The sequence below is a fragment of the Anoplopoma fimbria genome, chromosome 13, assembly GCF_027596085.1.
Source record: "Anoplopoma fimbria isolate UVic2021 breed Golden Eagle Sablefish chromosome 13, Afim_UVic_2022, whole genome shotgun sequence".
NCBI lineage: Eukaryota > Metazoa > Chordata > Actinopteri > Perciformes > Anoplopomatidae > Anoplopoma > Anoplopoma fimbria.
In genome coordinates this window covers 19,480,611-19,768,968 of record NC_072461.1, presented here as the reverse complement: position 1 = coordinate 19,768,968, position 288,358 = coordinate 19,480,611, and the positions used below count along the sequence as shown (strand labels likewise).

Here is a 288,358-nt window from a genome sequence, read left to right as displayed (position 1 = left end):
TTTGACTGATCATTTGTGTGTTTGAAGCAGTGAGTCAACACTGTTCTATTTGGGTCCAGTTTAGGAACAAACATTTTAATATGTTTCAATCCCTCGCCCTGCTCCTATAAAAAAAAAGTGTTTGAATTAATTTGAATTCTATGTCAGTGCAATTAAAGAAAATCACATTCATACAAAACATCTGCCACATGTACATTGATGCGGTCCACATGAACAAACCCTTTATAATCAGAAGATTCTGAAGTTCAGAATAAAAATGCATTAAAGGGTACACTCTTACATAACATCTTACCTGCCATACGTATCTATAATCAGAGCATGAGCCATCTCTTGATCTTCACCTGTGATATCCAGACAAAGAACCAAACAGAAGAAAACCTGAACACTTCTCCCTCTTTATCCCAGGGTTACTGTAAGCGTAGGATCAGATCTCCAATTCCAAAGAGACAAGCCACCAATAAACAAACAAGCAGGTCATCAGAAACACGTTTGACAGAGAGAATAACTCACTGTGGTAGCTGATTGCAAGGCCTTACTGTGGTCTGGCTTTTATCAACACAGGGACAGCATCACAGGGCCTTTGGTCTGCAGAGCACACAGTGGATCAAACCAGTCTTATCTGCAGGCATTACTCGCCGTGTTTGTGTTACCTTAGCTTCCAGGGAGTTTAGTCCACTTTATCACTGCTAACAATTTAGCCATGTGCCCATATTTATTCAAGATTAAGATTATTTGTATGTTCAAATAAGAGTTTACAGTTTGACTCACTGCACACATCCGTTTTCAACACATGCACACAGCTCCGCAGCCTTTCTCCATGGAGTTTGAGCTCTAAATTGAGCTTTAATGTCTTGCTAAGGGAAATTAAATGGTAATGGTCTCAACAGATTGTAACTTTTATTATCAGTATAGGTCATTGCAGTAGCAATATAAGGATATTAAAAGATGATTAAAAAAGAACAACCAAAAGGGGAGTATACCAATGGCTGGTTCTATATTTCCTGTACAAGTGAACCATCAAAATTTGTATATAAGTAATAAGTGTATAGTATATATACTGCAGAATTAAAATCGGAATCATTTCATCATATTACAGCTGCTCTAAGCAACAGTAGAAATCTGCAAACTATTTTTGCATCTTTCACCTCATTATTTTTTTGCATCAGCTTTCATCAGCCTTGTTTCCAGATGCTGCAGAATGGTTTTTCAAGGACTAAGCTCTGATAAACACGCTACCTACACAGCACCAAACAGCAAACAAACATATTTAGCAACTAGGAGCATTTAGCAGCTAAAGAGACATATATTTTCATCATGAGTTGGCAGACTCCAAAAACAGAGCTAAAGAGTGATCAAATACTAGACAAAAGTAAAAAAAATCAGCTAATGCAGGTTGAGACAATGTGTTTGATTCTATTTACTATATGTTCAGTTTTCTTTTAGTGATAGAAATAATTAAATGTATCAGCATTCTGTAGTTGTCTGTCACTGGCGGGGTCTGCCTTTTTCACATATTATGATCCATACACATACTGGACATAAGGCAAAAGACAACACCTGATTCTAGATAACATTTTTAACTGCCATTCTTTAGTCGTCTTCTGTATTAAAGTGAGACACAACAAACACCTCAGCTCACGATTTGCTTGCACAGGCTATTGTTTGAAAAAGGTATCTGTATTATTTAAATGCACTTGCATTTACCAACAATACCAACAAGTGCCGCCATACCAACGAGGAGCAGGTGTATCTAATTTTAGAACTTTAAACTTTAATTTCAAATTAAAATATATCCCTTTAATTAAACCTTTTTTTTTACAACCATTATCATAAGTCAATTATAAAAAAACACTTTGATCAACGTTGATATTATTGTACTGTTGATGTGTGTACTCGGAACTGAAACTATAAAAATGCATGTCAGACTAAACTATTTTCCCAATAAAAATCACAAATTGATTTGTTGGTTAGGTTTTATCCTCAACTACATCAGCTTCTTTACCTCAAGGGCAATCTGTTGGCTCAACTTGTCAAGCTGTTTATGACTTTCCAACTTTTATATTCAGCACATGATATTTGGGGGGATGTGTTTATCCAAACTTTTATGATCGTATACTACCATGAATGCATGCATTTTCATTCACCAAGGATCCAATGGGAATCAAATCGTAACCATGCCTCTGTTATTGCCACATTTTATGTTAAAATGATGTTGATTTTCCATCAGCCTGGCCATATTTATGCTCACATACACCTTTATGCTTGCAGGTAGATGAACATTTTTTAACATGTCAGTTCAAAAGTGCAATTAGGGGCACCAGGAGTTACTTAGAAAATATTATGATTGGCCAAGTTAAATCTCCTGCTTTTAGAAGAGCTCATCATTAAATGAGCCTTGCATAAAATAAATGAGGTCTGAACGGCTGTAACAGAATCCCTCTGTTCAGTGTTACTTTTCTACATGCTTCATACACACTGCTTAAGACAAGAATTCCGCATTGGTGTGTGTGCAGGGGATAAGGTGGGTCTTTGCATTTATATCTATTTCAGTAATCCTACACACCACATAGCTAATGTTTATTTCTCACCTTATTCTCTACAGCTGCCAGGGGGACCAGACCAGACAGACAGTGAGTGATAGACAGAAAGACACATGGTCAGAGGGGGAGATGGGAGATGAGCAGCAGTGACTGACATCCATCCAGCCCTGTGTGAGCCACATGTCACCGTCATACCCTTCTCAGCCAGGCAGAAAAGCACCATTCTTGTCTCTGCAGGCTGTGAGCTGCCAAGCACTGCAGTTTTCCCTCCTCATGAACAGGACTCTGAACCCAAACCCTTTGGCCAAGTGCAAGAGAGGTATTAGGGCCCGTGTCAAAACAGCTTACAGCCAAGCAGCGTGCTCCAAAAGGCCTGGGCCTATTCATGGAGTCATTCAAAGTGACAGCACCCTGAGCCTCCTGCTTTATGACAACCCAATACACTGAAGTGAGGAGGGCTGGTGCGCGGCTAATGTAAAGGAACATGGCGTAGCTCTTTGTTAATGTTGGCAGCTGAGGCCAGGTTCCTGAAAACAGGAGTTTTCCTTTAATAGAAAAAAATCAGTACAAGCAGCTGGGAGCATTTACATGCATGGAGAAGGCCAGGTAGTGACCAGGCCGTGGTTGAGGTCTCATTCTGGTAAAACTGTTTACAGCTGATCTGAGTCTGTTGTCTTGGAGAAACTAGTCACTTGCCACATCCTCAAGTAAGCAACAATGGGTTAATCTAACAGAGGAAAGACATAATCATTGTGGTCACCTGTGGGAGCTTTCTGTTTGCCAAAATGTCATTTGTTGATATCAAACTGTACACAAAACCCCTTGAGACACAACTGACAAACCTGCCAATGTAGCCCTTTTAACATCAGAGCAAACCTTAATCACAGCTTTCGTAAACAGAGCATGTGCCAAACCTGGTTAAAAGTTGTGATGTGCACAAACGCTGACTCACATTGAAGTTAACAATGAAGGTAATTATCTGTGTGTATTTATTGACACTGCAGGCAACTCACTAGGAGGTATTTTTACAGCTGCTGCATCTGCACTTGTGTATAATTGAATTACACCAAGCAAGTTTACAGTGGTCCTTGGTGGAGGGCATTGGAGCCTCCATCCTTATGGTGTTGACCATGAAGTGCATGTCATTCCATGTTTCTCTCTCTCTTCTCATTTTGTGTCATCTCTCTACTGTGTCTGAGATGAAGGCATTTATCCCGGTATAAAATTTGGCAAAAATAATAAGAGACTTTGGGACAAACTGGCTTTAGGTACATAAGAGACACATTGCTGATTAAGAAAATGTAATCTTGATATAAAAAATATGGAAATTGTGATATTTAAATTGGATCTAAAGGTCTGTTTAACCACATATGGAACTTTGGAAGATAAGGAGTGAATACAAGTATGAAGCATTTTCTATCAATTTGTAATCAATCAGATTATCTTGCTAGCAACATTTTGGAGAAGACAACTAGTCATAGTAACATTTTAAAAAGGTGCCTTTCCAAAATATGGGCACCTAAAGGAAAGAGATAAGGAGAAGCAGCAAAAAAGGATTTGTTAATCCTTTTCTACTCTGTTCATGAATATTCTCATCAGCGCTTCTTCCAATTGTCAGCATCCTGTGCCTTTGACCCTTGACCCGTTTGGCTTCTTGTAATGTTGCTAAACAAGGTGTTGAAGGTTCTACTACCAGTCACTCTAGTCGCTTTAAATGAATGGAACAGAACACAAAGGCACCTGACAAGTAAGTTTCAGTGTGACATTACTGGTATGTATATGGCAAACAGGATCCAATATCACTCTCTGCTGAGCAAGAGACAGATTGTCCTGGCAAGCTAAATAAACAGTAGATTAATCTGTCTTCTTACTGCGAGCTGACAAAGTCAGTCATGGATGAAATCGAGGCTTTTGACAGGTAGTCTTTCAAGATGAACCACTGATAGCAAGAACTTGAGAGGGGAACTCTGAAATGTGAGGCTTCTCTAAGACAGATAACAAATGATGAGATTCAGGGAGTTACTCATTGCCATTGTTATGTAGAGGGAAATAATAAAGTAAATGGATTAAGAATGCCAGGGGGTAATTTTGATTTAATTATATTATTATTCTAAAATTTATTTTATTTTTGATAAACCCAGTTTTAAGCTGCATTGACAACCATAAATAAGCCTTTAATAAGTACACTCAGGTAGGTCCATGCCACAAAACATGTCTGCATTTACAGCAGGAAATGTTGCTCAGATAACATCTATGTAAAGTGTTTGACACTCTACCAGTGTAAGAGCTGCAGCAGGGGTCAGGGGAACTGCAGCGGGCCGCCCAGGCGAGCAGCAGGCTTGTCTTATCAGACATGGCCCCATGCTGTCAGCACAGGCAGTGTTAAGTCTGCTGCATAATACCGACATCGTCCAGACGCACAAAGACCAAAAAAAAAAAGAGAAGGAAGAAATTGTGAGTTGTCTCCAAATCTCATTTCTGTAAAACTGCCTCCTGTATGCCATGCTGCCTGAGAGCACACTGTGGTAGAATGTCACATTCAAAACAGACCAGAAAGGTAAATACAACTCATAGAGACAATTTTTTTTCACTTTAAAAAAAAAATACAACCTTCGCTGTGTTAAATCTTTCTTTGAGTCCCCGCCTTTACATGTAAAAAATCTTTAAAAAAACATAAGAAAAGGAAAAATATAAAGCACAAAGAATTTAAGATTGTAGACCAATTCAATTATAATAATTTGAGAGAACATTAATTTTCACAAAGTGCACCATTGAGATTTACATTAATGAAATATACAACCATAATAGTGCTATTTACCAAATATTCCACCAGTTGTGTATCTTAGAATAAATAAGAATAAATCACCAACTTAGGTAAAGATTAGGTAAACTCAAAAATACATCTAAGACTTTGTTCTTCATCTTGCCTTGCTTAGTACCAAGTTACATTGCACTTAAAAGGGAATCAAATAGGAGATTACAGGATATTACGGACTCGAAAAAAATGAATCTTATGGATGATGAAAGTAATCATTAGTTGCAATTACTCATTTATTGTGTATAGGTATTTATAAACATGTTTCCTTGTTGTATTAGTGTAGTAAATTAAGATAAGTGGCACCTAAGTAAATAAAATTAGCCTTTAGAGACAAATAATCCAAATACATGGACGAATACCTAAAAGCACACATACGTGTACATAATCACTAGCTTAACACCCAGTTAACCATATGCATAAGTAAATATACATGTTTAAGCAACACAAACACACACTCAGAGACATACCAGACACAGGTGGATTTTCAGACCTCATTCTTTGCAATGTTGAGCAACATACCGACAAGCAGCAAACACTGGGGTCTTTCTCAGTGTTACTCTACAAGACACTGCCATTTAAAGGCTTAGCGGAAGGAAAAAACACATGTTGCAAGCTAAATTCTACTGGTTAGAATGAGTGAAAATAACATGCAGACTCATTGCATGGTACAGTACATGTTTACTTCCCATCTGGTATGCATGTACATCACTGTAATCAGCATAAGAGCGTGCACTTTGTTTTGAGGGCTCAACCTCTTATTTGGACAGCTATCGGAGGAAGTGTTTTTCAGCTGTACATCCGATGGATCCTCTGCCCGCTGTTTGTTGCTACCTGGTTAAAACCAGATGGCCTCAGGCTTGAACCACAGCAGCCACAGTGAAGGGGTGTTGAGTGTGAGCACTGTACAGTATCTGATACTGTGGCTCAGACTTGGGTCAGGGGAACATTTGATATGATGGAACAAGCGCATGTGATGTAAAATGAATTCTTTTGATATGAAATGAAGTGTGAGTGAGGGAACGGGCCGGGGTTGATGGGAGTTCGAGGGCAATGCTCTAGGTGAAACAAGGTTGGAGGTGATGAACTGTCAAAACTATAAAGTAAGTTAAACTTAACAGCCTTGTCTGCTGTCTGCCTGTGAGTTGTGGGGCTGACGGGTTTGACAAATTGAATGACAGACAGTTATTCTTCTCCGTAAACACACACACACACACACACACACACACACACACACACACACACACACACACACACACACACACACACACACACACACACACACAAACACACACATAAACACACACACATGAAATACTGAGTGGGACCAAAGTAACTTGAGGAAGGAATGATGATGATCAAATATAAGAGTGATGAGCACTGAAAAAAGCGTTCCCGCCAAATAAACATTTCCCCTATGAACTTAGATGGTTTAATTTAACAGTTCAACAATGGGGTACAATTATTAAAAGTTTCCCAAAAATAATATCGAGAAAAGATTTTGTGTAGCAGATCTTTTTTCTCTCTTTTGATCACTAGAATTATTTCGATTGGAAAGCTGAACCTCTTGTGGATCAAACGAACATTGTCTGCATGTGTGATAATGCTAGTCCCCTTCGTAGCTTTTTTCACAAATTGAGACCATTTTTTGAATCTTGACCTGTTGTGACCTCTAGGATATCACAGCCTCATTAAACGTTACAACCACAAACTACAGACCGAGGACATATAGAGGATTGTATGGCTTTTCTTGGTATATTGACTATAAATGGCTTTCCGAGCAGTTTAAACAAAATAAGTGCTTGCCATCAAATCAATAAATGCAATTCTTACAAAAATGTCCAAATGTCAATAGTTTTAGATTCCAAACAGCAGCATGACTTTTTCTATGGTGTTCCTCAGGTCTTAGTGACTTCAAAGGGTATTTTGAAGGCATTTTTTATTGTTTTTTATCTTTTTTCAAGTGGTACATTTTTTTTAAATTTACCAAAAACCTATGAGACATAAGAAAGCATGGGAATGGCCATCATATACTTCCTTCATAGTGTTCTTAGCCCTTTTACTTTTTCACACCTTAGTTAAAGTTAATTTTTGTTTCTGATTTCTAACCAAAATTACTTTTAAACCAGGGCTGAGCTGCATTTCAAATTTATTTTCAGTTTTCCAGCTTTATAACTATAGATATATACCACTAAGAGCCCCTGTACACCCTAAAAAAGCCAAAGCAAGTCTATATGGGTCTTTAAGTCTCTACATCTAGCTGATCATACTTCTAAACTTTTACTGAAGTTGGAATTTGAATGTGACACTTTAACTTTAAATGCAATTTTACATAATGGTTTGGTTGTTTTATTTGTTTTAAGTAATCAGATTTTTTTCACCACTGACCCACTCACACGTTTCTCGTTCCCTACTTTCGGTCTAGCATTCTGTCTTAAGCCTCTCAGCCTATGAACCGCCTCACACAGCCATGTGATAAGACAACATAATGAGCTCATCTTTAGATTACATGCTGTGTAAATGACTCGGACGGACCCCAAAACTAACAAGAGACCTCTGAACCTCAGCCCAGTCTGAGGGCCCCTGATGATAAGCCAGGGTCTGGCCCCTCGAGACAGTTTTTTTAGTTTTCTGACAAATCCGGACAGGTGGAGACATTTCTCTGTCTCTGTCCGCCCGCCGCACAGCCCTGACACTGTCCTGAAACCGGATCGGGGAAGTCGAGTCATGCACCACCATTCTTCATAACTCAATACTACCGTTGCTTGAAGCCCTGTTGCCTAGCAACTAAATGTTTTGCCATTGTGCTTTTATTTGGGACTTTTTCTGTCTGTCCCCCCACCCCCTCTTCTGCCCAAACCTCCACACACACTCAAGTATCCCAAGAATTGCATCACTGCAATGCATTCAAGATTCAATGAATCATCACAAGGCCCATAATACCTCCCATTTTCTTCTTTTTTTTTGCTTCCCTCCATCTGTAGAGGAGATTAGCATGGACTCTCTGCTTCTTTCTTCATCTTCCTTTTTCTCTGTTCCCCACTCTTTTGGTCTGCAGCTCAAGCCATTGATCATCAGGCGTGCCCAACCAGCCACACTTGCTGATTGACAGGTCTTCCATGCTGAGGTTACCAATGGGAGTCATGAATCATGCCACTCAGTAATAAACACAGAAGCTGAGTATCAAAGAGCAATGCTTCAATCTGCATCTCAGCGAATCTGAAATGAGTTGAGGGGAGACATGATGAGAGGAGATGAGCTGAAAAAAAAATAGCCTATAAGCGGTCAGAGCCGGCTTCTCACACAGTGCTTCAAACGCAGCGAGCCTGTGTTAATGATGAAGACAAATATCTGGGGTATACCGACGCATTACTGATTCTATCCATCACGCCTCGGGAGAAGCCGCCATTGGAGGGTGTGTTGATAGCTCGCTTTGCCTTCTGTGGCAAAATCAAAAGAGCCGAGAGAACTTGAAATTCAATTCCAAAGAGCAAGCCGCAAGCTGTCTTGCACTAGTGACAAAAGCTCGTGTTTGCTCAGTGGCAAACACAGGTGGAGAGCTCTGAAGAAAACATAGCTCCTTTTTTTTCTCCAGCCTTTTCTTTGCTCTTTCAATACTCTGGACACAAGATAAATGCTGATGCTCACGCACAGCCAGTCACTCTAGGTGAAAACAATCACAGCTATGGATAACTGTGGAGAGATCACAAAGGAAGGAAGACATGAAGGTTATATGTCTTTCAGTGAAACTCGTTTTAAACAAGAAAAAATAACAGAAAAAAATGTGTATGTGTGTGTGTGTGTGTGTGAGATGAAAAAAGAGAGAAATGAATGGAGAACATGTGTGTGTAAGTGTATGTCAGCAAGTATGCTTTAAGAATTTTGCTTCTATTGGAGAGAAAACTAATTTTTTTGTGCTCTACAAATAAAGTATGACCTGGCTAAGTTTAATTCAGTAGTTCCAAAGTGTGTGGCATGCTCCCCCTGTGGGGTGCAGAGGCACTGAATAAAAACAAATCTTACTTTCACAATCGCAATGGTGTTCAGCAGGACAGACTGTCAGTAAGATTACAGAATATTTGACAGGGATAAAAGAAAAATAGGCTATGCTTAAGGCCACAAGACAACGTGGTCAGCTGATGGTATTAAACCCCCCAAAAACATGTAAAAAAACTAGTGGACTACCACCAGTTTGCCATCTTGCCTTTTTGCAAGCACAAGTGACACAAGTAAGTCTAGGTAAGTAGTAGAAGACACTTAAAAACATTACACAGTCACATTGTAGCAGTCCCTCATTCTTCTTGTCATTTTCTTTTACCTAAAATTTATTGGGCTGAATCTCCTAATTTCCCTGAGTTGATTGGACTGTTATTCTGATCACCTGTTGCACAGTGTGTGTGTGTGTGTGTGTGTGTGTGTGTGTGTGTGTGTGTGTGTGTGTGTGTGTGTGTGTGTGTACTTGTTCCTTATTAAGAATTGCCCTCTTGGCCAATCAGGATGTGACAAAGCCCTTTCTTTAGGGTTTAACAGAGGTGGGGAATTGAACATCAAGGGCATTTTGTTCCGTCCTAAACTAAATGCAGACCTCATTTTAGCAAATTCAGCCAGAAACTCTGATCTTTAAGTCCTTGTGAGACTTCTTTGTTGTCTTTACTGACTGAGAGTTATTTTGATCATTCTGAAACCCATAGCTGGAGTGAATGTTAAAAGAACACCTTCACACTGATTAAGCTCCATCAAAGCATATGTTAGTGCCACTTAGTGTTATTAGTGGTAGAGTTTGTACTTGCCTAACATGGACAGGAATTTTTTTATTATCACAAAGGCAATTTATCATTATCATTGAGAGGCATTTTTCTTTTTTTCCAACAAATGAATGACAGAAAATGTTTGAAAACCACTGGATTAACTCATGAACTGGACACTTATTTGATTTGGGGGAAGATTACAACCAGAAGTCAAAATCTTTTTTATGTACAAGGCACCAATTAAATATTTAATGGGTACCTGAGGAAAGAAGTACACTAAATAAGGTAACACATTTGTATTTGGGGGGGAAGAAATATATTTCCTTTCACAATAATTAAATAATAAAAAGAGCCCAACTATGTGCAAAACAAATATTATCTGTAACCACTATGATTACAGTAAGGTGAAAATGGTCCACTTAATTCGAAATTCCACATACCCCGGAGTTACACTGAAATAAGGATATTCCTCATACATTTTCATTAATTTGTTCTGATTGTTATTTACTGCCACCAAAAAGCAGAACGATAAAATTGATGTGATTTGTATTCTTAATGAATATTGATACACATTTTATAAACAGTATTTTGTGCAATAAACTAATCAAAAAATCTCATAATGCCACAACTCTGTTATTTATTTATTTTATATTATTTAATCATCCTTTTAAAAACTATTATATAGCTACAACTCTAAAAGCACACCATTCTTCTCAGACCTAATGTTTTGTTCACCTTTAAACACCAAGTTCTTAAACTCCTCTGAACTAACGTCTTGTCTTCCTCTTTCATACTTACATATAGGTACTCTGTAAGTATATAACTGATACACCATATTTGCGTGTGTGTATGCTGTGATGTGCAGACTGTAATCTAAGGCCTTGTTTCCGCTGAAGGCCAAGTTGTGCCTTTCACAGTCCTTCAGACGGGGATGAAAAGGGGGTCTGTGACTGGATGAAGGGGTATCAGGATGGAGCGACGGAGGGATGTTGTTGTGGAGGCAGGATGAGGTCAGAGGGAAACGGATCCATCCATTAGGGGGTATAATGAGAGGGAGCAGCTGCCTGCTGCTGGGTCAGACAGCACACAGATGTGAGGGAGCCTCAGGGCCCGACGGAGCCGAGGGGGAGCGCTGGAGTCCCTGTGCCATGACCTCATTCCCATAGCCAGGGCTCGTTCTAAAACCAGCACCACTCCCACCAATGCCCTGGCATTGGCTTAAAAAAAAGCAGATTATCCATGCCCTCAACTCACCTGAGCAAACTCCTGTATGCTTAACATTCTGGGCTGTTCTGCTCCTATGTTGCTTGGCTAGACTCTGTTTGACCTGGAGGGGCACAGCATGCCCAACACTGATCTCAGCATCAATAGCTCCACTAGCCAGCACCAACAGTACAATCAAATACTCTCATGGGTGATTGATTTTTTTGAGGTTTGGTAGCGTTAAATGTGGTGTAGAGTACTTTAAATTTCCTATGTACTTTTCTCTTCTGTGAAAAAGTCAAAAGAAGTGCCAGTTGGTGTCATGGTGTCATTTTCACTTCTGGACATTTTGTCCAAAAGAAATGCTGGACAGAATATGTAGCTAGAATTACTCAATTACTTCAAGAACAACATAATGGCAGAGCTTTTATGTTGTCAGATTGTAGTGTTAGAATATGACTAGCAGGAAGAGTCCTCTCTCTCTCTAGTAAATTGACAGTAATGTTCCCTTGGCAATAACGTGGAGATGCACATTGTGGTTACAAAAGTATGAAGCCGAGAGAGAGACAGAGGAAGCAAGTACGGGAAACTGATGTCTTCAATGAATGAGGAAACAATGAGGGCCACTCATTGCAGTCTCTTTGTGACCCCTTAAAGGACTAATTAAACATTTTAGGAAATACATACACATTCACTTTGTTTCTTAGAGTTTCTTAGTCAGGATTAAAGGTGCTTTCATTTTTGTTGTCATCTTTGGACAGAGCTAGGCTAGCTGTCCCCCCCGACTCCAGTCTTAATGCTAGGCTAGGCTAAACATCTTCTGGCTGTAGCTTTATATTTAATGTGCAAATGTGAAAGTGCCACCGATCATCGTCTCATTCTCAAGCCAGTGAATAGACAAATTTCCCAAAATATCAAGCTATTCCTTAAAGAGGCATTAGCCTGTTTGTGGATAAGTCATTATAAACTACATGCAACCAAACTTTGGTCAGTCCCAAAAAATCACTAACAATGGTGTAATGGCTACTACTGAATTCTTGCAGAGATCCCAACATGTGTTAATGCACCAAATATGTCGACTGCACAAATCATATATAAGAATGTTCCACAGTGTAAACATCATATATTATTAATAAAGATGTGGAACAAGCTGTTGCACAGTTCATTTATGACACTGTCAGATAGATTAAAGCAACTTTAAGGTAATGTTATCGTAGTATTTCCTCATTGAATTCTTATCATATTTTACGCACCATCCATCACGTCCTGTCAATAAATTATGCAGCAGCAGACATAGATGTAACACACAAATTCACACAAGCGTGTGTACCAACACGCTTATAAATCTTAGATGCTACAGATTCTTTATGGTTGAGTTAGAACACATTCATGAAACTCACACTCACATCTGTTATACACACACAGACATAAAAGAATCCTAGATGATGACATACATGCATGCACGCACACGCACACCTCTGTAAAACATACTGATTTATACCCGTCAGATCCCTCACTGCTGCTAGTGCTGTACGCTCAGGTGACCACACTCATTTACACACACACACACACACACACACACACACACACACACACACACACACACACACACACACACACACACACACACACACACACACACACACACACACACACACCGAAGTAGGAACAGTGATTCTTGGAGGTGTTGACACACGCAGCCATTTCAGATGACTGTGCGGCTGACAGTCAGTGGTGAGTTGAGTGTTGTTCCAGGCCCCTACAGTCTCTCTCTCTCTCTCTCTCTCTCTCTCTCTCTCTCTTTCTCTCTCTCTCTCTAAGACGATGACATCCAGCTTAGTCAGTCAAGTGCTCCTGCTTTGTAATGCATGTTCCCTCGTAGCTGCAGCGCTCTCCAAACACAACTGGAAGCATTTCTTGAAGGAGGGAGACACTGTTTTAGTACTTCATCTCACCGACATGGAAGGAGGGAGGCAGACAGAAATCCTTCTCTGTATTCTGTCTTTGCACATGTGCCACCTGTTGATTCTGGTACACCCGTGTATTCTATTGCATATATGAAGACTTCCAACAATGCATGGGTTTTTATTACATTTATTGTGGTTCACTTCCATGGATGCAAAACATTTTTATGATTACATTTATGTATGTTCTTATATCTTATTTTTACTTTCATTGTTATTAGCTGCTATTAGCTTCATCCTATAGTACTTTTCTTCTATTATAACCTGATTAGGTTTTGTTTGTGCAGAGGGATTTACAATAACTTTGGGTTTTGCAGCTTAGTCAAAGTCAACCATGGATGTGAAAGCATATGATCCACTGACTTTTATGTAATAAAAATTACTCAGGTTTGTTGTTACTGCAAGCGTTGGATAAATAGTTGCGTGGCAACGTTACAATTCAGAGCAACACAAGCAAGAAACACAAGCTGGGCTAAAAAAAAAACAGAGAGCACTCTTTGGGTCATTGAATTCCACTGTGTTTACCCTGAGCCTTGTGTGGGATTGACGCTTCGATCCCCACCTCCTCCTGGGAGTTTTTTCCACCATGACATGTGCAGTGGGGAAACTTAAGCCTCAGCAGATCTCCCAAACAGGAATTTTCACTTCTTCTCTTCATAATCCTATAACCCCCACTGCCTTAAAACCATGGTGTGCATGTGTATGAGTGTGCATGTGTGTGACAGGTCTAAATCTTCCCCAAACAGCAAATCAGTACAACATACTGCTCAGAATGAGCACCCAACAATGAAGAGCAGGCAGGCAGGCAGACAGCCAATCAGCGCGGGGCTGAGCGATAATTAGACATGTTACTTTCTGACCTTTAGTCATTATGACTCACACAAAGACTACTGAATATTTTTTTCTTATTAGCAATGGAAACCCCCTCCATTTCTGCTCTTGCTGAAAAGCCAACGTAGATTAAGCAAGTTGCTGGTGCCACGTTATAATCACGTTTTTTTTCTTTTTGCTGCTAAGACCAAGTACACAGGGGTCCTTTATCTAGGATCACTTGAGTCAGTCTATGCTAAAAGAATGGGCATGCTAAAATAAACCACTGCAAAATGTTTGCAGAAAAAGTTTGTTTGAATTATTCTTTTGTTTTTTTCTGTGTGGAAAAGGTTTAAAAAAAAAAAAAAGGTTTAAAATACCCTAAAGTTGCATCTTAACTGGGAACAAATCAAACTGTCTCTAATACTTCTGCATCTCTTTAAAAAGTCAAACCCCCGACCCCCATTTATTTATTTTTAAACCAGCAATTAGATGTATTTTTTGTATTGTAATGGGCACCTGTGGTGGTATGCACTCCATCATCACTATACAGGTTTATTTGCAGGGCACAAGTACTAACGTTGCACTGTAATCAAATTAAAAGGAGTTCTATTTGCTGCAGGTGGCCATTTATCCCAGTGTCAGGGGCCTTGAAAAGACAACTGTGATTTGGCAGTGGTGCAAGCAAATCCATCCTTCACATCAGCCCGGACTGGCAAGCGCTCACACACATCACAAACACTCACTAAAACCACAGAGGACGCCTGAGGAAACCTAAGCTTTTCCTCCAGAAAAACATTATTGGACATTGAAGAGAGCAGCTCAATAATGTTCCTTAGAGCGTGCAGTAGGATTAATCACACTGTAACCGTTAAATTTATTTCCTCCAAGGTTGCCAATGACAGCTTTAAGGTGAAAGGTAGCCAATAGACCATGGAAGAGAGGAAATAAGGTGGAAAACAGACTGCCTTCTTCTTTCACAACACACATACACACACACACATACACCGATCACACACATTTTTACTACTTACCACTACCTTCTATATCATACCGTAAGCCACTTTTCCTCTGAATTACAAAAACAGATGATAGAGGTTATTATATCAGTCTTTCCAGCAATAAGTCATTTAAATCAAATCACTACATTGGACGTTGAAAACATGTCACCCACCTGTTGCAGGAAGTGGAAATGGCAATGTGCAACAAAAAAAAAGGTAATTGGTTGTTTCAGGGGAATAGATGCTGACAGGAGACTAATTGTGCTTATGCCATGTAGTTCAAAGGGCAGTAATTAAAAAAATAGTTAGTAGTAGTAAGTTAAATATGCTCGTATGATGCCCATATCAGACCATGTTTTTTTTTTATCTCATCACTCCATCCCCGCTAAGAAAAGGGAGAGAGAAAGTGTACACCCTATGATACGTGATAAAAATACAATCTATAATCAGTTTTGAATGTCAGTTTGCCATTAAAACTCACAGTACCCATGAGCCTCAGTGGCATGTGAATGGATGCAAGTACATACATTATGTGTCCACATTCTTAAAAGTAGACACACATCTGTGCAAACATATGGACGGCCACACACATCTTCACATGTAGAAACAGATGACACAAAACAACACAAACCTTTTCACCCCGATCTTGTTGAGTTAGTAGAGGTCCTTTCCGCACTGATCAATGAACCAATTGATATGTTGAGAAAGGATTAAGAGGCCTTTAGGTCAAAAACAACATCTCTCACAGAACCCCAGACGCTCCTGTTGTAGTGGAATGCCAACCTGCTATTACCAGGAGATTACCTGTAATCTCTTATTACTTACAACAGGGTGGAGAGGCTTTCTTGCGAGACATCTTCAAAAATCAAACTGAGCTGTCAGTTGGGTTTAAGACTTAGTTTTTACACAGACTCATATTTGCAGAGAAACATGCCTGCATTTGCACCGTGGACTACTTGGGAGGAAAGAGCCTGAAACAACAACACAGACATGATTTTCAGCTCAGACTTTAGTGTCAACAGAACTCAAAATGAACTCCTGTTGTCTTTTGGGATAATAGCAGTCTCTTGCTAAGGGATCAGTTCATAAAGACCTTATGATCATCAAAGTGTTAAACAGTATTTATGCAAACACGGCGAACTGCATGAAGTTTACAGCACAAATCCATGCGCATTTATCGGCAACAGCAAACTATCAACTGTGGCACAAAAACAGAAGCAGAGAACATGTAGAGACAGAACAGTGGTGAACATGAAAATAGTGTGTAAACTTAATTCTCTCTCTCTCTCTCTCTCTCTCTCTCCTGCACCTGGATAATTGCTGTTTTGTCTTGACTGCATATGCTGTTATTTATTTGCACAGGAATTTAGACAGTTTCCCTCGGGGTGAGAGGTGTTTTTTGTGCTCCTGGTGTACAAAGAAATAGAATGAGAGAAACAGTATTCCAGCCCACATGACAAAAACCCATTAATTTAAAAAAAAACTAAATTTCATCAAAATATTCAAAGCTGTACCATCAGATTACTTTATGTTTATGGCATAAAATAATTAAAGTGTAACTTAACACTCAGGTCTGAGCCCATGTCATCCCACTGCGTATACTTTTTGAAAAAAGCTTAAAAGTGGTTAAGCGTTTGAGATATGAAACCACGTCAACTTCCATATGACGATAGCCTTGACGCAGCTTTGACAAATGTGACAGCTGCAGTAGCTTGTAAAAGAGTGATATGGAATGTGGCACTGAATTTGATGAATTTGCTGTTTAAGAGAAAAGATTCACCTAGAGCATCCGGTAATCCCACCACCTCACTTCCTGCCAGCTGGGAGACTGGGAGACTACTCCTTTTATAGCTGCCAATGTGATTGTTGTGTAACCTGATATGATTTGATATCTTTTATGACAGCAGAAAACGTTTCCAAACCTGTTTCAAGACCTACACTCACAACACTAGGTGCGTTCTGAAAAACGAGCCACGTTACTCAGCATTAGTGCACTCCCATGTTTTACCTTTTTCTCTGCGGTCCACGTGTCCACTCTGCCTCCTTCAAAGTGAGTGTACCATTGGGTCGCGTCTATAAGGCCTTCACAGTGCTGCACAGGGAAACTGGTGTCTCTGACAAGGGAAGCAGGAATTTGTGACAGGCATTCCCCCAGACGAATGGCGGGGGGAGTGAGGATGAACAGGGCTGCAGATGAAAGGGCCGGTGCGGCTCAACCCACATGTCAATGTCCTCACATCAGTCCCCTAATAATTCATCTCCTTATAGGCCCTGTGAATGGTGAAAGGTTGAACTGTGTATGCAAGTGTTTCTATAGGAAGCATCTGTATAATGTTTTGGGAAATATTTTGCAATCTCATATGGGACTACTTTTTGTACACTGCGTGTGTGTGTTTGTGTGTGTAAGAAAAGATTTATGAAGGAGAAATGATCCGGGTTATCTCAGTCATTACTGGGCCCCAAAAAGTGATTAATGGCCCTTGGATGGATTGATAGGTATCAATACATGGATGTACTGTATATCATATCTATACATTTTTATCGCGACTACAGTTTGTTTATGATTAACCTGATGTGTTGGCCAGGCATCTGTTGTAAAGGAGGTAATGGCTCTCAAGACCTCCATGTAAAATAAAGTAAATACAATTTAAGAAATCAAAGAACATCATTCCATTGGAGGAGTCTTCCTGATGTAGTGGTCTAAGAGACTTAAGATCTAACTAAAAACACAAAGCCCGTATCATGCTGGCGGACGACATTAACACGGCAAACCTAAAACATTTTTTATTATTGGCCTGTAAGTGATTTGTTTAGCATTTGTTAAAATTGATTAACTCTTTATAAACACTGCCAGACAACACTCTGACTTAGCTTTTTCACTTTTCTTAGTAAATTCCCCAACGCTGCCTGTGAGGCAATGAAAATAATGTTATTACAACACACCAATCTTCCCAGCAGTTGTCGAATTTGCTTGCAGTACTTTTGTCTCAAATTAATGCTTTAAGATTTATTGATAAAATGCTTCATATAGCACCTTCAATGTGAAGTACTGTACATAAGAAAATGCACTCAGCAATATACAATGAGAAACCTGATCCAGCTTTAAATATCTATTCAACATTCCAGAGGTTCTTATGCTTACGACTCAAAACATAAATCACACAAGGTTCAAATTGGGTAATATTTAATAATAGTGAACCCATGTGCTTGGCTTGTTTAGATTTCCTGCATGATTTATCAAAATAACAGTTGCTTTAGTTAATGGTCTCAATTGAGTAATCAGTTATATCACTTTACCACGACTCTGTTGACATTAAGGTCTTAGTTGAGCCATTTTTCAATTAGGTGATTAATTTAATTCGACAGACAAATTAGTACCTCCTGTGAAGAGCTTCACCAAATGTGTAAAGCTTATTTAAAATGACTACGAATTTCGCAATTAATCTGATCTTGATAAATGTATCTCTCTGACCATTTTTCATCCAGCGAGGGAGAAAGTGAAAGAACTGGACTGTTCCGCTGTAAATAAGGGTCATATTTTACATTATGGTACTGTACTGTGGTTGAGTCAGTGTTTGGAGTATGAGAGAGACCACCTGGGCCAGAGTTTTGTAATCAGAGAATAGATGTATACTCTGTGCACAACAAGTGTTTCAAATCTCATAACTCTCACATGCACTGTGCCAAGATATCATATAAAAAGTCTGGTGAGAACTTCCACATGGCCTAAGGGCTCCAAGTAGAGTGGTTACCTTTTCCCTAATTGCCAACGAACAATTCATGTGTGTGAAAGACACAGAGAGAAAGATGCTCCAAATATCCTTGCAGGAAAGGAAAGAGTAAGAGAGTTTTTGCCTAATTTCACTTATTACAGGAGCTGAATTGGATAATAAACAATTTCATTTTAGATTGTTTTATTGGAAACACTTTTAAGATGATGATGCTGGTGAAACCCTATGTTATGACATAAAATATACTTGCACATTCAAGTTCCATTAACAGAGGCTGTTTTGGTGGTCGGGTAAAATCAAATTAAGACGCTGTCAATTTTCATTGACAATATCAGACTTATTATTATTATTATTAATTAATTGGTATGCATATGACGAAGTGAATAGTTGGAGGTGAACTTCTGTTGAAGTTGCTAATATTCAAGTTTTGCTTCAGTTGTATACTTCTCATTCGCATCATCTCTCTCTCTCTCTCTCTCTCTCTCTCTATATATATATATATATATATATATATATATATATATATATATATATATAATGTTTATATAAAAATAAACATTGTTTATATAAAATAAACATTGCCTATGATGATAACAGTAACAGTTACCTTTAAATACAGTTTGCAGTAATGCATTCTCTATTCTGGTATGCTACAATGTTCATTTACACATGGGTAATAAGAGAAAAAAAGGGGTTCAAGATCTTGAGCAAACACTGGAAATGCCCTCAAGTCAACCTAGATTTCAGGTGTTGACAGAAGTTAGCTAACCCATATTTGAAGGTGTTTATGACTGCAATATATTTCCATCACTGAAGTAGAAAACCCATATGTCCTTTTTTCCCTCAGTGAGCCATGTACTGAGTATGATAGTTCATCAAGCAGACAAGTGAAAACACAGAGAAGTGTGTGTTTCTTCACAACGCCTAGAGCTTTTCGTCCGACCTTCTCCCCTCTCGCAATCTCCCTCTCACCTTCTCCCTCTTTCTCCTCTGCCCTGGGGCACCGATGGGGTGGCCCTTTAGGAGAAGCGAGCGTGGGGGCCCCTGGCATCACCCATACCTAGTCTTGAAAAAGAAACAAAAAACCAAAGAATGATGGCTAGCCTTGACGTTGTTGAGACAGTGCTCGGGCCAGGAGAAATGAGGTAAATATCAATGGCGGTGGTCTCACAAAGCCCATTAGTCAATGTCTGCAGCTCACTGTCTGAGCATCGGCACAGAAAAGCCCCGAGGTTTGCCCCACCAGCACTGTCCTCCTGGAGAATTGTAGCCAGGCGAAAATAGAGCAACCCGAGCCAGGCATAAATCATTAGGAACATTTGTTACCTTGGGTAATTGTGCTTCATTCATCTTCAGGGCTTTTTCCATTTGTCAACTCCCAGAGGCTGCTGGATGTCAGCTGTACAGGTCTGTGCTGTAGGTTAGCCTGACTGTGCCTAACCAGAGGTACAGGACAGGAGGCCTGAAGGAAACAGAGAATCACAGCACAGTGAAGTGAACCGACAAGTGCACATATTTTATACTGAAAACAACTTTTACATATAGAACACCAAATATTAGTGATGAAAAACTTACATTTATCGTACCCTGAAGAAACACTGTACTAATGTAGCAAGTTAATGGAGAACTAGCACTAGGGAAAACTGCAATATCAACATAAACTATATTTACACATATGTAAATGCCTAAGGAAACCTAGTACTGTTTATAGATATGTAAGTCTGATTCATTGTATTTTTCTACTTATTATTGTTGTTATCACTTCTACTAAGTTTCACCTTTGGTCTGGTCTGTTTAACTATTTAGTATTTATGCGACCACACAAACAACCTGCATTCCAGATTTCTTTAAACATGTAAGCGAACCTGCATCCTAATGCTAACATCAGCATGCTAACATGCTCACAATGGCAATGCTTACAGGATGACATTAATCAAGTTTAATGCTTTTCTAAGACGCCAAAACCCAAAGTACAGCTGAAGTTGATAAGAATGCCATTGGTTTTGCAAGTGTTTTGTCAAAAACTAAATTATTGGACAAATTCAAAAATGTTGACCTGATGATGGTGCTGGACGAGCTCTTTATAATTCTGTCTGGAGGGGACATAAAATGTCCAAATGCACCAAATAACTTGGGAGTGGTTGAGATATATCACTAACAAACATTAATATTAACTTCATGGTGGCGCTAGAGGTAAAGTCAGGGGATCACAAAGTCAGTAGGATTTATCCTCTGGGGAGCAGGAATGTCTGTGCATAACTTTATGGCAAACCATCCAACAGTTGCTGATATATTTCTGTTTGAATCAAAGCAGTGAATTGACAGATATTACCGACCCCAAATTTATTATTTGGTAAAGTGACTTATAAAGTTGAAAATGTAAAAAACTGTAGCAGTAGAATAAAATGAAAATCAGAGATGGTTCTTGTCCCCTTTAGCGGCGCCAACAACTGATCCTGATTTCTTCCCTTTTTCTCCATTAAAGACCTAAGCATCATCTCTGTCTCTCCCATATTTCACAACTGAATACAGAACCCACTCCTAAGCTGGCTAAAAACAAAGTGCAATTATTTAACAGTTGAGGCATAAACACACACTTAAACACAAGTTAAAACAGGCACAAAAAATAGCTCAATGAACACAGGCTGTTGGTGTGTTTTAATGTGTATTGTGATCTGTTCTTTAGGAAGGCGTCTATTAACGCCAATTGTAACCTCACTGCCTTGGAACCTGCTCCAGCTGTTAGCACCCTGCCACCTCCATTCACCTTAGTGACACACATGTCTTTAACAGACCGTTGTCCAGAACACACACACATTGACGTACACTCACAGTGACACTGCTTAACAAAAGACAATTTGTTATTCTGTTTTCAAAAGGAAGTAGCACATATAAAGAAAAGAAAAGGAAAGAAGGTGGGAGAAAGAAAAGAGAAACAGAGAAGGAGGGATTGAATCAAAATTAAAACATGTTTAAAACAATTTTCTCCACCAGAAACTGAATTGCTGTTCCACTGCAATCAGTTGACACAATTTAAATTGTGGCCAGTGATTCTGAGGTCTGAAACCGGGCTACATGATTAAAGGGACACTATAAGAATTGAGTGCTGCACTTCAGAAAAGTTGGGGGAATTACATATTAAAAAACAGGCCTTTTCAAGAGAAAAAGGTGACAGTTCAGAGATGCAAAGATTTCTAATGATTGTTTTATCTCTCCTACATGTAAGGATGGCTTACAGGGAAACTTTAATAAGACCCATGGTACAAATCAGAAGCACCATACAGACAGGTAGTCAGATACAATGATCCGAGGCTAGTGCGTGATACATTTGTTGCTTTTCAATTTCAATTAAATTAAATTTATTTGTATAGCCCAAAATCACAAATCACTCATTTAAAAAAATGTAATCTCTAGATCCAAACGTAGATAACCCCGATGACATCATCACGGTTAGTTCCTAGAACTTGAAAAGCTTCTCCAGAGCCACAGAAGACATACAGCTGTTTTCACTGGGTAGTTTCCTCCATGACAAGAAAACTAAACTTTGTCTATACATTTGGTAGGTTGTCCTTCCACAGAATGTTATAATCAGATATATCTCCCTCTCAATAATTAATGAAAGTTTAACATACAAATGTATAAAGCAAATAGAGGCAATTCAGTGAGGAAGTGTGGTTTAGCGAACAAGAACTAGAAAAAGAGGGAGGGAGACATTCAGAGAGTGTTTTCGGCTCTTCTGAGGATCAGGCTGAAGAGTGGCTGGGTGGCTGCTGCTGACAGGTGAGGATGTCTTTTATCAACAGGTGTTAGGAAGCCAGTGTAGATATGAGGACAGATAACGCTGGCAAGCAGCACAAACGACCCAGGAAGAGAGTGAGAAAGATGGAGAAAAACCGCAGACAACCACAGCCGCATTCTCAGCCTGCAAACACCCTTTCACCACTTCCAGTGTCACTCCCCCCCCACACCCCACCCCCACACCCCACCACACACACACACACACACACACACACACACCACACACTTATCTCCCCTAAATCTGAAGGAGGCGGATGCTCTGAGGATCTACACATCGCCAGCTCGAGCATAATTAGCAGAAGACATGCAGCCAGCCGTTGCCCAAGCTCACTTACACACGTTTGGTTCCAAAACAAACAAGCAGCAACCTAAGACAAACAGTGATAATGCCCTTGTGTCAACCCTGCCTCTTATCAAGGGCTTCTCGCATGCTTTGAAACACACTCCCAAGCTCTATGCATGGAATTTCATTATTAGGTTACATCAGATAGATACTACAAAGCAACACACAAACAAAGCGGCCAGATGTAACAGGTGGAAAATGCAAGCATGTAAACCTTGCTGACATTGAATTTTAAAAGATTACATGGAGTCCCTGCTATTATTTGATTGTTTGGGATTTTTGCATTTGGAAAAAGAATGGACCTTTATAATGTAGGAGAGACATACAAAAAGCAAGATCTGTAATGGTGATGATCCATGAAGGGTTTTTCTGAAATAAAAAAAAAACATGGGCTCTTCAAATTGCAAATTGAAGGAAAAACAATGAACAACATGCCATGGAGAACATACTGTATTTCAAAGGACAGGATGGATAGGTCAGGACAGAGAACAAAACTTCCTGTCTGCCCTGTCAGATGGGCACCTACGCTGTTGTGAGATGTCCAAGCTGGCCTCAGTCCAGGCAACAGGCGCGACCGCATTATCTGTCCCCAGAGAAACAAGGCTATCTGTTGGTGTACAGGTAGCAGAGGGGGGATGCCAGGGGTCAGTATCCTGCTTCTAAACCTGGAAGAGGAAACTAATCCGGGGTCAAAGAGGTCCATGGTGTTGAGTGAAACTTCACATGAGGATGGGGTATTTAAAATGTATTCCCCTCTCTCTAACTCCACCGTCTTCATTAAAACCCTGCACCTGGGCCTGAGTCTGATCCATGGTGAACCCCCTCATGGCCATCGCCAGAAAGGCCCCTAAATCTGTCCCCAGCCCCTTATTCACTTCCCACTTATCCCTCCTTCCTCCCTTCTTCTACCCTTTCTGCCATTTTGGGTCAAGCTCAGGGCCACAATACTGAGCCAATGCCGACAGGAAAGGGATGAGATAGGATTAGGGAGATAACAGAAGGCCAGTGTTGGGTTTGTTGCCGGCAAAAGAAAAAGGAAACTCAGAAAAGTGATCGGTCCGGTTGCCCTCACAATTAATAATGGGTTGTAATCAGAGACAATTTCAACGCTTTTCCTCGGTTTCAGGATGCCGGTTGCCAGTTGTCATCCGGTGTTGTCAGGGTGAAACAAGGCCCAGACCCAGCTAGCACCTGATGACAAGCCTCTGTTGGTGCTCATTTTACATACACACACGTACATGATTACAGGCTCCGACTCGGGACAGATCAGCAAATTCTCAAGCCTCTTACAGACCTGTAAGTTTGCTGGCTTAAACTATCTGTTATGTGATGCCTTTTATTCATTCTTATATAGATTTCCAAAATGTTTATTGTGGCATTACCTAGACATGACAGGGCCATTAAGGAAAGATATTTGCTGAGTTTATGTTTACATTCAGTGTTTCTCACCAAAATCAGCAATGTAATCTGATAATGCCATTGTACTCTTTGTTTGGATAAAAACATCTCCTACATCTGAAATTCACTTGTGTCTGAGGTGTGGATGTTGATTGTGAAACATAATAACTCAAAGTTATTTGGGCAATCAGGTGAATGTTTTTTAACCCTCATTCCTGTAGGTTTGTCTGCAGGCCCATGCCATATGTCCCGCCAACAGTGTGTTTACACCCGGAACCATTCCCACTGAGTAACTCTCTACAGTCAGCCAGGCCTGCAGTGGCGTCACGCAGCTGCTCCGGCCACATCCGGGTCTGGAACTGTGTTATTGTTACTGGTAGCATTACTACGCTTAAGTACGACAACATAATATGTAACAATAAGAATAAATTAGCTCATTGCCATCTGTGTACAACATGTACTTATAGCTTTGTGAGCAACAAAAATCCACACATACACACTCACACACACACAAACACACACAGACAGAGGAGAAAGCCTGCACCCAAAGCACATGTGAGCACTACAGTGTGTCTCTCAAACACAAACAGGCTCAGATTTCAGGCCTTGTGGTCTCCAAAATATATATCGAAGTACACATCAGGCTGTGTGTCACTACTGTTTACAGGAAAGTGATTTATGGGGCTTTTTGGGGAGAACAGGGAAGTGTGATACGGTTGGAATGAGTTTCAGAGAGAAGCTGAGAGTAGGTCAAGCTACCGCAGCCATTAAACTATCACGAGAAAATTTCTTTAATGAGGATTATTTATCCAGGGAGAAAAAGAAAATTAACAGTATTACATGTCCATTATGACATACAATCACATCAAAGAACTATAAGGGAATTAACCTAGACAGTGACGTTATTTTTGTCTTGTGGTTTGTTGGATGTGAAAGTTCAACATAATGCTTGTGCAAATGCCAGGCTTAACTGCAGAGGAGAAAGATAAACATAATTTGCATGTTTTAAAATAAGTAAACCTTACAAAACTGTGGAAGATCTATGTTCCTCTATGCTGTCTTCATATGACAGGCTGTTGTGGTTGTGTTGGACTTCACAAAGAGCAACTAGTCCAACTGGTAAGGTTCCATTTCATTTAGAGTAAATGCGTGTGCTCATGGGTGTGTGCATAGTAGGTTTGTATCCTTGCACACGCATTACATGGTGAGCCACAGCACACGTGCACACATTACTGTGTATTCTCAAAACACTGACATCTTGGGCAAATATGGAGGCATGGTGGTGTATTGTCAGTGGAGATTGAGAGCGAGATAAAAGCCGTTGCATAGGAAAAATAAAATAACTCCATTCTCAGGCATGTCACTTTTCACATGACAGATATTGTGCCTGAAACTTCTGAAATTCAAACTTTTGCTGAAAAAGATATTTAGAAGATAGGGTGATAATTAATGATCTGTACAAAAGTTTTGGGGTTTTTTTGGTGCAGCTATGGGGGCTGCTAAACTACTTATATTGTGTTTTGTTTACCATTATCCAAACAGCTGTCCAGGTAACCACGAAAGTTTGACTTAGCCATGCAATTTTTTTGTGCAAGTGTTATAGCTGTAGGCTACGTGATGACATGGCAAGTCAATGGCAGTTATGACACATACACACAGTGCTGTGTTCCCCATACATTACACAATGTACACTTCCAGTTCTAGAAACAGCAAGTGACCAGACAACTGATGTAACATCAGCATTCATAGCGTGTAGAGTCACCGAGTTACATAGGGTGTGCTCAAATCAAAGTATGTAGAAGTTAAGTATTTAATTTGATAAATACACCTAACAATGTGATATCAAGAACTTGACCAAAATTGTCAGTTGGACCCGAAATTCCCACCCTAGAGAACACTAGATGTAGTTATCAGGGCAGACATTTTTAATATAGCTTAAATTTCATCATGTTGGTAATTCAAATTTTGACAAAATAAGTACATAAGTCAAGAATAGCATCATCTTTTTTGGACTTTGTCTATCCTTCTCATGCTGAGTCTTGCACTGCAGCCATGTTGGAATAGTGCTCTGCATGTCTTTGAGTGAAAACTAGCACCATGTGTCCGTGTGTTACTTGGTAACATGTTGGTATGTCATCAGCGCCATCAAGACAGATCTCCCTCGATTTATTTTACTTGGCGATTAAAGCAATTTTTATTCTGATAATGGGTTTGATGGGCGTCGAACTGTGAGCAGAACAATAAATGCCACATGTGCCTTGCTCCAGTTACAAACCACATGAAACAAAAGGACGTGGGGCCACCACTTCAATCCAGATATGTCCAGATTCAAACATCCAGCGGAAGGTGGCCTGGGCTGAAAAACTAAACGACCACCCCAAAGTCACCCTGAAGTCTCGCTGAAGACAAATGGACCCCTGACACTTGAAGGAATCACAGAATAATAGATCTAGTTACAGTGATAAACGGAACAGCTCTATCTTACTTTGCCTGTTTTTTCAGCTTTAATTGTTGAGTTGCACACTGCCTTATTCCAAGTATGCAAGGAATTTTAACAAAAAAGAACTTAAGGAAAGAAAAAATCAAATGAATCCATAGTGCCTTGTGTGCTTTGGCAGAACAAGAATGGTCTCCTTTTTTTTTGGCGTGTGAGACAGGGAAGGAGGTATAAGGGTGGGAGTGTGGTGTTTATTGGTTTCTGCCAAGCCAGTCAGAGAAGCAAACACAAGCAGAGTGAAACCTGATCGACTGGCACTGTGCCTGGACCAGCGGCGGCGCAGTGCAGCGTCAGGGGAAAAACACTGACAAACATACACAAGCACAGGGCCCAGGTCTCCAAATAATCACAAGATGAGCTGGCCAGATAAAAAAAATGCCCCAAACACTTCAGTAAATGAGGGCAAAACCCACAAATGCCTCAGCATGTTCTATGGAATGGGCATAGAACAGGAGCGCTGTGGATGTTTGTGAAAGTCAGACCGAGGATGACTTAAAGTGTCTCATCATATGCTGGGAGTTTTCTGATTGAAGTTTACTAACTCCATCCCCTTGATCCCATCCCACTTCGCTCTTCCAACACCACCCCCTCACACACACACATACACACACTCTAGCCCAGCAGGAAAATCCCTCTGTGGCCAGGCATTTCTTTTTAACTTGATATGCTTGTGAATCACCCCCAGTGCTGCAGTGCTGCTCCACTAATGAACACAGGGCCCACAGACAGAGCTCTCCATGCCCTGCTACGCTCTCCTGGATCGCACTGGAAAACAGGATCCAGCTGCCCTCCACCCTGTCATTACAAAAAAAAAATCCCAGAACACCCTCTGCTTGCCCCTAGACCCGTTTCATCCCCTGACCACATCTCATACTCACCCATCTGGCCTCCTACTGCTAACCTTGGTCTGGATTTAACCTCAGTAACCTGCTTTAATCTTCAACCCTGCACCAGCTGTAGTAATAATCTGCATCTCACATTATTAATTTCATGACTTGATCAATCGTTTTTCATGGCAACCACACAGTTAGGCTGTCCTGCTGCCTTAGGCATATACACATACTCCTGAAATTCTTGCTCCTTATTTGTTTGAGTGACCTTGGCCATAGAGGAATTCAAGCTTATTATTCCATTGCTCTGAATGAGATCATTGCCTGAAGTGCATTTTGTTTACATATAGCAAGAGGTTATGACTTCTGCTCAAGACTATCTCCGCTTTGACGCAATATTACTGATTGTTGTCTTTATTTATGTTTGCACTACATACTAAAGTGAAAGTGATAAATCTCCAGAGACAGTCAGAAAGCCAGTTGGATTCATATCTGAGCCAGACACCATTATGAATATGAATTTGACCTGACAGTGTGTGGAAGTGTTTGGAAGAGGATAAGGGATTCCAGAGGGTTGGCATGAAAGTTCTATCTGATAAACTCATCAAAGTGTTGTGCTTCGGGTGCATGAGTCTTGGCAATGGGTTGGCATGGGAAACGGCACATGGACACACAAACACCAAACACACACGAACAGAAACACACACACACACAAGGATGTTTGCACATGTGCATGCAGAGACGCAGACAAAGGCACACACATGCCCAGCTGATACCAGCATCAGGGTAGAGTGAAGCCGTATCTAATATGCTGAGTACAAAGTAAACACAGCACTGTGGCATCAGGGCTTTCCGCTTGCTGACAAACCATCTGACTCAAAACAAGCCCGGGGACAAAAGGCTTCCACGAGTCCAGGGTGGGGCTGGGAGGATGAAGCTGTCTGGCCATAAAAACACACTTGGGCACAGTCATACACACACAACACAGGAACAAGAGTCGACTAGATTTAATTGCTTTGTTGTTCTGTCGATAGTAATTATGTCAGAAGTATAGCAAATTGATTTACAGAGGGATACTAGAGAATTGAAAGTCCAAAATTCCTCTGCCGGGAAAGGCTGCACGCTGGTGCTCGCTGTAACCTTTTTAAAGTGACGCAATGATTGTTTGCCAACCCTAAACAAGAGTTGCATACTTTATGTCTTTGAGTTGTTGGTCAAGTGACTTTTAATCTATATAGCCAAAAATCTAAAAATCATGAATTAGTCTTTTTTCTTCTGTTTTTAACTTCAAGGATTGCATGTTGGGCTCTGAGTGCTGACAAAATTTAGGCGACCTTCGCTCAATACTGTGCCTGAACGCAACCTGTGTAGTCACAGACGCATTGATCAGACCGCCCATTATTCGGAAATCCTAATGGTCCAGAAAATTACTGTTTAGACTGAAAGCCTGTTATCCCAAAAACAAAAGTCCATTGTTGTAAATGTACAAACTCTATATGCAACGAATGGAAGCCCATAGCTAAATTATGCTAAATCCTGTTGCAGTCGCAATATTTTCTTCCTACCATGGCAAAGGCATGACCAGCCATACTCTGCCTCTGGTTATCTCACCCAGATATTCTTACCCTCAACCTAACTGACATCACTCCTCATGCCTAAACCTAACCTACCCAACCGAAGAAGGAAACAAGTAATCAGAGTGGTAGGTCATGACTTCATCAGTGGGAAACAAATCAGGAAGGTCAGATGTTGTCATTCTGCATAATAATTAGCCATGTGCTTGTTTCACGGATATTGTGTATTCTCAGATCAAAAGGCCTTAAGGACAACTTATGTTTGTTTAAGGGATAATGATCTGTTGGACAAATTGGCTTTCAGTTCTACGGTTCAAATTTTGTCCGGATAAAGAGCTGTCGACACAATGACTAGTTCCCGGAATGAAGCTGCTACTGTACTGCTGAACCTTTTAATCAAATCACAGGGTCTTGATTGGCTCCATCCTCAACTGATGCACTTTGCTCAGTTGTGATGGAGATGGATCTGTTGACATGTGAACCCAGATGTCATGGGTTTATCAATAGCAACTTTTCTTGGGAATTCTCATCCGATGTAGATCAAAATTAAGCATTGTGACCCATATATACTGTTGAAAGCTCTAAAAAGCTATTAAGTGGAGCTTGAGTTGGGACACTACTATTATTTCCAAGGTCACTAATGAATGTATATATGTATGTATATATCTACCCACCAAACGGGTTGTTCTGTAATGGGAGCACTGGTCTTCCCTTGCGCAGCAACATCATCTTGTCCTGTTTGTTGATGTGTCAAGAGCAAACATCTCGCTGCTCTGTGTTATTTTGACAATGAGCCTGTGTGTGTGGCAGTCCGGCGGTTAACAGACTCCCCTGCTGGCTGTGTTGTAGACACAATAAAGGAACCATCAAACATGGCAAAGGGGGAAGTGACTTCTTCTCCACCCACCCAATCTTGCGGTCTGAAAAATTCCACAAATCATGTTAACAAATATCCCCAGCTGAATCTTGTGGTTTTTCACTCCTGAGTACAAGGAGTCGTGTGCTTTTGTTGTGGCCACGGAAATTCAAGATGATCTCGGAGGATGCCAACAGCATATGAAAAAAATTTGTAGCCATACAGAGAGGCCAATTGGTATTAATGGTGTGGTGGGCAGGAGAGGCCACGGGAAGTGTATGTTTGAGTCAAGGTGTGTGTGTGTGTGTGGGTGTGAGCAAGGGAGCATGTTTGGTCTGGGTCAGTCAGACACACTTGTTTCCCAGTAGGATGGATCTGTTGAGGGCCACAGGGCAAGGAGCAGACAGATTCATCAGAGTCGTCATCTCAGGGTGTCCGGTATCCCAGAGTGCAGTGCTGCAGCTGCCAGGCCTGCAGTGGCAGCAATGATGGGCTCCAGGTGGAAGGACAGGCAGCTTCACAGATACAGGACCTTCAGTTAGTGCGTGGCTTCTCTGAAGTGCTGCAGAACAGTAACTGAATCTAAACTTTATCATCTGTTCTCTCAAAGCCATCTTATTTTAACAGCACTTATGTATATCACTAAATTATCCTTTTAAATTTTAGCAGTAGAAAGTATGTGTTGTATGACAATATTGTTCTGCACCATTCATTATATAAACAGAATTAATTACAAACCCATTTAAATACCCGGCTAAACATGAAACGCTAAGATTAACATATAACTTGTGCACTCAGAAGATTTAATATGCTCCTTTAACACCCTGCGATTGCACAAATAATTCTCTTGTGCATTACATCATCACACCTGAACCTTCATTTTAACCACTTAACATGCAGTTTCCCCTTTTAGTTTTTCCTCAAGTAGCTTCAGGTTTGTTAAAATAAGTATTTGCTAATCAGTATAACCTTGTTCCAACTCTTCATTGAGGCTACATTGGAGCCTGTCATATTTGGTATTTTTTAGAACCGTTGAGATATACATTAAAAGTAAAGTTCCATGGGTTTAAACAATATTTGTCCACACACCATGAGTTTGTGCTTACCTCGTCGATTTCTCTAATGAATTAGTTTACTTAATAATTAGTAGTAGTAAGTTTTGATTGTCTATCACAGATTCTCCCACAGATTAAATTTCTTGTTTACTTGTGCAGTAAAACAAGAGCATCAAGCACTAGAGGGCGTGATACCTGATTTATGACTGTTATTATTAAGATAATTTGGTTGTACAGTGAGTAGATCTTATCCACATTTGCACTAGCTATCCTTTCAAAGTAAATAACATGTGTTAGTCTCAAGTGCAAGTGCAAAGAAAGACATTACATTATTTAGGCATCACGTACTTTGTTTATTCTAAGATATGAGGTACTCTATGTGCTTAATCATGAATGTTATTAGTAGTGAAAATAACTGAAGCTGATGTTTTGAACAGAGTAGACCCAAAGCCCCATCTGGATTGTAAATCCACCGGAGGAGCCTTGCCTTGACCCGTGAACCTGTGACAGAAAAGACATTGGTCATATCTAACCAGTTGTATCCACTTTACTCCCTGCTGGTTTTCTATGATGTAATATGTACAACAGAGCCAAAAAGTCTGCCATGAAAAATAATTCTGTGATCTGCAAAAATATTTGTAGTGTGTCTAACAGCTAACATTGAGTCAGTTAAAATTGTTTTGTATCTAAAACTCGTCAATTTTAAAGTCCTCTGCATTCATCTTTTAACCTTAAAATGTTTCTGTATCCATAAATACACAAACTGCATGTTACTTTGTCTACAGTGTTAGAATTGTTTTAGTAGAACTTTCTCTTAAAAGTGTTTTGCCTCCCTTCTCCTCCTCTTGTTAAATCCGGAAATTTGTGACAAGTTTGATTTAGGGGTGTTTGGACTGAAACAGCAGAAGCTCCTCTAAGCAATCAATCAAATCAAACTGAAAGCAGTTATTTTTCTAACCTGAAGTGCATCGCAAAGGTATGAAACCAAACCTATAAATATACCACTTCATTCACTTCGGAGACAACTTAGACCTACTTGTGATCGACTGACCCAACGACGGCAGTTTTTCTCTTACACAACTTTTCTTTGGTATAGTAGTCACGACAACTAACTTAAATACAAGTACATAATGTTGTAGATCATTTGCAAATTTGAAGTCCGTCAATAATAACACAGGTGGTATGTTTGATCTTAAAAGTTGATCTTCTTTTCTCAGTCAAACCCTGTAAAATCTGGCACTGAAAATCTGCATAACTAAAATTTGCCATGTTATGTGCATGCAGTTAATAGTATGCACACAAATCATGTTTGCACTTTTAGTTTGTGCTTGCTCACATCACAAAAGTTTCGTTGAGTTTACTGTGATTTCCCATACAGTATATGCCATTCTATTATTATACAAAGTCATCTAAGTCCTAAACTTTGTGTTTTGAGCACTGAATTGCTCATTATGGAATTAGGAACAGGAGTAACACGGGGCTACCTTTAAGGCTAGCCAAACAAATAGCTAAAGCTCGACATTTTTTTTATTTCTTTTTCAAAGGATAAAGTTTAGACAACCAAATCTTGAATACAATTATGATTAGAACAATAGCGGTAGTATTTGAAGCAAAATCAAAATTATGGCAACTGACAGCAACACCACTTTGACACGTAAAAGGATAAAAGATCCTGCCTTAAACCAACAACTGCAACATTTGCACTAGGATTCTCAAGGGTATCCTGAAGAGTGACTTAGCTGGATTAAGGATGTGGCGCTTTTTTTACACTGTGTAGTTTTTATCACCTTGGAATAAAAGCACAATATAATGGCGTTGTATGACAACAGTGCTAGCATGTCATGGCACATGGCCAAGACCAGGCAGTGTAATGCTCTGTACTTCCTGCCCTTCCCTAAGCAGGTGCTGAGAGATAGCATGTAGGTGTAAATGTGAGCATTGTACTCTTAAGCTTGTCTGTGCTAATGACAAGGCTTTGGAGAATGGCAGCAAGTCAAATGTAGTACGGCAGTGACTGCCACACGGGTGATGATGCAAAAATTCATTTTGATGACATCTTTGTTTTTTTTATCGACTTAGTTTGGCTGTTTTGTTTGCACTATTCCATTTTAGCAAGGACGTACAAAACAATGCCATGTGCAAGCTATCTATTTATAAAGCAAAGCGCAAGTGCAAGTAATATAGAATTTCTAGTGGTAAGTCAACAGCAAGTATAGAAAATAACACAGTAAGACATTTTTATGATTTGTCCCTGTCAGTTTGTACCTTTTAGCCAATGCTGGAAGGGAAAGTATTCCACTTCTTTTAAACACTTGCAGACCCACTGCTATAGCACTTTAATAAGACCCATATCCAGAAACCAATTAACCATCCACTGCAGCAGCAGACGGATGGTTAATTGCCTTAAATTACTGATGCCGAGATGAGAACAAGGCCTCTTTAAACAAATGATGAAAAAAATCTCCCATGCTTTAAAAATATTTTTGGTGTCAGGTTAATACATATTTATCATGAAAATATCCCATTTTCATTCAAATGTACTCCCTTCTTGGGGTATTTTAAATGTGGTAAAAGTTTTCATAGTTGCCTTAATATTCCCAAATTACAAATGAATGGAATAAGGTATTTTGGAAATTCAGAGACAACTTGTCCTGCCTATGTCATACTGGTGACAGTATGTGGATAAATACCACCAGATGCTACCAGGCAACAATTCTTATTAAGGGAATGTATGGAAGTTATTTTGGTTGGGAGGGGGTTCAATTGTATCAGTCCTTTTTAAATCATACAAGACCTTCCAAGTGTTATTAATGTTTCCTTTGACTTAGGTGTAAATTGTCACACACTTCACCAACTACTTTGTTTTACCATTGTTAACTAAAAAAGGCAAAGCATAAATAATTGTAAGATGATATACCCTGCTTAAATATTGGCTTGTGGCTATAATCCCTATTTCCATAATACATGTTTATCAAATGGCACCATTAAAACAATGAGAAAGTGGTCACTCGTAGTGATGAATCTACAGATTCTGCAGCTCCTCTCTTCACCACAAAGCTTTTTAGTAAGTTTAAGAAATTCTTTAAGTTGTCCAGCCCACAGCTTTAAAGGTATAACAATTTGGCAGATTTATGAAAAAAACAACATTGAATTGTACTGCCACTGTCTTTGATGAGTTTTTAAATAAATGCTTATACTTTAATTGAATTATTGAACTGGCCACAGGAGACTTCTCAGAAAAAAAAAAAAAAAAAAATGAAACAGCTGCCGCTACTCTACAAAAAGCCATACTACCCTCCCTCAGCAAAAAGAAAAATTCACAACCCTCCCCCAATTCTGACTCCCTTTCCCCTCTAATAATTTTCCTACAGTCCCTAAGACACCTGCCATCTGAGGAGAGGACACTCAACAGGACAGAAACTACTGTGTTCTCTTCTGTGAATTTCTCTATGTCTCCAATGATATCGGCTCCAGGCCTGAAGTTGGAGAAGAATCTTACAGCAAAGCAATTAGAATTCCTGTTGAAGCGTATTCCTGAATTGTTTTTATGACAAGATAAAATCAATGTTAACACTCTAATCTTGTCACAGTTAGAAAGGTAATACAAAAATCTATCAAAATGAAAATTAGAGATACATGAATCTCTAGGACACCAGATCAGTGCTCTATTTCTTGGCAGCTGGGTTGTGCTGAGGCCGTCAGTTTTACTCAGCAGAGGAAAACATGCACTGACATGTCATCATGATACAAACACAAGTGCAGTGCTAATTCAATAGCAGCTTGTATTTCTTCTCTTAACAGGCTGGATTTGTAGATCCAGCTTTTCCGTCCTAGAGCAGTGTGTGGGAGCAATCCCAAAAAGGGGGGAAAGCATATGTATGTGCGTGAGTGCAAGAGAGATTTGGAGAAAAGGAGAGAGAGACTTAACGTGGGATCCTGATCTCTCTGGGACTTACTCAGTCCCAACTGTAATGTAAAACCTATGGGACAATGAGGGGCTATGCAGTGCTGAGCCTTAGCCGGGCCAGAAAGTCCACCCAACATGTTGTCAAACCATGAGGAATTTATTACTAATGTTGGTCAGCTGTAGCGACAGGGGGCGGAGGGTTTTTTCCAGCAAGGAAAAAAAGATATCATTAATTATCTACACCGCCACCCTTGATCATTCCCTGAATTTCGGCTGAGTATATCTCCGAAGCGTGCATTTCCATCCTGACTGAGTCTCTTCAGCTAGCGTGTCCATTTATAAAGCTTGTGGCTTAGCAGCGGGGTCATTCACTGACCTATGCATTGACAGCCAATGGTGTGAAGGATTGGAGGTAGAGAAGGCAGAACAAAGCAGACATGGCAGCAGCATATGTGCTGTCATCCAAACCTTGGCCTTCACATTGGCCTTGGGCCCCTTTCTCGATGAGAAAAGGGTCTTGGGGGCCAAAGCAACTTATATGTGACTATTGAAGAATAATGTCCAGGTACAAAACTGTTACTTCTGGCCTGAAAACAGGAATAACTTCAACAGTAAATTGGCACATTTAAAGCAACTTTTTGCCTGAACTGTTGTACTGAGTACTGTGCAGGGATCCATTGTGATGTAGATGGCGTGCACGTTAGTGAGTGTCCAGACCTTAAAACACCATGCGTTTAAAAAATGCAAGATGTGGGCATGTTGTTTTAGGTACTGGTGAGATGGTGAAATTCCCTCCAAAAAGCCTACGTAATACATCCATTAGTTTATAGGTCTTAAGACACCAAATCGTTGTAAAATGACTTCTAATGTCATGAGGAAGAATTCTCTGGAAATTGTGGCAATCATTGTGGCAATCCTTTTATCATTCGCTTCGACTATTGCAAGAGTAAACAGCCGAAATACTGCATGCATTATGTGATTGACCAACTGTGGCGAGTTAAGTCATGTTCAACTTATCTACTGGTGAAACAATTTAGAGTGAGACTAAGAGTTACCTACACTGGTACCGTGCTCATTGATGTCAAATTCTGAAAACTCAAGGTGCAAGTTAATATTAATTAACTACATCTTCATGGATTTGACATTGCAGCCTCATCACTGCTCTTCATCAATAAAACAGTTGACTGTCCATTCCAGTTGTCACTGGCCATAGCCTTTTTTTGCTCTGGGAATATTTTTTACAAAGTAACTAAGTACTTGTTAATCTGGATGATTTTATGATAATATATATAGATTTTTTTCTGAACATTATGTGTTATGTATTCATAATATATGGTGCTGGTTCTTTCTTTAATCATCAGTGTTAACCACTGTTACCAACTAAGTTTATTCATTAATTAGCATGCTAACATTTGCTAATTAGCATAAAGTATACATGACATTGATGAGAATGTAATTCATTGTCCAGGTATTTAGACATAAATCTAAGTTTTGCGCTACATGAAAAGGTAAGGGATCTTAAAAAAAGTTCACAAAGATCATGTTGCCAAAACATTTCATTGTGTATTTCAAATGTCAACCCTAATGGTGGCGCTGGATGTAGAATCAGGGGATCAACAAATTCAGTATGCTGCATCCTCTCGAAACCATTAAAGGTCTGTACAATATGTCAAGGAAATCCTTCCAATTGTGGTTGAGATATGTGATTCTGGACCAAAGTGGTGAACTCATCGACCAACAGACCCACAACACAGTAGCATTGCTAAAATGCTCTCATTTTTGGGCGGCTGTGGCACATGAGGTAGAGCGCTTGACCTGCAACCACAAAGTCGGTGGCTCGAACCTCTCTACAGGCAACATGCCGAGGTGTCCTTGAGCGAGACACCTAACCCCAAAATTGCTCCCTGGGCGCTTCATTGCAGCCCACTGCTCCTCCGGGATGGGTCAAATGGAGAGAACCGAATTTCCCCATTGTGGGACTAATAAAGGCTTAATTATTATTATTATTATTAATTATGAGTAACTGCACAGTGCTCTGTGGATTATTAAAGTTAGTAAATATTATTAAATATTTGACAACATGTTGATGAGAAAAAATCTTGAGAGTTCCACAATTGTTAGTCAGGCAGGCAAACAGGTAGCCTACAGTAAGATGATGGCTGCTCTCCATTTGCCATGAGTCACGAATAACAGATAGCAGATGGTGTGATAGCTCAGCCCCTTGTTAATTTTGGCAGAGAGCACACACAGAGCGCCTTACTGAAACCTATCCTACCCGAAACCTCCATGATCCTCTTCAACACCCAACACCATCAACAGTGTATCATGAAAACAGCATCATAAATCACAAATGTAAATAGTTTAACAGGAAACAATGTAAAACAGTATGAGAAGAAAGTTTATTTTTGCACCCAAGCTAGAGGACAAGAAAGAGGGGAAGAAAGTGATCCCAGGTGGGGAAATTATATTTTCATAGCAAGTGTACATGGCTTGTGTTTTTAATATCTTAATATGTTATTATATCTGTACAATCAAAAGAAGTTTGACAAATGAGTCTGGACTAAACTGTCAAGCTCACTATGCCATTGCATAACTCTCACTGCTGAGATTCATTAATAGCCGCGCAATGGAAAATCAAGTAGCGGCAGCAGCATTACACTGAACTGACAGAAAAAATTTACAGCTTTCTCCCCACTTGACATCTCTGAAAAGTCTTGAGACATGACAAATACTGTGGGTAAATAACCATTGTGCCTTAGGCGTACACATTCCAGATCAGACGACAAATAGCCATTACCGGCACTGTTATCAATCACAGGTACAGTGCACTGTCACAGGCTCTTTTCATGCATTCCCAATGACAGTCATAACTTTGACCTGACAAACCCAGTCAGTTTGAGCAACTTCCCCAATCTATCACATCTGTCAGAGGCATAGCACGGCTTTGTTCTGATTAATTACAACCGTGCCGGTAGGAGCTGTCAGTCATCCAAACAGTTGATATATACAAACAATCGAATGACCATGAATGAGTTTGGCTGTCATGAGTCAGCCGTCAAATATTCAAATGAACATTATAATAATAATAATTATACATTTTATTCATAGTGTATTATTATTATGATTATAATGTTCATTGTTGTTCATGTTCAATGTACATTATGAGACAGAGAGGGAGATTGAGAGAGCCAAAGAGAGAGAGAGAAAGAGAGACAGACAGAAACAAAACACAGAAACCATTTGGCTGCCTTCAGGCAAAACTATCCAGTCTTCACTGTCCAGGAAAGCAGAAAAGAAGTGCTACTAGTGTCAGAGGATCAGAGCTGCTGCATTAGAGTGACGAGTAAATGCAATTTCCCCTGAGAGAGATTGTGTCATGATGATGTCAGCGTCCTTCTGTACACATAATATGTTTGAATAAACCTGCAGGGGACCTCATGGGAACTCCGGCATGCAGCAGAGTTACAGTAATGTGTTTAAACTGGCAGAACACACATCGAACCACGAGATTCCCTGAGAAACATTTCAAAGCTCATAAACTAAACATTCCTCCACATATGTCTGTCTTGCAGTTCATGTTGGATTGTTCCAAATTGGACACATTAGCACAATAAACATCTACTCTCTAGATAAAGTAGTGGCAGTGCAGAGCATACAGTGTGTATCAGTGTAAGTGTGCACACAGTATGAATGTGTCGGTATCCATGGGTTACTTTTGTGTGTGGGTGTAAGTATTTGAGTGCTTGTGGCCATTGAGAACATGTACTTGGCTGTGCATCAGTGTGAGTATGCAGTGTAGGAATCTAAGATGTGGTTTTTATATTTGAGAATTTAACACTGAAGTCACAAGGGATTTCTGAGGATTTAAATGTAATTTCTTGATACAAACATGGCAGCATGCAAAGGTTGCCATTTTCAGTTTGTTACTCATTAAAAATTATACTTGTCTTCACATGAAAGGGATTTTTTTTTGGCATGTAGAAGTGTTTGTGGATTATAGATTATCATTAAACACAAAGTATATTTTAGGGCTGATGGAAAAGGGGCATTGGACAAATTAAAACTTTGTCCTCTGGTGGCACAAGATTAATATTGAGAAAATCTGTCCAAAGTTTTGGACAAATACAATTTTGACCAGAAGATGAAGCTAGATGAAAAGTCAGAGAATCATCAAGATAATTGAGTCAATTTGGGCTGAGCATCAGCTTAACTCAGCAACAATCAGTGAAGATTTTAGCCTTATTAAGACCCTTGTATAGGCCCAAGAGCCTAAAGGCACATATACCCTTGGGACAATTCAATGCCACCAACTCTGTTGACCTGCCCTTTTAGTCTCTTTTTAAGCGGTCCATTTTTCTGCAAAGAATGTATTCAAATTTGTGTCTTAAAATAATATGCACATCAGAATTTTTTTCATTTGGATTCATCGTTCTTTCTGTTCATACTGGCCATTACAAGATTGCTTGTTAAAGTAATTTCAATGTACGTTATGTGGGGGAAAAAACACCAAAATCAATCTGTTCCAAAGTACATTCCAAACTTAAGTTAATATGAGGCTTCTGCAGTCTGAGTTAGATAAATCAAGTTAGTTTTTAGTATGAAATTATTGCAGCAAGCAAAACCTGTTTTAGCCACCCAACTATTGTTTTATTAAAGACTGGGAATTAAGTCACGAGAGTGACTATTATTGTTCCTGTATTAACTTATATCTCATGTTGGCCCATACTTTGTGTGTGTTAAACAGCATGAATCGCAATGGTTTACTTAAGCAGTGAAAAGTAAGTCGGCCATGTGAATCCATAACACACCTTCCATGTGAGTAGTCACAAGGGTTATTGCACCTGTTAAGTATATGTGTGTCTGTGCTTTAGATGTGTACATTTCACCAGATACTATGCATGCAGTGTGCACAGTTTATGTGTGGGAGGGAGTTCTGTATTTACATCAGGTCACGCTCGCCCTAATCCTCTTGTCAGTTATCCACAGCATCCAAAACTGCTCAAACTAGAACTTCCACTGAACAAAACACAGCAGTCTATCATACAGTACAATTCAGTGGTGACTTGCACCAGGTGCAGCTGCACACATCCTTAATGTTTTACTCGCTACTGCACTTTCTCCAATACCTGCATTCCTACATGACTTTATTTTCATGCCAACAAACTTTACACTGTAAATGTTTCATGGCTTTCAAATCTACTATTAGGGTTTCAATGAGGCAGCTGCTTAGGGAACAGGACATGAACACCTCTGTCCAAGGACAATGTGTCTCAGTTTGCCATAGCATATAAGCACAGTGGCCTCCAAAGGCTAAATGTAGACCACCATGATGCAGCCCCAGAGAGTTTCCAGTGTTAAAACATGTCTGGGAGCAAACTGAGACACTTGAGTCTGTGTGTGCTCAGGTTGACTTGCGGGCCAGCAGGTTGTCTGCATGCTAATGCTACAAAGCTCAGAGTACAATCATACCTCCTGATCCTTATCTGAGCAACAGCAATGCTGACCTGCTCTAAGAAGCTTTACTGTGCTCTGCTCCACAAGCAAAAGCTTTTTAAAGATTGACTTCTTTGTGGCGGGGAAAAGCTCTGAAGCTCAAAGAAGCAGCACTGGCTTGGTGTTTTATTACATTGTGTTTCTTCAATGGCCCTAGCGCTTGAAAACAACTTTCCAGCTGAGCAATCCTAGCATTAACAAGTCGTTCATCTTTGATGAGCTCCATATGCAAAAAAAACAGGAGGGGTGGCGGGCAGCCTGTGATCAGAGAAATAAAATCATATGTATATTCTGTCATGCCTCACATCCTGTGCAGAGCTGCAAAATGTGGTGTGCTTGAAGGAAAACAAATAGCATGTCCCGGTACAAGGTTGTGTTTGTTTCTGCTACTTTCATTGGAATCGCATAAGCAAACGTGAGCCTTGAAAATTAATGTGCGGCTAAAAACTGCTGTTGGATGATTTATTTCTTTTATGGTGAATTGCAGGAATACTTTGTCTTATCTTCAGGAAGTCTTCCAGCCTGCCACAGGGACATGTCAGGAGCCAAGATCTCTCTTGCTTACAAGCTGTGTTGTTCCCTGCAGCTATATTCTTAACCTTGGGTGGTCACTTTACATTTGCTCATGGCTTCTTTCCACTCCAAATGTTTGAAACATTGCAACACGGTGATGATAAGCGGTGATGCTTTTTATCTGTTGGACTGGCCCTGTTGTTTCTTTGGCGCAACTAAGAACCCCACATTAACCCACCTTCCCCCCACACACACTCACACACACATCCCCACACACACGGAAGACAAACTCATTCATGTCATACTGTATCTGCAGGATAAAAAAGCCTCCCATCGCCCTGTTACCCAACCCTAATTTTCACAGTTGACAGTCAAATTCTGGGTCAATTGAGCTGGCGATAGCTCAAATCCTTCTTTCTTTTGACACACGTCACAAAAGAAAAAACGAGACAAACAAGATTCCCACATAAAGGGTTGGAGAGCTCATCTTCAATTTCTGAAGTGGCTTGCAACCCTTGGTCCACCAGAGTACACAAGCACAGAGGCACACACATTTTTATTTGCTGTATTTTCCACGGTCTTCACCAGCACCTATTCAGTTTCAGATTGCATCATTCCTTTCCACCACCACACTGCCAGCTACACTGTATATAGTATGTACTATGTAGTGTGTGTGTGTGTGTGTGTGTGTGTGTGTGTGTGTGTGTGTGTGTGTGTGTGTGTGTGTGTGTGTGTGTGTGTGTGTGTGTGTGTGTGTGTGTGTGTGCCAAGCCCTTGTTTCAGAGTCCAGGTCACAACAGTTCTGCTCAGTTTAGCTCAGCGATGTTAAAAGAACATCAGCACCCTGCGGTGAAGTGTATGCTTTGGTGGTGTATTCTATGTGCCAGTGAAAGGGGAACAGGGAATAGAGTCATCAGGATTGTGGGGTGACCCCGGGTTCATGGTGTGCCCCCCCGCTGCTCTTCCCTTTCATCAAGCAGCCCAGTTGTTGGTTTAGTTCAGCAGGCCTTGGCACAGGGGAGAGCCCGTGGCCAAAGAGGATTTGGTCAGAGGAGGAGGGAAGTCTGCTCACGCTCAGCGGGAGCTTTTCCAGCATCAAGCACCACCTACTCTCAATCATGCGTTACCCACCAAGTCCTCCCTGCAAAACCGGCAGGCCAGGCCTAGCAGGAAAGAGATCTAGTCTAAATATATCCTGACATTAGCACAGAGAAACAAAGCAACAAACTCTCAATAATGCACCATCACACCTTTTTAAAACACTTGGCTGTGTACCCAACAAAGTTAGTAACATCAATCACGTTTCCTTAGAGACGTCTTGGATGTTATTACAGCATTTATCTTTTAGTGGTGCAGTGGCACATCACAGGCGAGTAGATAATGACACGCTTTATTGAAATGGAGACGAATGCACCCACTCCTCACTGTGGGTGGTCTAGTCAGGAGCATTTCATGGAGAAGAGCCCCACCGGCAATTAGCATGCAAGCCATCTCTGGTTGATGCATTGCCGTACACACAGCTGGGCTCAAGACATAGCTCATGTACAAGGTACTACAAAGTGTGTGCATGTATTTAAGCAAAAGCAATAGCATTTGTTTGTGAGTGCAGGTGCGTTATGCATGCAATTGTATGGGTGGTGGTGAAAAAAGGAAAAATCATACTCTGTTTACAGCAGCGAGTCTCAACCAGCAGAATCAGAAAACCCTGTGGGTCGGCCCCAACTTAAAGACAACCCTAAACACAGGTAGACAGAAACTAATAAGGATTGCCCACATGAAGTGAAGTCATACATGTCACACCTGACCTACTTTTCTTTCTTGTCAAGTTCTTGTCGGTTTGAACACTTGACTTTTGGAAATTAGTTCATTAATCAGTTTTATATTTTAAGGGACACTCCAAGTTTTTGTATTTCACTTTGTAATTGACAAAAAGTTGGGGAAGTTGCCAGAGACTGATTAAAACAAGACTAGAGTCTACAGTGAGGCTGTACTTTGACACAGCAGTGTTTCCAGTTTAATGCTAACATCAGCATGCTTAATGCTAACAACGATAATGCTAACCTGCTGATGCTAAGCAGGTATATTTTATTACCATATTCACTATCTTAGTTTAGCATGTTAGCATGCTTACATTTACTAATTAGCACTTTATACAAAATACAGAACGGACAGTATTGAACAATTTCAATTTGGCTTGATGATGATACTAGATGAAAAGTAATTTTCTAGAGGGGAACATTCATTTATTTTCCAAGATGACATGGCATGCCAATAGTTGTGAGATATTTTAGTCTGAACTAAAGTGGTTCACAACTAGTTTGGCTGCAAAGAATGTCGAGACAGCCCAGTCTGTACCTGAAAGCCATTTTTTACATCTATTTTTACCAGCTGTGTAGTACAACCTGTCACTCAGTTTAATTTGATATGTTACATCTTTTTGGTACCCTTATAGACACGAGATCAACAAAGAAATTATATGTTCCTTATAAGACCCTTATGTCTTGTCAATTTTTGACAAGGCATAAGGGTCATTAGTGCCAAATCAGTGAATTTTGCAGTGAAGTGCACAACCGCCAATGTGTTAGTTAAAATATTGCTTAATGGATGAAAAAAAGCACTGGAGTCTGCAACTCATGTCCAAAGGTGCTCATGTTTAATTTGCCATCTAAATAACTCAACTATGGGGAGGGAAAATTAAATCAAAGTAAGATCTTACCTAGATCTCTAATGGTTTCTACAAGGTATAATTTATCCTCAACAAATTATTTTGTCTTGATTCTAGTGTTTTTTTTTCATCACATGAATAGAATCTCTTGAGATAATAATATCTAAGATTTATTTTTTACTTAAATAAAACATCATGATAGGTGAAATGTGTTTTACTGATCAAATTTAGTCTGCACAATTCCAAGAAACTTCTAAAACCACAAAGGGAAATCCCATGTGAAAATAAACGTCACTGTTCTGACACAGATACAGACAGAAAGAAAGAAAAAATGTATATAGACAGCAGCAGGATATCGGAAAAAAATGTCCTCCACAACTGCCTGTGAAAGTATAAATCCCAGGTTTGTGTGTGTGGCCATTCTGCTGGGAGATACCACATCATTCATCATCTTATTAAAGAGGCTTATAGGAAAAAAGAAAAATGGATGGTTTGACATATTCTCCAGAAAGTCATCATCATTGGATGTTAATGCCAAGTAGGTGGGACTCTCTGAGAGGACCCTCGTTTCCATTGGCGGGCTTCTGGGCTGCTGGTGACGGCAGCAAATCTCGGGGATTGTGCACGGTCAGGTGCAGCAGACACTCAAAGCCCTGGCTCCCACTCAGAGAGTTGGCAAGCCACCCTGAAATGCTCCAATTTGTCACCCCTATAAAATAACACTCTCCAGCTAAATTGTCATTTAGAGGCAGAGGAGCTTGTGCTTCCAAAGGGAAAGACACCGAATCTGTGTTTTTTTATAAAGCATTGTATTATCAAGAAACCCCCATCCAACCCATCTCTTCGTAGCCTGGTGTTTTTGTAACAGTTGGCAGAGACAGAGGAAGGTTTTATAAAAAAAAGATCTCTCCTGGCTGCAAAGCTTTCGTAAGAAGTCAGTGTAGAGACGGGCAGGAAAAGCCCAGAGGCCAGTGCATCAATTCTTTGTTTAACGACAGGCTTGGCAGATTGCCAGGGCCTGATTTCTCACACCATGCATGTCACAGCACACCTCAGGCTTAGGAGACAGATGGAAAGATTGACGAATGAATAAAGGTCTTGAAATTTCAGCCTGTTCCGTTTACAAATGCTGATCTTTTTTGTCAGTTGTGACCATAGAGATATCATGTGATCTGACTTGTTACACAAAATAAAATGTTTCTGTAATTAAGTGCTTTTAAACACATTCTTTGCAGTTGTTGACAGTGTTTTCTATCTTAGGTCTAAGTTAAAAGTCTAACCTTTAAAAATATGCTTTGTTTGAGTAACAAACACAAAGTAACTGTGAGTTGGAAGTCATCTCTGACGCATCAGTGCGGCACATGTTATATCTTTTGTATCAGCAATAACAAGGTAAAAAGCAGATTTACATTAAAAAGTAAAATAGTCTCATCAATAATCATTAATAGTCTCATCAATAAAGAATAGAGTTTTAGCTTTACTCTTCAAAACTATTGTATACATTGATCATGAATTATGCAGAGATTGTTGAGGATCCATGACGTGTACAACCACTGTTCAAGTTTTGAACAAATGTTAATAATAAATAAAGATAAGTTATTATAATACAGTTAGCAACAAAGTACACTTGGTGTGGAAAGGATTGAACAAAACACGTTTGGCGGAAGATCTGCTGCATATGCTATGAATAACGACAATTGAGTGTTTCCTGAGAAAGGAGGCCTGGTGAAATTATGAGCAGCCAAAATCTATTTAAGTAAGTAATTTCTTTTCCTGACTTTTGCAGCCATTACCCTCCACTGGTTTGCACTTGGGATCAGTTACCATTCTGTCACTGTGAGTGAGATTACACGTGTTGTCATTCATCTCCATGAGTGCAACCTCACACATCATTCACAATACATGCAAACGCATGGAGCAGTAAGGCTATTCAGTGGTGTTAAGTTATATATGACATACCTCAACTAATGGATACTGCCCTAGAGGCATCTTTTCATTACAGTTTATGTTTCCTAAACTGCTTTGCTTATGGTTTAAAATGTCGTCTACACAGGCAATATACTAAAAAGTGTTCTGAATTATTGTGTAAAATGCGCCTTGTGCGTTTTGTGGCTGTGGTGTTATTTTTCACATTGGCGGATCCCTCCTACATTCCTGTATTAGATCTTTAAATGTGTGTTTGTTACTTTTAAGTAGTTGTCTGAGAGCACTCAGGTCGGATCCTGCAGGATTTCCTCCTTGGTGTCAGCTGATTATCAACATTTACACAACAAATTATCTGCTTTACACCCACAGTAAGTCTATTTTACACATCATAGACCCTCTGCTACCTACTGAATGGTGCCAAGATGCCAGCTTTTTAATACGGACAGTCATATACTGTGTTAATACAATGGGCAACTTTTTAATACTAGGCAAACAACAATATCATGCTCCAAACTGTCACACCAAAGCACACACAGGAACTAGTCAGTGCAAATATATAGTAGATATGGGGATTTTGGGCAATGCTGACAATACAGGACTTCTACTGATTTGCAAAGATGCACAGAGCCTAACTTTCTTTTTCCCAGCACAGGGCAGTTTTATTAAATAGATGACTCAACCAGGAGGGACTGTGGCCAATAGATTTGTTTTTACTTTTCTCTTACAGAGCCTAGTGTCTGCATTAATGGACATTACTTCACATTGCAGAATTGGAATGTCCAGATTATTATTACACTGACAATGGGGGCTTTCCATTTAAATAATTATGCATCCTCCCATCCTCACCCTTCTCTTGCCTGTTCCCCAGAAGTCAACTGAGGTCTGTTGCAGGCTTCGTAAAGTTGGAGGACTTGCATGACCTGGTCTGATTTTCCAATATTTTCTCTCATAGGGCATTAGCCATTGAAAATGTGAGGGTTTTAACATTCTGAGGAACAGTTTTAGTCTACGATTGCACATAAATCATGCCGTTCTTTCTGCTGATTTTAGCATCTTTAGAGACTTTTTCTTGATTGTTTTGATGCATGAAAAAAAAACACAAATTCCAACAAAGAGATTTTTCCATTTTAGAAAATGAATCTAGATGTTTTTTTTAGATTTCCTGAACTCTGTTATGTCAATTAACATGTTAGCTGCAGGATGACATAGCTAACTTGTCATTTAATAGGCCCTCTTCACAGCAGTCATTTTGACATGTCAGGGTAAACACAGCTGTAATTGATCAAATCAATTATGGTCTCATTCTAATTAGTGTGTCACAGCCATTCCAGTGAGCCAGCATGAACAATACAAACAATTAGGTGGAACAGGGCAATGATTAATGTTATTAATTACACCTGTGTTCACCTTGCATCACATGTCAAAATGGCTGCAATGAAAATGTGTTTTCTTTAATTTTGAGTAACATTCAGGCGTGCTTGCCTAATGAAATGAAGCAATCGTTACTGATAGTAGTTGTATCTGTGTTTTTCCTGCTGACAAGTCTCCTGTTTAAAGGGATTGTCTGGCCAAGTGCTTAGTAACAACAGGAAGAATTGTTCTTTTGACTTTTGTGGGTAAAGAACTCATTTTGTGTAAATAACGACTTTTCTGTGAATAGTTTTCAGTTTGTGACAAACTGGATATGAAACAGTATACTGATGTATCTATACGGCAAGAATGTTGGCTTTTCTCAATGCCTGTCATCAGTGCTACCAGGGCCAATTCAGGTAAGTTAAGACAAAGTTATGCAGTTTCACCAGAAACTCATTCAGCTCAGACTCCAGCGAGGGACTCCTCTGACCTGCAGTAGGCGTAGGCCATATATTTCTGGGGAGAAAGGAGGCATGGGAGGACTAGACCCCATATTGGGCGGGTCAGACTGTCAGACCCTGCTGCAGTAAAATTAAAGGTTTTCTAAAGGGATTGTGGTGCTCGGAAACATAGTAGTGGACATAGCATAAGAGAAAAAGTGCTAAAATGAAGCATTAAGCCTCGCCGCTTCTTGGCTAACTCAAGATGATCTGTCAGCAGCAGACACATGAATAAGTGACATAGAGTCTTTGGAAAAAGACAAGCATGGAATCTGTGATATTCTCTCCTCCCTCAACAATGTCATTATGTGCCACTAAGTGTACAGGGAGTTCTGAAACGGCATTGTCAAACAGTAGCATGTGTACTTAGCAAACCTTCCTTTGATGAAGAAAGGTTAAGAAGACATAAGTACAGACAAATAAGGAGACACACAGATGTGCAGTGTACAGTACAAAGTGAACAGGTGCAAACGCATAGCTTAACTGCTGCTGGTTAATTCTGGGGACTTAATGAACTGAAATGGCTTAGGGTTGCTTAAAGGAATAGCAATGTACCGCTTTGGACGAGGGCAGCAGCAAAACATAATTTAGTCATCTAAAAGAAAGACTCATCTAAAAAAAATCATCTGCATCTTCTTCACTTCCTAATCCCTTACTTTGACCAAATCCCATCTTCAAATTCAGTCTCATTTTGATCTCCACTACACACCTTTTAAAGTTTCGTGCTTGCATCTGGCTTTACCATTGGAAAAATATGTCCACAGACTGACATAAACACCTGGCAAATACTCAGTGGTATTGTTCCCACCATAGTAGGTATCTCCAGGACCACATTTTGCCAGGATGACACACCCACAGACTCACACAGTCAGGTTCAACACCAGTCCCACACTGGTGGGGCTGGTAATTAAACATGAGCCTTTGCATTTATTATTCACAGAGTCTCTGCATAATGGTTGGTTATGTTTGATTTGGAAGTTGATTCAAATGTTCTTCAGTACAGTGAAACCCTTAATTAAACTACAGGAAACTTTAAGTCCCTGCCTTCATTTATGCTAAGTATAAGTATGAAATATTTCTGTGAGAAGTATTGGAAATGTCATGGGGCACTGAAACCTGTATTGTTTTAACTCCAGCGGGTACATCATGGTACTTGTGCAATGGAAAGACTTATACAAAAAAGCATGAGAAGAACCAGATGATGATTGGCAGGGCCCTCTGCAGAGCAGACAGGCCAGCCGACTGGCTGACGTTCTCACTGGCCAACTGGTTTGGGGCTTTCCTTGTCTGCAGCTGGGAAGGAGAGAGACATAGGGGTGAGGATAATGTACCAGGGTGAGTGAAGAGTGAGAGAGAGGGGGACTCAGCATGGTGCCAGCAATTTGTGCTGGTGTTGCCTTGGGATCATTAACACATCCAAGCACTCCCTATGTCTCTCGACTTTCTTCTCCTCTTGCATGACTGACTAAGTTAGGGCACACAGTGGAGGGTTAAGACAGCCAAACTCACTTTCATTATATTACAACTTACCACATAGTTTACTCAGATGACTAAGGATATCAAACTAAACATCTCCGGGAAAAAAACTCTTGACAAGTTTAGCCAAGGCAGTATTGGAACAGTTCACATCCCCTTATGCTATACATACATCTACAATACGTTTCAATTGTTTTGTTAGTTTGATGCTTGTCCAATAACAATCCGCTTAATAAGGTCCCAATGACAGTATTATATACAACAATATTAAAGTGAAAACACAGCCATAACACTTTGCAGCTGAGGGAAAGTTTCCCTTATTGTGTCTGATTGCAATTATCAAATTGGCAAAGTGTGATTGTGCCCTTTGTGCCAAGAACACTTTAGGAAAAACAATGACAAAGAGAAAAAGAAAATGAAATTTTCAGAATGATGGCTGAAAGTAAAAAGAAAATTGAAATGTTCAGACCACTAGCTGCAGGTCCAGACTGACTAGTAGCAGAGACTGCAACTGTGTGTGGCGATTAGCGCAAATCTCTGTGAAATTGATTGCTAATGCAATTAGACTAATTTGCATTAAAACAGACATATTATCTCTTTTAAATATGTGGAAATAGTGCAGGAGCACCGAGACACTATTTGGATGCGGAGTTACGTGTGCATTTTACACCTTGTGGTTGCTTTGAGAATAACACGTTTTTTGTATTATTTGTGTAGGCTTAGTTTCCGCAAAATCCGCACAATCCTTTAGTGAATTTGCCCTTGAGTTTAATGGAAGATGACAAGCTTTAAGATGGGGGTTCAGAAGTTCTGTTTCACATTGAAGAGGCTCTCTGTCCAACTCAGCTCCACAGAAAATTGTTGCGCGTAAAACCTTTCTCGACTTGCCTATGGCCTCGACCTGGAAACACCCTGTCTGTAACCTGGTGAACTCAGTCCATTCATTCCTCACCCTTCCCACTACACCCATCCATACTCAGACAGTGCAGCTGTCCAATCTCCCTCCAGGGTCAAAAGGAACATCCTAATGCTCATCCCACTTAAGACTGGCACCTGTTGGCCCCATCTTAGCCTGGCCTTCATAAAGACAACAGAGAATTCAATAAAGCAGGATTATAGCCACGAGGCCTGACGTGCCTCTGTTCAACACACCGTGGCTGCTTTCTTCTTCCTCCTCACTTCCATGACGCAGTGAAGGGGATTTTATATGTATTTTGAACAATTGAGGAGGTCTAGCTATTAGGAACAGCAAGAGACCAAAAGGATGAAATCACCACTAACAAATTAACAAACTATAAAAGATACATTATCCTTGGTGTGAGGCTGGCTTGGACTGTCCACGCTGGGACTTATTATGCATATATTGAAAAATGTTGTAGGGAATTTGGCGAGCAACTTGTTTTCCAGTGTGCAAAATAATCATATTCTGTTATTAGGGGTTGATTTTAGGATATCATTAAAAGGAATCAATTTATTCCCCTGCCTGTCAATGTTAATTGTTTTGATTGGTTGAGCTTCTTAGGATTTTTACGAAACACTGTGGTAGGACTTTCTTTTATATTTTAATGACATACTTTAATATGACTTTTTATGACATACTATACCAAGATTTATTTTTTACTTTTTGTGAAGTACTAAACAATTACTTTTTTTAGAGATGCAATACTATTATATTTTTGTGACAATGTTAGGATCAGTGATTGAGGACATAAACCCAGACACAGACAAAGAGTGTAGAAAAATGAAGGATTTATTGAAACAGTTGAGGTTGGTGAGATTTTCCGTAGGGGCAGTGGAGTCAGACGGATTGCGGTTGGCATGGCTGAGTTGAGCTGAGAAGGGCAGGCCTATGAGGAGGAGAGCGTGGTTATTGCAATTTTTTCAAAACACTATAATTTTTCAATCTATTATTGTATGGCTTCATGGCAACTTTTTAGACACACTACATCATGACTTTGTATTACTTCTTTCAGAATCCTCTACTATGACTTCTTTGTGACTTTTGACAAGACATTATATTATCATTTTTTGACATACTGTAAATCAACTTTTTTATGACTTTGACAAGATAGTATGTTGTTAGTTTTTACAACAAACTACACTATGACTATTTATGACTCTTTTAGACATACTATACTATGACTTTTTTCATAGATTTTGAAACGGTACTTTACTGGGACTTTTTCAACATACTACATTATGACTTTTTATGATCTTTTTCGTCATACCATACTAAAACTTTTTTAGGAATTTTGACAAGATACTATATTGTGACTATTTGGGACATATTATACTATGACTTTTTATGACTATTTTTATACATACTTTACTATGACAGTTTTTAATGCTCTCTGCGATTACTTTTTTGGCATACTAAATACATGATTTTTTTATGACTTTTCTCGATATTCTATACTATGACTTTTTTATGAATTTTGAAAAGATACTAGAATGAGATTTTTTTCAACATACTATACTATGACTTTTTTATGAAGATTGACAAGATACTATATTGTGACTTTTTTCGACCTATTATTCTATGACTTTTTTCATAGATTTTGAAAACGTACTTTCCTGTGACTTTTTTAACATACTACAGTATGACTTTTTTTATGAATTTTGAAAAGATACTAGAATTAGGTTTTTTTCAACATACTATAATATGACTTTTTATTACTCTTTTAGACATAATATACTTTGACTGTTTTTAATGTACTATACTATGACTTTTTTGGCATACTATATACATGATTTTTTAGGACTTTTCTCGACATACTATACTATGACTTTTTTCATAGATTTTGAAACGTTACTTTATTGTGACTTTTTTCAACATACTACAGTATGACTTTTTATGATCTTTTTCGTCATACTATACTATGAGTTTTTTATGAATTTTGACAAGATACTATATTGTGACTTTTTTGGACATACTATACTATGACATTTTATGACAGTTTTTATACATACTTTACTATGACTGTTTTTAATGTTCTCCCAGATTACTTTTTTGGCATACTATATACATGATTTTTTCTTGAAGATAGTATAGTATGGTATAGTAGTGACTTTTTTAGACATACTGTCGAATAATTTGAATAATTATTTGACGTACTAAACTATGACTTTTGCATGACTTTTTTGATAAATTGTAATTTAACTTTTTTCGACAACCTTTACTTTGTCTTTTTATTATTATTTTTGATATAATGTAATATGACTTTTTTAACCTATTTTGCATACATACACTAGTATCATACTGTGAGTTTTTAAGACATACTATACTCTGACTTTTTATTTAAACTTTATTTTATCTAATACAATACAATTACTTTTCATAACATAATGTATTATGCCTGTTTTGGCATTCTATGCTATGTCTTTTTTATGGCATACTGTACTGTGACGTTTTTTTCATGGTATGCTACTCTATTCGTTTTAATGACATATTTTACTGACATTTTGATGACTATTTATGGCATTTTATACTTTGACTTTTTTCTGACAAACTAATTACTTTTTAGTTTCATATTTTACCAAGACTTGTTTATTATATACTTAACTATAACATTTTATGGAATACTATACTTTGACTTTTGACTATACTTTGACTTTTTACTTTTGATGTATAGTATTTACATAATATAGTTTGACTTTTTTATGACATTTTACAGTAAGTCTTTTTTCTAGTATGCTTTATTATGACTTTTTATCACATACTATAACGAGTTATTTATCCTAGTTAAAGCAAACACAACCCACTATTTCCATCAAAAAACAACACAGAAGGCACAGGATATTTGTTCACATAGTAGAGCATTTCTTTATTGTACAAAAAGGTTAAGAAAGTCATTTTTGACCAAAATGAAGTCAAGGCAGCATAACACCCTTAGCAGTTGTGTTCATAGCTTGTACCAGTGACAGCAAAAAACACCATACAAACCTGCCAGCTTTCACCCATAGAACCTGTTTTTTTACCACAGTGTAATGGCTCACTTCCTCATATCACTGTTTTGTTTTTAAATGAATGTGCACTCAGCTGTCCAACAGTGTAATTAGAGGGCAGATAGATCCTGCTGTCAAGCTGACACATTGAGGCTGGAGGAAAATTGGTCTGATTGTGACTTTAACAATGTGTGAGTCACTGCTCTGATCCTCTCCTTCATTAGAGCAAATGAAGACCAATGAAGAACAGATTTACTGTAGTCTGGGAGGTCTGCCTAAAAAAATCAAATGTGCCAGTGCGCATGTGTGTGCGTATTGTATCCCTGATGTAACTTGAAATGTTTTCAGGCTTTTTTTCCCCTTCCGCTGTGTTTCTATATCGCCTCTCCTAACTGTCACTCACACCCCTCCGCTTAGCTTATAATTAACTGCAGTTGTTAATGGGCTCAAGAGGAATTTAGCTTGTAAGCTGATCCTACAATTAGGGCTTGTTGACTTTGCATAAATGTTGGGGGCTGCCCTCCCAAGGGGCACAGGGCAAAAGAAGGGCGTCTTTGAGCGGCTGCCAGGCCTGGCCGGACCTCCTGAGATGTTTGGGGTCGGGGGAGTTGGATCTAAAACATACCCAGAGGAACCATTTCCAACGTTCTTCCCCTGAATCCTTTGGACACACAAAGAACATCATGTTAACCTCTGGAAACCTAGATGAGACCCCAGCGATTTTCAAATGTGCATTCTCCAGAGAATAACCATGCAGAATATTTTAAAGTGTAAAAGACTTTGCCTTTTATCAAAAGGAAGTTATCCACGCAAAGCTTCACATTTTTGAGGAGTAAAAAAGAAGTGAGCTCTGTAGCCTGCTCCTAATGCTTGAGTCTGGCTGCTCGAGGCTACATTAGTTAAACACACCCTAATCTCAGACTGAACTGTCAACTGTCAAGTTGCATTGTAATGTAGAAATAAAATAGAAAGGATGGAATCAAAATGACGATGTCTCTGGTTCTGCTCTCAAAATGCCCATTGTGAGTCTGACAATGTTACAAAAGATTAAATCAATGGAGTACCTATTTTAAGACTGATATACTGGATTTAAATATGTTCATTTTTTGAGTTGCAACAAGTGCCAGTGCTTTTTTTCTTTTTTCTCTTCTTCCCTGCTACTTAACAGGGAAAACGATCCAGAAATACAGTGAGAACATGCTGTAAAATAAGAAACTATAACTAACACGTCTCTAGGCGCATGCCAACACACCTTCCAGCAAAAGGTAATTCATTGTGTCTAGGACTCAGAGCTTGAAAGGAATATTTGCATGTAGACCGACTATTGTAGTCACTTTGATTAATTGTACCAAAAACAATATATTAAACTATAACTATATTTCCACTATAATAATAGTTTTATTTATTTTTTATATTTTTGTTTTGATGCTTTGACGTCTAATCTATATATAATTGTCACAGTGGCTGCTCCTCAGGTTACATGCACTTCCTTTAACATTAAAGAATACCAGTCTTGCAAACATGCAAAAAGCATAGGCAGAAAGCAGAATATTGCCTGTTGTATATGGTACTTACTGGCATCATTCATCATAAACCTGTACAGACAAAACCCTATTTTGAGATGGTGTCTAGTGAGTTTTGGTAACTATAATACTTTGCAGTGACCTTCTCTTTCTGTTCTTCACGTCCCTAGGGAGGTCAAAGGTCAGGTTCGGCCAGGAAACAACAGCCCTGAGGCTGGTTGGGCATCGATGTCTTCACACTTCGGAATTCGGAGGAATACAGAGGAATTACTAATCTCTGCCTCGTTCCTCTTTGTCTGTCCTTTTCAAACCTCCACTCTTCTACAAATATGGGATAAAACATCTAACTAAACTTACTATGTTTTGCTTTTTGCGCACATGGTTTGATGGCTACAACTGTGCATGCATACATACATACATGCACACACACATACACACACAGGACACAGACAGGCTCACTTCACGTCATGATTCATAATTTATGGTGAGGTCTTGCTGGGCTGTCAGGTCAGAGTTCAATGCTAAGCAGCAGATATGTATGAATAAGTGTGTGCCTTATGTGTGTCTACGAGAAAGAGAGAGACATTGGCAATGAATCAGCATAAGTGCTGGACTCTAAATCAAACTCTCAGCACAGATGATCAAATACCTTCATTCTCAAACACTACCCCTACAGATTGTAACTCCAAAAGGGTGTGAGGTGCACCAGTGGTCAGCAGAAGAGTTTTGATGTGCCAAAATCTCTGAGTACTTTTGCACTATTCAATTCTGACAGCAATACGTTTGTAAGGCTCGTGATGCACCATTCTGTAATGTTCTGTTGCCTTTTATTGTATTGCAAAAAATTTATTTATTTTTTTAACCAATGCAGGACCTCCTGAAATAAACACATTAAGAAATCATCACAAATGTGTGCAAGATATTAAAAGTCTGAACAATGGAAACTGTCATTTTTCTGCCTAGTTTATATTTTGTTTAGGATATCTTATTGATAAGCACACCTTGACAAGAGAGGGAAATCACCTGCAGTGTTGGGTTGGAATGAAACCCTGCAGGTTGTGAGCTCTCGATAGCACATGGCTTTTCATCCATGCAGAGCAATCATTAAACCTAATGACTTGGCTTTACAGTTCACAATGTTTGAATGGTTGGCAACAGACAGTAGAGGTTGTAGGCTTCCTTTGGCTTCTTCTAAATATAAACCTGTCTGGATGCTGGCAAAAAATGACGGTTGCATTAGACCTTATTATTTTTTCCAGAGCTGCAGGGTTTGTGCTCCTCCCAACTAATTAGTCTCTGGTGTGCGCTGGTCTGGGTGGTTTGAATGCAAGAGATAAAAACCCTTTCTGAGAAGTGTTCATTCGAATTTGTAATTTTTGAGACTGTACTTTGAGACTTGTCATAGTATTTGCCATAATTTCCATTTGTAAATATAACTAATTTGCTGAAATCTCAGAACATAAAAACTGCTTGCTACAACAAAGTCTGATTGGACCAAAAAAAAAAAAAAAAAAGAAGTCAGACAGGTTTAAAACACGCCAACAGTTAAGTGAAATGCTTCAAATGCTATTAATGGGCAAACTAATAGTGAGCATGCCCAAAATGCTGGTCATTGCTCAGGAAAACTGCATTGATAACGACCATTAGGACGTTATGTTAAAAAGTCGAATCAAAAAGCTGATCAGTGAACTGTTGATGTTTACTGCAGACAGGTTTGGTATTCACTTTGCCTTTTTTGATATCACCGATTAACTTTGTGAGTTAAGAACAATGTCCCTGTCAACCTTTAAGTTATATTTATAGTTTGAACATGTCTTCCTATTAAGTTGTGGTTACAAATACAACCGCGAGTGAGTCACTGGACTCTTTCTGCACCTGTCCTGCCTTGAGTGCCTAAACATAACGAAAAAAAGTTTAATAATGTGTTAGTCATTATGAGCAGATATTCTAAAATTAAATATTTCAGTGTATCATAAAGGTGACAATTTCACGAGCTTCACTCAGGTTTTGTGACTGTAGCCTGCCTTTAACAAACTTCACTTATTGCTTCATACTTCTCTGTACCAAAATCAACAGGCCTATTTTGAAGCTAGCACAAACATATCAGCAGGCAGCATGTTAAAGTCTGTGTCATGTTGCTTCCAATATTTTGTCCACCCCCTTGTATGGCTCTGGGATGTTATGTGTATTTAAGATAGATGAACAGTTAGTCCAGCCATTAAATCATATCTCCCAGAGAGACACATGTTTATGGGACAGCATATCGAGCCCTAATGAAGTCATCGCCAAGAGAAATACTGATAGGCCAACAGCGAGCGTAGCAAACATCTGTGTCCGATGCCAAGAGCTGCTGTACGGTGATAAACGACTGCAACCAAATTTTTGTTAATGATCATTTTGGAAAAGCAAATAGATGTATCCAGCATCAATATTTCTTAATTATAGTCGTTTCCTGTGGAATTCTCTGTTGACTAAAACAGGGCGACACAATCCATCAGGCAGGAGAGAGAAAGAGAGTTTCTGGGAAGCAGGAAAGCAAACCTCACAGGATGGATTTCATCATTCACAACGGATTTTCACCTTTTTTGTCTAAGTGTGTGTGCGTACTCCCTTTACTGAGAACAGTAAAGGGAGTGACAACCACATTAAAGACAGAAAGTGTGTGTGGGGCAACCAAGAGAAAAACATTGCCACTTTCTCTACCCTCTAAATCCCCAGCAGACTACATGCCAGTGGCTACATGCTGCTCAGAGTGGTTTAATGTCCTGTCAGCTGAGGCGATGGGAGAGAACACACATGAACTCCCAGTGAATCATGAACTGACACACACACACACACACACACTGCTAAACCCACAGTACAAAGGGCTGCAGCTGCTGCCAAGAAGCACATATGAATCCTGAGAGGGAGTGTGTACTTGAGGTTTGGGTATGGTGGCACGACATGTGTTTATACAGTACGAGTGGTTCGTGTGTAACTGGAAGTAATGTTGGTCGGGAACTCTGACCGTGCAGACTGAATGTACAGTGAATTGTTTCGGGTATGGACACACACTTTACAGTGAACAGCTCCCCTCCGTCTCTCTTTCTTCACTCTCCATCCCCTATTTCTGATCAATAGAGTTGCAAAGGTAAAGTCCCATACATATTCTGCGTAGATGTCATGTTAATTGACTTTCATTAATAGCACTGCCAATCCTTTGATGTGCTTGAAAACTGGCCAGTAAAAGAAGAAAATAAAGTAAGAACCGAGCTCGAAGCCAGTATAAATCAAAACTGCTTTAATCAATCTTTTTATTTTAACAATGGATGAAATGACAATGTGTAATGTGAAAAGGGTAGCTTGTAGAGGCAAACCCACACAATATTATGTATATTACCAGCTGTTCCCCTCAACTCTACACAGTTATTAGAATCGTTCAGCATTTCAGTCATTGTTTTGGTTTTATTGCTGAGAACTTTATAGGGTTTTAGCATTGTGCAATCGCAACTCAGTGCACTTGAGTTGCACTTTGTCATGCCAGGCTGTGATGACATACCACTACAGCTTCGCAGCAGAGCTTGTAGCTTCTTTCAAGTGGCCAAAAAAATCAGTTAACACAAGTTTAAGGAAAGAAGTCCACTACGACTTCCAATTTAAAATTGAAAAAGTTTGAATCGGTTCTCATTTAGATAATGGATTCTGAATTCCTCAAGAATGAAACAGTGTTTTGTTCCCATGTGCAACAACAAAGCGTTTGGAATGTGCCAAAGCTCTGAGTCACACATCGTCTTCTTCATAGCAACTGAAGTTAAGGTGGTATTTAGACAGACATATTTAAACTGATGTCCATAACATAGCTATGGCATTGCTAAATTATCCTTTTTTCGGTGTTAAGGAACATTTAGAATATCATTAAGAGGACAATTTTGCACTGGAGAAAAATACTTAGGTTACTTTATAGGCTTGATGCAGTTACGATATATTATGAAAAATGCAAATTTTCAAAAAGCAACAAAAAAATCTATACTTTCAAATACTGATTATGTTTTCAAATATGAACTACCCAGTAATACTTCATCTTGTTACCACTTACTGCCACCCACCACGCTCTCTGTTACCTAGACTCTCCAGTGTGAAAGGCCTGGATTAACCTTGGATTTGAAACGGGCCGCAAGCCCATACACTCACCAATCCCTCTGTCGGACCCACCCTCATGAGCTCACCTCTCTCTAATGAATAGCCATGGTCACAGGTGAACACACATACAGATAGACAGGGACAAACACAAACACCAAATAGGAGCCAAAAGGCATTTGTGTGTGTGCCTTTACACAAACACACTCACAATGTCAGCATATTAGCTCTCTGTGTCTCTTTTTGTGCGCAGGTGTCTTCAGTCAGATTTGATAGTATTGTTGCTATGTCAAAGGCAGCTCTTACAAGGCGGCAGCAATGTCACATCCAAAACAGTGCTGACACATGCACACAGGGCCAGGCTGGATATGACAGAATTTTAGCTGCAGCGTCTTTATTAGAGCCATTCCTCTGAGAGAGAAATGTGTCGGGTTCAATGCAAAGAATCCTGAGCTGTCAAAAGGCGTTTTGGGAGGAGAAGGCTTAGCAAGTGTGTGTAAAGCTGCGTTCACACACACAGATTGGTTGGCAGTCTCTGGCCTCACATGAAGCTGCAGCTCTGTGGGAACGGGTTGCTGGGTTTGGAGATCATTTTTGAATGCTCCTGAGGTGCATTAAGGAACATTTTTGGAGCTTGACCCATACTACGGAATAAACTTCAGGATATACCCGCCTCTGCTGCATCAACTCCAACTTTTTTTTTTTTTTTTTTTAGCTGTCTTGCAAGTCTGCCAACCATGTGTAAATTGCTCTAGGACCCCATTAAGCACGTCTGGGTCTGGCCCCGACATACATAGGAGAAATGTTGACCCCGTATGAGCCAGCTCGCAGCCTTAGATCCTCAGGTGGGGCCCTTCTGGTTGTTCCAAAGTCGAAACTGAAAACCAAAGGCGACCATGCTTTTGCCATAAGGGCCCCTCGGCTTTGGAATGACCTACCGGAGGAGATAAGGCTTGCAGAATCAGTAATCTCTTTTAAATCACTTCTTAAAACACATTTTTATAGATTGGCTTTTATGTGATGTCTTCGTTTTATTGGTTCATTTTCATTTGGTCTTGGTATTTTATCTTATATTTGTTTACTATATTTTACCATTATCACTTTATTTTTTTTATTTATTTTATTTTATTTTATTTATTTTATTTATTTTATTTATTTTATTTATTTTATTTATTTTATTTATTTTATTTATTTTATTTATTTATTTTATTTATTTTGTTTGTTTATTTGATTGTCACTTGTTATTTCATTTTGTTTCTTATGCACTGTCTTGCTGGCTGGTCTGTCAAAGCACTTTGTAAACCTTGTTTTTAAAAGGTGCTATATAAATAAAGTTATTATTATTATTATTATTATATTAAGTCATGCATGAAATGCATGATTTAATTGGGAGTTACTTAAAAACACTAATATTATATATTTTTATATACAAATTACATACATCTTATTAATCAAGTGCAGAATTTTATTCACTTTTCATGCTCTCTGTTTCTGTTATCCTGTGTCAAATCATCCTCTACCGCATTAAGCACAGTTATTTTTCTGCATGTGTTCTTATTTTACTGCTCCACATTCCAGTTTCCCTATGTAACTCATACAAATGTTATAATACATTATCTTAAACCACAGACACACTGTGTCTCTGTAAAGTTCGTTTTTATTCATTTATCTCTTTCTTTCTTTCACAGACACACACACACACACACACACAGTTATATTTTATACAACTTTTGGGGACATTGCAATGACTTCCATGTATTTTCTAGAGACTAAACTATAATGATTGACATTGTGGGGAATGCATTTTGTCTACATTTTGTCCCCAATAGGAAGGCGAGTCCCCACAATGTGAATGGATCAGATTTATGTACCCACAAGATTGTTAAACACGCCTACACACACACCCAAAAACACACACATACACTGTGTCTTATAATGTGATCTGCTGAGGAGATAGTGCTTATTAGTGTCCTATAAATCTTTTCTACCTCCCGGTGCGGCCCAAATTCATAATTTACAGCAACACGTGCTTCTGCTGTTAAGACTTCAGCCACTGTGAGTTTTTGCAGGCTGATGCCAAAAATGATAAGATCATCATGGGGCATCTCTGTGAATCCAGTAGTGGTCACAATCATTATAGTGAACATGTTCTGTACCCAATCACTTGTGTATTTTAGGTTTAATCCAGTTTTTCATCTCATCAGAGGTGAATAACTGGGTTTTTAAAAAGGATTATAATGGCCTTATACATATGACAGACTTAGCAGTCTATCCATGGTGCTGTTTCCCAAGGGCAGGAAAGCATAATGTACTGTAACAGTGAAAATCACTACAATCAACACATACCACCACCTCCTTGAGAGGATGCAGGGCGGGGGAAAGAGAAAAAAGAAAGGAGGGGTAAGGGAGAGAGGATTGACAAGAGGAGGAAATAGAAGGTGAAAAAAGGAGGAGTAGAGGAGGGAGAGGAGATAAATCTTGTCTCTCCTGTTCACAGCAGGCCTGTCAACGTTGAAACATGACATTTATGTGCACTGGTATTGGTCATAACTCTAATAATGGTCCCAGAAAATGACGTTTGGAGGGAACCATTGTAGAGCGTGAGTGACAGCAAAGCATTGCACAATGCCTGGGAGTAAGCTTGTAATCTGGGGTATCGGATTCAACGTGCTAGTAAAACGGCATGCTGGGAGTGAATGGAGTCTTTGTGGAGGCTGCGGCTTACGGGCTCATTTGCATGCAGTGATAAACGTTGTTTACACTGGACATACAGCTCTGTGAAGTGGTAGGTAAACGCAGCAGGAATGATGGATTTACTGCCTCGCATGGGAGCCAGACGGTTATGTAGCAAACACACACACACACACACACGCGCACACACAGCTACACACATAAACCAATTCATGCAACAGGTATACAAACATACACAGAAACAGACAAACACACACACACTCAGACGGATCATTTCATGCAACAGGGATGTAACATACACACACAGGTACACACGCGAAACAGTATCCATCCCCCTGATGATAAATGCCCACTTCTTTCCACCATGGCTGACGTTCATATTTCCAGCCGATCTGTCAGCATCGCGCTCAAACAATGTTTATTTTCTCCATGTAGATTCGATTAAACACATAGATATAACCTAGAGCTCTTGTGGGAGAATGGGGTGGAGGGGAGGTGTGTAGGGCTGACCAGGTCCACTGCCTCATTCCAGGATGAGGAATCCCCTCTCTAAGCAGACAAGGCAGGCTGGAGGGAGGGGACCAGGGGCCACGCGTGGTCTCGGACCCATTTGAGGAGCTCAGGGTGATTTGTCATCCTCTGTAGGCGACGGACAGGAGGGTGGCAGTGTGGCGTTGGAGAGAGGTGGAGGTAGGGGAGGTGGAGGATGGCGGACAGAGGCCAGCGATTTAAGGCAGTAAATGGGTTTCGGGTCACTGGCATCGCACAGTGAGCCAGTCACTCAGCTCCATAACTGGACAAGGTAGAGGGATGGAGTCAGTAGTGTTGGGGGAGGAGGGGGTGATGGTCACCCTTCCACCTCCTACACCCACCCATCACAACCCTGCAAAACCTCTGGATCAGTTGAAATGGTAGCTCACCCCTCCTTTAGATATAGTTGCGTGTTTGTCTGACAGTTAAGGACCTCTCTGATTTGATCTGTCTGTCTCTCAGCTTGTCATTGCTGCTGTACTGTGACAACCACCACATGCCGTCCGACCCCCCTTGCGTGAAGCGCATCCCCCTGTTGGTGGGAGAAATAATATTGAGTTTCCCAGTGTTTCCCACAGAGACTCATAGAGGCGGAACGGCGCGGGGGTCAGATATTTTTCTCATGTACTGCCAGCCAGCTACTGCAGTGCAGTGAAGGGCCAATAAATCAGCTGAAAGTAAACACACTGACTGTGACAGAGTGAAAAAGAACAACAAATGACAGCAGAGCTCACCCTCTGTAAAGTGCTTTGAGGATTAGATTGTAGAAGAAGGTCAAAGTTCAAGTGATGATTCAGGCTGCTTAATTTGCTCCCTGTAAGCATGTGTCTGTATTCGGCCATTGATCCTTTGTTAGAGATGAAACTCAACCAATGTCTGATTGCATAGAATACGTCATCTACATATAAAACAATCTAGCGGAATGCATCACATTCATTTCAGGAGCCAGAATCTCCCATTTAAACTTTGATACTAGTATAACAGAATATAACAGAATCAGGTCCTCCTGTATTTGGATGAAAACAGGCTTCTTTGAATTGCTTACAACTGAATGGGATAACTCGAGGATCCTTTAGTAATGAGGGTTATAATGAGGTTATTCATGATGTCCGTTTAAACTTTTCATTCATTTATTCAGGGTGGCATTTAATCTACAGCTCTTTGAGTGGTCGATAGACTAGACAAACGCTTCATAATTACAAGTTCATTTGCCAAATAACACACAAGCAAGGCACGAAAAAGAAAAACACTGCGAGGAGCATTATATATACCGTTTAAAGGCCCAGTTCATCCCCACAGCTCTTTCATTGGTTCATGATCCACCACAAACCTCTGCATCCACATAAATGGACAAACATTCATTCATAATTTGTTTGTTAACATTTACACCCTGATTATTTAAAGAATATGTTCTAGATTTTAGACTCTAAGGATGGGCTGTGCGATAACAGGGATGGTGGTGATTATTAATGCAGGCTTGTAGATGAGTTAGCTGGATTGCTCTGAGATTCAGTGACATACACTTTTAGACACGCATAACCAGACATACATAGGGGCAGATACACACGCATGCACAGATGCACGCAAACACACTTGACTTGACTTGACTTGATTTAGCTGGGTCTGACAGAGGCCCGATTGGTGTCTCTGTCTCTGGGTGGGCTGATTTAAAGTGTCCCTGAGGTCTCGTTCCAGGTAGGGAGGCAGACAGGGGCCTAGGAACCCCCAAACCCACTCCCCTGCCTCCCTCACACCCACTCCTACTGCGAGCAGACCCTGCCCCCACACCTTCTGCACACACTTGCTCAACCCAGATTCCTCTTCATCCGCACGGCATCCATGCAGTCTGGGTCTTTGGGATTTGCGTGGATTTCTCACCCTCCACCCGTCTCGTCCCCAACGAGCTGCCACACATTCCAGCAGCACCAGGGCTTATTATTGGAGGAAATTTATAGGGCCATTTATTTAACTGGATCTGAATGACATCGGTTCTGGATGAGTGGAGCTAGGGCAAACTGCCGGGCCATGTGGTCCAGGGAAAACAGAGAAGGGGATAAATCAACTGACTGGGGGAGAGGGGGAGGTGGTGGGTGGGAAGGTGGGAGACAGATAGAGAGACCGGGAAAAGGAGTCTAAGTAAGAAGGAAAGCCTGAGGCACAAGAGAAAAGAAGTAAAAATAAGAACAGTAAATGATCAGTAGAATGTTGTACAATATGGACCTTTGAAACAGAATTTGGACCATGAGCATGGACAATTAACCAGTTAAGGCTGCCCAAATGAAAATATGCTGTTGGGCCGAAACAAGTGACACACATAAACCCGGGGGCAAATGGGTTTCTGGGACGTTCATGTTATGGTAATAGAGACTATTCCTGTTGTCAAATGGTATACTGTATCAGTTAGAAAATAAATGGAATTAACATATCGGGTATATTGGCCAATATCTTGTCAATACACTGTTCTGTTCACAATCAGAAGTGGGAGCATGAAGTGTTACGTTGCAATACTTGTTTATCTTTTTTCAAACTTGCATCTGAGGAACGGCTTTCTGCTACACACATCACACTCTCACAGACAAGAACCCCATGACTCTCTTTCTGCAACATTCAGGAATGTCTGAACGTAAAGAGAGGAAGTACATTACATAGCCAGGGGGGTCTCACAGGCTTGTTAGCATGTATGTGTATGTGTGTGTCACTTCCCTGTGCTCACAGGTGTCTTGGTGATAATCACAGAGATGACAGGGTTCAGACATAGAAGACACCATGAGAGGAGACTGTTGTGAGTGCAGGTCATTTATGGAAAATTATTTATTTTTTTAAATAGCTTCAAAGGATAAACTGGCAGTGAAATCTGTAGCAAAGATGTGTCTGCTTGAGTTTGAAATGTTTCAGCAAGATTGGTAACAAGATTTTTCATTTAGCCGTACGACTGCACTTAATGAGCCTTCAAAGACAGCTGGAGCAACATGGAGGGTAACATGTAAAGGAAAACATGAGAAATAATTAGAGTTCCTTGTAATTTTTAAAGAGGTGGTCAAAACCAGGTCAATAAAGGCGAAAAAAAAAAGATGAAAACATTAATAGAGGTGAATAAATATCTGATTTGCATTTAATCTGAGTACATGTTTAAAGTGTATTCTGTGACATGGATGCTCTCTTTATGGTCTTTATTTTTAGCAAGTTGTTCCGCACGCACAATCACTCGTATTTGCAGCTGTTTCTTATCAATTGTTTTTTTTTTTAAGAAACCACATACATGAAAAGCAGCCTTCTTTTAGAAAACATTGACGAATGATTGTCATTATGGTCAACCTCTACTGATTTGATTTTTTATTCTTTTGCAAACACGTTCGATGTACTTCTAATTCAAAGCCAACTTTCTGTCACCTCTGATCACATAATGCAGGATTTGTCATTGTCAGTTCTTGGTAAAACTTGTGTTCACGGTCTCCTCACTGTAGCCTTCCTGGATTTACCTACACCGTTTGTTAGCAAGTAGCATATCTGACCCTATCTATGAGAACACCTGTGTTGATTTATGGTTTATTCTGAAACACGCCTCTTACCTAGAGTAACTGGCCATGCCCATGATTGTCAAAATGTGATGCACCATTTTATTGCTCATCAAAATTAACTATCGGAGGAGAAAGAACAGGATTAACTGGATTGCGAGTGGATGGCGACACACCACCTGAAGCTCAACCTGGACAAAACCGAGCTACTGTTCCTCCCGGGGAAGGGTTGCCCTCACGAGACCTGTCCATCACCATTGATGATGCCGTGGTGACGCCAACTCGGACTGCGAGGAATCTGGGTGTGACCCAGTGGTGGAATGAACTCCCCACTGACGTCAGGACAGCAGAGTCGCTGCCCATCTTTCAAGAAGTACTACCCTGAGCCTTCCTCGTAGCACTTATTGCATTCGTATTAGTTTGTTGCACTTATTGTTTTCATAGTAATTTGCCTCTGCACTGTACTTTTGCTCTGGTTTATGCTTTTAGATGCTTGTTTAAGAAAGGAGATGCACTTATGACTTCTGGTGACTAGTAGTTCTCTTGAATACCTATGTTGAATACACTTCCTGTAAGTCGCTTTGGATAAAAGCGTCTGCTAAATGACTGTAATGTAATGTAATGTAATGTAATGTAACTGCTTGTTTTAGCTTTTAGCATAAATAGCACATTCTTAGAAAAGGATCTGAATATGTGTGGACTGAAGAATGTGTGTGTCTGTGTGTGTGTGTGTGTGTGTGTGTGTGTGTGTGTGTGTGTGTGTGTGTGTGTGTGTGTGTGTGTGTGTGTGTGTGTGTGTGTGTGTGGCGTGTCATGCGTGCATACGTGCCTGTGTGCATGTGTGCATGTATTCATATCAGATTGGATTCGATGTGGGTGAAAAGGGGCAAATCCACGCTGAAGTCATGTATTCTATACGTGGAGGAATGATTAAAGTGCATATCAAACACATTAAAAGAGCCGGACAGCATGCTGGGAGTTTTAACCATGGATATCGTAAGAGTTTCATCACATGCCAACATGTCATGTGAGCCCTCATTATACGTATAAACAAACGCGATCTGGTGCTACCAAGTAATGTACTCCCCTGTCACCCATGTGATATTTTTCCACATTTAAATTGGAATGGATGATATGGAAAAGCCTTCAGAGGTAACCAGAGCCCTGTTTACTCAGCCAGCCCTAATGCAAACAATCCCACTCTCACACACACACACACTAAGTGACTGACACCGCCGGCTGTCACAAGCCACTGGGGTGATAGGATGTTGGAAGAAGTAGTTGGGGGGAGGCAGATAATCCCTGTCCACAGTAATGACCTGCCTTAGAAGCAAATTCTTCTTTACACACCCACCAACACACATACACACAGATACAGTGAGCTCATCCTGGATCCAAAAGTTTGCAATCAGAAAATCTGCCCATCACTCAAATCCTGCATGCAGCCGAATAAACTTTGGCAAAACATAATAAATAATGTGTTCCATTTCAACTGTTTTAGTACTGAACCAAATGGCCTAAAAGGGGAGCTACAATATTTTTTCAATCACACACACACACACACACACACACACACACACACACACACACTGTAACTTGTCTGACATGACTGAAATGTGATGGTATGATGCATCTCGATACTCACTGGAAAGGAACACAAAGTTTGTTTTCTTGTTTTGGATAAGTTGATATTTCAACAGATCATCAGTCATGATCTGCGTTTTAACTCATAGCTGCAAACACACACTAACCAGAATGATAGCCGAACACAAAACATGTTCAAATAAAAACAGTTTTTACAATTTCTTATAGAAATATTGGTTTTTCTGCACACAAGCAAACACACACACACACACAGACGTATAACTCACAGCTGCATTCTTCATTCACACACACACAATGTAGCGAGCCGTACGTGGCAGCGCAGTGTGTTTTTAGGTCAGTAAGTGGGAAAAAGTGGAGTGTGGCGTTCTCACCATTGAAAGCAGGGGCAGCAGAGATCCCAGCGGACTGACTCCTGTTTACTCTTCTTGTTTGGTCAAGTAGACGGCTCTCTGTAACAGTATTAAGCTGATTTCCATTTCCTGTTTCTATTACTGCTCTGCACAACCTGAATAACTATAAATGGAAGACATTGAGGAATTGTTTTTTTTGGCAAATGATAATGTGATAACTCAAATGTAATAAAAAAAAGTTGGGATTTTTAGTCCTTTATAATATTAATGTTGTGCAATGCCTACCTGGATATTTCCCTGGTTAACATCCCAAATGAAAAAACCTATGTAAGCCTTAGTAAAACTATGACTTTCACAGTGGATATGCTGCTCAGCCCACTAAAAAATTTATTTTTCCTCTGGCGGTAAGATTCATTTTTACCATGAATTAGAAGCATACAAATTTATGATTCAAAACAGTGAAATTATTCCTGACAGGGAATCTACATCACATTAAGTTACCATAAAGTTATTCTAACCATCTATTTTCATAATCACGATGTAAGTCTATTGTAAATTTGTAAATTAGATGGTAGTGATTAAGTATTTTTGTAGGGAAATATGCTTAGGGTTTAAAAGAAATGTCATGCATTATTTCATACAGAAAATAAAACATAACTTTAATAGCTGCACTGAAAATGTTATTATCAGCAACCCTGTCTTCAGCTTTGTGGCGATGCATTTTTCAGAGAATCAGATGGATTTTGAAATGCTTTATTTAGCGTATTGAGTAGAATGTTTCTCAACCTATGACAGAACATTTAATACTTCAATTTTTCAGAAAAAAACATTCAAATCACCAATTTGGAGATTCATGGTTTTCACAGAATAGAGAGGATATATAGCTAAAATGTAACAATGAAAAGTCATACATTTTAGCACAGGGATGCCAAGCTTCTCCCGGCCAGGCAGTATAGTTTGAGCTCCTCTGAGCTCCATTCACCTCAGCTTCCACAGGCCTGACTTAGGCCGATCAACCAGGTGAGTCCAGCTGAAAGCATTCCTTCACGGGGGGGTAGAGATAGAGAGGGGAATGGATGAGAGAAGATGAGTTGGGGTGCAGTGTTAGAAGGAGGACCCGCCACCCACCAAGCTGCCACGCTCTCTGCTCCTCTGAAGGTTCCCTACCTGCTAATTTGCATCAGTAAACAAGCAGCCGACATCTTCAAAGTGTCGACACCAATGAGGCCTGAAACGGGAATGGACCTGTGTTTAAGCATGTGTGCAGGTAAATGCATCTATCAGCCAGTCTGTGAATTAATTTATACTCTAGGTTTAATTCGAAACTTTGAATTTATAGTGTTCAGTTGTGGACTCCCATGATCACCTAGATGCTATTTAAGAGGATTTATAACATTCACAATGGTCATCTCTAAAAATACTTTGTAATTGTTTTGTACACATTTCGGTATGAGGTAAACTACTGGAATGAATAGCGTCCATATTGGCTTTCAAAACAACAAATCAGTAAAACCCCAGTGTGTTTATCTGTATGCTAAAAAAATCCATCAATGTGAATGTGTGTATACATGTTTCTTTAGATAGGCCACCACCCACGGAGACATGTCAGGTAAATATTTGGAAGGTGGAGGGGTTGTGAAGGGTCCAGTGTCCAGAGAGGACAAATGCCATCTGAAGCTATCCATCCACTCCACCCAGGCATCCGATATGGACGGAGACACCTGATCCTGCATTAGGCCGCCTCTGAAGCTACGCAATATCACAGCTCACCACAAACATCAACTTGAACCAAACGGCCTCTAACCAAATAACTGTGTTTGTGTGTGTGTGTGTGTGTGTGTGTGTGTGTGTGTGTGTGTGTGTGTGTGTGTGTGTGTGTGTGTGTGTGTGTGTGTGTGTGTGTGTGTGTGTGTGTGAGCAAGTATCTTCACTTGCATGTGCGTATTGCTACTTGGAAGTTTATGTCATGTTAGCTTAAAATCACAGAAACTTAAAAGACACTGGAATACTGGAAAACAAGAAGTTGAATAATTGTTTTAAGCTCTAGTAATTCATGTGTGGATGTAGATGTATGCCAGGCGTGTGTGTGTGTATCTGGGTGTGTGTATTGGGGAAGTTGTTGTCATAAGTCACATGGAGAGTCACAGGTGATGACAGCGGCTTTTCAAGGTGTGTTTTCAACAACAAGAGCTCCGGCTGAGGGTTAAACACTAAGGAGGAAATGCATCCAATATTTGAATGCTAACTGGGTCTAGATTCTAAAGATTACCAGCAATGTTTCAGCTCCATTTAAGTGGCAGGTAAATTAGTCGTAGCAATGTATTCAGTCAGTGCCTCTTTACAGGATTTAAAGTCCTACCTCTTGCTGTGCCAGTGGAGTTGTACAGGTCATGTCTCGGTACCCAAATGCCCACCTCTCCCCCTGCAGTACCAGGTGTTCTTACACCAGCAAACCACACAGGGGAGCTACTGCTTTTTCCAAGGCCTGTAACAGAGACACACACAGATACACACACACACACACACTCACTCATACCATCTCTCCAGTCAGACAATTGTCAAACTGGTGCACGAAGCGAGAAGGGCAGTGATTTCTGTTTTCAGACATTAGAAGAACAACCTTTAATAAATAGTATGCATTCATTGCATCTGTTGTCTGTTTTTGGGTTTTTTTTATGTTGTCCCCTTATATTAAGTTAATTTGTGAAAAATAGATGATGGTTCTCAACTCATCACTGACAAATAATTGTCTGTTACTGAAATATCATCTTGCCTATTAACAGTATACCATATAAAGTATGTTAAATTAGGGCCATATATCTACATTTTGCCCCAACAAATAATATCTATATTTATTTATTTTTACCTATGCAGATAGCAATTTTTTAAATAGCTATGTAGAAGTTTGATACCATGTGGATTTCACAGGCAGGTCAGCAACAAAGGTTTTAAGTTTCAACAGGACTAAAGGTCGTATTATTATTTATTTCGGTAAAGTGAGTCAAAAGGAGTCTTGTTCACATGGGGACTTTTGATTTAATGTAATTTCAGTATTAGTTTGGCTCATGCACACAGCTGTTTAATACACCTTTGAAATTATGTTGATTTTATGGGTAAGTTAGCAAAAGGATTTTAGGTTTCAAAAGACAAAAAGGTTAAATTAAAAAAACAATCTTTACAAAAGAGAAGGAAAAAAACAAAGTGAACAATATTGATGTCCAACCCCCTTCGCCTTAGTCATATGTAAACACACCTCGGTATCTAGGACAATGATGTCAGATAAGGTTAGAGACATACTGCAAGCTTGGACATGTTCTAATAAATATCATTACATTCAAGCTGGCTGAAAATGTGCCAGCATGTGAGACGCACTGTACGACTACAGTCAAGATTAATGAGCTGAGAAATCAGACCCAAACACAGGGGCTATTTTTTTCCACATCCAGTTCACTCCAATGTTTAGGCCCTCTTAACGTAAGCCGCATGGGAGGTTGCTCTAACATGCATGACGAGAAAGATTCCTGCTTGTCTGTGCTGCTTGGTTCATCTGTCAGAGGGTCCACCCATATTTTACTGTGCGGGAGAGGACAATAGGGGCCTGTGGAATACCTCTGAAAGTATTGTCTGTAAATAAAGACATTTAAAAAATGTGTCGGACACATTTCAAGTGATCGAGAGGATCCGAAGAGTATTGGATGTTTTATTCTGAAACCAGAAGTCTCTCTTGTTAATGACTGGGATTTGTGTAATTAGGATTTTAGATAAAAAAAACATTTATTTTTCTTCAGGTTAACAGATTTTTTGGTTATTGCTTCTAAGGTCCCTATTTATGCTGAAACTTTTTTTTCTTTTTAGAAAAATATGTCAATCATTTAATATCAGCTGCAAAAATAAGGGGGATTATTTGTTATTTTTAAATGACTAAAAAAAATTATTATTTAGGAATTTAGTTATATGTCACATGACTGTGCAGTAAATCAGTTTTGTATGTTTAATGTATATGTAGGCCTAATTTAAGCCAAGTTTTACAAGTTATTTACTATTCCAGTTTTATGTGCTCTCCTTGATTTGCTCAGTAAAACAAATAACTGATAAATATTCTGGAAGATGTGTGAACATTTTCTTAAAAAAACATAAATTAAGTTGTATACATGTAAGAATGCATCTATTTAATGTGAACTACATTTTTCATTTTAAATATATATTTTCATAAGGATACATAAATGATTCTGAAAGCATTGCAAATGTAAGATCATTTGATTAAAATATATCTAGAATTGCTAAAAGATTAGCTTTTCAACTGTAATAATAAAGTCCACACATGCACTGTATGGTAAAGCTGGTAAAGTTGAAGCTAAAAATAAAATCTGTACTATACATAAACTTCTATAAAATATGATTTATATTTAGGGGTGTAAAAATGTAGCCCGAAATGTTACAGATTGTAGGATTTCTTGTGATTGCATTCATTATTTATACTAATAACGATATAATAAAATGATTTAATTTCCAACTATAAAAAAAAAAGCTACTTCAGGCCAAAAGAGAAGTTTATCAATATTTCCTCGAGTAAATTCTTTGACTGCTTCAGTACAATAGCCGAGGGAACTTTTTCATTATACGAGGGCCATGTAATCTCTGGACCCTCTGTTTTCCTTCGGCTCTCAAATGTTCCTCGCCACCTCCAGAGCTGGCTAATGGATGCAGATGGAGGAAGTGTTTGACATTATGGACACAGCAGTGCTTGTTTTAGAGGAGCTGGTCATGTGGTCATGCCCTAGCAGGCCAAACAGTACCCCTTAATGTGACCCGGACCCCCCAGCCAACTCCAGGGGGTTTCAGGAACTGTCCACTATGGGGGAAACTGGGTGTCAGTTTAGCCCCCCGGTGAACACAAGTCAACATGCCTTAATCCCCCTATCACCTAAAGTTACACTTTTGGGTCTGCAATTAGCCAGCCGGCTAAATCTCCCCCGCTCCCTATGAGCTTGCTGTTTCCGAGTCCCGACATTGAGCTCCGAGACCAGTGCTCGGAGTCCAGTGCTGAGACCCAGAGGTGCTTTTTATGCTCCGGTTTTTCCATGACATAGTGCCGGACCTGCCACATGGTCCCTCATCTTTCACTGTCACCCTGCTGGAGAGGAAGAGATCAAAACAAACATGTGGTGGCAGGGAGAGCCTGACATGATGAATCGCTGTAATCAGTATCAGACAGCCCAGTGCTCGCTCCGATTGGTGGAGGCTGCTTTTGACAGATTCTCCAAGTGACTGAGTGACAAGACGCCCAGAGCGAGATCTGTGACCTGAAGCACAGCCTATGACCTGAGGTATGGCGGATCGTAGCAAAAACCACCATTCTTTTCACACTGAGCCACGCTGAACGTAAACCTTTTTCTATGGTGGGGAAATATTTCCAACATGGAAGCCGGGTGTTTGGTGGGAGCGCCGTGTCCATTATCAACTGGCCCGGAGCCATGCCAACAAGAATAATGGGGGGGGGTAAATTCCAGTCCTTGGTATCAGCTCCATTCTGCACATTGTTTACCTCCTGTGTGACTTCCTGCTTCTCCATCTTGGAAGAGGAGCACAGGAAGGCCCGATAGTCCCCCCTCAACCCAAATCTCTTGTACACCCAAACAAAAAGCCACATTGTAGCTCATTTTCCCGTCTCCTCCGCTGCACATTTCCAGCCGGGGTTGTGGTACTGGCATTCCTCAAGGTCAAATCTCTGCACGCCTCTGATCCCCTAAATTCACTGTTTAAGGTTGGTGTGGGGGTTTCACTAATGGACATGTTATCCGCTTCCTGCTGCTGGTAAGAGGCAATCCTGATCCTGCTGTCACAGTATGAATCGCCATGTTAAAACCCCACTAAACACCTTCAGCGTTTCAAATTGGAGCCGAATCTGAGGACTCGTAAACTCACCGACCGCTTAGGTTGGGGCCTTTCTTCAGATGGGTCAACGGGCCGAAGCAATCCTTAAAGCAAAAATTAGGAAAAGGGAGACTGGATGAAACAGGATCGGCCTCTGAAAGGTGCATTTACTGAGTGAGTTGAAAGGAAATATTCACTCAGCTGAGTTTGTGGAAGAAAAGAAGCAGACTCCGGCCACCCTGCTGACTTACACATTACCTCTGCTAACAGTTATTAATTTCTGCTAGAGAGGGAAAGTAGTTAACGGGACATGCACACATGCAATTAAACACACACACACACACACACACACACACACACACACACACACACACACTCATACACATGCACAGTGGGCCTTTCTGTAATGGCCTTTGACAAGAGGTCTGTGGTTCAAGTTCACGAAAGCAGAGGCTGGTGAAGAGTGAACAAGCCGGGGTGGCTGAGGAGGGACAGATGGAGGGACGAAAGAAGTTGGGGGGGGGGGGTTGGGGGGCATGAGGTAGTCGGGAGGGGGTCTCAGCCTCAAGCCCCCTCTGCCAGAAACAACAAGCAGACCTTCTCATATTCAAATAAATACCAAGCCAGTGGGGAGCATAGAGGGGCGGCAGATAAGGAGGAGGCAAGGGGCAAGAGCCGGAGTGGAGGATGGCTTCTCTGCTACACCGAAGCCTCTTTAGGCTCACGGGCCGGGCCGAGAAGAGCAAAGCAGGCAGTGACAGATTATAATGAGCGTAGACTCTGCCCTTGTATTTAATACCGGGGCTTAAGATGTATTAGAGAGACAAAGGCCCGCGGATCCTGCTCGGGGAGAAGAAAGGCCTTAATTAATTTGGGGAGATCACGGAGGCCCCCGAGCCCACATCATCGGGTTCTTTGTGGCAGGAATGCCAGCTATTTACGGGGCGCTCCAATAGGGCTGCGGGAGAGGCGAGGTGATGACGACTGAGGCCGCCGAGCAACAGATAGGGAAAGGATACTTTTCAAAAGCTAAAAGCATCCCCAGTTTTAAAACAAAGACGGGAGGGAAAGAGAAGAAGTGATTTTGAAAAGGGATCTGACTCAAACCATTCAGCCCCCCCCCCACCACCACCACCACCACCCACACCACCTCCACCCTTCCTATGTCCTACACACATTCCAAACTGTTTTGCTCTTTCTGTTTCTCTCTGAGAAATTCAACTTGATTAATACCGATATAAGAAAGGAATATTCAGAGTACCACGCATACTGTAAATACACACAAACACATTCATGCCCTGCCATTTTCCTGTCCTGATGAAATAAAGAAATACACTTTGATTTCCTTATACTACTATAAGACTGTATCTTAATTATAGTAAGTCATTTAGTAAGTAATCACCTAGTTGGATGATAAACTTTATGATAACATCAGTGTTGCTTCAGGTGTGTCGGGGCTGAGGGGAGCAGTGTGTCAAGGCTTCGTGGGCCGGGCTGCACAGAGGCTGTTGAAGGGCACAGTTGGCAGCTGTCAGGCCTATATTCGTTAACTCAAAGAAGACATGTGGAGAGAGGACCTTCCTTCCAAAAATAAACAAATAGCAGTGGCACACATCTTCCCAGACAACTGCAAAGAGAGAGGGAGAAAGTGAAAATTGTGCTTTTTCTTTTTCTTTGTTTCTTTTTATTTCTGCACAGCGGCTTGGACAAATAGACCAGGTAGTGGAGTCGTCAAACCTCATAATCCATGAAGACACAGACGAGAACTGGGTGGCAAGCATTGAACATTTCACTTTGTGGGCCGTAATGTTTAAATCAACCTATAGCAACAAAAAAATCAAAAGGAGGAACATTTAATGAAGTTATGTTATGATGTAAAAGAACATGATATTCCATTATAATACAGTAACGCCCTTTCCAACACATTTACGTGCTTCCTCTTAGATTTTTTTAATGAGTAATATTAAAAGTTGCCGTCTGGAGCCCGTTTTCCCATGTTTTAACAATGTCTGTGTGGGAATAAATGTTGGAATTTAGCTCGGACAGACACAAGGGAATCATGATTTTAACCTTTGGTCATCCATTGTGTTCAATTCAATTGTGTTTTTTATGAACATGTCCTTTTTATGAAGACCTTCAAAATACAAAGACAGCAGGGCTGAACAGGAAAACCACATTTATATGCCAACACGGAAATGTGTTTGGGTCCATTTTTTTTAGCACAAATAGAGAAAAACCCTGTGACATTTACAAGACACATGAGTGAGAAAAATATTTTTGCTTATAAAACAGTATTACCACCATTGGCTACCCTAAAGGTCCGACTTTTAAAATCACATATAAACACTACACTAGATCTTAAAATGATGTTATTGTGATTTTATTGTATACGAGTATTATATTATCATTACTCCTACCCTTTTTGGTATGTATTTCCCCTGTGATGTTTGTATTATTACTGTATCTATTGAAATGTTCTGTAGGATTACTGTCGCACGCATGGCTGACGGTTCATTGAAGGACGATGTGGATTTGCAAACATCTGTACAATGAGAGCACAAACTCCAATCTGTATTTACTATCTACCACTTTGCAAACGCGCACCGGCGTGCACAAATAAACTCAGTTTGCAATGTAATCATCTCATATATCCGTGCGCATATTGGCACACAATCACAACCTTATACACCATTACGGTTTTTTTTATTTTATTATTTATTCATGATGGCAACCAACCAACCAACCAACCAACGCCACGGGAAAAGTCAAAACATCAAACTAACCACTCAACGACAGACGCTAGAAATTAAATTACAAACAGAGAAAACAAATACTGATGGACATCGGACAAATATTCATCACTGTGGTCAAATGTTTTGACGTTTTTACTGAAAAACTCAAATTAGTATTCGTGCTGATGTGGAGATTTCATGTTGGGAAAGCAGAGAGGAGTGAATGAAAGTATTCACAAATTTTAGCCAACAGACAAAACCAGACCACTGCTGATGCTTTAAGGTAGCAGCTTGCTCGCACCTGCACACGAAGATAAAACGTGAAAACATATATTCTCTGTGCATTTTACTCTTAAATACTAGAGTAATAGTTGCGATTCTTTATGTTATTTAAATTGCATATTAAGGGTTACTATTCACCACAGTTCTCTGTAGGAATCTTATGAGGAATTACAGAATAATGGAATATATGCCTTGATTGCATATTTAATATGTAATGTATACGTTATTTAATTGTCTTTTAAAAAACAAATACCGATAAGATTACTCACTTTCTCATTTCCTTTTATTCGTGAGGTTTGAACTCAATACTAATTGATAACTTGTTTAAGAGGAGTGTTTTTTATTATTATTATTATTATTATTATTATTATTATTATTATTATTATTATTATTCAATTTTCTTCTGAATATTGAAAGGATTTTTAAATGTATTTTGTTCCTCATGACGACCACCAGCCGGAGGCCCTATACAGATAGTTGAGGCACCTTTTTTTGAACACTTCCTCCTGCATACCTGCATCTCTGCGTGCATCTCCTGAAGCCCCGGGGAGAGAGGGGACACCCCGGGGAGAGAGGGGACACCCCGGGGCCGGGCCCTGCTGTCAGCGGTCAACTGCTCACTTCCTCTGCCTCTTATTCAGGGATCTGGACTAATATTTAGACAGGATGGGGTTTTATATAGCGTGGAGTGCGCGGCCTCGGTCCCTACTGCTTCAGTCACGCAACTTTTTTTTAATTATTATTTATGATGGGTGGAATAAGCCGTGATTTATTATCTGTTAAATTATGCAAACGTGTAGTTAATCATTTTATCACCACAATTTTGGCACAGACAGGCTCGTTAAATGTAAGACAGGCGAGTTAAATATCTCCAAAACACAAGCATAAAAACATCAAAGCTGTTTTATTGTGCGTCTGAGGGAAGGAGATGATGGGGGGGGGCAGAAAGAGAGAGCAGAAGAAGATGAAGGCCTTGCAGATATACTGATGACGTGTTCACATTTCTGATTAATAATAACACAAATAGCTGCCGCCGAACCTTGACATCCGCGAGCTCTGTGCCATTTAATTATCCATGGGAGGGATTTTATTTACGTTTTGTTTTGATTTGTTGATTGTTCATCATGTTGCTACAACAGGACCACACAGGCCCGTCCTGGGACACGAGGGACAGAAGTCTCCGATTCTCATGTAAAAGACAAAAGGAAGAAAACCCAACAGCACGAAGGGGGGCCTTTTGGGATTGAAAACATGTGTCACATTACTAAGAAAAAAAAAGAAAAAAAATCCAATCAGACTGATTATTCTTATATTTCTGTCAAAGAAATGTGTTTATGTTGTCATTCAAGTGCGTAAAAGCACGCTGAGTCTGGCACTAGGAGCCAGTTGTGCCTCCTGTTGGCCTCTGTCATCCCTGTGCACGTAGCCTGTCAGTTAACCTGGTGTCTCACTGTGCCGTCCGGAGACAAGAGCAGAGGTTTAGGTCTATAAGGCAAGACAACGCAGAGAATAACGCGTGAAGATGGTGGGTACTATTTTCTTGTGTCAAATAAAAAAACGTTTCAACTCCTAAAAATAAAATTAAAACTGTCAAATTCGTAGTGGGCTTCCAATTTAGATAGTAAGGTGGAAATCATGCCGGCAGCAATCTCAGAAAGATGAAGTTTGGGCTTTGAATCCGGGACTGAATGACTGAAAATGTATTTTGCGGAAACGATAATTAACCTAAATAAAACAGCAAAATAAGACATTGCTACTGAAAGGCTACATAAGTGTTTATGCACCTATATGAACTATAAGGCATTTTTATTGACAGTGTTCTTCTGGAAATTCATACAAAATGTCCAATTTAAATCAACTTTTAAAAAAAAAAACCTCAGCAACATGATGAACGTTTCCATAATCACAAGATCCAAGGCTTTTTTTTTTTCTTCTATATGGACTATATGAAGATCTACAATTTTCTACAATGTTTCAAATATTTGTGAAAGTAATCAGGAGTCTCTACAATGTGAATACACATTTTACAAACTCACAAACAATGTGATTGAGCAGCAGCTGAAGGGAGATGTGACTGTACAGTTGATGACCCTGTAATGTATTCATCAGTCAACCGAGAAAAGGTGAAGCCGGTGATTAAGTCTGTATCCTCTGATCAGTGAGTTGGGCTAGTTTGCTCATTTTGTTGTCAGGTCTGATTTGGTCGTACGTGCAAAAAACTCTTCAGGATACAGTCTACAGTATATATATATATATATATATATATATATATATAGTGAGCAGATTTCAAATAAAGTCAAACGATAAAAACATAAATAAACAAAACGATATTACCTGTTAAAGCTACTTGTATGCTACAACAAAAAAGTTATTATAAATCTAAAGTAACTAAGCTATTCATATGTAGCGTTAACACCTGCTTGCTGTAAAGAAAGTATATATATTTGTGTTCTCCAGTTGAATATTTCACCTTACAGTGCGCGTTGGCCGCTCCTGAGGCCTGCGAGAGAATTCCAACACGGTCTCTTCCCATTCTGACCTGCTCCTGTATTTTGTCTGTTATCACCTGAGTATTTACAAAGGAGGCTTCCGACTTGGCAATGATGAAGTGAGTCGGTATCGATGGCATCATATCTGATTAAAAAGAAGCCCCGGCATACACTGGGCGGGGGGGGGTTTACACTGACTTTGACTGAGCCATGATTTCTTTTAGAGAGTAATTAAATGGAGTCATTGGAGTTTAGTCACTTCTATCTATTCATCCATCCGTTCATCTCTTTCTCTACCTCTTTTTCTTTCTCTATCTATGCTACCTATCCATATATATATCTATGTATCTACCTATCCATATATATATCTATGTATCTATCTATCATATCTATATCTATATATCTATCCATATATATATCTATGTATCTACCTATCCATATATATATCTATGTATCTACCTATCCATATATATATCTATATCTATGTATCTATCTATCTATATATATATATCTATGTATCTACCTATCCATATATATATCTATGTATCTATCTACATATATCTATATATCCTATATATATATCTATGTATCTACCTATCCATATATATATCTATGTATCTATCTATCCATATCTATATCTATGTATCTACCTATCCATATATATATATATATATATGTATCTACCTATCCATATATATATATATATATATATATATATATATATATCTATATATATATATATATCTACCTATCTATATATATATCTATATATATATATGTATCTACCTATCCATATCTATATATCTAACAGTCTATCTATCTAACAGTCTATCTTTCTTTCTATTTAATTCATCTATCCTTCTATCTGTCTATCTATCTGGCCAAAACAACATATTGCAGTAGTTTTTTTGTTTTTTGTTTTTCTTTAATGCTCACTGCCTCCCATTGAGAAACAGCCAAAACAAATAGCCTCGGGTTAATCCTCTAACTGCTTCATCCCATTAGAAGCCCGCTGCTGCCTTTCCGCTTAATTCAATGACCCCAGTGTAAATTAGACTATCCGGTCGCAAACCGCAGTAGCTCGGACAAAACACATCTTTGCTTTTTTTTTTTTTTTTTTTTTTTGCACATTAAAGCTGAACCTCGATAAGCTGAGAGCCGACAAGGCGCTGGTGGATGCGCGCGGCGGAGAGGTCAAGTCCAGCTCCGGTCTGGAGTGCCACGTGTGTTGGTTCTCTGTGTTTACCGACTGCACTGAAGGCGCTTTGCTCGGGGAAATGTCTGCATCTTTCTGGGTGTAGAAAAGGTATATTAGAGGTATGGGCTAAGTCATTCAAATAAGCATATGGGTATGGATGATTGGTGCAAATAAAATTTTAAAAAAAAAGCAACGTCTAACGTGGATAGTGTCCCTTGAATGATTGGTGAATCCTTTCTTAAAGTAAACTATCCAATAAGTTTCACTTGAATACAGTTCTTGGATCCATATTTTCTTAGTTGCTTCAATTAAAAGAGTATTCCCTATTTATGTGTGATTACCACAGAAACAAAAAAACAACACATTGGAAGTGAATAAGCAAAGTGAATTGTGTTTTTTACCAACCATGTGTAAAGAAAACTACATTTTCACAGCGAACTCCTGCTCTATCTGGGCTTTGGACACCTAAAATATAGAAACGCGCACAGGGCCCCTGATTTACTGGAAAAGTATAGCGCACTTTAAAGCCGGACATTGCAATGACGTTGGAGTTGAATTCATATGACTGACACAAGGTCTTATTGAAATAAAACATCCAGTGCAGAGCGCCGACACTTTTCTTTTTTTTTTTTCTTCTTCTTCTCTCTCCTGGTGGTGCAGGGGAGGCGTGGATCTCGCTCACTTTTGACATTCTCGCAGCAGCAGTGGCTTCTCCTCAAGGCAGGACTCAGATGCACCACCACCACCACCACCACCACCACCGACCGGAGGAGAAAGGAGGGAAGCTCTCTCTCTCTCTCTCTCTCTCTCTCTCTCTCTCTCTCTCTCTCTCTATTCTCTGAGGATGAACTATGTTTTGACACCGGGACGTGTTTAGGTGCTTCATCAACTCAACCTGAGCGCCGGAAAGCTGCTTTTTTTACGCGTCTTCGCTATTAGCCGTGGGAATACTTTAGGGACGGTCTAAGCACAGACTCTGGCACCCACGGAGCACCGGTGGCGGAATGTGAAACAAAAAAAAACAAAAAGAAAAAAGCCCGTTTGGCGTATGTTCCTCTCCATTGTGCGCAGCCTGCTCCTGCTTTCTGTGCTGTTGGAAAGCGGAGGAGGAGGAGGAGGAGGAGGAGGAGGAGGAGGAGGAGGAGGAAGGACGGCTTCTAGCGACTCGATCTCTTGCCTATGGACGACGGCGGTCCTCTCTCTCCAAAGGCAAATGCTTTCAGTATTGCCTCTCTGATTTCGGCTGCAGAGCAAGCAGGAAACGTAGCGTTTGAGCAGCAGAGCGCCGGCCTGGACAAGTCAGACCTGCGCAGCCACAGTTCCTTTAAAATGCACTACAGCACTGTCACCCGGGAAATGGAAGGTAATTCACTTCGTTGGTGCCTGTGGAGCTGCTGTAGCATGTAGCCTATAGGTTTATGAAATGTGCTTGTTTAGTTTACTTCTTTTTTTTTTTTTTTTTTAAAACGCACAATTGAAAGTGTAATGCGCAAAACCACATATGGGAGAATTGGTTTGAATGCATGAGTGACATCATTCTAAAAAAAAAAAAAAACAAATTAAAATAGGTTCTGACACTAGTGGCCCCCTTTTTTAAAAAAATATGCAAATGCAATCCTAGTATAATCACCATCAGGGAGGAGAAGTGTGCAGGCAGAGTGGGGGAAAAAAAAAAAAAAAAAGTTTCCCATTCCAAAACCCCAAAGCGTTGTACAAAAAAGTCCACTTTAATTTGTGGACAGGATCAAATTTATTGAAAATGAAGCCAAGAGGAGGAGGGTTAACACTGGCACCCTGCGCGTAATGTTAGAAACAGACCATAATAAGATGATCCAGGTCGGAGGGAGGCGTATAATCCAATCCATAAATCGATTTGTCCAATAACGAGGAAGCAACAGTCACCTGCTGCCTGTTTGTTTGTTTGTTTGTTTGTTCATGCAAATCAAACTTGTGTTTACCTTGTAAACCGTTTACACTCCACTCTGCCGGCACAGATCCTCTATTGTTTGCCAACGGGGGTGATGTGGGCGATACCCTTATCCCAAGTGTACTGAACTTGTTGCTCTGTTCTCGTGCGGTAAAAAAAAAAAAAAAAAAAAAAAAAAAAAGTTAAATGGGTGCCGGAAAGCCCATTAAAAAGGGGCGCACTTCTCTGTCAATCAGTGTCGTCCCAGGGCGAGGAAAAGGCACATTACCTGCAGTTCCTTATCTAAATAGAAATAAGAACCGGTTTTATCGCAAAGGGGAGGCCCTCTGCGTCAGATAAGAGAGGAGACTGGGTTGCAGTGTAACACACTGTGTAACACACTGTGTAACACACTGCAGCAGCGCACGACAGAGGCCGCGCAACAACACAAAAAAAACCTCATTCACACTCACTCACTCCCAGGTCTGCTGGCGGGTCGGTACAGCCATCCCACGCGAGCATCGCAGCTTTTTCGGAAACTTCTCGTCACTGTTCGGACTGTGTGAGAGCAGGCAGACTGTAGCATGCTGGCAGTGGATGCGACCTCAGGGACTACTGAGCCGAGACACGGAAACTTTTTAAACCGAAAAGGGGGGCATTTGTGCGTGACATCTTCATCTGGAGATCACTGACTCCTGCTACTGTGTTTTGCTGTCTGTGTGTGTGTGTGTAACCCGATTTGAAGTGCTCGGCATATTTGGTAAATCCAGTTTTTTGGGATGATTTCAGCCATATCCAGTCCGTGGCTGACGCAGCTGTCCCATTTTTGCGATGTTGCAGCCTTCACGACGAGCAGCCTGAGCAGCCTGAACACGCCGGGGGGCTACCACCTCTCCCCGTCCCCCGGGGACCCCTACAGCCAGCATGAGCCCCACTTCGAGCCCTGCCCGGCCGCCCAGCACAACTACAACTACCCGGGGTCTAACCCGGGCCAGGCTCCGTCGAGCGACGGTGGCGGGACTCCCAACTGCTCGTCCTCGTCCGCCAACTCCACGCCGAACGGGAAGACTATAGTGAAGAAGAACCCCAAAGTGGCCAACATTAACGTGCAGCTGGAGATGAAAGCTTTATGGGACGAGTTTAACCAGCTGGGCACGGAGATGATCGTCACCAAGGCTGGCAGGTGAGCGCGGATCACACTGCGTAAAGCTGCAATTCTTCTTATGCACATTTGGGTAATAATAATAAATAATACAGAGTAGCTTTAGTGTAACAAATAATATTACTCGATATTCTGCCCGGAAAACCGTTTTGTATATAAAATGTTAATATGTTTGAGTATTTATGCTGCTGACGCAAATTAGAACAGCAGGATACATATTCAATTCAGTTTGTGTCTTTTATTTTAAAATAGATTTCATTTGCAAATACCACACACACCAAAACCAGCATAAAAGAGAATTATAGTAGCCTATATATTTTTTTTTCTTTTTGTGGAGTTCATACTGAACCATTTTTCTCACTATTTGCTTTTCAACTGTTTTTGTTTTTCTTACTTCAAATCTAATATTTTAAGATATAACACTGAACCGAAATCATCACCTTCCTTCTTTCTTTCTTTTTTATTATCAAACCCTATAAATGTGTATTTATACACCGGATGAATTAAATTAATGAACACTGACATAATATTCGCTTTATTAAGTATATTTCATTTTAAGATGTGCAGATGAGCAGCTCGGGCCTGCTGCTGGAGGTGTTTTAAAGGCTTACATGTGCGCTGTGTTTGGTGTGTTATCAGCTGTAAACACCGTGCTGATGATCATAGAGCCAATACGACTAAGCGTGGCTCTCAGCTGGTTCCCTTCACCGGCAGTCTTCATTGTACACACTGCTGTTATTCCGCTGATCACTCCAGCCTTTTATCTGCGGGAGTCTGTGCATGTGTGAGCGGGGATCAGCTCCTAAGATCAGTCCAGTGCTCTTGTTTTTATTCGCCTCGACACGTGTTTATTACCCTTTTTCTTATTTCCTTATTATAGGACTGTCTGTCTGCTTCCCTCCCTTTCCTCTTCAAGTCTAAATCAATTTTAGATACATAAATTACACCAATACACCCACATATTTTGATAAGGTTATTAATGGAAAAAGTCAAATTTATATTAAAAAAAAAAACAAGAAAAAAAACCGTATACGAGCAGTTAAAGACATCAGATGTTCCATTTTGGCTTTTTCATTTACTAATATTAGAAGAAGAAAAAAAAATCTTTAATTTATACTTTATTCTGTCGCCTGGTTTTATCTCTTAAGAAGTACAATATTCCTATCAGCGTTGACCTCTGACCCTTGAGGAAAGCCGATAAAATGCTTGCTATAATGTTATTTTTCAACCAGTAAACGCTACGGCGCGTATGAACATCTCCAAAATGTCCCACTGAGCTGTTATGTATCATCAGTATTATAGCAGTATATCGGCACCAGATCATTGATTTAATCCTGAAAGTGAGGGTTGAAAGCAGATCCGCAGCAGAGCACTTTAGGAGCTCCTCCAGCCTCACCTAGCCACAACACTGACGTTAATTGAGCGTTGATTTTAAGATCCCTTTCACTGACTCTGCGGATTACTCAACTTTCAACCTATGTTCTTGGGGATCTGGATCTGGGGGAGGTTAAATCTAAATGTATTTGGACAAAGAAGATAAGAGATAAATAATGAAAGGAGGTCATTGCCTCTAAAAGTCTCTAGTTGTGATTTTTTTTTTTTTTTTTTTATATATACAAATACAATTCAGGATTTTTTTATTTTTTTTCTCTCTCTGATAAAAATGTCAAATTCTAAACTCGACTCTAGTGCCACACCTCGCCTCTCCAAATAACGTGTAAGTATTTCCACTACATGTCTAGGCTATGTGTACAGGCCTTCATGTGTCTGGAAGTCGTCAAAACAGCAGAAGAAAAAGTTAAAGTGCTTTGTTAGAAGTTATAAAAAGCGGAGCTCAAAAGGCAACAAACCCAAAGCTCCATGCAGACGAGGAGGCAGAGTTACATTACGCACGGGCCGGACCCCTTCAGGTCCAGATCCTCTAAACTGGTCTTTTTGTTGCCAAATTCAGCTCCGTAGGCCCGGAACAGCCTGTCTCTCTGGAACACGCTGCTATTCTAAATTATACAATTGAATTTGTTAAGGTCCTCTGATGAATTCCAAATAATTCAAACATTTGTACACCACCGTTCACACACACACACACACACACACACACACACACACACACACACACACACACACACACACACACACACACACACACACACACACACACACACACACACACACACACACACACACACACACACACACACACACACACAGATTAACAAAAAACAAACATACAAGCAGTAATAGCAACCATTTAAAGCCTAAAGATCTAACAGTGCCCTCGTGTTTTTTTTTGTCTTAACCAGGAGAATGTTTCCAACTTTCCAAGTGAAAATATTTGGGATGGATCCCATGGCAGACTACATGCTCCTGATGGACTTTCTGCCTGTAGACGACAAACGTTATAGGTACGTTTTCTGGATGTCTTCTGCAACACACATCTGAAGGACCTCACTAAAGGACCGTACAATAAAACTGGAGGAGACCCATACTTTTAAAGCAGAAGAATGAAAACATATATGCACACTTAAATTTGGCCTACAAGACACATAGTAATTTTGCTTATGTATTATGCATGCATTTACAAATGCATACCTTTTGGTATGTATTTCCCCTGTGATGTTTGTATTATTTTTTTTTTACCATACATATTTATACCAGTACATTTAGTAATATTTCTACAATTAACAATTCATGCCCGAAATATGTTGTTAATTATTATGCTGACATTAGAGACACATTCACTGTCAGATATTATACCTCAGTTTGTGTACGTCATGTCATGAATACGTCATGAATACGCTAGTAGGTGACTGTTATTTAAGTAAATAAAATGTGTCAATCCAAACCTTGTATCTAATGAACTTTCTTTTCCCATCAGGTATGCCTTCCACAGCTCATCGTGGCTGGTTGCCGGTAAAGCTGACCCCGCCACACCGGGCAGGGTCCACTACCACCCGGACTCTCCGGCCAAAGGCGCGCAGTGGATGAAGCAGATTGTCTCTTTTGATAAACTTAAACTCACCAACAACCTACTGGATGACAACGGCCATGTGAGTACACGATGCAACAGGAACTGACTAGAACCTTAAACACATACAGTATGTTAGACCAGAGGTCCCTAAGGAGCAGTTATTATAGACCAACAGCTTCAGAAATCACTACCTAAATAATGATCATTTATACAGCGAGTTAATTGACTCTAATGTTTGTACTGATAAGATCAGCATACCACCTTAGTCAGTGTAAGGTTTTGACACCTTAAGGGGTCCAAAAAAAACAGCATTAACTTGTGCCTGCTTTAACTTTAAACTCATTTAGAGACAGAAAAAGCATTACTGGAGGATCGACAATAGTATTTGCCTTTATTTGACTGCTACAAGCCATTTGACAGTTATAAACTTTGATATTTTGAGCAATAGTCGGATGTTGCCGATAGTCTATTTTCAACCCACAAAAATGGCACCGCACATCAGGCTTTGCTCCAAAAATGACGGCAAGGAAGTGGAACATTTCACCATCGGAATGTCTTTCAGACCTTCCCGCTCATTCTTCCACTCTGTCTGGGTGTTTTTGTATGCAATCATTAGCATTAGTTGTGAAATGAAAATATTTTTTCATATTAAATATTTGAGCAAATATTGAAAGGTGTGAAGCCATGTCTGCTGGATGGAACCGGGGGGTAAATGGAGATGTTGTGCTTTTAAATGAAAATTGTGCTGCAGGTGGCTTTTACATTTTAAGACGCATGTGATAGATTGGCATGGTTCTAATCCCACGTCTATACATTAAATTCGTGCAAGTAATTAATTTCTGCATTTAAAGCCATTTAGCAAACTGCTTATTTATATCCACAAATACGTGGATCTTGGAGGAAGATTTTAATATTTATTAAATAAGAGCATTTTCTATAGGTTTAAACCTCGTTTGGGGTTTATTATAGTACAAATCATTTTTTATTTAATCCGACAATTAAGTCGCTCAATCTTTTCATGGTTATCATAACCCGATAATAAAACTCTCTGATCTAAAAATGCTCTGACTTCTGACTTGAGCCTTTAGTCCTTCAGTGCAGTGTTGCATTACAATTCTAAATGAGTGCTGATGAATCATTTGTGTGTTTTTTTGTTTTTCTGCAGATCATTCTGAACTCCATGCACCGCTACCAGCCCAGGTTTCATGTGGTTTATGTGGACCCCCGCAAGGACAGCGAGAAATATGCAGAGGAAAATTACAAAACCTTTGTTTTTGAGGAAACCCGCTTCACGGCGGTCACAGCGTACCAGAACCACCGGGTAAGTAAGGAGCCTCCATCAACCTACAGGAAACTCACATGGTGTGCTGTGAAGAGACTCAACAGCAGCTTTATACTGAATGTGGGATGTGACCCGAGTCCAAAGATTGTGACATTTTGTAAAAAGCATTATGGGGTACAGAGATACCATAATTAAAATGTCACCATAATATAATATACCCCTATAACATGGTCACTTCGACTCAAATATTATTATTAAATAGTCTGTTTTGTGCATGCTTGGCTACCTTGTGCAAAAAACAATAACGAATGTGTCAGTTGTGTTCAGTTATGGTGCGCAATCTCTTCCATTGCTTGATTTTTTTTTGCGCGTAAAAGTTGCCTCTGCTCTTTGCGCACAAATGGGTTCCCCCTTTTTCTGCGTCGGCCCTGCTCTGTGTTCCATCGGGGGCCAACTGCGTCTGTTTGAACTGACACATCTTATTCAGGACGACTGGTAACGAGTGAAACGTTAGAATAAAAGTCAGTTCATATCAGCAATGTATAGGAGTACTGTAATGAAGAGTCGGTGCAATATTCCCATTCCCGCACGGTGCTCAGTTTAGGGATCGAGTTAATAACTATGTTCTTTTTTTTTTTATGTTAAATAAACAGATATTATTGTTACACTTAAAGCTCCGATGGCTACAGTTACAGTTGCAGTTACAGTGGGTTATTTATGGCCTTTATAACATGACTCAATGGAGACAAAATGACATATATTAGCAGAATTGATTTTGTAATGTTGTAATGATGATAATTAATGTAGCCTTTAAATTATAAATACTAAGCGCTGCTGTGCCTGTATGGCAATCTACAAATGAGACACTATGCAGCTGGAAATGTTACATAAGAGTTCAGAAATGAATAGTCTACAAAAAGTTCTGTATTGACTGGTAGTTTGATAAATGCAGGTGTGTTTTAAATAATGAACGTGATGCTGTCCTCCTTAACAGCAGACTTGAAACCGTTTACTAACATATTTTATCAAAGACAGAGGTGTGTTAAAATGTGATTTTTTAAAGACGGAAGGGATTTTCCATCTAGATTGTCATTCCATCGTGCTAGTCATCACTGCTGTCCTTTCTAATGGAAATCAAAAGTAATGACTTGTGGAAATAGAAATGGCATTTAATGATGTGCTCTGGATTTCAGATCACGCAGCTGAAGATAGCCAGCAATCCCTTCGCAAAGGGCTTCAGAGACTGTGATCCAGAGGACTGGTGAGCATTTACACTCAAACAATACAGCCCTATTGGCATGTTTCCACATGATGTAAAAAAAAAATGCTCAACAGAACCAGAGCGCTTTTGCAAAATAGATTTAGCTGTTTGTGTTATCCAACACAGGTGCCAGATGGCTGGAGATTGCCTCATAAAAAAACACACACAATGAGTGTCATGAAGTTTAGAAATCACTGGATATTGTTTGAACGTCAATCAGCCATGCTCTTCTGTCACTGACAAATTACCAGACACTCGTAATAGTAACAATGGAGTAAACCTCACCCATCTGGTACACTCGGGCTCAGTGCAGAGACGTATTCCAAAGGCTGCTCATCCAGCGCTGCAAATGACTTTTACTTTTTTCTGAAGAGCATAAATTGAAGCCATTACACTGAAGTTTATGGGAACTGTTGATTCACTTGGGCGGGCCTGTCAATGTGCAAATGATCATTACGTGCAACAGTGTAAACTCTTAATATGTGCATTCATCATTTTAATATATAATAAAGAAACTGTGATTATGACATTCATTAAACGAGTATGTAACTGAATCCATTCTCCCTGCTCCAGGCCCAGGAATCACAGGCCAGGCTCCCTGCCAATAATGAGTGCCTTTGCAAGAACAAGAAACCCAATGTCATCTCCTCCTCAGCAGAACGGCACAGAAAAAGGTATGCAGCTCACTCTCTGTTTTATTACAAAACTCATGCCTGCTATCAAACATGAAACGACATAGTCACATTCAGTTATTCAGCCTTCAGAGGAAATGTTTTTATCTCAGTCGATGGCATATTTCACCTCATTTTCTTTTAAATCCTTAACTTAAGCACAGTAATGCATTTTCACTATCAGGCCAATACTTTTAATTAAATATCAAATACCAGCCAGTCCATGTCATCCACTGCCAACATAATAGAGATCGTTATGCTGCTATAAAAATAACAGCTTCCTATAAAATAAATGATTTTCTTGACATAATGTTTTTATTTATTAGTTCGATAATCATTTGAGTCTCATATTTGCTTTAAAAAGCTTTGAATGCATCTGAAGGAATTTTATAACAATGTTTTGTTAGAAGCTTCCTATTTGGAATGTATTCTGAAACATTTTGAGCAAAAAGCATAATTTTATTCTATCAATATTTTTAACAATAACAGATACTACTTTTTAAATTTTTACTGCAGACTTTTATCAGTGATCTAAACACGGCTTTCACCTTGCAAATTATATAATTATTACTGTTGTAATAATGTATGTGTTAAAATCGTGAAATTACAATTTACAATATATCCCTGCACAGTGCAAATTGTTACTGGCTCCAACCCAAAAACATGGGCATCAGTATGGAGCACAGAACTGAACGCGCACACTGTTTAGGAAAAAATATATACATAACCTAGTAAATATTGTCTAGCCCTGACTGTTGTCATGTCTCTTCCTGCTCAGAAGATGGTAGGCGGGAGTACGAGCGAGACCCCAGCGGCACGCCCATACACGCCGACCCGGCTCACCAACTGATGTCCCGGGTCCTCAGCCCCGCCTTGCCCGTCCCAGGAGGCCTTCACGGCGTCTCACTCACCAGTGGCCGACCCAGCCCTCCCCACGACCTTCGCCCAGACCCCCACGGTCTACCCCCGGACACCCTGCACCACCACCCTTACAAGTACCCCACCACCTATGAACACTACCTGGGAGCCAAGACCAGGCCGTCGCCCTATCAATTACCCAGCATCAGGGGACACACGTACCACCACCACATGAACCCAGCCACAGCTAACATGTACTCAGCCACCAGTGGCCCCTCTAACTATGACTACGGGCCCAGATAATGACTGCTGTCCACCAGAGCTAACGGCGCTCACTGTGGAAATGGAAACAGGCAGGAAAGGCAACACAGTCCTGTCTATTGATGGCTTACGCAACCTGCAGGGTGCGTTCACGGGCTGAAACTCTGCTGGATAAACCCTGCCGTATTTATTTAAAGGAAATGCATCTTTGCGTGAAGCTCGGGCACCTGCTCCGAGTCCTTGAAGAGGTCTGCTTTGACCTTTGAACCCAAAAGGCAATAGTTCCACACCGGGGCACCTCTTACCTGAGCGGTGCAGACATTGAGCCAGCAAACAGAGGAGACAGGAGGGACCTCTCCGTAACTCAGACAATTCCTTTGATCACAGACTGGAAATGAATTCTTTTTTTTGTGTTGGATGCACTTTTTTTGATTTGCCTTGTTTTTATTGCTTTAAAAAAAGCCATATGTTATATAGTCAATCAACCTTCTAGGTAGACGAGATGTTTGCATGTTGAGCTCATCAGAGAGGGTGTCCAAACACACCCAAATGTTTTTGTTTGAGGAAAAAAAAAAAAAGATTTGATATTTGAAACGTTCTGAACATCTTGAGCCGCTCTGAGAAGCTTGTACCATGGCACTGACTTGCAGCAATTCAAAGTAAATAAATGAAGCAGAATGACTGTTCTGTATCGGTAAAATAAACATTAAATTCTTGTAATTCATAAAATGTCTTTGAGCAGAACTTCATTCAAAGCTCTGTTTGCTGTCGCACTGCTGAAGGGGGAGGGTTAAAAAAAAAAAAGCTTACCTTACTGATAGCATTGTTCTGGTTTCTGCGACCGGATTTGCCCTGTTGAATTGGGATGAGGTGTCCGCCGGTCCTACAGTCATTAGAAGTCAGGACATAGAGGCTGTCTAAACATGAGACTGCACTATAGTTCAAATGTTGAAATCTGCACCTGGTTCTATGAAGAAAGAATAAACACGCATTGACCGTACTTCCTACTTCTACACACATTTCACTCTTAGTTTTGCTAAAACATTTGTAGTAGCTTTGGTCACACTACAAACTGCAAATTTTTTCACGTCCTCCACTGATTATTGAATAAAATCTATAGCAAGTGCTCATTCACACTGTATAACTGAAATACTTAAAAAAATATCCAGTATTAAATAAAAAAATAAAAAAGTAACATGGGCATGTAATAGGCATGGATTATATTGTGCAAATAATTTTGTTAAAAAATATTAAATTCTGAAATATGTGTTTTCAAATTGAAAAAAATATATAACTCATGTCATGTCATATAAACTGGAAAAAAGACAGCATCTAATTTCCTCTCTCAACAAAAGGATATCATTTGTCATATTTTATGGGACAGTTGGGTGATATTTTAAGAATATCACTGTCTCCTATCTGTGCAGCCATTTCCATCTCCTTTTTGAAGTCCTATGAGGAAATGAGGAATGCTGCTTTGTTGTCAAGGTTAATCTCGTTTGGAGGGGGGGGGTCTGCTTTGGGATTCGTGCTTGTCATGATACAAAGGGAAACGTACCCTAATGATTCATTTCAATAAGTTATTTATTTTTTTCTCCTTGAACCCAGCTGCCATTCAGTGGAGAGCAGGGAAAAGGATGCCTGCGGGCGCCTGACCTCTGACTGTTTAATGGCTTGTAAAGGTGTCAAAGGTTAAATAATGTTTCCACTCATTTAAACGCAGACTAATTGGTCTTATTTTTTTGTTTAGGCGATGACTAAAGCATTTACTGCACAACGGGGACTGTGTTATGCAGCCAACATCTTCTTAACGATTGGTTTTAGGATATAAATAACGTTTGCTATTGGGAATGGTATCATATATTTTTTCCACGTCGCAACATAGTTAAGTCATATAATGAATGTTTTCCAAAAAATGCAGTAATTGTCCACACAAAGTGCTAGGACAGCCTGTGTTCAATGTTATGTTTCCTATCCCTGTTTAGTCTGTCCAGGAAACCGCCTGCTGTGGGCCGACGCCGGCCTGCAGGTGCGGTGGAGCAGACGACACCGGGCTCATCCCCGCAGCGACGGGGGGGGTTGGAAAAGAGTAACATGCGGGGAGGAAAGGGTCAAAAAGGCGACGTGCAGATTAATTATAGGTTTCACAACACAGAGGAAAACATCAATGACACTGCTCATGCACGTCGTGGTTTAGTCAAGAACAACAGTGACAATAAGTACAGTGGCCACAATAAGGAAACTTTACCATCGGTTGTATTTAAGTGATTTAATTAAGATTCTTCCGATCAAAAAATTATCACGGACCCCCTCATTTCCACTTTGTTCAACAATTGTCTCTCTAAAAAGGTAAACCACGTTTCACTGAGTTGCTTTCTATAGGCTATAGGCATACAACCGGTTATGTGACTTTCTAGTGTTTAAGGACCGTTAAGGATCCACGTTCCATTGTGAGGGTTGCAGTGGCAAGGTGGCAAAGAAAACATTGCAACACAAGTTATTTAGTAAAGTGAAGTATACGGAATACGCAGCTGTGGAGGAAGCATTCAGACCCAGTCCGTGTATCATTATTGTGATACAAAATAATATAAAAATGCCCTATCACAAGACCTCCTCAGTATTAAGAAAAAAATATCTCTTTCATTGATATTCTGTTATTAACTTTTATCACTGCATTTTTTTTATCACTGAGTCATTATGCAGCTTTTCAGTGTCAGTTTGTCAAGGTGGACCTAATTTTAAAGGCCTATATATCTGGTTGTTTAAGTAGTTTAATCTACAATACATTACATTTTATAAACTAGTTTTGAAATTAAAATCGTTATCTACTGTAGGCTATAACATAAAAAAACTAAAGGACAATATTTGCCTCTGAATCGAAATTAAGTTTAATGTACTATACTTGAGTATATTTATTGCTACAAGTATCTCAGATTTGTATTTATGTAAAAATAAAATACATCTCACACTGCAATAAAGACACAGCCTTCTCATTTTCTCTCACCACCTGCACTAATAACTGTCCAATTTTGTACCAATCCCTATCCAGCAATAACAAATGTTCTCCATATGTTGCTCTCTTAATAAATGGTTTCCCTGGTGTAGTATGCATCAGTCTGGGGAGACCTGACATTGAAGCCTGAGGTATCTGAAAGTAAGAGCCTATAGGAACACAGGGGATTTTTTGTTTTTTGCACTTCAATGTAGCTGTGTTCTACTGATTTAAGATGTGTTTTAAGATAGTAGTTTAATAGGCTGAGATTACAGATACTTTAATCCTTGCAAACTAAATAAATGCAGTGATTTATTTTTCAAAACGGCAATCAGAGAAATTGCGCCCGCTGGAGGATGTATAATGAATTGCACCTCAATACCATCTATTATCAGTATGATGCCTGTTTTGGCAAATATTTTCCACATTACATTTCTACACATGCACCTTAATAGGCTATGGCATGCTTTCAACAGGCCTAGGCCATTTTCAAGCAAAAATATTTCAATGTATCCTTCATTTAACACCGAGGAAAAGAGCAGTCCCAGTCACATTCATGTGCCCATATGTCTTAGGCTCCAAGAGAAATGGTGCCAAGGACTTGCCAGTGAAGTATGAGGAGGCAGAGGATGGATGATAATGCGACCTGAGGCATCATTTGACACTCAGCTGCATCTGGAACATCTGCTTTGACAGGCCTATCGGGGTCTCCATTCCTTCGCCTCGCCTCTGTGTACATTTCTGCTGCTGAGCTTCGCCTTCCTGCCTGGCGTATCTGGGGACAGTTATTCATAAAAAGGCAGGTAAACCAATCAGAGCCCTACTCCTAAACAATAGAACACATGTTTCATATTTGGCCAAATACAAAAAGGTACTAGAGTTAATGGTGTGCATGAGGTTGCTGACGGACGTTTTATGCAGAACATCAAAACACTTTGCCACCGCTGGGCGAGAGCCTTGATACGTTTGTATTAAATCACATTTGAAAAAATAAATATAACCAACTCAACCGTGAGGCGGAACATTTGTTTTAGCTAATACAGAATTTTCTTCAGTTAATTCTTTTTAACCTTTCTTTTTTTTTTTTTTTTTAAATAATCAAGCTCAGTGTTACAGGGAGTGACAGCACACACACACACACACACACACACACACACACACACACACACACACACACACACACACACACACACACACACACACACACACACACACACACACACACACACACACACACACACACACACACACACACACACACACACACACACACACACCAAAGGATTATGTCCTATCCCAAAGCCAGGCTGACCTCTGACCTTGAAGGCCAAGGGAGACACACGTTAGGTGATAAGTGAAGCACAGGGACTATTGTGTGGACGGTCTCTCTGTCCATTTATTGACTTCCTAAATGATCCATTATGAAGTGATTTACGAGGCCCACCGCCACCCCACCAGGCACTTCTAAGGCCGGTGGGCCGCCGTCTGCTCCATTCAGCGGACATCTTTACCAATGGAAATGGAGCATTTGATTTATCAGAGAATGGACGGAAGCTGGCCCACACCACCTCGAGTGTTTGTTCAAAGCCAACAGGAGAGTTTAGGAAGCTGTTATGAATGCTAGATGTCACCGGCGGGGTCAGACACAAAAGGTATAGCTTGAGCTCTGCAGGGAACAAGGAAAACATGCCATTAAAACCAGGCACTTGGGAAAAGAAGCAAGCCACGGCAATTAAAAAAATATATAATTTCAACAAGTTTTAAACAAGTTTCAAGAGAACAAAACTCATCTAAAACACAAGTTTGAATACAAGCAAGAAAATCAACCAAAACTGCATTTTTTTTCAATGACAGTAGCTTCACCGAGGGGCAGCTTGTCTAGCGAATGACCTTCCCTTTCCTCTGTTCACTAATGATTCGTGGCCATTACGCTCGTCTGGCTCTTTGATTTCTCAGGCCTTTCCTGTACAGCATGATGAGCTTCCCAACTCGGGGTCATCCCAGGAGACAAAACCTTCATGAGGCAGAACGTCAAGCGTTTGAAGCCCAGGCCCCCGGCCCCTCGGCACAGTGTTGCAACACATGAGCTCCCATGCTGCTCATTGACTCACAGAGGTATTATTAGAGACAGTGGACAGAAAAACAACACCTCTCTATTTTCTCCGGGACTTTCACAATAAGACCCCTTGGCCTTGTTCATGACAAATGTCTGTTTCTTACAAAGACATCTGTATTTGGCATTACATGTAATAAGTAAATGTAGATGTTAACAATTGTTAATTGTTTTAAAATGCTGCCGATTTCTCTCACAGAGGACATTTAAATGTCTTTTTTACTTATTTGAAATACTTCGGCTTGATGTTTACATTGATATAGATTTCTTCAGTTCCTGATCTAAATTATTAACAAAGAGTATGTTGAGAAAAGAAAATCAGCTCATGAACAGATAATGCTGAGGAAGGAGAGCGTCTGCAGATCAGCAGCACCACTAAACCAACAGCCCTCTGTTCTTTATGCCCCTGCTGTGATTAACCTTGTTTGACAAACACAGCTCAGGTCAGGCTGGAGGAGGCCAGTGTGTTAAGCTAAGAGCTGCTATGATAACAACACCAGATTACATAGCTGCTCAGGTGCGTTGTATACCTCAAATTCAGGTCCACTGGAGCAAAGCTCCCATCAGATAAGTCAACACAATGACATTGCTGCACGGAGCGCCACAAAAGGCGACAGCAAACTGAGAAAGGCAGCAAATGCCTATTCACCTATTTAAAATATATATAATGGATATTTAAACTGGCCTCACATTTAAAGGAAAAAAAACCCACAATAAACCAGACACACGCTGTGTAAAAAATCTACCAAACCATGTGGTAACAAAGTTTTGCAGTAATTTACGTTACAAATATTGACCTGAATATTTCTGATGTTAATTAAACATATTGTTTGAGAAATAGCATTTAGATTTCTTGAGGAAAGAATAGTACAATGGGCCTGTAAACGTAAGCTACTCATAAAATTACTAATGTAATTTTAGTTAATATGAGGACTAAATAAAATCATTTAAGGTTGATTTTTTTAAACACCTTATTCAAGTGAGGTTGTGCTAATCGGCTTGTTTGTCTATTTTCATTAATCAAAAAAGTGAAATGTATTAAGTCACATAAGCTAAACAAGAAACTGACTGTGCTCATTTTGCAAGATGAAATTTAAATCATATCGATATGGACAAATGGGAAAAATGTCAGTAACCACCCTCTTTAGTTAGTTTCTTTTTTATCATTACTGTATTTTTCACCGGGTTGCTGGATCCTAGGAATGTAAACAACTCTCCAGGGGCAGTGTAGGTGTCCAGTCAGACGGTGGAATCCCCATGTAATGACATGATTCATGACAAAACAAAGAATTAGCCATTGTTATTTATGGGCATTGCTTACAAATGTATTAACAGTCCATTTGTCCAGTTATCAAACTGACACTGACACCATTTGGGGCCGTACCAACATCAGTAGAAAGTATTGATTAGAAGTCCATATGTCCTCCCAGAGCTCCTGTGCTCAGCCAGTGTCCGCTCCCTCGTTGTATATTGACCACAGGCTGATCCGATGGTCCTTGGATCCAGCAGCCAGCAGTCTTTGTCTGGGATCCTGGTGGTCAGAGAAGGCCACGCTTAGCACCATGTCAGTGTGGTATTGAAGCACTGCCAGCGGTCGCAGCTTCTTCCACCCGAATATCCGCACCCGATGGTCCCAGCCCGCTGATGCCAGAAGTTTACCGTCCCCCCTGACACACAGCTGGGAAACCCCAGGGTTGACCAGCGTCACATGGTCCTGGAGCTATAAAAACGACAAGGAGGAAAAGGATCTTAGCAGGTCTAGAACCATGTATTAAACACGCACGCGGAAACACATGTATTACAAACACTTAGCAAACACCAAGGATGCCAAGTAGCGGTTTCTTTGCGGTAATTGTCAGTGAAACCTTAAACCAAATTAATATATTGTTCCTGCAAATAAGGAGACAAAAATAATAATTAGGTCAGTAAGTCGATTAATCACTGCCGTCTAGGAAACTGAGGCCAACACAAACACCGACAGGGAGAGACTATCAGCTGATCTGATGACTGAGGTCCAAGTGTGAGGCTGGATGTCTTGTTGAACCTGGCTGGAGACTCCTGGGACTCAATCATCGGCCATAAAACATTACGGCACGAGGGCCGCGAGCAGATCTCTCTGCGTCCCACTGTTTGGTTTGGAGTTAGGGGGGCCTATTCTGGAAGCGGGGCTTGAGTTACCTTTGTCACAGTTTGCAAGAAAAAGAGAGAGAGAGAGAGAGAGACCCTCTCGCTGAAATGCTTGTTTGCAGATGCCTTGTTGCTTTAAGCGCCTCTGATGAATTACATTCACACTGAAAGGTCTGGTCAGCGGGAGAAGAGACCCGATAAATACACTGTTGTAACGTCTGCCTGCTAAAGATTAGTCACAGCTCCCTCTCCCTGTGATCTACAGTGTCTTAGGACTGTATCAATCTCTCTAAAAGGGGCAACATTCTGACATATTATAATGAATGACGGCAAAGATCACTATCTAAAGGGCCTGCTGAGGTGGGCATTCCTGGGGAGCGAACGTGCTCTTCCTGCAGACTACGGGTCTCTGCTGGACCTGTAGATGGGACACAAACATCTGGATATGGGAGCTGAAATCAAACTGGACAGCGTATAATTGACTTCATAAGCTGCGTCTAGGGAGACTAATGGCCTTAGATGGGAGGAGACGGTGGAGAATTTATCTGCATGCTCCTGTTCCGGGCAGGAACCATCCACAGGCTGCATGTGGAAGATATAAGCCAGGTACTCATAGCCCAAGTGGATAAAGTGGAATGCAAGGGAGAGAGAGAGAGAGAGCAGGGAGGAATGTCATTGATCAAAACAGAGAGAGAAAGTTCAGAACAGGCAGTGATGGGATTTCTTTTTTTTTTTTTTTTTTTTTTTTTTGTTTAGCAAACCATCATCGCTGGTACCACTGGTGCGAAAGTGAGCATGCCTGGTTAGACAAAACAAGCCAGATACACTGATGCAAAGAAACCCGGAGGGTGAAAGGTTGTTTGGAGCTTTGTTTTTACCTCCAGAAGTTGGTATGCCCCAACCGCTCCCTCATCTGGTTTGCATTAGAGGCCTGATAATGATGGGTTTAAGTGTCTGTTTTTGTTTGTTTTGCTTCCCATAGTTTGTGTCAGGAAAAGGCATTTGTTTCATTAAAGGGTCAATCGAGAGCAGAAAATGGCTAATGATGTAGCGATGGTCATTCAGCAGGGCTGGCTGGCTTAATTGAATTGTTTTTTACTTTCTACAGTCTGAGAAAGTCCAAATTAAAAACGGTGAGAAAAAAAATTGTCCTGAGCTATAATTTAAAATGAGTGGCGCTCATGTGCAGCTATGTTGGTTCATAAGCTGCAAGTGATCGGTGCTTACACAGATTTCATATCATTAATTAATTAGTTGATCAACAGGAAAGTAATCAACAATTTTCGGGGAATTTATTAATCGTCATTTATCGGATAATGTGCTGGTTCTGCTGCTTTATACTGCTTTAAATCATTGTAAATAGAATATATGTTGGATTGTTAGTGGGACAAAAAGTACATTTGAAAACATCACCATGAAAATTGTAATCTACATTTATTTTTACTATTTCTGATATTTTATAGATTCATTTATCAATTAATCACAAAATAATAAAAAAAACTATTTTAGTTGCTTCCTGACAGCAGTATTAGTTTTGTTCATACACAGCAGCTGCACATGTTCTGATTAACACTGCAGCAAAAATAATTACAAGAAGTCAATTGGGTTGGTTGACTGACAGAAAACTATTTTAATAACTGATTAAGATTTTTAGTATTTTTCTTAAGTAATAGTTTGATATTTCTTGATACAGCCAGGCTTCCTGTTCCCCGTGTCCAGTCGTTGTGTTAAGCTAAGCTAACTGTTCATATTTATCAATCAGACATGAGCGTGGCAGCAACATCAACAAACTCTTGGCAAGAAATCAAAGAAGCCTATTTCCTATTTCATACTATCGGCGAGACAAACCAAGCAAACATAACCCTGAGCTCTAGTAAAACACGATGATTTCATAGACTAATCGAAAAATTAAGAAAACAACCAAAAGATTAATGGATTATAGAAATGACAATTAGCTGCAGACCATGAATACGTTACATTTCAATGTTGGGATAACTATTCTTTGTTCTTTAAAAGGGAGTCTAAATTGTGCTGTCATGTTAAGTCCGTGTTCTCCAGCAGCGACATTGTTGTTCTTGCTGTCGGGCCACACCGTTGCTGAATGAATACCAAGAAAACGCTGCTGCCTGAAGTCGCTGCCATTAACCGTGACTAAATCTCTAATGAAATATATTGGCTGTAACCTGGGAGTCTTGGCTTATTTTATTTGACACCCCATTTTTCTTCCCCTTCCTTCCTTACTATCTCATCATAGACGCGATCTGTCATTGGGCTTCATCATTTTATTTGTTTGAACACTCCTTCCTGGCCTGTGTTACAGCACACACACACACACACACACACACACACACACACACACACACACACACACACACACACACACACACACACACACACACACACACACACACACACACACACACACACACACACACACACACACACACACACACACACACACACACACACACACACTTACACACCTTACTGTCTTAACGCCAGCTTTCTCAGCTGTCAGGAGGCTACCAGCTCTGCTCAGCAGCTGGGCCCACTAGACTTCTCGTGGCCTACTACAGATCCAACACAAACTCATAGTTCGGCATCCTCTTTTGTAGCATCTCATCGACAGAGCAGACTTTCAAAAGAGGCGTCCACTTGGCACATCTCACTCAAGCCTTGTTCCACTTTTCGCCCCCGTCTTTCCTCCTCAGTCTTGGCACGGATCTTGGCGTTCACACTCATCTACTGAAACGTCCCATCATCGCTCGCTCACTCGAGCCTAGCGGCTGGGAGGCCTTTCGCAGGTATTTCTGACACACCCCGTCCCTGAATCACACTCGGCAGCGGGGAGATTACAGGCTTTTGTCACCTTGCCTGTCAGAGCTTGGTGCTGGCTGACAGGAGATGGATGTGTCAAACAGGCTAGTAGTCCAATTCAGAAAAAAAAAGAAAAAAAGAGGAGGAGGGTGCTGAATTTAAGCCAGATTCCCATGACAGTAGCTCATACGTTCATCAATTCAATATCAGACTGAGGTTGGACCTGAAAGTCAGGTGATATCCGGAGGGGCTGACGATTTCAAGAATTAAGAAAAGACAGCATGTAAGTGCCTGCTGCGGGGGTATGTAGGGGATATTTTACATTGTAGTGAAGATGAAGGGCAGTAGTTCCACCTGTAGAGAACTGTCATCAGTGTCCGAAATAGCTTTCTGTCACCATGCTTGATCTACACCTCTAATCTTCCTTTGTCTATACCTTCTTTCTTTCTCTTTCTCCTGTCCACAACCTCTGAAGGTACACGTCACTACACTTGTCAATACATTTGAGTGGCCGCCTAACTATATGTCCATCTGGCTTAACAGCTTGTAAACCCTAAACACCCACGCCCCTAATAATCTCACCCTGACACATTCCCCAAAATCTGTGCTATAAAGGAGAGGAGAAAAAAAAGGCTAAAGATGATGCCTTATTACTATGAAAAGATAGAAGGCTAGCCAGGTCAAATAGGAGATAAAGGCCTCTGGGAGCCATGTGTAACCCATTAACCTCCATTCCTAAGGCTGTTTGTCTTTATCTGGGCTTGATAAGCTCACTTCACATCCCCTCAGCTTCACTAAATCATAATGGCACTGTGTTGTGTCACATTCAGTTTCTCCTCCATTTCCCGAAAAAGCATCTATCTTCCTGGCCGGCCAGTTCCACTATATTAAACGGTATCACAGAGGTAATTTGTGGGAAGTGGGATGCTTTGGCACTTATAGCCTCCTCAGCCTTTATTGCAGCCTCCCACTGTGAACTACTGTTCCCTTTACTGCAGATGTGTTTTTTGTTTGGTTAAGGGGCCTCCGAGGTTTTGATATTTTTATTACCTCTCACGGGTCGTCCGTCAGGACCCAGGGCCCGGGTGCGCCACCCGGCAGGTCCTCCCGCCCCCTTACTGCTGCCACACAAAAATACTTTTGTGGGAAGAACTGAGGATAGCTGTCTGGACGTCACACTGAGCTGCACTTCAGGATAATTTAAAAGCCCCTGTTGGATCTTTTCCCTCTCCTTGTGCTTTTTTCCTGTCATCCTCATCCTGGATTACATGTTGAATCAATATTTTGTTGCTTGAGCAAAATAAACCAAATAAATTCTATCCTCCTGTTTTGGTATATTGAATCAAATCCTTCGTAGTGTTTTTCTAAACGCATATTTACGGGGGGGAAAAAAACGGGGCTTTGCAAATATTTCTAATTCAAGCATTCATTTGTAAAAAGCCTTGGAAAGAATAATACCCCTTCACTGTGCAGGAGTGTACTATGTGTGCCTCATGTTCCCCTCTGCTCTGATTCATGGAGGTTGGCTGCAAAATGGGTGCATTCCCTTTTGCTCATGAAATCAAGAGAAAATAGAGCTTCAAATGAGGCATTAAAGTCTCTGAAGCGCTGGCTGTTATGTAAAATGAATTATGGTACAAAGCTGATGTGTCCCTTTTGGTGTGGCAGAGGATGCTCTGGCATGGGCTTCCTTGTACATTGTATCAATGTGTGTGTGAGAATTTTGTTTTAGAATGAGTTTGTTATCCAAAACTATTCATAACCACGCCTAATGTCTGATTGTGTCAGTGTGTATGTTTGTGGGTGGTTTGAGTCTGGAGTGACAGCCCCAAGCTCGGCCCTTGGCCCCTGGCCCTGCCAACGCTGTGTAACCAGCAGCTGATTTATGGCCCCCGGAGCCCTACTGAGCCTCTTCCTCTTTGGCCCCTGGTGTTTTCCAACAGAGCCTAGAGAAAGGCACCTCTTCTCCTCTCCCATCTCCATCATTACCTTTTTATAATATTTGGTGGCATTTAGCAGACGCTCTTGGGCAACAATTAGTTATCAGGTAGCTGCTCAGGACCTTAACCAGGGACCCTTCAGGAGGCTGAATGAACATTATAATGGTTACCCGACCAGGACACCGACACACTAAAATAAAACAGTAACTACACCTAATTTGATAAAAGGTATTCTGATTCAATTAAAAAAATGTAATCAACACATTTAGTCAGCTGTAAGGCCTAAACACTACATGCGATCTGAAAGTAATGAATAACCGGTAAAAGATTGAACTCATTGATAGATGGTTAAAATTGTTACACAACAGTAATTGATAAATGGTTAAAATACTCAGCTAAAAGTAATGGATAAACAGTTGAAATAGATAAGCTAAAATGAATGCATGATGGGTTCAACGTGGAGCATTTTTAAAGAATATCCACTGAAATCTGGGCTTCCATAGGAATGCTCATTCAACCTTTCAGTGTATTGACACCTGTCATCGTAAATAGTGTTAAATACCAGTTTGAAATCATGAGGGGTGGTGTGGATGAAGAGGTATAGTAGTTCATATGACAGGACACTAGACCAGACAACACTACTATTCTCTCTGAGCCTGTCCTCTGCTGACCTGCAGGTTGTTCTGTCTGTCCAGCATCCAGGCGGAGAGTTTCTTGTCAGATGAGCCAGATACGCCCCTCAGACACTTGGGGTCAAAGGTCAGGCACATGATGGGCTCAGGGTGGGCTTTGGCTTGGCTCAGCATGGACCTCTGGGTTACGTCCCACAGCAACAGGGAACCGTCCTCGTATCCAGCCACCAGGAGTGGTCCGTGACCCGAGTCTGGCTGGAAGTGAGATGGGAAGAGAGAACACCAAGAGTAATGTGAGGTAAGATGTGAGATGAGAGCTGTGTAAAAAAAAAAAAAAAAAAAAAAAAAAAAAAAAAAAAAAAAGCCACAGAAACCGCTGCGTGGTGCTGGAAGCTGAGCGGAGCAGAGGTTATCATTTTTGGAAGCTCCTGTTGACACTCAGATAGACGCTGTGGGCTCCATTCGTCAGGCTGCTGCTCTCTCTTTCCAACACTCCATTACACCACTCCTCACTTTGCTCCTCATCTATATTACTGAGCCGAAGGACTCTCTGCCGTCACCGATACATATACTGCAGTAGCAGACTGCAAAAACCTGCTTGAAACTTTGCAAAATTATTTTAAACTTAAATGTATTAGCCATCGTTTAGTGGAGTGTTTTTTTTATTTTTTATTATCAAATCACTACACTACACTAAAATGACAAATACATTTGTAGTTTATTTTGTATTCATAAAAAAAATTACATATATACATTACACACATATTGTTTTGGTCTATTTTAAGCTTTTTTTTTGACTAAGTATACTTTTTTATACACATACCATAATAATGGTTTATATCCTATTCAATTCAAATTTGTTTATTTTAACAGATAACATACATAAATAAATGAAATACTGAGGTACAGATTTAGAGCTTCAACTAACAATTATTTAAATAATTGATTATTAAAGAGATATTTTTTCAAATATAAAAATTTCGCAGATTGCTCCTTGTGTCCCAAAAATCTATTTACAATCATAGAAAACAGAGTGCCAGGGAAATGTTGGCAATTTAGCTTCATAGATTACTTCAATGATGAGTTAAATTTAATTATTTTTCTGCTGATCGACTGATTGATTAATCATCTAAATAACTAACTAGTTTCAACTCTAAACACATTCGGCTTGCTCACATACTAAAATAAACCCACAATAGTCTTGCTTCTGGTGAAGTCATCAGAGTTAATCTTTCAAATCACATGAAATGAAATAAAACCAGGTGAACAAACAAGCATCAGATGTAAAACCTAAACAATATTTCCCCCAATAAATGTATAGAAAGCAACCTTAACCCAACATAAAATGTACAGTAGTTGTATGTATATATAAAAGAGAAAAGTAAGCAGTACAAAATTCAAAAATAATAATGAAGTGGTGTCTTCCAACTGTTGGAAGCAACAGATTGTAAATCACCTCTGTGAAGGAGAACATAAAGGTTAACTGATAAAAACTGGGGGCTCCATATATCTTTGCATTGTTGCAGGGAAGAAAGGAAGGACTGAAGGAAGGAGGAAAGGATAAATAGAAGGAGGGAGGGAGGGACAACTGGGGAGCTCAAAAGTCTTTCCCGTATTAACGAATTCTCAAAATTCTTCCGATCACATACAGTACATGGAGACGGTGGTGGAAGTACCAAGCATCCATGTATGGCTGGAGTGTTATCCAAACAATTCAACTTTTCAAAGCTTAAAAGACCGTGGCCAGTGGAACGACGGAATACATTACAGAAGACTTATGAAAGCTCAGCACGGACATATACTTTGTCCTGATTCATGCCTTTGCTTTAAAATACCATCAGGCCCCCAGCAAAAGCACTGTGCCCTGCAGAAGCGAGGAGGAAAATAAATGTTTTCCATATGTGCGAGGGGGCCATGCCTGCCATTTTTTCATCCATCTTCAAGTCCTCTTCTCACTTAACGCTCTATATTTCTCTTCTTCCAGCTTTAAACAAATTATAGACAGAGTCGTGTATTCCTTCCAAACACATCAGCGGGGACGAACACTAAGGGATTATGAAAACAAATAAAAACAAGTGAAAATCAGTGGCCCCTGCTTGCCGGCAGGGCTCGGGCTAAGCGTTCCAGGCTTGGGGCCCACCGTTTCACTTAAGTGTAGGACCTCCTTGATTGATGATGTCATGGGTCGGAGGTCGGGGAACCCTGGGTAGACACCTAATTCATTATATCCTCCACAGGCCTTTCTACAAGAGGGCTCTCTGCTGGAGTGGGGCTGGGGCTCTGGGAGGAGATTCATCACCACAGAACAGCTGGAAAGACAGATGGATGGAAGCCGGTCGAAGAGGCAGGAGAGAAACAACACTGGGTCGTCTCTGGAATGGAAACTAGTTGGTCTTCAACTTGTTAATAGTCATGTGATCCTATTCCATTTTCTGTATTTATGAAGTGCATTCAAATGTTATGCAGCTGTGTACGTAATGTACGTTAAAATGTATTTTGAACAGTTAGATATTTTCTTAAATGCAACCATTTTAAGCCTGCAGGCCGAGAGCCCTATTTCTAGATATGTGGTAGTCTCATGGTCACTCAAGCAATTGGTTCAGACCGCTATGGTCCAGTTAGATGATCAACATGGCTTCAAGAAGAGTCAAGATAACAACGTCTTTTGAACCATTACGTTTTTCTAATTTCCTCCCTTCTGTCTGCTTCTACAACAATCTTATTGGTGGAGAGGTTTAAAATCCCCTTGCTGCTGAGGCAACATAAAATACACATGAAACCTATGGAGGCACTAAAACAAAAGCTCTAACAAATAAGAACAATAAATAACTATGATTGCTGAACTATGAGGTCTAAATCCGTGTTAGTTCCTCTGAGTGTGCAGCTCTGCACACACAGAATTCAACTCCGTACTCATGTTTTCTTTTAAAACTGAAACAAAGGATTATTTTCATTATCGGTTAATTTGCAGATTATTTTTGGATTAATAATTCCATAATTCAAAGATATTCAATTTAGAGTCACATAAAACAAAATTGAGAAGATGGAACAGGTGACATTTAGGATTCTATCTTTGGAAAATGGCTTCAAGGATCAAAGGATTATCAAAATAGTTACCCATTGATTAAATCCCACATTCACTCTGAGAAAATCAATCAATAGACTAACGTAATGCCCTATATGCTTCCACAATCGTCATCATTAGAAGCCTTTGAGCTGAACTGAATTTGATTGCAACATCTTAATTAGATTATTCATGACCTGCCATCTAAAGCAAAAAGAGAAAGCACTTATCCCATCACTACAAGAGAGACACCAGTGATTAAACTGAAACGAAATCTTAATTTTGTGAATTTCTTTTCTTAAAAAGTGATCATTTTTGAAATGTTTCACCATAGCAATGTAGTGTATATCAGGCCTGTGAGCAGATATGATTCTAAAAAAGTAATCGACATAATATAACCACACAACGACAATATAAGGTGTTATTTTAAATATAGGTGCAACTATATTTCAGGTTACATGATTACTGAAAATTGTGAAAAAGCAGCTATAAAAGTACAATTTGTTTATTGGTTTAATCCTCCTGTCAAAATGGTATTTCATGCCAACCTTTTTTTCTTAACTGAATCAAGTCATCAACCTTTAGTATAAGTACTCTAATACTGGATTAATTGTCATATACAGCCTGTTATGCCAAAAATGACAATAAAATAACAGTAAAGGCATCCACAAATACACCCTGGTCAAATCCTAGTCTCTAAAATAGCTTGCTAACTACCATGTGCTGCACTGAAGCATTATTCATTAGTGGATATGTGTTGTGCTATTATTTGTATATATATATATCATATTGTATATATTCATTTTAAAAGGATGTGTCATTTTATTCCCTTTCTAGGATGGATGTTTAACATATGGCCAGAAACAACAGCTGATTAATGTAAATCAATGAGCACTGTCCATGCCAAATAAACTAAAACAATGAAAAGACATAAATAAATTAAATCTAAATGTAATTAGAGAAGTATGTGGGCGGTATCCTGAATGTATTGTATGTTCCATAAACACTTGTGTGTGATTTCCCTATTATGCAAGTCTTGAACAACCCAGAGAACAACAGCTTGTTTGCTGATGTGGCCGCCACAGGCCTGAGGCAGGCACTGCTTCGACATAAGGAACCAATCGTTTCCTCCGGTTTTAGTCCCCGTCCACCATGATGTCATAGCCACGAGGCAGCAAGGTGATGAGCTGAGAGTGATGGATATCTGTATAGGAACATTTCCTTCTCCCCGCCAGCCTCTGTTCACATTAAAAGCCTTGCACATCATACATCAATACTGTCCCCCTGGCCAGAGCCCCGCACAATGCAGACCCACATGTGGAGGTACTTTCTACCTCAATAACCGCCGCCGTATTGTTCAGACCTTCACATCCAATCCGATCCAGAGAAATCTGATAGTTTTCTCTGTCACCTTTTAGACATGAACTTAGGGCTCGATGGGATTTTTGCAAAAAGGGAAGCTGATCTGAGGAGAAAATGCAGTTTAACACTGCATTTAATCTTTTTCCATATACTCCAGCAAAGAGGGATTAAAGGCCGACAATAAATCTGTTGGTGAGTCCGTCCTGGAAATAATGGAGGATAATCACTTCTCGTCTCAACGGTGGGAAGAAAATAGGGAGGGATGGTGAGAGGGAAGACAGAGAGAAGAGGTAATTGCCAGTGGCTTCATCTTGATGTGTGTGTGTGTGTGTGTGTGTGTGTGTGTGTGATGGAGAGAGACGGGGTGGAGAGTGAGGATGACGGTTTCAGCTGTTGCCTCCTGCTGTGTGAGGTTCAGGAAACAGTGGGTAGCGTATGAGCATTTGATGTGAGAGAAAAGTTAGCATTTTTCTTATGACTGGCAGACCAAATGTGTGGGTAGAGTTTCCAGAATGTGTGTGTGTTAAAGACGTTTTACACACACAGACACAGACACACACACACACACACACACACACACACACACACACACACACACACACACACACACACACACACACACACACACACACACACACACACACACACACACACACACACACACAGACTGGGTTTTCAGTCTCTTCCCACTGCTTGGACCTCTCGAGTCGCTCAGTCAGTGTAACTGATGAACATGCCTCAGCCTTGAAAGGAATCATACTGGGATGATTTAGAATCACCTGGGCCCTTCGGCTTTGAAGTCAGACGGCTGCCTGTGCTGTATTATAATGATATTATATAATTTATAATGATATAATTGATCATTATGTTTCCTGGCACTCAACACTGAACCAGCATTGGTTCATAAATCAGATGATGAAAGGTGGGTGTAACAGTGAAATCAAAGGGGAAAAGAAAAACACAATGTCAGCATGCAAGACTTGTTGATGTGTCTCCATAATAATTCCAGGAACAAAATGTCATCTTTATGACTTTTGTAGTTAACATACTAAAATATCTCTAATTTGTATTGAATACAGGACTGAATGTGCAAGTGCCAGCAATTAAACTCTCTCTAGCTTCAAAACGATAAGCTGTGTTTTGATTTCTTTTGCCTGTAAACTGTACAGCCCATACAATGTATTCAAAACATCCACAGTCTTGCATGAATCTAAAACCCGACTCCATCCCCCAAAGCCCCAAACCCGAAGAGTTAATAATTAGCCATGAAAATAATTACAGGGTTCCTTAATGGCTGGAAAATAAAACTTTTTCGACAGCATTTACAAAACAGAAAGCAAACCTCTTTTTGCTCGGATCAGATTGGATGTGCAGCTGCAGGCTGATATATGGCTGTGAACCCACGGCCCTTCCAAGCGCTCTAATTACAGTGTTGGGACTCGGTGCCAGCTGAGAAGAAACGCTTGAAAAAAAAAAAAAAAAAAAAAAAGGCCCAGGACAAGTTGTTGGGCTGTAAATCATAGGCCACGTCTCTCATGTGCCTTTTTGTTGACTTTTCTGTTATTGTGTCTCGTTATGGGCTGCTGGCCAATCAGAGTAAAGCAGGTATGTATAGAAAAAGTTAATTTTCTTTCTTCCTTGTTTAAAGTGTTAGAGAATCTACCGTTATTGCTAATGGCTACCAAGCTGAACTAGTTAAACTTGAGATTTAGTTATAGAGGAACAATACTACTTTTTTGGCGTCAAGTTAAAAACACTGCAAGAACTTCTTATGAAATGATATTTGAATAACTGTTGCTTACCTGCCACAATTTGATACACATGACCATCCCCAGCTTAGCGTCTGGTACCAGGGTGCAGACTGGGGTCTTGCTGGGTAGCTCAATAATCTTGATCTGCAGAGAACACAAGATGATTACAACTTCAATCGCTCTAGAGATAGCTGACATGTTCACCTCACCATTCTACATCCATGCTAGTTCTGTGAAGCTGTAAAGTACTTAGACACAGAGCTAACAGAGTTGCTACATTAATGTTCTGAATTTCGTATAGAGGTCCTTTAAAGAGTTATGTGACTCCAGAGAGATCTGTTAGGTCTTATAAATTGCTTTAAATGATGTTACTTGAGGTAAGTGCAGAAGACTACAAGTTTGAAAATTAAAAAACAAAAACTAGCGGTGTGGGGTTAGAAAAAGCTAGCTCATGAACATGCTATACTGTTTGGCAACCTCAATTTAGGTAACTTGCATCATGCTATTAATCTCTGATGGTTTCGTTTTTAGGCTAAAACAAACTCATTTTGTCCAAAATATCTTAATGTGTTTATGTTTTAATTTATCCGTTTTTATTTTTTTAGTTCTAAGGTTTTCTTATTGAGACCCTGTTACAGTTACACACACAAATTGCCGTTGTACATTCATATACAGTACCAGTCAAAAGTTTGGACACACCTTCTCATTCAACTACTTTGAAGAATCTAAAATATAAAACTAATTCTGGTTTGTTGAGCATTTGTTTGTTTACCACATCATTCCATATGTGTTCCTTCATAGTTTGGATGTCTTCAATATTAATCTGCAATGTAAAAAAAATAAAATAAAGAAAAACCATTGAATGAGAAGGTGTGTCCAAACTTTTGACTGGTACTGTATAAATATATTAATCTACAAGCTGTCTGCCAAGTCTTGATTTGTTTGTCTTCTGAATTCAAATAACAAAGCAGCAATCTGCATCCGTCATTGTGCTTCAGGACTTCCGCGGATCAGAGTGCCTCCAACGAGCAGTACAGTACCATCCATCAGAGCAGAGCGCCGCCTCACTGTCTATAATAAATCCTGCTAAAGCCCGACCCCGTGACATGAATGGTGTTTTCCTGCACACATTGGCACTGATTCTGATAAAATACACAGCCTAATGAAGCCAGTGATAAAGTGTGTGCCTTTGTATGTGTGTAGCCACATCACGACCCAAACTCATTCCTTCGACTTCCTCCGTGCTGATGATCCACATATTCATCCTCATTAGGCCTCAGATTAAACAGCCCTTTAAGCGAGCGATCTGTATTTTAGCGCTAGGCCACATCTGTCCTGTGTGTTTACCTATGCGTGCCTGACAAAGAGGGCCTTTAAGGACTTCTCTGTGCCTCAGGTGTTCACTGTTCTTGTGTGGCATCCCATTGCCCATAAATAAAACACCCACACTATTAATTAATGTTCCTGCCCTGGCAGCAATCTGATGGAAAGGAATCTTGCTGTGAGCAGTAAACAGTGAAACCACCTGAAATAGGAAACTCTTATTCGGTTTTCTTTGTTGGAAATCTAAATATTGACCCACCTGCATTTTGCACATGGCACTAAATCACACCATTGTGCATGGTTTTGTTGCAAGTGCATACGTATTGTTTCTTGAGTGTATCGGTTATTGTGGGTGTTTCATTTGCGGATCCATGATAAGCATCTGTCGTGGTCAGTTATGTCTGTGGAATGGGGCGGGGAGACCAAATGACGAAAATGGCTGCAGCCTGTTTTAGTCTAACTTCTATGGATGTGTGTGTGTGTGTGTTTCTGTCTGTCTGTGTCTGTTGGGACAATAGCATTATTGAGGTGCTGGGAGTCACAGGCGCCCTGATGCCTGGCCTGCTGGACTGGGGTTAGCAGAGGCACGTTTGGCTGGATCAGGTGACTGCTCTGTCCCTTTCAAGTGTGGCTCCTCCACAGCGGAGCAAGTAACATGAATCTAGAGGCAATAAAAGATGGCTGAATCGCTGCCCTCTCCCCATCCTGCCTCAATCCACACAAAACCCCTTCAGGCGCGTGGGTGTTTGGCGTTAACTACGACATGCTACTGAGATTTCAGTCCAGTGCACAATCTTTTCATCCTAAGGAATCCACCAGTGGCTGATTAAAAACAGCCACTTTGACTATTTCATCATAGAAAGTACCATTTTCCTCCTAAAGGGCACAACTTACTTGGTTTTTTTTTCACCCTCAAAGAGATATTAGGTGCTTTAGACAAACTGATTCACTGAAGGGCATGTTACTAGCCACAGACAAAACGAACCAGGGTTTGTTAATATTGCTGTTTAGATTGCTGTCTGCAAGTCCTGGCTGCAGACCGCATGCTCACATCACATTGACTTGCTTCACATTAATAGACGATTGGCTAAAAGTTTTAAGTTGGCCACCTGATTGAATGTATGCCATTCCATATTTATGGATCAGAACACTTGCAGGGAGGTAATAGGAAAATATAAGAGAACAGCTTTTGCTTTGGAACTTCCGTTTTTTCCTCTAACTAACAGTCTCTACTTAACAGTAGTAAAAGCCACAAATATGTGTGAACACTTAAAGTCAACTCAGCGAACTGGCAAGAGCAAGTCTGGTCAGGTTCATACAGGTTGGCATTTTTTATTCTCATCAGACAGTAACCAATTAACTATCCCACCTCCCACGTGCTGCCAATAAAATCAAGGATGTTTCCGCTGAACGTAGAACATATGTGCCATTGAAAACTTTGATCTGGAGACTATCTGGTTATTTTCCCCAGACTAAATTGGAAACCCCGACTTAAATATTTAAGTATAAACAAACTTTAAAAGCATAAAAAGTAATTTATACATATTATGATATAGAATGGCCCTGTGATAGGCTGGCGACCTGTCCAGGGTGTACCCTGCCCCTTCGCCCATTGACAGCTGAGATCGGCTCCAGCACCCCCGCGACCCTTAACTGGATAAGCAGGTTACGGAAGATGATTATATAGAATGTATCCATGTCATACTGTCTGTCCCACAGGAAATACTAACATCCTGTAGCTTTGGCAAACTCTTGAAAACTTTTTGCAATTATCGTTTTCAAGCTTGCACAGGGCTAGAGCATATCCCAGCATGCACTAGGTGAGAAGAAGGGTACAAATGGATTGGTTTTCAATTTGTAAATGGGATAAAACACACAGACACTCAGACACATTCACATCCAAACCTACAGAGAATTTTGAGTTTCTGACCTCTTCCGTCTGTTGTCCAGCGAAGGCCAGCAGACGCGTCCCAGGGCCCGTCTCCAGCACGGAGCACTGACAGAATCCAACACTGCCGGTCCACACAGAGACTATCGCCTCACTACGGCCTTCGCTCAGATCCCAAAGACAGACCTGCATGTCCCGTCCCTGACTGCTCCACCAATGGAAAAGAACGAAAACAGTTCTTTGCATATTTAAAACCATTTTTCATCTCAATCTGTGAGAAACTAAATGCTTACAATCGAATCATTTCATCACCACAGGTTCAAAGCTGGGTAAAGAAAACGATCAAAATCTGAAGTTAACATAATCTAAAGTATAATTAATATCTCACATTTACAAATGCTCTGACAGAGAGAGTAAGAGAGGGATGAGTAAGACATCTTATCAGAAAGAGCTCCGTCCTCACCTGATGAGGGTCTGTGTCTCCTGCAGTGTGCTGACCCAGACGACCGAGCTACCAGAATGACCTTCTACAATCTTCTCCGCTCTCCTGGTGTTCAGGTTCCACATATGGATGGCACCCTTCCCTGACCTGGAAAACCAAACAGAATACTGTGTAGTAGGTTGTTTGTATTATATATATATATTTTGTTATATTTTGTATATATATATACATATATATATATATATATATATATATATATATACACATATATATATATATATATATATATATATATATATATATATATATATACATATATATATATATATATATATATATACACATATATATATATATATATACATATATATATATATATATATATATATATATATATATATATATATATACATATATATATATATATACATATGTGTATATATATACACATATATATATATATATATATATATATATATATACACATATATATATATATATATACACACAAAATATGACTTAACATTGCTCAGCTATCAACTACACTTCAACAGAAAATACCAAAAACGGCAATTTTTGCTCTTGTTCAAACTTACAAATATCGAAAAAACATTGAAACTTTTGGTGTGTGAGGCTTTAATAGCTGCTCTTAAACGTCCAAAATCTGTGCCTGTTTTAAAATCTGAATTGAATTGTGATTAGCTGGCTTGTTATCTACTTATATACTTTAGATAAACAAACCAACTTAACTGTTTGAGGAAGGTGAAGAGCCAGAATATGAATGTTGAGATAAATGACTCACCCAGAAAATAGGAGGGGAGTGTCCCCTCCATGGCAGCTAAAATGGAGGGTGTTGAGGGGCCCGCCAGCCCCCCTCAGGGTGTATATGGGGGACGGAGCAGGACGAGACATCTCTGGGTCATGCAATCAGTGTATGGGAGCCAGGAGGCCACGAACCTGTGTCATGACACCCACCGAAACAGACAAAAAGAAAAGTGAGCTGAGAGATGAGTTTTCTGTGGAAAATAACGACGACTTCAACAGCACTCTGCCTTTGCAGCAGAAATGACTAAATGTTCTATTAAAATCAGGTTAAATTGGCTCTTTCAGAGGGATACAATAAGAGGAAAGGTAAATCTAAAAAGGTATCAGAAACGTAGTCATCTCATTTTGTTTTCGCACAATTCCTGAGAAAAGAGATTTGACAGAAAGTAGCTCTATTTTTGCCTTGAAGCCGTTCTCGCACACAGAGCAGACAGTTGTGTTTAATGCACTGTCTGTATTTGCTCTATTGTTAGTAGCTACGAACCCTGTGGCTCTCTCTCCTTCTTCCTCCTTCTCGCCTACCTGATAACACCTCTCTTACTCAATACGTCATAAATCACAACCCCTGACAGCTAAATTACAGTAAACACACGGAGATTCAGGCTTCTCCCTCCTCTTGTGATCAACAGCCGTTGTCCCAGAGGCAGAAGTACCAGCTCAGGCTTTTATGTCGTTTGTAGGCTGGGCTGTTGAGGAAACCCAACCGACCGCAGGTATGGTGCAAGGAAATGATGCGTCAACATTAAATTGCAGTACAATCAAATGTGAGTGACTTAGTGATTGGCTTTAGATAGCTGATATTCATCTCTCCTTCCAAATTCTGCTTATATTCTGCAGCATAGTCAGTTTATTTAAATGAGACTATTTCTATATCAAGATGACTCATCCCACTTTCTTACCGTTAAGGGAAACAATGGACAGACAATTACTTCTTAAAACAAACATCAACTGAAATACAAACTAAACAATTAACCTACCAATTAAAATGGTAAAAAAACAGTCTTTTAGGTTTCACTGGCTTCTACGCCTGAAACTCCTCCCTCCCCACAATTAAATAACTTATCTACCTTGTTACCTGCAATTACATGGTTGAAAACTCTACAAGAGATCAAATCCTGAATAACAAATTTTTATTACTCAAATTTTTTAAAGAGTAACCACGATGCTAAAAGTTTCTGAAAGTTTTACAATAATACGTTGAAGCTGGCTTTACCTTTAAGATATACTTTGACATTTAGTAAAATACTCTTATTTGACCTCTTGAGTAAGATGAGGGGACTGAGAGACAGTCTTCAGTAGGAAGCTGGAGCCAGAAGATGATTATCTTAGCTTAAATAGATATAGCATTAAGGCTGTAAACAGGGAGAAACGGCTAACCTGGCTCTGTCAAAAAAAATACCCCTACCAGTAAATCTCACCAACTAACAAACTATAGATATCTTAATTAATCTGTGCAAAAAACAACAACTTGCGAGACTTGAGTCTTGTCATCACTGTGATGTTGCCGGGCAACTAGCAGTCTACAGGAAGTCTCTGCTCCACACCCAGAAACAGCTCTGTTTTCAGTGTTAATGCCAAGCTAACTGTCTGACAGATACAGATTCCCCAAAAACTGTTCTAGCACAATATGGGTAACTTAATGTTTTAGGCCATCTGAGTTAATGAGCACAACCCTACCACACACACACACACACACACACACACACACACACACACACACACACACACACACACACACACACACACACACACACACACACACACACACACACACACACACACACACACACACACACACACACACACACACACACACACTTACCCCCTCCTCCACTTTTACTTATCATAACCCTTGCTCCCTGCAATCAGTAGCCGCTGAAACTGGAGCCTGAGGCATTCAGGAGCAACTCATTTCAGGAGGTTAGTGGTTAAATTGTCCATGTGAATCTGTGAAGCGGAGAGACAGGGACCCCTGACCAGCCTGCCTAATTAAGGACAGAACGCTACAGTCTGATGAACTCACAAGGACACAGAGATCCCATCAGCTTAACTGTCAGTTTACCACTATAGGAGACACACTGCATGCTTACTTTACAAAAGAAAGCACTTGTGACCATCCAAATATGTGAAATGATCAAGAAACAGTCTTTTTTTTTTTTTTTTTTTTTTTTTTTTTTTTTTTTTTTGGAGTGGTTTCAAAGCATATGGCTGTTTGCACAAGATATTGACCATTAGGTATCACTCATATCTCTGAACTAAATCAGCAGGAAACCCTTCAGCCCACAACTGTCCAAAGTTGTTATTGTGTGGTATGAAAAAAATGGCAAAAAACGTCAACAGTGTTTTTGTGAGGGGTCCATCAGTTAAGCTGTGAATGGATGGGTAATACTGCATTCCTGTGCCAGAGTCCTGTGACTGCGAGAGTGTGTGACAAGGAGAGGCTCACTCTGATAACAGGTGGATTAAGCGTCCCTTGTCCTCTTGCAGCAGGCCTGCATGAAGCTGTGAGTCACAGACACAGCAGCCTGGAACTGTCTTAGCTTCATTGTCCCAAGACCAGTGGCTGGAATACTTTCCAATAGCAATCACAGCTCACTGTCAATCACACACAACAGTTGGGGGGCTGTGTTACTCGGAGACTATATAACCAAAAACTGTTTCTAAAAAGAGGATTAAAATGGCCACTTTCCCCTGCCTCTACTTCCTCGGGGCTTGTTCCTTCTGTTTTCCAGGCGTCAGCATTTCCAGTGAATCTGAGTTGCCCACAACAATGGGTCTGCTGTGGTGGCTGCAAGTGAGTCACCCACAAACCCAAATACAAACATTCAGGCAGCTCAGGAAGGGGGAGACAGATAGTGTAAACAAACAAGAAGGTGGCAGGATGTCACTCTAATCTATCTGCAAGGACCCTTAAATTGTTCCTAGCTAACAGAGAGGGGCGGGCTAGCCAACAATCAAGCAGGTCACTTGTGAAGCTTAAAAGACATCTCTTGTGAATGCAAGGGATACTTGCTGGAGTAGCGGCCGTAAGTAGTTGGGGTAGATGTGATCCTCTGGTCATAGATCCTCAAGGAAAAGTAACTTGTTGTATTTAGGTCTCCAAAATGCTCTCCACGCAGCAGTTTTAATGAACCTAAGAAGCTTTCATAAAGCGATTGAGCAATAGATTAAAAAAAAATACCCAATAGGTCAGTGAACTGTCTTATTAAACATGTCCACAGGAAAAATCTCAGTAACTAGCGAGGCATAATTAAACTTGTGTGTCTTGGACAGGGGCATAATAAATCAGAGTGACTGATTAATATACCTGAGCTGGATACGGGAGCCAGTGGGAAGAGGCAGGAGAGGAGGATTGAGGCTCCTGCTGGCCCTGTAACAGATAAGACAGCTCCGGGGTAATCTGACTCTAAGTCCGTGGATAAAGGCAGTTTGTCTCTTCTTGGGCCGTCTGTCCACACCTACTGGGTAATTAGGCCTAATTATGAGAGAAAGGTCCGCTTCCCCTTCATGTTATTAAATAAGAGCCAGCTTCGTCCGCCAAGGATCTCTCAACACCAGCAAGGGGCTGGCGACCTTCAGATCAAACGCAGCCACTATCTATGCCCCCCCCTCCACCCCTCCACCCCACGCCCCGACTGCAGCACCCGTTCCACTCCTCGACATTGCTGGACATATGAGGGCTTGGGGAGGGAGGTGGATAGAGAGGGTATTCGTTATGATATGGGGCATCAAAGTTTTTTGGGACTAGAGGTGAGGGGGGAGTCCTGTCCACATTCCTCGCTTGGCTCTTTAGTGCTGGTATCATGTGATCGGCAGCTACCCACCTAAGCTGCCCCCTTGTCAAATTCTGCCATTCATAAATAAGAGCAGGGAGGGAGGGATATACTGATCACAGGGGTTTATGATAGAAGCTTTATAATGCCCCTGCTTCACAGGGGCCATTATGGAGGCATGGGATCCCAAGATCAGTGGCTGATATCAGCCTCATCAAATATGAGATCTGAGCTGCATGATGAAAACTGAAGTAGATTACACATAACTCAAAAGCTGCTTTCTAGATAGACCTTCCAATGAAAAAGCCAGCTTAACAAGCTTTTACACCAATAGTATTTATTTTCTGTAAAATCTTTGCCAACGAGCTTTAACAAAAAAAAAGAAACCTCAAATCCTTCCATTGCTGCTACATCATACCTCAGCTATTAGTCATTCTATATCACAAGCAATGGCCTTATCTGCAGTTTCCCTGATTTTCAACTTCTCGCCAAAGGGGCCACTTCCACCTCGCTGGCTGTTCAGTGGGTGGCAAGCTGGCTCTATGATCATCAGTCAGCCTTTCTGCCCTAACCCTTCCTTCTGAGGAGGAAACAAACGTGCCAAATGGAGAGCCAGGTCCATTATAAAAAGTCCAGTTAGACAAACAACATGGGAAGTGGCGAGGAAGACACACGCCCATTATTGTGTCTTGGTGGGGTTATCTCGACTGGATAAACAGCCCAGCGTCACATTGAGGGTTGAAGTCAGACACAAGTGCACCAACACCCACTGTCAGTCACAGATCCACTGAGTGGGAAGAGGTGGCATTGTTCGCGTGAATGGCGTGAATGCTAAGCAGGGGCCACTGCAGATAAGAGCTCAATGCCTTGTGGTTGTCATTGAGGCAGGCACTGATGGAGCACAGTGTCAGAGGGTCCAGTTTTAGGAGGTCCTGACTGTGGTCAACAGGTACCGGGAGCCTTATCTGTTTGCATTATCAGCCATTTCCTCCATGAGGTCATTTACCTGGAAACTAGAAGATAAAGAGACACAAGAGAGTTGACAGCTCAAGTGTCATCATTATACATCTCCACACGTTATAGAGGTGTGATGGACTTCCGATCTAGAGGGATTTTGTTGTCCATACAGCTAAAATATGATCACAAGTAAATGTTTATTGTGTCATAATCTCAAAAAGACTTCAGGCAACAGGGGACAAACAACACGGCGAACAACTAGATGTTACACTTTGTCAAGCAGCACATCCCCCGGTGTTACAACCGTTAGTCATCTTCAGGGATGTGATGAGTGACTGCATCAAGACTAAGTAGTGGATGGTGACATGTTTGACAGAGTGCTTACTATTTGTACATAGTAAACAGGCTCCGTTTGGTTTCCGGTGTTCAGACAGAACTCTCTAACCACATTTAAAAAGTTCCCTTAACTGAACAAAGCTGCACAGAAAATATTACTAGTAGTTTGGCATTTGCGCATCATCATGGGAGATACTGGAAGCTGGATATAGGAGGCTGTGTGATCATTTAAATTGGCTTTTTGAATATGATCGATAATAAAAAAGGAATATAAACCATAATAGAAAATATTTATAACTAAACACTACACTTACACAGACGTACAATCGTAGGATAAGTGTGCCAGCCTTCTTCATGTACATGAGTGCAGAAGTTCAAGAGAAAATAGCCTAAATGTTTTTTATGCTTCATTGTAATACTTTATCTAATGTTAACAAAGCCATTAGTTTGTTTTGTATCTACTCTGAGTTCTCCCACACTGACTTTCTTCCAAAAATAATTGAGGATAACAGCTAGTTCCAAGACATTCCATGAGCTCATCTATGAACAGTCACATTAAAATTAAACTAAACCTGAATAAAAATAAGCAGTTTATGTTGCTTTAGTAATTGTAAACACATACAGTACCAGTCAAAAGTTTGGACACACCTTCTCATTCAACTACTTTGAAGAATCTAAAATATAAAACATATTCTGGTTTGTTGAGCATTTGTTTGTTTACCACATAATTCCATATGTGTTCCTTCATAGATTGGATGTCTTCAATATTAATCTACAATGTGGAAAAAATAAAAAATAAAGAAAAACCATTGAATGAGAAGGTGTGTCCAAACTTTTGACTGGTACTGTATATATATATATATATATATATATATATATATATATATATATATATATATATATATATATATCACTGGTTTTAATAATGGTGAGAGACATCATATCTGATTGGACTTTATCCACAAGCAGCTAAACTTGTATGATAATATACTGACGTGCAGCCCTCTCTGTGTATTCTGCAGGAAGATGATTAAAGGTTTAACATGTGAGATAGTTACACAATTTTAATTCAAGCATTAAACACTTTAAAGTGGCATTGTATTGGCATTGATGAATTGCTCTTGTTCACTGTTTAACGTTATTATTCTGAAGCTAGGGAATAAACTAAAATGCTGCTCTGAAAGCAGAAAAGGTAAGAATACAACTCATATCTATATGCACTTAACGTTAGCAGCAGGCTAGCCACTCCCAACGACAACACCTTCAAACAACACATACACCTTGTTCTCACATGGCAGATGTTATCGCTGGGTAAAGTTGTGACAGTACAGTAAAAACAAGCTTCAACAAAACTTCACAAAATACCATTTTCTGTGACACACCGGTGTTTTGGGCAGTTGTCAGAAGCTTTGAGAGGAGAGGATACAAAACATGCGCCGGACTTGAAGGACCTCTGTTTAGAAGCGATGAGCTGCCCGTGGACGTGCCTGTATAGAAAGACGCACCAGTCTCTATTTCTCTCTCTCTCTCTCTCTCTCTCTCTCTCTCTCTGCACAGTGTGTTGTGTTCTTCAATTTCTACTATTATGTAGAAGTGATTCAAGGGTAACATTGAATAAAACATTGAATAGATTAACAACAACAAAAAAAAGTAAATAATAAAAAGAGCAGAACATCACTCTAATATATAATTCAATCAGATTATGGTGACTGTTGTTAGATTGTCACCTAACATGTCTGTTTTCTTTTGAGGAGAAGAGAAGAATTGGATAATTCAGACTCATAGAAACGTTTAGAATACTAACTCCTCAGATATGCGCTCTTTAATATTCCTGCTACTTCTAAAAGCGGATTCTGAACAGTCTGATGACCTAAAAAAAACACCAGAACTGAGAGAGATAACTATACACCTCTCAAAGCCTTACAATACTGCAAGAACAGGGGAGTCTTTATTTTTTCATCCTATTCAGTCTAATGGAGAAAGAGAGACAGAGAAAACACAGGGCACTAATCCACAGAGCACACAGACCCCTTTCATGGGAGTGCTGGGAGAGACCTTTATTTGTCCATTCCTATCATGGAGAAAGCGGGTTTCAAGCTCTGCTAGGTCTGAGCTGGAAGATTAGATGAAACCAGAGTGTTTTAAACCTCTTCTGTGGCCATGGATTAGAGTCAGCCAGTCCCCCTGCACTCTGAAATGAAACAATAAGGAGTACAGGTAGCTCAGTGGGAGAAGGTGAGCCGCATTTTGAGTACATTGGGTTGGGAACCTAAATAATCTCCAAGCAACAAAAAAGCATCCCGAAAAAAATAAGGAGGGCACTCATATAACTTCAGAAAGCTGGGAGGGTAGATGAAAAATAAAGAAATACCTCACATAAAGCTGGATTGATTAGGGCACGTAAATGTTATTAGTTATCAGTGAAACATCCCAGTCATAATATTTGTTTGGCTGCAAGGCATCCATTTAAATGTACTGTGAACCTGCTTAAATTACATTCTCACCTCCTAGACATACTCAAATTATACTAAATGACACATATATTGTCTTGGATTTTGAGTGGAGGATGATTACAAGTGTATCTAATTAACTAATGAGCCAGATGAAATACATAAGCACATAATGACACACATGAAAAGGGTGAGTCTCAGTTTGTAGAGTAGCGGTGAGTTTAAACCAATTAGTGCAAATGGAGATGGCAGGACAGTAACCTCTCAGCAGGAGGTGGGAGAAAGTGTCTGCTGCCCTGCCTGGACCGATACCATGACCTACATCATCATTAATTATTCCTGGCATCTCAATTTACCCAGTGGCAGCGAGGGTGTGCGGGACAATGCCAGGGTGCACTTGAGAGCTAGAGCCTTGGACTCTCTGTGGGGTCCGAGGACGAGGAGGATCAGGAGGAGAGGTCGGGGTGACAGGTTTGGGGTGTGTATACCGTATCACCCATCCAACCCAAGAGCCTACGTGGTAAGGAAATCCCTGGATTCCCACTCTCGCTCCAGCCACCCGGCCGTGGGGGCAGGCAGGTCACTTTACAGCTCATCACCAAATTAGAAAAAAAGGCTGTGGGTCAGCCCGAGCAGCAGCCAGACCGCAGAGAGATAGAAATAGATGGGAGTGCTACGATGCAGCCTGCTTGTACTCATTCACCAGGCTCCTCTCTCATCATGGAGAGGTAGAGGACTGCACTGTACGCCGTGGAGGGCAAAAGTCCAGTGAGGAACACTAGACAGTGCTTTTACGAGAGTCCTCCTAGACAGACCATAAAGTAATGAATACATGGTTTGGACACCGAGCTCTACTGTACCAAGTGACGAGCATGTGGAATTCTCTTAACTGCCATACTAGGCATTAACGCCACGTAAGATACACACCAAGATACAATCATACAAATACACAGTAACTTTCTGGTGGCTTTTTAAGCTAAGCTTAAAGGGTTTATATATTCAATAAGAGATTTTGTTTATTGGACCTTTATTCAAGCAAAACTTCCCAAACAGTTCTTTACAGGAATAGTTTGGACACTTCAGGTTATGTGTTCTTTGTTTTTTCACTGGAAACTTTGAATTGAAATTAGGCCTACAATACAGCAGCAGCAAAGGCAAGTGATGTTAAGTTCTTCATGTGATGTATATGTTTTTTTTTTACTCTTATACCTACTTTTATTCCTTTAACATGAACTTCCTCAACCTGATTCATCCACTCCTACGTAAATTAGTAATTTCCGACATTACCCAGAATCCCTTTTGACAACCCTCAGTAAAGTGGATCAAACTTTTCTTTCAGGCAAGGATCTACACGTTTTTTAATACAAACAAACATTTCAATTCTTGCAGACCTACCCCTTGATCAAAACACTATATGTTGACAGAGAGATCATTTGATGGAGACATGCTAACAAGAAAATACACCAACTTTCAAGATCCACTTAAGTATGGCACTAAATTGGACGAAATAATGAATGTGTGTGTGCAACTTTATATCTCCCTGAGTTGTCTATGGGTCAGCTGACGAGTAAGCATTAAGTTATCAGAACAGACGGAGAGGATACTGGTACGGGTATCATAACATGGGATGGTGTGGCCTCCCCGGCTCATGTTTTCATTGGGCATCTCTGCAGGTGTGAATGGAGAGATCTCAGGGAGGGCGAGGAGAGACTGGCCTGTCACTTTGAGGCTTAGACCAAAACAGTCTAAATGAATCAGTATGTAGCGGGAAGGACACACAGGCACTATCAGCACCACTAAACCATCCTCCCTTGGAACAGTGAAAAAGGGGAGGCATCCAGTGTCTAAAGTTAATATCCTTATCAGTTCTTTTTTGAAACTCCTCTTTAATGATGAAGCTGTTTCTCATGGTCATGTCCACTGGGAGTAGTAGGTGAGGATAAATTATTATCTCTGACCCCTAATACACTCAACAGTAAGCGTTTTTTTAAAGTTAATCCTAGTCACCAATTACAATCCATCTTTCATACTAGCGCACGTACACGTACATGTGATGAAACAAATTGTCTCAATGTCCGTGCAAGCAATTCCATTTGCTTGCAGTACCTCATTCAATGGCATATACACTAAAATACTGTAGATCAATGGAGATTGTAGCATTTGACTGAGCAGTCAATGGCATGAGGTCTGGTTAAAGGTTTTTTTATGAACAGTTTCTATCACACTTATGCATTCATTTTAATTATTATCTTTAAAAGTAATAGACTAGTCGTCATGTTTCACTGCGATCAATACAAAAAATCATCCATCTTCTGCCTGCAGGAAAATAATTTCAGTCAAGGATAAAGAATGTTATAATTTTGCCATAAGGGGCCATCTTTCTACCATTGGCACGTAAAAAGAGTCAGGATTAAGACGGTCTAAAAATGCCATTGGTTGGACAGAACCCAGATCAGTGAGTCGGGCGGTGTCTCTTCTTCCAGTAGCTGCCTCGACGTACAGTAATGACCACTCTTCATGCTGCTGCTGCTACTTCATTTGTCATACAGGATGACATTAAGGCGAAAGGTTACTTTGTAAAAGCTAATTACTGAGCAGGTTATATATATATACTGATCTCTGTGTGTGTGTGTGTGTGTGTTTGTGTGTGTGTGTGTGTGTGTGTGTGTGTGTGTGTGTGTGTGTGTGTGTGTGTGTGTGTGTGTGTGTGTGTGCGTGTGCGTGTGCGTGTGTGTGTACCATAGTTTGGCTGTGACAGTGACACTCCTGTTACACAACCATCTGAAAATTTGTTTTGGAAAGGCAGAGCAGACGTATAGCTCTCCACAGCGTTATTTTTAGGGCACGTTAACGTGTCTTGAACGCAGGCTCACGGTATACCCACACCATGCCATTCAGACATGCAGTATGTGTGGACATCCAAATACTGGCTGTACGCGAGAGAGCTCACGTTGCCAACACACCCACGCATCCACATTCCCACCTGCCCCCCCCCCCCACCACACACACACACACACACACACACACACACACACACACACACACACACACACACACACAACATACCATGCAAGCCATCTCTCATCAGATCAGTGACCAACAAATAAACACAGGCAGGCATAACTGTGAGCGCCAGAAGCGAAGCTAGCAGATACACAGTGCATGCAGAATGTGTGCGCATGTGTGTTTGTGATTCATTCGCAAGTCGCTCTTCCCAGCACACAGAGCTTTTAATGGCTAAACAGGAAAGACAGAATCAATCAGAGAGGCATCGACAGCAGCCAGAGGGCGATGGCTACGTGCAGTCAATCTGCATCGCATAGCAAGATCGTCTCTGCTCAGCTTGTGTGTTTGTATTTTTACTATATGCATGTTTATGGATGGGGATATTGGGAGGAACTGCAATCTGTGCCAGCTATATGCTCAGATCAGGCTCAGGCAGTTCTTTAAAGTACATCTCCAACCAGATGCTTTGGCTATAAAGTGGGAAGTAATCATGACACTGGAAGGTACTTTGATTTATGTGATGTGACTCAGACTGATAACACCAAAGCCCCAGAGCAGACGCAGTCAGAAGCAAACTGTCAAGTTAGTGATACTGATGAGCTCTTTGCTCGGCTGTTTGGCAGAACCTTTAGGAAGTGTAATGAAGGTTGTTATTTTTGGGGCAGAGGCTTGTTAAGCTCATTATCTCTGTCAATACCAAGGTTTGATTAATGTGAGGTTTGAATGGTAAAGCTATCAATCATAAATGAATGTAATCATAGTTTAAGTGTCATAGAGGAAGTAAACCAAATAAGCCAGGCCTAATTTTAAAAAAAATAATGCTTACTTAAAGGAAAGTTATCCCTCCAGTGAAATTTGGTTTCTCATTTTCTTGCTATAAAATATTATTATCTGTCTGAGAAATGAGTCAGTTCTTAAACCTGGCTTTATTTAATCTGATCACAGTAGCTTTAGGTCGGCTGTTTAATAACAGCTTACCTGTTTGATGAAAAAAAAGTAGAGCTTAGCAAACAGACATAATTAAGAGATTGAGGTGCAACAACATGTCCAAATTGTGTGCTAGACATGTCCTCTCAGATCGAAACATCAGGGTGTGCTATTTTGCTTTTGCTGGCAGACTGCTATCCTCCCGATCGATGTGGCTTGGCGTGAATATACACACAAACACTGTCCCTTTGTTTTATGCCATCATCAAACATCAGCTCAACAAATCTATGTGCAGCTTCCAGGGGTAATAAAACAGCTTCCTGTGTGGCAAAAGACCTGACTAAATGATTTAGGAGTTGAGGTTACTGATCGTAATTGCTCTCTTAGTGATGTCTGGGGATCAGAACCGCAAACTATGACATTGTAGCACATCCTTTTTTACTGTTGGCCACAGGCACTGGTATCCTGAGAAAAGCTGTGGTCGGCCCGACCGGTCGGGATAGGCCAAACCAAACCGCACGGCTACATCTAGTTGTTTTTCGAACACCCACTTCTCCTCAGATAACAACCGCTGTAGCAGCCATGTGTATTGAATCTAGAACCATTCCTGAGGGTATCCTGTTCTTATCAGGGGTCAGATAAGCTCATTTCACAGGCCCTCGCCTCTACTGGGCTACCAACAGGACACCATTCTGACAAGAGCTGACCTCAACTACCTTTCCCCAATGTCTGTGGTTGAATGAGAGGTCACGACGGGACTCGATGACTGAATCTGTGTAGTAGCTACAGTATAACAAAATCAAATGTGCTGTCTTTGAAACAAACGAGACAACCTTGACATTCTTTGCGGGGAGTATTAAGACTCTGGACTCAGTCACGACCCTGCGTCAAGATTAAAATGTGTATTTGGACTGAGGAATCTCCACAGAAGAAAGTGGTGTCTGGAAACTTTGTTAATTTGTATGGCAAATAAAAGGAAAAGCACACAATCTCATTTCAACACCCTTGTTCCCATGGCTGATTTTGTGAGGCAATACCATTAGGCTCAGTGGCTTCAGCGGGTTCTTTGAGCTAATTGTCTTGAACTTGGGAGGCCAGATGAGGGTGAAAGCACCAAAATCTAGTTGGGAGACTCATCTTGGCTTACCACTCTGAGGGCCCTTTTTCTACATCGAGCCTCCTGAGGACCCTCCCCAGCCACCGCACCCATCCAGGCCCTGCAGGCATCTCAGGCTGACAGCTCTTGAGCCAGGTACTGGCAGTACAACAGAGCAGTCATAATTGGCCCCTATTCATTTCGCAGGGATAATCCTTGCCAAGGTTGAGCCTTTTCTGTTCCTAGCGTCATTTTTTTTGCAAATGTTTACACAAGTTATGTATCGGTTTCTCCTCCTCCTGAGGCTTTTGCTCCGGCTGTGGGTCTGTATACCCAGCATGTGTGTTTTAACGTGTGTCTGAAGGTTCTGCTCCTCCAGCGGGGCTGCTAGGGCTCAAGACCTGAATTGACAAAGGCCTTGTGAATGTCTGACTCACATACAACTGTCAGTGTTCAATGGCTTGGATTAAGACTGCGCATAGAACCGAGCGCACCCTGACATGTTGACATGTTCTACTAAGTGCATTTCAAGGTGGATTTAGCCTGTTTGCTTCATTGTGGTAGGACAGAAGAGACACAATTGCTTAATGGGACTGGCTATTCTTGAGATGGTGGGTGAACTTTACTCCCGCTGTCTGGGTTGGGACTGACACCAGCCTCATTCTCAGGGTGAGTGAGGCTGCTGTGGATCCTGAGGAGGTTCAGGGGTTTCAGAGAGCTCTGTCCTTAACCAAACAAACACAGTGGAATTTCTGCCATTGTTGCTGCAGAGGGTTGAGTGACAGGGCTGCATAGCAGAGCTGCCTGTCAGCAGAGACGACTCCGGGTCAAAGTGTGACCACTCCTTGTGACACTGCATAATATGATGAAGACCGAGCGATGTAGCATATATTAGGATAAACCAGTACAGATGCATGTTTGAACTGACGCGGTCAGGACCTCTGGATTTGTTTTTCAGAAGAAGGAATTCCCCCCCTTGACAATTTTAATAAATTCTCTTTAAAAAGGAATAGTTCAACATTTTTAAAAATAAATATTTGTTTTCCCGCTGACAGTTAGAGAAAAAGATTGATACCACTGTGTGACTGTATGGTAAATATCAGTCTAACAGCAGAAGTCAGTTAACTGTTTTTCTTTATGCTAAGCTTAGTTAACCTGCCACTGGCTGTAGGCTGTAGTTTAATATTAACTGTATGGATGCAAGAGTATTAATTGATATTTTCTTCTAATTCTTGGCAAGAAAAGAAAACAAGCATATTTCTTAAAATGCTGAACTGTAAGTGAATATGTAAACGTTCATACAAATAAATACACAATACAGATGCAAGCAACCATGCAGTCATTTATGTAGAAAACAGAAAACTCAGTCAGTGGGCATTGTCATACTTTAATGGTGACACAGTGCATTCCAAAGTGTTATTACTTTACATATAAATTATGTATAACAAAGCTTTAGCTGAAAATTACACTTCTCTATTTACAATTACTTAAGTTGGCAGCCAGGCGACATCAGGCCTGCACTCGCCAGTTTTGGGTTTTAGTGCAGGCCATCATTAGCTGGCCGACCTGAAAGTTGAACCCTGACCCCCCCCCATGGGGCACCGCTGAGGCTAACTGGTCAAATCTTGGGCCTGGAGTGACTGATCAACACAATAAAAAGATATTTAAATAAGACAGGTACGTCATTAAAAAATGTCATTTTGTGTGTTTGAGCAGCCATACTGCGTACAAGATACAGAGCAGACGGGAAGTGGAGGGTAAAAAGCAAACAGACATTACAGTTACACTGATGGCCTCAATAACTTCCCTCACGTTGCCTTGGGCCCACCCCGAGGTCTCTGAAGTGGCTCGTTAAGCACAGGAACATAGACTCAATTACCCTGGGCAAACACGGCGCTACTGCTCGGTGTTGTGTTGGTTGGCTGGTTGGTTGGGTCTGTCCGTCTCCTGGCCATCCTACCCCCCCCCCCGCCCCCTCTCCAAACCTGAGCCCCCAGGCCTCTGCCGTGCAGCGCCGCAGCATGTGAGCCCTCTGTGCTCCGAGTGATAGAGTCAAGCTGTTCCTGCTGAGCGGAGGTCAGGGTCCTTCAGTCAGCACCTCGGCCCTGAACAGAGCACACAGGAATCCCCCTTCCCTCCCCAACCAGGGCTGAAACTCGGCTCTCTCTCCTCTGGCCCAGGTCCAAATAAACCTGGTACCTCTCTCGCTCTCTTTTTCCTCTCTCCATCGCCTGGCACACTGTCATTCCCCTCATCGAAATCATTAATCAGACTGGGCAGATTAGACTTCAAATAAAAATAAACTACACCCAGCAGCCTCCTCTTAGGTCCCCTGATTTCTGTAGCAACCCACTTTATTGACAGCCTCCCTCCTCCTCCTCCTCCTCCTCCTCCTCCTCCTCCTCCTCCTCCTCCTCCTCCTCCTCCTTCCTCCTCCTCCTCCTCCTCCTCCTCCTCCTCCTCCTCCTCCTCCTCCTCCTCCACATAATAAACCCAAGATGTCGAGTTCAGCCAGCAGGTTGAACACTTGAGCACTTTGGCAAACTGTGTGGGGGGGCTATTACTGCTTTATTGATATAAACAACTTGCCTTATCTTCAAGTGTGATGGCTCTTTAGGCCTAACCTGCCATAAATGTAAATACACAACAGATAACCCTTATCAGTTTGGCACCAATAAAGATAGTCTGGTTTCAAAAAGTCATCCAAGAGCACATATCTTTTAAAGGGATTAAAGGGATTAAATGTGCAACCTGAATGTATTCAGGCTTATGTTTTATGCAAGGACTACTTTATCCTGTCTTCCATTCTTGGCTCAGAAAATACGGGTGAATTGGAGGGCAATAGTGCCACCTTTGGGTTACGATGAGTAGTACAGTTATAGTAAAGCTCTCAAAGCACTGTTATCAACAGGTAGAGCCGCCCTGTGGCATCCACACAGCTTGTGACAGCAAACGTTTGCAGTCCCACTCTGTCATGTCATGCATTTGGTTGGAGAACGGCATGGAGGAACAGGAAGGGGTCTGGGGTCTGCTGGGGCCTAAACAAGCCGAGGCTCCCTGGCCAGGTCTTATAGCTGCCTGACTGACAAGCGGCCCGCCGACTGTTTGTGTGTGTCCATGGGAAATGGGGCGGTGTTGCGGCGACGGCCCTGGGGCCATCCATCAGTGTCATGGGGGAGGAGGGGTGTTTGTGGGGGTGTATGGTATGTGTCACCTCCAAGACTAATGGACAGGAAGTACAGCCAGAGAAACAACAATATTTGCAGTATATATATATATATATATATATATATATATATATATATATATATATATATATTCAGAAAAACGCAAGGGTTCGGTCCACGGTTCTCGTACGATTTCAACAAAACCCTGGGCAGAGGCCTTAATCCTGATTGATGAGCCTGTTTATTTAAAAGACGCTTGCGCTGCGGCCAGGACTGTGCCTTTAGAGGATACACTCACAACATGCACGTACATGGTATAAACATAGTCTTGGTTATAACATGATCTGTAAGTGACACTAGCCTGGGCAGACAGGCATGTTCTGCATGACTGGCCGATGAAGAGACCCTGTTCCCAGAGAGGGACCCTTTGGGAGCTACAGTATATATAAAGGAGAGGGACAAAGAGAGAGAGAGAGCGGGAGAAACCCAGGCTAACTTCTTTCTACTACCAAGGAAGGACCCTGTGTGCTCACTAGTGTTCAGAGACCGAGGTGCTTAACCTCAGCAGCCGGTTACCATGGGGTCCAAGCCGGACCGCTTCGTGATGTTGACCTTGGTCACCTCCTCGGCACAGGTTGGGTGGATGCCCACTGTCTGCAACAGGTGGGAATATGTTGCGCCACACCTGAGACAAATACACAGCGGGCGGTTATTCACATTGCTTTTATTCACTTTCTCTCATGACTGACAACTGCACATATTATCTTCTATCCATTAATAAGTCCAGTGAGTTTTTCTATTTGTTCACTATCAGTTTGTTCTTTGAAACAAAAGCTTGTGTCTGCTGCGGTGGTGAGAAAGGACCCAACTTAAAATTGTATATGTGATGTGTTTAATAGTTGCATTTCACGTTTTCTGTAGGATATTCAGAGCATTAATATAGAGGCAAACAACCATTTGCTTTGTAAAGACAAGTTAAGCATGACGCTCGGAATTTCAAATTTAGCAACTTTAAGGCTGTCTGTTGTTTAAATTTACATCTCTTCAATCAGGTGTTATCAACTCTTAATTTACAGATTAAAAATGCGCAAAAATGGTGTGTGGGCCAGAACTGGACATCGAGACCAGTACTTATTGGCCCTTTGTATAGGCATCTAGGAGTAGAATACAATATGGTGAATTTGAGATCAGAGACTAAGTGTTACAAGGCATAGGCTTTGTTTTATTAGTACGATATATTATGAGTGAGAAAAACGTTTTCAACAAATGACAACCTAAACAGCTCTCTCAGTGATGCAGTTAACTCTGCCTTTGTGGTTCTCGAAGCATGCATCCCATCATATGGCAAAGGAAGTAAAAGTTAGCAGTTTAAAACTAAACTTAAATGACATTTTCTTTCTATATTTTTCATTTGTGTCTCACATTTTTATGTTCTATTTTCTGTAAGAAATAAACTGGAAGGTATCGCTCACTTAACGTGTGAGTGTTGAGCGTTAAAACACATCAACTCAACACCATAATTGTTCCATGGGGCATTAATGCAGTAAAAACACAAAATTTATCTTAAACAAAATCAAGGATTTATTACTTGCTATTACTTACTGGAAGCCCATAGCAAAGCCCTGCGTGACTTCTCCAGCGTTTGGACCGGTGAAGTGCAAACCCAGGATCTTCTGCTCTCCAGCCCTTTCACATATCACCTAAGGAGGTAGAAAACTGAATTTTAGCCAAAGAACCGATGGACAAATCAAAGGTTGGAAGGATTATGGTTAAACCTTTAAATATATACATTTATTGAGTAAATGTCAAAATGTCCTTCAGGCAACAGTGTGAACCCCACCAACCTGCTGCAGGACGCACTACTCCTGTCCTTCAACTAGTGACCTTATTTTTTGCTTGAAATAGTGCGCTTTCATTGCGTCACTTTGAAATCTTACTTCTGTTTAAGTGTTGAAGTGGGATTACTTTGCTTAGCAACACCGGCTTTATCATCCTTTTATTGCCATAAACAATTAGTTTCTAAGATTTTCATAAAGCGCTGTTATTAAGTTTTCCAGGCAAGAAACTAATCGTTCAGTTTCCCAATATATGATCAGTTTTTACAAAACACACCTATTTAAAGCGTTTTGGAGCTGTGAGGAGCTGCTGGCTGTGTGAGACCGGCCGGCCGACAGTGTTTTTTAAATTACTCACTGCCAGAAGGGGTAAACACAGGTCCGCACTGCATGTTTAACCATAGGGTATTAAAAAAATTATAATAATAGTAAATGAAATCAAGAACCGCCAATTTGGTAATAGCTAGATAAAGCCAAATTTGAGGAATTCACACAATTGCGTTTGAACAGCAAGTGAAAAAATAGGCGTGGCAGCATAAGGTGAATATACTTGCCCAAACAGTGCATCTCACACAAATATATGAGACAATTAAATTAATTATATGGTGTATAACATGCCAACAAAATCAGCTCAAAAGCACCTCATAAAAAGTCCCTGAGGAGGTTAGTCTGCATGTTAAACCTACCTTTAAGTAACACTGGCTGGCATCGCGCTCTGCGACAGTGAATTCCAGAGGCTTGTAGAAAGCATGATAGACCTACACAGACACAAAACATGAATCAGATTCACTGGAGAAATTATATTCAATGTTTAATTGTGGTCCTCAAATCCAACCTGTTTTATTTTGCATTCTGCATACAGACAATCAGTACCTCACAGTGATGACAAAACAGCCTCTTGTGGATCTCTGCTTTAAGCGGAGACATCCGAGGTGAATAGGTATATATATATATATATATATATATATATATATATATATATATATATATATATATATATATATACACACACATTAATTTTCTGAAATGTTATGTTAAATTTGCAAATTATGTCTTATCTAATGCAAACTTTTGGGGAATTTAATTGAAATCCACAGACACAAATAGACAAACATGTATTTTGGATGTTTTCTTCTTTCACAAAAAAAAACATATTATTGAAGCAAATAGGCCAAGATCTCGAAATTGACCAGTTCAGGAAAAAATATGTTTTTGCCTGGGGTGTTTCCACTTAACCAGCAAAGCTTAGTAATGCGCCCAAAAATCTCCAGCAGTGATCATCACCTCTTCTGCTATTTTGCAAAGTGACGTATTCACTTTTGCTGAGAATAGTAACTGAGAGAACATGATAAAAAATGATAATATAAGAATTTGAAGCCCATTAATGTTAGAGATGAATTGTTCTTTTACAATAGCCTAATACAAATGTATTCAAGCTGGTATCAGGCCATGGTCCACAAATGTCTAACTACTATCACTCACTTCATAGTTGCAAGGCCTTATGAGCACTAACTGAAACACACTATATGAAACCTGAATAAAAACATTGAAGCTTGCTCATGATAGTGATTGATTTCAAACTCCTCACAGAAAATGTGTTTAGTGTATTTTATTCTACCGGGCCAACGTGCCGACACAAGTTGTGAAGGCCGCGCAGCTGTCGCTGGCTGAAGCTACAGCTCCTCCTCAGATCTAAGCGTACATGTCATCACCCCATACACACCTCAATCAGACCTCCTGCTCACCTGTCAGTCACTGCAAGCAGCCCCACCTCGCCACCTAAACCGTTTATCTACGGCCTCATGCAGGTGTTGTCTAGCATCTGGCACACCGCTCACGTAGGCAAACACGTAAAGATACAGAGCTGCTTGCTGTTCGCATTGAATGTGCGTGTCAATGTTTGTTCAGCGGTTCTGGGACATTGTATTTTTTATGCAGTTTGACAGCAGTAACAAGTCACTAACACTGCCTTTGACACTATCTTTGTGCATGCGTTGCATGTCATTTCGGGGTAAATAAACTAAACACATAATACAACAAAGTTACAGTCACAACTGGAGACCAATGCTTCACCAGTTCTGTACTGTTAGATTATAAATAGTGGGCCATTTCTGATAGTAGACATAATTCTCTCTATATACGAGATAAGTTGTTTCATTAACCTCACAGTAAGTTGAAGACTTTTACAGACCACCTACAAAATGCCCATGTACACATAGAGTATGATGTTAAGTTTAATTTCCCCCACAAACACTGCTGTTTGCTTTATCCTATTACCTAGAAAGTTTCTTGTTGTATCATATGTGAAAATATAACGTTTTGTGTTAGAAGGCATCCTCCTCCTATTTAATGTCCAGGTGTGTAATTCATAAATATTTTTTATCACTACGATTTTTTTTATTTATTGCATTTATAACTTGAAATGTGGACATAAAAGGGCTTTGATTCAAAATACTACATATCTATTCTGAATAAGTACCTGCTTACACTTGTACTATAGTGACACATGTATCATACCTCGATGCTGTCTTTCCCGTGCCTCTTCTCAGCCTCCTCCTCAGACAGACCCACACAGCCGTACTCAAGGGGGGTGAACACAGTGGTGGGCACCTGGCAAACACAAACACACACATCACTTCAAGCTTCAGCTAAAACAATTATAAAATCAATTGATTAGTTGTTTGACAGAAAATTCTGTATTATGATAATTATACATTTGTTTTAGTCACTTTTCATGCATGCATTATGGAGTACTGATTACTTTTTCTTTGTATTTTAATACCTTGCAGGGAGGCTTTGAATGTATCATAGAAATACATATTTTGGTAAATACATATTTTGTACTATGTATCATCACGCCATGTCAATATAAAGATAATCTATAATAATAACAGCAAGATAATAAAAACCTACATCAAAATATGAGTTAGCATAGCATGATGAAGAATGATTACATTTTGGGAAAATTCTGGTAAGTTTATTTCACAACTCATCATTAAGAGAGGCCAGAGGTAAAGTAATATGTGTGGGTATAGAAGAGATCCAAAGCACGAAACACCAGAAATGGTTAGAATTTGGCTCAAATGAAGCACAAAACAATAGTCGGAAAAAGCCACAGGAACACAAGCTGTGGATAGATGGAGTGTGTGTGTGTGTGTGTGTGTGTGTGTGTGTGTGTGTGTGTGTGTGTGTGTGTGTGTGTGTGTGTGTGTGTGTGTGTGTGTGTGTGTGTGTGTGTGTGTGTGTGTGTGTCTTACGTTGTCGTAGTTCATGAGCTCAGTGCTGTGCCCAGTCAATCTACGGGCGAGAAGCTTTCCCGCTTTAATGGCCGTTGGGGTCAATTCAGGACGACCCTAAGACAAGACACAATTTAATTAAATTCTAAATGTGGACCTCAAAGACAAACAATCTATAGATCTGCTTCTTAAAAATTGGTTTACTTTGCTATAAGTATAAAAGTCTGAAGTTGAAACCATGTGGTCATCTGTTTTTATTTCAAACATTCCTGACAACACACATTAATAATCAATACAGAAATAGTGTAAAGGTGGGCCATCAGTCAGTCACTGACATGAGTGGAAAGTGCTAAACATTTAAACAGTCTGGCATCCGTGTTTTGCCTTTATTGTTCTGGATGTCTGCCAAAATAGACAAACACATAGTCTTGGATACACTCTCACACCCACACTCTCACACCCACACACGCACACCCACACACGCACACCCACAAAACTGAATGGTGCAGGAAACAGTAGGGCTGCGGGGCAATTCTAAAGGAATGACTTAAACCTGTTAAATTACCACTGCACATCCTGTTGTCCAAAACATCTCCTGCACCTCTGCATGTATGTGATGTGTGCTCTGGTATTCCAGTAACTGACATGCGTCATCATAATGCATTTCTTGGCACTCTTCTCAGAGAGGGAAAAAAAACCTAAAAAAGCCCTTGACAAATTGAGATATCAATTCTTCTACTTAAAAAAAAAAAAAAAAAAAAAAAAAAAAAAAAAAAAAAAAAAAAAAAAAAAAAAAAAAAAAAAGGAAATGAAAAAAAGCCTCCCTGTTGCTGTGAAAAGTTGACAGACATATTCGGATGAAGCACAACTCATCAAAGCAAACTGTCAATCAAAGAGAGTAAGTGTGGGTGTCATGACGCCTTGAAGGCAGGAAGGAAGCACACAGCTGGTTGTGGTGAAAAAACAACACTGACATTACATGTTGCAGGTATAACTAGTATTAACATGGCTGGTTCAGCCTGGAACACACCGTGGCAACGGCAATGACTACACAAAGGCTTCACTTAGTACTCAGTCTTCTGCAAAACACTCGCTGGTGGGTAATATTTCCTGTTTGTGTGCACAAATAAATGTCGAAACCTTCAAGATAAGGGTTATTATTTGCTGTTATAACTATGCTCATTTCTATATTTTGTGATGTTCATCAAACTTGCACAGCTCAGCTTGTTGCAAGGGAAGGGTCACCACTTTGATACTTTTCTACATATTGAATAAGGTCAGAAGAGATGAAGAGGAATGATTTTACGATTATTGTTATGCTTTTTGCACATATAGCAGAGGGGTTTGTATGATCTCAAACAATGAGGAACAAAAGTCAATGTCAACAAAACACGAGGTTAACAAGATCTATTCACCTCTTAACATTTGACAAACTACAAATCTGTTTTACCTTAATCCATGGTAAGGACCTATGTTTTAGTGATAGCAAACACATGTAAGGGAAATGTGGTTACTCATTTAAAGGAAGCGTGAAAATAAAAAAAAATTGCTCATATTTCTGGTTATTTACCTTGAGTTGAGTGTTAGCTGGAGGTCATTTGCTTACCACCCATTGCTTCTCTGACTAAAGTATCAACAAGATCTACCTACTACAGTTTATTAATAAATGACATACAAATTCCAGCGTGTGCTGCCATGGTACAAAACTAATTCTCCAGAGCTGATATGTGTTCAAGTTTAATCCCAGTTGCTTTAATAGAGCTGACAGTGCTCTGGGCCAGCAGCTCAAACTATGAAAAGCATTTACAGAGACTGTGATGGGTGAGACTTACAGCTTGCCACAGTATTCTATTGTATTATATGAGTGTTATTTATGACTGTTATCAGGGCTGTTTCTGCTGTCAGTGTGATGTCTGTTGACAACGCCTACCTCGCCGATGTCACCAAAAGCATAGATATTTGGCACCGAGGTGGATTCGTCAGCACCCACAATTATTTTCCCCGTCTCCTTTTTGAGTTGCACGCCAAGCTTGTCCAGGCCCAGTGCTTTGGTTTCAGGGGCTCTGCCTAAGGGTAAAGGAAGGAAACAACACAAGGGTGAATAATAAGTCACAATTAATGAGAGATGCCTACAGAAAATCTTGTTCAAGAATTTCCAAAAGGCTAGTAGATACTGCTCTTTACAGTGTTCCTTACACAGTAACATGCAGCTGGAGTACTAAAAGTGAGGACTTACTAACCCAATTAATTTCCCTGATTCACCTTCAGGGGTGACAACCCAATGATAAAACCCAAACCATAATGCAGAGTTATATTCAATTAAAAAACAACATTAACATCTGGCTGGCTGAGAGAGAGAGAGGGAGAGAGAGAGAGAGAGGAAGGGAGAGAGAGGAGGAGAAACTGATGAGCAGCTGGGAATAAGGATCCCAAGGACCCCCCGGGACACCCAAAGGTGTGATTTCTGACACTTCCTGGGGGACGGCTGACTGATGCTGTCGACACAGAGTCTCTATGGTGATGGGGCATGGACCACTCTCCCCCCCACTCCCTCCCCTCCATAGCTCCACACAACCTGCCCGGGTAGCATAATAAACACCCGGCCCTGAGCTACCCATGTAGATGCTATCGGACAGCAAAAATAACAAACCCCCGAGACCCTTTTTCCTGGCTGGAGCCGGAGAACAACGTACCCCCCCTCTTCTCAGACCAGGGGGGGGGGGGCTACAGGGACCTATCTAATGCTTCACAGCATGGGTGGTTGAAGTCAATAGGGAGCACAGTGAAGGAGGAGAGAGAGGAAGTTCGAAGTTAGTCATGACCAATACCCAAAAGCGAGACCTCTACATATATTGTCCTATATGTCCACAAAACTGAAATAGTCTGCATACACATGTCATTCTCTCATTGGCCTAATTTCTAGTGAATGATAGTGGAATTTAGCTATTTCTATTTTGAAATTGAATTTGTCTTATCTGTCTTCTGTTTGTTTTTTTAATTCTGCATTTTAAAAAAATGCATGAATATATATAGAATATATACTCCATTAGATTAAATAAGAGTGGTGGCTGATACACCACTAAATATTCCCTTCAATTTACATACATAAGTATGTGAACAATTAATTATTAATTATGTATTAATAACGAATGCCAGGCCATGAGATTATGGTGAAAGCTCCAGGAATCATTTAGTAAGTAGACCTTTTTTGGTCAAAACCAGTACTTCCAGTGTCAAGAATGAACACCTTTTAAAGTTTTAAACCAGACTGTTGAGGTTGGTTTAAGGCTTTACCTCCCTCACAAGTTAAAAACATCGATGAGTCACAAAAATCAATGAATGCCAAAATATCAGTACTGGCCTACAAAAACCCATATCGGTACAATCTGACTGTTAAGTATAGACTTTCTCTTTGCGTTTCTGGCCTTCCTGTCTGTAGCTCCAGTCACTGCTGTACTGTAGCAATGACCACAGCTCCATTGTACGGCGAGGACACAACAACAGCGGGCCGGCTGATAAGAGTCTTGGTTGAAGCAGTCACACACACACACACACACACACACACACACACACACACACACACACACACACACACACACACACACACACACACACACACACACACACACACACACACACACACACACACACACACACACACACACACACACACACACACACACACACACACACACACACACACACACACACACACACACACACACACACACATGGTACTACGGATAGGCCAATCTGATTCTGAACAAAGCCTGTTGTGACATTAAGAGGAAGCCTCTAGACTGCTAGGCTAATTAGCCACAACAACCGGCCACAAGTTGAAATAAGAGCTGGACGCTTATCTGATCAATCAAATGAACAAAGACAAAAGGGAGAGCGATGTGAGGGGCGGACTGTTTTTCTTCGGGGAATAGATCATACGGGAGGCCAAAAAATTGATTGTGTGTTCTATTTAAGGCCAAAAAAGATTTTAAGATGTACATCGATAAAGAGCCCGCTAACTATAGAAAGAATGTGTAGCGTCTGGGCAAAAAGATGGAAAATCTATCACATTTATTCTACAGACAGTTTGGTGTTTTTTTAAGTATCAGCGTTGTTCCTTACTTCCACTAATGTCCAAAACCTTAACTTACAGTCACCATCATCACTTCTAGCTCTGCTTTCACCACATATAGTACTGACATAGAATACTCAACAACATGAGTACTGTATGCCATTCTACTCAGTTTAAAAGGCCCTAAAAACTACTTTCTCAACCAGCTTTTTACCATGAGTGATGAGATCATACAAAAACACATTATTTCTTGCCAAAGTTAGAGCAATTTGGCTATTTCATAGAAGATATTTCTGTACTTGTGTTTTCACAGTGGTTTAAAGTGGGCGGGGCTCATTGGGAAAAAGGTGATGTCATTTATCTCTGCACTAATCAGAATTTAGTTAATACATTGATTAATAAATGAATACAAAAATACCTAAAAAGGTGTCTTTTCCAAAACATACATAAGTGTTGATTATTTGGTGATCAATATTAAATATTAGAGTGAAATACTAAAACTACTGTTCAGCCGATGTTTGGTTGTGAATGCTTATACTGCTACAGTATATGTGACGATATTCATTGACTTGCAGAGACCATGTTCCTGCCAAAGAATCTCGACAATAGGAATAATATAAAAGTATAAATATCCCAATTGCACTTCAATGTCGTGTTTGCAAACCCACAGGGTAATACAGACACAGAGAGCAATATTCTGGGAGGTCATCACTAACTTAGAAAACTGAAAAGGTCAAAAGTCGTTCTAGAAAAGCACTAGGAAATGTTTTCAAATGACATCCTTCAGTAATGTAGAGCTCAGAGCGGAGGAAAAGTAATGTGCCCACTGTCCGCATGCAGACAGGAAGCGTGGAAATGTTCTGTTTCCTGTCGTGTTTCTGCTGGCACACCTGGACAGGGGAGCGGCCATGAGGCCAGGAAGGAGCAGGGGAAAGGTGGAGGGAGGCAGGGCCGTGGAGAAGGATGTGGCACACAGTGGTGATACTGTCCCCCGGTCCCCTCTGGCCTTTAATAACTCCACAGAGGCCTGGGACCCTGCCTGGCCCCTAGTGTAAGGTCACAGTAAAGGGAAGTGGCCTTGTACTCATAACTCCTGCATGCGCACATCAAAGAGCAGAGGCCACACTGTTACTGGTTCTCACTGAACTGTATGGGAACAAAAGGCTGTCATGGATATAGCTGGGTCCTCACAGGGTTCTAGCTAGTAGCACTAACACAACGATATTGCTGCTGGTGTTATGATTTAATATGTGACACAGTTCTGATATAAGGCCAAGGAACTGACGAAGCTGATGATGCCATTGCACAGACAAATATCAAAAACGACTTTTTTACAATTAATGCAGCACATCATTTGTTAATGGGGAAAAAAGGATGAAATAAAAGGTTTAAAATACTTCATAGATTGGTGCACTGTGGATTGGAATTGAAAATAATTTGCCTGGTCACAAAATGTCCTGTCTGTGTGAGAACTCTTGTTCTAATGGATATAGGAAACATCAGGCTCGCAGCGTCGCACGCAAGTCAGAATACCTACATGCAGTCAATGCAAATATCATTCTCACTAGCAGTCAAACGCTGAGACGATGTGGGAATTCCGCCCAGGGAGGGAAGAACCAACGTCATCTCAGCTCCAGGGTCACGCACATCCTTGTCGCTGTCACACGCATAGAGCATGAGGGGACCCTCTCACCCTCCTCACAACACTCAAAGGCGACAGTCTGTGCACTGGAAAAGCCTGGTAGCCGGATTTTCAGAAGCACTTCTGCTGTCTTAGAAACACATATAAGCGGACGGCAGTGGCCCTGAAAGTTCCCTCTTTTGTTACTCATACTTCTGATGGAACGGGAGAAGTGGAAAGATAGAATAGAGCATGGATAGATGAGCATGCTGGTGGTAATGGCAGGCAGAGGGCCGCCGCGGGCAGGGGTGGCAGTGACAGATGCGGGGTTGGTTTCCGCAGGGCTGGCATGGGCAGGAAGGCCCAGAGCGGGAGAACAAAGAGGGGAACGTGGTGACCCTGTGTCTGGGTGCATCCTGCCCAGTCCTGCCTCTCTCTCCAACCAGAGAGCCAGCGGTGGGTGATTAACACTTCCCCTGGCCATTCCCATCACTAAGGCTTTATCACTTTGTTTTTAGCCTTGATTCCTCTGCTATATGCTGACACTGCTGTCTATTGAAGATGACAATGAAATTGATGATAGCAGGGAGAATAGTCATACCTCTGTTTGCATTCAGACAAATACATGGGGAACATTTAGACTGGTTTATTTACATGTACTACCTAGAGAGGTTTTAAAAATAGGGCATAATAGGTTATTTACTGTAATTTGAATTGCACTGATTCACTGTCAAATTGAACAAACTTGCAAAGTCGAGTTTGTCATAATTCAGCCATTTTAGTATCTGAAATATAAAAGACTTTGGCAAAGTTGTTTTATTTTAAGGATTGTACAGGATTAAGGCTCAGGCATCAGTCAGAGCAGTTTTTTTTTGTCTTTTGGGGGAAGTCCAAATCAAGTCCAAGGTTTAAGTCAGAGACAAGTCTCTATTCAGTAGGGACAATTCTCAGTCACTTCTTGATTCAATCGGACAAGGCCAGGTCTTAAACATATAAGGTTAGCTGCAAGTCTTATTGCAAAAGCACAGATTTGAAAATGTTCCTTTCAAAGCTATATAATAAGTGAAATATTCAAGGTGAGTTTATGTAAGAAATGCCTGACGCAGTCTTATTTTTTTTATTGGTCTCGGATTTTATCATGCAGTCTTATGTCAAGTCTTGAGCCCTCACTTTTGTGACTAAAGTCTGACTTCTGTCCAAGTCTCAAGTCTTAAGCTTTGGCGTGTGCTCTACTGAAGTGTCCAGAAGCAACACAATGAGCCTCTACCACTTCAAGATGTTTCTCTCTGTTTAAACCTGACCCTGTGACCTCCAGTTGGAGGGGGTGAGAATGGTTTCTTAAGCATATTACCTAAATGTTAAATTCTACATTATCACACGTATTCAGGCTTGTTTCAGGTTTAAGTGAACTGACCCCAACATGTGACCCACACGCAGCGACATGCACTCACCAACTGCCCATAACACAGAGTCGTAGGTGTCCTTGTGTTCGTTGCCTGTGTTGGTGTCGGTCCAGGTCACCTGCAAGGCTCCTGAAGAAAGCTTGTCCACACTCTTTGGGACACACTTCCATGAAAACTTGGTCCCATATGCTTCCATGTAGTCTGTGACTAGACCTGCCATTTGCTGCATAAACCGAAAGAGAATATCCACATTCAGACATGACAAAAAAAAAAAAAAAATCATAATTATGCAGAATATGCAGATGTGGTTCAAGGAGCAATACCTGATCAAACCCCCGGAGGGCGATGCTGCGGACCATGACTGTGGTGTCCAAGCCAATGCCAGTGAGGAAGCCTGCACACTCCAGAGCCACATCTGAGCAACACCAGGTTGAGGACTTTATTGATACTTTTATTGATTAGAATGTACAGTAGCACTTGATGTGTGGCCATAACGCATACAGACTGACACTCTTAGACAACAAAAAGTCATCCAGTAGCATGTAAACAAGAAAACTTAAATATCATGATTTTTTTTCTTATCATGGTTTACCTGTACATGAAGTATCTCTGAAGATCTCAGTGTAGTACTACGGATATGGTACTCTGAGTTTAAGACAAATGCTAACAGTTATTCAGTAATACTATTTGAAACTGGTTTGATGCCAATGCATTTATTAAGTTAATAATATCATTATATCCCTCGTGATATCCAGCAGAAATTATACAGTGGCTCCATTTACAAGCTCTCTGGCAAACAAAGGATACAGCTGGCTCCAACCACAAGCCTGCAAAACACAAATTAAGCAAAGCTGTTAGCCAAACTAATAATACAACAAAAATACATCTCATCATTTGTGTAGCCCGTGCCAAATAAAATGAAGCAAGTCCAAAAAAAATACTAGAATTAGAGAGGCGTTGAATTACTAAACTTCACAACAAGTGGGAGGTGAAGACGTGTGAAGGAAATGTAAATTATGGGGACGGTAAAAGGTCTGTGCACTTGCAGTGAGAGTCTTTATGTGTGTGTGTGTGTGTGTGTGTGTGTGTGTGTGTGTGTGTGTGTGTGTGTGTGTGTGTGTGTGTGTGTGTGTGTGTGTGTGTGTGTGTGGTCCAGGTGAATCACACTTCTAATCCAGACCTGAGATCTGTAGCGTTGCGGAGGGCTAATTGCCAGCGTTAAGGCTAATCCCTGCAGATGGAGTGTACCATGTTCAGGGCTCAAGTCCACACATCAGCCGGCTGAGTGATGCCCGTCACCCACATGGATCTTCTCTCCCTTGTTTTTACCTTTCCAACCCAGACATCCTTCCCTTAGGTACCGCTCCACCTGACAGCTCAGGCTGCCTGAGGCACATCCTGCACTTGTCCATGCTAACAAACCACTAAAAGCCCCGGTGCCCTCAATCTCTGTGTCTGTGTAATGCACAGCTGCACTTAGCACATATTGTGAGGTGGCTTAGAGAAGATTAGGCAAAGAGCTTTAGTTTGATTCTACACTTTCATCGCTGAGAAACTGTCTCATTTTATCTAGCCGTCTTCCTTCTCATTGTACATTGGTCTGGGTCTGTACAGCTGCTACATTTGTCATCGAAAAGATGATGCTAGAGATCTTTTACAATCCTTTTGACCCCGTTTAACAACGATGACAGTAAGGGGGCAAGAAGACAGGTTCTCAAGCTGACCTGGTCATGGAAAAATGGACAAAGGCTACAAAAAGTAATCTATAGACATTCCAAAAAATAAGGAGCACTTTCTGCACTTCTTCGAAATCAAATTACATTACCAACTCTGTAGCGTTTGATGACGAAATGTAGCTTATTCATGACAGAATGATGGACTTACAAACTATTTGTAAGTGATTTTTTGTTGTTGTTTCCTAATTTTTCTTTGTACATCTATATATCTGTTTTCTTTTGCATTTTGTGTCCATATAATACATAAAAAACCTATATATTCAAATACAACATGTGTATAATTGTTGAAACATTCAATAAATTCTGTCCACAGGCTAGATATCTCAAAAGGGCAGGGGAGAATTATATCCATGTAATGTACCACACATACCTATATTATTAGGCATACACTGTTTACCGGAATCCGTCCTGTTCTAACAATTTTCATATTGTCAGTTTCACAAAAAATGTAGCCACATTAATCCATTTCCTGTTCCCCACTTAAAGTTTTTTGTCTATGTTTAAGACAAACTGCCATGCTAGATCACAGGAAGAATCACAGGCATGAAAGCTAGGAGTGTGTGTAATAAAGGGAGCCATTGCCAATGGGAGGAGAAGCGTGGAACTCCTGAAGAGGACCGTCTATCGCCTGTCTGGTGGCGGCCTGTTAACCTTGGGTAGATGTTCAGAAGCTCCATCACCGATAAACACTAGGTTTAATTACTCCTCCTGTGGTATGTCGAGCATGTGGGGGTTTTGTTGCAAAGGCTTGGTTACAGTCCAACTTAGATACTTTTGTCTAATGTTGCTTTGTACTACATGAAGGCATTTTAATTGACCACGGTTCCATGCTTGGGCTTCACATATTTCAGTCACTGTTTTGGTTTTTAATCTTTATAAAACTACAAGGACTGCATGACAATGAAACAATGAGGATGACTCGAATCAGCCTTTCAACCATTAAAACCTTAACAACTAATAAATGTATTTTGTCCATATAATAAAAAAATTAAAAACACACAAACAAACAACAAAGAAATATTCGAAAATGATTTGCATGTCACGTGGAATATTTCAGATCTCTCCACGCCTTTCTATGAGCTCACTTAAAGCTTAAATTTAAATTAATTTTTTCGTGTTCTATTTTTGTCGGAGTAGAAAAGCTTGTGAAATAGTACAGTATAAAAGATAATTAACTGACTGAGAGAACATTTTCATAGAAGACATTTATAAGACCTATATATTGCACAAAATGATGAACAGGGCATTAGAAATCCCTGTTAAATACCATGGATTTAGAGGAAACTTTTTCTGGTCTTATATTTTCTACTTTTTCTAGGCGTCCTGAGGAGAACTGAATATATCTTTTTGAATGTACAAATGTGTTGATGTAGAATTCATACACTTTATGTGTTGCAGAATCTTTACTTCTACTTTTCATTCTGGACTATTCCCTGGGAAAGAAAACAAGTTCCTAGCTCTTTTCGATATTGATACTAAGTTACCGTAATCTGCCAGTTTGGAAGGGGTATACGTGTGGCAGCCAGGGCAGCTGTGTAGCTTGCGATGGTAGAGTGTAACTGTCGAGGGACCTTTTGCTACGCTGTTCATGGTATAACACAGTCACACGAGTACATCTATGACCCTGTGAATGTTTTGTTTCAATACAACAGCTGGAAAGCCATATGTGGTTCTTGCAATACACTGCTGAAAGATATTCCCAGGAAGTGCGGTCCTAGTCCACCACAACACAAGCGGTGTTAGACACACAACACAAACCTTCATTCTAACTCGTTCCTGTACTGGCCTATTGGTAAACTAGTATCACAGTCCTACTGGCATGCACTCACTGCTTTCTCCTGATAGCATAATGATGGCAGCCAGCTCTGGGCTTTGAATCCTGGGGCCAAATCTGTCACTCAGGTGTGTTTGTGTTCCAAGACCCATTAGACACCCGTCACTCGCCTAGACTCCCCTCCGACAACCAGCCCTGCCGGCAGAAAACAGCCTCTTGGACCTCACCTGCACAGCTGAAAGCTCGGCAGCACAACAACATCTCAAGCTCTGGCCAGAGTGTGTGGTTTACCCTTACAGTGGAAGCTAAAGCTAATGCTAACTTCATACAGCCTGCGGGGAGGCAGAGCACTCCACTAACCATCACTCTTACATCAAAGGACTTCCTAAACTCAAGTGGATAATTCTGCTTCATATACAAAAGTGTCTTGTTGAATGGGGGAATGTTACAGTGGTAATAGTTTTTAAGGATGGCTTTAGTGCACTCATGTTAATGTGTATAAATGATTTTGCATTGCCACCAAGTGGTCAGAAAGTTAAATAGCATACATTTTACTAAACATATTCCGTACAGGATTACCACACATTTTAGCATTACAACATTAGAAGGAACTGAAAAACATTTAATAAAGTGCTTTCTGCCTAATTCCAAAAACACAAGCACGGATCATAAGCCAAATAATTAAATATCTGCATTTAAAATATATACATTTAATTCAAAACAATAAATAAATCGCTCCAGGTGCAGGCAGCCTAGACACATATGAGGCTTACATATCGGAATAATTATTTCCACTCATCTGTCACTGTGAAGCAAACAACCAGTACCCAGGTATACCACAACCACTCGTCATCGTCTGCACGTTTTGCCAAGAGGAAACATCAGGGAAAGACCAATTAACCAGGTGATGACAGCGGCTAAATGGTTGGATTAAAGGGCTTGTTCTGTAAAGGTCATGATGCACGCCGCTAATCGGAATCATGAGGCGAAGACAGGCTGACAGGAAGGGAGAAAAACAAACTCCATGTCACTGATGAATGATTACAGTGCGTGACAGTGGGACGTGTCGTGTCAGCGCGGTGAGTTAAAGCAAGGCATTAATACTGCAGAGGTTAGAGGTTCTGTTTCCCTTGTAGCCCATTGTATAAGAACGACGCCAACTATAATACCCACACTAAAATAATGCATTTAAGGGTCGTATCAAAATATAAACAGCTATATATTTGCGTGGATGTTCACAGTCTTTAATTTTGGCGGTTTTCAAAAAAAAAAAAAGAAAGAAGAATCACCAAAATGACCAGGACTTTTCACCCTCAGCATTGTGGCGTAGCTGACACTGCATGCAGCCCATTATCACAGCATATAATCAGATGAGGAGGGGCCTGACTGTGTAATATCTGATTAATAATATGATTTAATGTACTTATTGTATTCGTATTAGTCTGTTGCAATTATTGTTTTCGTAGTAATTTGCCTCTGCACTATACTTTTGCTCTGGTTTATGCTTTAAGATGCTTGTTTAAGAAAGGAGATGCACTCATGACTTCTGGTGACTAGTAGTTCTCTTGAATACCTATGTTGAATACACTTCCTGTAAGTCGCTTTGGATAAAAGCGTCTGCTGAATGACTGTAATGTAATGTAATGTAATGTTTGTCAGTAGGTGGAGGGTGTGCTTACGTTTTCCCAGGCGACTTTTGCAGCCAGAAGATGTCGTCACTGGTGAGGCCATGCTCCATTGCTCCTGGGATCTGTAGCAATAATTAAAGATGTGAGCAGAACTATCAACATATCAACCAGCAATAAAACAAAACAAACAGTTTGCTCTCTAAAATCTTTTCTGTGTTAAGGCTTGTACAGTACGTGTTCCATAGTGCTATGCTCACAAACCACCTTTTACATCACTTCAGAGGTCACTCTTTCTCATTTGTTCTGCGTATCTGGTAACCAGTCAACCAAACAACACATGCTGGCAGAGGAAAATGCGGGGAGGGGGGGCAATGTAACTTACATTTATGGGGTAATTGGGCCGTCCACCTGTGGCGATCACAATGTTCTTGGCAGTCAGGACCGTCTGTATGAGAGAGGAGGGAAATGTGAAGTAATAGCTTTTGTTCATATCCTTCAAAAAACAAGGATATGTCAAATGAAAGCAAGTGGTCTCCACAGTGCTCTGCATTCAGGCGATGATGGAAACCCTTTGTTATTACTGAAACAAGTAACAGCACACTCAGTAGGTATGAAGGTGTTGAAATTTGATTTTGCACTTCAATTTAATGACTCAATAAGAAGCAGAAAGAAACAAAAAATCTTATTTAAATGCTGATTTTACTCTGCACTAAAAAGTGACAGCAAAATCAAATTTGTATTTAGAAATCCATGAAACCAATGGAAGCCCTGAGAGCCAAATAAGAGTCAAACTTAAGAAAAGTTGGGGGGAAAAAGGTTCTTTAAGGTTTTTAACAAGTATACTAGACATGTTTTAAAAAGTCCCTCATACATTTTATTTATGTGGTCTTACTAGTTGTAATCCAATAATCATAAGGGACTGATTGAATCTATATAAATAAATACAAAGATGAGCCACCCACCTCTTTCCCTGCTTTAGTTAGTCCTTTGACAGTGTGTTCATCCACCAGACTTCCTTTGATGTTCAGATACTTCACCTTCCTGCAGAACACAGAATGAACAGCTGGTTGCTCCTGGTAGTGCATTAACCTACTGTAGTAGAGCAGATCAACTGCATTGCTGTTGTGGATTTGCTTAAAATCCCCCTTCACCATTTCTCTCACTTATTTCCTGCCAATTCCCGCTAAATACTCTCTACAATTTATGTTTTTAATCAGCTGAAATGTAATGTGACTATCGCAAAGTTAACTCAAGAGATGCGAACAAAAACGTGATTTCGTTGCACAGAGAAGAGGCTGGGCCAGGCTGCGTTATGTTCTTCATGCGTTAGTACATTGTTGTTTTAGTGTTACAGCAACAGGAGGACAGGGGATGCAGATTAAATATTGAGATATATGATTCAGTATCATCCACACTGAGCATCTGGATCAAGAGTGGAGAGGTGGATTATGATGCAGAGGTGGTTTCAGAAGTTTCTATGGCCATTTTTTCTGGAGTGAAAACAAACTATTTGAATCCATTGTAACATCATACATTCAGCTTTGGTTCCTCTGTATAAAGCAATAAAGAAACATTTTAATTGTAAAAGAAAATTTGTCTTCATTATTATACGATTCTGATTAGTAGGCGTGCCATTGCCATAAAGAGATTGTTTATTAAAAAAATACTTGATTGGAATTAATTGTTGGAAGATTAATTTAAAATGATCACAATTAATTTCAATCCATATAATTAATTATACGGAGTGAATTTATGTTTTGATTCAAATTAATTTCTACAAAAATACTTTTTATTTATTGGTTAGTATGATCATGACAAATTGCAATTTGTACAATGCTAAGATACACCTGGTCACAAAAATCTATTCACCCACAACTGCTATTCTAAATATCCATGTACTAACTGTTAGGTACTTTTCACATTTGTATTGAATACACTTGGAATTAATGTGGTTAATAATGCCTCTTTGCTGTTCTCTCAAGGCTAAATGTTAATTAAAGGAAAATGTAATAATATTATCAGCATTATTAATATGTTGCGTCCCAGATAATTATCTCACTGGAATGAAACATTTTAGGTTAAGCTTGGCCACATTCACACAGAGGTTGACACCTGTTTGCCCTCCAGCCATCCACTCAATCAACATGTGGTCGCTGACTATCAATCCTTCAGCTGTGTGCCAACAGAAATGTACAGCCTTCAGCAATTGCTCATGTCATACAAATGAGCAAAAATTTAAAGAACATTTAAATAATCGATTGATCACGGAAACTCTGTGGTTATGAAAGTTTATCTTGACAAATGAGTGAGTGAGCAGAGCTGGTGTCACTTACTTGTCCTGGAGCTGAACTCTGTGACCCCAGTTCAGAGACCTGACGTGGTTTTGAATAGCCTCTGCCATGGTGTCCCTGGAAAACACATCAGAGGTAATACTATAAACTTACCTGACCACTGCATCACTGACCAAACTGACACTACACAGAGGAGGAGATGCTTCATGCTGTACCTGTGATTGCAAGTAGTTACTTTGTTTGTGTCGGCTACAGGGATAGTTAATTGAAATCAACATGGAAATAATGTTGTGGTTTTTAACACCACATACATTCAAATTAGAATTGGACAAACTATAATTCTTTGGCCCTTCAGAGCACCATAAAAGCACTTTTCACATAACTCACAGCTTTGGGTTTTTGCCTATTATATTTACAGGTGCTTTTGTTCTTCATGTTTTAAGGATTCTTCCATCTGGCCCGTAAGCAGACTCATATTCCCTTGTGAATTGTGTTTTTATCTTTGAATACATCATTTAAAAAGGTAATACATGCAGTGAGCAAGAACAGAGTATTAAATAGTATAATAAGTAGGTAAAAGTTATTACGTAGTAATTGTATTTGTGCACCTTCAAAGCAATAGCATCAACCCCATTGCCATCAAATAAGAATTAATTATATAAACTATAATAATACATTTTACAACCACAAGTAGCATTTTTGTCATATTGCCATTACATCCCTAGATGGTGCTGTTTAGCTACTTAGAAACATGTATCAATCTGTTTGATTGATCAGGGTTACTTTTCCCTTAAGTTGATAAAAACGTTTGATTGACCTACCAGTCATGACTGATTGGCCCTGAGATCTGCCAGCCAAACTTCTTAGCATCTTTGACCGCAGTGCCAAGTAGAGCAGCCTGGTGCATGAGCTTCTTAGGAATGCAGCCAACATTAACACACGTACCACCAAGACCCCACTTGGTACCTGTTTGGAAAAGCATTTAGAGAATGAATCAACAATGGTGTCTTAAAATCATCGAACAACAAATTGTCATTTTTGTAATTATCTGGCACAACAGGTTCAGAAAAATGTATTTTACCTTTAGCCGATGGCTCCACATAATCTAGGACAGCAACCTTCTGTCCCAACTGTGCTGCTGTAAATGCAAATATAACGTCAGCGTGGTATTAGAAAGACAGCAGTGTGCAAAGCATCGTTGCAAGAAGTTCTAAAGATCATCTCACCTTCTTTGGAACAGGCAAGACCTCCTGAACCACCTCCAACAACCACCAGGTCATAGTCGTACTTTCCTGTTCGAGCATACATAGTAGACAGTGCAAGCTGAAGTAAACAGTATAGCTATGAACCTATTAGTTTGCATTAACCTCACATATACTGTATACACACATACACACACACACACACACACACACACACACACACACACACACACACACAGACACAGACAGACAGACACACACACAGAAAGACACACAGACACAGACACACAGACAGACACACACACACACACACAGAAAGACATACACAGACAGACAGACATACACACACACACACACACAGAAAGACATACATACAGACAGACAACAGACATACACACAGACAGACAGACACACACACACACACACACACACACACACACACAGAAAGACATACACACAGACAGACATACAGACACAGACAGACAGACAGACAGACAGACAGACACACACACACACACACAGACAGACAGACATACACACAGACACACACACATACACAGAAAGACATACACACAGACATACACACAGACAGACAGACACACACACAGACAGACATACACACACAGACAGACAGACAGACACACACACACACACACACACACACACACACACACACACACACACACACACACACACACACACACACACACACATATGTAATAAACTCCTGGGGCCATAGTCCACAGGACAAAACGCATTTTCAAATGCAGTTGACATAGTAGTAGAGATGGCTTGAGTGGCAGAGGACACCAGGTGAATGTGGAAGTAATTTACACTAATTAACAGGATAGAAATAAGCATCAGATCCTCCAGTTAGTTGAACTCCATCAGAGTTACATCAGCGCTGCTGGTTTGTAACTTAGTTGCATGCGAACAGAGACAACCCCAGCCATTAACCCGCGCCCGTTCCGTCCTCCATATCCACACAATGAACATACAATAATATGGTTACCTGTCAGGTTTCTTGTCAAAACATGCAAACAATTTGTCCTTTTCCACCGGTGTCTGCCCCTGCAGAGGGCAGCCATGTTGTTATTATGAAAGGACCCAGGCCGGGTATGTGCTGTCTAGACTATTGCCTGATGAGAAATGGGTCGTACAGTCGACTCGAAATTAAAACTTATTATTATTATTATTTAATAAAATATCAGCAGCAAATTAATTACAGACTGGTCATGTTAAATACAAATTTAGAATCGCAATTAATGCAATAGAATAATTCTGAGATTTAATGCAATTTACTTATGTGGGCCTTCATAATCCTAGTGTAAAACCTACTGTCTATACACTCTGGTAGAACACATGAAAGTACCCCTTTTGAAACATTGGCATACTGTTTCCATATAGCAAATGTAAATAATATAAAGGAAATGTACAAACATTGGCTAAAATTATTTATTTTATTTTTTACATATCATATGTATTGGCAAACATGTATCATTCTTTCCTGTGGATAAGTTCATGCATAGCAGCAATGTAACATTATCTCCTTGATCCAGGTCCCCGACAACTGTGACACTGTCTACTTCAGAATCAGAATCAGAATTAGATCAGAATCAATACTTTCATAGCATACAGGAACAGGCACTGTATTTTCTGTATTTTTCTAAATGCAGTGGTGGAACAAGTACTCAGATCTTTTACTTAAGAATAAGAAGCAATACCACAGTGCAGAAACACTGTGTTACAAATAAGGTTCCTGCATTAAAAATGTACTTCCGTAGAAGAACAAAAGTATTAGCATCAACATAGACTAAAAGAAACAAAATGTATCATGCAGAATGGTCCATTTATAAATAATGTATTATATTATCATATGATTGCTGCATTAATGTGTACTTAGCCTGAATATTGCATCTGATTAATTTGAGGCAAATTTAAATTTGTTATAGTTTGTAAACTTTATACAGTATAGTGCCGAGTAGTTTGTGAGTGTCCCCCTACCAATAAGTAAACTCTTATTCATATCATAATATCATAATTTATTGGTTTATTATATAATCATATATTAATAATTTGAATCTGGAAAGTTATAAATAAATGTAGTGGATGTAAAATGTGTAATATTTGCCTCTGAGATTTAGTGCAGTAGAAGCTTAAGTACAGTACACTAAAGGTACCTCAACATCTTTCTTCAGTAGTAGTTGTGGAACTGAGTGGAGCTTAATTTTTCTCAATTACCTCCAGTGGTAAATGCAGGCGGCTTTGGTTTACTTTGTACAGATTCTGAGATATGCATCTCTTATATTTCTGCTGTCACTGCCATCCAATGCAGATTAAATCAAATTCCATTTGTGATGGTCATATCATTGACAAAGTCAACACAAAAAGTAGTTCCAGTGTAAATTGTTCACTGTGAGCACTCCAAATTAGACTTTACTTTTGTTGTTTGGATTAACTGACCCTATTCATTTCTGTGATGTTTGTAATGAGCATTTTAGCTTTAGGGCTGCTGTCATGACTATAATGACATAAAAAATAAAATAACAAGACACAGAGCCATGCAACAATTTCTTTCCAGGCATGATTTATTGAAAACACACCAAATGTATACTCTACAAACCAGTATTTTTCCGTTATGTTTAACAAGCGTAATATTTGCCTCTGGGTATTAGTAAAATTAACATAATACATTCTGTCACTGTGGCATCGCTTCTGCTCGCTACGAAAGCATTAACAACTTTACTCCTCTAGGAAAATCAAAATCATTATTTGAATGACTATCTTTTTAAAAGTTTATAATACAATGTAATACAAGGCAGAAACCCACCAACAGTCTATCCTACTAGGGGTTTGGGGGGGGCGGTGGGGGAAGGGGGTGCATGAAGAATGAATGAGTGACTTGAGTGAAGGCAAAAGGGAGGAAGGGTGACACAGGTGGAGAAGGGGGAGGGGAAGGTGAACAGACAAAATGGAGAGATGACAGTTGAAAGGGAGGAATAAAGTTATATAAAACACACTTATCTTTATCTACCATGGAAAAGGTTAAGGCACATGATAGGTACAAACACATCTGCTACTGAGTAGTACAGTTACTTTATTTTGACGGTCTTGAATCTGTTATATCTACACAGGTAGGTTTGTTTGATTCGATGTGTGTCCGAGTCCTGCATTTCTTTTACAGCACAGTTGCTTGGCTCTTTATTTTGTGAATTTACAATGCGTTGTTCATCCACAAAACCAAACCCCCCAGTTCTGAATGCATGTAAATACAACTCCAGATCCTTTGGTTGTGGCACTGCGAAATGCAGTCAGGAATAGACAGTCATTTGGGTCTTTGTTCTAAGGGTTCAGTATTGTCCAATGAAAAGCACACACTTCTGAGGACACACAAAAGGGATGCTGGGTATCATTATAATTTTTTTAACCTCTGAAATTAAAATCTATACAGTAAGTTTTTTTGTAGTTTATTGATTTTTACCACAACATACATCTTTGTAAACACTGTGTAAAATATGCAAGCTTTATAAAGTCACATACGTCACAAAGAAAAATCAGACTTCAATGCAGGCACATGCCATTCGCCTTGATGACGCATGAGTGATGCCAACTTGGATTGGATTCTCTTTCTGTCCCTCTGACAGACTGTCAATAATGTCAATATGATTTTGTATCACTCTGCTTTTCTTCATCTTTACTGTCCACCCTAGAACGTTGTAAAAATATATACTATATGACCAAACTTGATGGTTTTTTTTGTTTTTGTACAGTGTGATCCAACTCTTTAATTTGCCTCAAACACCCAGATCTACTCGTCCTCCCATACTCTCTTCTTGCACATGAATGAATTAGTTAATATCCAAATGACACCACAAAAAACTGGCACTTGGAAAGAATAGAATATAAACATCTGTACAGTTTTTCTTCATGCTCACGACTGAATAGTTCTTTAAGATGCACCGTTGAAGAAGGGTTTCGGGATTGGCGGAAACTTGATCTGAATGCATCAGGAAGAAAAACTAAAGAACATTTATTAACACACCGTCTCTTGTCCATCTCATTAGTCTGACCTCTGACCCCTCCAGAGTGTCTGGTTTGAAGATTCAGTGGCTGTCAGACACCTTGAATTCATTGCCTTTAGAAAGAACACTGCAGATAAACTTTTTTTCTTTTACTTTTTTTGGACAAATACAAAATATAAATAGGTGATCGTCGGCGTAACTCGACAATATTTGACACACATTTAAGTTACATGGTTATTTCTTGTTTACAAACATGGTGAGCCTTTATCAAATGAGATGTGCTTTCCAAACAATGTGATATTAATATACAACTAAGAAGTCGGTAATTTTTGTTGCTTGTTTTTTTTTTTTCCTTCATTTTTCCATTTTTTTTCCTTTTGACCCTAATATACATTTATATAAAACCCAACAAAAATAAAAAACTGCTTTTAGATCTACCCTTTCATCAAGAGAACAAACTTCCGCCTCTCTTTTCAAAAACACGAATCATTTATAAACAAAATGCCTTATATCCTCTTTAATACACATCATTGACAAAGAGCAACCAGCCAGGAAACTCATTAAACTGCATCACTGCACAATGTGAGTGGTTACACAAGTAACCACAGATCTGTGAGTGAGGGTCAACATGTTGACCACGATGAAACAGAAACGGTTGGTTTCCATTTTAGCTTACTTTTGCGATGCAGTGTCAACAGAAACTGTTTCTCCATGTGATGTACACACTGTCACTTTCCTTTCTCTGGACCACAACTTGCAGATCTCACTTTACGAATGAACATCAATCACTTGTTAACAACTTTTGATTTCAAAGCATCTCAGTGCACTTTAAAAAAAAATAAACACAGTGAACCAAATGTCTTTGAGAGCAGACTGCTGGGTGTACATGTTTATCCACTATGCTACAGTTCTTCTCAGGCTCGTTTTCTCTCATTTTACTTTCTCACACCAACCTGCAAACAACATTCTGTGACCTTCAAATACACCATTCCGTACCTGTTCATGTCAAATTACCAAAGCCTGAAAACCAACTCAAAGTTAAATTCTCCAAAACCTACAAAATTGAAGCATGAACTTCTTCCAAATGTGAAAACTGAAATGCGGTAACCACTCATTCCAGCTTCCCACAGGTTTCCTTCCAACACACATTCCCTTTCCATTGCTTTCCTTCACCTCACTTTGTTCGCCCTTCATCCTTCCATTCCCTCACCAGCACCGTCCTTTTGTCCGTTTCGTGTCAGCGGTAGAGCTCATCAAGAGTCAACACTGTAAAATTCACATGATGTCCAGTGGGAATGTAGATATGAGAAAGTAGTAGGAGTAATCACTTTTTTATTCTTTTTTTTTCTTTTTCTGAAAAGCATGAGAATGTTGGCTCCTGCTGGGTAGTTTCTGTCTTGATCTTTTTTTTTATTTTTTTATCCTCTTTTCTGTACAAAGTCCAACTCCAAAGATGAGTTCCATGTGAAATGGCAGTGATGATATGAGAGATCCTTCTCTAGCTGGGGTGTCGTTATTTTAAGCCTGGAGCACGTGGACAAGAGAGAAACATATTAGAAAAAACACCCATATGGTTTGAATTTTGAAAACAACTTATGAAGAGTTTCAGTCAAAAATGCTACAAAAAAGACATCAATCATGACAAATAATAATAACTTATTTTTCTTATTGTCAACAAATTTCATTAAAAGATCAAAACCAACAATGAGTTAGTCTTTCTTTCTCTCAATACGTCCTTTCAAGACTTCCCTACACTCACTGTAGCACTCAGCCTCAAGCTCATTCAGTCCCACTGAATATGTAAAGTTGAACTAATCAACAATTTTAGTGTGTTTGTAGTGACTTGACTCAGAAGCTCTTCTCAGCTCTACGGAGCATTTTAGCATCTTTCAGCTCATTGTTTTGGTTTTCCAGCCTGCAACTTTACTGTTTTGGTTTGGCCTTACTGTTCTCATCATCATGTGTTCATTTTTACAGCTTGAAGCGCTGCTGCCTCCAAGTGGCCAAAATAAATGAATGATTTTTAAACACAGCTTAACCACGGGTAGTACAGTTACCAGGGTGATGCAGCCACTCCATTTCAAGTCGGCTGAGGTAGGGTATACTTTATGAATGCATTTATGATTTCTTTACTTTTTTACGTGTAACACCTCACCTCTTTGCGTCCTTATCATCAAGGATATCTCAAATCTTTCTCAAACATAAATAGTGCATTTGTTGGAGTCTATTTTCAGCTGAAGATTACCACACATGTACCATGCTTGTAAGAAAACCTCTAGGGTACAAAGGAATAAGACGTTGCTACACAGATAATAGTTAGAATTAAGATCAAGTCATTGTTGGTTTGGGTCTTTTCATGGGATTTGTTGACAAAATAATGTATATCACCAACATTTTCATTAAACATTTTATAAAAAAATATATATATATATTTAAGAGCATGAACCACATTTTGCCATCAATGGATGTGAATTCAGAGTGAAACTCTCCAGTTTTGCATTCATGACAGACAGCAAGACAATCAGCTGGCATTATCACAGTACTTGACAAATTACATCACAGTCAGCAAATGCTTCAATCATGTCAGCCCAGATGGCAAACGGAGGCAAGAGACAGCAAAACATCTGCTTAATGAGTTGGCTGAAATCCTGCATTTGCTCAATGAAGTGAAAATGACTTACCTGATGATTCTGATTATTACCTATAAACATGTTGTTGTTTTTTTAACTATAGTGATACAATTACAGTGAATACCACAAATAAGAGTCACGTATTTCCTATGATAATGCATTGAATGGAGATGAATGCATTGAACAGATGGCCACTGATTGACATAAGAAGATGAAGATGAGGAAGACAGTGAGGTCTGACAAGAGGCCTCTGGCACAGGAGAGGACAACAGCGGTGAGGAGGAGGCAGAGAGAGGAGATAAAGACTGCTGATAGAGGAACGATGAAAACTACTGAAGCTCACCCAGATCAGCTTGCAGCTTTGCAAAAGTCACTGGTTCAGGTTGGTTAATAAGACAATCCTCGTAAGGTCACTAAAGCATCGTAAATAAAATATGTACAGGTATAAGGGCATTAGTAATTTAGATTTCTTTCATTGTAGCTTGTGTAACAAAACTGTTGCCTGACAGCTAAGGGGCATAACCAGGAAATAATTAGTAGAAGGAAGAAATGAATCCGTTCTTGGATGCAGGAGGATAACATTTGAGGAAATCTCTCAACCACAAAGAGAAGCTGAATTTTTCTTCTCTCTCTTAAAGGGAAATATGACCATCTTAACTAAATATTCAAATCATGTACTTCAGACCTCAATATATATGTAAACTGTATTGATGTGAGCTCACCCTTCATTTCATCTCTGCCTTGGACATACTTTATGTGGGCTTACATCATCAAATCATCAACTAACATGAATTATTTATCTTTGAATCGAATGTAGATAGATATAAGATTATGTGTGTGCATATCTTTTTTTTTTTCCTCCCTACTACTTCTCATTAAGTTTTAACTGAGTCCCTGGCGGATCCATCTGAAGTGCAGAAGAATAATTCCCCCTCATCATTTGCCACCAATCTCAGCAGAGGCAGTCAGGGGAAGCAGTGAGTGAAGCTAGGTGTGCAGTGCAATCAGACTTGTATCTACTTGTAATCTACTTTGTATGTGTTCTACATGTAGTTGTTAAAATAACGTCTTGGTCAACCATGTGACATGATTTGGATGTTCCAGTGGTAAAGTAAGTATGGGATACATTGAAGCAATGTCAGAATTTCAATTGAACTTTCATTGTGCCCCGGCCCCCCTTTCAAGCATTCAGTTCTCACACGTCACATAAAGCAGTTTGCAATAGGCATGATTAACCACTTGAAATTCTCAGTAAATTTTGAAAAAACAAGATTAATTATTTAACACATAGGAAGATGAAAGCAGGTTTTTAATTTCTAGTCAACATAAATCGACAGTTATCTGCTGCCAATCAAGCTAGTGTTAGCTCCACGAGTTGGTTAAAAGCACTGATATGGAAATGTAATTTCATTCCATGTAAACCTACTTAACCTACATACTTGTTAGTTTTTTCAAACAGTATGATTTCTCATTTAATGTTACAAGCTCTTAGGATGAGGACCTGCCAACGTGTCTAGCAATTGTGATGCTACCAGATGGGCTGGGGTTTCTGGGATGCAATAAAGAGCAAGACAGAGCTGCAAATGTTAGGCTACTCTAAACCCTGACAGCAACCCGACCAGCTTCCACACTACTGTAGGCAATTTAGCTAGACAGGCATGCTAATGATAGCAGCTTACACATAACTAACACTTTTAATCTTGTGGTTCTGGTTTTAGAAAAGTTGGAAAAAAAGACACCACACAAACTCTGTTAATGCTCAGTGTCACTCTCACTACAGTCCTATGCAAACTGCTTCTGAATGTGGAGAAATCTAAAGCTCGACAGTCCTCGAGTTTTCTCATTTGTGATTCATTTTGTATTTTGAGTTTTTGGAAGCGCCATCTTTGCCTCAATCTACACGTGGAGGTGTGTGTAAATACGATTAATTCATATACAATGTATGTATTAAATCCTAAATAAAAACATTTTTTTAGATTGAACTGCAAGTGAATTATGTTAATTTCCATGGAAAGAACCAGGTGACTTCTCCAGCTGACTGCTCTGGGTGCAGGGTGACAGCTACATGATACAGTGTGAGGTTGAAAGGAACAGAGGCGGGAACGATGAACAAACAGGCAATGCAAAGGATGCTAGAATCCAACCCAAAAGGTGAAGGTGGTTATTTTTAGTGTGCTTTTTTATTATTTCAGACCTACCATGCATGCATTTAGACCCAGGAGTCAACAGGCTGGGGCTTAACGTCACAAGCGTCCACCAGACTGACTGCAGGCCTGTTACTTCTGATATAGTGTTTCCTATTTGTGTCATTCTGTGGCCACAGGAGGAGGGGTTAAAAAAAACACAGCAAAACAATATAAGGTCAGTACATTTTACCAATACACTCTCTCTCACACACACACACACACACACACACACACACACACACACACACACACACACACACACACACACACACACACATACATACATACACATGCATCCAGGATTAGAGAAGCCAGTGTTAGTCCCCTGCCTTCAGGATAGCTTGGAAATAATTCAGAGTGATTCAAAACAGTGAACCACAACATGCAAATGAAAGAGGGGGAGAGAGCAGTTTCGACAGCCAGGTTGCATTCAAAGGGGGCGGAAAACCTCTGGGAAGTACAGTACAGAAGGCAGACTTAGACACCAGCTTTGGAGTAACACTTGAAGGCCTGTACACTATTAAGATAAACAAGTCTGTTTGCTGTAATTACTCCTGTCTGTGGCTTCTCACTTGGTTTGTTTCAGCCCTCTCAAGATGTGACAGCTGGTTAAGTAGTTAACCTAATATGATGAAAAGTAGTTGTCAACCAAAATGGATTGTTAAAGCTTGAGGTCAGTGTTGAGAACTGACACTGCCCATTGTTTCTATTTTGTGCTGCTATGCTTTGCTGCCGCATTAGCTGTTTTATTCTATCTTTAAAAATAGATACAATTTGCACTAGTTTAAGTTCCATTTCAATCTTAAGCTCAACACAAATAGCTCCACTGGCATAATGTCATTGTATGTCGGGACAGCAGTTAAAATAAAACAACACTGAAATTAAAAACTGTAAGAGCAACATAACACCAGATGAAAATCTTGTTTTGTTCTTTCCTCCAGTTTAACTTCTTAACGTTATGCAGGGATGTAGAACTGCACTCCAGGATGTGACATTACTGGGCAAACCTTTGACAAGCCAAAGGTCTGAGTTGCAACAAAATTTAAGCTTCGACCAGAGAGGGCAGTGAGACGTTGCTCTTCAGTCTGGTTTTAAGTTCCCCTTTAAACAAAACAAATCAGTACTGCAGCACCTTTAACTTTTAGAGGATAAATCCTTAAACGCAATCAGAAAAGTGGGTAAGCACCTAGATCACCTAAGATCTAATTTCAGCTACCATGTCAGTTGATTTGACTGTTGAAGGATAAAGTAGACACTGGGGCTCATACAATAAACTGCCATTTTTACAGTATAATTTGATTATTAGTTTACAGTAAGTGAAAAATGCCACATGGATGACTAGTAGATATATATCTAACTACAGTCTCTTAGTTTCTTCTCTTAGATGTGCAATGCTACACTGATAATTGACCCGAAACAGAAAGAAAGACAAAAGACATGAAGACCCATCTTTAGAGTTTAAACGAGTAACTCTTGAAAAAAGTTATAAAGCACAGCAATGGTCAATTCGGTTGACCCAGGTTTTACCCACCTTAAAATAAAAAGCAAGTAACTACCATAATTCTGTTCAAAATCCAAACCCCCAGATTATACCTGGGCTATTAACTCTGCTCCAGGCATAATTTACACCCAGTCTTTGCCTTGGAAAGACTTTTAAGAGGTAGTTTTAACCTGCATGGGCATGCAAAAATATAAGACCATCTACTATAGTGATTTATGCTAATCTGGCTTTAATGGGCTCTTTATTGCATTTATTTTACAATCCCAGAGGGAAAATCCTTTTCATCTAGCAATAAAGAAGATGAAAAATAAACTACAAAAAGTACTTGAGTCATCTGACACGTGTCAGACCATTATCCTGTGACTCCTCTTTGAAGCTGGATAGCCAATCAGCGCAACAAGAAACAAACTTTGGCTGCAGTGCGAGACGGCTGTATAATAAGCGGACGACCACTTGATAATGCAGCAGTTTGCCAAGGCAAAGGGTTCATCTCCGAGAGGCCCGTTTGTTGGCGGCTCCTTTAATCATTCGCAGATTAATTACTATACAGACGCCATAAGCTTGCACTCAATTAACTGGCGGCTCTCAGATCTGAGGCTGTCCACAGCGCTGTGCTGTTGCGGGCAACATCAACAGAGAATGACAACTTCCAGCCTCTTTAAAGAATCGATAGGATTAAGAGCCTCTAATGAGGACCACCACAGGAAACATGTAGTGAGAGGGAAAGAGAGGGACACAGAAGTAGAGGACATTTCAATGAGACATCATTATTTTGTCCTCTGACCCCCCCGGGTGTCCAGGAAAGATGTGCCTGTACCTTTAATGGCTCCCGTTCTGTCTGGTCCACTGAGCCGTCAACCGTCTTGTATTTGCAGTCCTTGTCCCTCTGGTCAATGGTGGAGTAACCATCTAATGAGGTCAGAGAACAAAGGTCAGTTAATCCTGCTCCATCCTCGATTAAAAAAGAAACGGCGACAGATCATTCCTAGAGTTGTTTTAACCTGTGCGGAGTGACTGAATGAATGGTTTTCTGCACTCGGACACTTAACAAGAGTGCCCGAAAGCTGTTGGACACAGAAGAGTAGACTAAACAGCACATTCTTAACTTGCGCTTCTCTAAACCTTCTGGCACTCATGTTGTTTACCACCACAGTAGGTTTAAAACAAACCAGATGAAGCACTTTTTGACCCTGTCCCCATAAATGTCTTTAAAAATGCCTTCTCACATATTCCAACTCAGGGCCTGTATTTAAGAAAGCGTCTCAGTAGTAGAAAATCAACCCCAGCTGGCCAAAACTTCTCAGCGTGACACATTCTCTATTTGGTCCAACTTTTAGGATTGTTAAAGGTGTTCAAGTATTTTAACTTTATGACATAATCAAATACACAGCAGTGAGGATTTGGGTCTAGATTAAAAACAGTTTCAGCAGTAATGAATACAACTTTTATCACTCATACACCTCAGATAATGCACATATGCTGTATATGCTTTTCCAATATTACCCCTGATATTATTTTTTCAAACCACAGCAACAGCTACAGCATGTCATCATATATTCTACTAAAAAGGAAGGTCCAGAGATATGCATGTACGTGTTTTATTTCATGTTTATTTCTGTTCTTTTATGAACATGAATAAATACTAACATTATTAATATGTTTTGCACTCGGCAGCTTACATTACGGCAGTGTTTAACGGCGGTGTCTGTGGTGTGATGAGGTTTATCCAACCTTGCAAAGTGAAGCTATTTGGTTACTTGACCAAAACATTTTTTTTTTATATTTCCCCCTGGAATATTGACCCCCTTCCCCAGCTCCGTAATGTTGTCCTTTTTTTTTTTTACCTTTATGGTCTTTGTGTAAGAGAGTGAAAAACCTGAAGTCTCTCTAAAAGTGGCTTCTTCACTTTAATTCTGAAGAAGTAAAAATAAATAAAAATAGACAGAAGAGTTGCAGTTCTATATTTGAAACAACTGCAGGATTATTTACTTTAAAAGAAGCCCTGCAGAGGAGCTCTGCCATATGAGATATTAAGAGTGTTTTCTATTTAAGTGGAGAACCACCCACATCTGTTGGTGTTAAGCTTCTAATGAAGGCCCAGCTTTGTACAAACATCTTGTCAAGAGAGGGGTCTTGCATACAGCATCAAAGACTTTCACGTCTGAAGTCATCAGAGTGAGATCAGAGTGTTCAGTGGTTTGAATTTTCAGGATTAAAAATAACATCTTGGCAACGGTTAAAGAACTAGTAGGAGAGATGTCGAATCAAAAAGCTGTTGGACACTGGAGTGAGATTAGAGGAGAGCTAGCTTTGGCCAACGATGATCATGCAGTCTGGCTCTTACCTGGACCCAGCTCATCCATAGGTATCATATCACCACTGCCACATTTCCTGGTGCCTGAAAAGCATTCATATGCCATTTGTAGAAAAAATGGCTCACACACAAATTGAGTCATTGAGCCAAAACGCTGCTGCTTTTCAGGGTAATGGTTCTCGGCCAGTGATTGAATAATGCAAACTAAGAGTGGGCAGGCATGAGTGCTGCATTTTATGTGCACGTATGGATGCAAAAAAAAAAAAAAGTGGGGCGCAAGGCCAAAAATCAGGACGTTAAACTGCGGCGATGCTATTGACTCCTCTGTCAAAGAGATGTTTGTTGTTGGGCCAATGTACTGCACAAGTCCCCCACCCTCCCCCACATATACTGCTGCTGTTAAAGAAAACCTCTCAGCCAGTTTTTTGATTGTGGATGCAGCTATAAACACTTCAAATATCGCTGACCTTAAAACGTCAATTTAAAAACCAACAACACAAATACATAAGAGTTAGCATCTTAAACAATAACATTTCATTAAATTTGGTCAAAACTAACTTTTGAAGGTCTTGGTTAAAACAGCAGCAGTATGTTGTTCAAAGCTCCAGCTCCCCTTTTATGCACTTTTTTTTTTACCCTTGTGAAACGGCATTATTGCAACATATAACACACCACAGCTTCACCACACAGAGGATGACAGGAGTAAAGTCGAAAGCACAGCGCTTCAATATAGCCATGAGAAAAAAAAGACATATCCTCAGGAAACTTCACACAATCACAGACTATTTTCACGTTAATGTTAGTATTGTGTTTAAACCTGCTTTGAGGACTATACAGGTGTGATCCTGTTTGGTTTCTGTACTTTATGCCATCACTTACTGCCTCAAACATTAATCTGGTGACATTCTATATTTTTTTTATTGTCAATAAATCCTGTGAAAAGACAAAACTACCAATGAATTTAGCCTGCTAACAAGTTATGGGCATCGAATTTGTAATCTTCAATGGCTGAAAAATAGTAGTTCCAAAAAATGAAAAATATTAAATAAACTTGGAGTAACATTTGTTAATACTACAAGGCCAGCTGTTTTAGGAAATTCTTAAGCTTTTTTAAAAATGTAAATTCATGTTCATGAGCTAATTTTAAAATATATACGTATTCCACAGGAAACAATGGGCTTGGGAATAAAAGCCACAAACAAGGTAGGGAATTCAAAACGTATTGAGAGACGGACAAAAAGGCTTTGGGTTTGGTCTTTTCACATGATTTAGAAATCTAGAATATCGCCAGCCTCATCCTTTAGATTAGGCACTGGTCCTCATGTGAATACAATAATACTGACATTTATTGTCATTCTGTTGAGGAGGCCTGGGATATTTTCCCCCTTTTTCCACCTACTTCGTCCTCTTAACAGGCGAAAACAGCAACAATCACAAACACACACACTCTAACTGACCTTGGTTCTTCTCCATCAGGGGTAAGGTGGTGTCATCGTAGCCTGGCTTGCCGTTCTTGGTTGCTTTAGGGGTGGTTGCCAACGTGGGCTGGGAGAAAAAGAAGGATGCAAACATATAATATTTTTAATACCATGTTTCAAGCATTATGAATTGAAAAATGTACTCACTAGCTTCATCTCTAATTATTTATCACAATGAGAAGCAGCTGATAATGCTTCTAATATTTTTTGTCACGCAAATACTTCATTAATGGTAACGTGGTCCCTTTAAAAAAATTGTGTCTGTAATTGTTTAATTCTTTAAGAACCTGACATTACAACAACAATTCTAAGGATCCAGATTATATGTCACAGCCCTGTACCTGGAAGTGGCTTTTGTTCCAGCCGTCCTTGGTCAAAGCGTTCCTCAGCTCCTTATAACTCCAGACCGTCTGCAGCACGTGGGACGCCGCCTTGGTTTCGCGAGCTGATTGGCTGAGGGGGCAACAAAGAGTTTGAAATATATGAAGTCAGAAACCCCATCTAAACCCCAAACAGTGACAGCTCGGTATGCTAGCACGCAAATCAATCTCTATATTCAAAGAAGTGAAGTCCCCTGAGTGGCTACAGGGTCTCTAGTTTTTAATTCATAGCTAGATGAGTGCACATTTCCTTTCATTAGCTACCTCTGAGCTACCAGTATTAATTACATGTGAGTGGTGGCCTCACTTCAGAGAAAGCTAATCTCATGTGTGTCTGAGGAAATGAAGCCATTTGGTCTGCGAGTGAACGATGTATATTAATGCTTGTTAGAGTGACTCTCCGTATGATCAATACTTTATCACACAAGGATGAGCCTTCAAAAAGTGCGTTTGATCGTAAATCCAAAGTGGGGTGCAGATGCACTTCAGTTGGGAATGGTTAACCCTGTGGTAATATAAGACACCTCTTAAAAATATATGTTATCTTTCATTACCAGGTTGTTGTGAAGAGCTCGGGCTTTAGAGAAAAGGCTACTCTCTCACCTGTATGAGCAGAAGCTTCAGCTCCCCGTTATAACACTGCCCTCTGCTTCTCAAAGCCTGTTAAGTCATGTGTGGTGGGCGGTGGTGTGTGTGGGCTCAGGCTTATTAAAGTACAGTACTGTGGTAGCCAAGCCTGGGCCATCAGAGACATATCACATTATCCTCCATGAATACTAATAATAAAAGAACGCGATGGAAATTGCTTTCAAGGTCATTATGTAATTATTACATGTATAATGTCTCCATGGTGTGTGTGTGTGTGTGTGTGTGTGTGTATATATATATATATATATATATATATATATATATATATATATATATATCTCCACACTTCTGGCATGGTTCACATGAATATGAATGTATTGTAAGTGTTTGGTTCACTGTCTGCAAAACATTTTGTTTGACTTACAATATTAAACAGATAAGATAAGATAAGTGTGTTTGGGTAAACTATGCATTCTTTAGGCAGATCATTTTATGATAAAAACAGTTTTGCCAGTGTTGAGGCTCTAACCGTGCATACTCCTTTTGGGGCCACCTATGTGTAAAAAGTAGCCTAATAGATACATTAAATCCTAAACAAATCCAACTTACAACCATAAATCAATCTAAATAATACAGTCTGCTGGTTTACATGTTGTTAAGTGACATTATTATGTGATGTACTGTATAGTCTTACCTTGTCCTGTTGATGGCGACCAGCTTCTCAATGGCCTGAGCCTGGGCGAGGGAGCGGGCGTTTTCAGAGCTGTCAGTGACGATCTCATGGATGGTGTTGAGGATTGCGACCACAGTGTCCTCCTCCAGGTTTTTGGCTGGCCGCTGCTGGCCGCTGGGCAGGTTGCTCACCAAGTCCCGCATGGCATAACTTCCTGTAAGGGCAAAGTATATTTAAAGGTTAACCAGGTAATAGTGCTGGTAATAGTGTTTTATGGAACTAAAACAAAGTGTTTCAGCCAGAGGGTGAGTTACTGTTGTTTAAATGGCAAGGCATTAACTAGTATTAAAACTGTTCAAAACCTGATGACATTTTAGTGTACAGTTACCCACTTGATTTGACTAATCAGACTGCTGAACCTCACATTAGCTTTGGCTAAATGTTGAAGTGTAATTTTTCACAGATTGAGTACTGCAGATTTTGACCCCCATCTCTTACAATGTAATCACTTTAGGAAGGGATCTCTTCGAGGCCGGTAATACCACCAATAACTCTTTCAGTGCACATAAGGACATTTGAGTATTGTTTAAGAAATGTTTACCTATCCATTATGGAGCTAGGTTTTGGTTGTAGCACAAAGATAACGATCCAATGTATTTGTGTCAATTTGCAACCCTTTAATCAGTGTGTGTTGTATCACTAATGGTTTGTACCGATCAGGTCCTTGTTGCGGCGGTCGATGGACAGGTTGCGCAGGGCGATGGACACAGCTCGGACCACCTTGTCGGAGTCGGAGCGCAGCAGCTCCACCAGGATGGGAAGACCTTTCTCCTTACGCACCGTGGCTCGAATGTAGTTGGACCACTGGAGGGCAGACAGAGGGCATGGTGTGACTGTTTTTTATAATTTTCACCTTTAACCTGTATGGCAGGCTGAGCGAGCCCGCTCCGTCAGTAACTGCCTCTTGGGCATTCATACAGAGCTATAGATTCCCACCTGGGAGCAGCCCACCATGACCAAAGATCTTTTGATACATGCTGTCATGCTCACACACAACCCATACATGCACACACGCCCAATCATTCAGTCACTAACTACAAGACAGCTCAACACTCCTCCTTGAGCTTGACTAATTCGCAACATTACACAGCGGGGCTCTGAGTGGACATGTGGTATAATTTGTCCTCATTTAAATATCAGTAGATTTTACTTCTCATTTTTTTTGTAGCATGAAACATTAAGTTTGACATAAAAGGGTTTTATCTTCTAAGCACTGGTACCCCAAGAGATGTAATTAAGCAGAGACGGGCACAGCTGAACCACCAGGTGGCAGTAGTAAGCTTTAAGAAAAAAGGTAAATCCAGTGGTACAGAACTAAGCTGTAGCAAAGAATGAGGAGGATTTAAAGAAGCATCTCCGGTATCCTCCCAGGAAGCAGGAGCCAGCTTTGTCCAGATGCGACAGTGTGATGGGTTAGCTGCTCCACAGGTTCCTGAGCCCCGCCAGACTCTCTGATCAGCTCCGACATGAAAAAAAAATACAGCGAAAAGAAAGAAGGATTTCTTCTAAAAATACTCACCTGAGCTGAAAATCACTAATGCTGAATTGCAACACTAGTTATCGCACTAGTTGTGAGATTTAGGGCTGTATCTAATAATGATGAACAAAGTTCAGATGTTTATTCCATTCGAGGTAGAGGCCGTTAATGGATTTAAAGGACTGAAGGATGTGTTCACAGTCTGACACATGAGTGTAAAGAAAAGTGCTGCGGTGATAATGCTGCCGTGGACTGAATGCAGCCAGCCTGTGCTGAAAAACATAAGTGACCGCTCTTCCCCGAGGTGCTGCTCGTAAACTGGCATCTTCCTGCTAGCCTTCTCTGTTGATAATTCACGGCTGCCTGCAAGCCAGACAGCCTTTCAGCAGCTCCACAGTCCTCTAATTGGAATAAATGTCTGATCCTTGCTCAAGAGATTTCACATCATCCATCATCAGAGGCAAACATCTAGCAGAGACGCAAGTTTGGTCTATAACACTTATCTAGTCATGTAATCCCATTTAGATAGATGTTTTCTAACCATGAAAGGTAGCATCAAAGATTGTGTTTGAGCTACCTGATACTACCTTGTTTAAATATTGAGATTTATTTCAGTCTACACGTTGGTTTGCAGAGGCAGAGCAGCTACACCTTGTTTAAGTGCCCGTGCTTCCTCTCAAGCCCATCAGACTCTGTATTTTTGCTCCAATCACAATCCAAGATTTCTGCTACTGAGAGGTTCAATGACGAGGACAGACATTGCAAGAATGCAACATATGAGTAAGAGCAAGGACAGAGTGTCTACGTGTCGTACCCTCCCCAACCCTGGACTCACGGTCCACTGTCCAGCGCTGAGGTTCTGCAGAGCCCCGGCAGCGGCCTCCAGGGTGTTGTAGTTCTGGCTCTCCGTCAGCAGAGATAGGTAGAGCCTCACCACTTCGGGCTGATACAGCAGCTCAAAGCCTGCAGGGAAATACAGAGACACACACACACACACACACACACACACACACACACACACACACACACACACACACACACACACACACACACACACACACACACACACACACACACACACACACACACACACTGGTTAGACTCCCTAGCAAGACGGACAGGCCAATTAGGATGTGTGAAGGTACAGGCAGTACTGTTGAGTTTTATCTCCGACCATAGGTATATTTCTTTTGCAAAGGGAAAAGTGGAAGAAGCTTGGGTTTACCACAATGCACACAATTTCTGGTAACAGCACACAACCTTGACAAATGCCCCAAAATTTGGATTGCAGCTTTTAATGCAAAGTTTCAGTGAACATGTACACAACTCAAGGTATTCACACAGGATGGGAATACAAGTCTGTCCACTCGGGTTTCACTATAGGCTGCAACACCTTTATTAAGAAATGCTGGAACAGTGCCTAGAAACTTTCCTCAAGCATTATGATTGAAAGAACTTCAGAATTATAAATGAGGAGAACACAAGTGGGAGAAATTATTGATCCGACCAAACCCAGAGTATTTGAGAGGGAGGTTTATCTCACTAGCACATAACACATTCCACCACAGTCAATCATTAGGGCTCCCACTGATGGAAACGTAATTACATTATCAGCGATTAGACACAGCAGGCACATGGAGAGAGAGTAAAGCGTCCAATCACATAAAATCAAATATATTCACCCGGTGTTTTTCTTATTTCTCACAGACAGGTTTGTCACAAAGTGTTTTACATTGTATCAACAAGACACCAGAAGATTCAATTAAAAGGTAGGGATTATAGAACAAGGGGGTTTCTTCTGTCAAGGTCATTTTGAGCTATTCACATCTCTGGTGGGAGCCATGCATTTTTAATGGCGGGATCCATCACACCACAAGTAGGGGAGGCATCTCATTAGATTTTAATAGCTTTAGCAAGAACAATTCTTTACTATTTTGATGGTCCTGAAGGCACATTTTAAAGCATTACCAGGTTTTATTTCATATCAATTTAAGGGGATTTCTTAATTTATGGCTAAAGTGGAAAGTGAAGGTCTTCAGAGTAAGGAATCAAAACGAAACCAACAATATGCTGCTACTCACTGAGACTAAACAGCCTTTTCTGCACAAGATAGCTGACGCTTTAAAACTGGTGGCTAAAATCTCCTTTTACAGAAATACCATTTCACCAGCAGCTTCCTTCCTATCCTCTACAATAGGACACAAGGAATTTCAAATCCTTATTCGATCCCTCTAGGCTCCAATTAAAGACAGAATAACCCACTGTTTTTTTTTTCTTATGTATTCTGAGGCCAGAATTCCAAGGTTTAGTTTAAAACCCCTGTATTATGTGGGCAGGAATGTATAGGAACCCTGTTTGATAGATACACAAGGGCTGACAAGGCCCTCCATGCAGTCTTCGAGATATTTTTTTAGAATATGAGTGCAACCTGGGTCATAGTATAAAATAATGAATCAAAACCCTTAAGAGTGCATCTTAAGGTCACATCTCCTTTTTTTATTGACTTGTTTTTTTCAGTAGAAGTAAAGATAACAGTGAAAGAGTGTAATTTCTGGCTTGAGAGGTACAACGGAAACACTCGAGCTGACATTTGTGCCTCTAAATCCACCTCTCACACCCGTAATTTGCAGAGAGCAGATGCCTGGGCGCACTCTGAGATTGCCAAATACAGACACAGCTACATAGTTGTTAGCACTCAAAAAGCAGGGTTCTCAAACCCCTTTGGCGTTTCCCCTCCGAGTTCATGCCAAGACTGCTCCTCCAGAATGTGTGTGGGAGGAACTGGCAGGTCTGGAGGATGCTACTGTTGGTGCCGCTTGAAAAATCTTGAACTTATTTTCAAAGAAGCAGCAGAAGCAGGAGCCGTCATGCACAAGACCCTGGTTGTACCCGTGTGCTGAGACATGAATCACATCAATAGATTTTTTTCTCAGAGGGGGGGTCGAGTCTGCGAACCAGACACTCAGCAACATTCTGCATGCTCCTCATATTTCTGGGCCTACTGGGTGCACACTCAGCAAACTGAAGACCATCTTGGAGGCAGTCCTGTTGACACACACTTCATCTCCAAAGGCACATTCTCTCTCTGCACAGAATGTCAGCCATGTTGAACCTTTGTTGCCAAGTTTGCTTGCACTCTAAGACTGCGCCTTTTTATGAAAGTATTTTGGTAATTTAATCCGCAAATCCACATTTGCTCCATCTTGTACATCCTTGAGTCTCGGTCTGGCAATCAACTGAAGCGACTTATGAAAGTAGGATTTTGCAAATTAATGGATTCAAGACAAAAAAAACATGTACTGTACAGTAAAGGAGGATGAGAATGGAGGGAAATCCACTGGGCCTTTAAACTTATTCCTTTATCCTTAGTGGAATTCCTCGCTGTTGAGCCAGAGAATATCTCTGCCAGAGCTTTTACTCAGCGTCCTTAGTGGGGGCTTAATGTCAGCACCAAAAGCCCAAGGACGTTCCTAAAAATACTAGCCAGGTCGAGCTCTGTTGGCAACCGTATGCTGTAGCGTTGTTGTTGTTGTTGTTGTCATCGTCAGCTCACTCCTTGAAGCCTTTGGGCCTGTTAGTTGTCAGTTTGTTGGGCAGAATTACAATTCAGAGGGGAGATGAGCTGTCAGTGTGACGTGAACCTGGTTTTGCTCATGGCAACCCACAACCCTATACTCTGTGACAGACTGCCAACATGATGAGATTTTTTAAATACGGATGTATCCGGTGGTGTAGAGTGGAGTGTGTGAAGGTGCACTTCTTTTTTAGTTAGTGTTCTGATCACTTAATTAAAAGTAGGGTAAAAGTGGATATACTATACTGAGGAAGTACTTCATTACATGAGAAACTTAATTTGTTTTCTGGGGGTGTTTTAATGCAACCAATTCTTTCAAACATGTAAAAAATAGGGACAGCAAAAAGCTAAATCTGCTCCCAAAAATAAATATAAATTGCATAAGTGATATTTAAATATTGCTTTTACACTCAGAACTTACAGCAGGTACTGTAACGCTGCACAAGACTTGGTGCGTTTACTTGCACGCACACAGTCGTCTTTTAGAGACAATGGCAAAGCAAATGAAGTTGTTTAAATGTGGGGTTGGAAGTTCAGCTACCCTGTCAACATCACAAACAAATGTGCAAACTTATTAAGTCTTTGGATGCGAAGTATCCCGGCATCTTTGAGCTGGATGGAAAATTATACTGCAATATATGTACAAGACTTCAATAAGTGACACATCAGGTTATCTAGTTCAAGGTAGCACATCATACAGAACCACGGGGATAGACAAGCACTGGAGCTCAAAGTAACACAAGTGGGCAGCTCAACAACATAATAAGATGGAGGCTGCAAGAACTGGCACACACATTGACGGGTTGATTAACACCGCCCTTCACAAGATTTTCATTATTAACCTGATGTATAACTGCATAGTATCTTAATTACTCAAAATTTAAGGCCTCTAAATATGGCAACCATATTTTCAGTTTCAGCAGCCAAAAGCCGATGCCTGGCTGTCAGCCTGTCAACCTCTTTTAAATGTTAGTGTTGAGCACTTCTATGGTTTGAATGTTCCAGAATTTATGATAAGTGTGTCATACAGTGAGAGACCCACACTTGTCTGGTCTTGGTCTTGACTTGGTCTCAACCCCTCAAAGTGCTGTTCTTTTTTTCAGTCTCAATACACTGATCATGAACGAGGTTAGTGCAAAGTTAGCTGAGCTGAGCTCATCGTGTATATTTCCCCTGCTTCGCATGTTGGTGTGTCAAACAGACATCACACACAACTATGGCCTCCTTACAAGACTCCTGCTGAGCTATGCTTTATAACCCGTGCCGAGGGACAACCACACACAGACACCAAGTGTTGCCTGTATACACACAGACGAAAATGGGCACAGTCGGTAACACATGCACGAAAGTGCTCAGAAGATCTAAGCTCTAAATGAGCTGAGAGGGGAGGAGAGGCAAGTTGCTTTTCAAAGCAGAGGAAGACGGTGACAACTCCTGCAACGGAGGCGAGGCTCAATTAGTGGCCGGGTTCAGAATAGAAGGGGCTTTGTGGTGCAGCGGTGGATGAAAACTGGGTTAGAAACAAAGTTAAGTTGAAATGATTGAGTGATGCTCAGTGCAGAGCATTAATTCGGTTCAAGTAGCTTCACTATTGGCTGCAATTAAAGCCAAGGTGTAGCGGTGTGACAAGCTGGTAAATCATAATGGATTAACTGATGTGCTATGGCGAGACACACACACACACACTCGTACATGTACATGTATTATGTGAAGACAAAGAGGACTCTTCTTTCAGACTCACACACTCAGACAAACACCTCACTGACTCTGTTCTCTCAGCCATCTGCCTTCCTCTAGGATAGTTGGCAGCTTTCGTGCAGAACTGGATACACATCTCTGCAAACACCTCCACACACACACACACACACACACACACACACACACACACACACACACACACACACACACACACACACACACACACACACACACACACACACACACAAATCCACAAACACACCGTGCCCTTGCTCGGGCATGTCAAAAACTGTTGTTCATCGATCCAGTCTGCCTACAACACGTACAGGGTCTCTTCCTGCTTCTACACAAGCGCTGTACTATCACCATTTATTTACTGCTCCGTTTCCAGCATACATCACTTACATCGAATCAGAGGGACTTGATGGCGTATCACTTTCTACAACTCATAGGGGAGTTTAACAGCTCCGTGAAAGGACCGGAGAGAGATGGAGGAAGATAAAGAGAGAGCGGCAGATGGAGGAAAAACCCTAACCCTAACCCAAAAGATAATAAACAGCAGGAAATAAATAAATCCTTCTTATCTGTCATCCTCAATCTTCTTTCTGCAACAGGTTTTTGCTCTTACATAGTCATTCTACGCTCACATGAACATTGTAATAACACACAGCCTCTGGATCCTGACTTTTTGGTTCATTAAAATGCTGGTGCTGTCCAGTACCGTAGGAGCGCTCTGCTGTTGCTCTCATTGTTCAGTCTTTCAAGGTAAAAAAGAGAGGAGAAATACTATAGAGCATATGCTGACCACAGGGTCACGTTCTACCCCTGTGGAACACATGCATAAATAAATCAGGCCATTCCAGTGGGAGAGCCTCGGGTCGTAGACACTCCGGTCACATTCCACATCTGAAACTCATGCACATTCAACCTCTCCAGACCACTTTATATGTTAGCGTGTTTTTATGTATGCAGACACATGGGAGAGTGCTATAGTGCTAATGAAGAGTCTCGCGGGGCACGGCCACGGAGGGGAGATGGCTAAATCAGCACATCATTAAAAGTATCAAGCCACCGGTATAATAATGGACTGTCTCTGGTTCATTAAAAGCCAGAAGGAGAGCAGTCGAGCCACATAAACAAAACACGTAAATTGGCAGGGTTTGCAGGAGCATGAAAGCACTTCTGCCTTGAGTCATCTAGTGTTTGCAAATAATATTTTTCTTACGCCGCTTGAAGGAGCCTATTATGTTTCTGAATGGTTTCAATCGAGGAATGCATGCAAATAAATCTGTTTAGGTAATAACATACTTGTTCAGAATGGTGCGCAGTATCTTTGGGGATGGGTATTCATGTTTCCTGTTGAGTATAAACTTTATTCATGTATCTAAAAGTATTACTAGAGGAGGTGACATGCATTTAAATCTGAGTGTTGTCGTTCCATTAGTATTCTGGTAATGCATCTCAATGTCAGCCGTGGATGTAATCAGGCCCTGATACCAGATGCATCTTAATGCTGGTTATAAATCAAAGAAAAGTACACTTAATTGATTTTCAAATTAATTTTTCCGCTACTCGTTCTGTTGTATTTTCTGAACCACAGTGAAACTCTGCTACTCAACACTGGTTACATTGGAACAAACGCTCTTTTGCAAAATACAATTTGACCCATGCCTGGTTGTCCTCATACGAAGCCTGAGGGAAAACACGCGATTGAGGCTGCGAATTCCCTCTCTCTCCCGACAGACTTAGAGTCCAGTGGAGCCAAAACAGAGTGCACCGCCGGGCTGCTAAGGCCGTTCACCCCCCGGTCACCCCTTCAGACTGACAGGATCCAGGAGTCAAAGCTTCATTTTCTTCTCTCACACCCAGTTGGCCCCTGCAGCAGATTGGCATCTCTATGGGCAGCCCTGGGGCACCACACATTAGCATACCCACATGGTGGTTTGGCCTTAGTTTGTTGGTTGTTGACAAAGAGAGGCAGAAGGTGGCAACTGGCCCATCTCTTGGACAGCTACCCATCAGCTTTGGGCCACAAATATGTCCTGGTGTGATGGGGGTGTTTTAAGAGAGGGGAGACAGAGAGACAGAGCAGACTAAGAAGGGGAAGAGATCACTGAAGGCAAAAGGGGAATATGCAACACAGTTCCCCTGTCCCTCTCTCCATCTTTTCCATTTCACAACGGGGGTCCTGCTCCAGCAGTACCAAAAGTCTGGTCCATGAAAGCTCGTTTCCTACTGTTTAGCACAATAGGACCCTTTCAGTGAGCTGCCTCTGCAGTGACAGGGGAGTACTTCCTCTTCCCTGTGCTGAAAGCCCTGCTGTGGGCTTTTATTCCAGAGAGGACACATCAGCACCGGTAGCAAGACATGCTGACAAACTGACACCAAATTGTCTTAGGCGTCCAAGCACTCCTTTTACAGAGTGCATTGGAAGAGCCCCATCCCTACAGCCCCTGAACTTTAGACAGAAACAGAGCCCAGGGGTCTCTAGCTCTTGAGCCATAGTTGTATTAAGTTTTCTGTGGCTCGCTCAAGAATGTGCCTGGCAGCTATCCAGGCTTCTCCGTGGATCAACAGTGTTAATGCTCTGGTTGTTTGTTTCCAATGTCCCTCCTGCTAATGTAATAGGGTTTCAGGGCCTGAGGTAAAAGTGTTGCTTTATATTAGAATCTCTGTCAGGTGAAGATATTATTTCCCTTCGGATGAAAAACATATTGACAAGTTAAGTCACTTTTGTGTGGAGTATAACAAAAGATTTCATAACAATATGCTGCGATTCAACAAATTGCTTTCAAAGTTAATATTGCTTAATGTTTGGACATATTTGTCAGATAGTACAGGTCCCCTGTCTGTGAAAGCAGCCACACACTGTAACCAAGTGCTGCTATCTCAATGTTCTGCTAAAAGCTGTGCATGTCAGGGATCCAGGTGCTTTTAGTTGGAAATAATAACAAATGACAGATGGGGGATAAAGTCAATTCCATTTTCCGAATTGTATTTACCAATTCGTTGGGCCAGTCATGTGCACCCCAAACTGAATTATGATATGTGTGACAGCAGTGAAAAATAGCACAGTAACCAATTTTAGAGTCTGTTAAAGGTGGAGTTCTACAAATATAGCTCATGATACTAAACATGACAGCTTGACAAGAAAATTGTGTATCCTGCTTTAACTCTCAGTGTTAATCACTGAATCGTTATGCCGTATTCACATTTTTTGTAGTTATTGGGATTGCCAGTTTGACTGAAATAAACTGAAATATGGAATGAATAATTAAGTCGTGCCAAAATACAAGTCGTAATTACAACTGTAAAACTTTTCCAAGTCAAATTAGTTAATTATATGTAATTCAGGTTTCAAATTTCCCATTGTATTTGTAACCATAAATAGTGTTTGGTTAGCAAGTTATTTGTTGATTAGGTTGTACATAGCGTTTACGCTGTATTTCGACTGTTTTCTTGACACAATTAAAGATTAATTCATTGCTGCAGTGAAAACTGTACAGAGTTGTAAAATCTTGTGTCGGTGTAGTATTATTGCTGTGTCTTGTTTTGACATCTAACTTAAATATCATGGATCTGTCATGGAAACTGCCATTCCTTGTGCAGTCCCCCTGCATTGTGATAACGCTGGGCTTATTTCAGTCTGAACAACTGTTTTGACAGTTGGAATTACCAGTATAGAAAAGAAGCACAATAATAGCCCACTCTATTTGCATGGGTGTAAGCCCGGATCGGATGCTGCTCAGCTTTGACGATCTGGCATTGCTATCATTAAAATATTTAAACCACCAATAAGAAAAAATAGACAAAGGGAGAGAAAGAGAAAATAAATCAAATGAGGTCAAACCCCGCAAGTCATAACCATGGTAATCTATATGGCATACAAGTACGGTATGGTAACCTGTAAGTACAGTTAAAGTCTAAGCTGCCAATTCTTACTCACACAGCCATGAAGATCATAGGGAAAAAAGAATATCACTATCTTCAGCCCTTATATGAAAATCTATGTGATCAGGCACCACATATTCTGAATGTGAAAGAATTCCAGGTGTTGCCTTCAGGCAGACGATTCAGAATGCAAATCTGCATTCTCTTGTATACAAAGTTGTATTATATGATATGTTTTGGGGACTAATATATTGTGACTCGATTATTTATTATCTGTGTTGATTACAGATATTGTCGACATGTGTATTTAAGCGTGTTCATGCATCAGTGTATGTAAGATGTATGTTTTATGCGGCAAGTGCATTGTGTGATGCAGCAGCTTGGAGCCCAAGACAAACTTCCCTGCGGGACAATAAAGTATATCTTATCTTATCATAGTTTCCATGACAAATTTTGTGAATTCAGCATTAGAACCTGTCTTATACTGATGGACAGTTTACACACTCGGCCATGAAGCTGAAGCTGAACACTGCCCCTCACCCTTCATATCACACACTCAGTACAGATTCATGTCTGGACTCGGCAGATGTAAAACAGATACAGAGGTGCTGAAAACATATATTTTCTCGATTTCTTCTTTCCTGTCTTGCACCATGTTTCTCTGCTTTTCTCTGAGCCTGCCTGTCTCTCATAACCTCCCATATCTCCACCACTAAAACAAAATGCAGCAATGCCTCAACTGACTCTACCTAGTGATGCAGACAATATGTAAAAAAAAATGAAAGAGCGCACAATTGTAATAATAGGGTTGCTATGGTAACCACATCTCCATCGCAAGTAACAAATCTGTCCACTCAATGTTTATGTAAGACAGTTGGACAAAAAAAACAGCAAAACAAGGAAAAGGAACAAACTGCTTTCCAATCTGCACATTATATAACAAAGCCAACTCATTTGGGTGATGGACCTCATTCATAGGTAATGAGTTGAAGACCCAAAATTGGCAACCAAAGTAGCTTTAAATTGAGACCTTTCTCAAGCTTACCTACAATTCCCGTGATTCAACACCATCTGGCCAAAATGTTAGCCTGAGGCCTGCAATTACTGGCCAAGCACTGCTTGTGCTGCCTGTAAGTCTGCGTTAAGCAGCAACAGCTCTCTCAGACACTTTGGGGGGGGGAGGCGTGTATATCTGCTTTTTGAGCGCATCAGTGTGCATGACTGTGTGCATTTAGTAAGTGTAGTGTAGTTTGTTTCAGCATCACCTTGAGTGTCTGCTCTCTTTACCCAGGCAAGTCACGTCCTCACCGAGACACAAACGAAACTAGAAACTCAGGCAACAGCCAGAGCCTGCCAGAGAGAAGGGATATATAAAAATATGTAGATAGAGAAAGAGATGAAAATAAAGAGAGAGAGAGAGAGAGAGAGAGAGAGAGAAAGAGGGAGCCCATAGAGAGACAGAAAAGCTGTGGGTGGCGGACAACGTTTCCTATTTTTCCTTGTTGGCAGTTTTAGTTGTTCACCTGAGCCTGAAAAACAATCTTAAGTTGTCCAGGCGGTGTTGTGCTTTCAACACAAATTCCAACCTACAGTTGATTCCCAATATGCTGCATCTACCTACATCTGACAGGGATTGCACAAAGAAAGTGTGCATCAACAGAGGATGATGGGAGAAGAGGAGGAGGAGGGGGAGGAGGAAGAAGAAGAAGAAGAAGAGGAGAACAAGGGGAGAGGAACAGAGAAGGAAAGGAACACAGGTGACCAGGGAGGAGGGAAGGAAGAAATAATAAGTGGGTAAGGGGGAGGAAAGGAAATCGTGACAGAGAGGATTTGAGCTATACATTTTGCATGGCGGATGGGACAGCTGTCTGGTAAATAGTCCACAGAGATGCATAGATCGGGTCAGGGCAACAGGACAATAATAAGAGGGAAAAGAAAAAAAAAAAAAAACACCATTTACAATCTTCCAGAAGAAAAACTGATGCACTGCACCACAAGCTAAATGATGTTTTCAACAGTTTGGGATGGAGGGTTTAGAGGTTGGGAGTCCAGCCTTTGGGAATAAGTCTAGGTAATCCTGTGGACTGCTTGCGTGTGTGGTGGGGGGTTAATAGAGATATGGAAGTGCCTGGAATGAGGACTGAAGATAGAGGCCTGAAGCTTTGGTGCAGCAGCGCGAGCCTCCGCTGAAGGCGTGCAAGCTCCTAGCATGAACGGAGGCGCTCACACTCTATACGCTGTGCTCTGCATTATTTTACGAAAAGCCGGAGGGCATACAAACAAAATCAACTGGAAAGAGTGAAAAAGACAACGAGTGCAACCCGTAGATATGCCCATAGAAAGTAGGTGTAACCGGCAAGAAGTCATAAAACAAACTCTACAACGACGAGGAGGGATTGTAAATGCAAGTCAAGTAGTAAATGCATTATGAAAGGTACGAAGGTTGAATATCCGGTAAACGATTTGATTTGCCAGCAAAATATATACTCAACTACATAATTTTAAGACCCTTTTGATTCTAAAGCATTTAAAATGTAATTGGCCTTCTTTGTATAATCCCTAGACATGCTTTTATCAGTGAACTATAAAATTCATAGAGTTGCAGCAAGGTCTGTTCTTGAATTTTTGGTTTAAAGCTTCTGATAACAGTATAACATTTTAATGCCAATAAATAACCTAAACAATGAACATTTTCACTACCAGAAAAATTAGGACGGAATGTGATGTGTTCAAGCAGTGTGCACGGGATACTAATAAAAGCAATACTTTGCATTTAAGGAGTTTAGAATGTGCTGGAAAACGTGTAACAGTGGGGCTTTGTTGCTTTTCTTTATCTCTTTAATTGTATTCGGAGGTCATCTTGGTTTAGTTGTTCTGATTTTGTTTTGTCTCCTTTTGTGTTAACCGGTCGAAAAGCTTTCATCAGTTCATTTGTCGTTTTGTCCACCTGTGTTCTGTCTACAGAATGTAAAACCTCTACACAGCCAGGGTTACTGTACATACACCCACACAGGTGTCACTTATTTTGCCTAATTGGACCTTTCCTCAGGACAGTGTGGGTAGTAAGTGCAAACCAATTGACATTTCTCTGACTTTGTTGTTGCTGTACCTGTTGGGGTAGAAAAACATGTGTAATTGTTGTCATAGCTCCGTTTAATTGACCTGTGTGGGTGTGCAGGACCTCGAGGTTGTTCTGGCTGTTTTTGCTTGGGTCATTTTTCCAGCACCAGGAGAGGGTGAGTATTTTTTTAGAAGCAATAGTTTCTGTAATTCAACAGTGACGGTCAACATTTACACCTTTCTGTGACAAATTGAGGAAGAGGTGGGGAGTTGTTGAAGTGTTGATGTACAAGCTATGCACCCTTATAGAATAGAAAAAATGCAGATGTTTTTGGGGATATGGTGTTGGCTGTGTTTCACCGTAAATTCAGAATATTTACACATCCTTGTGCACCACAGCCAGACCGCTAGCCCCTTAACATATGAAACCCCTCTCTCCGGCTAGAGTCTGCATCCAATCCGTGATGCTGGCGGTGATAGGGCTTGACGGTGGAGGGATTTCCTGTGTCTGGGTCGGTGTCAGCACCCATCTCTCATTTAACGCTCCCTCCAGCCTCGCCAGCCCCCCCCCCGCCCCCCTCTGTGAAATGGCACGCTAAAGTGTGATGGATAGTCTGGATTAACTCTCGCCTTGGAGGATGACAGTCAATGCTTTTCTCCCCGTACACACACACACACACACACACACACACACACACACACACACACACACACACACACACACACACACACACACACACACACACACACACACACACACACATTGCGGATGCTGTGGTCAATTTTCTCAGGTAATATTTTCTCTCTGTGCAACGCACTGACAAACAACAGCACCTCTAATAGCCACATAATGCCACCCTCACGGTAAAGGGCACAGTGCACTAAATGTGTGCATGTGTGTATGGGAGAGAGTATTTGTGTGCGTTAATGAGTTTGTGTGTGTGTGTGTGTGTGTGTGTGTGACTGTGTTTGTGGACAGCTGTGTGAATTAGGATTTGGATATGTGTGTGCTTATAAGAGTCAAATGAAAGGCAGTGAGGATGAGATGAGTTGCCCCCGCCGGCTTAAATGAACCCATCGTCAAAATCAAACGCACATTAAAATCCAAAATACTTGTGATTATAGACCAGTCAAACAGATTGGCTGTGGACGCTGAAAGACTCACCACCAAAAAAGCATTTCATGTCGCCCTCTTCCCACTCGCCCTTCTCGCTCGCTTACATAAATAGAAGCTTACATCTTCTCCTTAGACCATTTATTCTTCCCTTTCTTCTGCTCCTTTCGTTTTAATGGCTGTTGTATTAGTTAAAGCACTGGGACCTCGGCCTTTCCGCTCTTCTGCTCACCTGCTTACACGAGTGCACAAATTTGATGTTGCGTTGGATATAAACATCACTAGATCCCTCAAATATAATCCGAAGCATCATGCCCGCCCGATGTAACCGACTGGTTTTATGGTGAGAGTAAAACCTCAGTGGAGAGACAGTTTGATTGGACGCCCGCCAGTACTAAACTCCTCTCTGCTCCTTCTGACCCTCTCCTTCGACTGTATACAAGGACAGCAGTCCTTAGGGTCCATTTAGGCCCTCCTGTTGACAACAGTCTAGACTGTTTACGACCAATATTTCATCTACTGTATACCAGTAACAGGACAGTGGCAAATACTTGAGGGGGGCGTTTTTCCCCCTCACTAAGCCTCTGCTGTAGCTCCAGCGATGATAGTCAGCGCGCCATTAATCTGCTTTTAATTAGATTAAAGCGTCTCTCGCAGGAACAGGAAGCAGCGCTCTTGTGCCTCGAACGGGGGCCAAACAAAAGCTCCAATTGGCAAGTAAATCTCACTGCGCTTCATCCTACTTCCCTGGAATCGTTCTTGTCTCGTAATTATCACTGTGCTCCAACTGTTCAGGTTTGGGGAGTTGGGGGAGGAGAATGACATGGTTAATCATCTGAAGCGCCTCAAGTCGGGGGCTACTGTAGATTCCCCACATATTTTAGAATCCCACAGAGCCTCGTAGGAGGAGACACACTGATCTGGGCACTGAGAAATTTGAGGGTTAGGAAAGTTTTAAACAACTTCAGAAACAGCAGATCACTGATGTCGCAGTGGGTGGAAGCGCTGCAAGGTATATGCACTGCCACAGAGGAATTATCCTTTGCCTACGATCCTTTGCCAAGCACAGGTGGATGAATGTTGATATGCATCAACAAACACAAACGCATACTAATCTGCAAGGACTTCATTCCGCTAATGATGTGTAGAGCAGCCACTCTAAAGTGAGACCTCCTAGGAATAGCATTATGCAAACCTCTTTGTATTTCCAACAAAGCACAAGGTGGCCCCACTTAAATAAACTTCTTGCTCCCTTCATTTGTTTTTTCACTCCTCCTTGCCTCATTATCACTCCTTTTCATCACTGCCTGTGTGAAACAGCTCATGAGAGGAGGGGGGGGTGGGGGGTTGCCGTAGCAAAAATGTCAGCTACAAGCCGCGGGCTATCCACATAATTAGCACATTTTCTGTATTTTGCAGTGCTTTATTTTATTATCAACATTTAAGGAGGGAAAGTCATTGGGATGTGAGGAGTGTCCGGTTTGCCGTGGCTCAGCGGCACTCCCAACAGCTGGTGTGGAGGAGCTGGATTCACTTTCAATCTCAGGTGAGGGATTTAGCATCTGGAGCTTTTAACATGTTGGCATATAGTCTGAATGGATGAGATAATACTTGCACACTGTTGTCATGCGGTGTTCCCAAGTGAACTGAGGCACTGTCAAAACATTGAAAGTTACAAGGGACTGTTATCTTTCTCCATCTAGTGAGAGCTAGTATCGTACTTCCACCATCAACCCTACATACCGTCCAGTTACTTCAAATGACATCCTGGTAAGAGAATGTATTCACACTTGAAATTGTAAGTGTCTTGTATCCATAAATCCATCCATCTTCCGTAACTGCTTATCCAGTTAAGGGTCGCGGGGGTGCTGGAGCCGATCCCAGCTGTCAATGGGCGAAGGCAGGGTTCACCCTGGACAGGTCGCCAGTCTATCACAGGGCTGACATATAGAGACAGACAACCACTCACGCTCACATTCACACCTTCAGAGTCATCAATTAACCTAAGCTTTGGACTGTGGGAGGAAGCCGGAGAACCCGGAGAGAACCCACGCTGACACAGGGAGAACATGCAAACTCCACACAGAAGGTTGTCTGGCCCGGGAATTGAACCCGGGCCCTTGCTGTGAGGCGACAGTGCTAACCACTACACCACCGTGCAGCCCTATGTATCCATATATCCACATCTTATTTATTACACTTTGTTTACACATATATGTATCGGATTGAATTGCCCGCCATTGGATGCTACTTTGTTCCAGGGGACAGACTGTATTTATAAATGGACGATGGGTATTGCACTTTTTACAGTAGTCAAAGTACTGAATAGTGTAGTAGTTAGTTGGGGATGGAGCAACAGAATTGAGCCAATCATGAGCCTCCGGTTACGCTACTGTTAACTTCACTCAGAGCAGCTGTCAATCATGATGTCCCGGCCCAATTATAGTATCAAATAACTGATTTAAACTGAACTTATTAGAAAAATGAACACTTGAACAAACATCAGCGTTATAAGAACTATGCAAAATGAGCAATTATTTTAGTTTGGTCCATGTTCCATATACATAATGGACATTGGCACTGGCTCAATTCTGTGTGCTCAACCATGCAGGTCATTGAGCTGTAACTTTCAAAGTCTGCGCTGATCAGGGATCAAATTAACGCTATACTTCCATTAAATGCCATCCATAGAGCCGCTTTCTTACTGTAGCTTTGATGTAACAGGGAGAAAGATGAATGATTTCATTACATCTGAGGCTATTTTATAGGCTGTTTACTGATGTAATTCACTGTTGGGAAGAGTTCAGATTACTTTTGCAACCTGACACAATGGATGAATTTACATCTTTTCAACATCTGGCTGGAATGCATCTAAACAACATCATTTCAACCTGTCTCGAATGTTTCTTCGCTGCAATTCCATTTAGCTTTTTTGATATCAAATAGCTATCCAATCTGCCCAAGACCCATGAAGTGGGTTTAAATGGGGTAATATAACATCTGTGCCTTGATGCACAGGTATCAATTACCTCCACTTGAGGCACCCCAGTGCAAAGTTGTTCAGTGCAGGAAAGTGGAATACAAACAGTTTGAAAATTCCAGAACATGATAATGTCTGATGTTTTGGTTCGAGGTTTTAGTTTATATTTACTCCTCCTTTATTTAATTAGGAAGTCTCCTGAAATACAATAACTCTTTTTGGTCTGTTTGTTTGTATCCCATTTAGCTTTGCCTTTTCCGTTTGAAGGTTGCGGCAGAAATGGAACAGAAATATGAAACCAATTAGTTACTTTTCACACCTCGTGATACACTGGCCTCCTTTTCTTGGAGGAGGACAACCTTCCCTCCAGACGTGACGGCATCCAGTATGAAAAAGAAAATGTAGAGGTGATGCTATGCACTGCTGTATATTAGGAATAAGGAAGGTGTTATGCTGAAGGAAATGCAATGACTGAGGCAACAAGGAGAATGATACATGGTGCCAGACAGTCTGGATCCAACTCTGCAGTGGACATTATGTGTCAAGATAGCAGCTGAGAGTGAGAAAGTATGTGAGAATGTGCACGAGCATGTGTCTGTACAAGTGTTATATGTTTATATATGCATGCTTTTTGTTTTTGGGCACGTTTTGTATATATAATATTCTGGGTGCACACTTTCACGAGGTAGCTGTCGTCATTTTAGTGTCTCACTTCGCTGTGAAATGTGGCGGCAGGAAGAGAGGAATAGGAGGTGAAGGGCGGACGCAACTGAGCGGTGTGTTTATTCTGAACAAGTGGTCAACAAGCTGTAATCTAACATGAACTCAGCAAGACCAAGAGTCAGCTTTCACTATCTGGGTGTTGAATTTCACAACCATGAAAAACGGAGAGCACCTTCAATGGACTGCTGCTTGTAATTTGGGAAGACGAGTAAATTATTAATGATATTCTGCTTTAACTTGGGGTGAAAAGTAGACGCAGAAAAGGGCAAAATTTCCCCTGCCATTGGAATTGTGCTACTCTGAAGCAAACTTGGCAGCACTTAATGACGCAAAGAGGCTTTATCTTGACAAATGGATCTGCTTGAACATATTTGCTCACTGCAGCAGGACGTCTTCGTGCCTTCGGGCAAGACGATTGTTTTTCTTGCAGCAGATTACGAGCCACAGAGATATTGCAGTAAGGATTAGAAGATTCATATTCATGCCACAGAGGCATTAAGAGAAGTATTTCTTCTCCACAACAGCAGCAACAAACAAGTATAGCTCCGTTTCCTTAATTCAACTGAGCCTGTGACTTTTATGACTTCAAGCGCTTTAGATGCATCAGAGACGGAGATGACTCCGATTGCAAAGCAGTCATTGTTCATTATACTACAAATAGAGATCTCATATCAAAGATGGTTATACAATGCAATACATAACAGCTTGCAAAGGAAAGGTGTTGTTTGTCAACGCTAAGACCTCGCCACAAATTAAATGCTCAGCTTGCAAGACAAAGCAGCGAGACGCGTTACACAGTTGTCGTCTTGGTAAACGCTGCTGTTTTATCAATTGCTCGGAGTGTGCAAGGCAACCGGAGCACAATAAATCTCCCAGGGATGGAGAGAGCACCGAAGTGGCAAAGACCGAGCGAAATGAGAAGTTGTAAGAGAGGTAGAGGGAGAAAGGGAGAGAGAGAGAGAGAGAGAGAGAGCAAGAGGGCAAAGTCATGGAAAGCACTGACGCCTTTCAAACACAAGGCCTTTATTGCTTATTCAGATTGCCCTTGTTGTCAGATATGACTAACTAGCACTGCCTAATGCAGCTGGGATTGATGACAAAAAGATTCATCATGGTGGGAATAAGCTCTGCCAGAGGAAACAGCGTTCACCGATGAAGTTTCCTATTATTTCCTCGTATAAAAACATAATAGTGGCGTTGGCCAAGAGGGAAAACGTAAAAGGCAATCAGGAGTTTTAATATGCCTACTCTTGATTAATATCGCTATAAAGTCCCATTGACTGTAGGCAGCTATATGAACTCCAAGTGGTCTCCAACTTTTTTGTTATAGCCATGTTAGCGGCGAGGATTTAGTGATGGTAATGTTGTCTTGTCGGTGTGGCTGCAAAGGTTCGTCTGACGACATTTCTCCATCTGACAGAATCTTCAAAAGTCCACGTACTACCAAAACATTGTCACTGCATGTGCACATGAGCTAGAAGAGTTGACTGGACGCTTGTTTCCTTCACTATATATATGGATTGTATTCCCATCCTTGGTTCTATTCTTGTTTAGCCGTCTCAGACATCGTTTTCCTTTTTATTGTAATTCAAATAGAACAAATAAAAAGGAGCTCTTCTTGTTGCTGTCGGTAGATCCCTATCAGGTATTCCACTTGAAATGTGGAATGTGTCTTTGTGTGCGTTTCCCCGATCGTATTATGTACATGTACCTTGGTTGCCTGAGCTCATTGAAAACACACCCACATGCTGAGAGAGGATGTGAGGCTCTTCGCTCCGCTGCATCGTGACACCGCTCTAACAATACAGTGGAGAGAGGCGAGGGTAAGAAAGAGCAGCTGAAGGGAGGAGGTGAGGCGAGAGATGGAGGCTGCATAAAAGGTAAAAAGGCTAATTAATTTTGAAGCACTGTGTTTCTCTCAGGAGAGCCAACAACTTTTTCTATACTCTATCCAACCTCCTCTTCGGGTTGGAGGAAACTTGTCATTTTAACCTCAACTCTCAGACAGAAGGAAGCGAGAGGTGCACACACTCAGTCGTCGCACATCACGCCTCCTGCTCTCTCGCCCCTCACCTGACCTTTCTCCGATCTAAAGGTTTACGCTGTGGTTTCAATTAACTGTTGGGAAAATGTTTCATCATCTCAGGAGCCGCCGCACTGAACGGCTCTTTAATGAAATACGTCTTTTCACACTTCTTAATTACTTTTGTTACAGCCACCCCTCTGTCTTTCTCTGCTTCTGTTCTCGGCGGACGTCTCTACTGATGTTTGTGCCTGCAACAGGTCCACTTTCTGGTGCAACTGCACGGACAAAATAACTCACTCAATCAATTAAGGTGGACAAAGTGGCCACATATCAACAGGGGAGATTTCACATCAACTGAAAAGCTTGCGAGACAAGTTTAATTAAAGCAAAGCATAGATTTTTGAGATATAGCCAACAGAATGTAGAACAGTAGGTATCGATGTTGACTAATAAAGAACAGACGTGTCTGACTCAATGCTTGTACGCCTTCAACCTTCATTCATAATGATATTTACTTTGAATGAAGTTATTTAATTTCGTAGCATCTAGGGTGCAGCGGTTATTACAATACCAATACTTATAATATTTATTCATCTTTATGCTTAGCTAGGCTTATTGTATCTTGGCTGTATAGCTTCATTCACCGACTCCCCTTCGCGGTTCGGCACGCATTTGAACTACTAATTACATAGTTTAGTCCTACCCATCACAGTGTCAAATAGGTAGTCAAGGTAAATTATAACTTCATCATGATGTGTTCACGTTATCTCATGAAATGTAGTTTTGGTGAGAAAAAAAAAGAAAAAAAATCTCATCTCATTCATTATCACTTGAATTGTGCGTTTTTATGAGGGGGAAAAAAAACTATAGGTAAAGTAAAAGAATAATTTTTGGATTTTTGGATGGATTACAGTCTTCAGGGTGGTTGAAATGATTTTTGGGACGGTGGCCAAAAATATTAGTCTGGAGCCTTGTAGACCAGCTGCTATAATCAAACAACAATATAGATCAGCAATGATCGGCACTTAGTATCGGGCCGAAAAAAAAGGTATTCAGGGATCTCTAAAAGCTATATTTGCTCCCTTTCTTTTCTTTTGGTTTGATACGATCTGTGATCCGATTCGTGTTGCTGTTCCGTGATACGATCCAAACCTTGAGTTTTTTGATCCGTTGCACCACTAGACGCTATTGGTATCAATCTTCTTCTCTAAGCATCGGCAGGAAAGTGAACAAGTGTATTTCCAAAAAATGTCATGGTATTTGTTTAAGGATCCATAAAAACAGCCCGAAGAAAAGGTTGTAGTTCTCTTTGTGTTTCATGTTTAAGATCTCCATAATAAGAATAACATTTTGGAAGAAATGGCAAATTCTTAGGAATGAGAAAAGGTAAAATTGAAAGTTATACCAATAAATATATTAATAAAACACAATGGATTGAATGGACTACATGATGTGATGTGAAAGGGGGTCACGCTCGTTTTGAAAAACCCACAGAGAAATGTCAACCAACTTTGCAGTTCCAAGGCCTTGTGCTTTCTCTCTCTATATCTTTTTTTTAATTTCTTTTCACACACACACACACACACACACACACACACACACACACACACACACACACACACACACACACACACACACACACACACACACACACACACACACACACACACACACACACACACACACACACACACACAAAAAGATTAATCATTGCCCACTGGTCCAGCCTGACCTCCCTCTGTCTGACATCAGATCAGGACCGGGATACACATGTAATCTGCCGTATCTCTCTTACCCATCGCCACCGAATGAGTGATACTCTCTCTATCTCTCTCACCACAGATGACCAGGGGATGTGCTGTCGGCGGAGGGTGGTGTACGTGCCTGACATGCACAAACATACATTTTCATAGACAAACAAACAAGGCACCCTGATGACTCTTATGGTCTAGCAGTCACCAGCTCTTTCACCTCCAATGTTTCCTGAAGAGGAAAAAGTGAAAAAATGTGCTTTAAAAGTCAATGTGGGTTTCGCTCTAGTGATTAAGCTTATTATCCATGCACCTCACTTCAGTCAGTCGCCCGTGTGTGGAGCTAATAAACGTCAAATATGATTTGTCTGTCTGAGAAGCAAGAAAATGCAGAGTGCTCTCTCCAACGTGAACACACACACACAGACATTTCAACCGTGTTTGACATTTAGGCCTTTAACAATAATTGCTTTCTCTGGATTCAAAACTCCTAAGGGTGTTGTTAGCACATTGTGTAACGTAATCGCACCACAATTGTTGCCGCTATAGATCCACCGTCTCAGCATGCCAGCTTGGCTTTCACCCATGAAAACCCAGTGAGTGGAAAATATTAATTATCATCCTTGGAGCTCATCTGCTTTCCTTTACTTTAGGATTGATAAAAAAAAGAAAAGAAAAAGGCAAAATCGGCTTAACTTGGAAAAGCACAGCAATTAATTGTGATCTAGTTTAATGAGAGCCCACTTTGCCATGTTTAAATGGCTAATTAACAGTCAAACAGGAAGTGGTATTGACTTTGAGTGCCTGCCAATAGACATTGAAGAAGGTGCTGATTTGTAAATACTAAATAAGTGTGTGAAACATGTGCAGACAAATTCCACAGACACCACTAGACATATGGACACACACACACACACACACACACACACACACACACACACACACACACACACACACACACACACACACACACACACACACACACACACACACACACACACACACAGGTATAATACAGACTCGCACACCAGCAAATACACATTCTATTACCGCCCGGGTGCACTGATGCATGCGCTACATACTAATTACATTTTTGAGACTGTAACAACTGCCTGTCAGTGCCAAAAAGCAAAGAGAGAATGAGTGCACAAACACACACATACACACACACACACACACACACACACACACATTGAACCAGTTGCAGAGTCCGTGGACTAAGCTGAACTCCTCAAACCACTGATCACATGTTATTCTACAATATTTCTAGACATGGTAGATAAGCAGGAAAAATACACCAGAACACAAATCAGGAGAGGAAAGTAGCCAGGTCTATTATCTGAATAAGGGCAAGAAAAAAGCACATTACCTTGAACCCTTCAGCAGTGCATTCAAACTTTTCAAATTACAGCAGAACACCTCTTTCTATCCACCTTTGTGTGTTGCTGACATCCAATTTCTGCAACATCGTGATGTTCGTCCAGTGCTGTAGAAACAGCACTATGGCTTGTAGGCCCTGATAGAGTTGGAAAATATGATGATATATCTGTAGGTTTTCCATGCCATCAATACCAAGGTAGCTGTCCCAAATCTATAATGGCCCTTCTTTATGGTAGCATTGGATTAATATGATTTTTTGATCAATGTGATCAACTGCCTTGATTTGGGATGCCTGTGTTTGGCCAATCTAGGGAGCTACAACTAACAATTCATTTCATTGGGGAATACCTTTGCTATGTCTCGTTCTGTCCCCGAGTTATGTTTTCCTTATTTTATCAGTTATCATTTTTTTTATTTACAGCGATTCTTAGTGTTATGTTTTTTAGTTTTTTTGTTGATATCTCTGCATCTATTTCCTCAACCATGTTTTTTGCCTGATTCCTGCCTGATTTGTTTGACTTTTCTGGTTTCCAACCATTGAATCAAACCTCTGCTGATAAGTAAACACTTTTTTATCTATACCTTATCCTGTGTCTTGGTCTTGCAATTGAGTCCTGTTTTTTCCCTGTCGTGACAACTTTGACATTTTGGGAATACGCTGATTTGCCTTCTGGCAGAGAGTTAGATGAGAAGATTGACCACCACTCTTGTTTGTGCGGTAAATAAGAAGCTAAAGCCAGATGGTTCGCATTGCTTAGCACAAAGACTGGAAAGCCTGGCTCTGTCCAAAGGGGATAAAAACCACATATATCGGCACCTATAAAATCAACACATGATATCTTGTTTGTTTAGGCTTAGGTGTAAAAATGAGAATTTGCTCTTTGGGGGTTATCATTTGGGATATGAAAAGTCAGACATTTAAAATGTCTTGTTTTGTCCAAACCAACAGTCTAAATCACAAAGCTATTACATTTTCAATAACATAAAACGGAGAATCAGCAAATCCTTACAACAGGAAAGCTATAACCAGAAAATGATTGACATTGGTGCTTGACAAATGATCAATGGATTATCAAAACAGAGGCTAATTATTTTTATTATTTCAGCTCCATTCTCACTTTAAAATTACATATACAGTGACAGAAGATTCTGTACATATCGTCCACTCCTAGAACCAGTAGTCACCAATGAATGGTAGCGCAATACAATGCAACAGATAACACAATGGATGCCATTTAGTTACAAACTTGATAGAACCCAGAATACAATAAGCTGCTTTTTATTGCCTTTTGTGTCCCAGTACATTGTTGTATTTAACAAAAAGATGGCTTACAGAGTTAATGCTCTCACAAGCTGCCAACAATCGACTGTCACAGTGAAGGCACAAAACCATCAAACAAAGCTAAATCACCAGACTGCCTCTCCCTCTCACTTTTGTTGCCCTACACACCTGACCTGCCTCCCATCAAACCAATCACAGTCATGTCGCCTTGCTGTCCAAAATCTGACTTGTTTCCTCACTGTCTCATCCTGCAGGATAACATCTAATGAGGCGATTTATTTCCAGACTGGCTCCCCTCTGTTACATTCTCCCTCAGGAGCGAAATCGTTAACGGAGGGAAGTTTTTGCTTGACAGAAAAGGCCTACCTTTTGACGGCTCTGAGCGCTTGGGCAGATCCAGAGTGTCGTAGTTTTTGTCATTCTCACCGTTCTTCCTGCCTGAGTAGAGGAGAGAGGAGGGAAGACAAAGTCAGTGAGACGTCCTAAAACAACTTGTTTATAAAAGACGATGTCGTTGACACCAGGGTTAGACCGATATGGGTTTGGAAGGCTGATTTAAGTATTTTTAGACTAAAGCTGCAAATACAGCAGCTCATATTCAGTGTCTGGAAATGTAACCATGTTCATGATTACATCATAACTGCATTATTTTCATGATATAACCTCTCTATCTCTGAAGTGACATACCGGTCTAATCCAGGTCTACACACACCCACAAAATCACAAATATGTGCATGTATACACAGTGCAGAGAGCTAGAAGCATGATATGTTCAAGCACACACATACTGTACATTTCACACTGGCCTGTTCACATTTGTTCATGAATTTGCGTATATATTGAAAACATACCGTATGATCACATGGCCAAACGGGCACATATAACCGCATACACCCTCTATCCACAATCACATTCATACACTTTTTGGAAGAGGGGAAATGGAGTGGGAGGGGATGTGGGTGATTGCAGCTCGGCCGGCTAATGGTCATCTCACATGCCCATGATCAGAGATACAGATACTAATGATGGAGTAGCCCTGCCACCCATTCAAAATACAGCAAAACCACCATATATTTGTTAAAGCACCTAAAACTAATAGTCCGACATTTGGGGAAATACATATACCTGCCATGTGCTTAGATGATTAGATCAATATCACTCTCATTTAGCTGTGCGCTCCAGCCAGAAAGTAATTAGCTTGGGTTAGCATAAAGACAGGATGCGGTAAGATATATAATGGGAGGAAACTAAGGAGTCCAAGCTTTAATTATCAGGTTGTTATCCAAGAGAATATAACGAGGGGAAGAAAGAGCAAATATTTTTAGATCTATGATTTTTACATGCAAAAGGGATGATAGCGATATCATGAAAAAATGTAAATTGACCAATTATTGGTAAATGGCTAAAACTGTCTGCATATATATCCTTAGAAAAAAACAAGAACTTTTCAAAAGTGGGGTCATCTTATAAAGTGTCTTGGACCTACAGGTTTGGAGATGATTGCTATGCTTATTTGCTAGGAGCAGGATGAGAGCCTTGCATACCTCATTTTATGTTAGACATATGTAGGTGATTACTAGCTGTAGGAGAAAAGATGTGTACATTTACATTTAAATGTATTCTTATTTTTTTGTTACACAGTTAGATAATGTTTATGTTTCTGAAAATGTAATAAAAAAGTGTTAAGTGTCAAAAAAAGAAGTGAAGATGTATATATTTAACTATGACAACCTCTATGTTTGCAGTAGAACCACCAAATATCAAAGAAAATAATTAGTCGAAAAAAATGGCAATACCAATCTGTTTCCATTGCAATAATCCATATAATTCAAAGCCCCTATACACACACACGCAAACAAACACACACTAACAGGGTCTGTAGCAGAGCTTGACATTTATGCTTAAACACAACACAAAGGGATCAGTAAAGTCCTCAAGTTTGACACAGTAAATATCAGCCTGGCTATTCAGGATGAGTTAAAAAGTATAAAGGATTGATATTTCAGTTTTATTTAGTTCAATCAGATTTAAACTAAATAGGTTTTGAGGTTTTAAATGCTGCGTCTTTGAATACATTTATTAGTCAAGCTCTACTTTACATCCCGATGGACTTACCTGTTTCATCAAGGTTGATGACCTTTACCTTTCAACTATCTAACAAACTGTGAATATTGGGAGGGGTGGAGCCTCAGTTCAGTATGGTGAGGGAATGCATGTGGAATGAGTGAAACACCCCAATTTTCTGAAGTCCTTGGAAGTTTCTCAGATTTTTGGAGGACACCCAAAACTACTTCTAACTATATTCTACAGCCAGGGGGAAGGAGGATGAGGAGGAGGAGGAGGAGGAGGAGGAGGAGGAGGAGGAGAAGAGGGGTTGGGGTGGGGGAGGAGGAGGGTGAGGGGAGCTGAAGTGAGAAGGGTTGAGGGGGGACACTCACCTTGATTAAACCATTCCTCTATAGTTAGCCAAGGAAGCAGCGGCAATGCCAAAAAACACAAAGCAGGGAGAAGAGAGAAGAGGCATGGTGAAAAAGACGTATGCGTGTGTCAAGAAGCTGTGCAATAGATGAACAGTTTTATAAAAAGATGGCATCTGTTACTAAACAAGGAAGGTTAAAAAGTGAAGTGGTAGGGGGGGGGAAATTAAAAAAGAAAGATGAAGAGAGCAAAAAGAGAAAAAGGAGTACTTTTGAGCAGGAAAAAAGGGTAAATGGGAAGCTATTAGCATTCCAGAGGTGTTCTCTGAAAGCATGCTCAGAGAATTGGCATCAGTGGGTTGGCTTTTTAGTTAGAAAGGGAGAGGGAGAAAGAAGCAGCCAAATAGCAAGAAACATAGTATAGGAAAAGGCATGAAGAAATGCTAGCAAATGAGAGAAAGGATAAAGAAAAGACTAAGAAAGAAAATAATCCATTGTCAGATAGGACAGTAGGATAGAGAGTCACAGTGAAACATATACATAGAAAACAGCACCAAATGTAAGTGTCATTAAAATCACTGCCTGGGAAGAACAGAGATGTGTTCAAAGAGACAGAAATAACAGCCATGAATCAGCCTGTTTAGAAGCAAAAACAAAGCTTGAACTGCTGAGCGCGTGTTGAGCATAATGGTATATTTAATACTGAATGTGACATAAAACAGAAGAGGAGGCCAAACGCAGCCTACTTAAGGTAAAAAATTGCCGAGCACATCGCCGACAGTGTCACTTAACCACCCGCCTCCATGCTCCTTTATAGCCACGTTTATTGTTTCTGTACCTGGGCCTCCTTTTTATAAAGAACACCCTCAGGGTCTGCAGCAGCTAAACACCTCTCATTATTCTAAGCGAGTGTGTGCATGTGTGAAAGTATGTATGTGGTTAATTGGTGTCTTTATAACACTGTATACATGTAAGCTGCTGTGTTCTCCTGACCCCGGAACCGAAAGATTCTCCAATGAGTATTTAGAAGTCGAGGGTCACTGGCTGGCAGTTACACCTCATTGGCTGACTGATTAATGGCAGCCATTAATGTTATACAGCAGGGAGATAACAGTGTCGTTGAGCGAACAGCCTGGGAGAATGCTGATTAAGACGCGTGCGTACATGGCACATCTGTTAAGGAGAATCAATAACGGCAAAAACCTCCTGAAGCAGCAGACGGTGCCACCATACACGCCCATTACAGAGATGTCTCATCATAGACTTACATTGAAGCTAAGAGGTTACCGTGACAGTAAACATAAAAAGTGCCTCATCACTTGTTTATAGTGTGGTAGCTTGTTCCAATGTAAAATCTAATGTTTTATTGTAATAAACTACTCTATATTCAAGTTTATTTAGCTCCAACTATACTTCACTAATGGCTTTGATTTGTTGTTGACATGAGTTGGTTTAAATTTGAAATTGAAATAATATCTAACTGTTTTATGTTGAGCTGGTAAATGTAATTTATAAAGTTATTGACAAATTGAAGAGATTATTAAAGTTTAATCAAGTACTTATTTGTTTTCTTACTCAATCACCAAATGATCAAAATGTTTAACTTTATTTATGTAAAACTTAAACCCTATCTGCAATAGAAAGGAGAACTGTATTTGAGACATCCAAAGTATGAAGTCTATATCCACGTTCAATGTGACAGATTAATACAAATTTTCTAACAACATACATTATCAGAGGGAATTTATATGAGCACAGAGCTCATATAAAACCAACAATGAACTGAAATACAATAAAGAAGAGGAAGACAACAAAGAACATTCCATCCAGCTGTTTGAATAACTGCTTTGCCCTCTGTCAATTGCGTGAAAAACAAGTAGGCCAAGAAACAATAATAAGGAGTCTAAAACCACCACATGCAGCTTCTACCAATCATTAAAAAATGTGTTCTACACTTTTAAGAAGCTTTTCTAATAAATCAAGTTACCTGTCGGCAGCCAAAATCTCAATAATTTATTCTAATTTTCTTCTATAATTAATTTAACAAAAGCATGTGTTTTATTGAAGAGGCAATAATCTCATTTTGGGAATTCCTAACGTTTACAATTCACATTTTAATCCGTCTCCCTCTTTCCTCCTTCTTACCTTTGGCCTTCTTGCCTCCGAAGCAGCCGGCGTCGTCCTTTTTCTTTCTCTGTGGTCCTGCTGAGCCAGGAGCCTGTGGAGCTGAAGGGTCCTGGAACCTTTCGGCCCCTGGCACCTCTTTGTGGACGTGGTAGGACAAGTTCCTCATGATACAAACACAGTTCTCCACAGACTATGGAGGAGAAAGAGACAGAGAAGTTCTCATCTACAAGAATATCCACATGGTACTTCAATAGGATCTCAATAAATACTAGACAAAACTGTACATGTACTGTACAGTTGTACAGGGAATATGTGTTTCAGTGGGTGAATCATACACTACCTTGTTATCCATGTCCTTCTTCCCTACAGCTGATTGGAGAGCGTGCAGCAAGGCGTCCACCAATCCCTCGCATTCCCTCAGTCTGCGCCGAGCCTCTGCCCCGTCTGAGCTCACATTTCTTCAAGAAAAAAAGTTGGAAACACACACTGTTAGTCAGAATCAACCAGATAAATCTACAATGCAGACAGAACCTGCAAAAAATAGGACAACAGCAGCTGCAATTTCTGCAGCCATTTGGCAGCAGGTGATTCAGATTGTGAGGGTCGATATGTATCATTTGTATCATTTGATCCTTCTCGTATATGAAATACAATATACTACGATCTGTATGGTATTTGAAGGTTTTTATTGTCTTGTCAAAAGTCAATATCTGAGGAAAGTCATAATCTTAAATTCTAAAATATTTATGACATAAACCGCCCCCAAAATCTGACAAACCTTTTCACTTTCATCACTACAACTGCTACTACTACTACTTAATGGATAGTTGCAAAAAATAAATAAAAATCAAGCTGATTTTGTCATTGTAATCATATGAAATGTAACTCAATGACAATGAAATATCACTCACAGGACATATAAAACTAACAACACAGATAATCATCCCTATCAAAAAACTGAGAACCATAAAAGATCTGAGTTTATATTCAGTCATTTAAGCATGCAACATTACTAGCATCTACTCTCATTGACAGACTAGACAATGCCTGGCAGATGTATGACAGATAAAAAGTCCAATATTAGCAATCCAAAACCAGCCTGAGCCAACCTTGTGTTTTTTTTGGGTTTGCATGAGGACCGTGGCCTTTATCCTCCCCGTCTGCCTCAATATTACATTGTAATAAAGCCAGACTGCTTTTGGAATCATCTTAAAAGAATGATGAATATAAATTTCATTTTTGCTACAGAGGCAAATGCCATCCATGTTACATCAGCCGGCGCCCTGAGCACATCTTCGATAAGCACACTGGCAGTAGAGCTGTTTCAGTCTTAGTGTGTCTGTCTGACTGACTGAAAGGCGAGGCTTTAGAGAGGGTTAAGGGATAGCTGGAACTCCCTGCTCCTCACCGGGGACTTCATTTATGAGGGCTTCCAACCCACCTAATCCCATTAGCCGACCCCCAGTAAGAACTGGGGGCAGAGTGGCAGCCTGGTGGTGGTAAGCAGAGCTGGAGTGCTTTATAGTGCTGTGTGGACAGAAACACATATCACGCCCAACAACACTGCTTTATAATGCTCCTGATTTCAAATTGCTCTTTGTTTGACTTATATAAGAACTAGTGCAGTGCCCGTTCAAAACGTGACTGTTCGGAGCGTTATTAATCATTCATTTCCATGGCAGAATGGATGTACACCTCAACCTATTGACCTACAAAATTAGTAAAACTCTATGCACACAAATATACCAACAGAACGCGCCTGGCTCCTTCTCATCCTCTAGGCCAGTGTATTAGTATCTTTGCTATTTCTCTTTGGAGTGGAAACCCACTGAAACCATCCAGCAGTTAGTGCTTATTCAACCTAATCTTTGGTAGGGACCAGGCAGACAGCACTGGACATCTGGACCCGCTCATAACCTTAACCCATCCGTCTCCATCTGTCAGAAGACGGTCACCACCTTCCCTGTAAATGGATCCGGAGGAGCAACTGCCTTGGATTTATTTGACAGAGGTGTGTTTCAGGGCAGACAGACTGAAGAGTTTTATTGTCAGCTGTTTCATTTTCAGGAGTCTTTCAGGGAGCAGTTGTCTTGGTTGAAGGTTTATGGACGTGTGCATCTGTCAGTGGAGACAGTGCGGGTAGGGGCTGTTATCACCAGATAATATCTGGTGGTGTGATATATGGTGGGGGTGAAGGTCTATAGGTGCTGATGGTTTTTTGATCTATCTGGGAGTGTTCCATCTGTTGTTGTGTTACTGCACATTCTCTTCATGTGAGTGACTTTCACGGCACCCTTTACGGGCGATTCTATATATCCGCCTGCATAACATGCACACACTTGCAACCCTTTTAATTTCAAATTATTCCACAGATATCTGTTATAAAAAATGTAATTGAATTAACTAACAAAACAAATAACAGTGAAGTGAAAGATGTGACATATATGAAGTAACAGTAGTAGGCATATTAGATGACACTTTGTACAGTATTAGCACAAAAATAATAGTTTTAATTGGTTAAATCTGTATCTTTCATTGTGTGTCAAAGTCAATTGAGCGATAGTTTTAGCATTTCAAGATGGATTATTTTCTTATTTTATAGGTATTCCGTTCATTTGAGGTATTCTGGCATGGTTAGCTTCCTCTATACACAAAAAGCATTAAGTCAAGTAGCGTTCAGTGTCATTTGATAAGTTCTTTAGTTGAGTTGACGTTCCAGTGTATCAGTCTGAGCCTTTTTGTTGGTTTGGTTTACAGAGTAAACCTCCAATGGCTTCCTCTGACACTACCTAGCTCTGACTGTTGTACACCAACGAAACTTACGTGCTGAAAAGTATTACATCACTATGCCAACCAGCAACCATAATGTGTCATGTCACCAACCCTAGCTGCAGTGTGACATCCTATTCAATTGGGTTGTAATCCATGCTAGCACTAGGCTGGTTCTAGCGATTGCAATGCTGGCTGGTCAGTCAGTTGGGCGGTCGGTGCACCACTTTTGTCCAGAATGAAATGTCTCAACTATTAAATGGACTGCCATGAAAATTAGATGATGGATACTGCTGAATTTATTTATCCACTTATCCTTTAAGACAACCGCAAGATTGAGATTTGTGGTTTTGTGTGAAATGTCTCTATCAGAAGGACTGCCATTAAGTTTGGTGCACAAATTCATGTCTCCCTCAGGATGAATTGTAATAACTCTGGTGATCCCCTGGTATTATCATTGGGTGAAAAAGTTGATTGGTCCAATAATTTGGTTTATGAACAAACACCCGCAACACGAACGACATTCCCATCAGCCTCAGCAGCACTTTGTGTTTATTGCTAATTAGCAAATTTCAATATGCCAACAACCTTAATTGTGATTGTGTGACATGCAAACATTACAGCACACCTGCTAAACATCAGCAGAAGCATTTCTTCCTTTAACAGCAGATAGATTTTCTGCCGATGACATGACTGAAAAATATATGTTAACACTTAAATTTTGAAGGGTCAAAGAAAGAATACAGTGACAAAATACCAAATTACCATGATACGGTAGTTCTAAGAGAAACACGGACAATCTCTTTTCTTTGACGACCAAGTGCAGAAACACAGCACTGACACAGACAGCCTGTCACTGTGATCTGGATGTGCCTATAGTGTGTGCGCCTTATCAGATGTGCGCACACACTATGTGTGTGGGTGTGAAGGTCGCTCACAGTCATGTGGCCATCAGAGGACAATAGAGCAGCTGAGATGAATTGACTGGCGCTAGACTTATGGAGACTGATGGAGATGGATGGAGTGGTGGCTGACCTCTGCTAACGTCCTACAAGGTCAACGGTAGCACGGTAGGACCATAAGTGTACCCTCGGGTTGGGTATTCTTTTCATTCTATCGACCCTGATTTAATTTCTGATTCATCTTACAGATTCTGCCCAGACCCGGCGGCAGATATAAATCTGTTGGTGATCTGTGATCGGACCCAATGTAAAGATAATAGGTGGCACACGTAAGTGTATTGATCAGGTTTATTATACAGATATAAACACATCCACCCTATCTATATGTATATGCATGTCTGGATTTCTGGATACAACAGTGAAGTCAATGAAGACAGACTACCTAGACTGCAGAGGAAATGGAACACAGCCATTTTCTGGGCCGCATCCAAGAAGAGGACGTAATATCAGGCCAGCAGAGCGATACAAGTACTAATGATATAACCAGCGGGGCTAGGTTGACTGAATCTTTTTTGATAAACAAGTTGTACTTTGCTGCTTTTGTTTTGCACTTTGATAGCTTATATACATGCAAAGTAGCTTACATGTACTAATCATTGAAAAATGGAAATGTGTAACCTAGCTACCTCAAAAAGTACAAGTTTATATATAGTATAGTAAGTATATTAATGTATATATAATCTTTTTTGCAAAAACAACAAAATGATTGTCCGATACATGATGTGACTATATCGCTCAGCTGTTGTGTCAGGACCATGGACAGCGCTGTCGGTTGTAGGGGGGGCTTATGTCACGACAGCGCTGTCTAGAGAACAGAGAAAAGGAGCGGTGGAGAGCGATTGACTGACAGACAGACAAGGGTTTCTTAGCCTGGTTGCGTTACGTGGTTGTAAATAGGTTTTTTAAGGCCCTATATTAGAAGGGAAATGATAGGTAAGTGAAGGAACAGTCAACGAAAGAGAAAGAGGGAGAGACTTGCAAACAGCTACTTTCTACACACCTTCCCCTGCTGGTTTTGAAGGTTCATAAATATAAAATAATTCTTCCTCTTAGCAGGCTCTGTTTGAGTTTACAGTGTACAGAGCATGGGATCACACACCACAAGATCCTGACTCTATGGGGGGCACAGCTGCTCTGTGGTCAGGCCAGGCCCCCCAGGGGACCATGATTCTGCTTCTTATCTAATCCTTGTTTAAATTATCTTATATTGTCTGAGCACGAAAATAGAATAAACTGTGTTAAAGCCAAATTCACCCTTGGTAGCAGTAGATTTTCACTGCTAGAAAATCAAATCATAGACATGTTCACTTAAGACATTTGGACCGTCACTGTTGGTAAAGCTCAGGTGTAAACCCTAATGAAGGCCATGTGGATTTCATTTAGCTGCTTCAGTTTCAGAGCCGTGGTATTGTGCCTGCTGGCTCACTGTCACAGCTTATTGAAATAGAACAGAGCCATTGTTATTAGTAACACCTCTACTGACCTTCTATGACAGTCAAAATAAAAGACATATTATTCAGTCTGAAAGTGTATTCATTATTGTATTAAATCTAGCTCGAACAGCAAGTAATTTTCAGTTGACACAGAAGCTGCAGTAGTTGCTGAGACAGGTTGTCATGTTGATCGAACAAGATGCTTCTATCTGCTTTTTGCCATTTTAATTGCAATTTTTCTTTCACTATTTCTCTGTTCCCAAGGTAATCCTATCCATAAAGCTATTGTTGGCTTTATTAAACTTGGAAAACACTGTTCATAATCACAACAATCATAAGCGATGACTCATTTTAGTTTGAGGCAAAACAAGTTTGAAGGTCTACAGACATGCTAGCAGCTCTGAGTCTACACAAAGGAAAAATAGTGCCTTGGGCTAAATGCTAATGTCAGCGTGGTAATATGTTCACAATGAAATTGATAACATGGTGATGTTTAACAAGTGTAACGGTTACTATATCCTCATCTTTCCCATCTTTAGTGTGGAGGTTAGCATTAGTCACAAAGTACAGAATGACGGGAATGGCATTAGTTTTGAAGTTATTTGATCATAAACAAAAGTGTTGGACATATATTCAAATTGTGACCTGATGATGGCGCTAGATGAAAAGTTACAGGTTTTATCAATATTATTTCAATTCATTCTGAAGTGAAGGAGGATGTCTGAACCAAATTCTATGGAAAACCATCCAATAGATGTTTCACGTCATGGTGGTGCTAAATCAAAATTCAGGAGATCACTGAAGTCTTTAGGATTCATCATTTGGGAACCATGGATGTCTGTACCCAAATGGACTAAAACAAACACTCTCTGTTAACACGCACAAGTGACATGTGTTTTTACTTACTAACATTATCTCTGTTTCATTATACTATATCATTTATTATATTTAAAAAAATCTGCATTTGTATACCCAGCTGAATGAATTGCTTTGTCATAAGCTCTGAATTTTTTCCCATCAGCCGCTTGTAGTATTGAAAAGCACTGTTATCCCCCATTCTCGTACTGGGACCAGAACCAGCTCTTGATACCCAACCCCAACACCACCAAAGCCAATACACACACACAGTTTCCCCTTCACTGAGTCCACAGCGTAAACACTGTAAATAAGCTTGCTCCTATCGACAGAGGAGGCTATTATAATAAAACCATCCCCGGGTTTATTGAGGTGCAAGCAGTTTCTCTGTTGGTGTGAGTAAACAGATTCTCCCTGGCATCAGCACTTCTCCCCAGCACACAAAACCCTGCGTCTAGGCAACTGTGGGCTTGGGCACAGTTACCATGGAGATGTATTCTCGTCAGCAGTGGCTGCATCGAGGGTCGAGGGGAGGGCGAGCACAGGGGGGGGATACTGTGATATGTGACAGCAGAGAGATATGTGGTATCAGGGGTTACCAGGATTGGATATATTGTTTGGGAAGACGGTGAAAAGAAAACCATACAGTACATACACATAAAAGAGAGAGCACAAAAGATAATGAAAGAAATCATGAGAAAAACAATGAGAAACAGTATGAGGCAGTGAGTGCAGAGTTCCCACTGTGGCCCTGATGTAAAATTCCATGACTTCTCTATGACTTTCCTCGGCTATATCAGAGCGCTTTCTCTTTATTCCCTCTTGATTCGTTAATGCTGCTCTTCAACTCAGCAGAAAATGTTCTAAAATTACAAGCAAGTTTCCAAGCATACTTTCTACAGCCAGAGAAAACTAGCTGGAAAGCATCTGATGCAGAGCAGTAATGTGTGAAATACATTCTGGTACTTTCTGTCCGAGCTGGATTTGGATGTTATATTGTTCTGGATGTCGACCAGCACGTCATAGCGTCTACTCCAGGAGACCCTCTGCCCTGGATGACAGTGTAGACGGGCTTGGCCGGCCCGGGAGGAGACAGCACAGCCAGGCGTGAGCCGTGATATCGCCACATACACACTCTCTGTCTTTCACAGTTTACTACAGTCTGTCATTCTGAGTTGAAGCCAAAATGACTGATTCAGAAAGGAAGGTAGAAGATAGTAGATACTTGGAGATGGAAAACTACTTGGAAGTTGATAACAGGAATTCAAGATTGTGGCACTCAAGTAGTCATCCTCAGTCGATGACAGCATTTATAGACTGAGGCAGAGAGCATTTTTGGCGGAAGTTTCAGCGTTTCTGAGGTGCACTCTACACTTAAATTGCACTGAATTTGAATATCAGGTATTCAGCTGATGCTCTTTTCCAAAAAATGTGCAGAGTCTACCATCTTGAAAACAGCAAAGCTTTTAGATAACATTGATGTCGAGCTGCAACTCGTGATTTTTTTCTTTATCCATTAAACTGGAATTATTTATTTAATCGTTCAAACTGACATCAACAAACTAATTACCTACATAAGCTCAAGCACTCAGTGTGGTCATACAGTACAGCGGTAGACAATAGATCACCAAGTAAACTGTGGAATGAATGATAATAAAGTGCTCAATAACTTTAACAATATGTCAGTAATGTGTATTAACAACCTTTCAAAAACACTATGTTGCTATAAAACCTAAGTCGGACACAGGTAGAAGCTGGAGTGGCAGTTTTATTATCTGCTGATTTGATGTTCTTTGCCTAGTTTGTAGGCTATAAATGATATGTATATTAATTTTTGATGCACCCCCAGGAACAAATACATTATGGTTATTGCCACAAAATAAATAGGACAATGTTTGTGTTGTTTTTCATGTTTCAGTGCGGACAGCTAACCTTTAGAAAACAATCTAAATATGTTTGACACATTCTGTACTTTTTTTGTGCATGACCAGGTTTGACACACGTTTAAATTGTTGGTGCATTACTGTGGACATTGTTTGACTACAGGTCAGAGGTTAAATGGATTCAGCACTTTCTAGTGTGGAAGCAGTCTCATGCTGATAAACAGTCAAGCCAAACAATCATCTTATAGCTCTGCTTAATCAGCCGAGAGCAATGTCACTGTAAAGACCAGTTTGCATGTGTAAAAGGTTTAGTTAAGAGCCCATACAAGTTATTATCTCAGACAAGAGCCCTCCAGGACCAAAGCAGACCTTCACTTCTTGAAACAAATGGACCAGACAGGGTCAGCAGCATGGCCGAGTGTGTCAGACCACTTTAACAGTGAGGTATGACACTGGGGAAACGGAGAAGTTAACACCATTTTGGAAGACTGACCTAAGAACAACTCCAGTTCTGGTTGCAGCCACAAACAAAAAAAGAGATTGCTATTCTACAAAAAAAGGAAACAGACATATTGACTTGTTGTCATGAGGCAACAATTTGCTCTGCGGGCTCAATGTATCTTCTCTCAGCCTTAATAAGCTTGAGACTAACTTAATTTGTTTGATTATTTAATTGTAGATTGTTTAGTTAACTTCTAACGCTACTCATTGTCCTCAGGGTGGAGTGGTTACAAAGTTACCCAGCACATATAAGAATGACAAGATACGAATAGAGGAACATTTGAAAAACGTTTTCCTAATATGCAGTAGATAGATAACTTCTTAAGTGATAACACAATGCACTGTACCTGTATGTGATAAAGTTTGGGGCATGTCATTAATGTGCTTACAGACATCCAGCACACTTCACATACATACAGAAACAGGCCGGGACAGAGAGAACACAGCATCTGCCATATCATAAATTATTTTAGTAAGAACTTAAAACTGACCCTGGTGGGGGCAAACAACAGAATGTAGTCTCATATATGTCACACATGTCCCCAGCTTTCCCGGGCTGGACAACCTTCTGTGTGGAGTTTGCATGTTCTCCCCGTGTCAGCGTGGGTTCTCTCCAGGTTCTCTGGCTTCCTCCCACAGTCCAAAGACATGCAGCTTAGGTGCATTGAAGACTCTAAATAGCCCGTAGGTGTGGATGTGAGTGTGAATGGTTGTTTGTCTCTATATGTCTGCCCTGCGACAGACTGGCGAGCTGTCCAGGGTGTACCCTGCCCCTTCGCCCATTGACAGCTGAGATCGGCTCCAGCACCCCTGCGACCCTTAACTGGATAAGCAGGTTACGGAAAATGGATGGAATGGATGGATGTCCCCAGCTACTACTGGTATCGTAGTAAAAACAAGGCTGTAAAATCCAGCATTATATCTCAAATGTGTCCACATGCTGTACACCCAAATTGACTTTAACCTGAATAAATCTGCCATCTGTCTCCACAATTTTGCCTAATGTCTATCTGTGTCCTTCCTGATTTAAAGCTGGTTTTGTCCAAAAGCTTTCAATCTGCTCCAATTTAAAAGACAGCATCCTGGATTCACAAAATGTTCATATCCGGAATTATTATTATTTTAAATTGCAGTTTTGCTTTATCTTTGGTTCAATTCCCACTTTAGACTTTTATAATCAAATCAAAATCAAAAATACATATTTTCCTCTTTTTTCTCCAACCTGTAGTGCTATACATCAATCTAGATTGTTTTGGTGTGAGTTGCCTAGTTATGGAGATATCGACCATATAAATGTCTGCCTTCTCTGCAATATAATGACAATATAATGCACTAGGCTTGTGGTGCTCAAAACCTTTAAAATGTACATTTAAATTTGATGAAGTTCAATTTTATTTTACAATCCATCTCCCAGCAACCAAGTTTGACTCGACTAGAACATTTAACTATATTGTTTTTTGAATGCTCAAATATCTGGAAACCTAAGTACACATGTGAAAATCCCAAAAGCATATTTGTTATAAACACTCCTAAACTGAAACCCAGTGTTAATAAATTATTGTAAAATGACGCATTTATCTCAAAATTCCGACACTATTTTTTCAGCTTGATTCATGTGTAAATCACTTTTCGACTAAATCTACCTGAGGCAGCCGGAGGTGTTCTTGAAGACGGTGGTCCACTCGGCGTCGCGCGGCTTTGAATCCTCGTTTGGCTCGTGCTCCCAGCCCGAGTGGGGAATGATAACCTCGTTGGTCAGAGTCTGCAAGCCGTGGTTGATGATCACCATCTTCAGGGGTTCATAGGACGACAGATTCCACAAGGTTCCTGTAGGGACATTAAATAGAATTAAAAGACATATTTAGAGGGATAGTGATAAAGGGAAAGAAATAGATGATTTGGAAAGAGGATTTAAAGGAGAAATAGGGAAGATAAAGGAGGGATGAAGAAGAGAAGGAATGAGGAAGATGGAATAGGAGGAGAGTGAAAGTGATGCAATTTAAGGACAGCTTTACAGCAGTAAAACAAACTGTAGTGCAGACTTAAACATTACAATCGAAACCGCAGTAAGCTTGGAGGTACACCGCTTTTAGAAAAAGTTGTACTGAACTGTATAAAAACACAATTGTAATAGACGATTGTAGAAGACAATAATCACTGTGATATTTCTATACTATTCTGATAATATTGCTTTAGGAATAGTGAGGTTACAGCAAGTAACCTTACGATGCTTAATCATATTTCTCAGCTAATGTAGTATCACTAATAAAATAATAATAATATACTCCTTCGACCTTCATGCGTTCATATGCTGTATTCAATAGAATTTTATCCATCACCTCCTTTATTTTCTCATTCAAACAATGCTAGCAGGAGAGAGATTTTCATATTTTCCTGAACATCTCTCTTACAGGCAGCCTATTTCATACTTCTGTAAAAGGGGTACACTTAATTGAGCTGGCTATGAGCATTCTGAGGTTTCATAAAAGCGAGGCAGGCAGACAAAGCAGAGAGGAGGACGTTGTTGGCAGCATAGCCAGGCAGCCAAACCCCGCAAAAATAAAATTCTACGTTAAATCGTCAGCATCAGATCGGTTTTCACTCAGACACTTGGCAGCTTTAGAGCGAGGCAGACTCAGATTTGAGGAGAACAAAAATGTTGGAAGTCCATGTTTGACACAGCTCGAGTTTCTGCTTTTACCATACCATCACCCGGATCTTTCTCTGCCTTTGTCAATCACCACTTATTTCCCTATTTCTTTTGTCTTTTTATCTTCAGGCATTTTATAGCTTGCATTCTTATCTGAAGATCTGGAAGGCCAAAGTTGGGGTTGACAAAATCTGACCCTATTGCTATAATAAAAACAATATATTAACAATATATGATCAACTTTGGGTTCAGCTGTGAGTAAGGCCAGCATTGCTGCATTGGGTCAGGAAAGCTACGCCTCCTAACCCAGAGATTGAAACGTTAAATAAAATGAAATAATAATGACAGCGATTGGGTTGGATGGAGGGAGATATAAAACTAAAGAAGTGGGAAGAAAGGGGGGGAAAAAAAGGAAATCTCAACCATCAAACATTGGACCCGCTCCCTCAAACCCCTCTCCTTTTTTAGGATAAAACCATGGTGGACCCTGCAGCTGTCCAGCCCCCCTACTGCCATCCCTGAGCTTTAATTGGCTCCATGAGCTGTGTGTCACACCACTGCTGCTGGCTGTGACAGCTGGCTGTGTTGGTGAACGATCCAAAATCAGGCGTCCAGACATCAATAACAAACTTTCTGTTGTGTTTAGAACATCAGCATGCTCCTGTCCTTTTACCCCTCACACAGTAACTTTGCCTCACTTCGCTCCCTCCACACCCCCTCTTTTAACTCACCCACGCCTCACATTGTGAAAAAAAAACCCTGGTCCAAAGAGAACATCAACTGGGAGTTAAAGCATTAGGATTAAATAAACACATGCAGAAAAAAACTCACTTTGCCTAACATAAATGAGCTGAAACACTTGTGCACATACATACACAGACAGCCGCAGTCTGCGATTCCCTCTTGTTCCGAAAATAACAGACCATTAGCAGAGCAATGAAAATGTCTCGCCCTGTTCTTTAAAGCAGTTTCTGTACATTTTCCAGATGGTCAATATTTCCTCTGTTAAATCATGCTCTCTGCACATAGAGAGGAAAAAAAGGTCTCGACGGACAGGCCAGGGCTAAAAATAAACCCAGTCCTTCTGGTGTGGTTGGGCCTGGAGAAAACTGGTTTCCTTTGCCAAAACATTAAAAAAGGAAGAAAAAAAACATATCAGACTAATCCGCATACTGAGTTCTTGTTATATTTAAAGTTTGTATGCGGCTAATAACCTTTGCTACTTAAGCCAATCACACTCGCATGTCTATCGTAACCTCCATTCCCTCTGTGGTTCCAGTTGGTGACTAGACTGGCTTCCTGTGCGTCAGAGACCACCAGGCTACCAGTATCTTACTGGGAAGCTATTAGATGTGTGTAATCTGAGGTGTGGCTCAATGGGCCACTTTCACACACAAACGCCTTAGTGTGATGCAGGACATTGAACACACACTAAAGCCTTAAGCCAACTTTGTATAATCCTGTGTGCTAAACAGATTATGTTTATGGGACTGGAAGTTCGGTGGAAATATTTAACATTTTGGACAGTGTGAATGATGTGCTGTGATTTTACTAAATAATTGTACTCCTTATATATCCCTGTATAGACACAGGCCTTGTACGCCCATCGATAACCCCACCCTCTACCTCAAACTATCCACTTATTGATTATTTTCCCCTGCCCAGGGCCTACGGATGGAAATTAGCTAGAAGCTAAATCTGGTACAAAGCATATTTTCTCTTTCTGAACGGTGGAACAATACCTCCCACCCCATGAGGTGGTGCAGGCCAGCTGCAGGTCCTTCCTTCCTGCTGCTGCTGTGATATAAAGGATTTTGTACCTGGTCTCGCAAATTTCCCCGCTGCGGGACTAATAAAGGATTATCTATCTATCTATCTATCTATCTATCTATCTATCTATCTATCTATCTATCTATCTATCTATCTATCTATCTATCTATCTATCTATCTATCTATGATATACAGTAAATAAGTTTATTGACAAACTAAATACACTTGAGTTACAGAGCTTGTTTGGAGAACAACACGTCCTGAGAGTAAACATTACCCAAGAGGCTAATTCCAGAGCAAAATTTACCCTATGCTCTAAACAAACAATTACATTGTTGAATGAAGGCTGAATTATTTTTGTTCTTCATGCGTTAACTGTTAATTTTATACCTCTACAAATTTAAAATTGATTTTTTTTGTCCCCCCCCCAACCACTTTCATGGTACGTTAAACTTGGACGAAAACAAGCTGAGATGTTATTTAAACATATGGATGCTCTAACATCAGCATAATTCAAGATCAGATTAAAGAAATTACTACAGTATTATTTAATTACATGTTTGTTTGTTTGCTACCTTTATTGCAAATTGTTATCCAACCAGACCTACCCATGGTTCAAACATGGTACATGTCTGTTTAGGCTGGTCTCAAACAAGATAGTATAAGAAAAGTTGTATCAGGATACGTTGGTCGGTTTCTGTGTGTAGTTGTTGAGTCAATGGTTGGTCAACATTGTCTGCATTTTTATTGTCGATCTGGCTATAGATGTTCTCAAGGGCCCTTTCATTTCCTCCCTCCACTGATTGCAAATTTGAGTGCTTTTGGTTGAAAATAATAAGGTTCACCCTGTATCTATTGCTAGAAACATCACAAACATACACACCCTGTAGATTTCTTCAGAGGTCCTGTGTACTTTACTTAACTAATCACAGTTTTGACTTGGTAGCAAAGACATCAGGTATCACAGTAAAACTTCACATTGCGCACTGACAATGGTTCACATGTGGATAACTCATTAAAGTTATTTCTGGTACTGCAGCAGTCAAAGACATAACTAAACAGTATTAGCCCATGCATTTAAATATATCTGCACAGATGCAGGAGTGAGACAGCCAGTGATTAATTTTTGAGAATTCTGAGGTAATTGCAAATGAATGACCCAACAAAATGAAATCCAAATGAGAAAAAGTTAACAACAAAGATGTGATGCTTAAGTCCAAAAGAGCAAGGAAGTCATGTTAAAACTGCTGAGAAAACTGTGTATTTTTGCAATTTTATTCAGTTTATTATACATAATTGCAGTGTGGTAATTGCTCTTTTAAAGTCCTATTTGACTTATGGCCCTCCGAAAGTATTGTTTTTAGTAAACCACCCACTCCTTCCCTGAGGCATATTTTCTCCAATCACTTTTTTAAAGGGTCAATTTTGTCCTTTTTTTAACCACATGCATGAGAGCGTATAAGAGGAAGTATCAGCATCCAGGCATGAATCACATTAACAACAAATGTGCTCTTGTGGAAGGCAAGCAGTTAATAAAGAGAACTTTTGACTTAAGTGTCATACACTGCATGGGAAATACTTAGGAACAGTGCATCAAAGTCACAGTTGGTAACTTATTGTCATTTTATCCGGAAAGTAGCACATATAGACAGAGACAGATAATTGGGTCTAAAGAAAAACAACCAATCAGAGCCGAGGAGTCTCCAACGCAGCCCTCTTGCTTGTTGAAATCACAAAGTTCTACTTTTACAGCTACTTTGAGTATTGTTTCTCAATCATCATAAAACACAGCCCATATCCAACAAGGTTGTAAATGTTTTTCTGCATAAAAAATGAAAAGAAATCTATCTTTGACTTGTCTTTTGCCAGGTTTGCAAAACCAAACAAGATCATATATTCCTCAGTATTACGTAAGATACCTACGACTGGAAGCAAAAAGTACCATGCAACAATGCAAACTTTTCTCTGCGCCCCCCTCTTGGCTTTTACCAGGGAGTCCAAATCACCTCCACTAGCTCAGCTGAAACATTGGTCATGGCTTGGAATCAGTCAGCTCTACACTGATCACATATGCCAGAGGGGAGGCTAAGGCATGTCTTTGTGGGTGGCTGTGATCCATCAAGTATGACAGGCATACAGCCCACAGACACAAGGTTATTTAAGATGACAGAGTGCTGTGAAAGTGACGATGTCCATCCCGCTTCCTGCCACTGTTTCAGGCCAGTGAGTCTATATCAGGTTTAGCCTATTTGCTGGCCTCTGTCAGCTTGTCAGAGGAAGGTGGGTTGAGGAAGTCCCGTTCCCTCGTGTCGCTGAGGCAGATAAAATGTAATTGTGAAGACAAAGGCTCCTTTTACACCTGGACTACCTATCTTACTATGGATTTGTTAAATTAAAAAAGCAAACTGCTCTTTGATCAAACGTCAGGGGGACGGTGAAACAACATTGTGTTTAATTTTTCTACTGTTACATATGCATGATAAATCTGACCTAAGTAAAGATCCATAGTAAATAGCTGGAAGTGAGAATTTGCTGAGCAGAAGACAACCAAGTGCAAATGATGTTGACACAAAACAACTTGAACAACTCAAAACAGGCAACGTTTATTGACCGTGCTAAAATTTTAAAATAGGGAAAACAAATATGAGGCTGTCCTGTTTTGAGTGTATTTAGAACAAGTATAGTCATCAACTCACCTGTTCCTCTCTGCCTTCCCCTAGGGTCTTGATAATTTGGATTGCTTGTGTTTGGGTGGTTGTTCGGTTTTAATAGATATTCTTAGATTTCATTATGATTAAATTAATTAATTAATTAAAAATTTTATTTTATTTTTTGTTTGTTTTTAGTGTTTTATTATTATATTTGATTATTGTGATTGTTCTACCCTGTGCAGCACCTTGAGATTTCTTTGTATTTTAAAGTGTGCTATATAAATAAAATCCATTATTATTATTATTATTATTATTAACTCAGTTCTATCCCTTTAATCACCTAGTTCAACACTCCTCTTTTAATTGTACAGCCAGTTATACGTCTTGATGCACAGCTACTATGCTTTAATAATTCTGATAGAGACATTTTGTAAGCTGCGGTCGCAATGTGAGCTAGTTAGAAAAACTTAAACAAGAGTTGATTAAAATGAACATTGGTTCGGGGTAAATGTGGTCAGGAAGTGAAAGTCTAATTATGGTATCTCTGTATAGTCTATTTGTTGCCAAATATGCAATGCTTGTTTGTTTTAAAATCAGAAATAGTTTCCTTGTTTTTCTTAGTTGAAGAATACTGGCCTGACATTAACCAACCACACTCATCAACCCAAACAAACCCTCCTCTCCTTAACATGATAATGCTGGCCAGGCTGCTTGCCATTCATCTTAGTGTGCTTTCCCCAGAAAATGTAAGCTCTGATATCTGGAAGTGTTTCCCGTCCATCTGCATGGAAGCTTTGGCAATAAGATCTTAATGCTTTGAGGATGTTACTGCCCGAAGGAAAAAAAAATAAGCTACAAGTTATCATGCTGAATTATGATCTTAACTTATATTGTCAATTTTCTCACAAGTTTGTTATCCAATAAAGTCCGGATTCCCAGCAGGGTCATAATATAACAGCCCAACACTTTACCATGACCTTCAATAGCTAAGTCGAACTGCTTTCAAGATCTGAAAATGTTATTCCTATCTGGTTTATTAATGTTGTTTATCTGCTGAGAAAAAGTTCTAAAGGGGTAAACAGTCTGGTGGAGTTGGTCGTAAAAGGAAACCATCTAAAGAGCAGAATGTGCGAAATAAATTGTAAAATATATTGTGATATATCCCTGTAAACAGAACTCATCCAGCTACAAAAACATCCCCAAAGAGTTCGGAGAAAGCGTGTATACATTGCCTACGCTATGCTTGATGAAGATGAAAACGCTTAGGAAAGGCTTATGGAGAACCTGATATGTATGTAACAACAATCTGTATCTTTTACCATCAACCTGTGATTTGAATCTGTTTCCTCTGTTTTAAATCCAATCCAGCCAGAGGGGGAGTTGAATATCATTAACTGCCTCTTCAATCATTCACAAACAAACAGTTTTGATTTGTTAGAGCTTGACAAATCCTAAAAAACGCTTAGATTAAAACGTAAATGACAAGATGGGGAGCAAAAGAGACAAGTTGTGAGCTGAGTTTTAACCAAATGTTACCTCCTGTTTCTCTTTTTATTCATTTCCCTTTCTTTAAATCCCCCTCTCCCATAATAAATTGGAGGGATGTGAGGGCTGGAGAAACTGGGACCTGGACTGGGAATGGGACTGGAGATGAGGTTAAGGCTAATTCAATTTTCCATTCCCCACTGGCAGACATGTTGCTCTTCTAGCAAGGCTATTAATTTAGTTTTGCCTATTACTGTTCTCCTCCCTCGCCTCGTCCCTCCTGTCCTTCTCCTCCTCACCCCTTAAGCCATCCATCACACTCTTAGTGCTAAAGAAGGAGGAAGAGGAGGAGGCCTCAGTGGGTGAACTTACTGTTGTCTGCTATTGCAAATTTCCATTTAAATAAGAGAAATGTAAGTTTTACGTGTATTTTGGAGTGACCATCAGGCAGGGTGCTGTGGTTGATCCCGAGGAAGAGGTTAATTAAAAGGAAAGGCTAGATGAATTGTGCAAAATGCACACATACATACACACTGAGACGAGCACATATATGCACCAATGATGAACTCAGCTGGTTGTCTCATGGATCATGTTGGGGGACCTCAGGTATGTTGCCCTTCTTAGAAATGATTCTATTCATTATGTGTATACGGGTGTATCCTATATAACGGCCCAGGAGGAAAAAACACTATAAATGTGATAGTAGGTTGAGGCTAAAAAAACACATACGGTCCAGTTAGTGTCAGGCAAATGGAGCATAATGGAAACAATGAGGTTTGTATGGTGTAGACCAAAAAACTCCAAATTTATTCTAGTGTTGATCTCTACAATATCTGATGCATGTGTAAAAAGGCAAAGCATTAGGCATTACACATTTTAAGATTATAATATAACAATGCAGAGATTATAGCCTCAAGACCGTAACATTTTAAAACGTACTTGAAATGTACTTAGATAACATTTAGGTTCTTTAGACCAAAACATCCTCTAAATAGTGCTGAATATATTATGTTAAACTCAGCCCCGCAAAATCCTGGCACAGATATAATATGCACGTGTGTCTAGACATCATCTCTCTTAGCTTTAAGGCCTGCCGACTTGCTCTATATGCATTTTTCATCAAAACGACAAAGCAGTAAGCACCTGCCTTAGTGTCAGTCCCCACAACTCAGACATCTCCTGCAGGAAAAACAGGGGACAAATCCGCTTAATAATCTACATTTCCAGGGAGGGAACTGCTGGAGGGCACAAACAGCCCAGAGCCTACCGGGAGGGAAAATAGAATTACTCTGAACGTTACAAAGCTCTAAAAATATGAACGACTGGTCTGTCTGTGTTTTGTGTTGGAAAATAAAACCACTTGGCTCCTTCCACGTCACCCGTTTCCCCCTGCAGAAAACAGAGCTCTCTGTGGTTTTCTGCAGGGACAGCACAAACTCCAACAGCAAACTCTTAAAAGACATAGACTAAGAAAAGGGGCCTATATTTAAAACCCATATTTTATTGTAGGAAAAAAAAAGCCAATTCTAGCCACATGGACGGAGGCTGTAAGCTGAGCTTGCATTGTGACTGGCCTGTTTTTACTGGGGCCAGAGCAACGGCAATGGAAACCTAAACCCTGAGACAGAGTGTATATAATGAATGAAGAAGTTTAAAAAAAAAAATTGAGCAAAGGAGGGTGCATAATGAGCGAGGGAGGTTAAGAGGAGAAAAAAATGAAAAGGCCTCCCTTCATTCTGTCCTCATGTCTTGTGGTGCAGGGTTATTTTTAGGTACGATGGGGAGCAACACTGAGCTGTAAAGGCAATCATTTCTGCTGCGGCACAGTCATCGCTCACCGCGACATCTCTGTCACAGCAAAGGAAAGCTTCACACACGCACACACACACACACACACACACACACACACTTATGCATGCATGCACACTGCAGCTCAACAAGCGTGATTTTTAAATGACTGGTATCACTATTAAGACCTCTGGGTTGAAGATGTCAATATTGGAAATCACTCTTTAGGGCCACAGCCTTGCTAATCTCCACAAAATGACCTCTAGCTAGAAACCATTGATAGCTGAAAAAACCTTCCCCTCTCTTAATTGTAAAATGACCTAAAGCGTAACCCCGTTTATGGTTGGTACATATACTGTAGTTAACATGCGGCGGCTACTACGAAAAGATCAAGCATCTCACTTTAAAGTAGTTCTCATTCGACATACGTAAAAACAAAAGCCCCTTCTCCGATGGCAGAGCATGCATACCAGCCAAAGTCAGGTCAAACCAATCATGTTTGGGATTAGCTGAGCACTTGGAAAGACACACACACCACTATGGTCCAGCATTGACATTTAACAGTTCAAGGAAAAGAAATCCCATCATGGCGTTTGAATCAATAGCTCCTCTTAAAAGGCAATTAAACATATTTCATGACACACTGCAGCCTATAGCTTTTTCTTAATCAATACTGATATTTCATCTGCGTTTCTATGGAGAATCTTTCCACTTTATATGTATCCCTTTGTGATTACAGTACAGTGTTATAATGGTAAAGTAATAGAATATCACATTGTGGGGCGGCTGTGGCACATGAGGTAGAGCGCTTGACCCGCAACCACAAGGTCAGGTGGTTCGAACCCCTCTACAGGCAACATGCCGAGGTGTCCTTGAGCGAGACACCTAACCCCAAAATTGCTCCCCGGGCACTTCATTGCAGCCCACTGCTCCTCCGGGATGGGTCAAATGCAGAGAACCGAATTTCCCCATTGTGGGACTAATAAAGGCTTAATTATTAATTATTATTATTGTTTGGTCCATATTAATTGTGATTGTGACTAATTAGCTCATTATTTTATTTTTTACAAGTAGTAAAAAGAGCCATCTCCAACACAATTTACGCAAAATGTGTCCACACTAGAATTAAAAAAAGGACTAATTAAATCTTTGAATTACAGCATTGTTATCTCCCCTCACCAGTATATGGGGAGTTTTGCAATCAAACGCTAATTCATAGAGAATTGTATCTTTCCATATGGGATGCCGGGGCACAAACTAATCATGTAGTGTAAATGGTGTGAGATGAGAAAATAGTTCACTGTGAACTGTTGCAAAAAATAATGATGTGTGGAAAACACCAAAAAAACATTTCTTCTTCTTAATATAGTATGACTCAGCCCTGCATTACTATGCAGAGTATGGGATTATGGCAGCCGACTCCGTATATTCCCAGACAGAATATATAAGTGATGATAGGTATGCAGCCAGTGATTGGAAAGGACTGGCATACTAAGGTAGTATCATATCAGCTTAAAAGTCTTCAAAGCAGCACTTTATACTTACTTTAAAAGAAAGAGAGCCGCGACATATAAGGCAGACATAAAGAGGAATCCTACAGTCAGTGCAGAAGACAGGCAGCAGCCTTGGCAGTAACAGTGCTATGCAGGCGGTTTTTGCACGATAATAGAATCCTTTACCTATGACAAGGCAACTGTGAATGATGTCTGCCTTTGTGTAATGCAATCAAACTAATCCATAGCACTTTATTTCAATTTATTTCACCCACATGATGCTTCAATGACCTGATTGCAAGCTTTGCAGAGAAACTGGGTGATGTGGTTGAGACAAAAAAAGTCACGATATCAGTAGATATTTTTTCAGACATTGATACAAGATTGGAAAATGTAGGCAAAATGCATACATAAATATTTGAATGACACCTAACTGTCATTTGTCAAACTAAAACATGATATGATAATATCACCACGACATCCTTCCTAGACAGTAAACAATAATAATTGCCAAGACATTCCCTACAGTGCATTTCTACAGAACAAAGTGCGTTTGTTCCTGCTACATTCAGAAATGTTTTTTTTTAGTGTGGTGATCTGGAATAGTGGAAACGATCATCCGCTTGGAATTTTTTTCACTTCACTTTTCACAAAATCAATAGTACATTCAAATAGATGGTTTTGCTGCCTGATGACTTGGTACTTACAAAAAACTTCTGTATTAATTAGGATTGAATTTAATAAGGATAATGTTTTTTGTGTCATTTCGGATGAGCCTCATCACATTATTTTCAGAGTTTATTATGGAAATGTTTGTTCTTACCGGTGATGAGCTCCCGAACTTCCATGTCATTGGTCTTCCTCAACAGGCGGACGAGGCCCGGGATGCCGTCACAGATCTTGATGGCCACCTTGTTGTCATTGTCCTTGCCGTAGGAGATGTTGCGCAGGGCACCGCAAGCCTTGCGGTGGACTTCTGATTTGGGGTGGTCCAGAAGGCCCACCAGAACAGGAATCCCCTTCAGCTGACGCACATCCTTCTTAATCTTGTCGTTTTCGTAGCACAGGTGCTGCAGGTAGGCGGCGGCGTTTGACTTCACTGGGTCAATGGGGTGGCCCAGCATGGCGATGACCTCAGGGAGGTCTGGGTCACGCCAGCGCGGGTCCTTGCGGATGCTGTCGATGGATGGCGAACGTCGGCCGCCCATGCGGTCCAGACTGGCCATGCTCCCCCTCTCCGGCTGGGCCAGCGGCGCTGAATACATGCCGTGGATGTAGGGGTGGCGCTCATCGATCAGCTCTGCCTCGATGGCTTCATCTGGGTACCCTCTGTAAGACGAAAAAGGAGAGGAGAGGACGGTGAGCACAAGGGAGATGGACGAGGGAAATTGATGGCGACTCAGACAGATTTGTCTGGGAGAAGAATTAGACAGCCGGGGTAAAGACTTTGAGAGAAGCCAACTGAGGTGAGAGCCGGAGACTAATGAGGAGAAAAGGGAAAGCAGAGGACAGGGTGAGTGAGAGGGGAGAAGTTGTGGGTGATGGAGGGGAAATAAATGGACAGGGAGCAGGACAGAGAGTGAGGGGGACACATGGTGATCTATGCTTTGGATCTGTTATTTACCGCTCTGTCAAAGGGACTGCGCTGGCAATTCCTTGCAACAACAGTGGTAAGGTAAGCAACATTCCCCTTATTATTCCTCCCCGTCAGGTGGTAGCAGCAAACAAGTCAAACATCAACAAAGTCTTAGAAAGAATGATTGAGAGACAGGTAAAGATTGCACAAAGAAAAACCAGGCAGTTCACAAAGAAACAGAAACAAAGGCAACACCAAAGAAAAAAAGCTTTGAAGGAAAGTCTTGTGAAGATTTTTTTGTTTTAGGAAGCCACCATATAGAGTAGAGAGGGGATTTGATGTCTCTTCCCTCAGGGGGCACAGAAAAGAGCTGTGCTGTCCCCCCAGGGAGGACTATGAGCTCATGTGATGCCCCCAGAGCTCCCTCTGTTCACAGAGCTGAACACGAGCACATGCTGAAATGTTAACGACCATCTCTCTTGGACCTCTCTGCTAGCATTAGCCTCATTAGCACCACAAGCGTTTGGGCTGGGAACTGTATTGTGCTCTATTATTTTCCATGACGGAAATAAGTGCTGTCCTCTGAGGGAGGAAGAAGGGAATTACTTTTTGTGGGTTCATAGACGGTGCCCTTCAATAAATCTCTTATTTCTGAAAACTCTTGAGTTTATGATCTACACTCTAGTTCTCTTGGGTTCTTTACTCGAAAGGCATCCTCATCAATTCTCCTTTGAGATATGGGTGAAGAAATTGGCACTCAATTCCAATGACAGATCATTTGTTCCCACTTGCTACAGTGCAGGCTACTTATTTAAGTTAAGAGTCTTTAATCATAGCAACGATTTTTCACTTACAGGGCCAACCTCGAGAATGGAGTCAGGAGAGTCACATTTTACACTTGCAGAAAAGTTGCAGAGAATATTTTTAAAACTTGTTCCACGAAAAATATTTTTGAACACGTACCACTAAGTTGTTTAAAAGGATGGTGGAATATTTGGTGGGGGAAGTTATGACATGGGGAGAGGAATTTAATTAGGGTTGTGTACTTATGCACAGCCTTTATCACCCCCCCCGCAGCTTGAGACTTGTTTATCTTTGTTACATAATTCATCTGGCACCCCTCTCACCATCTTTGATGTATGGTGGTTGGTGGTGCAACAAAATGGTGGCCAACGCTGGCGGTAGGCAGGGAATTCCAGACCGAGCTGTAATTTTAATGAGTTTTATGTTAATTACGTGTTTTTATGGTTCTTCCCAGGCACACTAGGGAGGAGGGGGGGGGGCCTTGCCTCGGCTCTGGTGTTTTCCTCTGTTGAATATTCTTTTACACAAACCTCGCAGTAACATATTGGCTTGAATGGCACAACTTTGTGCATTTTACTGCCAGGGATATCAATACGAAATAAACTGGGAGAAAAAGTCCTGCTTCAGCAAGGTATCGGGATACTAAAACCCCTATTCAGATGAACGGAAGAGGATTAATCAAGATGAAGTGAGGCACCACAGCAGTTGAATACACGCCGGTGTCCAAATGCTGCAAGTTAAACAAGCACAAAGAACCCCGGAGCTGAATGGCAAACTTTGTCGGAGCAGCTTTGGGTGTCGTGGGCACATGTCAAGAACAGCTGTGACTCTGGGGGTCTAATGTTTTAACACACAGGTGTTACCCATGACGAAAACATTTAACCTAAACTAGAGTGGATCTGGTCTATCATGTGTCTTGTAAGAGTTGCTTTTTCCAGCTTTGTGGAACATGTTGGAGAGCCACAAAACCTCTACAGGCAGCATGTAACCACAGTATGGAAGGAGGGGCCAATCAAGCCTCATTACAGCACGTCATTTGGAGGACGACTGCAGCTCTGAGGTTTGGCGACAACACTGAGCTGCATGACGGACTGCATGGAAAAGAAAAGATGGAAATTTGCGAGTATGTTTGCACGTGCTGGTGGTTACTAAATGCTTCCTTGTGTACACGAGATACAAACTCACACTCCACCAGCTCTCAATAGCTGCGGGATATTGGACACGACAAGGGAATGAGGCAGGAATAACCCTCCTAAAGAAAGGGCAGTACACAATCTCAGCATCATCGCCTTCGCATAAAGCTGAATACATAACCACCAACTCTCTCTCTCTCTCATGCATACTATTGCTCCATCTCTCTCTCTTTGACTTTCTCTCTCATTATCTGTCACACTAGGTTCCTCGCACACTTCCTCTCACAGACACACTTCACCACACAGATGAGATGTACAGTTGTGCAGATTCGTGGCTCATTTAGATCTGGACCGATGCGGCAGGAGCATTTTGTCGCGCGGCTGAGTGATGGGAATGTCAGGATTTGCATTTAAATTGGCGCCATTGTGTGTACAGGGAGGGGTGTATTCAACGGATGTGAAAGGGCTCTCCGCCGCCATACGCGATGCTCCGAGCGTGATTACAGCAGATCACTCTCCTCATGTTAATGGAGCTGCTAAATGTCCGGGCTATTTCTGTGTATCTGTGCGCTCGTCTACGGATGCGTGTGCGCGCTTGTTTTGTTCGAAGACATAAAGAGCGGAAGAAAAGATAAACAGATACAGTACACACGAAATGTATGCATGTCGGCAAACTTCAGCGCTCGTTTTATTCATCCGGACTTTGTCACATCCTCGCTATTCTTCCTTCCCTTCATCTTCTGTCAATTATTTTCATCATCCTTCAATAGCGGCCGTGCCTGACCCTCTTCTACTGCAGGCCCACGAAAGCAGGCCAACTGAGAAAGGATTAGACCCTCGCAAGAAGATGTTTGCATCTCATATGTACAAATTGCATTTCTGTGGCGTTTATGACTGACTGCTCCTGCCAAGCATGTTGCTCATTTGGAATTATTTGCAATTATTGTTTTATGATGCTCGAGAGTCTTTGCAGGACAGAAAAGAAGGAAGAGAGACTAGAAACAGCGAAGCTTGAGAGTTTATGTCTTGTCAATTTCTCTGGCTTTTTCCAATGGCATTATCCACTGCCACCACTGTTTGTTTCAATTCAGTTAGAGGAAATTAGATTTGTTTCTATAATTTAGGGCAGCGGTCGGGAACCTATGGCTCGCGAGCCATATATGGCTCTTCCGGTGACGGCATATGGCTCCCAGACAATTTTGAGTTGAAAAATAAAAATTCAAAAAAAAGAAAATCAGTTTGGAACTGATTTTAAAATACTTATGATATTTCTTAATAATACTGTGTCATTTTAAAGTAAACAGAAATTAGTTTTGAAGATAAATTTCACGGGTCACGGGTCACCCGTGGGTCGGGTCGGGAACCAATGGCTCGCGAGCATGTCCGGGTCATTGTAAAGGTGAGGAAATCAATTATATCAGATAGCCAACTAGTTTATCCGCTTCAACCCTTGTAACGGAAAAGATGGCGAAAAGAAAAAAAGACGATGGACAGAGGAATTTGCATTTGTGGAGAGAGCAGGATCTGCGGTATGTCTAATATGCAATGATAAAATTGCATCGATGAAACGGTCAAATATAAAGCGGCACTTCGATACGCACCATGCTTCATTTGCATCGAAATATCCAGCGGGGGACAGCAGGAAAAGGGCATGCGAGGAGCTACAGCGGAGAGTGCAGACGATTCAGCAGCAACTACGTGTGTGGACCAAGCAAGGTGACGGGAATTCCGCTAGCTTTGCGGGTGCTTTGGCAATAGTAAGGAATGGAAAGCCATTCACAGATGGCGAGTATGCCAAAACATTCATGCTTGATGTGGCCAATGAACTGTTTGATGACTTCCCAAATAAAGACAAGATAATCAAACGAATAAAAGACATGCCCCTGTCAGCAAGAACTGTGCACGATCGTAGCATCATGATGGCAAATCAAGTCGAGGAAACACAAATTAAGGACATAAACGCCGGGACATACTTTTCTCTCGCGTTAGATGAGTCAACAGACGTTAGCCATCTATCTCAGTGCAGTATAATTGCCAGGTATGCTGCAGGTGACACACTGCGTGAGGAAAGCTTGGCTGTTTTGCCAATGAAAGGGACAACAAGAGGAGAGGATTTATTCACGTCTTTTATGGAGTTTGCTAAAGAAAAAAAACTACCGATGGATAAACTTATTTCTGTCTGTACTGATGGTGCACCCTGTATGTTGGGGAAGAACAAAGGATTTGTAGCGCTTCTCCGTGAACATGAAAAGAGAGCCATCCTAAGTTTTCATTGCATCCTAAGACATATTTAATTTATTATACGTTAAAAATACTATATGGCTCTCAATGAAATATATTTAGAAATATTTGGCTTTTATGGCTCTCCCAGTCAAAAAGGTTCCTGACCCCTGATTTAGGGGATGCATCTGAGAAACCTCAAACATGACAGAGGGGAAGTATTATATAAAATGGACTACATGGCTCCCAGTGAAAGCCTCTTTGGGTATGAAGAGGAGGGCCGGATAACTTCCACAAGAAACCCTGTATTAGAATTCTACACCCCCCCCTCTCAATTAAGGGATGAGGAAATGTGAGCACTTGTGCACTGTGTGTGTGTTTAGACATAGTATGTGTGTCTGTAGTGACCCCTGAATGCAGGTGGGCAGGTGAAGCGGAGCAGGTCGCCCAAGGAGAGATGAGCCATTAGAGATTGGCTTACAGACGCCCCTGTAGTCTGGTTCAAAAGCAGCTATTAATCACGCTGGCATGGGACACACACACACACACACACACACGAAAGTGCACACACACACGAAACACACACACACACACACACACACACACATAAAGGATGGGTTGGGATCAGGGAAAAGGGAGTAAGATGCACTCACACCCAGACAGTGGGGGGGGGGGATCATTATCTGCAAAGCCTGAGCCGGGATAAAGGAAAAAAAGTTATTCTTCCCTCCCTCCGAAAGCAAAAAAAACAACTTTTAAGATAAATATTAACCTTTTTGATGTAACACTTTTTACCATACAGATGTGCTGCATATTAACATCCAGCATGTAGAAACTGCAAACAGGTCCAGCAAGAAGAAAAGATGTAAGTGACATTGAAACAGGCTATAATTTGCATTTAGACACCAGAACGTATTTTCAGAAATTGTGACCAAAAGATATTTCCTTATTTGGTGTTTTGTTGAAAGCCATGAGTACCACGTTCCAAAAATCATATGATTGACATCATTTTCATACTGATGAAACCCTGCAGTGACCCCTGGTGACCTCTGCATTAGAGCTATGCATTAGTTGACATTAGCTATGTTGCCCCTAAAGTCCAAGAATGGGGCATGCTCACACATCCAAAGAACTCCGTCACAAAATGATACATCATCACTCCTGGCACATGGTGGACTCAGCGGCGGAGACAAAATGAGTGTTTGCCGCCGATGCAGAAAGCTGTTTTAGCCCTAAACGTCTTCATTCTTTGTTGGAGCATAATTTGAGGGCTTGCAATGCAATGATAAGCTGTAATCAAACCGCTTTAATTCCCAGATTCATTACAGCACTTTGGATTCGCCGCTCCCTTCTTGGTAGTATAGTAATCGCAGTGTGAGTGCACAGGAGAGTCTGGGCTCTCTGGGCGGGCTGATAGACAGTGTGAATTTTAGCCAATGTTTTGATGTCAACTGATTTGAGTGCAGGAGGGGAGAAGATGGAAGGAAATATTGGGGATTTATTTCCTGCTGCAATTAGAAAGGCAGCTGAGCAGCCAGTCAAGAGTGACTTCAAGCATATGTGTTTGTGTTTATGCATTCATGTTATCGCCTGTCAGTGTGTGCATGTCTGTGTGTGTGTGTGTGTGTGTGTGTGTGTGTGTGTGTGTGTGTGTGTGTGTGTGTGTGTGTGTGTGTGTGTGTGTGTGTGTGTGAAGGGGTGTATGTGGCTGTTAGGGCTGTGTTGTGACACATGTAAGGCAGGCTACAAATTGCCTGTCACAGCTAGCGCCTCTCACTAGGCGGATGGGGGAGTGACTCATTTTGACTCAGTTGTGCCACTGAAAGGCCATCGAGATGCTCCCAATCTGGGATTTTGCACCTGTAACAACATACTTCTGCTTCCAAACGCACTTATCACCGGCTCAACTTCAAACCCCGACTTCAATTTACTTGAGAGTGGACATTTCCACAACTCCCTTTGGGCAGCAATGAAATGATTGGAAACTATTAGGAGACAAGAGTCCACTTTGGGATCTTATTTCTGGGAGGCAAGCTTGTTTTGTTTTTTTCCTGTCAGCTGGATATAAACAGAGGTTGCACAAAAAAAGCTTTGAGAGATGACTGACAAAAGCCTCCCATCCTCTCCCACTCTCCCTCCATCCCCTCTATCCTCCCTTCCTTCCCTCCTCACGGCTCACATCATTCGCCTCCTTACTTCTGAACACTTGTTCCCTCATCCATTTGCAGGAAAATGGCAATCAAAGACTTGTTTTTCCTCGCTTCCCTTCACAAGCAAGTTACTCAAGGAGAAGAGACATCTGTTTACTCGCGCTCAGTATAGTGTAGTCTTTTTCATGACGAGAGCAAGACGAGTATTCTTTATTCTCTCTAATCTTAACAGGATGATCTGCTCTCACATCTAGGCAGAGCCTGCGCTTGTGCATAAGAACTCGCTGTCCAACGTAGAAAGAATTACATGTACACTGTATGAACTTGAACATCTTCACAAAAACATCATCTCCTGTAAGTCGGCTGAATCCTACGACACATCTGTCAGGTTTTTAAGTAAAAGCACCAGCTATTGGTGTATAAAAACAACGTTTAGGCAGATTTATATGTGTAATATCTTTCTCTCTGAGGTAGAATAGCAGACCGTGTTGTTTTTTTGCATTTATCCTTACCTGACTCGAGGCATATCACGAAGAGGTTCCCGGTGGGTGCGTCCCCGGTTGGCCCCCTGCAGGGTGCGGCGGTTGGCGGTGGAATAGTCGGGCTCCAGCTCGTAGGGCTCCTCCTCTTCGGGGCCCAAGCTGCGGCGATCATCCTCCAGGCCATATGGCTCGGCCTGGAAGCGCTCTGGCTGCGAGCGGTTCAGATCCACGGTGCTGCTACCCATGGGCACCTGGGGCTGGGCCACATGGCCGTAGTCATCTTTGCGAATAGGCAGCGTGTAGCTGTTCTCCGGGCGGTAGCTGTTGGGCAGGTAGGGGTATCGCGGCGGCCGGAAGTTGACGCCGCGTGAGAGGCTTCCGTAGTTGTCAGTCAAATCGGCGTAGCCATCGTGCAGGCCGTAGTGGCGAACGTACTGGCTCTCGGGGGCCTCTCCATATGAATCGTTGTAGGAGTTGTTGTAGGAGCGGGTCAGGGTGGAGGTGGCTTGCGGGGTGATGAACCCTCCGTTCTTCATGTAGCGCCGGTCGATGGAGTCGGTGTAGCTGCCCAGTGGGGACGATCCTTCAGGCAGGGGCAAGCCATCGGGCCCCAGGGGCACCTGACGCACCGTCCGTGTGGTCACAGTCTTCACCATCTTAGTCACCTGTAGATGGGAGGAGATACACGGTCAGACAGTGTGTCATCAGCATGAAGAGACTGGCCTCTCTAGCTGTTCAATAAGGACACTTTGTTAGAATGTAACACAGTGAAAGAGACGGACAAATAAACTGGATAAATGGAAATATAAATGCAAACTTTGATTGTAGTCCACATTTAAACATGCATTTCAAACCTAATGCAGAGGAAAACTCAATTTGTGTTAATTCAGTCAAACTGTGTAGTTTGTGTTACTCAATTCTTCCTTTCAATGTCATAAAATAATGTAATTTTCTGTTCATCAAATTGAAAATTGAAACTGTTAGGCCTGTGTCATTAAGTTGTGTCAATCAGTACACATTAGACATGAAATCTAAACCCAAAATATTGTGTATACACAGTAGCTGTCTTAGCGCACTTGAGTCTCCTGGATTGTGCTGTAACAGAGACGTCTTGAAGTGCTACAGCTCTACTGGACCTTGAATCCTTTGTGACCCCAAGGGAACACGGAAGCATCAAACTCTGTGACAAACAGACCTGCATTTATCTTTTGCTCACTTCATCTTATAGCTAAATAACTCTACTTCCACCTCTGTCTCTGAGGCTGTCTGACTGGAGAATTACAGACAGCTACTCCGCTCCCTGGGCTCTGCTCCCATACAGAAACCAATTTGCTGCCCAGTGAATTCTGCTGTGGCCGATAATTGGCTATTTTGTCCGCGGCTATAAATTCATCTTCAAAATTAATGAGGTTGATGAAAATGAATCGTCATCCGCCGGGGTGCAGGTCTGATGCAATTCGTGCCTGACAAGGTGTCGCGGAGGTTCGTTCCCACTTGACAAGCGCCATTTTCTCAGGGAAATTAAGAACAAAAATCTGATGGGTTAAATTTGCTGACAAACAGCCCTCTTAATTGTAATATGCTTTCTTTATTTTTCCATCAATGCTATCATTTAGATTTTAATCAGTAGCGAGCAAAGGCATGTAACAAGAACCACAGTGAAGCATTAACCCTCGCTACAGAGGTGCAAAAGCACAAACAGCATTTCTGTTGTTCCTCATTAACTTGCTTAAAACAAATAGAAATCTTCAGTGGCCTACACCCCAATTGTGAGCTACATAACAAAGCCTATTTCAGGAACGCCAAGGTTCATTTCCATGTTCAGAGTAATTACTGAGTCATTTATGTTTGTTTCTGACGCCTTGGCTTAGCACTAGTCACACAAAAAAGACCTCATTTGCTTGATTCACATTAGCTAAAGCACATATATGACCTTGGAATAACAAGCTTGCTTCCATCCTCTTGATTCATAGTGTTAAGAACCCAAACTGGCTGTTCTGGTGTTTATAGCATGGTTCCGAGTTGCTAACTTTGGCCACATGGGCTAAATGTCATACCATGCATGAAGCCATTATGTCGGCCCTAATATATATATAATTTATTAAATAACATTGTGAATTTTTTTGATACCCTTTATTGATTTTTCTGAGAAATATAGCTTCACAAGAGACCCGAAGCCTTCTAGCAAGAGAATAATCTCAGGATGATTTTCTTCATGTCGGGTAATATTATAACATTTTAGTTATCAACATATTTCATACTATCCCATTCTGTCAGAGCTGAGAGGCGAGCACGGTGAATGCTACCTCTTCCCAGCCTTGACATGCCCAGCAGCCTTGTACCAACACAGCTTTTTAGGGCGATTTGCAAGTGCTGCAAAGGGAGCCATCACACAGTTTTCTAACACACTTTGATGTACACTCAAGTTCACCAGGCGTTAAGAGGAAGTGAGGGGAGGCGGGGGACCTGCATTTCAAAAGGGGCGTCTGAAATATGCTGAACTGGGGTAAACAGGGATAGTACATATTTGTATGTGTGCGTGCATGGAAAGGCAATGCCGTACTGAAAAATGTTTGAAACAACCACAAGCAGTTAGACAGAGGGCTTAACTGCTTACAAAACTGTTAAAAATGGAGGGAAAGGCAGCCCGCTTCAAACTGTCCACTTTACAGCTCTGTAAGAGGTTTCAAAACCCTCTGCGGCATTCACTTTATTGAGAGTTTAAATTGACCCAGAGGATACTGGGAGAGGATGAGGAGGTAACTCAGATTTAAAGAAGCCTGTTATAGTGACGTCCGCGATTCATTTTCAGCCCCATCTAAATAGCATTTGCGAGGATGGCGAAAGTAGAAATAGATAGTTTCTCTGCAATGCTAGAAGGTTTAAAGTGACTAAATGTGGGCTTTTATAAAACATGATGTTAAAGGAACAGGCAGACAGGCGCAGGAGGGTAGAAATGAACAAGCATCACACTGGGTTCAGCATCCTTTACTGGTTCTGTCTCCAAGGGAATGGGGGTCGAGATGGGGACCGGGGTGGGGGTCCGGGTGGCAGGCCTGGACTCCACTAACAAGTTGTCAGTCACCATTACTGGGTGGTAGGGCGGCTGTGGTGTAGTGGAGAGCAAGGTAGTTCGCCAATCAGAGGGTCGGTGGTTCGATACCAGACTTCGGCAGTCGATGTGTCCTTGGGCAAGACACTTAACCCCGAGTTGCTCCCGAAGGCTTGCCATCGGTGTGGACTGGATGTTGCATGAATGTTAGTTAGAGTCTGATGGTGGCACCTTGCATGGTAGCCTGTCATCAGTGTGTGAATGGGTGAATGATATGTAATATACTACTGACTGTAAGTCGCTTTGGATAAAAGCGTCTGCTAAATGACTGTAATGTAATGGTAGGAGCAGCAGGTGATTGTTTTGACCACTTTGGTCACCAAAATATGGAGGGACGGGCGAGTAGACCCCTCAGTAAACCGCATTAGATTAATTATTTGTTGTTTTTAGCTCTGTTTTGCAAAATGGCTCGAATTTGACACAGTACCACAGACTTTTAAGGTACATGTAAAGTAGCTGAATGCAATCTAAGGGGAGGAGAGAGTGTTCTTGCTGCGCTCCAGTAACTATTATAAAGACCGCTTGCAAAAGTCAAGGGAGTCTGTCAGAAATAAAAGAAAGTAATGAACTCTGAGTAGAAAACGTGTATGTCTTTATTCTGCTCTATTTAACAGTGGCACCTCGCTTTTTACAACAGCTGTACCTGATAAAGTAACTCCTACCTACTCAAGGTTGACTCCCCAGTGTGTGCAGAGTAGTGAAAGTGATTTTATTTGTTTGTGTGGTCTGTCTCAAGTCTCATTAACTCATATCCCGAGGAAAAGAGGAATGCTGCTTTTATTGGCCCGACTGAGTTCTACCTCCAACATGACTGGTGTTCCATTCAGACCGTCTGCCAGCAGAAAGACAGCAGTAGAGCATGGCATGGCATACTTTTGCTCTGGTTTATGCTTTAAGATGCTTGTTTAAGAAAGGAGATGCACTTATGACTTCTGGTGACTAGTAGTTCTCTTGAATACCTATGTTGAATACACTTATTGTAAGTCGCTTTGGATAAAAGCGTCTGCTAAATGACTGTAATGTAATGTAATGTAAATGCATGCTGGGAATGGAGGACGGACGTGGATGATATTGAGCTCAAACTCATTCAGATACTTGGTCAGTTCACTTTGATTGAAAATAGAACCAGTGGTTAATCTGCCAATGAAAGGCGGTTCATGGTTGTTCTCCAATTGTATATATAAAAAAAACATATTAAAAATAACTCTCTAAAAGAAAGTAGCTCCATCTTGGTGGCAAATTTTCTGTATCTTTTTCAGTATTCTAACTTATATTTCTGAGACTAAAACAGCTAGTGATAGGTTAACCACAGGAAAAACTTTTCTGCTTGCAAATCAGGAAGATGGGAGACGCTTCCGTGATTCATCTTCCAGCAGTGAGATGGGGGATAACCATCAAGGGAAGGCATTAGACGGTATGGCAAGACTTTGGTTCAAAAGAACAGATAAGCACATGAATAACACTGTGAGTTGCTAGGAGATGACGGGAGAGATAGAAAAGAAGAAAGAGGGAAAAACAACACATGAAAGAGGACAACATTACGGAGGGAAATTGAGTAAGACGAGGGGAGGGGTTTGTTTGGGTAAACCCTCGGCTGGGTCTGGATCCATTTGTACGTTGGCTACAAGAAGTTCACCCTGAACTTTAATCTGCTTTTCTTCTCAATGTGACTTCCACAGAGCACCTGATCCCCTCCTCCCAGCAGGGTGGCGGCCTCTTCAAAGGAGCGCCATTCTTCTTCTTCCCCTTCTTCAGCAGCAAATCCCTTGATTAGTGAGATGTTTTACTGCACATGGGTTGTGTGTGTTATGGATAAGAAGGTCCACGTATGAATGCATAAAATCATGTGAGTGTGAGTGTGTGTGTGAGTGCGTGTGTGTGGCCAATCCCCTCGAAGTAAACAGGCTGGAGGGCAATGGGCCCTCCCTGATGAGGGATTAAACCAGGCTTTTTAATTACAGTTTCACAGTCCCCAGAGTAGGAGCTCAACACAGCGCTCTCCACTCCACTGGAAACCTACAGCAGCAGCAGCAGCAGTTGACTTTGACTACGTTTACAACCAAATCCAAAGCTAAATGTTGCAATATAAGCTCATCTTTGAAGGTATGTCTCAAAAATGTGGAAGCAAAAAGGAAGATATTCTAAACCCCACTAGAGTTTTATTCAAATGGATTTCTGGCGTGGATTCTGGTGGGAATTCTTCTTCGCGCACAGAGAGTGATGAATTCAAACATAGAAGTGAAATGCAGACTGTCTCCCACAACACAATGAACAGACACACACTTTGTTAAAAAACCCAACAAGACACCAAGATGAGGACATTCTAGTTCCAGCATTGCAGATTATTGATGCCACTTGAAATGATTTTTTCACCACTGGGGTCTTCAAAGTAGTAGCAAATTACTTTTTGGAGTATAAGAAAAATGGTAAGTCATATCATACAAAAATAAAAAGGCTACAGCTGGGGAAACAATAACAAAAAAGTCATTGAAATTCTAATTCCTGACACAGGGATTTATAGTGTGTCCTCAGGATAATTGCAATATTTTGATTCCATTTAAGAGGAGACACCTGCACGTAAATAGGGTAAACATTTGAACTTTAAATTATTGCCATGCAATTTCCCCAGTTGATCACTTACATTAAGGCAATTCCTTTTTGTATTACAAGTTTTCTAAAATTGTATGTTTAAATATGCAAATAAGGGCATTATTTTATTAAATATATGCTCCTTTGCATGCATTTCCAGAATAGATCTCTGAGCATTGGTTAATGGCAGTTTCATTCTGTTAACATGTTAAAGTCAAAGGTTTTTACAGAGGGTATTTTGGATATCCATATATATCACTGCATTGATCAGAAAATACTGCCAAACAGCCAAAAACAATCAAAACTGTAAAGTTAGTTATAAGTGAGTGCAACTGAAAAAATGAGATTTCTGGCTCAGAGATTACATTTTACAGAGCACTGCAGGTGAATAGGGTAAAAAGCTTAAACTAACAGAAGACCATGATCGGCACGAAAATTGCAATGTTTTCTGAAATGTTATGTAAATACGCAAATAATGCGTTATCCAATTCTAACTTAACAAACTGTATATTTTGGAAGTTTTCTTTCGACTGGTCTGAGAGAAAACATGTTATGGAAGCAAAATAGCCCAAAATCTCAAAAATTGACCAGTGCATGAAAACATTTTTTTGCCCTGAGCTGTCTTTAAATCCATCTCATATCAACATCACTATGTTTGGGGTTGTATAATGTGTTATTGGTGCTGAGCAGTGGTATTTTGTACCTTCCAGAATGTCAGTGAGGGATGTTGTCAGACAGAATTTAAAAGAGAGAAATAAGGAGAGAGAGAGACATAAGACCATGCAAAAGAGATTAGAATACAGAGAGAGAACTGGTCTCATCCCAGAAGGTGGAAGCAACAAGCAGTGAACTGAGAAGTATTGTAGAGTATAGACTGGAGAATTATTTGGCTTGTGATGAAGCAGACTGTGTTGCATACTGCTGCTGTAGCCTGCACACATAAAAATGGTGGCGTGGTGGGAAAAGCAATACTGGTATTAAAGTCAACTCACCTTCACGTTAGATGAGATATCCTTACAGAAAGAAATAACAGAACACAGTAGAGGACGAATCAACAAAAGAGCTTTTAAGAAGCACACAGGGGAGTTGGCTCATAAAAAACACAATAATCAAATAATTGAAGCCGTGAGACGGAGATGAAACCACTTTGGGCTGTAGGATTATGGGATTTAGAGTTCTTCAGGGTGGAAGTCTGGGAGAGGAGGTCCAGTACTGTGCTGTTTGGAAGCGGTAATCCATAACCATCATTTGAAGCAACATTGAAATGAATCAAAGGGACTTATTTTGCAGCTATTACCACATTGGGATCTCTTTGCCACAACAATGCAACTGCTCTGAGGTGTCCTGCTCAGGTTTGATAGAAGTTACCAGGCTGATTATCAGTCTGTACAGCAGATTATAGCAGAATCATCAGTTTAATCTGCAGGTCACAGCTAACTTTCTTAGTCTACCTTTTTGCTTCGTATCATTCCAAAGGTGAACGTTTTTTTTCACAGCATCTAACATGGTTTACAATATGAAAATACTTGGTCAATCAACACCCTAAAAAATTAACAAATATACATAGAAAATACGTAGAAAAGTGTTTATTTATCATTCAGTTACAGGATCAGTGCGACCCTCTACACTGCCACTCAGCTGAGTGCACTTTTGCTTCTTACCTTGGTTTCTGTGCGCCGTGTGGTGCCGTCATCAGAGGTGACCACCGAGACATGGGAGGTGGGGGTGCCAGGGTCCTCCTCTATGGTGACCGTCTCCTCCACCACCTCCTGGGGCTCCTGCATCATAGCCAGAGATGTGGCGTTGCTGGGGCTCTGCTCCTGCACAGACGGAGGGAAGGGGGGGGAGCAGTTAGGCATGAGGAGTTAACGGCTAGATATTCATATTCCTGTTGTTAGACGGCAAGAAAAAACAGCACAACATCCAGGTAATCTTCCATTAGATGTACGGCAAAAAGGGAACTGTAATTGGGCCACTGCAGAAACAAATTATATTAGAACCCAGCAGAGAAAAGTAGAGATTAAATAAGAACATCGCAAATGGAGGGTATTAAATGTAATGCCACCTACAATTTGCAATGCGAAACTAAAGCAACTGGAGGGAAGCAAAGTGTGAAGCACAGAACATGAATAATAATGTTTAGAAAATAACAGCACAAAAACACACTGAGACGCGGAGATGAATGACAAGTGATTATGATGCAAGAATAAGCAAACATGACGTATGCAGAATGAAAATCGCGGCAAAGATCGTATTGATTCTCATATATCATAACTAGTGATTTCAAAATTGGAATTGTTTAGAAAATACATAATCGATATACATGTTATGACTCACTTTGTCTAATAAATTCAGTCTAAGTAAATAACAGCCTATTTATGACCCGGTCATGCTTGCAGTTTTACATGTATACTATTGGGAGATGCCACTGAGATGCCCATGTATCCTTCAAAAACCCCAGCCAAGGTTCAATAACAAAAGAATTCAACATTTGCTTCCAATGTTATCAGAAATATTTATTAGTTCAATATCCTCAGATGGCAAATACGGTATTACTTATGGTATGAATAAGGTTAGGCAACTAAAAGTAATGGAAAGTGGTTCTGGCAAATAAACTATAGTACAAGCCCGTCCAACATCCTCTCCACCCCCTTGTGTAACCTCTCTACATAACAAGACTAGTTTTCAGAGAACAGCTTCAAACAGCACTCTAAATAATACATCCCTAGGCACACACTCTTGACAATGCCTATATATATATATATATATATATATATAAAAAATAAAAATAATGTTCTAGTTTGTTTCTTGTCCTGACAATCCATGATTTATTTAGCCCTGCTATTATATCCAAACGCTGCAATGCAGTGTAGCAACTCCTCACCTCTTGAGACTTCAAATTGAGATTAAAGCTTCTTTCAAGGCAAGCAAAAGCCCAGAGCACTGCTTTTGATTCATATTTTATTGGGAGACCATGGATTTAGAGAAAAAGTGTCCATGGGCTAAGGATGAAAGTGAGACCCTCGTACCCCACATGACCCTGTGTGATTGCGTGAGAAAAGTGCAGCTTCCTGCTGCACTTCCTGCTGATGGAAGATGATATGAAGTCACTGGTCGGAGGTGCAACGCCCTGGCATGGCCCGCTGCTGTGCATGAGTGTGACAACATTACAGCTCTCTTGATGGAGAAGGGAAGGATGGCATTTGAGGCAATCATTGATAACCAAAACGGCACAGAACCAAGAGAGGGAGAGGAAATAAAAAAGTAAGGAGAGGGAGAAGAGGGAAAGAGTAGAAGGAGGACGTTGTAGTAGAAACAAGGAAAAATATGAAGCAGGGGGTTGTGTACTAGATGGATTTAACTGACCTCAAATATTATTTTCTGTCTAAATAGTCATTTTTATTGTGTGCACTTACTGTTCACTTAGCTATATGGGGGAAATGTAATTTTATTCATTAAGTAAAAAAAAACAACCCACCAATTTATGTTCAAAATGCTTCTTTTTAAAATGAAACCATTGGCATCCATTAATCTGGATCTAAAAATAAAAGACCAAAGCTATGAAACAAAAGAGTAATATCCCTCAGCATCCCCCCTAATATCTTAAACCATTGCAAATTCACCTCACGTAGAAAAACAGTAAGAACAACTGAACCAAGTAGACTATTTTTGTCCGACCAATTACACAAAGCTGGAGGGAGAGACAGAAGGCCAAGGAGAGAGCAAGAGGAAAAGTTTTCCACTGTGTTTTGTTGAAACACCACAAGCGATGCCTTATGGAGGGAAACTGCTTGTTTTCTTCCCGTCTTGGAAGACGATCACAAGTGAACAGTTCTCCACTGATTGGCCAACTCCTCTCAGGCTTCAAAGCCCAACACAGTCCGCATTGATCTTCAGTCCTTCCTGCTGATCAGTCAAAAGTTTGTTGGTGATCTTTTCGGCTAATCCCACAATCCTTTAGCCTCCTAACGTGAGCCGCCATATGAGAAACCGTCATTGGAAACAGTTTGGAAAAGGGCAGGCACTTTCAAAAATACTTGGCATGTGATTGGATGAGCCAAAGATCAACTAAACCATTCGTGAGTGGAGCTACAACATCTTTTCCATCAAGAAAAGCCTTCTAAACCGGTCTTTGTTCTTCTTTCATTAAATAAATACTCTCAAGTTCTAGTATAACAGAAGTTATTCCAGCATCTACGCTGTCCTCTTTAGAATAAAAATGTGTTATTGAGTATAAACAGTTGCATCTCCCTTCACCTCACAGGAGGCTGATTGGTCTGTGCTTGCTGCTGGGAAAAAAAGTTGTCCCTTAATTTGGGTGTATGCATAACCTCTTTCAGCATCACCAAGCCATCAAAAACTTTATTTATTTACCTGCTACACTCAGTAAATTAAGAGTCAATAAGCACCATGAACTGAGCTGAGTTAGGTCATTAGCCTCGGAGAAAGGTTCTGAAGTCCCATTATTGGGGTTAATGACTAGGAAGGCTTTCTTCTGCATAGTAAGAGACACATTTATTTACACACAAGCGTTGCTGAGCTGAGGGGAAAAGACGTTCATTACAACTGACCTCAGGCTAAACAGCACAGTTGGGCTTTCTAATGGTATTCAGAAAAGGTGAATGCTGATTAGTTGCCTCCAATCAACAACCGTATTCTGTTCAATCATAATTCTAACAATAATTAGAATTATCTTCATGAAAACTGAAGTGTGTACTGTACTACTGTAATTTAGAAATATACAATGTTTAAAAATGTACCTTCAATATTAAGGGGCTAAATTCCATTTTCAGAGCATATCTATGATCGAAGCATTGTCTCCACACGACTCAACATGGTGACGGCTGAGTCCGTGGCTAGCAGCTAACGGAGGCTAACACTATGAAAAGTGCAAACAACTTCAACAGTACTGACAGAGCTGACAGCATTAACCCAGGGGGAACCCAAAGCTGGGCACAACGCTATCTGCGGTAAAAAAAAAAAGCACATTATTTTGAATTAAGCACCTCTAGAGGGTCGGTGGTTCGATACCCGGCTTCGGCAATCGATGTGTCCTTGGGCAAGACACTTAACCCCAAGTTGCTCCCGAAGGCTTGCCATCGGTGTGGACTGGATGTTGCATGAATGTTAGTTAGAGTCTGATGGTGGCACCTTGCATGGTAGCCTGTCATCAGTGTGTGAATGGGTGAATGATATGTAATATACTACTGATTGTAAGTCGCTTTGGATAAAAGCGTCTGCTAAATGACTGTAATGTAATGTCTCTACCAACCCAAATACGACTTTGTTCAGAAACAGAAACACGAGGCTCACTGAAATCAAACTGATACAAGATCTTGCCGATTCCTTTGATTCTCATTGGCTGCCTTGTTGTAATTTATAAAGGTAATCTAGTGGCCTTTAAAGTTGAGCTATTTTTCTACTTTTTACTTTGAAGATTGCTAGTCGCATACTTCCTTTGAAATACATGAAAGCATTTCTTCTTAGCGTTGTGTCCCTTTGTGAACAACTGAAAACAACTGAATATTGTTAAAGAAAGACAATAGTCTAAGACATTCAATCAAGATAATTAAGCAATGTACATGAGTACCAATTTGCATATATAGCATAATTATTGTTTTCATTCTCTGTACAGAATTAGGCAGATACAGTGTATGTTAACTCTTCCTTTTTAATTGAGCACAATCACTGTAAATGTTCCACCTCTTTGGCTCACTGCTAATGAAATCTGGACAATTTAACTGCATTCCTGTGATGTTTCATTCCTTTGATCGTGTGAACACAGAAGGGACGTTGTCAAAACGGAGATATGTTCAAAAAATGAATAACAAGGAGCGCCATCTTGCACTAGTTTAACACACATAGTGGACAGAGAGGAAGGAGGGATCCTTGGAGCCCCACTGACTGGCTTCTTGATGGCAGCTTAATTCGGTGTCTCTCGTTCACTTTCCTCACGTCTCTGAGTCCACTAAATGAGAGAGTGGAGTTGAACTCAACATAACAGCCCCTAAATAAATGATTAAAAGCCGTCTGGCTGTGGGCTAGCAAGCCTTTCTGCCTGGTCCTGGGGGAATAACAGGCTGATTCTGAGTCGAGTAGATTCAGTAAAACATACCCTTAAGCCAAGAGCGGGAGGAGAGGAGCACAGTGAGTTAACAGCTGACCTCAAAGAGATGAATGATAAAGTCGAATATAGGGTACTAGAGAGTATGTGGTAAGGGAGGGGGAGGATGCTCCGGCACATTCAAATCTTGTGGAAATGGTTTGTTTAAGCCAGGGGTCTCAAACTCAATTTGGCTTGGGGCCACTGCTGGTATTGTCGTCTCATAGGAGGGCCACTTCAACGTTCAAGCACTACAAGAAAGCGCAATATTTTTGAAAATTTACTTTTTTATTTCCATGTTTTTAATAACTTATTGAAACATTGCACTGAACCAACACATACAATCCCTGAATACATTTGTGCTTTATTCTATTTCTTGCCAGAGACCTGGCAGCGCTTCTGCTCACACAGCTGAGCAACATTTGCCCTGATCAAGGTTACAGTAGAAACTCTGAGTACAGCTTCAACATGGGCATCACTAAGTACTTGCATTTATTAAAGTTCATAGTCAAGAAAAGTTTTTCACACAGATACGTGCTTCCAAAAAGGCACATTACCCGACTGAACATTTTTGACAGCTCAGGGAAGGATGGAAGTAATTCTCTCATGAATTGTCCAGTCATGTCTGCTTTTCCCTGTGCCTCTCTGAATTTAGCTTTTAGATCGCTGTTGCACTGCAAGTCAATAAGTTCCATTTGCAACATACTTGGGACACTCTCCACATCAGCTGAGAAGGGGTCAGCAAACAGCTGGAAAGTGTCACAGCGTGCCTTGAAGTCAGCAAAACGCTGATCAAACTCCTGCAGAAGGTTTTCACTAGCACAGGCATATTCACCACCACTGAAGGCTGTGCCCTCCTCCACAAGAGACCTGCATGTTGTGAAATGGCTGAGATATTTTACAGAAAGCTGAGTTTTCCACAATTTCAGTTTAGCGGAGAAGGCTTTCACATTTTCATAAGCTGCAGTGATAAGCTGACCAGGGCCCTGGAGCTTCAGGTTAAGGATGTTCAGCTCCTGTGTTAAGTCCACTAGGAATGCAAGGTCCATAACCCACCTGGATCATCAGGTTCAGGAACATCCATTCTGTCATCTTCCATGAATTTCTTCACTTCTGCTCTTAAGTCAAAAAATCTCTTCAGGACACTACTAAATGATGTACTTTTACTAAAGTAAAGTACATCACCATATGTTGTAAAAAGGCCCTGAACTGGCGGTGCTGTAAACTCCTGGACCTGATGTAACTGATACATCTCAGGACAACAGACATGACATGCTGCACAGTGCCTGTTGGTGTACGATGCAGTGCAGAACGACTGCTGGATCTGCATTTTCCTCTAACTTTCTTTGAACCAGCGTTACCAGTCGGTCATAGACGGGGCTCCATCCGTGGTAATGCCCACCAGTCTGTTCGCACAGCTCCTGAAATATATCCTTGGCTGTGGTGCGGCCGTGCATTGGACACAAACTCAGCAGCTCTTCTGCTTTATCGGGGACTGTTATTGCCGACGGACAGGTGTCGGTATGTGACTGCAGACCACATTAGGCTACATTATTTTCTTACTTTTCTTTTATCTCGCCGCGTACGCATCACTTTGATTTATTTTGTCAGAGAGAGACATATATACGTATAATGTCCCGCTGGGCAGCAACTTAAAAAACTTTTTTTTGGAGGTGTTGTGAACGCAGCGCTGGGACGAATGTCCGCGTTTGCCTCATAGAAACGAGGCAGCCAGCCAGGCACGGAAGAGAACTCTCCATGGCAACGCTGCTGTCACTGTCACTCATTGAGAATGTTTCTCTGCTTGCATCAAGCCCGGTCGATGTCCCGCCCCGAGAGCCATATACCCCACCGTGATTGGTAGGTTCGTTCAGCTCCGCACACAACACTGTAAAGTGCCATTCATATAAAACTCGCGGGCCGCACTAACATTAAACTTTCATATTAAGGTGGGGGCCACAAAATATCGTCTAGCGGGCCGCAATTGGCCCGCGAGTTTGAGACCCCTGGTTTAAGCCATTGGAAAAGTGGTAACCTCGAGGTTGGTCAGGAGAGCTTATGATCCGATGGTTGCAGGCTAAAATTCAGCTCGATCAGGAAAACAAGGGAGAAGCCTCTGTGCTGAAGAGTACCCGAGCATCTACGGAGCAAAGCTTCTCACCTCACGTGTTCATCTGGAACAACTATTGCTATTTCAAACAGCCTGCCATGAAAATGTGAAAGTCAGCAAGAGACAAACCTGGATAAAGAGGATAAAAACATATTAAGAGCACCTGGGAAAGAATACAAAACACAAGCTTTTATAAACCCAGGCAAGCCTATCTGTTAAGGATCAGGTTTAACGAGACAAAGGTTCCTGAGCCCAAGTAAATAACAAAGCAACAAGATTGTCTCGTTGCCTCGCCTAAAAAGCCCTGCCAAGAGCTGGACCCCACTTCTGATGTGGAGAAAAGAGCTTGCAAGAGCTTTTGCCAGTTGGATCATTTCTGTTCAGCCGGCAGTAGAGGAGAGACTGAGGTCTCAAACAGACAGGGATTTAGCTCTTAAGAAGGCCTGAGGATTTGTACAACCTGCACTTTATTCAATCCAGTGTGGTTAGCTTTGACTAGCAGTTTAAGGTGGAGACCTTGATTGATGGATGATGAAACCTCATCTTCCTGGTCTGACACTGGCTAACCCCTGAAAGGATGAGGCTTGTAGTGTACTTGTACTATAATAAGAAAATAAGATTTGATAGCTACTTTTGCTACATTACATGTAAGAACACAAAAGTATTGTGTACATCAGGCCAAGAATGAGAAGACACTCATGCTCTTCCATAACTCAACGACATACACGATCAATACCTCCAAAAAACAATACCCTTGAAAAGAGCCCTTGAGCAATCCCCTGTGGAGTATATTTCATTACAATGGATCATGCAGGGACATGCAGCATCTTAAGAGTGACTAATCTGATCCATAATGGATTGCTGTGCTCCGAGAAGAAAAGGAGGAGGAGGAGGAGAAGGAATACAAAGGCAGGAGATGAAGTGATACAGCGGTGTCAATTAGCAGCGGCCTGCTATCTGCCATCAATACACACCCATTCATCATCTGTGTTCAATAAGCTTCTCAGTGTTGTCAGAGGATGGGGAGATAGAGTAAAATGTTGGAAGGGGAGAGAGTGTTCGTAGATAAAGGGCGGCTTTCCTTCCCCCGGGACAGAATCACAGCAAGAAAACTTCAGTTGGAGTTAAGACAATGAGTCATTCCGGCAGTAGGGGTCCAAGGTGTACAGTAAACGTAGCACATACATTTGATTGATGTTATAGTAGTATTGGTGGTAAACATAGCAATGTGGAGGAACACAGTCCTTGGTTCCTTGTGGTTTACAGTAAGGGCTGAGCCTCCCTTTAGCACTAGCTCATAAAAAACACCTGAGTTTCTGTTTCAATATCAAAACAGTAGTTTTAGTATTTTTTAATACCCTGAATATTTTCCTTATTTACCTTTTTATTCTTTTATTTTACAGTGGTCTAAACTGACGCGACTGCTGCTTTATAGCATTTTCCAGCCCCACCATGAGCTCAAACTCCACCCCAGCATCCACCTGAGTCTAAGTTGCCCCCCTACACTTTTCCCTGCTGTGCCGAGTTAGTTGTTTCATTGTGGAGATTGAAGAGGTCAGAATCTCGACACCAAATATTAACACATTACATATTAGCATAATCAAATTCATGACTTTATGACTCAAATAAAATACAATCTAAAACTGAAGAAATATAATTTAATTCAGGAACTGAACACAAGGTGCTGCATACACAAATCGGGTCGATAGTAAAAAATATATTGAGATCCAACTAAAGACTATAAACACAGCCCTATAAACAATATTTTAATAATTAGGACCAGCCTAAGTTGCACATATCAGCCATTGCAAGTACAATATTTCCAATTGAGCTTAAACCTTTAAAAATGGGTGTTGGGGTCAGAAGAGACATTGAGAGCCTGATAGCCAATCATCAATAAGATAATGATTCCTATGAACAGCACCACATGTTTCCCGTTGTCAGTTAATGCAGGAATACACGAGGACATCTTTCCCTCTCGCCCTTACACAACCTCAGTGAGCAGAATGTAGATGTGTGTCTCAGTCTGAACACAGTGGGAGGGAGCCTGCGGTTACTCTCAGGTTGAGACAACAGAACTTGTCAGATCGCCACCTGGTCATGCATATCGGCGTGATCAGAGTCACCTTCCTTCCTGATACACACACACACACACACACACACACACACATATACACGCCATGCTCAGTCTTAGTCTGACCCCTGTGCAGTGACTAACAGGATTTCACTCCGGAGACATGCCAGCAATCATTACATGGCTCTTACACAATTAATCCTCAAGCAAAGATCGCCAGGCTAACCTTGGGTCGTCCAATTTCCCATCAGCCCCTTCTGTTTCTACCACCTGCCCTCTCGGCAGCACTGCACGCCCAAAGAATCACATGATGCAGTTCAAAATGGAATGAGAGAACAAAGAGGGAGCATTCGAGAGCGCAGTTCACTAGCTTGACCTGAAAGAAAAACTGCAGCCGTGTGATCCAAACATCCAGCCAAAGCAAGATTTGTTTGTGGGATGAAGCAGAGGCTGAGGGGAAGTCAAGTAGAGGAAGGGGAACTAAAGAGGCTGACAATGCGTGGCACAGGCCCAAAACAGCATACTCTCCCAGGGTGAACAGGAGAACAAGCAGCCTTCAGTCACTTCTTCTTCATCTCAGTTACAGAAGTCCCAATTCTCTTAATGACTGGAAGTCCAGCTGACCTCGTGTTGGGGTGCGTGGTGGTAAACATGGTCTACTTTATGTGCGTGCTTTAGAAATCCTTAAACTCAAATCTTTCAAGGGGGTAAAGCACACACAAATCAGAACACAAATAACTGTAGGGGAGAGGGCCAAAGTCCTGATGATGCAGCTGGGAATGATGGGACCTTAATCTCTCCTTCTCTGAGGACTGATCCTGGGCCAAATCTGGGCTTCTCTCCCTCTCATCTCTTTCACGCTTGGCCTCCTGGTTTCAGACGCCTCCGTCATTCCCCATTCCAATCCTGTTTTTTTCTACCTCTTCCCTGAAAACCCCGCCTACTAAACCCCCAAGCCACCCTCCATCGGCGCTCCCTTTTGTTCCTTTGCACCAGTGCCTAGACAAAACTCGAGTTAGCCAGGGCGCTTGACAGGCTCAGACCCCTAACAGGAAAAAAAAAAAACACCAAGCCAAGGAAAAACCTGCAGCGTGATTGCCTCCCGACGGGGCGTCGCGACCACATTTACTTACTGCGAACCGACAATCTAGGGACGGATGGAAACCCCAGCAAAACCCTCGGCAACATTCGATACCATCTTAATCTCTGGAGTGGCTGATATTCCCATTTAAATTGGCCGAGAGATGTTTTGAATCCTTTGGTAATATCTTACATATGCCATCAATTACACACTGTACATACAAACACACATGGAGTCACATACCACATATGTTTTCCTCGCAACTCAAGGCCTGGAGTCACATTAGAAGTGAAGCATGCAGGAAGCCACTCTCAACGTGGAATTCCTTGTAGCACTCAACAACTCGAACAGCAGGGCGATAAATAAGTAGTGCAGATTTTCAGTAAGTAGCCAGAGAGACAGAGAAGGGGGAGGAGGATCATAAATAAAAAATTTAAAAAAAGGAGGAGAACCACATGGAGCCTGTAGAGTAAAACTAAAACAATGAGTCTTGCAGAGGGGTCAGCGCTTGTGGCCAGGGTTTGTTTGTTTGGACAGTGGGTGCGGCCATGAGAGAGATATAGAAAAAGAAGAATCCAGCACTGTAAAGGCAGAGTAGCAGTAGCTGGGCACGGTGAACAGGTGGTGGGGCAGAGTGCAGGGTGGTGTAAGGTTTGCCCTGATGAAGCAACTGAGTCTCCCAGAGGATGGGTTGTTTGCAGTACCCCAACCCTCAGCTTCTGGATCACTGTCAGCCCGACTCTGTCAGAGAACGGGTGATTGGAGGGGGCCGGGGGGCTGCAGTGTGTGGAGGAGGCTATGAGACAGGCTTTGCCAGAAGCTCAGTTCATGTGAGGTCTACTGGAGATTTAGGGAGTTGGAAAGGCGACATATGTTCCACTTCCTGTCAGGCTACCAGCACAACACTTAATTGTCCCCCCTGAAACCCTTTCTCTGAAATCTGTCAGCATGTGCAGCCGCAGGGTGTCCCATTTAACAGAAATTTACCCCCCTCCCCTTTCCATCTCTGGCTGTCTTTGTTTCTCTTGTGTAGAAAACAGTAAAGCCTGAGGCCGTTATAATGGAGGACTACTAAAAGACTTAGCGGGGTGCTCTCACTGTTTAAGAAATGCTACTAAATGTCCTCTTCTGCGACTGTGGTGGGGGGACTCTACAGGAAGAGGGCGGGACGTCATCAAAGTCGTGCCATATTTCTTAGGACGAGTTAAGCGTTCTTTAAATGTTTTATGTCATGAACTCCAAAACAGACGCATGAACTGATTTACTTCCAAACTGATAAATGTCTACATCGCCTCAAGAGAGGTAATAGAGGTGAGGCTGAAACTTGTGACTGCATTCACTCGAAAGCATTCTATAGTTAGGACATTTTGGAGCAAATTAAACTACACCTCATCTTGACAGGAAACCACCATAACCTTCTAAAGGAGCCCCAGAACCCTAAGGCACATCCGCCACCGCCAGAACTCTGCTCCGAAAAGCACACATAGACAACACCTCGCAGAGCTAACGCTGTCCATCACAATAACTGCGACTGCTTTTCAAATATGCACTCAGTCAAAAGTGATTAAACCCCCCCCTCTGGGGATATTTTTACGACCTTGTGCCAACCTCCTGGTAAAGGATTGGGCTCATTGTGCGGGCAATGTCGTGGCGTCAGAGCCGGAGGCAGAGGACAAGATGCGAGAACTGGGCAATAGAGAAATTTCTGCCAATTTACTGCTAACCTTCAACGGGTCATGAGATAAGGTGAGGCTGGATGTATACGTGTCTCATAAAGGAGCCGTTGCGCAACTGGATAAATCTATCAGGAGGTTTGAGATACCGGCCCAGTTACTTTATTTATTATTCTCTCTCTCTGTCAGATGAAAAGAAATGTGATATTACATCTGCTCGGCCCTGGCTCTCCTCAACAGGCCTTGTGTAGTGTGTGTGTGTGTGCGTGGGTGAGTAGTTAATAGGTGTGGATATAGGAGAATACATCAGGCCAGTGCAGTGCCCTCTAACTCAGAGTGCTTGACAAAACAAATGTTAAAAGAAGAACGATGAAATATATTTTCAAACTGATTTATTTAGAGCAATAACCTGGTTTTTTACCTCTTTTAATAAACGGTTGTACAATCATCTGTAACTTTATTTTGTTTTCTGTAATTCACTTTGCAACTATGTTTTAAAAGGCTGCTATAAAGCACCAATGTGGATCTCTGTCTCCACATCATCTGATACACACAGTCCACTAAGCGTAATAACCATATGAACAATGAACATACATGACTATGTAGTATTGATGTCTGTCATATTCTTCATGTCAGAAGAAGACCATGTAGACTGGCCAAATATATTTTGCTGACTAACTGTTTCCGCCTTAGCCTCAGTCTTAACCTTCTAATACCATAGGCCATTATCAGGATGTTAAACGTTAACTTGATGATGAAGACTTCCATCTGCCAAACAGTCGTTTTTCAGTTAGATAATGACTAGGACTGGAGCAGGCCTCTACACAAACACAGTCCCTACAAGTCTCAGTAGTTTGGAGCCAGACTGTCAAACACTACAACTGATCTGAGATGTGTGGGTCAACCAGAGTACACAGACACCTTGTTCTCGTGAATCCCTGCAAAACAATGACAGAGCTCCGTCTCCTCTCGCGGTGTTGAAAGTGAAAACACTTCTAAGTCTGAGTGTGAACAAAGAGCATTTTTCATGACAAGGCTCATAATAGCAATAAATTGAAGTGAGAAAAGCGAAGCCGGCATATCTGCAACTAATGTATTCCGCTGCCTCTGGAAGAGGTAAACAGGGCTAAATTGGATTTGAACAGAATCTGTATTGGTTTGCTACAGCTGACATTGTGTCGCAGTTAAGAGTTTTTAATCAGAGATTAATAGCGCCACAAAAACAACAGCTCATTTACAAGCTAATGGAAACAAGTCTACCTGATTTCCTCTGAATATTGAGTAGGGGGAATGAAAATGCAGAGAGACAATTGACAAGGCCTTTCCGTTCTGGTGCTGCGTGACTGTGTGTGTGTGTGTGTGTGTGTGTGTGTGTGTGTGTGTGTGTGTGTGTGTGTGTGTGTGTGTGTGTGTGTGTGTGTGTGTGTAAGTGTGTGTGCGGGAGGCTGAGTGACCGAGGGAGTCTTTTAAGCTTACTTTCAAAGCTGCAAGCTGATCATGAATATTTAAGACTACGCAGATATCTGAAATATAGTTTTGGTACCGTGCCTTTTTTTATGGTATGAAAATAAATAGCGTATTTGAAGCCGTTTCTTACTCACTATGAAGTGTGGTTTTTTTATTGAGCATTTGTTGGATGAATTAAAAATATCGGAAAAAAAGTGCATATTTGAATGATCAGGAGAGTATATATTTTGAATGAATGTGTGAAGCCTTTTGGCTGCATCCAAAGTGAAGAGGTGTATGCTGCACTGCTGCATAAGAAGGATGGGTGGGTGGGGGCTTTGTTTGGGTGGATGGGGCAACTTTGAAACTCACCGTCTAATAGAGTTATTCCCAGGCTCTGAAGAGCTCCCCAAGGTGTTGGATATAAAAAAAAAAGGGCGTCTCCTACTTCCACTCAAGCAATAGCACTTCTCAAATTTGATTTCTGTATCATGCACTATTCATGCTCTGGGTCTGTGGTGTGTTGCTCTGCAGGTGGTTGGGAGGAAGAGGAGGATGCAGATGAAATATGGATTATCTCCTCTCAGTGTCTGGCTAAGCCCCACTTTGCTGGCACCGCTGCTTTTCAATGTAACTCCCCTCCCACTCAGCCAGCCAGCTGCAGGCCTAGCATCTGGCTGCTAACCCCCCCACACCCACCGCCCAGCCTTTAATCAAATACATACACACTCACAAACATCTCTATCCATCCACCCCCATGATGAAACACCTCCCCCTCCTGCCTCAGCTACTGCTGCTCTGTGCAGGAAATGCTGACTTCTTAAGATTTAGGTATCCAGTAAACAGGATCTCGACCCAAAATATCCGTTAGCTGGAAGAGGAGTGTTGACAGCCCACAGATTGTAAATGGCCCTATTAAGAGATGGGTCAGGGTAGTTTGGGTGACAGATATCATCCGAATCCTGCTGAAGACATGACTCCCAACAGGAAGGAAAGCTCAGCCCAACCCTTCAGAGCGCTCTGGGACATCAGCTAGAGCAGCCCTGAACAGAAAGCAACACAACACTATGGAGTGAGCTACTTTGGCTTTCTAGATATGGCTTACTTACATTAAAGGAAGATTCAGAGTTTTTACAACGTAGGTGTTATTTTAGGCAGTTTTTGCCAGCAGTCATATTTTTAATAATAGCATTGTACTCACCAAGTTATCAGCTGTGATCCAAAAAGGCATCAACACTGCTAATAGATGTTGGGCAGGGCAGGAAGTACAAGCAGTCAGACTTGAGGCTAGCCTAAACCTTTTTGGAAGAAAAATAAAAGTCCAACTGCAACATTATTGCCCAAACTATCTCTTAACATCAAAATCAAGGTCGACAGACCGACTAGAAGGTTCAACCTTCAATGTTGCCATAATTGTTGACTGAAGCAATCTGGTCGCATTTCCAGATCTCAGCCTTTACTTTGGTGAGAACAATAGAAATGATACCCAATTTGTAATGAACCAGAATTCACGTTAGAGCTCAGCATATATAACAAATAACGTTTTCGTGTTACAGACCCTCATTACATTCTTTGTCACACCAAATTGGTGAAGTTTCCACAATGCCTTTTATAAAAGGATAAACATAATTATAATAGTCACACTAACTGTACTGTGGAAACTTAAGAGTAAGTAATGAAAACATTAAACTATTGCTCATTTTGCTGTGGACCCCCTGGAACCTCCTCAAGGACCTCAGGGGATCTCCAGACTTTGTAATAGATCCACAACACAATTATTTCAACCCAGGGGAACATGGGTAATCTAAAAGTAATTATGTAAAATAACAACAGTCATCATCGCACACATCAGTGAGTGGTGCTTGAAGCTGGTCCATAACCAGAAGAAGCTTCTGCAACAGCAGCTGATAGAGCGACTACGCCTCGCTGTCTGGAGTCGTGATTATCAGGAACACTGAGGAGCTTGTGTGTTTTTGTCTCCATCAGACAGAGGATGTCCAGTGTGCGCCGGTCATTTGATTACCCACAATTCTGATGCTGTGCAGCCACTCCAAATCAGGTTAGCCTCATCTCCCTCTCCTAATTGACCAAAATAGAGGTACTTTCCAGGGTCGACGACCAACTAAAACCTGATGAAACCTAAAACCAGGATCCGGTTCATTACTCACCATGGTGCATTTGTGATTGGAAACATTAGATTTATTAAAGAATTATTGTACGTGTACTTTCCGATTCAAATCATCTACTAAATTTCTCCTAAATGACACACTTAACCAACATTTGGAGTGGATAAACATCGTTTGTTAAAGGCTTAACATCAACTTAAAACACTCTTGTGAGTGTGAAACTGTTATTCAACCAAGTCAACAGGCATGTTGTACAACATGTACAGATTTTCGCCGAGTTAGAAGATTACCCTAACCCTGGGTAATTGTTAATCTTATTGTAATGGGAAGTGGCATATTGCTGGCATTGCATTATACACAATGTGGGAGCTGGGAAAACTGTATGCAGACAGAAGGGAAACAGAGGCGCTGGTTGCTTTCCTGCTGTCTGCCCACTGTGGAATCCACCCAGGCAGGCTGAAGTCTAATGAAAGAGGGGCAAACTGGTACAGTACTGCAGAAGTTATACAACGCTGGTGTTCTCATTACTACAGTTATGGGTGCTTTAATGCCTGGAAAAAACAGACAGAGGTCATCCATAAACGCAGTTTTCAGTGGAAACTGGTGATGAATAAGTATAGCAGTTTGCTACATTTGCAGTTGCAATTTAGCAAACAGTTACCTTGTAATACAATAAAGGTATTTAGTATCTAAACAAAATGACACGTCAATAGAAGTTCCGTCCAAGTTTAGCCTATTTCAGTCCAAATTCCCAAACTGTTCAGAGCATGGTATGGGCTGCTGTGTGCTGACCCACTAGGACAGCCCTGACAAACATGTCAACTCTCCTGTAAGTATGTAAACTTTAATGAGCATCCTCCTCAAACTTTCAGTGTATAGCCAGGGCATGGGGTTTAGTGAGGCCCAATCATCCAGAAGTTTACCTCTGCTATTACCTTGGCATCAGCTGGCAGTAGCTTCTCCACGTGTGCGTGTGTGTGTGTGTGTGTGTGTGTGTGTGTGTGTGTGTGTGTGTGTGTGTGTGTGTGTGTGTGTGTGTGTGTGTGTGTGTGTGTGTGTGTGTGTGTGTGTGTGTGTGTGTAAATGTCTTGAGTGAGCAGAGGCCCATGCTCTGGCCCACACAGAGAGATTGGGGTCCACCCAAGGGGGAGCGGGCCTCTGTCTGAAGGCTTAAAATAGAGTGGAGGGTGTGAGATGACTGCAGCCAGACTGACTGTATGGAGAGCTTTTGTCAGAAGAGGGGTTTGGTAAGGAGGAAGAGGAGGAGAGGGGGGGCTGCATTCAACAACTCTTATTGCTGTGCAATGAGTTCTGGAGCATGCGAGTGGAGCCCAAAAATAACTCACTACAATGACACATGTTGGGCTACTGCACAGGCTCAGACACACACTGTGTTTTATGGTTAAAGCGGGACTGGATGGAAAATCTTTTCAAAAAAGCATTTGCAAAATCCAACAATGAAATGTTCTAGTAAAGCAAGAAACGAGAGATTCTTGAAGGTGTGTTAAGAGCTCCTTTGGCAGGGTGAGTGAGCGTTCACTGTTGGTTTTGCAGACTGCGACTCCTCAAGCTGCTGAGTAAAGTCACACCACCCTGAAAAATATTTTGCCCTGTAACACAAGGGGCTCTTATAAATATTATTATAGTCATAAAAACGGTTGCTACCGTGGTCAGAGAGGATTCACATCAGAGGTGGACAAGGCTGACTGGCCAATATCTCATTTCAAATCAAGGTAAATATATTGGCTAACACACTGACGTCCTCTCTCACAAGATATTCCTGTCGACAGCAGCCAAACAGTAGAGGCAATGCTGTCTTCTCTCAAACACACACAGCCGTGCACCCGAGCACATAACAATAGAGACACACACACACACACACACACACACACACACACACACACACACACACACACACACACACACACACACACACACACACACACTGTCACAGTACTTTTATTTGTGGGTATAAAAAAAAATTACTGGACAGTGACAGCCTTTCCAAATAATCCTCCTTGAGAAAGAGCTGTGAGAAGCCAGGCACACAATCGAAAGCAAATCTTTCTCTGGGAAAACGGAACATAACCACAGGGCTTTTTGTCAGCTTTACACTGCTGGAAAAAGAAGCAGATATGCAAGTTTCTCAAAAGGTCCTAGTCAGCTTTTCACACAGTATTGCAGAGGTTACAAAAGCACTGCGTTGGGAACTGACTTGGAGAGGCTGGACTGACATAGACAGCATTAACTACGATACACGCAAACATCCTGTGCTTTTGTGGCCTTAGCATTGTCCTCCTCCTTTATGCCTCAGCAGGAATGTGAAGTTCATGCACAAGCATCGTCTGTGGCACTGCAAACCGTCTCGGAAACAACACCACCCACTGACATATTGGATTCTTGAGGTGACATATGTCAATACATGATGTGCACAAAAAAGCTGTCTTTGAGTGAAGTCACAAAGATAAATCTCTGTCCATTTAGACTGCTAATAGACAGTTTTTACCTTTTGAATGATAGAGGATGTGCCTCCTGCAGAAGGGTAGAAAACTCAGTGCTACAATATCATATTTTTAATGTTTTGAATTGATGCAACCTGCTGTAAACTAGTCACATTTTTTAAGAGTTAAATTTGTATGTAAAACTCCCAAAACCTCTCATCATCATCATCATCATCATCATCATCATCATCATCATCATCATCATCATCACTTCGCAAGTGGCAGTGATAATGCTAACACGGACTACATGAACTTCAGGAAATGAAATATGAACTTTTTGTTGTGGCACCATAACCATCAACAGGCAGCATGGGATTAAAACCCAAAAGCTTTCTCACACAAAAATAATCAGCACATATGAAATTCTTTCTGGATGACTTTTGCACAAGTTCACAGCACAGATACCCCCTCATGCTGGATATTACTTACATTATTAATGTTAGCAATGTTCACAAACAAGTACATTGAAAATAAAACAGCTAACAGCTATTTACGCATTCTGAGCTAACGGGGGCGTTTCTCTCCAGGGGTTCTGAACATTTTCTACCCATTACTTTCTAAATTTGTGCAGTTTATGACAGAAACGTACTACTCATGTTGATCTCCTCAATAACTCTTATTCTCGTTATTCTGGTTTCTTCTCTACCCCGAAACCCATCAATATGTTGATGGCTTATATGGTTTGTGCCCTGCTGGGAGCAAAACTCTTTTACCTCTTCAAATACACATTCTGATATGACACAGAGCGGATTTCTTTAAAAGCCAGTTCCCCCCCTAAACCCATCACAGCCACATGAGTCACAGGATTTGGCGTCAAAGCCGCCAGGCAGTGTTTTTGCAGCATTTATGAGCACTGGCTCAACACCTGACTTCTCTAGTCTGCATCAGCTTAGCCATGCAGGCAGCTCCTTCATCGGAACGAGTTGGTGTTTGACAGCTGAGTTTGGAGAGGGACTTGCACCATCTCCCCTACCTGAGACATCCCCAGATTTCACTGCAATTACTCTGAGCAGCTGCGCACCATCCATGCTGCAACCACCTGAGCACTGAGGAGCATCGCCCCCTTACTAATACTGGCAGAGCTGCAGGCCCCGGGCTTTCTGCCAGGGCAATTTCAGCAAATAAATAAGATATGTAACAATTGTTTCACTTCTAATTCAGGACTCTGGATGCACCCTCATTTCATTAGGCGGATATTCTGACTGGGACAAAGAGAGACAAGACAGGGCCATAAGCGTTGCGAGCCAGAAAGTGGTTAGATGGATAGCAGGCAGGCAGGCTCCATCCAATAACAAAATGAACACTCAATCTTATTTTGGATCCCTGGAAGCATTGGAGTGTTGTGTTTTTCTCTTCAATCGGAGCAGATTTTTATCTAACCACTAAACTGCTGTGAACACATCGACTGCTTGCTGGAATGCCCCGGTCATGGTGCATATTTCATATGAAGCCTATTGTTGTCTGCCCCATTGGGGCCTCAGCAAATGGCCCAATGAGGGAGAAAACGCTGGAGTGGATTCCACAGACCAAAGCCCATTAGTCCACTGGCCTCAGGAAGGAACCAGGCAATATCTCAAAATGATGAAAACTTTTTCAGGCCAGTGATGCAGTGAACAAAGACTGAAGAGGGATGATATCTGAAGACCTCTGCTAAACCTGAGGAATGTATCAAACAGGGAACAGCCTGTTCCAGATTATGACTCAAAGGATGCAAAGAGAAACTTAATGCAACACACCACCACAAATGGTTTTCCGCACACTGGAAGAAAAAAAACTATGACTCTCACTGTTTACACATAACTTACTGTGTCGTGTAATAAGAAGCCAACAGACCCCCACCCTAAAAGCCACAAAAACACAACCCTGAAGATGTCTCTTACAGATTTGATGCCCACACGAATAACAACATCTCACAACAAGAGTGACGCCGAATCATGTAAACTGAAGTCATCTGTGTAGACTTTAGGCACACCGCAAACAGAAGTCATATCTGACTGTTCCATGGGAAAGCAAAATTGTCATGTCTTCCATACACAACAAATATGTCTGCTAAAAGATTGCAGAGAATCTTTTGTAATCACCACAAAACTTGTAAATAAAAAATGTGCAGGGAGAGATAAAAAATTCCTCAACAAACAAAACATTGTACAATATGTGAACTTGAAAATGATGAATAATAACACTATACTTTGTTCTGACACATTCCACCCCACTTTGTTATTCCAATACCAATACCAGTATCGAAAATGCCACCGTTGCAGCCTGAAATGCTGGATGGGGTGATGACTAGTATGTGAGTCTATTCACCAATCCAATATCAAGATATCATATCATTTATCTGCTCATTTACGTTACACAGGAACAACGACAACACGTGTCACTTGGTACCCGATCCCTACATCCAGCCCAATCGGTACTTTCCCTTAAATTGTGGCTGCACTTTAACAATATACTGAAGGAATTGTTATTCTTCCTAGATTTATTTTTATCTAACATCTTTTCAGTTATGACTGATAAATTAATAAACAAATCATAATCAAAATATATATATTTTTTTCTTTTTAACCTACCAGTATTGGATCGGTACCGGCCAATACACAAGTTCAGGTATCTGCTTCAGTATTGGGAAGTAAAAATGTTACACCATATCAGCCAAAGCCACACAATACCAGCCCTTTTAACTCTGCCCTGTCTCCAGTACTAGATGCAGGGTCAGTGCAAGGAAACAACCTCTCCATTATTCTCTTGCCAGTACCTGAACATTAGGTAGCTACAAAATGCAATACATACAGTAGATGAAAGGGGGTGGAAAGTAGTTGAAACTACAAACCTAAAGTGGCGCATCACACAACCAACATCAAGGACATGGTGGATGTCCTTGTGTGCATGTGTATGTTTTTAAAAAATCAACGTGCTACAGGGTTGCACACTGCACGGCAAAAGAGAAGCCACGTGGTGAGCAGACTGCTATTTTGTCCTGAAAAACAAGGGCTGCAAATTCCTAACATGTTGTGGAGATTAGAGAGCAATTCTGTGGAATTCCGAGCCCCATATGGTGACAAGGTGCTCACATCTCCCGCTATTAGAGGTCCCTTTTCCTTGCCAGGAGATTCAGCACCTGTTTTAAAGCCAAAATAAAGATTAAGCAAAAGAGGGGGGGGCTGAAGAGAAGACCAGTGGAGGGAAATAATTCTCTGTTTGGCCTGCACGGTTAAACCTCCTGTCATCGGTTGCTTCAAGAGAAGGCCCTGGACTGTAGAGTAGGTAGAGGAGGACAGAGAGAGGCAGGAGGCGGGGCTTGTCAAATGGATCATGACTCATTTGAGGTATTAGACCACTGCTGTTCCAGGTTCCCGAATCGCCTCTATAGACTTGTGGGACAACACACAATGAGTCAGCCGTTGGACCCTTTCAATGAAAAGATGGCTGCATTCCGATTCAATCCGCAGCGAATGAGCAATAAGCTCCTATTATGCAAATCTCTGGATATTTACGGGAAAAAGTCCCACCCTGACTACAATCTGTAGAGCACCTCTTACCTGTGTGAGTGCTCAGCGATGTCGAAGAGGATTAGCAGCCATGATGGAGTGTTTACAGTGGAATCAGTAATGGCATCATCCCCCCTCGCTTGAATTAGGTTGTCACAGTCTGAGAAATTAGTTTCTGTAACTATCCAAGGGAATGGCTGTCATATTTCATCACATCTGTTGTTTCACAAGACCAGCCAGGCGACAAATACCAAAACAGACCCGGCAGACATTTTCATAGAATGTCATTTTACTGGATCCCAGTTTGACATCAGAAGGACTGAAAGAGGCCTGAAAGAAATATGACATTTCCAGGCCTCAACCTCCAGAGTGGCGTCAGCAAACCAAAGCCGTTTGTTGCATCATCAAGGCTGCCCTGCTTCCTGAGATATTAGAGAAAGAAAAAAAAAAAAAAAAAAAGCACTGACTGATTAGGACTCCAACAGCCCCATTAGTGAAGCACGTTCCAGAGGCATGCAACAATTAAGGCGGCTCTGCCTGCCAGGGAGGACTGAAGGATCCATGAGCGGCCAAATGCTCATCATTCAAAAGCAGCCAAGCTGAAACCCAAAAGCCAAACGATGTAACTTCCACAGAGAAAAATATCCATAACCCCCCCCAAAAAAAAAGAATCACACAGGCTACAGTGATTCTGCTGCACATTTATAATTGCTTCATTATGAAACATGCTCATAGGCAACCCAAAAACAATATTGTAATTTCAGTAAAAAAAAAAAGAGAGCCTCACTTGAACAAATTGGACGTACAGAGACACCAGTGAGAAGTGCAGAACTAGCATACGCACAATCAACTATTGAAAAATGCATTGCAAAGACAGATGGATAACTTCCTGAATAATTCACTAAGGGGAAATTAATCCAGTGTGCAGGTATCTTATAATTTTTTTAAGCTTGTCCTTGTTCACAGCAGACAACAATGTGTCCGGCGATGGTAATAGCAGATTTGTCCTGGCTACACGTTTTCTTTTTTTTTCCCCTCACAAGCTCCTCTGAGAGCGAACAGGAGCTCCAGCACTACAGAGAGGCTGACCCACTTCAGAACCTCACCGCACAGAACACTGCAGTGCTGCCGCTAGAAAAGTTCACTACCAAATATGCACAGTACACAGGAATTCATACACAGAAGCATCTGTATCATTAACTCAGCATCCATAATGCGCATGAACACAGATACATGCTGCGTCTGTATAGTAAACACACTACAGAAACCTAGTTTTAAACTCAATCATGCAGACATCAGTTCCTCCCAGGAGAGGTTCACTGCAGTGAAAAGGCAGAGAACAATCTTCCTCTGCAGCACCTTACCTTCTCCACATGTAGACAAACAATACCAATACTAGGAACATTTAGTTCCTAATATTGGTTTTGTTTGACTTTGAAACAAACCTCTGAGAGATCAGGTGCCGTGAACTGGCATCGGTTAGTAATAGGAATTTGGAATCAAAACACTCTGGATGAGAGAGTATTCAAAGTAGTGTGGACAGAGTGCACAGCTGTGGTGGAGGAGAGGCAGGAGCGTTCAGCCAAGAGGAAAGTTAATTAGGTTTGTTGGTGTATGTTGGACGGAGAAGACAGAGGGCTTGTTTGCCACAGAGACTGGAGTAAAGCGCAGCAGCAGCAGCTTGTGGCTGTGGGGCTCCAGGGTCGGAGGTCCGGGGACACAATGCCAGTCCTGCTGCCTGCAAGCCTCAGATTGCAGAGCGTGGATGGAGGCCTGTAATAATTTCAGAGGGGTCTCTGTGCACGGGGCCCACTGTGATTTTCACACTACAATGTGGCAGGGGACACAATAGCTTTTCCCCCTTTGAAGGCCGTCCCGCAGATTTAGTATCCAACTCTCCGCTCCTGCTGCGACACCATATTTCAGTGAGACTGGTTGGAATAATTCTGGACTCTTTGGAGAATGCAGGCAATTTGTCATCGCTAATATAGCAGAACACGATATTTGCATATGCATCATTTGTAAAACTGTAGCACTACAAAAAAATACAGCAGCAATGAATTATTGAGGGATGAAAGCCACTGTGTTTTTAATCAATAAATCAGGATTAAATCATTTGTGAAACACTAAAACGGACACATTCGCCATGGTTGGGCACAACACTCATACTCTGGCATTAAGAACTCTTTAGGTGACACCGAATTGGTTGACAATGCCAATGCTGCTTTAACTGCTGGTAGAGCTGGGCTAAATGTTGAGATCAAAGAGAGTTTTCAACTTTAAGTGGTTTATTTTAGTATTTAATATTTTATTTTAGCCTCTAGTATCTCTGGTTCAATCAATGTGCAGATCAATGATAGTATAACATTTACAAGATTTTGCATTAATGTGATGATGTACATTGATTTGTCAGGTATTTGATTCACTGGATCTGGTTGGAGATAAAAGGATAACGAAGGCGCTGCTGCTGTTTGTAAGTCTCAGGCGCCTTTGTCTGTTGACACCTGATTAATGAAATGTGGCATCGGCAGTTTGTAGAGGGTGCAGAACCTATGCGCACCAGGGTGTGCGCTTACACACTCGTGTGTCAGGATACACTACTGTCCTACTTGCAGGCAACTCTCCGCAAGCGCAGCAATTTTCTTACAGTTGCTCCTCGCATCAGCTCGGCACATTCCCACAACCACACCTCTGCTACTTCACCTGGCTGCATGGCCAATGTGTTGTGCATCATGACATTGCCGGTCTGTCTTGCTGTAAGGACCCTATAACGTAAGTCAATTTTCATTCCCCCCCCCCATAACATTTTTTCTCTGACTGTAGAAATTACCATCCGAGTACATTTCTGCAAGTAATTATAGAAGGTAGTAAAGCACTCAGCACACTTCACTTTCATCACCATTAGCAGTACAGGACCATATTAAGGCCTTGTTAAAGTCACAACATGAGTGGCGTGAGAACATGAAGGACCAAGAAAAGGGGGCACTCAGTCTGGTCTCCCGTGACTTCTGGCTCCCCGGTAAGTGACGCCTCTGCACTGTACAAGGAGGGCATTGATACAGGTTCCGCTGCCCAGTTACTGACACCGGCAGCCTTAATTAGCACCAGTGTTTCAGGGACATTATGCTTGAAGGACTGCGGATAAGTGACACAGGAATAATAGTGGACCTGGATTATGGCCTGGAGCAGACTGAAGAATGAGTGCTCCCATCTGAGCATTTGAGTCTGGAATGTAGCAGCTCCATGACCCCCAAAACACTCCCCGTGTTCCCTTGTGGCCTGAACAACAGAGGCTGCAGCTGGCCACGCCTTCACAAGAACTTATCACCCCCCCACACACACACTCAGAGCCAGATTCAAGAGAGACTGAGCACAAAACAGGCGAAGAGTGGGTTTTTATTGGATTAAGCCTTTCTTAACTGTCCTAGAATTTGATGGAAAGAATTTGGGAACTCAAGGAGGTCTGTGTCAACAGGTCTTGTTTGCTCAACTTTGAGAACTTCGCGGGGTTTAGCGTACTCTTTTCCACACGTCCTGAATCTGAGGAGGTAAAAAAGAAGGAAGAAAAAAAAAAACATGCCTCAGTACAGCTACTGACCAACCACAGTGTTAAATTGAGACCCTACTTGAATCCCTCAGGATCCAGGAAAGCAGAGAGCCGTAACCAACGACAACCTTAAAACAGCCACAGGGAAATAAATACGCATGTGAGTTTTAATGGTGATGGCAGTCAAAGGTCCGGTTAGGAAAACAGCACAGCACTGGATATGTTTAAGAGGCATTTACTTGCAGTATCAATCTTCAGAGCTGTATTTTTTTTTCTTCCACAAAGCCTACAAGCACAGATAAAACACCAGACTCTGGCAGACGCAGACAGGTTGGAGCTATTTATGTCACTGTCTGCCTTTTTTCAGACTTGTTAAAGCACGAATAATGATGGAAAACAGGGTGTTCTTGTGTCTCAGCACCTCCCATGTCATCAGGTCATGACTGTGCTCGCTCTCAGACATGCTCTCCCTGTATAACATTATCTAATAAAGCAAAAAGGTTCATTTAAAGCTAGGGTTAGTCATCGTCTTTAAAACATTTTATTACATTTGTTGAAATTGTCAATACTCCCCAAATGCCCTTACTATCGGCCAGTCGGTTTTCCTATTTGCCCCTGCACTCATTACACGGCACAACAGTTGTGAGTACAATAGCCATGTTATTGTTTATGTTCATTATGATATGTTCATGTTCATAATGATCATTTTGGGGGTTTGGCTTTGCTGGGTTGCCTAAATCAGCGGCCCCCGACCGGTTTCATGTAAGACAATATTTTCACGGACCGGCCTTCAAGATAAACGTGGCGAAATAAAATGATTAATTGTTTGAGGTAACGTATCACGTGACCGAGACACGCGTCTTGACATGTGTCAAGAGGCACAGGCGGATGTAATTGGGAGAGAATCCGATCATTTTTCAAAATAAAACATCTTTCAGACTCTGATGATCAATAAAATGGAAATAATATAAGTTATTTATTCTTTCTGCGCTGGCCTAAACGACAGGTTGTCAGTGTCTATTTGGTGACTTTTTTGCTTGATTTAGCAACTTTTGGAGATAGTGCTGCTGAGCGTACTTAGGTGGTTGCACAAGATTACCAACCCTAGCTTTATAATTAATTAATTAATTCTGATAGCAGAGTATAATGGCTGCATTAAAATGGGACCACTATAGAGAAAATAAGTTTATTTTGTTTGGCTTTCATTGTATCTGCCCCCGGGTGGGAATTCCCTCTAATCGTGCAGGATTGAGTTACAGCATAGAGAATAACTTGTGCTGTGCTTCATGTAGACTTTGGCTCTACAGGCCTGTGATTGAATCCCGAATCCCTTTTTCCCTACAACTTTTAGCTGGCCCCTCTTCAGATCAAGAACACACAGCTACGATGTCCTATTACCAAACTAAAAGCTTGCTTGGCTGGAGCAAAAGGACACTGGCAGGCATCTCTAAAAAGCCTGAACCACAGGGCCAGGATTCTACACTCGAGCCCAGCGCAGAGTGTTAAGTACAGCACCTTCCATGGATGGCTGGCACCTGTCCCTCCCTATCCGCAGACCTGGTTGGCACAGATCAACGCTGCGCCACGCTCCACTTCACAGCCTATTACACATTCCAAACAAATTAAATATAAGGGGGTGTGATGGGGCTAGATGGTATTTTTTCGTAGAGCCGCGGCAGCCAGCGCAGGCCACGTATGCAGTAGAGGTTCATTAGACAGCTCAATAGAGGCTTGTGGAATGTGTGAGGAGGCGCATCACTCCATTGTTCACTAGTAGGCTCCTCTGGGAATGGGCTGAGCTCATATCGAGAGAAGATGAGGAGATGAGTAACAATGCTGTGCCATCACATGTAATGGCATATGACAGCCACCCCAGTGTCTGGATGCCTCTATTGTAGAAACCATTGAACTATGCAAACCGTTGTCTGCGTGGAGAATCGGCAGCGGTGAGAATGCCAGGAACTCGTTTATCTTTCCCATTTTAGGAGGTCCTGTGCCTGGTTTGGCTGAACTCTTGCCACTGGTTAGCATAATGTTTGTGTGCAGGCAGTGTTGGGGCCAGCGCTGTGGCTGCTACAGCAGAGGATGTGTGTAGCGGGAGTTGTGTTGCCCCAAGGCCGGTCAGCTTACAGTGGTTTGGACTTTCCCTCTCGCTCCCTCCCCCCCCTCTATCCTTCTCTTTTATTTTTCTCTCTGGATCCAAGCCATCAGCAGTAACAGCCACTATTGTGCGTTGCGAGGGTTCAGAGCAGCATTCTAATGAAGTGCCGGACCTCATCAGTGCACTTCAACCGCCAGCGGGTCACTAACAGCCAGTTCTCAGTTCAAACTCCCTACAGGCTTTGTGACTGAGCTCTGAGTAAGCAAAACATGGATCTACAAAGGTTAGATACATTCTCTTTTCACCACATACAATGGGACATAATGAGCCTTTTGTTAGAACAATAAACACAGTTAATCCAGTCAACAGAATCACAGTAAAAAAAAAAAAGAATTACTGCCTTGGAGTTGTATGCGTACTTCAACCAGTGAAGTACATCAAGTACAGATTTACATCAATGTCTGTTAAAAATGTCATCGCTTTATCCTATTAGACATTTGTGTGAGATTGTCCTAATAAGCATAGACATTATTGACTTATGGACAACAATTAGTTTTGTATTGTCACAGTGACCTTGACCTTTGAGTCTTTGGGTCCAGGTCAACGCTTTTGGCAAATTTTGCAACAACTGCTAATGTTATCTGACGCGATCAAATTAAAAGGCGGCTGTGGCGTAGTGGAGAGCAAGGTAGTTCTCCAATCAGAGGGTCGGTGGTTCGATACCCGGCTTCGGCAGTCGATGTGTCCTTGGGCAAGACACTTAACCCCAAGTTGCTCCCGAAGGCTTGCCATCGGTGTGGACTGGATGTTGCATGAATGTTAGTTAGAGTCTGATGGTGGCACCTTGCATGGTAGCCTGTCATCAGTGTGTGAATGGGTGAATGATATGTAATATACTACTGACTGTAAGTCGCTTTGGATAAAAGCGTCTGCTAAATGACTGTAATGTAATGTAATGTAAAAATAGCACTAGGGAAAACTGCAATATCAACATAAACTATATTTACACATATGTAAATGCCTAAGGAAACCTAGTACTGTTTATAGATATGTAAGTCTGATTCATTGTATTTTTCTACTTATTATTGTTGTTATCACTTCGGATGTGAATGAATGTTAGTTAGAGTCTGATGGTGGCACCTTGCATGGTAGCCCTGTCATCAGTGTGTGAATGGGTGAATGATATGTAATATACTACTGATTGTAAATTGTCTGCTAAATGACTGTAATGTAATGTAATGTAAAACATTGTGTGAGTGTGGTGTATTTACATAGACTTCATATGTATCAATATACACGGCACAGTGGGATACTACATCTCTCCAGGCTTGTGACAGAATTAGTGTGTTGAACAAATAAAATGTTTAATAAAAGAAAGTGAACCATGAACATTTTTGAGTTCTCAAAAACCCAAGACTGTGATGACTCCTTGCAGCAGTTAAAATAAATAAACCAGAGATGCCTCATGCAAGCTCCTCGCACTGCCACATGTCAGCGTAATCTGAATGGTCAGCCCAGGCTGATAGAGCCCTACTAAAGAGCTGTCAGAGAGAATCATTAATCCCAAAGGGCAGCATGAGACAGATGGTGCGATGATGGAGGATCGATGCTCTCCCCCGGCATCCCGACTGCTTCTTGCGGCCGGCCCAGAGACAGGAAGTGGGCTAATCCCTCAAAAGAAAGTTCCAGACTAAACACGCGAAAGGAGCCGGGGCCATCAGCCACTCCCCCCACGGCTGTGCTGCACGTAGTACAATCTGGATGGTATAGGGGGTTAAAAAGGAGAAAGGGAGAAGTAGGGAGGCGTTTGTTCCTGTGTTTCTGGTTGAGGGAAGCTCTATGAGGACTTTGACCTTCCCCCTCAGGGCCCCTGGAAGAGGTCCCCAGCTGCAGGACAGAGGGGGTGGAGCCTATATGACCTATACATACAACTGCTAAAGAAGCCTCAGTGCTTTTGTAAAGGCCCCAGAACCAGACCCTTCTCTGACTGGAGGCCTAGGTGGCACCAATGTTCCCAGCCTGGAGCGCAGGAAGAGAGGGAATACGGAGGGAGGGGTAAGAGGAAAGAACTTCCTCTTCATGGACACTTTTATGTTCCATTCAAGATAAATGGCACATATCTTAACAGTTAATCCATTAATCATATGGGCTATCTTGAGTAATGTTTATGTTCCTGCAGTCCATCTAATAAACTTAGGACGATTGGTTTCTTCCCCTGGTAGAAATTTAATCTTTCCTATCAAAATAGTACAGTGACAGTTTGGGTCCAGTCTGGTCGTCAATTTCGATCAAATTCAGCTACGGCACCTTAATACATCAACACTCGCTTTACCAGCTGTTTTTCTTTGGTGCAGATGCTGGGAAAATTCGAATTTGCAGCCCATGGTGTCATTAATCACTGCCTTTAAGGATCACCTGGGTCCCTATTTGTCCATGGTGCTGCCCAAAGAACTGTCACATCTGCAGCTTCAACAACAGTCCCTGCAGGAAAGCCAATTACAGTAATGACACATGCAAGCACACACACACACACACACACACACACACACACACACACACACACACATAACAGACGTTTGTGCACTGGAAAATGTGCACATACACATGCACACACGCAAGCACACCCACACTGCGCAGGTCAACGTGACAGCAAATTGGGTCATTAGGAAGAAGAGTCATTTTCTTCTTCAGTGACCTTCAGTCCCATCGGCATTGGGAAGTGAGGGTGCTGCAGCGGCCCCGTTTTTTCGGTAGGCCTATTGATGTGTCTTTGCGTCGACACAGGAAATCTTAATTTTCAAGTTTTCTTTTCTACATTGCAGCGCATTTTCGCAGTTCGTTAAAATAAAGCGGAGAGCATCCGGACGAGCCGAGCCATGGGACGGCAGTGGGGGAGGAGGGGAAGAGAACAGTGGTGCAGCAATTTATGAAAATGAAATGTAAAATGTTAATTTAAATTAAAGCGGAAAAACCTGCTCAGTCCGCTCCCAATTGACAGCATCGAGGATAATCAGACCTGACTGATTATGGTTCCCTCCTAACAGGAGAGTGCTGTTTATGTCTCTTGAATTAGAGCATCATGTTGTGTAATTACCAACTTGTTGCCATTATGTAAACACATCATTATTAGGATAAGGGAGCGTCATGTAAATATTGTCACTACGACGATTACAGCCCCGATGTGGCCGCGAGCACAGCTTTATTTTACGGGTAAAGTGTTCTACTTCATCAGCTTTCTGGTCGGCCTGTGTGACTGAGCCTCCTCTGCTTTCTCTGAGGCAAGTGGCTTCCTTATCTGCCCGATCGAAAACATGGATCTTGTTGCTGGCTTCCAGCAGCACAGATAGGAAGGTGTTTATTGGACACAGCCGAGGAAACCATGAATCCAGCTCCCTTATAAACGGGGATACCCTGTCCGTGGCCTGCAGACAAACAGTGAGTAAATAAGCCGGGGATCCAATTGATGTTCCTCTGTAGCCTAAAGTGTGTGTGTGTGCATTTGGGTGTTGAAGAAAGAGTGGGCTGACACCATCTTCACACCTCACCTCTGGAGGATTTAATGTATTTGGCAGCAGGAAAAAAGCACAAACTCTCCATCAGCCAAGAAGTCATTAACATGTGATTGGACAATATACAAAATGTAAATCAGGGAAACACAATGGAATGTTTTCAAGGATGTGCATGAATATATATATATATATGCATCCATATATGATTCACACTCCAAGCATCCTGCACGCAGTTTGATACCCGGCACGCTGTAATGCTGAATAGGTAAAAGAAACAACCAACAGCTCAAGCAAGATAATGAGCTGCCATCTCATTAATGTGCCGCTTTTTTCTCCCCACTGCCATTTTCCAAACATAGCAGCATGAAAGCATCCATCTCCGACACCCCTCAAGCCTTCCAATTTACTGCCACTCACCTTTTTTTTTTTCTCATCGGTGTGATGATGAAAGCCGAGAGCATTATGGTCCTCGCCAGTGGTCAGACAGTGAGAGAGCGAGTGCATGGGCCTGCATCGGTCACACTGTCAGCCAGCCAAATGGGTTAGGGCAGAGAGAGGGGATGCCAAGGCAGGGGGGGGGGGGTCTGTAGTGCCAACTGATTGAGTGGCATAGACCCTTAATGCTCCACACAGAACACAACCACAGAGTAAACACTAACTACTGAAGGGTGTGTTCATGTGATACAGAGCAAGAATGTACAGTGTACTATGTATAGTAAAGTGTAATACTTGCTGGGGTCAAATATTTCACATATTTCACAGTGTTTGTTTTAAGCCGCTTGGTGGACCAGCTGTCATGTATGTGTTGTATATTGAATATGACTATCACAAAAATAGGGGTGCAATAATTATTTTCATTATCAATTTTTTGATATTAATATATGAATTAAATCATTTTTAAAGCAAAAAAGGTCATACATTTACTGATTCACATTTCTCAAATGTGAATATTGCTTTTCTTCGTCCACTATGATTGTTAACTAAATGCCTTTGGATTTAAGATGACGGATTAAACAACCGGTATAAATGTGTCAATTAGGGTTCTGGGAAATTGTGAAGAGCATTTTTAAAGGCCATTGATAAAAACAATTAATGGATTATCAAGAAAATAATCTGCTGATTAGTTTAAAATGAGGATAATTAGAACATAAATCGGTTGCTACCCTTAATTCATCAATTGCTTAGACTATAAATTGCAACAACAACAAATTATAATTTTCAAATCATGATTCAGAGAAATGCAACAAATACTTACATTTCAGAAACTGGGGCCAGACATTTATTTTTTCTTAAAATGCCATTAGAGAACAGTATATTAGCGCTGTCCTCGACCAAAGGGATTCTTAGTCGACAAACACCCTAATCTAATCCATTAGTTGATTTAATCTGTAAAACTAAGTTTCTCCATAAAGAGTCACACAACAGAACCACTATAAATCTTGTGTTTACCAGAGATGTGCCAATAAGTTTTTGTGAAATAAATAATTTAGTCGACTAACCATCTAAGAGGGAGCAGCCCTCTGGTAGATAGAAGCAAACAGATCCAATATTCTAAAGAAAATCACACTGTGGTAATGAAAATCTTTATAATGAGAATAACAAATTGCAATACCGTGCATGATGAAGCTATTTTGCCAAAATGCATCTGTTTTGGTACTTCAAGACAGTTGAAGTATGTGCAAACTATTTGCCTGAGCCCTGATATGCTGGAGGGGTAGTGATCATGTGAAGGTACATATATGGTCTCAGCTGTTCACATGTAAATACAGTTCAGGTTACTTAAACCCAGAAACAGGCGTCCACTGGGAGAAGTAGGTGGGTAGGACGACAGGCAGGCGGATGGTGTGGGTGGAGTGGCAGATACTGTAACATGTCAAGCCATGTTGTGTCATGAGTCGTGCTATAAGGGCAGTCATGGGAGCGGTATGGGAAACATGGGGAGTATGGCCAGGCTGTGTGGTGGGAGGGCCATCTGGTATCACCAGGCACCAGGCACCTACCACCATATGATCACGCCTCTTTCAAAACCCTCTCGCCTTCAAAACACAACAGCACTCATGACCCCCCACCCCCACCCCCACCCCCACCCTTCTCCCATCCTGCACTCAACCTCCCCCCGCCCAGTTAATGCCCCTTGCCTTGACTAATCTTCAGATCTACTGACTGTCAGCTATGTTTCCGGTCATTGGCATGATTCTTGTACGGCCTCTCCACTCCCCAAACAATGCCCCTCCTCATGCTCTACATGTCTTCAAAATATTGATCTGCACAACATCTTCTGCAGTCACAAAAGGGGGAGCCTGAGGAAATGAATGGGAAAGAATATGCAAGGACGGTGGAGCTGTCAGATAAAAAAAAAAAAAAAAAAACAGCCCCGCAGAAAAAAAAAAAAAGATGGAGAGAAGTTTGACGGAATTTTTAATTTTGGTAAGAAATCAAATAGCATCGGAGAGGAGCGGGAACGCTCAGTTGCTGCAGCTGAAAGCCCCGCTAGCTGTCAAGAATCTGGCAGTAACCCGCAGTCTGAAGACAAGACCTCCTTTAGTCTTTTTCTGAATCACCGATTAATTATTTTGTTATGCAGACGGGTCCTTCTAGCTTGCGGAGGAAAAGTTAAGCCATTTATTTTTTTTGATGGACTTTGGCAAAATGATGAATACTGGATTATTCATAATGTTTTCCTTTCCCCTTCACGACAACTCTGTTCTTCTATTTTTCATGAGCAGAAGATGCTGCAACTAAATCTGGAGGATTTGGGGAGATACCCCCGCTGGTGTAAAAGTTCTAGAATAAAGTTCAATTTATATTTAACTCAGACGTGGTCTGGTGCAGACTCCCCCACTAATTGATGGCTATGCAGTAATCTTCAGTGGGCTAAAACTCATTTACCGTAAGCTCTGCTGCAGCAGTAAGATGAGTTCACGCCAGATCAGCATCTCTCTCCTCTCCCCTTTGCTATCTACATTCTTCTGAGTATAAAAACTGACGTTAAGCTGTTGGACACCCTGGAGGACCTATAGAGGACAGTATGGAATATCGGGGCAAAATGTGGCAGCTAAAAGAAGTTTAATGCCTGTTCCAAACTATTCTCCCATCGTCCCAATAGCAATAACTGATCAAAAGCAAGTAGAATGACAACCATAATAAAACATGGACATTGACATTGATCCATATATGGCCTAATTGTGACTTTGACACACTTTGAACCCCATTTCCCCCATACAGCACTGCCCAAGCAGGTGCTCCCTAGCTGAGGAATGTCCAGCTGAGTTGAAAAGGCCACGCCACGATGACGGCCGGCCCCAAAGCACGCCAACTATCCCGGTCTTTAGGGGGTCACGGACACAAGGTTGTTTTCCTGCATTTCATTCCGTTCACATCATCCAAGGAAGGAATCCAAAAGGAAACATTTGCCCTCCTTTTTTTATCCATCGATGCCCACTTCATGCACACATCCTTCAAACTTATCAAAACCAAGGGATGGAAAGAACCCAGAGTGTGTGAGGGAGAGAAAAAAAAAAACGGCTTCTCTTTTTGGCGGCGGCTCCTTCAGTTATCTGGTGGCACTCATCCACGGGGGCAACTGTTAATGTATTATTATCAGAGCAACGTGGAGAGCTGACAGAATGTTTTTCCCTGCCAAACAGGGAATGCGTTACTCCACCCCTCTCAGCCCGGCGGAGGAGAGCGACGCTGATGGGAAGTTGACCTTATTCAATCAGTTTTTTTCTTTTCCCCTCCACTCTCTCTCTCTCTCTCTCTTTTTGGATTGTCTGTCTTCCTCCTCTTCTTTTTTGTTGCTTCTGAGCGCTGCCAAGCTCGGCGGGGAAAAGAGTGTTGTGATGGTGTAGTCTGCCTGTGGATGCGCTTCAAAACACAGGAAACACTTCCAATAATGTATGCACATCATGGTCTGGTACACACACACACACACACACACACACACACACACACACACACACACACACACACACACAGTAGCACTCTCGCAAGAGCTAACAAAAGCACATTCCTGCGGTATCTGTGCAAGTGAAAGACAAAAGACTCTAATGCCATGTCTCTCACACGTTTAGCACAACAGCCCCGTGGGCTATAAATCCTGGCCTGGGCTCATTCAGAGCGCCGCTGGTGATGATCAGGGACAAACTTTCAATACTTCACTGCTTGTCCAGTGATCACACCAGCCGTTCTATAGGTACTGACATGTAGGAGCCCCATGAATGCGTGAGGGAAACTCATAAGTCAAAAAATGCTGCTTTTCCTGCAGGACAAGCCCCCCCACCCCCACACAATGTCACACACAGAGGACCACCACTAAATCTCAATCTCATGGTCATGACTATTTACAGCATGGACTGGTTACTAAGTGGTATAAGTACTTACTCATCATAACTGTCTCTGATGTCATGCAGCCCCTTCCATTCATGCATATTTGCATACACACATCCATACGTGCACACACACACACACACACACACACACACACACACACACACACACACACACACACACACATATTACACACTCACACGCACTATCCTTGTGAAGGACATCGATAAATCTGGGAATAGCTGCTCTCATGTATTAAACTCTGGAAGGGTTAGGATAAATTAAAAAAAAAAAAAATAATAATAAAAAAAAGAGTGATGATCCAGGGAAAAACAAATGTGCAAATACAAACAATGAGCAAACAATTATGAGGAGGAGAAAGACAAGAAGAGTGTGAGAGGCTGGAGATCCGGTGAGAGGAGACCTGCAGACACGGCACCACTAACCTGTTTCACTTCAGCAGGCATGATCTCAAATCCAACACTTTGGTTCCAGAAGAAAAAAATTAAAACCTCCCGGGGAAATGAAATGTGTGACTATTCCCTGGTCTGGGTGAACTCCTTTCCCTCCTCTCCTCCTCTCGTCTCCTCACGCTTTCCTTGTCTATTTACGTCGCGTTCTCCCCCTCTGTGAGCGCAGAGGTAGCAGCTCAGGCGCAGGCAGCCATCCTCTGCTCGGCTGCGTCAAGCCGGACAGAGTTAGCGATGGGAATACAGGAAGTGTGGCGATGCGCATTTCACAATAAGAGCGCAATGATTTGTTAATATCCGCCAAAAGTCAGCTTTACAGATAATAATAATAATAATAATAATAATAATAATAATAATAATAATAATAATAATAATAATAATAATAATAACTTTATTTATATAGCACCTTTTAAAAACAAGGTTTACAAAGTGCTACGACAGACAAGGCAGCAAAACAGTGCAATAGAAGAAACATTCAGAACAATCGTTAGGATAAAACTAAACTAAGAAACAATCAAATAAACGAACAAAATAAATAAAATCAAGTGAAATAGGTTAACATAAAATAGTAAACGAATATAAGATAAAATACTAAAACCAAATTAAAATGAAATATTAAAACGACGACATCACATAAAAGCCATTCTGTAAAAATGTGTTTTAAGAAGTGATTTAAAAGAGATTGAATCACTTCACCAGATGTGTTGCATTACCTGCTAGCAATTACATAACAAAGAGTTAGCCTACATTTGAAACAACCATAATCCATGTCTTACCAATGGTAACCATATAACCATATTCCACAAGATAACCTAGCAAAGATTTACAAATTATATAATAGCTGATGTTACAACTGTAGTAACTAAAGGCCTAGTGCATCCTGTGACCGTACATACGGCCAACAAAAAGGGTGTGTTTAAGGTCACAGCACAGGCATGGTCATACACTAGGAGACGTGTTTTTGTACAAAACTGCTGCTGTCTCTTGGGATAGTTGTGTGTTTTGAAGTGAAAGCTATCTCCAATTGAAAAGAAAAAAACTCAGTCATTATTAACTTTTTGATTACTATAAGCATACGCTCAGGTCATTCTCCCAAAACAGTGGCATACTGCTATTTGCCGTATTGGAGGTATACAGGTAATTGCATAGGCCTATACCTATAATAAAGTAATCAAGTAGTCTAAAGGACACCTACCAAGTATATTCAGTAAAACATATATATTCAGTGATATGTATGGGCATGAAAGCCGAATGGTTGACAAATGTGAGCTGTAACAAGCTTTTCTGTGGTAGCAGTCGTGCTTTTATTTTGAAAATAAAATCACCCTATATCCAGTGTAATCCTGGCTACTTCAGTCTGGTTTTTACACAGCTGAAAAAGGGGAGCCAGCTTTCTCTTTTCCAGAGATGCTGTACATATGCAGGGAATGGAAAGAGATGCACACACACACTCACTCAACAAAAAAAGTTAGCCCGAGAGAGAACAAAAACCTCAGGGGCTGGGGGGGGGGGGGTTATTGAAAGGAGGGTTCCCAGACAGGCAGCAGAAGCTGGAATTGTAGCAGCTCTCTCTCTCTCTCTCTCCTCCTCCTTCTCTCTCATTCTCTCTCTCTCTCTCTCTCTCTCTCTCTCTCTCATTGGGTCTATGTCTGGCATCTTTAGTGGGGTGGGACCAGTTCCCTCTTTGCACTCCAGCTGCGTCTGTCAATCCATCGACCCCTCCCCCTTGTTGGCATAGACAGAGAGAGACGAGGAAAAAGAAGAAGAGGGTGGGGGTGAAAGGGGCTCATACACACAACAAAAGTTGGCCCTTTTCAGGCAAAGGCACCCAATACTCTGCACATTTTTACACCCTACACACACACAGCTCCTTTTTTCTCCACCTCTTTGTCCCGTTCCTCTCACTGCACTTGATATAAGGGAGGGGTGGGACGTACGTGAAAGAATTCGCATTCAAATATCTATGACTGTGACCAAGACTGTCAAGGAATGTTAATCTAATAACATAGATGGAAGCTTAACTAGGGCCAACTTTGAGAGACGTTTGGAATTACAGAAAAGGAGGAAAAGAATGACTCGACTTAAAAAAGAAAACAGAGAAAGGAGAAATCCCAAACGGAGGGGAAATGGCTGAGGTTTTGCATTCCACAAGCCTGGTATTTCATCTCCCCGAATGTTACTGCTCCATTTGTTCTTAATGAAAGAACTTCCCACCATGCACCATTACATTTACTTTCAACAATGCCATTACGAATTCATCCAACAGACATTACCTCTAAAAAGTGGTTTTAAAAAAAAAAAGTTGTATAACTTAAATTGCAGTGCATTACTTTCTGTTATGTGATTTGCAATATCACATTCCATTTAAGCCATTTAAACATTGAGTGAGTTTCATAACCCTGTTTAAAAATCCATTAAGTGCTTTGGTATACTCATGGGAGCAGATTAGAAAAGAAGCAGTACCCTTTATTTCCTCTGTGCATGTGTGTTTTATTATCTGTGTCCAATTCATAGTTTTATGTTTTGATTATTGTTTTATTTGCCAAATCTCAAACCATCTAGACACAAACAAGGCAATAAATGTACTGCCATATAACAGTGAGGCTGTACTAAGCATTAGCATTTGGCTCAAAACACCACTTTATGCTTAACGTGTTTACAATGCAAATATGCTCATTTTCGGTGGGTGTACTGTTTCCTTTTACTTTCTTGGTTTAGCATTTTAATAATTTACTATTTACCACTAAACACCAGTACAGCTGAGGCTGATGGGAATGTCATTTTAGTTGGTCGGTTTTTCATGTTATGGTCCTGATAGATGGAAAGTTGAAGGATCACCACAGTTTTTACAATTCATCCTGAGGGGGACAGGACATTTCATGACAATCCATGTAATAGTTGTCAAAACATTTCACTCAGAACTATAAATGTCAAACTCAATCAAAGAAATCAAGGGTTCACCAATTAGAATTCATATTCTGGGGTCCATGAATTTTTGTACAATCTTTCATTGCAATCCATCAAATAGTTGTTGAGATATTTCCCTCTGGACCAAAGTTGCAGACCGACGAACAGACACTGCCATCCAGAGAACCAAACAACCAAAAGGCTATCGCTCTTTTCATATACAGACAGGTCGAACACACAAAAAATAAAGTAAAAATAGACAGGACAGTTTGAGGTAAACTAAAAATCCAAAAATGAATTCCAGGAATGAGCTCAACATCACAGGTTGGTGATACATACAGTTCCCAGAAATACCTGTTACTGTAAGACAAAAGCTATATTCTCTTGAGTATAGCCAGCCAACACCTGGGCCTTGTAACATAAATGTACAAGGTGTATGAATAATCCAGGAGTTGTAATCAAAGCTCCTGCAGTCAGCTCTACTCTGTCAGGACATACGGTGTGAAACAGATGGTAGAAAGGTTAATGTTCAGCAACAAGGCGTGCTTTGACAGCCAGACACCTACAATGAAGCTGCATCTGTTAAAATCATGTTTTTCACGTCCATTCAAGATGCCAGATATATAGAAAAAAACAGAGAGAAAGACAGATGAGAAAAAGCAGATACAAAAAGTAGAACGAAGGTGGGATTAGCTAGAGGTATATATATATATGGCATTTCAGTACAACAACAAAAAATGTTTTTATAATCTTCAGTTTCAAAGGAGACTTTTATGGCATCTCATTTTGAATAGTACTTCTAAAGCTTCTCCACTCTGCCAAGAATACATTTCTAGGGAAACCCTTTCTTTACCTTCAAACTTTAACAGAGGTTAGTCAATTCAAAAAAATATTATACGATACACAAAGTAGGTCTACAAAAAATACATAAAAAAGTGATTCTTTGCTGTTCTAAGGTCTTTAAGACAATCACTGCATTGTGTAAGGGCCATAACAAAACAATAATGTATTTGTGAGAATCTACAGCACCAGGATGATTTGCTCTGTTACAAGCTGACTGCTGTTTATTCTAACAATGGCACAGCTTGCAAAAAAAAAAGCCCTTATCTAATGACTCTTACTATCATGTTTTATTTTATTTTCCCCTTGTAAAATGGCTACTCAGCGATGCAGAGGATTAGAGTCCAATCTATTGGGGGCTTTTGTTTTGCAAAAAGGCAATTTTCCCTTCATTTAGGGAAATAAAGCTCTGTTTAAATGACATCACTTCAGATCAAAAGGTTCTATTTGCTGTTTTCCTGTCACAATACTGTGATTGCAGAGCAAGGTTGGTAATCAACTATGACTGGATTAGGGTTTTTTTTTTTTTTACTTTTCATGCGTAATTGGGACACTGAATGAGGGACAAACAACAGAATCTGAACCAGTCTTAGCCTGACATGCAGCAAATCATAAATTTTTACCCTTTATAAAAAGTTCATACTTAATTAGTCTTTGACTTGATAACTCACCTTTACGCCAAAATTAATCACTGACTCTTTTTGTGTTTTTGTGTTTGGGCCATCTAACTGGTATTCCTTTTAGGAATAACTTTTTATTCAATTTTTCATGTCCCTCAGAATATGCTGACATGTTGGCTGATGATCTACAGTTTCTTGGCAGGTTTTTCAGCCAATGCATCTGAAGACCAGCTTCAGGAATCCTGTTAGTTGTGTCATTTTGCTTGGAAATTAATAGATGAAAGGGATGACGGTCATTTGCATTTGTAAATGAGGTTCAACTTAAGAATGTTAAATGTTTTTTTCCATATATGGAATATGTGCTTGGTATATATGTCATTATTCAGCTTGAATGAGGCACTTGGAAAGAGGACTGTTGAGAGCAGTGCCAGTCTTTTCACACATTCCTGCACTATTACCAGTCCTCTCCAGAGAATCACTCTGAGACACTTAGACAATTCACACACCAAATCACCCTCCGCATCTACGCCAAAATATGAAGAGGGCCCAACAGCCTGGCTTCAATTTATGACAATTTACACGATTTTTTGCCAACGTGTGTGTGTAACTATATGTCACAAAACAGCAAAGGTTTGCAAATTCAAAACTCTGTGATGTTCAGTCTTTTTACAGTCTGTCCAACAGTGAAATATGCATCAGCCTGGGGGCAATGGCAGAGCTCATATAGTCAGCCAGAGTGCAAAGTAAATGGATGTATGTGTGCTTCTGACTGAATTGCTCTAATCTGATGGTAAACCCAGGCTGCAACCTCTGGTTCTGCCAGGAGAAGCCAACGCGTAGGTGTCTTAAAACTTGCTTTCTCTCTACTGACCAGCGATTCCTCCGGTTGCAAAAATAAGTCCAATTGTATGGAAGTCTATGAGAAAATTACCCTACTTCTCACATGATTAATTCCCTCAGTAAACATTGTAAACTTGAGTATATGGTCTCAATCGCTAGTTTCAAGTCTTCTTCAAAACAGCATGATGTTAATCTAGTTCATTATGGTTCCTTTTAGAGTAAAAAAGCTTTAGGGCTTGCTTACTGTGATTGTCAGGTAGCTGACACTACTAGAGCCGTATATGGCGTCTCTACGGAAGTCCTCTGTATTCCAAATATGGTAACTTCTGTTCATTGGTAGCCAAAAAAACAACAAGGCGATCGGCCGTAATCCAAGGTTTTGAGGCTTCAAAACGGTATTCCACAAACCACTGGGTGTGGACTCGATGACTATGCCCACTCCTTATATACAGTCTATGGGTATACCACCTAATGTTGCTGCACATATACCTGATGCAAAGAATTCATGTGCTAATAATCCCTTCAATGCACACACTGGTTGAAGAGAGGGGATTTACTGAAACACGCAAATACTAAGATGTTTCCTTCGGTAAGCATTAATTTAAGGACTTATATTCAATTCCATGTAAAGTACAGGTAAAAGGTTACAGCCGCCCCATTGAACTACTTTTTAGCTTGTTTGTCTTGAGGGGAGTATTTCAGACCAGCTGATCTGGCATCCAAACACTTTTCACTTTTGTCAATTTGTATTTTTTTTATATTAACAATAGATCTGAAGACCAGCTTACATATTTTCATGTATTTGTTGAGCGACAACCATATGGCAAACACAGTTTTGCTGTTTATGCTGTGGAGAGCAGCGCGTGGTAGGAACCTTTATTAAAGAACACACTGGGGTGAAATTGAAAAGAAACGTTCAGCACTAAGTCCCTTTTGCCATTAAGGCATTTGTAGTCTCAAGGAATGCTCTGTCCAATAAAGACTGAATTTACTCCAGCATACCTCCCAAAACAAGGCACAGTGCCGAATCTGTTCCTCATTTGATGAACATTTATATGCTTGTAAGTCATGTAGTAAAATTGTCGCAGCAGTACGTTAAACTCATGAGGATAATTAAATCAAGGCTTTGAAGAACACCTCCAGCCCTACTGCAAAGTCTGTTTTCAATTTAGTTTTTTGCCAGTTGAAAGGGGTCAACATCTAGCCCTGTTTGGTTATCTTGCTGGACACTGGGAAGGGTGAGGTCACATTCCTCTGGTGGCGCTGTGAAGGTGAGGGGCTTTATTTCAAACACATGGGCTATAATTTAGTCTCTGAACTTAACTACCAAGTAAACAGTCTATTCAGACTACCGTGGTCTTCATAAAGTTCATTTTCCAGAAACTTTCAGACTGAGGCAGTGCCCTTCAAAGTTATGCAGCCTCTCTGTTCACCTATGCGAGTACGCAGAGAGGGTGTGTGGTAAAGGAAATGGGAGCAGTGTTCAGATACCCCTCTTAGTGCTTTTAGTGAGCATAATGGTTTAATGGATTGTGATCAAATGGCAGGGGGGTCCACCAGGACAGGCATTAAGTCCACCAGCGTCGGGGTTGATTTGAAGGATGGATGTTTGAGCCGCCCCAGAGGAATATAAATAGCCCAAAATAGCCCCCCCCCCCCTTCAAACCTCTTTCTCTCTGTTTGTCTGCAAAACCCCAACCCTGAGTAAAAATTCCTGTCCTTCAGTGTTACCCCCTGTACCGAACTGAGACTCACTCCCCACCTTGAGCAGTTAGCAGTGTGATTCATGGGCCATTGCCTCAATCTTGACTCCTAATGTTAAGGTGGAATGCATAAAAGATAACCTAGAACATAAATGGCAGCTCTGCTTACGTTTAACAAATGTAGTGGGAAGAAGCGATTGGGGTTAGCCCTTTAAATGTTTAAAACATTTATTAGATTTGTAAATGGATTGCATAGCCTTTAGAGTCTGTTATACCTTGACCTGCCCAAGACTGTTGGACAATCAACTGTTCCACCAGAACCCAAGGCTTCCAAACCTGGACTTCTGGATTTGCACAGGTTTTTTTGACAGGTAGTAAATAAGTTCTGCTAGGCAAAATTATTTAAATCTTTTGGACCTTCCTCCAATTTTTGTATATTTCAAATGAAATACTGTATTGTTTTACCTCTTCAGGTTTCTGAAAAATATTCAGATGAATCAATCAGAGAGGGAAAAAGTTGAGTTATTTGCAGCTCAAGAATGTTTTCTTTTGATACTGAAGAAAAAGTCTGAATATTAAGAATATATTAATAATAAAATAAAGACAAAGACAAGCTCTGCTAGTTATTATCATGAGAAGAAGTAGTGTGACGCTGTGGCCAATTGTGTAATGTTAGTTTAAAATCAATGCACAGGACAAGGATGAAGATAAAGAACAGACATGTTACTACAAATAAAGATGGAACACATTGAAACACAGTCTCACTGGACATTGTGCATGGATCTCTGAAAAAAACCTATGAAAGTTGAGCTCAAGATGTCAGTTAAGGAAATAAAGAGAAGTCTTGACCTGGAAATCAGTATCGTGACAGACAACCAGCCACAGACTCTTTGATAAACTTGAAAAACATGTGTATACCTTAACATTCCTTATAGCCAGAGGACTAAGTAACCTTTAAACTGCTACAAAACATGATTAGTTGTTCCGTAGGGAAACATGGGAAACAAGCACCAACATTAGATTCTAAAGTTGACTTTTCTGCAGGCTGCTCCATGAAGCTTCAATATCAGAGCAAAGTGGTGTAGGAGGGTACGGGAATTGTGTGGCATACAAACATAAACAAAGGAGACACTTTCACACCAAGGTAATTAGGGTGTTTATGGGAGGAGAGAAGGTTCCTGATGGCATAGCGAGGGATGTAGACAGGGGAAGATCGAGGAGGGAAGGGGGTAAACTAAGGCTCATTGTTAGGCAGGTGATTTACGAGGGTACAGGGGCTCCTGGGCCCTGCCAGTGGAAGGATAGATCTTCTGTCGCTATAGCACCCTCAGACCTTTGTTTCCATTGTGCTGAGACAGGGCTGGGGGGGGGGGGGGGGGGGGGGGGGATGAAAGTGGGTGGAGGGCGGCTGGAGCGATTGTTGGTAGAGTGCTGTTGTGCCATGGCAGGGCCGGGGCCTGTACATCTTCACCACAGACAGCAGCACAGATCAAAGGCTGCACTGTTCTCTCTCTCTAAAGCTCACAAGCCTTTGAAAACTTCCCACAACATTTGCACAAGGGGATGATATGCCTCTGCAATGCAAGAAGCCCACTGAATATAGCGTCTGAATACCAAACAACCAACATCTAATGGTACTCATAGTACGAGAAATTATTCTGGGTTTGCTTGTCAATGCAGCTGGATGATTGTATGCACCAGTAGATGGAATCTGTGCACGTGCCGGGCAGCGGCCGTGGATAGATAGATTAGGCGTCTGGTGTATATGAAATGAGGTCACCTTCTCCCTTAGCTCAAAACAGACGTGGTTGTCTGAGTGCTGTCTGCCTTTCTCCACACAGAGAACTGTCGCCATGCACCATTTGACCTTTCAGAGCCTCCGTGATAACACTCCTTCAGGCAAAAATCAATTACCACAAGCAAACGCAATATCAAATGAAGAAAGGGTATGATCTTAGCATGTGAGTGGGGACATGTTGTGGCGGGGGAAGGATGCAGATTGAAAGGTGCCTCGGTCCGTGTCACTGAATCTCTACTGATTATTTCATCAGGAACGCTAATGGAGTGTCTGTAAGCATTGTTCTGATGTTTCTCACAGGACGGCACAGTGTAACCACTCTAATTCTCTTCTTTGGCTACAATTCATAAAGCGTAATATTGAAGTGAATGAGGATCAGAATTGAATTAATAAGGTCTTAGAAAGTAGGGCAGTGCTGTTTACATGAACCTCTCCCACACTTATTGTTCCAATACAATGGTCAAAGCTTCTTGTGGTGAGCAACCTTTTTATACCGTGTTCACATCATGCAGGGCCAAATCAAAAATAATTTAATTATATTTGAAACACATTAAGCCACAATATTCTATAATCCTATTAAGTTGTGTGCACTCCAGCTGAACAAGGTGACTTTTGTTCATATCAAAGGGTGATTTATTTGTGGTTGGGACTATTATGTTGTATTATGTATGACAAATAGAAAACATAGAAAACAATGAAGCATATGCAGCATCTTTAGCCAAAGAAAACAACATGGATCTTGAAAAGCTTCAACCATAATAATTTAACAAAACCAAGAGTATCCAGCCACAATACTGTAGCGGTTTATGAGTAAGTGCTAAGGCACAGCGATGCTTTAAACTGAATGCTAACTTCAGCATGGCAAAAAACTCGTAAATGCCCTTTTCATGGTTTTAGCTCAGTGTATTAGCATACTAACATTTGCTAAGTATCACTTAACACAACGTATAGCTGAAGCTGATGCAAATGTCATTTGCCGTTATTTTGTAACAACCAAGTCTTTGACAAATTGAAATTTTGACATGAAAATGGAACCAAATCAAAAGCCAAAGACCAAATGTCTCCTTCCACAACTGGCACCAGCGCAGAGCCATGAACAATTTCTACCTCATGGTGGTGTTACCAGAAAATCAGGATATCAACAAAATCAGTCGGTATCATCCTCTGGGGACCATGAATATGTGTACCAAATTGCATGGCTGTTGTTCTCAGCAAATTCTGGCTGAGAAACATATTTCATATTTCAGTTTGGACCAAAGTGGTGCACCAACCAACAGTGCCAACCCTGGAGTCATGCCCCTAGATTGCCTAAAGACTCTTCCCTATTATGCATCAAATTTATGTTCACATGAACATTAGCTAGAAGATTTGTCACCAAACACAACACTTCAAAATGCTACAAATCTTCTTGACTTTAAATTTGAAGAGGAAATGACTGCTATATTTCTGTATAACACTGTCAAACCATCACTGAATGATTTATTGCCGTCATTGGGCTGCAGTCCAGGCCCATGCCTCACTCCACATCCAGGCTGGTCTTGACAGAAGAGAATGCAGTGGGGGCTTGATGAAAAAAGCAAGTAGTGTTGAGAGTTTCGGAGCACTGTTTGAAGAGACAAATCATACAGTTTTTTCTCATGTTTATTTGTTGCCCACTGTCATTGGTCGCTGTATTAAAGCTCTGACAATACTGATCTAAATGATAATGTCAGATTAAAGTGTAGGGACCAAATCTGTTCTGAAATTAGCACCATGTAGCAGAGTGCTATTTAGATCAGTGGTTTATCACTCTCATTAGACGTCTATTTGAATCTGATTGCATAAATCAGACCTCGTCCACTTTTCCTTTTGTGACCCCAACTTTAAATAATGGCCGGCCTCATTGAGTCTGGCCCTCGGGTTGCGAATCTGAGCCCTCAGTTACTGATCCATGATCCATTGTAATCCATCATGCAGCCTGGGGAGTATGTGTGAGTGTGTGGGAGAAACTAAGAGAGAAAAGAAAAAGCAAGAAAGGGAACAACCTGGTGCATTTCTCATCGCTCATACAACCTCATTATGTGAATGGAGTGGCTCTCACGTTGGAGCACACACAGACATTTACACACAACACTGCAGCTTCTGGCTAAAGACTGAGCACACGTGGCCCTGAGCTGTTTGCCCCTGAGCAGACACTGACCAAACACTGACCCCCGCCACCCAAATGTCCAATTAGCTATGGCATTTATAGGTGTTTATAAGGAAGCCTGCTGACCGAATGACATTTCAAAGTGATGTAAAATGAGGCATGGCCGTGTGGGCGGTACTCGGCCATGCCCAATTGACTCCCCAGTGTGCAAACAAGCAGGGCAGGGGTTATCTATGAGTCTGAACAGCGAGTGATAGCATGAGAGAGGGTTAATTCACTGCCTGTCATGTTAAGCACCCTCAACTAAATCATTGACCAGTTTATAAGGAGGGGAGGATATCTCACTCTGTCTTACACACACACACACACACACACACACACAGACAAACTTATAGACGAATCAGGTATCTAGCGACACCGCCATTAATGCGGTTGCAAGTCATAGAGACTTGTGTGTGACTTGTGTGTCTGCTGTGTTAACATGTGACTTTCAACCAAACGTGCCTGTGGTTGCAGGTAGTAACTTACCTAAATGGTTGGCGTAGATATTAAATTCAGATGGGTATGCATTTCAAATTTGGCAGCAGAGTCACCAGCACAAAGGACACCATTGTAGGCTAACATTACGTTGTGTTTGTGTTGTCGAATGAATGATGTTTACTTTGTGGTTAATAGGTTGCCACAGTTAGTTGTTTGAGTTAATTTATTCTGTGGGACCACCGCAGACAGTTTGCCTCTACTGTGGGAGCAGCTACAAAGGTTCTTCTCAAACTCTGAGACATTGTTGTCAAAAGTAACGTTACATAAAAATTAAAATTGTACACTTATTAGGACAGCTTGCATTCAAAAGCATGCATATTGTAGGCATGGATGTTTAAAGACATTTTGATACAAGAAGGTTGGGCATTTACATTACATTACATTACATTACAGTCATTTAGCAGACGCTTTTATCCAAAGCGACTTACAATAAGTGTATTCAACATAGGTATTCAAGAGAACTACTAGTCACCAGAAGTCATAAGTGCATCTCCTTTCTTAAACAGCATCTAAAAGCATAAACCAGAGCAAAATTATAGTGCAGAAGCAAATTACTACTCATTCCAATGAATTTGCTCAGTGGGGCATTTAGCATTTAGTATAAAATTTGGATTTTCCATGCTGCTTCTGCATAAATGGGCCCATAGAACAAGATTTAAATAAGTGCTAATCAAAGGTTTGTACTGGGAAGTTTCTTTAAAAAAAAAAAAGAATATATATATATGTCCACTGAGTTACAGACGTCTTTTTTCCATTGCAAGTCTATGGGGCCCAACGGCATCATGTGATGGACCCCGGCGTTGGAGTTCCAGGGTTTGGCTACTATGTCAAAGTTGCTTCAAAGCCCTTTCACTCCTCTTCCTGGGAGCATGATTATAGGGAGACGACGGCGGCTTGTTTACCTTCATAATTTCCCTGAATTTGTGTAGAAAAGCAGCAGATTACCCTTGCGGTCGGAGAGGTGACGACGAGTTTACTTAGCCTGCTATACCTTGCCTGATTCCTCTTCATTATCCCTTCATGAGACCAAATTGGCAGCAAGCCCCATAAAAATGAACACGGACACGACTGTTGACAAAATGTGAATGCAGGCAAATGTAGGCACACCAGTTTTATCTTTGCAAGTCTTGCTATATTAATAATACATGAGTGTGCCTCCTTTACTGTGATTAAAGGTGATGTATCCAAGTGCTACAGGTGCTGCATCGCCAAATTGTGCTTTCAAATTCAGGTTAGTAAAACATGTGTACAGCGTGAGACGGTTTCTTTCTTTGTGGTGTAAATCATTGAGCTGTTGTGACTGCTGACATTTTTAGGGGATTACAATTGTCTCATTTCTACATCTTACATTTCCTGCTCCTGCAGAATCAGCCAGTATTGTCAGGAGCCCTGGCCAGGACTCTAATGTCCCAAAGACACTGGCCAGAGCTGGGTGAAAGGCCAAATCCAATCAGCAGCACCACAAGACAATATCAAAGACCAGTGGGCAAAAGGAGATGGGATTGAATGGCAAGCTGTGGCGTAAAAGGAAGCGAGAACGAGAGGTTGAATCTCATCAGCTCACTTTTAAAAGGTGAGTCACCACAGAGCAGATTATTGCACAACATCCAGGACAGTGGGTTCAGACAAAGGGAACAAGTGTCCCAAATCACAGAGAACTTGAACAGAGAGATTATAGAGTCCCATCAATGATGAAAAGCAATGACCGCGAGCAAACATGATGATGGAATGATCTTGGTCCGATGGAAGGAGGGGGCAGGAGAATGTTGCTTTAGAGAGGTAGACAGTGAGGCAGACAAAAGTTGGTTGAAAATGAGGGGGGGGGGGTGTTGGCCAGCATGATGGCATCATTTACCTGCATCACCACCTGCTGCCATGCTAGCGGTTGGCTGGTAGGGGGGTTGGGAGGAATGTTGGAGCGCTCAAGCTGCAGGGTGACGTTGCGACGCTCCTCCTCAAGGGCTCGGGTCAGCTGCTCAAAACGCGCCTCCTGCTCTTTCACTGAGGCCAGGATGCTGGCGGCAGAGCGAACATCATAGTCCTCCATGTCCAGTGTTGAGTCGCAGTTGTACAGATCTTCCGTGTCGGGAAGGGGGGAAGAGAAGGGGGAGGAGGGGGCAGCAGGTCATTATAGACACCCTGACCCAACGTGTGGGGCGAGCGGCATCAACAGGCTGCGGCAAGTTCAAAGTCAAATACAAGACTTACTTATTGGCCAAGATGGGACATTGATAATTTGACACACAGCACAAGCTTTATATAATGATCATGATCAAAAGACCAACATCACATACCAAAATGGAACAATTAGGAAGGCTGACTGGATGACTCGGGGGGGGGCAGCGTCATGGTATAGAAAGTCTGTTTCAGTCAAGTCTGTTTAAGTTCGACTGTGCTTTCTTCAACCAATACCCCGAAGAGACAAGCTCAAATTTGCCCCACGAAGGGTGACTACATGGGGGAATCTCTGATATTCCAAGCCCAGCATAGCAAAGACATTAATGAGGATGCTCTACTGGGTGCCAATTATGGGTTTTTTTGCTTTCAGAAGTTCGAGTCCTTCCTGTAATTAAGACAATCCTGGCACCACACGTACAATTCAATACAGCTCTGCTGTAACATCAGTGCAGCAAAATGGAAACATGATCCACCAATTATAACAAAGGGAATGAAACAGCACAGTGCACACTCACAAAAACAAAGAGTCTTGTTTTTGGACATCCAAAAGGCGGAAAGGAATGGTCTCACCCATACAGATGAACGATCAAAGCGAGCTTGAAGGAATGGCACTGTCATTGGATATAGTCATGCACAGAGCCATAACGCAATCTGACACACAAGCACTGTTGCAGGCACGAATCCAACACATGCAAGCTTCCCACAGCCACCCATACGGACACCCGGGCTTGGTACCACACACACACATACACTTCCTATCATAAACAATCATGATTTCTGGATAACAGTTGCAAGACACAATGCGGCTCACTGTCTCACACACGCTGATATCCATAACTGATGGTGGCGTGATATCAAGGGGGTTGACGACACAATAACAAATGGGGTTGGAAATACCAAGCCACAGCAATACAGACCTAGTAGATAAGCAGGCTGAGAGGTGTTAGAAAACAGACATCCCCCACTCTAACAGAAGCAGAAGGAAGAACAGGGAGCTGGGAGAGAGGAGAAAGAAAAACAAAGGGATGACAAAAGAGATAAAGCCAGAGGTTAAAACAGAAACAAAAAGCAACGAGCAACATATGCTTCTTCTGACTGGGCTCTATTTGACTTAACCCAAGTATAATGAAACAGGTGGAAAAGTATTTGAAAATTAGCACACTATCATCTATGTACTTTTTACAAATATCGTCATTACTCAAAGTATATGACTATTTGACCCAGTGATTGCAAATCCCAAAGGTCACTGTTTGTCAGTTGAATGGTAATAATTGAATTAAATCAAATACTTGTTTGAGGATATTTACCACTAAATAACAATATCAATACAATATAACAATATAATACATACTGCAATAGGGAAGAAGGATTTAGGAGCTAATTTCTGCCAGTGGGTTAATCCAGGACATTTTACAAAACATTTAACTTTACAAGCAACATTTTTCACAGGTACAGCCAAGCAATATGTTTTGTATGTGGATGTAACATAATGTTCTGGCCCTGGACTGGACTGCTGAATCATAGAGTGAAAGGCATGTTTGTCAAGCTGAAGAAAAATCACAACCCGAGGTGAACTTGAGCCAGTCAGCATCATTTTAAAAACAAAGTACACTGCGTTTAGGGGAATCCTTCTGTCCAATATTTAGGGCTTTAAAACAGAAATGTAAGAAATGCTTCTTTAGACATCAAAAGGTTAAAGAGAGAAGGTTCTTTACAAAAACCAAGAATTGGCAAATGGGGCAGGAGACACATTACATCAAAGCATTTTGGGTATTTTCCAGCTGGGCTTGCCACCGCAAAAGACAAATATTCAGGAAGGGTGGTTTGGCTCAGGAGGGAATGATCAATGCAGATGCAACCATTAGAATCTTAAACAGGTCGGATTACAGAAACAGAGTGTTTGCGTGTGCGCATACACAGGATTTATTCTTCGATATAGGACCTGGTGAGAGTGAGGCCTTTATTCCCTTTGAAGCACACAATCCCTCTTTGATGTTTGTTGAGCGCTGATCATTTATTTATCTGGAGTGGAGTCTCGTCTGACACGACTCTTCCTTCACTCTTCCTCACAAAGGAATACATGCTGAGGAGCCTGTGTTTTAAAAGTTAAACTCCACATCCATATGAATGAAAGAACATTTTCCTTTGGTTACTTTACCTCTGTATGTGGACATGATCTCTCATTACTTAGCCATGAAGCAATGGCTAGGTAAAGTTTTCATTATCAAATCCGGAATCTACCATTTTGAAACATTAATCTCCCTAAAATATGTCTGACTGGAATGATTTGACAGTCATCAGCTGGTAGCTTAGTTTCAAAATGGAAACACTCCTGGGAATGACAACTTGCAAAAATAGCCTCCTTGTCTATTTTCAAAACTGTCCACCACTTGAGATAAACGACAGCAACAGGGTACCATGCCATGTAGATTGGACATACTTGATGACAGAGTCTAATGATTCCCAGCCCTGGAGAGTTGGGGGGCAGTGAAGCCATTGCTTCCTGAGACGTAAAGGGAATAAAATGGCAGGCATGTGAGCTACGCCCACAGCTTATCATTAAACACCAACTTCTGGGCCTACTGAAAATAGCACAGGGAGGGGCATCTGAAGAATTCCCCTCTGCCACCATGACAGCCCTGTTTATTTAAGGTTTGGTTCAACAGATGTTTGCTAATGGTCTGTGTCAGAGGGGATAAAAAACAGTGCCAAGATCTGCACGTTTAACCCCATCCTCAATTACACACTGGAACGGAATCTCAAAAGGGCAGGAAAGTCATTGGTGGATGCTTCTTTATGAGTGGAGGGGATGATCATTGATCAAAGAGATGAGATTTTTAAAAAGGAAAATGTTCAATCAATTCCACAAAGTTTTTTTTAGATTGTACTTCTCTTTAGGCTTAAACATCTTTAATTAAAAGGAAAAACAGTCTTATATTCCATGTGTAGGGGACGCAGCACATCACTGGCTGCTTCACTTGAGCTCTTGCATGGCTTTTATGCACTTCAGCACAAACCATCAGCTCTAAAAATAGCACAGTGATAAATATATCCACACACACACACGGCCACAATTTTGAGTGTGGATCCGCAGATGAGATGCTGCATTCGCAAACATCAAAGGCTTGCTGGAAAATCCAGTAATAAATCCTTGGCACCTTATTCATCAGGTCCATTGGACTCCCCTAAAACAAATCTTGCAGTGACAAGACCCTCTGCCATCATGTCCTCTCTGTAATAAACTGGCAAGCATTTAAGTGCTGTTATTCTCAAGAAGAGCTTTAAATGAGCCAGCAGCTAGGGGTCTGGTTATCTCATCATATGACACCACAACTAAATAATAAAAAAATAGGGCTGGAAGGGAGAACCATGTCATATCTGCCTGAACTGGATCCTTTGTGATTCCCCCATTGCCAAGATGAAATTCTTGTTTTGTGTATATGGAAACGTTACCGCCTTAAGCAGCATGAAAGCACAGAGGAACAGAGGAAGCTGGAATAACCAACATTTGATTTTTTGCATCTCTTGTTCCTTTGGAACCTTTGGTGAAAAGCATCACAAACTTGGCCGGTTGGTATGGGTGTTGTGTGTGCAGTCGACTGATATTATACAACTACTGTAGATTTATGGCTTTTAACTATCACTTCCTTTTGAAACCACCAACGTGACAAGATGCAACGTGCAACAAGGCCATCCTACATCTGTAAAAAATAACCTGTTATTCACTTAGGACTTGGTCTGAAACCCTTCATGCTTTGCAACCGATGGCTGTCTTGTGAGTTTAAGGAAAGTCAAATGAGATGATACTCTGCAAAGAAAGCCATACTGTAAGTCATTAAGTAATTAAGGGGAACGGTTAAACATTTAGGTAAATAAGCTAGTTTTGCTTTTGCAAAGAGATCGATTGATACCACTCTTACATCTGTACGCTAATGTAAAGTGTGTCCGTGTGTGAATCCGGACTGTAGATGGCGTTATGTTTGGTGTCTTGTTGGTATCTTGGTTGTCTGTCTGGCATGTTGTGTTTTACCAAACAATGAGAAGTTTTATCAATGTAACTGTACTGCTTTGTACGCTAAGTGATAGCGAGCAGTCCACTTTGCTTAAACAGCTACCGTTGGTCTGTCTTGAGATAATAAAATTTGCCTGCAACCACATCTAAAAATGTCAATATATGGTTTTAACATGTTTAGAGCTTCACATGTGATGGTAGGTGGATTTCATTACCTCTGGATAGAGCCAGGTTAGCGTTTTCCATTCATTATGCTAAGCTATGCAATATAATCATATTTACAGGACGGATATGAGAAGGGTATCAACTCTCAGCAAGAAAGCAAATTGCCATATTTACCAAAGAAAAATCATGCCTTGACTTTAATTTTATATCAGGATTCAGAGCAGAGACAAAAGAGGTCTACAGCTACTGAGGAGGTTGTCCAGAGCAGAAGTAGCATGTGGCACGTGTCTTGAGGGGTTTGAGATTTGGTTATTAGGGGGATGGGGGAACAGATTGGGAGGTATAGGATGAGGATAATTGAGTGTGGCCATCAGTGCCCGTTATTGAGTTAGAAGCATTCACCTGATTAGGGACTAGGTGGGTGGTGGGGTCCTTTCTTCCCCACTCAACGCCAATTTGCCCCTTTCCAGAGGCTGTAATTGTGGCTCAAATTAATTCCTTGTCTAAACCCATCATGTGCCCATCTGAGGATGCAGCTCTCAGTGGCACAATTGGGTACTTAAAAACACCTGCTTCTTTTCCTGCTGCGCATGATTGGAAGTGGTGGTCTTCAATCTACCCGCATTGGCTGTGGATGATTATACAGTCATACAGTCAGAAGGTAAATTGACGATTTTATGGGGTATTGCATTGCTTTAAACTGTCATTTCAGAGCCATTCATTTCAGGCTCTTAAGATAATATGTCAAGGCTCTTACAGAGAGTGACTGACAGATAAGTGATTCATCACAATGACAATCTGCTGTGTTGGGAATTTCATCACTGGATGACATTACAGCAGCACATATGTGTTGTTATATTTAAGAATAAGCGGCAGCTTTACCAAAGATCGCCATATTTGCCAGGCTACAGTATAATAAATTGTAACTGGAAGATGATTGTCATCTCCAATTAACATCTTATATTCTAAATAGTGCTGGACTGATACTAGTGAATAATGTGTAACAAGATGCAACACATAAAATAGAAATGCACTGACACCAGGAATAAACCTCCCACCAATTAAGGATTCCAGTCATTGTTGCTTGAGGAACATTATAGTGAGTGTTAATTCCCAAAGGGGTATTTCTGAGTGATGCCAGGATAAGCAAAGCTTAGCGAGTGATTTGTGGAGCCCATAGCTGATCACTTTCACAGCTAGAAGAAAATAATTGTAGATGTTGTTTACCATCCATATTTTATTTCATCCTTTTCCTTAGAATCGTATGTGGAGGCACCATGACAAATACAAACACACACAAACAGATATGCACGCACATACACACACACATAAACATGTCTTTGTTAGTCTCTTTGAAGAGATGGAACACATTAAGACTAATAGATAGTCATATACTTCACCATAACATAAATATGCTACACAATACTGGGCTGTGCAAAGCTTCTGTCAAGAGTTGTCTGCTTTACATGCCTTCTCTTCCATTCAAAAATGTTATATTGCATTACATTCTGAGGTTTTACCCCTGGTTTTAGGTTTTACCTTGATCAGGGACTATAACATGAGCTTCAGGTACTACATTATAAGCAGCCAACAATAAGAAGGGTAAGGTTCAGAGTAAAGTAACCACTAGAGATGTATGATGAGATGTATGAGATAAAAGATGGTACTCGAGAAGATGATTAAAGAATAAACAAAGATGTTTCTTTGAATACACTAAAATAAATGCCCAACGGTTTGATAAAAATGATCAGCAGTCATTATTTCTAATAGTAATAAAGTATTTTGCCGCAAATAAGACAACCAAATTGAAATTAGGTGGATAGGTTGTATTTTCAACAGGTGACAGACTTCAAACACTCAATTACACAGTTGAATCTGTCTTTAGAAGCTGGACCAGAAATATCATCCTCTCCTGTTCAACTCTAAAATATATTAAAAACTGTAAAGAGAACCAAGGCCGCCTTTCAACTGACTGACTGAATTTACCTGAGCTGATTCAACTGTGAGAATTATTGAAATCAGAGCACATGTCCTGGAGGAAAAAGCTCCTGAATGTATTGAAATAAAAAATATTCAAGGCACTTCACCGACAAAGTGAAGTGAAGTAAAGTGAAGCTCCCTTGAGGAGATATGACAGAGAAAGTGAAGTCTAAAAAACTGCCAGGGAATGTAATTACTGCAATGATAAGCTGAACAAAGTGATTAAAGGATGCTAGAGGTGTAGAGAGAGGCGGGTGTACCTTTGATGTCGGTGAGTGCCGTCAGACCACAAGTACACTGAGGACAGGCGTAGCTCGGTTATAGTCGACTCGTTTGTTCAGTCCACCAGGGGAGATCTGGGGATACAAAAAAGGACATAAGTATTTAGCCAACCCGCTTACAGTGCATTGTTACTAAAGGGCTCTTACATATTACAAAGACACATATAAAGTATAATATATACAATAGATATGGTTTCATCCTCTCCTGCCAATCACTTGTGGTGTACCACAAGGCTCTGTTTTAGGTCCACAACTGCTTTTTGTTTACATGCTTCCTTTTAGGGACATTTGTTTTGAAAAAAAAATCCAGTCATTGAATGTTAAACATGTGGCTAAATACCTGCAAGTCCTTTTTTAACCTGACCATAGTTTCTGATGTTAAAGGTCCTGGTTTCTTCACTCGATCTAGAATAACTGCCTCACAGTTGTATGCTTCTGCTAAGCAGTCACTTTACAGTTAACATCCATGTCAGTCCAAAATGTTAATACTGTCAACCATTTTTGTGACGTTTTCATAATTAGTATATGAGTTATTGAGTTGTGGCCAAAAACGTGTTTTCTTAGGTCACAGTGACCTCTCCAAATTTTAGTTGGTTCATCCTTGAGTGCAAGTGGACATTTGTTCCAAATTTGAAGAAAAAGGCTCAAGATGCTCCTGAGATATTGCATGCTCAAAAAAGGACCAGACAACCCAAACACATTATGTCTCCAGCCATGGCTGTTGCCGGCAATGAAGCATAAACAACTATCCAAAATTAGACTTTTTCTATTCTCTTCTGATCTGGAGAAAGTTATCCCTGCCTTTTTATTTAATTTAAATTTGTTAAAGCCAGAGTTCTCTCTATGATAAGGTGTTTTAAAAATAGCAGCGAAGGACCTTAAGGATTCAAGGATGTGTGATCACATACCTCTATTGGATCTTCCCTTTACTGGCTTCCAATTACATTTCAGAATTTTTCTTTTTACGTTAATGGCTAATTTAGTTCAAGCCCCAAAATACATCTGTAAACTCTGGGCCCCATATGAACAGGACACGCCTACAGTGGGAATGCTCCACGGCTTTGGAATTCTGTGCTAGAGAAACATAGGCTTGCTACTTCTGTGTCAACCTTTAAATCCCTGCTCAATACACATTTCATCAGACAGGTATTTTCATTGGTGTTGGCTGATGTCCAAAATCAAAAAATCTAGTCAATATTTCTCTAGAGACTAATATTCTCCAAGGGAACCCAGGATAGTTATACAAATACGCAATTAGATGCAACAAGATATAACAGCTATTACTGCCTCTACAATTTCCATCTAGGAGCATCACATACAAATCTAGTCTACTTAGCAGTTCTTGTCTGGCCAATATCTGATTATCAATAATGAGGCAACAATTACTTGTTACCTTCAACAAACCAATATGTCAACCTGACCTTAGCATTCACACTGCACCACCTGTAGACTATAGAGATATAAAACCATCACAGGCACACACACACACAAAAAAAGAGACCAGTGTCCAATACTGCAGCACAAATTGGTTTTGATGCTTCATACCATGGGATGAATCATTCTGCCATTCACATCAGCCTGTCCAGTGGCTCTGCTGCCTTTGATGGCTGCAAAAACAAAAGCCTGGCAGCAAAACTGCTGGATCGACTGCACCCTTGAAGGTGTCACAGGTGATGAAATCAAAGGCACCCTTACACACGCTTCCACACAAGCCAACTTTCATTTCATGAATAGAGGGTTGAATAAGATGTAATTGTTCCTAAAAAATTGCCTCATACTTCATGCAACACTTCGCTCTGGTGAAATATTTATTTGAAAAACAACAATTCCCAAAATGAGGTCAACACAAGTTCATTTCAAATTATTAGCTAGTACGCTCCGGTATAACTTGGGTTTAGACTGATCCTTGATAATGATGTTTAAGAGCAAAAGTTACTGATAATGATGTTTAAGAGCAGATGCAGCTCAGACTTCAGGCCAAATATGCATCAGAGGAGGAGTGAAACCATGTAATCTTTCATTAAGTATGATCAGAAGACACCCACAGTGAGTTCCAAAGAATTAAATAAAAATCAATACAAAGTCAACTTTCCTCTCCCGGTTTAAGCTGGCTCTGGGATTAAAATATTTCTCCCTCTCCGGGGATTCCTGGGTGTGTTTACTTCAAG

General features: G+C 41.0%; 4 protein-coding genes across 11 annotated transcripts; 1 reads left to right on the top strand and 3 right to left on the bottom strand.

Annotated features, from left to right (window-relative positions):
- The first annotated feature begins 81,010 nt into the window (after window positions 1-81,010).
- Window positions 81,011-90,860, top strand: tbx1 (T-box transcription factor 1). Of its 4 annotated transcripts, none has more exons than XM_054610971.1 (8): window positions 81,011-81,210; window positions 82,594-82,936; window positions 85,216-85,317; window positions 85,791-85,962; window positions 87,049-87,204; window positions 88,359-88,426; window positions 89,000-89,100; window positions 89,879-90,860. In XM_054610971.1, the coding sequence occupies exons 1-8, from the start codon at window positions 81,027-81,029 to the stop codon at window positions 90,256-90,258; spliced, it is 1,506 nt and encodes a 501-aa protein (XP_054466946.1). In that variant the 5' UTR covers window positions 81,011-81,026; the 3' UTR covers window positions 90,259-90,860. The 4 variants fall into 4 exon arrangements, with proteins under 4 accessions (XP_054466946.1, XP_054466945.1, XP_054466944.1 ...); XM_054610970.1 differs by having other exon boundaries at window positions 89,876-90,860; XM_054610969.1 differs by having other exon boundaries at window positions 82,543-82,936.
- A 5,582-nt stretch (window positions 90,861-96,442) lies between these two features.
- gnb1l (guanine nucleotide binding protein (G protein), beta polypeptide 1-like) lies at window positions 96,443-120,033 on the bottom strand. Its single transcript, XM_054611501.1, has 7 exons — window positions 119,924-120,033; window positions 113,470-113,624; window positions 112,689-112,814; window positions 112,268-112,430; window positions 109,066-109,158; window positions 102,877-103,092; window positions 96,443-97,041 (listed from the first exon to the last, which is right to left on the bottom strand). The coding sequence occupies exons 2-7, from the start codon at window positions 113,577-113,579 to the stop codon at window positions 96,763-96,765; spliced, it is 987 nt and encodes a 328-aa protein (XP_054467476.1). The 5' UTR covers window positions 113,580-113,624; window positions 119,924-120,033; the 3' UTR covers window positions 96,443-96,762.
- Window positions 120,034-128,514: 8,481 nt separating this feature from the next.
- Window positions 128,515-151,090, bottom strand: txnrd2.2 (thioredoxin reductase 2, tandem duplicate 2). Its single transcript, XM_054610295.1, has 17 exons — window positions 151,015-151,090; window positions 150,027-150,092; window positions 149,882-149,938; window positions 149,622-149,766; window positions 148,843-148,917; window positions 147,472-147,550; window positions 146,892-146,954; window positions 146,561-146,631; window positions 142,179-142,198; window positions 141,695-141,786; window positions 141,420-141,594; window positions 136,206-136,342; window positions 134,297-134,392; window positions 133,557-133,649; window positions 131,726-131,797; window positions 130,807-130,904; window positions 128,515-129,889 (listed from the first exon to the last, which is right to left on the bottom strand). Exons 1-17 carry the CDS (start codon window positions 151,088-151,090, stop codon window positions 129,766-129,768), a joined length of 1,539 nt encoding a protein of 512 aa, XP_054466270.1. The 3' UTR covers window positions 128,515-129,765.
- Window positions 151,091-152,585: 1,495 nt separating this feature from the next.
- Window positions 152,586-286,241, bottom strand: arvcfb (ARVCF delta catenin family member b). Of its 5 annotated transcripts, none has more exons than XM_054610346.1 (18): window positions 286,170-286,241; window positions 231,302-231,460; window positions 230,633-230,653; window positions 223,970-224,604; window positions 216,398-216,903; window positions 205,381-205,564; window positions 195,675-195,792; window positions 195,353-195,524; window positions 191,157-191,228; window positions 168,147-168,274; window positions 166,488-166,638; window positions 165,796-165,988; window positions 164,475-164,586; window positions 164,113-164,200; window positions 162,686-162,739; window positions 161,159-161,250; window positions 158,853-158,965; window positions 152,586-155,548 (listed from the first exon to the last, which is right to left on the bottom strand). In XM_054610346.1, exons 2-17 carry the CDS (start codon window positions 231,425-231,427, stop codon window positions 158,864-158,866), a joined length of 2,754 nt encoding a protein of 917 aa, XP_054466321.1. In that variant the 5' UTR covers window positions 231,428-231,460; window positions 286,170-286,241; the 3' UTR covers window positions 152,586-155,548; window positions 158,853-158,863. The 5 variants fall into 5 exon arrangements, with proteins under 5 accessions (XP_054466321.1, XP_054466318.1, XP_054466322.1 ...); XM_054610343.1 differs by lacking the exon at window positions 286,170-286,241 and adding an exon at window positions 266,175-266,348; XM_054610347.1 differs by lacking the exons at window positions 158,853-158,965; window positions 286,170-286,241 and adding an exon at window positions 266,175-266,348.
- Between the last annotated feature and the right edge of the window lie 2,117 nt (window positions 286,242-288,358).

Coding starts and splice junctions, on each gene's coding strand:
- gnb1l (XM_054611501.1), bottom strand. CDS start 113,579: ATGTCTCGTCCTGCTCCGTCCCCCATATACACCCTGAGGGGGGCTGGC. Junction 112,815..113,469: donor ACTCCCCTCCTATTTTCTGG/GTGAGTCATTTA, acceptor TTGGTTTTCCAG/GTCAGGGAAGGGTGCCATCC. Junction 103,093..109,065: donor TGTGTATCAAATTGTGGCAG/GTAAGCAACAGT, acceptor TCTCACTTCCAG/CCAGACTCGGGTCACGGACC.
- txnrd2.2 (XM_054610295.1), bottom strand. CDS start 151,090: ATGGCTGCCCTCTGCAGGGGCAGACACCGGTGGAAAAGGACAAATTGT. Junction 150,093..151,014: donor TTTGACAAGAAACCTGACAG/GTAACCATATTA, acceptor ATGCTCGAACAG/GAAAGTACGACTATGACCTG. Junction 134,393..136,205: donor CTTTTGGTGACATCGGCGAG/GTAGGCGTTGTC, acceptor GTCTTGTCTTAG/GGTCGTCCTGAATTGACCCC.
- arvcfb (XM_054610343.1), bottom strand. CDS start 266,195: ATGCCTGCTGAAGTGAAACAG. Junction 205,565..216,397: donor AGTTCGGGAGCTCATCACCG/GTAAGAACAAAC, acceptor ATGTCCCTACAG/GAACCTTGTGGAATCTGTCG. Junction 165,989..166,487: donor CCGCAACAAGGACCTGATCG/GTACAAACCATT, acceptor TTGCCCTTACAG/GAAGTTATGCCATGCGGGAC.
- tbx1 (XM_054610967.1), top strand. CDS start 81,027: ATGGACGACGGCGGTCCTCTCTCTCCAAAGGCAAATGCTTTCAGTATT. Junction 82,937..85,215: donor ATCGTCACCAAGGCTGGCAG/GTGAGCGCGGAT, acceptor TGTCTTAACCAG/GAGAATGTTTCCAACTTTCC. Junction 87,205..88,358: donor CAGCGTACCAGAACCACCGG/GTAAGTAAGGAG, acceptor TCTGGATTTCAG/ATCACGCAGCTGAAGATAGC.